Source organism: Chlorocebus sabaeus, chromosome 8 (assembly GCF_047675955.1).
Source record: "Chlorocebus sabaeus isolate Y175 chromosome 8, mChlSab1.0.hap1, whole genome shotgun sequence".
NCBI classification, from domain to species: domain Eukaryota; kingdom Metazoa; phylum Chordata; class Mammalia; order Primates; family Cercopithecidae; genus Chlorocebus; species Chlorocebus sabaeus.
The window spans coordinates 62180921-62469278 of NC_132911.1; the positions used below are offsets into that span (position 1 = coordinate 62180921).

The 288358-nt window shown below is 39.8% G+C and overlaps 1 protein-coding gene across 7 annotated transcripts; it reads left to right on the plus strand.

The window, feature by feature from the left end:
• Positions 1-29792: 29792 nt before the first annotated feature.
• On the plus strand, positions 29793-186418 carry FAM110B (family with sequence similarity 110 member B). Of its 7 annotated transcripts, XM_073018098.1 has the most exons (5): positions 29794-30124; positions 66514-66612; positions 110346-110475; positions 110763-110851; positions 181392-186418. In XM_073018098.1, the coding sequence occupies exon 5, from the start codon at positions 181715-181717 to the stop codon at positions 182825-182827; it is 1113 nt and encodes a 370-aa protein (XP_072874199.1). In that variant the 5' UTR covers positions 29794-30124; positions 66514-66612; positions 110346-110475; positions 110763-110851; positions 181392-181714; the 3' UTR covers positions 182828-186418. The 7 variants fall into 7 exon arrangements, with proteins under 7 accessions (XP_072874200.1, XP_007998891.2, XP_037856405.1 ...); XM_073018099.1 differs by lacking the exon at positions 66514-66612 and having other exon boundaries at positions 29793-30124; XM_038000474.2 differs by lacking the exon at positions 110346-110475.
• The last annotated feature ends 101940 nt before the right edge of the window (positions 186419-288358 follow it).

Sequence of the window (288358 nt, forward strand, 5' to 3'; positions counted from 1 at the left end):
TTTCCTTACTTTTTCTCCCTTTTTGTTTTGAAAACCCCCACTTCTTCTCTGTCGTTCCTTATTCTGTTTCCAACTTCAGGTTTCCTATTTTCTAATCCCTACCACGAAGGACCATAAACTCACTTTTATTGAAGCCCAAATTCTGATGACTGATTCAGTAGTAATGTCACATGTGCTAGAATGTCTCATAAAGACAACTTGTGACTAGAGATAAATTACAATTTTATTTCATTGAGCATATGCAGAATGTCACAAAAAATTTAATGCATGATACCAAACTGAAATGTTTTATTGGCTTAATTTTTTGAAAAGTGATTTTGAACAACCATATCAGGGAATCTCAAAAGCTGAACTTTTAATCTGACATTCCAGAACAATATATAAATACTAAAATATTCATTGAGAAAAAAATCTGTATATCAGATAAATTCATGATCTTGAATATTACTCCAGTGATAAAGTATTGATACTGCTACAGAGCAATCAATATACTCACTGCCTGATGTGCATGGAGGCCAGTACCATGTGACCAGCTTTTGAGAAAAGAAAAGCTTTATTGTGAATTGACTCACATGGAGAGAAGAGGCAATGGTCGAATCTGTCTCCCCAGGCTGGGCTTTGGGTAGGGTTTTATAAGCATAGTGTTATGAGAAATGATCTGATTGGCTCTTGCAACGAAGTGATGCTAGGAGGATCCTACCAGCATCCTTTAGATTCTGCCCAGGGGTGATGCCAAGGCTTGAACTGATTAGATCCTGGATCCTGCCATGTGCTGTTTACTTCTTAATTCAGTCTCTGCTCCTCAGCCTGAGCACTTAAGTTCCTGCTATGGTTGCACACTTGGTTCATCTGGGCATGCTCAGATTATATGACCTTCAACCCAGGAGTTTATGGCAACTGAAAAACAATTCACAACTTTATTACATAAAAGTTGAACAAACGCCAGTCATGGTGGCTCATGCCTGTAATCCCAGCACTTTGGGAGCATGAGGTGTGTGGATCACTTGAGGTCAGGAGACTGAGACAAGTCTGGGCAACATGGTGAAACCCTGTCTCTGCTAAAAATACAAAAATTAGCCAGGTGCAGTGGCACAGGCCTGCAATCTCAGCTACTCCGGAGGTTGAGGTATGAGAATTGCTTGAGCCTGGGAGGTGGAGGTTTCAGTGAGCCAAGATCACACCACTGCACTCCAGTCTGGCGGACGAAGTGAGACCCTATCTCCCACATACACAAAAAAAAATAACCAACCAGATGAGTCTGATGCAGTTACAATACACTCACTGATGTGTGAGGAACAGGAAAAGTTAAATCATTTAATGTGTTCATATGTGCTAGAAGGTGATAACAGTGTTTTCCATAAGAGGAATCAAATTATCAAAAGAATAACTTTGAAATAATAATATACTGTAATTTTAAAAGAGGGAATTATGAATTGAATATTTGTATTCCCCCAAATTTGCATGTTGATATTCTAACCCTCGATGGGATGGTAGAAGGATGTAGGGCATCTGGAAGGTGATTAGGTTTAGATGAGGTCACAAGGGTAGAGCCCCATAAGGAGGTCATTAATGTTTTTTTGGGTTTTTTTTGGGGGGGGGGAGACTGGGTCTCATTCTTGTTGCCCATCCTGGAGTACAGTGGCTCAATCACAGCTCATTGCAGCCTTGAACTCCTGGGCTTGAGCAATTCTCCCACCTCAGCCTCTCGACTAGCTAGGACTGCAGGTGTGCGCCACCACACCTGGCTAATTCTTTGTAGAGATGGAGACGTGCTATGTCGCCAGGCTGGTCTTGAACTCCTGGCCTGAAAGGATCCTCTCTCCTTGGCCTCCCCAAGTGCTAAGATTGCACATGTGAGCCACCACACCTGGCCATTAGTGTCCTTATAAGAGAATGATACTAGAGTTTTCTCTAGTATCAAAGTGTCTGACAATTCTGGCACTCTGATCTCAGACTTCCAGCCTCCAGATCTGTAAGAAATAAATTTTTTTTTTTTTTTTAAGCAACTCGGTCTATGATATTTTGTTACAGCAGCCCAAATTGACTAAGAGGAAGAATGGGGGGGACCCAATTCAGAGTGACTCTGTTAAAATGCAGATCAGGTCATGGTCAGGATAATGTTGCTCTTGTGCTTATAACCCTCTGATCTTTAAGGTTCTGCGTTTCCTCCTTACCTGCCTGACCTGGTTTTGCATTTTCTAGTACTTAAATGACATGCACCCTATGAAGGAAATGAGTATATACGAACGTATTTTTAGTCCAAGCTATGGTTCATTGTTGCAAGCATCTGCATATGCCTCAAATATCTACAAGAAGCTAGGGCCAACAATGAGTAATGCTGAAATTCTATGAATGTGTATTTCTATGTAAAATAATTTTAGGTAAAAATAGTCTTAGTAAATCCACTTGAATTCTTTTTCATGTGAATGTATGCTTTCTTTCAATATGCTGTTATGTTTTCCCCACAAAATGAACTTGTTAACTCTGAGGAGAGAGAGTATCCTTGCATCATGTTCACAAGTTTTGGCAAACAGATTCAAGAGAGTCTGTAATATATGTTGTTGAATGTTTGAAAGAATGTGAGGACAAGTCTGAGAGGAAATATCATATATATATAACCTTATTGGACTAGTCCCCAGACATAGTCAAATTTTCTCAGTCATTGTGTCCAGTACTCTCTCTTCAGCAAACTCTGTTGATTAAATGAATAAGTAAATAAATAATTGAAAGTCATTGGCATTTAAAATGTTTGAAAAAATAAATACCTCAAGATAAGAACACACACACACACAAGTACACACACATATACACACACATTTTAATGAGATTTTTCATTTCAGAGTCTGAACAACATCTGGTTCATTTAGGAACATATATCACAACCTTAAAGACATGTGGGGCTAAAGCCCAAGAGAATCCAATGCAATAGAAAATATATCAGCATTATTGGAAATGTGTTTTATTGCAAAATGGTAAAGATTTATGACTGGATCGTAAGGAGAAGCAGTATAGTTTTCTCACTTTCTTTTATAAATAAATCATATTAACAACAGCTTTGTAAAAACATCAGCAAGGTACAGCATAATTTTTAAATCACATAATAAATAGTGACTAGAAACATTACTAAACCAATTAAAATTTATATTCAAAATTCCCTAGTAAATGTACCTATAACTATTTTAGAGTCTGTGAAGAAGGTTTCCAGCATGCTGACCAGAATTTAATTGCTGCTTAATGTATTTTATGTACATCAGTTTAACATTTTAAAAAGTTACACATAGATTATTACTAAGTGTATGTCATATTCTCCCAGTCTATTTGAAAGCATATGAAAATAGGAGGATTAACATAGAAGAAAAGTTTGCTGTGTATTCTTTCATATCCTAAATTTAACAGGTAAAAATATTGTTCATTTAGAAATTCATTTTTCAAAGATAAGTTCTCTGAGCATAAATTTGCAAGAGATCTCTAATGCTATCAAGACAAAGCTAGCTAGCATCCAGCATCAGTGTAATTAACTAAGTGTCCGTTGTGAAAAACAGACTTCACGACAGATCATAATGAAAGAAGTATTTTAGTATTTGTAACAAATATTCTGATTACACACTATATATAATTTTCTTCTTCATGAGTTTTAAGAAGATGGGTGGAATTCAATGCAATTCTCGGAGCCCTGTGGGTGGCAGGGTCAGCAGGTAGGTTTTTTAGAGTCAGGTTGCCCTGTGTGTTGTGCCCACCTGAGTTCTGTAAGCACCATCTGTAGGGTTTTCTTGCCTCTCACTAAATCTATTTGCTCCTTTTGGGTAAGTATAATATTATTATAGAACTTAGTCAATGTTCTTTTAATAATTCTAAATTCAGATAAAAATTCTCTTGTAGCTAGGATCAAATTATAAAGCTGGGAACTCTTGGAAAAAAAAATATGCTAAGCCCCCAAAACAAATAATCCAGGTGCAAGTTACCTCTTGCATGACTTTTCTCAGACCCTCTTAGCCTTTCCGATTATCACTTGCCTCCCTAACTAACATCTGTCATGGGAGGGCACTAGCCAGCAAAGAGATTCTGCATGGAGGCACCCTCTGAGTTTAATTTGGGAGTGACTTCCATTGGCCTCTGTTTTCCAGAGACTCTTGAGATAGTCGTCCTTTCCGTACCCTCTGCCCTCACCTGTTGGAAGCAACTTTGTAATGATAATAGACCAAGTATATTCTACCTCGGGGGATATTGGGCTGACTATCTGTTCACACCTTTGGGTTTCCCTAACAGAGAAACACCAGCAGAAGTCTATAAATATGTCCAGACTTACAAGTCTGAAGGAAACAGGGAATAGCTCATATATTAAAAGACTAAGTTAAGCTTCCCACTTAATATGGAAGGGTCTGAGCACCACTTGGTTCACCTTTCCCCAGATTTCCATTAATATCCCTAGACAATACACAAAAAATACATAGAAGCACGTATCTACAATGTAAACTAAGGCTGGCACACAATACGCCAGGGTCTAGGGCAAAATTTTACTATTATTGCTGTAATAAGACTCAAAAAGCAGAATCATGGGTCATACCCCACACTACAGTATGGCTGGGAAGAAAAAATTAGGAAAACATTCTGATTTACTACCACCATCTCTCTCTAGCTAACAGTTAACTCATTCTTTTTTTTTTTTTTTTTTTTTTTTTTTTGGGAGACAGAGTCTCATTCTGTCGCCCAGGTTGGAGTGCAGTGGTGCGATCTCGGCTCACTGCAAGCTCAGCCTCCCGGGTTCACGCCATTCTTTTGGCTCAGCCTCCCCGGTAGCTGGGACTACAGGAGCCTGCCACCATGCCCGGCTGATTGTTTGCATTTTCAGTAGAGACGGGGTTTCACTGTGTTAGCCAGGATGGTCTCGATCTCCTGACCTCGTGATCTGCCCGCCTCAGCTTCCCAAAGTGCTGGGATTATAGGCATGAGCCACCGTGCCCGGCCGCTAACTCATTCATTTTAAACTTCCATCTCTATTACCCACCTGAGACTGAAACTGCCCATAGAAAATACAACCCACATCCAACAAGGCAAAGAAATTTTAAGAAAAAACTACTGTTGGTAAGAAAAGAGAGAAAAGTCCTCAAAGAAATGCATCCTAATGGATCTCATCTTTTATGTACCAAATCTAGACCACAAAGAACTGCTTTATAAGCTGTAAGAACACAGCAGGTAAAGAGAATAATACACATCTCTAGCCTCAGCTAAAACAGTGGCCCTAAATAGTATTGTGTGTTATAGATGAGACTTTTTCTGTTAGAAATGAGAGAGATGTGAATCATCTCAAGCCAGAGGGAAGTTTATCGGCTCAGATAATCTATACTGCAGAAAGGGCAGAGGTGACACTGGCCTCAAGGGCAACAACATCCAAGTATTGCTCCTCCTTCCTCCCTCTCTCTATTTTTCCTTCCTTCTTTCCTCTCTCCTTTCCTCCCTCCTTTCCTCCCTTCCTTCCTTTCTTCCTTCTTCAACCACCTTTCTTCCCCTCTCCTTTCCTCCCCACCTTCTTCCCTCTGTCCCGTCCTTCACTCCTTTTTACATACCAGTTCTACTCTAAGTGCTGACAGACATCCTCCACAGAGTAGGGAAACAAGGCTTCCAGTGGCCCTGTGCTTATATGCTGAGGGTACAAACAACAGAAACAGTCTTCTCCACCAGCTCTATTTTAACCTTGAGAAAGAACACAGAGCAGCTTGGCTTGGGTTACATGCCTACCTCCGTGGCAGGGAGAGTAACACGACCAGCATGGCCTGAGTCACACCTCTCTGCCTCCATAATTGGAATAGGAGGAAATGAATAACCAAAGGAAGTGGGAAATGCTGTCAGAAGAAAGAGTAAAAACTAATGGATATGTTTAATACAAATATAAACATTTCTGATACCTGTCAAGCATCAGAAATTATGCTAGGTCAGTGTTAACTTCTTCAGGTAAAGCTTTTGTTTTGTTTTATTTTGTTTTTACAGCTTTGTTGTGGTACATGAAGTGCAATACATTTCACATATTTAAAATGTACAATTTGGTGAGTTTTGACATATGTATACACCTTTGAAATCATCACTACAATCAACATAATGAACATTTTCATCACCTACAAAATTTCCTCAAGTCTCTTTGTAACTTATTCCTCTCTATACCACTTACCCAGGAACCAGTGACCTGTTTACTATTACTAAAGATTAGTTTGCATGTCCTAGAATTTTGTTTAAATAGAATAATTTTTGTACTGGCTTCCTTTGCTTAAGATAATGAGTTTGAAAATCCTTTAATCCCAGCATTTTGCAAGGCCAAGGCGGGAGGGTCACTTGAGGCCTGGAGTTTGAGACCAACCTAAACAACGTAACAAGACACTGTCTATACAAAAAACTTAAAAATTAGCTGGTATGGTGCCATGCATCTGTAGTCCTAGCTTCTCAGGAGGCTAGGTGGGAGGATCACGTGAGCCTAGTTCAAGGCTTCAGTGAGCTACAATCATGCCACTGCACTCCAGCCTGGGTGACAAAGTGGGACCCTGTCTCAAAAAACAAAAAAAAGAAAGAAAATCATCAATGTAGTTGTATATATCAGTAGTTTGTTCCTTTTCATTTCTGAGTTGTATTCCATTTGACAGTTATACCATAATTTGGCATCTATCCAACTGCTGATAGACATCTGGGTTATTTTCAGTCTGGCCTGTAACAAAGTTGCTACCTGCATTTATGCACAGGTTTTATGTGGACACATGCTTGCGTTTTTCTTGGGTGATTACCTAAAACTGGAATGGCTGAGTTGTTTGGTAACTTTTTAAGAGTCTTTCAAATTGTTTCCAAACATTTTTACATTCCTGACAAATTCATTTTATGTTCCCACCAGCGGTGCATGAGATTTCCAGTTGGTCCATATCTTTACCAGCACTTGATAGAGTTTTTAAGTTTTAGTCATTCAATTGGGTGTGTAGCAGTATTTCAATACTGTTTTAAATTACCTTTACCTCATGATTAATGATGGTAGGTATTTTTTAATGTGCATATCATCCATTTTTGAGTTGTACATGAAAGTCTTATTTAACTGGGCTTTTCTTTTATTCTTAATTATAATGATTCTTTGTATGTTTTGGGTATCAGTTATTTGTCTAATATATATGTTGTAAACATTTTCTCCTAGTCTGTCATTTACCTTTCCATTTTCTTTTTTTCCTTTTATTTTAAAAGAGATGGGATGATCTTGCTCCACCTCCCAGGCTGGAGTGCAGTGATATGATCATAGCTCACTGTAACCTTGAGTTCTTGTAGTCTCAGCTTCCTGAGTAGCTGGGAATACAGGCACTATGCCCAGCTAATTTTTATTTAATATTCTGTAGAGATGGGATCTTGCTATGTTGCCCAGGCTGGTCTCAAACTCTTGGTCTCAAGTGATCCTCTCACCTTGGCCACCCAAAGTGCTAGGATTACAGGTGTGAGCCACTACGCCTGGCCCTTTTTCATTTTCTTAATGGTGTATTTCAAAGAGCAAAGTTTTAACTTTTGATATAGCCTAAATTATCAATCTTTGTTTTGTCTTTCATGTTTTCAGTAATCTACCTAAGAAATTTTTGTTTCATCCAAGGTATCAAAGAGTTTTTTCCCTGTATTTTCTTCTAGAAATTTTATAGCTTTGGATTTTATATTTATTGCTATGACCCATTTTCAGTTAATTTTTGTTTATGATATGAAGAATTAAGATTCCCTTTCTTTTTTTAAGATAATGAGTTTGAAAATCCTTTAATCCCAGCATTTTGCAAGGCCAAGGTGGGAGGGTCACTTGAGTCCTGGAGTTTGAGACCAACCTAAACAGCGTAACAAGACACTGTCTATACAAAAAACTTAAAAATTAGCTGGTATGGTGTTCTGACACCATATGTTAAAAAGATTTACTTTCTTACCTTTAAACTTCCTTGACATATTTGCTTAAAATCGAATGATAACATACGTGTAGGTTTATTCACAGAACATGGAGGTAATAAGAAGCACCATAGGAAATCATCTACATTTCAGACATATTGTTTATTCTGTTCCATTGGTATGTGTGCTAATTTTTTCACTAATATCAAAATGTCTCAATTATTGTAACTTTAGAGAAAGCCTTAAAACCAAGTAAGGTAAGTCTCCAACTGTCATTCAACATTGGTCATCTTTTTCAAAACTGTTTTATCTATTTCAGCCCATTGCATGTTTATATATATATATAATATATTTTATAGAAATAAATATATGTTTATATATGTAGAAATAAATATCTTTATATTGTATATTATATATATTTATATATTTTTAAATATTTATGTATAAATATATACATTTTTAATCATCTTTTAAAATATCTACAAAGAAAGCACACTGGAGCTTTTATTGGAATTACACTGAAGAAACTTACGTCTTCAATTTGGAGAAACTTACATCTTCACTGTATTGGGTCTTCCAATCCATGAACATGGTATATATCTCTCCATTTATTTATTTAGGTCTTCTTTAATTCCTCTCTGCAATGTTTTGTAGCTTGCAGTGTGAAGGTCTTGAAACTTTTTTGTTCAGTGTATTCCTATGTGTCAGCCAGAGTTCAATGAGAAAGTCAGAACAACAGGAATTTTATCTAATGCAATTGTAGGAGTCTAAGACTATTGTCTTTGTGTTTAATGCTGCAGCCTAAACAGAACAGGGCAGGAAATCATGATGGGAAGATAATTATAAAGCGGGGAAGAATAAAGATAAGTTGGAATCCGTAAGGACATACAGTTCTCACTACCTTCACCTGAATGCAATGTGTGTCCTACAGAGGCTGACACCATGAATTGTGGATATCAACACACAACTGGCTCCGTAGTAGAAGCTGAAAGAGGTTTCAAGGGAAAAGGGAATAGTTGCAGGCCTAGGTGTTTCCCACATCAGTGAGGTTACTCAGCTGATGAGCAGCAATAATAGGAGTTAGCTACAAAAGGGGTCTACTCCAACCTCTCAAGCATATATAGAAATTAGCTACTGCTTCACTTCTACATTCCAAATCTTACATGAAAATGTTTCTTGTGGCTCACCCTAACTGGAAATATACAGGGAAGGGAATCCTGGGAAACAGTACATCCTTGAAAAGTTGACACATGATAAAACCACCCCAGTCCATTCCTTCTCAACTTGTTATTTATACATATCTCTTTAAAATATACTTAGCTTTCAAATATAAATAATCATAACATTACTTTCAACCAAATGCGAGCCACACAACAAAATCAAGGTAATTCTTTCCCCAAAAGTAGCCTTCTTTTTCTTAGATTGTTTGTCCTCCTTCCAGCTGATTAATACTCTTCATTTGATGTCTTACAAGTCAAAGACATAGATACTGAGATAAAGTTAACTATTATTAACATATGTTAGATGGGAGAAGACTGGGAAAGGGAAAGAAAATGAAAATATAAAAGTAAGGAATAGATGCTTGTAACTATTGCCGTACTCAGACTGGTTACATGGTCATAGCTTGGCATTTATAACTAAATTCTTCTACTACCCATTCTACATTTCCTTTGCCCTCAGGAAGCACCTCAGCTGGTGATGGTTCCTTACCTGATGAGTAACCAAACTTTCCAATTCTGAAGGTTCTGTTCATTAGCATTCCTGCTTGAATTAAGTTCTTGAATTTCTATTGACTTTAATCTCAGAATCTGCAATTACTAAGCAGTGCCCCAGGCGATCTCCTGCATTCCAGACATACTGCTCCCTACCTGCACTGTGAAGTAGCAACCAAATTGCCCCTTAATGGTTGTAATCAGTCATCACAGCTAGTATTGTAATAGCTTCTTTCCCTGGTGGAAAAGACTTGAGGATCCCATGGTAGCCAGCTGACAATCTCAACTTCCAGCTCGAGGCAATTGTAACCTCTGGTAGAAGCTTTCCGCATTTTGGAATTAAGTCCTCTGGATAAGCAGAGTCTAAAGTTGCAGAAATAGAAGGCATGAATTTTTCTCATGGATCGCTAGAAGTCAGAGTAAGACATTACCAATCTTTGATTTCTAGATTCTTGGGTTGGGAAGAAGCAACTGATTTAGAGCATATATTGCATCCTGGAGGAAATTTCTCCAGCCACCTAACTGACGCTGTAACTAAGTCTTTAAAAGGCCACTCCACCAGTTGCTTCAGAATGGTAGAAAACAGAGTAAGACCAGTGAATTCCATGAGCCTGGGCCTATTGCCACATTTCACTGGGGCAACATGAAGTAAGTTCCTTAATTGAAGCAATACTGTGTGGAATAAGGCATTCTGTAAGTCCATGGATGGTGACTTTGGCAGAAGCATTACAGGCAAGAAAGGCAAATCCATATCTTAAGTAGCTGTCTATTGAAGTGAGAACAAAGCATTGCCCCTTGCATAATGGAAGTGGTGCAATGTGATCAACCTGCCACCAGATAACTGGTTCATCACCCTGGGGAATGGTGCCATACTGGGTGACCAGTGTTAGTTTCTGAGATAGGGCACACGGCAGTGGCAGTAGCCAGGTAAGACCTGGTGAGTGGAAGTTTGTGTTGCTGATCCTATGCATAATCTCCATCCTTGCCACTGTGGTCATTTTTTTCATGAGCCCAAGGGGCAATGACAGGGATGGCTGAGGAATGAAGCTGACTGGTATCCATAGAAAGGATTATCCTCTTCACCTGATTATTCATTCCTCCTCTGCTGAGATTGCTCTTTAGTAAGCATTCACAGGGAACACAAAATAGTTTCACATTCTTTACCTTTTCTGTCAGGTCCATTTGCTTGCCTCTTCCCTTGAGGGTTGGCATTTGCACCACCCTGAGAGTGAGAGCCTCCTTAAATGTTGTGCCCTGGGCACCTCACTTGTTTCACACTAGTCCTGGCTGAGTTTCGTGTCTCCCAGTCCAAGTTATTAAAAACCCAAGCAAATTCTATTTTAGAACTACTAGTGGTGACCTTTTTTTTTTTTTTTTAATAAAGAAATCGAGGACAAAGGGAAAGATGCCAGAACACTAAAGAGAAATACTATGGATCAATCCTGTCTAGAAATTTCAGGTACCATGCATTCACTCTTCTCTTTACTTAACATCTACTGCATTGCAACCTGGGCAGTTTGGGTTTTATGCTGAAGATAGTAGGAAGCCATCGAAGAAATTTAAGCTATTTTAAATGGGGCTATAGTGCATGATTTTTCCCCTGCCAGGAATGTTCCACGCACTTGGCTGGCATCATTGTGTCATTCAGATCTCAACTCAAAGATCACCTATTGACGTGGCTTCCATGAGTTCCCCATTTTAAATAGCAACATTCTCCCCCATAGAGAAGTTGTCATATCAATTTACATTGTTGCCTTCATTGTATTTATCAAAGTCTAGCAGGTTTTCATTTCATGAAGTTCAACTGGAATATGATGGGGGTTTCTTTTCGCCTAACGCCTATTTTTCTGAGAAGATTATTTCATGCCATTCACAAAGACAAGGCTGTTCACTAGACTCTGCCTAGACTTAGAGTGGGCACTGCTGGTCCCATATTCAACTTCCTTCCTTCTTCTTTTCAGGGGGTTGCAGTCTCCAAGCTAGAAAGAGAGCTATTGGTGAAAGTGAAGAGATCAAATAGGGAGGCCATTGTTTGTTCTCTGAATGGTACAGACTCGTTTTCTGTTGCGGTTGGCAGGAAGTGAGAGAGAAAATGCTGAATTTATTCTTGTTGCAAGAATGCAACATTTATTCTTGCCAATAGCTTTGCTCCATTTCTTCTGACCAAATAGCTTCAGGCTAGCAATTGCAATTCTAATTCAACGCCACTGATTTTTTAATACTTTATGGAAAATTATCTCAGAGAATTGTCTCACTTTTGAAATAGATTGACTGGCAGTTTTGGTCTTTTTATTTTATTCTTAGCATTATGATAGATTTTTTAGAAAGAGGTTAATGGGAATCACTTAGGAGCCACTACCTAGACAACATTTAAACCACTTCAACCTCCCTACTCATAAACCTTGGTTTTCTTTTACATGTGCTATTGGCTACTTAAGGGTATGTTATTTGTAGCTCCTATAAACACATGAAGATGACTTTATACTTATACCAATTAAACTTCACTCTGTAGATAGGGCTTATTGTTCCAATCTGTTGAGATCTCTTTAGAATCTGTTTCTGTCAGGGTTTTTTGTTTGTTTGTTTGTTTGTTTGTTTTGTTCAATTATATGCAACTTTATATTTTCTGAGATATAATAGGCTATATTTATGATTAAAAATTTTAAAGCATTATTTAACTCATTTCTTTGTATATCTTTAAGAAAATTTTAACTGAAAGATAACTTTTGTGCATACATATACTTAGATATATTTAATTAAAATGCTATTTACATACACATTTACATATTTAATTAAAGTATAACTTAATATACAAATCTTAAATGTAGGCTTGCTGAATTGGCATAAAGTGAACTGTCATGTAATCACCACTTATTGAAGAAACATCAAATTGCTAGAACCTCTTAAGCTCCCCCTTGGCTGTCTCCCAATTACAAATGCTAATTTGTTCCCCAAAAGTAACTATTATCCTGACTCTAAAACCATAGATGAGTTTTGTCTGTTATTAAACATTACATAAGTGAAATTATAGGGTACATATTATTTTGTATTTGACTTCTTTTAGTTAATGATGTGTTTGTGAGTTTCACCTTTGTGGTTGCACATATCGGTAGCTAATTTATACTCATGCTCTTTACTATTACATTGTATGAATACACCACAACTGACTTATCCATTCTACTGTTGAGGACATTCGTTTGTCCTCGATATTTAGCTCTTATAAATACTATTGCTATGAACATTCTTATGCACTCAGTTTTTTGACATATACCTAGAAGCAGAATTGCTGGGTCTTAGAGTATGAGTCTGCTAAATTTGTGTAGACATTGACAAAGTACATGTAAAAATTAATACTCCTACCTACCGTGTATCTAAATTCCAGTCATCTCACAACCTGTTTGCTTTTTTTGTTTTTTAATTTCAGCCATTCTGATGATTGTGTAGTGGTAACTTAATGTAGTTTTAATTTACAGTTTTCTGATCTGTTTATACTTACTGATTGATATGTTTTGGCTGTGTCCCCACCCAAACCTCAACTTGAATTGTATCTCCCAGAATTCCCACGTGTTGTGGGAGGGACCCAGTGGGAGGTAATAGAATCATGGAGGCAGGTCTTTCCTGTGCTATTCTCATGACAGCGAATAAGTCTCATGAGATCTGATTGGTTTATCAGGAGTTTCTGCTTTTGCTTCTTCCTCATTTTCTCTTGCTGCTGCCATGTTAAGGAAGTACCTTTCTCCTCCTGCCATGATTCTGAGGCCTCTCCAGCCACGTGGAACTGTAAGTCCAATTAAACTTTTTTTTCTTCCCAATCTCAGGTATGTCTTTATCAGCAGTGTGAAAATGGACTAACATGCTGATTATTTGGATATCCTCTTTTGTGAATGTCTGTTGAAGTATTTGTCCAGTTTTTTTGTTGTCTGTTAAGTCTGTTGAGTTCTTTTCATACTTGGTATATGAATCTTTTGTCAGTTGTATGTATTGTAAATGTCTTCCCCTACTCTGTGGTTTACCTTTTGATGAACAGAACTTCCTAACTTTAATGTAATATATTTTATTTTATTATTTTATTTATGCTGGCTCAATTGCCAAATCCCCAGTTGTTTTCTTTGTGCATTTTTTATCCAATAAGGTTACATTACTTTTAGTAGCTTATAGCTTTTATCATCGTTTTTACTAGAAAAATTATCTATAAATTGTGAAATTCGCATGTTTATGATAAATCATCTCTCTCTCTGTTTTCTTCTGCTAACTATAAAATCCCTCCTGGTCCTAAAATGAATTAACAGCATTTCTGGTACATTTTGGCCCATGCACAATCACATCAGGCAATTGGGAGAGTTTTAATTCTCTCATTAGACAAATAACCCTGTTTGAACATTAGAGAATCATAAGGACTTCTGCTTTTAATAGATGGTCATCATTATCCAGAATTAATTATTTTATAACTTAATAAGGCTACAGCACTAAAAAGAATACTAAAGCATTTTGCTTTTTAAATCCGCAAAGTTCTTGATAGTAAAATAGAATATTTTGTATTTCTAATTGATGTCACCCCTTCATACCTAGTCCTTTACAGAAATGCAGAACACTGATCAGTCTGTTCTCCATCATACCACCCAGGAGCTCACAAAAACTTTAAGAGTTTGTCTCTTCTCAGTCCTCCTGTAACCTATTTCCAATTACCTTTGCTACCTTTAAAATGTGATAGTAAAAACTAGACTGTTTTGTCTACTTTTTCAAAACTTCTTGTTTTGAAAGTAAGAGAAGGGCTATTTCTCAGACTTTGAAATTGACTTTTTTTTTTTTTTTTTTTTTTACCAAATATGCCTTTCCAGTTTCATATTGACTTTTTTAAAACAATAGGTCTCAAAACTGTTTCATATTTAGCTATGATCAAGTGAATGAGGTTGGCCCTCATTAATCAAATAGCACTTTCCAAAGGTGTTTTCCTCAGTGGAGTGTCTAACCAGAAGTTATATGGCCATCAGCCCACAGTGGTGCGTAGGCATTTTAATATGAGGGTGTAGAAGATATCTTCTAAGATCTCAACTGGGATCATTTGATACCCAACACATTTCCTGCCAGCATTTCTTTAGCTTCCATTTATATTGTATTTTCTATTGTCAGTATTTATCGTTTTTCCCTATTCGTATCATCTCACCTCTACAATACAATCAATTTTCAAGTTCTCTTGGCTTTACTCCAAAATTACAACCTAAATGTATTAAATGTTTCTTCATATTCATTACTGCCAACTTGGTGCAAGCGACTGACCTCTGCTTCCTTGGACTATTGTGGAGTTTCCAGTCTCCCAGCTTTACTTCTTATGCACCTCATCACTTCACCACTCCCTGTTGTGATGTCTAAGCTGGAGTGACCTTACAGGAACATAAAGAGGATTGTACAACTTCCATCATTTTTCACTCTGGAATAAAATAAAACATCAAATAAAATGTAAATATCCTACCATGGGCTTTTCTCTTCTCCAGCATCATCTGCCACTAATCCCTGTTCACTAAATTCGTATCCGACTTCTTTTTTTCTCAGACACACCTAACTCATTCCTGCTTGAGAGCCTTTGCAATGGCTATTCCCTCTGCCTGAATTCACTTTCCTCTCATCTTTATGTGACTAGTTCCTTCTGCTTCTTGAGATCCTAGCTCAAATGCCAACTCCCCACTGAGCCCTTCCTGACCACCTGATCCAAGTAAACTCCACACCTCCACTGTCATTTGAAACTTTGCAATATATGTTGGCTGAATGAATGAGTGAATTAATGAACAAGTCAATGAGTCAGTGAGTTCTCTTTACAATATGCCTATTCTTTTTGCATTTGCCTCTAGTCTTCTTCCTAATTCCAACTTTTTTTGGTAATACAACATTACATATAACTTACACTTATAGTCTGTTGAGTACATAACTGTTAAGGCGTCATCCTGCTTTGTGAATTCCAAATCTATTTCTATATGATCACACAAACATTATCTTCAGCATATAAATGTTTTAGATTCCTTAATCTTTGATTAGCTGCATTGCTGTGAATGATTGAGTGGCTTTGCCTGTCATTTGTTGAAATACCAAAGATACTTCCTACTTTTTCTGCTATCAAAGTAGCTTTACAAATACCTGAAATTTCTCTTTTAAAAAAGGGTATTCTTAGATCCTCTTTTAAGAGTTTTGAAATTTTTCTTATCACTACAGAGGAAAGAAATCCAAGTAAATCAAAAGGAACAGAAACTAGAAATACATAGGCATACTTGTGGCTGGAGTTATTCCACTACTCGTACATTATGTGGTTTACCTCAACATGTGGAAAAATACAGTAAGTCCTTCATTGTGCAGGGTGTAGTTACAGTATCACGTAACTTAGGCAGCTTATTCTTTCCTGTTATTTTATGATAAACACAAACTATGCTGTAATCTTTTCTGAATAATTAATATCTATTTGCTTAAAAGAATATTTTTTAACCCACTAAAGCTCTTTTTTTAAAAAAAAATTATTTTTCCGCCTTCTCCTTACCTCAACCAAAAAACGCTCCAACCCCACATACATGAAAAAATGCCTTTAGGTTTATTGAAGTCATTTATTTATGGGAGTATACAGAGTAAGTAGACCTGTCCATCAGGAAAGACAAAAAGAAACAAATCTGAGATATTACTATACCAGATTTGCTTACAAGAGAAAATGTTCAACTTTTCTACTCTAGATAACTCACTGTCTGTACTATTATTGAGGAGGAGAAATTAATGTGTATAGTGTATCCAGAGTTTACACCCTACATATTATGTTCCTCAGTATAAAATATTTTTTTAAAATGGTTCCCAGAAATCAAAACTAAATAATTTTGATTTAATTTCTGACATTTTCAATGGTCCCTTGTCAATTTTACTAATAAGCAAAAGAAACATTTCGTTTTGTATTCAGTCTTGAGAACATAGAAGGTCTTAAACATCTACTTGCTTATTTTTTCTTTGGGAATCTTAATATTTCATAGGGGCTTAATATTTGTAATACTCTTGGTTTAGATATGCTAATCTAAATGTTAAATTAAGATGATTTCAAAAATACAGGCTGAAATATTTTCTTCAACATTTCACAGTTCTTTTTATGTAACATTTCTAAACAATTGTTTTATATAAAAATGTGTTGGATGTTAAATCATATTAATATGATTCATGTTATGGTATACTTTAATTTTGTTTTTATTTGTAAATTTAATCCTGCAAGTCAACAAAAATCAAAAATACTCAACAATACCATTCTATTTTAAAGTTAAAGATAAATAGCTATTGACTCTTATGACCATCTATAATCTCTTGAAATGTTTTTAGAAATGAACATCCAGTTGGTTGGTGTGCTATTGGCCATCACCAGTGATTTTTATTCTCATTATTTATGCACTTGCTTTTCTTTTTATAACCTTTGTCTATCACAGACTCTTTAGAGAAGTTACCAATTTTTTTCTTATTTCCAACTTCTTTAATTCACAATGTAATTTTTCTACCAGAGGAAACTTATTTTCCTTTTTTTTTTTAACCTTTTCATTATATAAAGTCCTGTTAAAACTTTGTTTCCTGGCCAAGTACAATGGCTCATGCCTGTAATCCCAACACTTTGGGAGGCCAAGGCAGGGAGGATAGCTTGAGCCCAGGGTTTGAGATCAACATAGCAAAACCCCATTTCTACAAAAAAAAAAAAAAAAAAAAAAAAAAAAAAAAAGCTGCATGTGGTGGTAGACATCTGTGTTCCCAACCACTCAGGAGGCTGAGATGGAAGGATCACTTGAGCCTAGGAGGCAGAGGCTGCAGTGAGCTGAGATTTAGCCACTGCACTCCAGTCTGGGTGACAGATTGAGACCCTGTCTCAAAACAAACAACAAACAAAACTTTGTTTCCTGTAGGCAACTATCATAATCCTGACTGCAGAGCACCTATTTGAACTTATTTGAATTAGATCTTACATTATATATATTTGACCTTGTTCATCTGTCCAGTTTTCTTCTTGAGTTTATTCAGTTACCTAAATAAATTGAAAATTACTTGTAGATAGAAATCACATTTCATAATTTGCTTATAATTCCCCTCAGGCCTTCTGCATTTTTTGGATATTGAACATTACATAATTTAATGAATGGATCATTGGAAAATCTCTCATTATGTACACAATTATAGATGCAATACATTTTCATAAGTTATATAATTGTTTTATTTAGTGTTACAGTTAAAGCTAAAGATTGAGGCCTATGCGCGCTAATCTATTCTTGATGCAATGGTTTATTAAAATGCCCTTTTAAATTATTGTAGGTTTTTGCATTGAAATTGGTTTGTCCTTGCTTAACAGATTCAATCATTAAGAACAGTGAAGAGTTTCTCTCACTGAAATCATTAATACATTTACTTATACAGAGATAGATGGATAGCTGCTGGCACATAGTACAAGCTTATGAATAACACAGTTAGTTACGTCACATTGACTCATTTCAGAAATGTCGCTGTAAGTCACAAAATATTTTGTGAAATGATTATAGTATACTTTCGGCTACAACATTGAGTCTATTATACCTGAGAGGAAATTAGACTCTGTGGGGGGAAATGGATGGAAAAATTTCCAAAATCAAATATTTAACACGAGGGTTGCTGTGAGCACTACCCCAGGGGGTGCTGTTTGTGACATGGTCTGTGGAGTTAAACAGTGTAGGCTATGTGGTTTTATATGGCAGCCCTGCAGAAACCAGAGTATACAAAAGGTATCGTAAAATTTTGAACTATAGTGCCACTCCTCAGGTAAGTCGTCTTCAAACTCTTATGGATGTTTAGTCAATCTATTGTAATCCATGATGTTAGAATGTACAACGGTTCTTACCAATCATGTTATTTGATAGAAAAGAAAAAGAAAATATATCAATGAGAAGTAAATTATATATTTAAAATACATATACATAAAATAGAATTAAGAAATAAAGCACAAAATATATGACAAGCATCTAAATATTAAGTACTTTTCATAGTCTAAATTTTCTACTACTATACTGTAACTAATAGAGGAGACCACCCCTCATATTGTCTTATGCCCAATTTCTGCCTCTAAAGAAAAAAAGAAGTAAAAACTAAAAGGCAGAAATGAAACCCACAGGCAGACAGCCCAGTGCTACACTCTGGGCCTAGTAGTTAAAGATCGACCCCTGAACTAATGGGTTATGTTATCTATAGATTACAAACATTGTGTGGAAAAGCATTGTGAAAATCCTTGTCCTTTTCTGTTCCGTTCTAATTACCAGTGCAGATGCATGCAGCCCCCAGTCACATACCGTCTGCTTGCTCAATTGATCACAACCCTCTCACACGGACTCCCTTAGAGTTGTAAGCCCTTAAAAGGGACAGGAATTGCTTACTGGGGAGCTCATTTTTTGGAGACCTGAGTCTGCCGATGCTCCCAGCTGAATAAAGCACTTTCCTTCTACAATTCAGTGTCTCAGGGGTTCTTGTCTGTGGCTTGTCCTGCTACATAACCATTAAAATTGTGTCTTGCTTATATGAGGATTGCATGTCAAAATAAGAAAACATTTTGTAGTGATATTTCAGTCTCCAAATAAGACCATCATTTATGGAAGTTAAAATTAATTACTTCTGCTAAATTAATACAGGTTTGAGCTTTTATATTAAGTATATGTTCCAGGTTTTTTTATGTAATGGTATCTTTTAGACATCATTCAACCACATAAAACATTGAAAATCAAGATTTATAACCTAACATTATTTTTTAAAATCTTTTCTAACATAAATTCTTTTTGTAATTTATGTATGTAATTAGAGGCACAGGGAAATAAACATAATATCTACTTCATCAACATCTTACTTGGTTAAATGCAAATGAAGGAGTAGATTGTATATGTTTCTATAATATAACCTCTCTGTATTTATTTATTTATTTCCTTTTTTTTTTTTTTTTTTTGAGACAGAGTCTAGCTCTGTCACCCAGGCTGGACTGCAGTGGCATGATCTCAGCTCACTGCAAGCTCCACCTCCCGAGTTCATGCCATTCCCCTGCCTCAGCCTCCCAAGTAGCTGGGACTACAGGAACCCGCCTCCACGCCTGGCTAGTTTTTTGTATTTTTAGTAGAGATGGGTTTTCACTGTGTTAGCCAGGGTGGTCTCGATCTCCTGACTGTGATTCAGCTGCCTTGGCCTCCCAAAGTGCTGGGATGACAGGCATGAGCCACCGTGCCTGGCCCCTCTATGTATTTAAAAAGCTACATGGAAAATGCAACTACTGATGCTATAGTCTGAATGTTTGTGTCCCCCTGAAAATTCACATGTTAATACCTAATCTGCAATGCAATGGTATTAAGAGCTGAGGTTTTTAAGAGGCGATTTGGTCATGAGAACAGAATCCATATGAATGGAATTAGTGCCTTTATGAAAGAGCTCTGAGGAAATTTGTTTGCCCTTTCAACATGTGAGTACTTAGAAGGTGTCATCTATGAACCACATAGTGAGGGCTCACCAACTGCCAAATCTGCTGATGCCTTGATCTTAGACCTCCCAGACTCCAGAACTGTTAAGCAATACATTTTTGTCATTTATAAGCCACCCAGTTTAAGGTATTCGGTTATAGCAGCCCAAACAGACTGAGACACGTGGGAAAAGAGGGTGCATAGGTATACACACTCACTGTGATAGTTAATTTTATATGTCAGTTTAATTGGGCTAAGAGATGCCCAGATAGTTGGTAAAACATTATTTCTGGGTGTGTCTCTGAGGGTGTGTCTGGAGGAGATTAGCATTTTAATGGGTGAACCAAGTAATGCAGATGGCCCTCCCTAATGTGGATGGGCATCACTCAAGCCACTAGGGCTTGCAAAAAACAAAAAGGCAGAGAAAGGGCAAATTTTCTCTCTTTTCAAGCTGGAAATATCCATCTTCTCCTGCCCTCAGACATTGACACTGCTGGTTCTCACGCCTTCAGACTCAGATGGAATTACTCCAACTTTCTTGGTTCTCCAGCTTGCAGATAGCAGAACATGGAACTTCTTGGTCTCTATAATAATGTAAGCTAATTTCCATACTTAATATACATTAATTTATATGGGACATACTGTCCTTTTTATAACAGTATTATAAATAATAATAGATCTTATTTATTAGTAAGAGGTACAATTATATCTCTACTGGTTCAGTTCTGTTTCTCTGAAGAATCCTAACTAATCTACCCACTTTAGACCAGTTTAATGGGCCAATTTAATTAGTCAAGAATAGAAGACATATACTGTCTGTATAATTGATCAGATGCAGCTATAGGTTAACTTAAGCCATCTAGGAAAACATCTCTCAGGATCTGACAAGCTCAATAGTTCTTCTGCCTTTGCTCTTTTATACTTGGAGCTTACATTTCCATTCTGGAAGATCTAAAGTTACAATTTAAGAAAATATTACCTAGGCCACAGTCTCCTAGTGGGAGAAATGACAGTTATCTGTGAGGCATACCCAAATAACATCTCCGCCTCCAGGTTTCTAGCATTCCGAAAAGCTCGCTTTCCTGCGTTCCCCCACCATCCCCACACTTGTGCATGGGTGATTCACACATTGTTTAGTTCAAGGACCATCATCACAACTCTACTTACTGAAATACAAGATTTGATACAGAGAAAAATGACACTTTTTTTATTAGAAATTAACAAGACTATTTTACCATTCATATTCTTAAATATGTGGCTTTGAGAATCTTTCCAAATCCACAAGAGAGTCAGATGTTGCTGTAATCCCTCATTCTCATTCTCTCCTGGTTTCTGATGTGTGTCCTCAGTTGGGAAAGATGCCGTCACGGCCTTTGGTAGCTGCACTCAGATTAGGGATTTCTCCATGATAACAGCGTGTTCTGTGCTCAGGATTCAGTTGTGTAGGAAATGTTGCAATGCAGAGATTCCGTAGCAGTTCCTAGAGATGAGAATTTTCTGCATGTAAAGTGACACAGTAATTATGACACTATCAGAATGTGTATTTGTCTCAAAGAGTATCAGATGAAGCTTTGTGAGCTGCTCTGATTTTGCTAAGTAATGAGGGAAATTTCAAAAGGAGTTAGCTACATTCCCATCCTCATGCAGTTTATAGTCTAGTGAGGTTAATAAGGAGCCACCTGAGACCCTATTTGTTCCTCAGGTACTTAATTGCATTGGACAATTTATTAGTGCATAATGCAATTTGAGTTCTGAGAAATAAACCATCATCAAATCCAAAATAACACAGAAAGACCTTCTAAGAATAGCACAGCTATGACATTTACTAAGAGTTTGGGAATTCAGCCAATCCAAAATTCCTAAGAGATTGTTATGCTTTGTGATTATGAGAAAATTGTGCTAATATTTAAAATTTCTGCTTACTAGTGAGCATAAAACTCCTAACAACTAAATAGGAAGTAGAGGCTGTCAGAGAGAGATGTGCATATGGATAAATGTCACAGTTATACATTGATATTTTTGCAGCCTATGTTGATGTGTGTGTGTATCCATACTTCCATCAAAAAAAAAAAAAAAAAAAAAAAAAAAAAAAACGAAAAGGGCAACATATGGTTACTTTTTTTTCCCCGGAAAAAATTCAACATACTCTGATTTAGCCTTCCTGTATTGTCACCAGAGAGTTCAGAAGAAATTTTTGGATTGGGTGGAATGATGAGGTTGGTAGTAGAATTGCTCTTTCCCCTACCCCATTCTGTCTTTTCCTGACCTCTCTCCCTCTATTAATTCCTCCACCCCATTCCTCTTGCATGACAAACTAACTGGGAATTTGCAAAAGTAGATTTTCTAAAAGGATATCTACTTAAAAGTCTTGGCTGCTGGTGGTCAAACTAGCAGAAAATTCAGGAAATGTGTAATTTGTAAATATGTAAAAATGATTTGGAGTCATTAAAGTACTGCAGAGAAGATTGATTTTTACTTCTTTGGGGAATGGAAGAATAGCCATAGAAGTGGTACTAAATAATAGACTTGACTGGTTGTTTGATGACCTGTTTAACTGGAAAAGCTATTGGACTATATGCAGGTAAGATGTGAATAACGAGATGGGTGAGGGAAACACTGAAAATGAGAGATTTGGTGACAGAATGAATGAGAGAGGATGAGTGGGTGAATAAACTAAAATTCACATCTACACCAAAAGCACTCTGATATTTTGTGAAAATGTTCCTATAATTTTCAGGTGATTTCTACAAATGTCAGAAATACCATTGCTCATCCATTAGACTGATACAGACAACTGAAAAATAGAATGCCTACATGAAATTCTGACTATGTTTTTACTAAACATTTAGAAATCATAACATACATGTTGAAAAAAAGTTCAGGAAAAAATACACGTTGAATTCTTAGACTTACAAGTCTGTGTACCTACTTTAAAATCATTTTAAAAGAGGAAAATAGTTATGATGTGGCTACCATCAGTAAACCAGAAACCTAAGATTTCCTACTTGTCTTTCTCTTGTTTTCTCTTGCTTGCTATCTGTTTTGTTCACTAGCATCTCTGCCATATAATAGTAGAAAGGAGAAAAAAGTCATTTTTTGGCTATTAATGAACAGGCTTAATATTTGATTAGGAAGAGGTTTGAATGAAATTAGGGATTTCAGTAATTCATGCCACCCTTGATTTTTGATTCCAGGGAAAATGAGAATTGGTGAGCTCTATACCAAATAGATGGATTATATTTTTATTAAGTAAGCACTCTAATGTTCTAAATTTATCTTACCACAAATAGTTTAAAAAGAATCCACATATTTAGTGCCTTATTTCATACTGTAAAAATATGAAAAGTGCATAGATTAACCTATTATTCCACATACAACACAAGCATAATTCTGACATCATAATCCTTTTAGAATATTTATAAATCTGCAAGTAGGTGAAGGTATCACGTCAACAACAAAAAAAAGAGCTCATGTATTTATTTCATACAAGTGGACACAGCATCTCAGTTCTCAAGCATGAATCAGTTTTATAGCTGGAAAGAACCTAAACAGTTTCAACCCCTCCTCTGCATAATTATTTGGTTATTCATAATATTTGGCAATCCAGAGTTCTTCAGGCAATTTTTCATTCTGTTCAATGTCAGTAACACAGACAAAAATTAACTCAGTCCAGTCTAATTAAATAGACAACATCTGTGTGTCCTCCATGGTCTCAGTTTCTGGGGAGCAGTCGGTATTTTTTCTTGTTATTGATCAGGTGCCTTCACTGGGTCCAACAACTGGGTGCCAGGGACATCACCTCCTTTATCTGTGCTCTTGTGGTAGCAGCTTCCTGCTCCTGCCAAAATCTAAGTCAACTCACTTTCTGCTGTTTGTCTTTTCAGCTTCTCTAGGACCTTTGTAAGTAGTTCCCTGTATTAAATTCTCTGTTTCCAACTGAACCCTGACTGACGCATTTGGGGATAATAATAAGTTTGGTTATTGACAGGTGATAGCAATGAACACTGGGATCCTAGGAAATACCCAGGTGGAGCTGGGTATAGTATTTCTTGTGTGTTTATTTGTTTTTAATTTTCAATCCAGTTTAGACATACAATGCAATACAATACAATACAATACAATACAATACAATACAATACAATACAATACAATACAACACAACACAATACAATAATGTACCAGCAATGTCAAATTGCTCTAAAAGCTTACAAACTCAGGCTTGGTGCCCTTTCTCCTCCCTCCCTCCCTCCCTCCCTCCCTTCCTCCCTCCCTTCCTCCCTCCCTTCCTTCCTTCCTTGAGTCTCTCTCTGTCACTCAGGCTGGAGTGCACTGGTGCAATCTCAGCTCACTACAGCCTCTGCCTCCCTTGACTTCAAACAATTTTTCTGCCTCAACCTCCCAAGTAACTGAGATCACAGGTGCACACCACCATGCCTGGTTAAGTTTTGCATTTTGAGTAGATGCGGTGTTTCATCATATTAGCCAGGCTGCTCTCAAACTCCTGACCTCAGGTGATCCACCCACCTTGGCCTCCCAAAGTGCTGGGATTATAGACGTGAGTCACCATGCCCAGTATTGGCTTTCACTTTCTAAATTCATCTTGTACTAGAGTAGCCACACACAATTCACGGACCACTGCTGCTGGTGCACACATAGCTCTTTGAGTAGCGCTAGCCTAGTAGAGAGCTAGAAAAGAAAACTGCTCTGCTGATTAGAAAAAGATGTGGAAGTTACACATAAGATTCTGGAGTCACTGGCAAGTCAGTAGTAGCTGAAAACATGGAATTGGAAAACCAAAAAACCAATAAGGAGAGGAAATGGACAGACAGAAGCAGGCTAAGGGCAGAGGGTCAGCAAACACCACACTTTGGCCAATGGCAAGTAGGTACTCTGCAGAAGCAAGGACTATAGGTGAGAACTGAGATGACATAGGGAGAAGAGAAGCACAGCTGCCCAGCATGGCATTGCAGTGCCTTGCAGGTGGTCTGCTGGCCTTGCATGCCTCAGAGAGGCACTCAGTTCAGTATGCCCTGGTGATTAAGGCCGGCACAGAAGCGTATTACCTGTTTTAGAAAGAATTTCATCAAAACAGTTAACTTAAAAGCATTGCAGTAATTTACTTGGAAAATTCACTTATGAAGAACACTGCCTTAATTGATGATGATACTGATAAATCTGAGCAGCATCCGAGTCATCGGATAGAACTTTCTATGGTGATGGAAGCACTTATCTGCATAGCCCAACAGGGCAGCCATCAGCTGCCTGTGGCTACAGAGCACTTGAAAAGTAGCCAGTGTAGCTGAGAAACTTGTTCGCATTTACAATACAAAGTTTTTAATTCAATGAATTTAATTTAAATGTAATGAGGCCGGATGTGGTTGCTCACTCCTGTAATCCCAGCAGTTTGGGAGGCCAAGGCAGGTGGATCGTCTAGTTTGAAACCAGCCTGGACAACATGGTGAAACCTCGTCTCTACTAAAAGTAAAAAACAAACTTTGCTGGGTGTGGTGACACATGCCTGTAATCCCAGCTACTTGGGAGACTGAGGCAGGAGAATCTCTTGAACCCGGAAGGTGGAGGTTGCAGTGAGGTGAGATCGTGCCATTGCACTCCAGCCTGGGCGACAAGAGCGAAACTCCATCTTAAATATATATATATATATAATTAATTAATTGATTTAATTTAATGAATGTAAATTCCACAAAATTTTAATTCATTTAAATTTCAATAGTCTCATGTGACTGCTGACTCTCTTACTGCATAGGTAATATGTGAGATTCATTGGCAAGTTTGGCTTATAGTAAAGATATATAGGTTTTGGGGTCCCATGGACCAGTCTTTAAGTCCTCTAATCACTAACTCTGTGATCTTGGATTTGTCTCTTTCCCGGGCATGAACTTCTTCGTTCATAAAATGAGAATCAATAATACTTATGTTTAGGGCCGTTGTGACCACTGAAAATGAAACATGTAAACTGCTAGAACAGAGTTTCAATAAATGGTAGTTATTAGTATTAAATGATGGAGGTCAGTATTCAAGAACATACTTTGATTGTTTTGATCTTCTGGTCGCCAGCCTGAACATGCACTATGCTGAGAAACAAGCAGCATGAGGGAACCTCCGGGGGCTGTTGCCCAGGATGGAGTGAAGTGGTCTCTTAGTCCAGCAACTGACAATGCTTTTCTATTTAGTGGCTCTCTTATCTCAGCTTTGCTGTGAGCTGTCTTTTTTCAGTGTGATTTCTTCTAGCAAATCCTCCAGCTCCTCATAAGGTGCATTCCTCGCTGCTTTTTTCTATTTCCTCAGAAGAACTATGGTTGTTAAGGGGAAAAGACAAATTGAGCTTGTTCAATCAATAACTTTAATTTTACATACAATTCTAAGTCAATGGAGTCTGATCTGAGGGCTGAGGGTTTCTCAAGTCTTTTTCTGTGGAATTAAGAGCACAGATTCACCTTTACCTTAGACTTTATTTACCTTAGCCCTGCCAGATCGCTACAATCTCTTGGGCAGATCTTTAAAAAAAACCAAAAAACAAAACACAGGCCTATCCCTAAATCACTACAATCTCTTGGGCAGATCTTTTGAAAAAACAACACAGGCCTATCCGTTCTCCCTCAACCTAGAGACCCGGCATTAGCTGGCAGTACTGCAGGTGATTCTGTTTCGTGGTCTAAAAACCGCCGATGTATGCCAGGATTTCAGGGGGAGCTCTGGACAGACAGGGTGGTCTGACTGAGCCTGGGTTAATTGAGAGACTGCTGTACCACTCTTAGGCAAGAAAATGGGTACAGACATCCCACTGATCCAATACAGGCATGCTGGATATTTGATTGAAATTTTCCCTGGCATAGCCAATCATTGGAACAATGACTGGATTCCAGAACTCTTATTTTATTTTATTTTTTTTACTTTTCCTCCGAAGCTGCTTTGGTCGTCTTGTTTTCAGAGATGGTTTACTTCCTTGTGCTCTCCTTTTGTGAGGCTTGCATCTGTTTATAATATATTATTATTCAGCTTACGGGCTTTTATATATTTAAAGTTTCACTAGTTGTTGACACAACTTAGGTACGTACCCTTCGGGAAAAAGACTAGTGAAAACTCTGAGCTCATGTCTTTTCAAGCTCTCATTTTCCCGTAAGAAACCATTTTGGCAGTCAGAGGATTATGGCTAATAACTGCATGTCTCTAGGCTCCCTGCCTTGCTAGGAATAGTTCCACTGTCCAGAGTCACCTGTGAGTAATGGTTAAATTGCATACTGATTCGTGTATGGATGCTTGTTTGGGTACTAGTCAAATATTGTTACATACTTTTGGAGACAGAAATCTCTATGAAACAAAAGAATTCCAAGCCTAGGATAATGGCCCACTTCTGAAGAATAAACAACACAATAAAATTCCAGTACAAACAACTAATTGCAACATTCTCTGAAAATCTGTAGCAGTCCTTAACATTTTCAGTCCCCAAAACAAGAAAACTATGTCCTAAATCAGCAAACATTAGGGTTTATGAGAGCAGTTTTATTGGCATAATTGATAAGACAATATTTACTGAAATATTCCAGCATAGATGTTTTATTGTGTTCTCTCTGGCTCTTTGACCACATCTTTTATTGGTTTTTGGTTTTGGTGAGGACACTTTGGGGCTATTAAATCTACACTGGGTGATAGTAAAACCCTAAATGAGAACCTTAATAATAAGAGTTAGGGCTTCCTACTAAGTGAACTCCTTGTCATATACTTTATTATCAAGAAGTAGTTTAGGCAATAGAAAAGCTAAAACTTGGCTGGCTTACGTCTATAATCCCAGCACTTTGGGCTGCTGAGGCCTGTGGATCACCTGAGGTCAGGAGTTCCAGGCTAGCCTGGCCAACATGGCGAAAACCCGTCTCTATTAAAAATACAAAAATTAGTCGGGCGTGGTGACCCGTGCCTGTAATCTCAGCTACTTGGGAAGCTGAGGCAGGAGAACTGCTGAACCCAGGAGGTGGAGGTTGCAGTGAGTAGAGATCGTGCCACTGCACTCCAGCCTGGGCGACAGAGTGAGACTCTGTCATCAGAAAAAAAAAAAAAAAGAAGCTAAAACTCATTGGTTACATTTCTGATTTTCAAAGCATGGATCATAGTGGCATCTTTTATGACTTTAAAAGTGAGACTTCTGGAAAGAAACTTAACTCAAAATGGCATAAGCAAGAAAGACAATTTATTGGTGCATTACTTCAGAAGTTCAGGATTTGACTGGTTTTAGAGGTGGCTGTCTTCAGATCATCATTGGTGTCATCAGGGCTCTTTTCTGTCTCCATTGCTCAGTTTGGCTTTTTTCTGGTTTTGTTTTGTTCTCTAGTAAGTTGACTCCAGCTGCCACACGCATATATGATATGGTCTCAGGAGCTGCCCTGTCAGTCAGGGAAAGGACCCTCCTCCTGTCTTCCCAGAGGATACTCTAATTGGCTGTCCTGGGTCATATCCCTCACAATGTCAGGAAGGTCTGTGGGCTAGTCACACCCAGTGGGAGGGGGAAATTCCTAAAAGGAAGGGATTGGGGCAAAGAAGTGGGGGGAAAAAAAAACTATACCTGAGAGGGAGAGAAGTTGGTTCCAATTTGCTATGGGAATGATGAAAAATAATTTCTTTCTACTGTTATGTGACTTTTGGAGTTAATGGAGACCACAGCGTAATCTGTGATCATAAGGAATATATTAGTATGCCAAAGGAAAGTTCCATTTAAATCCCAGTATCATGTCACTTTCTTAAAATGGTATTCTTTTAATTCGCAAAAAAAAAAAAAAAAAATTACTATAAAGTCTGACTTTTATTTAGTTGGCAACTTCTTAACTATTATGAAACAACAGATTCATTGAATTGAAGCACAATTCAAATATAAAACGATCTTTCTGAGAAAATGCGATGAGTGAAATTGTATTTTCAATGTACTAGAGATTAAAAAGAAATCGTTGAATCCTTGCTAAATATTTTCTAGAAGAAACAATTATTTTGTGAGTCTGTATTCCATTCAAATTCATTTTGATAAAGATAGATTTTATCTTTTAGACTTCCCAATAGCAAAATTAAATTATAATGTGTTTAGTTTTCCTAAAACAACCCCTCTCATGAAACAACCAAGTTATTAAGCAAATCTAAGCAGAAAGCATTCTTAAATAATATATTAGACGATTTATAATGATGCACCCCAAAACATTTCATTTTAAAACATCAGCTGGCCCACATTTCAGAGGTAAGTACATCATGCATGATATTTTTCGTTATTTTTTACTATTTTCTCCAAACTTATTTTGGTCTTAAAAATGCCTTCAGAAATTAAGCTAGACCGCTCCATCTGAGTATATGAAAGTTAGTAAAGAGAAAATGTCAAGCACCAAGACCTTTGGGTGGCTTGACTACTAGGTGGGGTTATCTTATTCAGGACACAGGCTCTAAGTCTACAGAGCTGAGCTATCTGCACTGGGGTGGCAGTCCGAGATCCAGCGGCATCACCGGGTGGGAGCAGGGAGGGGGTGCTTGTGTGCGGATATAGGTGGGCGTGGGGGAGGGGGAGGAAATGGGGGCTCCGACCGAGTGCAGTGGGGGTGGGTCAGGGGTGGGGTGGACATCAGTAGCGGGGTGGAGATGTTGGGAGAGAGGCAGAGCTTGGAGCTGAGGTGCGAGAGGGGTGGGAACCCGGAAGGTGGGGTGGGGGCGGGATGGAGGAGGGGCGGGGCGCACGAGGGGCGTGTACACTGGCTCAGGGACACGCGCTCTCGGCCACAGCAACTGGCTCCAAGTTCCCTCCCTCGCTCTCCGGCGAAGCCTGCCTGAGCCCTCCCACTCGGTGCAGACCAAACCATCGCGGCCGCCGCCAGCCGGGCCCTCCGCGGCCGCGCGTCCTGGGCCCGTTCCGCCAGCCCCGTCTGCTCTCTACCAGCGGCCCCGCGACGGTGACCGTGAGGACTCGGCAACCCCTACAGCCCGCTCTCGGCCCTCCGTCCCTCGCGGGCCCCGACTCTCCCTCCTCGCAGTCTCCGGGAGCCTGGCGCCCGGCTCGGGCCGCACCGCCAGGGACTGGGGTGCGCGGCCCAGGTAAGACTGGGCCGTGGGGGCCGGGAGAGAGACTGCTGGGTTGGGGTTGAGATTCGGGTTCAGTGGTCGCGCCGCGCCCCGACTGCGGACAATGCGAGAGCTGCGCGCGGCTGGGCGGCGCGGAGCTAAGCCGGCTTTGCGCCTGCAGCTTCCCCACCCGGCCCGGGTCTCCATTCAGCCCGGCCTCACTGGCCCAGGCGGACCCCGGCCGGCTTTCTGGGCCGCCGGGGGAGGCGCAGCGCCGCTGCCTACCCCGTGCCCCCTCTGCGCTCGACTTGGCTGCAAGTCCCGGGCTCGGCTAGGAGGCCGGGCGCGGGGCCGGGGCTGGAGCCGGGGTTGGAGCCAAGGCTGGGGGAAGCTGGCGGTGCTGCGGAGCGGAGGTGGGCTCCGAAAGCGCGTCTGCCGGTTGCTGCTGGAGGAGTGAGACTACGAGTTATGAGAACTCCTCTCGGCCACCGCTCCTTGAATGGTCTCTAATCTCAGTGTTAAATAATTTGAGAATATCAATACCACTAAATCCTTGTCTGCTACAAATGTAGATTCTGAGGTTCCGAAAGTTTGCTTTTGGTTACCTCCTCCAGCTCGTCCCGTGGCCTCAATTGTCTCTATTTTCTTTGAAAGCATACAGATTTGAAATAGAATTAAATTCTCCTTGGCTCACTCGTGCCTCCATCACCCAGCGAAGCTCATAACTTGGCAACAAAGCCCATGCAGGCTGTGGGAAGCCGCGATGCCTGCTGCCCAGCTTGGTGCCCTCCTATTGTTTAGAGCTGGAGCTGTACGTTGTACATGGCAGTGACAGGTCTCCCCTAAGCTGGCTCGTGGGGAAGGGGGAGATAACTTTGCAATGTGCTTAAATTACTCTGGAAAGTGGAAAGAAAACACCTGGTGCCCGGCTTTTTAACCCTTTCAAGTTGTTATTTAGATTTATTCACACACACACACACACACACACACACAACGCGCGCGCGCAGGCTTTCTTTCATGCCTAAAAAATAGGCAAACTTTGAGTTCTTCCTCACAGCCAACTTATCTCTTCTGCAAAATCTGGCACACATCTGTGACAATACTGCACTTCTGGCGTAACTGGTCTATTTCTCGAAAGGGAATATGATAGTAGAATAAGCATTTTTGCAGTGTGAATAGTAGGACTTCCATTTTCTTCGTTTCCTTTGTTAGTGAAGAAAGTATTTATTTAGTATTTTCCCCCCAACTTACACGTAGTCATTTGTGAGAAGATACTTGTATTAATTTCTTGTGCTCCTTTTTGTGACGTCACAACCCCTGGTCATTCAGGTAAGCTATTTATTAAGCATAGTTATTCTAGAATAAGGGTGAGTTAATGGTAAACTAGAATCCTTCACTGATAACATCCCACTGGTTTACCTACGTATTTAATCTGTAGTATTACTAAAGATTGTACACTGTAAAGTCACTAATTGAACAGAGAGGTGATTGGTGCCTTGTCAGCCTGACATAAAGTGCTTAGAACAGTGCCTTGCATATAGTTCTAGGTGTCAGCTAATATTACTTTTATTTTTTCTTATCAAGCTATGTGTTTTTTTTCTGTTTGGAAAATGGCTGTTTTGATTTTTAAAATTCTGATCTGTTAAATCGTGATCTATTTTAAGTCTGTGGTTTTAATTTTAGATCCGGGCTGAGGTTGGGTTGTTATTTTGCTTATGACTGACAGGCTCCTCTGTGTATCCTTATGCATGGTAAGGGTTGATTTAATTCATCTTACATAGTGGATCTCTAAGGGTAAGACCACAGTCCTGAACCCAGTCATGCCCTGGTGCCTTTTATAAGGAGACCTGGTTGTCCTTAAGAGCCTAATTGTTTAAAGAGAGGCTTCGACATTAGGGAAGACCTAGGTGCTGAACTCCATCCCTTACCTCCCCTGCATTCCCTTGTTCTCTAGGTTTAGAATCCTACTTCCAATTCCCAGTGGAAAGAACCATTGGTACAGCAGAGTTAAGTAACTCTCACAGTGTTAAAAGATGATAAAAGATAAATATGTCTACTGTATATACGTCAAGCAGAGCATTTAATTCTTATTCATGCTTTAATCTTTAGAGCAGGATTCATAGCCTAACAAGCTAAGAAAACTCACTTATTTAAAACTACTTATTTGCCATATGTTAGTAACCAAAGATTGTGTTTGCTGTTTAGATATTTTAAATGATTGTCAGGAGTTTACTCTCATTTCATGTTCTCCTTTCCCCTTTAACTTTGAAGTGACTTTTTTAAAATTATTATTCCTAAATAACTTACTTAGCTAAGCGAAGGAATGGTATTAACTCTTAGGGCACTGCAGAAGCAAAACTGTTGTAGGCACAGTGGCTTGGCAGTAGATGGTGCTGTAGACAAGGCTGGTGGAGGAGGCACGTGTATGGTCTAGTAGAATCCCAGGGATTAATTTAGCAATCCCATTGTTGGCTCCCCCCAAAACATACTCTTACCAACCAGACACTATCCAACAATCTTTTTGGGAATACAGTTTGTTTTTAAATTTGTACTTTATATGTTCAACATTTGTAGACTGTTGACCATTTTTCTCTCTGAAAGCGATCGCATTTTAGGTGCTAGACAAACATTGCTTGTAAAAATATTATTAGGCAACTGTTCACTTTATTTTCCCATAGTAGAGTCATATTGATCAGCTGAGCCTAGAGTATCTCCAACTAATCTGAACTTTTTTCATACTTAACTTTTTAGGAGAGAGAAACAAATGATCAGAAACCTACTTGCATCTTGAATTTATTTAAGAAAACAATTTCTTAGGGCCAATTCTCATTTACTTTGATTTGCATCATTCTTCTGCCTCCTGGTGTGATGCAGTGAGAATTGATATTCAGGATGAAGACTGAAGTGTTGCAAAGTCATGACTCATCCAAGAAAAATACATCCATTTTATTCAGTACAGACACCAAGCCTAGAAATCTAGTACACTCAGAAAAAGGATTTTCTGGTTCATAATAACAGTTATCTCTAAGGGCTGGCTCTGGGACCAGCAAAGTCCTCGATGGTTGATGTTGGGTGCGTTCTCTCCTCTAAGAGAGAGTAGGTGCTGTTATCCCTTTTCTATCATACAGGTGAAGGGAAGTGACTTGTCTGAGTCACATAGCTAATATGTGGCAAGGTATGTGTGTCTCCAGACCCCATGAATCTTTCTGTCATACCAGGAGGAGTAACTTCTGCCTTGTACATTCAGTTGCTGGAGGTGTTTGTGTTCCATACTTACTTTTCAGGTTTGATGTCAACAAATCTCTTCTCTAGAACTCATTGACATACTTTGAATTTTGTGGTTAGCATTTGATTATCAAAGAGTCTAAAATGAGAAAAGGTACACCACTTTTAGTTTTCAAGGGAAACCTTTTAAGATTTCACAATACCTTGTTAAAGATCGCTTGTTTTAGGAAGGTTGAAGAGAGAGATGGCACATTTAACTTCTTTGAACTATGTAGACTCTGATAAAAATGTCTTAGATTTAGAAGTAATAAATAATGTTGGGTTTGTTTTTGACTTTGTTGCTCAGGTGATCTGGGAGAACCACAGCTCCCCATATGCCCAGTGACTTTCTTTCCCTTGGGTTAAAGAAAGTTTATTCATTTCGATCACTTAAGTACATCAGAGGGGATTATGATGATTTTGGAAACCTTGAATCAAATCCTCTTTCTGTATATTCATTTATTTTATTTTAGACTTTAGGCAGAGCCTAATCTGATTTTTTTAATGGTGATTTTTTTTATACTGAAAACATTATAGAAATATAAAAATGTAGTATTTGGGAATTGTTCAGAAGAAAACACATATTATAGCCAAAGTGTTTATCAAGGAAGCTAAATGTAGCATTAACTCTAGACTTTGAAAGGATAAGTTATGGGATGATTTGTATGAAAAATTTTGGGGAATAATTGTAGGAAACTTAGTTTTTCATTTTTTGTGAATGTTAACATCCAAACGATTACAGATAATAAAGATATAAGACTTCTCCACTGTTCCAGAATTTCTTTTTCATCCTGTTTTAAAAAAACCTTAGTTTGTTTCTGAATGATCCTTTTGTAATATAAAAGTAATTTATTTAAATCATGCCTATGTCATTTTGACATCTGAAATTTCCTTACACTTATGGGAAGAACGGATTGAGTGAGATTTTTACGTTTTTCACATTTTACAGTTTGTCTCATGAGGAAACTCCCATAAGAAACTGGCATTCAAAGAAATAAGCCTTGTTTTTTGTTGTTGTTGTTGTTTTAAAGGAAACTTTAGTAGGTGAAGCAAGTTACTTTCTTTGCTCAGTATGTTTGGTGACAAAAGTAGTGAACATGTGGATGATTAAACAGTTTTAAACCGGCATTAAATCTGTGACTTTAAAATTGTAAACACTTTAGAGAGAAGTTCAAAAATGAATACCTAAGCAAAAGGAAACAGTATGTCATTTGGTAGACAGGTTTCTGGAAGAATTAGAAGAATTCTGTGGTATGTTTTATACATCAGGGCAAGATCAATGGGTTTTGAAATTGTCCAGTTCCAGATAAGGCTTTTAAAAATACAATTCACAGGCATATGGGAAATTTTTGAGTGGTTGTGTTGTAATGCAAAACATTTTTTTTTCCTCACAGCCCCATTAGAAGTTTATTTCATCTTTTTAATTTTATTTTTTGGGAGGAATCACATATAGGCTTCAAAACGATGATTCTCACCAGTGATTTTTTTTTGTCCCGTTAACTGGAACTTAATATAAATAAAAAATAAGTAATTATGCAAAAGAACATAGTTTACTAAGTTCCTCTACTATGATGATTATATTAAACAGATATTGATAGAGGACTTATTGTGTGCCAGGTACTTTGAATAAACACCAGTCAGGAAAGACAAGGTTCCTTCCTCTTTGAGGCTTTATTGTGTAAAGTGGGAAAATAGATAATAAATTAAGTGAATAAGTGAAAAGTGAATTTAAGGCAGTAATAAGTGCAGTCAAGAATGGGGGCCACTTTTCCATCTGGGCTTGGTGGTCTGGGAGGGCTTCACTGAGGACTTTGGGGCTGACTTCAGTGAAAAGAAGGCAACCTCTGCAAGGTCTCTGGGCATTGAGGATGACCCATGCAAAGGCCCTGAGACAGGCAGATCCTGCCCTTGTGAGGAACAAGAGATAGCAGCAAAGGAACCAGGTCAGCAGGGCCTTATGGACCACAGGGGAGTTGGGGTTGGGTTGTAGCGTTTCCATTTAGTTTGAGTATAGTGGGAGCTGCCAGATGGATGATGGATAGTGGATGATTCTCTCAGTTTCTGCTAAGTTCTTTTATGTTACTTGTGATATCACATCTCATTGTAAGGGCTTTTGTTAGTACACTGATTTTGGTGCTGTTTGTATTTTTCAATAGGAAATCATACTCATTTTATAAATAAGAATATTTGTGTATTCTTCTTCAGGCTTTTAATCTTGCACAGTTTTTGCTTGTTGACTACAGTCCTTGGGTGAAGTTTAATGAATAAAATGCAAAGACTTATCTTCAAACACTTTTGTAGACACTCCACATTTATGGATGTGTATATATATTTAGTCACACACATGCCCAAACACGTTAGTCAATTTACTTTCTCTGGCTGCCATGGGGGCTACCGTTTCTACTCTTGGCCAAAAAGAGACAGTTGGAAATTGGGCATTCAGCAATTTTGGAAAATACCAATGAATCCTGATTACCCTCGTGTGTTTTTACCACATAGTTAAAACAAGGTGAATTGGGAGGTTCATTGTACGGTTGACTGTGAGTTGGGGATTTGAAAAAAAATTCCTTTAATCTATCCCTAGTCAGTGTCCTTTCAAATGATCATTAATTGGAATGTTGTGATTTTAAAATCAGATTTTTTTTCCCCAATAAATTTTGTTCTTGTTTAGTGACCATGACAGGAGAAGAGAAATCATTGTGTGGGTTGTTAATATGACTAGTCATGGGTGCTCTTCACAGCTTCTGTTGGCTTTGTTCCAACCTGCAACATGCACCGGCTGTGTAACCATAAACCGTTTTATAACGTTTTGGTAAAGTGGCCACAGTTTTTGCGAGGATAGACTGCCTGCCTAGTAACTTAGTTCTTTAATTTAATGAAGACTTTTTTTTCTAGTTCTTCTTAGTGAATCTGTATGTACCTGTCTTGGTGGTGGAGAGTAGTACAGTCATATAAATATATATTTTGTGGGTAGTTGAAATGTTCTTTTAGGTAGTGCCAGAGATTGTCTATGGTGTGCCTGTATTATTTGGAAATTGACTTCAAATGAATTTTCCATGGAAGCAGTGAAAGTGCCACACTTGTCATGGAGCTAGTATGTGCAGGTGTGTGTGGTGTGTGTGTGTGTGTGTGTGTGTGTGTGAAGGGCCTAGTGTTCAGTATGTACATAGCATTTCCTGTTTTTCCTGTTAGAAGTGGCTCTGCCCTTGCCTCAATGTGACATGTGCTTTAACTCATGTGGCCTGATTTGCTTATTTGATTTTTCTTACAGGTATTTTTCCTTTCAGGATTCACTGGCGTCACAAGATTGAACTGTTTTGATTGTTCATCCCTGGTTGCTATCTCCACAAGCCTTTTTCAGAGTAATTTCAGTGTGAAACATGCTGCTGTTTAGGTACTGTGAGTTATCCATAAAGGGACCAAATCACAGGGCCCTTTAATGAAGCATACCAGCATATTAGCAAATACCTTTATGCATTTTGTGCCAGAGATGCTTAAGTATCTTCATTTTACTTTGGACTTTTAATTTTACCAGATGGTATTAATTATTCACATATACCTTGTATAAGTCAGAGAATCAGAACCAATAGAATATACATAGAAAAAGAGATTTATTACAAGGAATTGGCTTACATGATTATGGAGGCTGAGAAGTCCCATGGTCTGCTGTCTCCAGGATGGAGACCCAGGAGAACCAATGGTATAAGTTCCAGTGTAAGGTCAGGAAAATATAGATATATTAGCTAAGCAACGAGAGAGAGAGAGAGAGAGAGAGAGAGAAATCAATCTTTCTCCACCTTTTTGTTCCATTTGGGCCTTCTACTGGTTGGATAATGCTCACCCACATTGGGAAGGGCCATTTCCTTTACTCAGTTCATCAATTCAATGCTGATTTCATCCAGAAACACCCACAGGTACAGCCAGAAATAATGTTTAACAAGATACCTGGGCACCCCAATAGCCCAATCAAGTAGACACATAAAATTAACAATCACATATATGTAATACAATCAGAGTAAGGTTTTGTTAAAACACTTTTGTAAAAGTATATTTCCCAAGTTGGTTTAAATGAGCTGACTCCAAGAGTGTTAACACCAGGTACCCCTCCTCTAAGTCCTGCTCCTCTACAAAGTCTTTCTCAATAGTGCTAGCAACATCATACTTTTTCCTTCCTGACCAGCACTTCCTTTATTGACCCAATTGATTGCTGCATTTTTGGTGTATTCTTGGTTTTGTGAGTGTATCTTCTGTAAGACAGTAAGTTCATCCACTATGAAGACAGTATCTACTGGCATACCTTGGAGACAAATCGTAGGTTTGATTCCAGACCACCACCATAAAATGAATATTACAATAAAGTGAGTCACAAGAATTTTTTGGTTTCTGGGTGCATATAAAAATTATGCTTTAACTGTATTGTAATCTATTAAGTGTGCAAGAGCATTGTCTAAGAAAACAATGTACATACCTTAATTAAAATACTTATTGCTAAACAATGCTGATGATCATTTGAGCCTTCAGCAAGTCATACTCTTTCTGCTGCTAAAGGTTCTTGCCTTAGTGTTGGTGGCTGCTGACTGATCAGGGTGGCAGTTACTGCATGTTGAAGTAGCTGTGGCAATTTCTTAAAACAAGACAATAATGAAGTTTGCTGCATGAACTGAGTCTTCCTTTCACCAAAGATTTCTCTAGAGCATGTGTTGCTGTTTGATAGCACTTTCCCCATAGTAGAACTTTCAGAACTGTAGTCAGTCTTCTCAAACCCTGCCACTGTTTTATGAACTAAGTTATGTAATATTCTAAATTCTTTGTTGTCCTTTCAACAGTAGAGCATCTTCGGCAGGAGTAGATTCCATCTCAAGAAATGAGTTTTTATTTTTTCATCCATAATAAGCAACTCGTCATCATTGGTTTTATTATGAGATTGCAGCAATTCAGTCACATCTTCAGGCTCCACTTGTAACTCTAGTTCTCTTGTGCTTTCCACCAGATCTGAAGTTGCTTCCTTCATGGAAGTCTTGAACCTCTCAAAGTCATCTATGAGAGTTGGGATCAACTTCTTCCAAACTCCTGTTAATGTTAATGTTTTGATATCCTCCCATGAATCATGACTGTTCTTAATGGTATTTAGAATGCTGAATCCTTTCCAGGCTTTCAATTTACTTTTCCCGGATACATCAGAGCAATCAGTGTCTATGGCAGCTATAGCCTTACAAAGTGTATTACTTAAATAATGAGACTTGAAAGTTGAAATTACTCAATGATCTATGTGCTGCAGAATGAATGTTGTGTTAGCAGGCATGAAAACAACATTTTTGTCCTTGTACATCTCTATCAGAGCTTTTGGGTGACCAGGGGCATTGTAATTGAGCAGTAATATTTTGAAAGGAATCTTTTTCCTGAGCAGTGGGTCTCAACAGTGATCTTAAAATATTCAGTAGCTCATACTGTAAACAGATGTGCTGTCATCCAGGCTTTGTTGTATAGAGCACAGGGATAGTAGACTTAGTATCATTCTTAAGGGCCCTGGGACGTTCAGAGTGGTAAATCAGCGTTAGTTTCAACTTCAGGTTACCAACTGCATTAGCTTCTAATGAGAGAGTCAAACTGTCTTTTGAAGCTTTGAAGCCAGACATTGACTTCTCCCTATAGCTGTGAAAGTTCTAGATCAGCGGTCCCCAACATTTTTGGCACCAGGGACCAGTTTTGTGGAAGACAATTTTTCCATAGACTGGGGGATGGGGTGGGGGAGGGGGGTAGTTTCATGATGATTCAAGCTCATTACATTTTTCATTAGATTCTCCTAAGGAGCATGCAACCCAGATTCCTTGCATGCACAATTCACAATAGGGTTTGTGTTCCTTTGAAAATCTAATGTCTCCACTGATCTGACAGAAGATGGACTGCTTGCCTACCACTCACCTCTTGCTGTGCACCCTAGTTCCTAACCCCAGGGATTGGGATCCCCTGTCCTAGATGACATCTTCTTCCAATATAAGGCCATTTCGTCTACACTGAAAATCTGTTGTCTAGTTGTAGCCATCTTCATCAATGATCTTAAGTCAATATTCTGGATAACTTGTGCAACTTCTGCGTTAGCACTTGCTGCTTCACCTTGCATTTCTATGTTATGGAGATGGCTTCTTTCCTTAAATCTCACGAAGCGCCGGGCACACTAGCTCATACCTGTAATCCCAGCAGTTTGGGAGGCTGAGGTGAGTGGATCACTTGAGGTCAGGCCAACTGACCTTGAACTGACCTGTTCAAGACCAGCCTGGCCAACATGGCGAAATCTTGTCTCCACTAAAGATACAAAAATTAGCCAGGCCTGGTTGTGCATGCCTGTAGTCCCAGCTACTTGGGAGGCTGAGGCAGGAGAATTGCTTGAGACTGAGAAGCGGAGGTTGCAGTGAGCTGAGATCGCACCACTGCACTCCAGCCTGGGTGACAGAGCAAAACTCCATCTCAAACAAACAAACCTCATGAACCAACCTCTTCTAACTTTCAGTTATTCCTTTGCAGCTCTTTCGTCTCTCTCAGCCTTCGTTGAATTGAAGAGAGTTAAGGCCTTGCTCTGGATTGGGCTTTGACTTAAGGGAATATTGTGGCTGGTTTAATTTTTTAGCCAGACCACTAAAACTGTCTCCCGAGAAGCAATAAGGCTGTTTTGCTTTCTCATCCTTCTTTGTGAGTTTGCTGGAGTAGCAGTTTAAGTTTCCTTCAAGAACTTTCCTTTGCATGCCCAACTTGGTTCACCGTTTGGTTGAAGAGGCCTAGTTTTGACCTGTCGTGGCTTTTGACATGCCTTTCTCGTTAAGCATAATCATTTATAGCAGTTGATTTAAAGTGAGAGATGTGTGACTCTTCCCTTCACTTTAACACTTAGAGGCCGTTGTAGGGTTGTTAATTGGCCTCATATCAGTATTGTTGTGTCTGAGAGGATAGGGAGGCCTGAGCAGAGGAAGGATGGGTTGGAGAGTGGTGCAGCAGTCAGTGGAGCAGTCAGAACACATACACTTATTGGTTGTTTGCTATCTTATGTGGTTACACTTCATAGTGCCCCCAAACAATTACAACGGTAACATTGAAGATCCCTGATCACAGATCACCTTAACAGGTAAAACAATGAAAAAGTTTAAAATATTATGCGAATTACCAAAATGTGATACACAGACCAGAAGTGAGCACGTGCTCATGGCACTGACAGACTTGTTTGATGCTGAATTGCCACAGACCTTCTATTTGTAAAAAAAACCTTATCTTTGGAGCATGTTAAAGTGAAGTGCAGTAAAACAAGGTATGCCTGTGTATTTTTCCATGGTGAACATTGTCTATGAAACAAAAACAGTGGTGTTGTTGATACCCGTTTCCTCCCTAATCCGTATGGTCTTTGTAAGGTGCACGTGGAGATGACTGTTAGAGCCATTAGCACCTCTTACACTTCTACCAAGTCTAAGTCTCCATTTTATGAATTATCCCCAACAAAACTTATATTCAGGTGTAAAGTGATGGCAGTTACTTCGTACAATTACATCTTATTTAGAGGTTTCATTCCTCTTTACTCTTCAGATTTTGACCAGGTAAAGAAGTGTTTTGAAACTTAAAAATAACATTTTCTGGTATTAACAGAAGATAGTTATTTAATTTGATGGTAACTACCATTTATTGCCTAACGTGGTGATATCAGGAAGGAACTGGGCTCTCTATCATTTTTTTTCAGAAACCATCATTCACAACTGGCTTTTCCTCCATTAGCACGTGAAATCAATCACAGTAATAATAATGACAATAATATTATTATTCAGGCAGATCCTTATATTTTACATACTTTTTCCTGGCACTACTTTGTGTGATGGCTCTGTCAGTTTATGGTTGAAATAGTTGATGCGTTCCTGCTTATGTGCAATTTTAGCTTTGCTTTCTGAGAGTTTAGGCTTCAAGTAGTAAAGAACTGAGCAGTTGCATATAACTAAAACTTAATAATTTCTCTGAGTTCACTTTTAGACTCACTTGTTTAGAATGCTCTAGACTTTCCAACGGCTCTTCATCTGTCCCTCTTTGGGCCAGGAGTTGGTTTGAGACTAGAATCAACTACAGACACTGGCTTGGGATAAGGCCTAAGGGACCGTGCAATAGTGGGTGGCCATGGAACCCTAGTGCTATGGCCATGGCAGGGTTCAGTAGGCTGACTGTGGGTCTTTAAACCCCAAGGAAGAGTTTTATCTAGACCTTCTAGGGTAAAACTGGCTGGGTCCGAGTGTAATAAAGCTAAAACTTTTCACTAAGGACATTTCACTGTTAGCACATGAAGTCCACCCTTAATTGAATTTTTTTTTTTTTTTCTTTCTGATACAGAGTCTCACTCTGTCCCCCAGGCTGGAGTGCAGTGGTATGATCTTGGCTCACTGCAACCTCCACCTCCCGGGTTCAAGCAATTCTCCTGCCTCAGCCTCCCGAGTAGCTGGGACTACAGGCATGTGCCACCACACCTGGCTAATTTTTGTGTTTTTAGTAGTGACAGGGTTTCACCATGTCGGCCAGGCTGGTCTCTGCCTTTTGAACTCAGGTAATCCACCCACCTCAGCCTTCCAAAGTGCTGGGATTACAGGCATGAGCCACCGGGCCTGGCTGAATTGATTTTTTTTTTTTTTTTCCCCAAAACCAGAGTTTGGATTTTGGTCAGCTGATATGGTGATTATTGGTGTCCCTAGTTGCTGACACCACTGCCATTTCCTAGCCAACCAGTATTTCAGTTCCTACAATGTGCCAGGTGCCATGCTGCTACCTAGGTGGGTGGAAGTTGAATCTTCCCTCGCCCTGAAGCACTGGGTAACTGTAAGCCCCATGGGCCTCTTCTCTTAGCTGGAATGTCATCTTTGCCTTCAGCCGTCTCTTAGAACGTCACTTCTCTAGTCTGAACCCCAAGTCAGTGCCTGGTATAAGAGAAACGAACTGCCCTCACAGGTGCTCTGTCCTCATGAGCCCTCTGAAATGTCCTGTTGCCTCTTTTAAGAAATGACTTTAGAGTCCAGTTGCTATTGTTGAAATTGTCCATATACCTTGTGTATGGGATCACGTGGGTCCCACTGTTTCCTACCAGACATGAGTGATGCAGCATCAGTGGAACAAAGATACATCTTTTTAGTTTGGAAGAAAAATGAGGTTTCATCCCATTTTCTTTTCCATCCCTCTGCTATAGTCTGCATTTTTATGAGTCCCCAAAATTCATGTATTCAAATCTTATCCCCAAGGGGATGGTATTCAGAGGTAGGGCCTTGGCAAGTGGTTAGATGATGAGGGTGGAGCCCTCATGAATGGGATTAGTGCCCTTGTAAAAGAAATCCCAGAGAACTCCCCTGCTCCTTCAGCTGTGTGAGAACACAGTGAGAAGGTGCCACCTGAGAACCAGGATGGGGACCCTCATTAGACTGGATCTAGCCTTGATCTTGGGCTTCCAACCTCCAGGACTGTGAGAAATTTTTGTGGTTTATAAGCTGTCCAGTTTACAGAATTTTATTATAGGAGCCACAATGGACTAAGTAAGGCACCTAGGCATTATGCTAGGTGCTGGAAATACTTGTAGCAAAGAGTAATGCAAATGGAATGCTATGTCAGAAGGTTTTATTTTCTTCTTTACATATTTATATGTAACGTAACAAAATTCCTGTAAGATTTATTTTTTTTTCTATCAACAAGAAGGTAAATTTCTCATGCCTAAAATAGCAATTATAGCTGTAAGCAATGCAGTTTTTGTCTGTGCTCATAGATGTTTAATAGATTCGTTGAAGCTCTGTGGTCTAATGAAATGACAGTGTAGGAGTCATGAAAAGCTTGCATTTTCTTTTCTTTTTCTTTTTTTTTTTTTTTTGAGATGAAGTCTCACTCTTGTCGCCCAGGCTGGAATGCAATGGCATGATCTTGGCTCACTGCAACCTCCGCTTCCCGGGTTCAAGCAATTCTCTTGCCTCAGCTTCCCAAGTAGCTGGGATTACAGGCACCTCCCACCACGCCCAACTAATTTTTGTATTTTTAGTAGAGACGGGGTTTCACCATTTTGGCCAGGCTGGTCTCGAACTCATGACCTCCGGTGATCCACCCGCCTTGGCCTGTCAAAGTGCTGGGATTATAGGCATGAGCCACCACGCCCGGCTGCATTTTTTTCAATTATTATTTTTAATTAACATCTAATAGTTGTATATATTCATGGAATAGAGCTTGGTATTTGGATACACGTATCTAATGTGTTATGAGTAAATCTGGGTAATTAGCATATCCAGCACATCAAACATTTTTTTGTGTGTGTATTAGGAACATTCAGAATCCTCTCTTCTAGCTATTTGAAAGTGTATAATAAATTATTGTTAACTATAGTCACCCTGCAATGCTGTGGAACACTAGAACTGATTCCTCCTCTGGAGCTATAATTTTGGAGGGGACTCAATGAATTCTTCCCCCTGCATCTGAACTAAGGCCGACACCAGGTGTGAGCCCTGTGAGTAGGAGAGGCCTCCACACTGCAGGTGGAAGACAGGCCAGTATCTGCAGACTGTGTTCTTGCAGCTGATGCTCAGCAGCTCACCAGAGCCCGAGTCCCCATTGACATCCCTCATCCTAGTTTTTCCTCTTTATCTGACCCTGAAATACCTCCCCTGTCTGGCTCCTCTCTATTTCTGGATACCCCTCCACCTGAGTTCAGGCCTTGGTCATCTTTTCCTTCCTCTCTACTCTCTCTGCCTCTGAATAAAGAGAAGAGAAGAAACAACCTCGTCTTTATGATGCTCAAGTAACTTCAATGCACAGACATAAGGTATATCTCTGCCTGACCTCTAGACAGTGGGACTTGATAGAGGGGCGTAAGTCACATTCCAGCCAGCGGAGTCCTGTGAGTATCTGCTTCGGTCTTCAACCTCTCTGCTGCTTTGAGAGTAGTCTGTATCTGGAGATTTAGGTGGATTATATCTCGGGTGTTGAAGGAGTTTGCAGATGGGAACAAAGTACCACTGTTGATAATAACCTGAGAGTTTGTGGAGAACACAAAAGGTGCTGGGATCGAGGTAAATGCCTGGATTTTGCAGAAGGCACCAAGAGATCCTAGACCTTCACTGTACAGTGTGGTAGCCACAGGACACATGTGGCTGCCCAGCACTGGAAATGTGGCTGGCCTGAATTGTGCCTGAAAGTGTAAGAACATGCCAGATTTTGAAGATTCAGTTTGAGAAAAGAATGCAAAATAGCTCAATAATTTTTATATTAATTACATGTTGATATGGTAATATTTTGGATTGGGTTAAATATATTATCGAAATTAACTTCACCTCTTCTTTTATTTAAAAATATGTTTACATGAAAACATAAGATAACATATATGGTTCACATTTGTGGCTTACATTATATTATCATGAGATGGTGCCATTCTAGACTCTGTCATTCATTGATTTTGCTCCATTTCCTTGGCAGCATTCTAAAACATAGTGCGAAGCAGATGGTTGTATACTTGTAGGAGAGAAAGTAGTAATAACTAAAAGCAAGAATAATTCCACTAAGAACAAATCATGCCAAACTGACCTCATTTTTTTTTCTTTTTATAGGGTTACTTGGCTAGAAAATCAGAACACTTCTGTAGGTTTATATTTGGATTTCCGTAACTCATTTGAAATGTGTCCTCTGATCAGGTCGAAGGCATTTTAGAGAGCATTGAGTTGTGGTTGATGGCACGGCTCTGTCTATAGCTGGTGAAACTCGGTTTGGGACAGTGTCTCACTCTGTCATCTAGGCTGGAGTGCAGTGTCGTGATCTCAGCTCACTGCAACCTCTGCCTCCCAGGTTCAAGTAATTCTCGTGCCTCAGCCTCCCGAGTAGCTGGGATTACAGATGTGCGACACGATGCCCTGTTAGTTTTTTGTATTTTTTTTTTTTTTTTTTAGTGGAGACAGGGTTTCGCTATGTTGGCCATGCTGGTCTCGAACTCCTGACCTGAAGTGATCTACCCACCTTGGCCTCCCAAAGTGCTGGGATTACAGGCGTGAGCCACCATGCCCGGTCTCAGTTCTCAGTTCTTGGTTGTGTCAGGAACAGCCTGAGCTGTCCTCCAGCTTCCTACAGAGTTTGCTTCATTTCAGGAATGTGAGGAAACATACACTAGCCTCATTTGAGAAGAGATCAGGTTTGGTCAGGTTTTTTGTGCTCTAGAAGGTTCTGCCCCATAAGCCATATTCTGTTAATGATCTGTGGTTCATTTATTGAACACATTTCTGGAGTACTTCCGTGCCCTAGCACTATGCTAGGTTCTGGGAGTAAAGATTAATAAGATGTCATCCCTAACCTTAAATTTGCATCTAGGAGGAAGGAAAACAGCTTAAATGAAGCCACAGTCCCTGTGGTAGCACACCATTAGAGGCATATGTGTGTGGGGTGCTGGGCCGGGCCAGGGATATCACCTCCAGCTCTGATGGTTTGACAAGATTCCACTTGATCCTGATTTCTAACTCCTGCCATAAAGAATGGCTTAATTGTTATAAAACTAGAATCATTATCTTTAATTGTTCATATCTCACAGCTTAGCAAATTCATTTATGTGAGATTTTTCTACAGCTATGGTAGAAAGCTTGGCAATGTCTGCTTTGAAAAATTTCCAGGAAAAAATTGTCTTGACGCTGCTCTTTGGGAGGTGTACTGGGGCCAAGTACTAGAGTGACCTTCAAACATTTCTCAAAGGACATTTAGCTTTGCCTACACGGTATCTGTTTGGCTGCATCCCTGCAGAAGTGAAGAAGCATACATTTTGGTCAGGCATTTTGAACTCTAGTTGAGAGTCAGGAATCTACTGAGCTCTTTACAATCAAGGAGGTTTGTTTTCTGATTTGAAAGGTTTGCCCCTTTCTCAACTAAGAAAGACCCTAAGGTTAAAGAAACAAAGTTGCCTATGGATTGAGGGTTCAGAGCCCTGGCTGGCATGGCAAATTTCTAAATTCCTATGGCTCTAAGCTCTCTGGCAGTAGAAATTATCAAACCCTTCCTAACAGATTTGCCACCCAGACCACTGCAACTCCGACTGGATAGAGCGCTGGGCTTTTGAGCATCCTTTTCTAATAAGCAACTGCAGACCTTAAATGGTTTCAGCATGCTTTTAGAGACTGTGCAGGAACTCTGTTTCCTGTGGTTCACCTTTTGACATAAAGAGCCACATTCTACCTCATTTTAATGCTTAAACCCTGCCCCAAAGTGAACATGAGATGTATGTTACTTATATGTTTACCCACTGTGCACGCGCTCAGCTCCCTCCAAACCTGTGGCATGTGTAGGACTCTCGTGTGATACGGTCCCTGTGAGGCATAAAACCCAACCTGTCCTCCCGTCTTTGAAGAAAGAAAGAAGACCTTTGACACACGCCCAAGATCGTCTCTTCCACGCCAGCAAACCAATGTTGCCAGGAGAACTCTCCTTTCTACTCTTTAGCCATCCTGGTCTTTTGGATGACATTTAGTTCTGGAAGATTGTTTCAGGGATTTAGGTGGCCCATCCATAGCTTTGCTTCCATCAGCTTGTGTCTTCCAAGTATGTGGTAAGTGGCTCTAGGCAGCATCCAGGTGGCAAGGAGTTATGTTAGACCCCTTCAGAATCACCTTCATGACTGAGTAGGCCTCACGTCTGTCACAGGCTCTGCTTCGGCTGAAGGATATTCCAGAGATGGCCACACGACATCTCACTGTATTTTGGTAGAGATTTTGTGAGGACCTCGTGCATTACTGCCTAGTGTGCTCTGCACTTTACACACCTTTAGCAATATGTAAAAAATCTGCAAGGCAAGTAATTTGATTAGAAAGATGAACAGTCAGCTTAGGCAAAATTGAGGTGAAATCATAGCAGCTTGGTAGGAAATTCTGACTAGTTTCTTCTCTTGCTTGACCTCTGTATTACATGCTTAACTTTTCTCTAGGTACTATAATTTTAATTTTCTGTTTTCCTCTGACTTTTTGTTGTTGAAATATCTCACATATTTTTGGGAAAGAAGGCAGGGTTTAAGGTAAAACTAAAGGCTTTCTTAATGTCATTTTTGGTTGGTTGTGTTTAAACTCTACACCTAGAAGATGGAAGTTATTTTTGACCTTGTTCAAACTTTTATATTAAATATCTAAATCAGGAGTGGGCAATGTTTTTGTTTTTATTTATTTATTTTGGTAGGTGAGAAAAAATATTTGTGCACTTTTTTCACATTTCAAAATAAAAGGTTTTATTGAGTCCTAGGGGAAAAATATTAAGAATAATTTCTTTGAGTAGAAAACCTCCAAGGGGATTTGGTGCTGGTTCTGGGCCATGAACATGGTTTGCCCCGGGCACGTTGGGTGGTCACAAATGTGGTGGCAGACAGCCCTTTCAGTCCCTGGGCCCCTGGAGGACTGCTGGAGGACATTTGGGGTTATCCCATTTCTTCCTCAGAGGAGTGCTGCAGAGTCTGTGTTACTGTGGTCGCACTTCAGTAACAGGGACATTGGTACAAAGATGTACTCTTTAGGTTGTTTGGGGAGTGGAGGAGTGGATGAGGGACAGGCACTGAATGACTCCATAGCTTGGGGTCCCAGTGTTCTCCCCAGTCTGTTCTTCCCTTTCCTGGAGTCTGAGGTCTTATCCCACCTGAGCTTGGCAAGGTGAAGTGAACGTTCCCATGACATTTGCCATCCCAGGAGACATTTGTCTCCCTGCTGGGATGGCTCCCAATGGCCCCAGCTTCTCCTTCCCCCTGGAGCTGTCACTTCTGTCAAGTTCACCTTCCCCCCAGACCTGGGAGGGGCTGTGGAAGGCCCCTGATGGGTTTTCTCTAGGACCTCCTTCTCCTGAAAGACTGAGTGATGTCTCTGGAACTGAGGCTGGCTGAGCTTTACTTATCAACAAAGATTTCTGTCATTACTGGACTAGATGGCAAATGCCTGCTGTTACAGAATCTTTCCCCAAAGTGTATCAAAGATGGAGTATCATCAGTATCATCGCAAGAAATGTCAAGTCTGGCAGAAGAGTATGAAAGGGGCAGCTTTGGGCTGTCCCCATGGCGGTCTTTGGGTACACATCAGGGGCTTATGGTGGGGAGTGGGTGCTGTTCTGTCTCTGGCAGCAGTGTCAGCCTGGCACACTTTTTGGGGCTCAGTAAATAGTTGTGTATATATTGGAAAGGCCCTGGTGGGGTGGGGGGATTTGTGAATGACATGCATTCACCACCACATTGCTGAACCCACGAGGGAAAGTGGTGGGGAAGCAGGCTTCAGCTTAATGTGCAGTCCCGGATGACCCAGACCAGGATGGGCTGCCATATAAAGTGGACCCTGTATTCAGGGACACAGAGGGGCAGTGGGGCTGGACAGTTATCTTTTGGTCCTGCATGCTGAAGCCAAGATATTTTTTATCTTGAGACGTCGTCCTCACCCATAAACTACAGTTGCTGTTGCTATTTCTGGCACCACCTTTTTTACTTCTCATTCTGGGTTTATTTTATCCTGGAGCTCTGAGCCTGCTCTATGGTAGACTCAACCAGAGTCTATTCAGGGTACTCTCAGGGACACAGTGTTGGAAAATACGGTCACTTCTCTCTTTAACACCAAAATAAACTGATAAATGCTTGTACACAGAGTAAAGAAGGAGTGAGGTAGCTGGCCTTTTGTGCTGGCATGCCTGTCGCTGTGCTGTGAAAGTGACTGGGACATGGGCCTCTTGTGAACGAGGATTGACTGTGCACTAAGACATGGCATCTGCTTGTGATGATCATGCTTTTGTCATCCATTCTCTCTGGCTTGGAAAAGGCCCGAGCCAGACTAGAACTGTCAGAGCTAAATTGGCATCACGCATGTCAGTTCTTCCTGGAAGGGCCCTTCTGGATTACCTGCTTCAGTGATCCAGACTGTCCATCTAGTAAGAACACTTGGGATCACAAAGCTTCCTGGGCCTCCCTCTGCCTAGTGGGAATCAGTGGGACTGTGCAGGGTACTCCCTGGGGGACGCTGATGCACAGGTAGCTTTAGAAACCCTGGATCTGGGTCATTGCTCTGTAAACTGTAGCACACAGTCACCAGGAGAGCTATTCAAGCAAATTTACAGTTGCTCCAGAGTTTCTTATTCACACGGTCTGGGGAGGGCCTCGAAATTTGCGTTTTCCCCAAGTTCCCTGGTGATCTTGAGCCTGTCTGGACGAAGTCCTCATCTGCAAACTGTGTAGTGCTAGGTCTGTGTCCCCGCACGTAAGGTTATAAAGGTGGATGTCTTGCAGGGAAAATGCTGCAAAGGGCAAAAAGGGTTGTAAAAGTTCTCCCAAAGAAGATGACCTTTGATGCAACAGGCTTTAACTTTCTCATTGAGAATCTTCAGTGCAGTTCCTAATTTTTAAAATAACACTTCTGCTTAATAAGCCATGTATATGTATGTTTTCCCCAACCATTCTGCGTTTTTCTTTAATCGGTGTAGATTTTCATATTTAAAATGCCAGTTCAATTATAATTTGGTTTTGGGGTTATCATTTTTACAAAGTAGTTTTCTTGGGAATTGTAATTGTTTTAGTTGATGAGTCGATGTTCTTCTTTATGTTCAGACAACTTGGGCAGTTTTTAGTTAAGATAACGTTAAAGACGGGTATGATGACTCAAGCTTGTGATCCCAGCACTTTGGGAGGCCGAGGCGGGTGGATCACTTGAGGTCAGAAGTTCAAGACCAGCCTGACCAACATGGTGAAACCCTATCTCTACTAAAAATACAAAAAATTAGCCGGGCATGCTGGCATATGCCTGCGATCGCAGCTACTTGGGAGGCTGAAGCAGGACAATCGAGATTGAACCCCCGGAGATGAAGGTTGCAGTGAGCCAAGATTGTGCCACTGCACTCCAGCCTGGACGACAGAGTAAAACTCTGTCTCAAAAAAAAAAAAAAAAAAAATTGATACAGATCCTATTGATTAATTTTGGAGGAATACAGTGAAGAAAATTTCTAAATTTAGTCTTAGGTCCTTAAGTAAAAGTGCCTTTAGTTAACTAAAACACGTGTTTGAAAAGGCATGAGGGGCCAGGCATGGTGGCTCATGCCTGTAATCCCAGCACTGGAGAGGCCTAGGCAGGTGGATCACTTGAGGTCAGGATTTCAAGACCAGCCTGGACAACAAGGTGCAACCCCGTCTCTACTAAAAATACAAAAATTAGCCAGGTGTGGTGGTGTGCACCTGTAACCCCAGCTACTCAGGAGGCTGAGGCAGGACAATTGCTTGAATCCAGGAGGTGGAGGCTGCAGTGAGCTGAGATTGCGCCACTGTACTCCAGCCTGGGTGACAGAGCAAGACTGTCTCAAAAAAAAAAAAAGAAAGAAAGAAAAAGAAAAAAGGCATGAGGATTTCAAGTGAAATCTAATTAAAATAGGTCCTATTTGGAAACAAATTGAACTCTTGAAATATTTAACTATTCCTAACTATATCATTCAACTCATTTTATTTATATGGTTTAATTATATATTTGACCCATTTAATCTTAATACCTCATGAAAACAAAACTATGTAGGGTATCTTTTAATCATTTTTAGCATCTGAGAAATCTGATGTCTCTTTAGTGGATTTGGCCAGAGAAAACTGGAACACGTGCTCTCATTGCCACTTTGATGATATTTTTTAAATCTATGAAATAAATGCTTTTAGAAAAGGACTTAACTGGGCAAAGAGAACCAGGAGTGGAAGTAAAATTTGAATTATCTATTGTTGCATAACAAATGACGCCAAAACTTAGTGGCTCAAATAATACAGATTTTTGTCTTCACATTCTGTGGGCATTTGGAGTGTCTTAACAGGGAGTTTCTGGCTTGGGCCTCCTGGGAGCTTGTCCTCAGATGTGGCTGGGGTTGCAGTCGTATGGAGGCTGCACAGAGCCTGGAGGCTCCAACGCCCAATGTGGCTAAGTTCTGGCTCAGCTCCTTGACTGGAGAGTTGATGCTGCCTGCTGGTGGGGGCGGGGAGTTCAGTTCCTCCCCAGCTTAAGCCTATCCTGGTGCTGCTTCGTTGCAGGTCAAATTTTTGGCCAGCCAAGAACCTGAAGGAAGATCTTTCGTAATGTCTCAGTCTGACTAGCTACCCAACTCCAAGTATTCATCCTGTTTGCCTTGGGGTGCTGCCTCATGCCAGGAAGTGCTCCAGTCTGTGTTTGTCGTGTTCTGTGCCCTCCAGGAGCTCATGATGCACCAGAGAAAAGGCTAAGCCAGGGCCCATGAGAAGCTGGTGCAGTGAGCAGCATGGGCACAACCTGAATGAGGGAGGGAGTGTGTCCAGGAAAAGCTTCCCTGAAGAAGGTCAGATTTGAGCTGAATCAGATGTGCCTGCCTTTTAAGAGAAGGTAGATGTTAGCTAGGTGAAGGGGTGGGCTGGAAGCAGGGAGTTGGGGGAGAAATTTAGGAAGGAAATGCTAGGCAGATAGAACAGACTTAGTGAAGGGACTGAGACTCGAAACAGCACAGCAAGTCTGGAGAACTTTAGCAGTTTACGTTTGCAGTGCCTAGGGAAATGTTTGAGTTAGGGAAAGATGCCAGGACTGGAGACGCTAGTGTGGTAGGTAAGGGAGTCAGTGCTTCTCAAGCACACAGCTTGGATGCTTGTGTTTCTTGCCCATCATGCACGTTTTCTTATTCATTCCTCAACAAAGATTTGAGCATACAAGGCTTAAAGCATTATGGTACTTCATTGAACCCTGCAAGGTAGATATGTCTGCGTTTTATAGATAAGAGACTGGCTGAGGGATATTAATTCACTTGCCCAAGATGATGTGGCCAGTGAGTAGCAGGGCTGCATCTGTGTGAAAACCCCAAAGTCGAGTTGAGAAGCAAGCCAGTTCTTTATAAGAATCACTGGAGGCACATATTTTATATTAAGATTTCAGGGCTCCACCCTAGACTTACTTATGTCTAGGGGAAGGGCCTCAGGTACGCTTTACTGTTGGTGAAGTGGAGAGTTTAGCTTTGCTTCCAACTTGATCTTGACATCAGTGAGAGTGGAGAAATTGTGGAAGAGGGGTGTGCAGGTTATTTTCTGTATGTGTTGAGAGACATGAAGTCCAAAAGATGTTTTTATTTGGAAAATTCTGAGTGACATTACTGCTTCATTCTCTTTGAAGATATTTTCAAAGTCTCTAAAAAATAAATTGTGAAGAAAGATATCCATAAGCTTCACTATCTTGGAATCAACACACAATTGGATTTTTGATATTTGATTTGATTTGATATTTCATGTGAATGAGTAGCTGAAAGGTGCTAATGAGGTATTTAATACTGGTACTAGAATCAAAAACTGAGAAATACCTGAACACAAAGGCCAGACTAGTAATAATGTCATAGGTTCCTCAGGACTAGAGAAAGAAAAACATGAAGAATAAAATTACTAAGAATGATTCAAAAGAGTGCTTTGTTGTTGAGGATTGCTCTGTATGTCATAATGTACTGTTTAAAGTCTTCACATGTATTGGATCATTTTATCCCCAAAACCAAAAATGTTACTGTTTTTATATTTCACAGGGCTATAGAATGTGAAAAAATGTGAAATTTAGTTAATTATTGTTTTTAAATGCTCAAATGTATTTAATTTTTTAATATCCTTATAATTTTTTCTGCTTATTCTACCAATTATTGAGGGCGGAGTGCTAAAAATCTTCACCTGTGATTGTAGATTTGTCTGTTTCTGTCTTTAGTTCTGTAAACTTTTATTTAGTTGAAGTTCTATGATTAGGTACATGTACGTACATTTAGAATTCTCAGGTCTTTGTAATAATTGACTCTGATCGTTATGTAATGCCTGCTCCTTATCTTTGGAAATACTTCTTGTCTTAAAGTTTACTTTGTCTGATGTTGAAATAGCCACACCAGCTTTCTCATGATTAGTGTTTGCATGGTATATCATATGTATATATTTTTCCCATTCCTTTATTTTTAACATACCTGATCTTTATCCTTAAAATGTGTCTCTTATAGTGTACAGTTAGATAGTGCTTTTTTTATCCAGTCTTGACAGCCTTTCCCTTTTAACTGAGGGGTTTAGTCTATTTACATTGACTGTAATTTACAATGATATTATACATTGATACGGCTGATTTTTAAGTCTATTGCCTTATTCTTTGTATTCTATTTGTTTGATCTGTTTGTTCCTCCTTGTTACCTCACTTTGGCTTAATCAAGTAATTTTTAGCATTTTATTTTGTCTCCTTTGCATTTTAGCCAAGGTTTGGTTTTACTTTTTACTGGTTGCTCTAGGGATTACAATAGATAGATAGATAGATAGATAGATAGATAGATAGATAGATAGATAGATAGATATAGAATCACCATCTACATTGAATGAATATTTTACCTCTTCACATTAAATGTAAGAATCTTACAACTGTATATTTTCCTTTACCCTCCTTTACTTTTACTGTCCTTCGTGCTGTTCTCTATTTTACTTGTACGTTTGTTGTAAACCTCACAATACATTATTTTTTACTTTTCAGACAAATATCTTTTTGTAAATATAAAAAAGAAAAGGCCAGGTGCGGTGGCTCACACCTGTAATCCCAGCACTTTGGGAGGCCAAGGCAGGCGGATCACAAGGTCAATAGATCGAGACCATCCTGGCCAGCATGGTGAAACCCCATCTCTACGGAAAAAATATGAACATTAGCTGGACATGGTGGCACACGCCTGTAGTCCCAGCTACTCAGGAGGCTGAGGCAGGACAATCTCTTGAACCCGGGAGGCGGAGGTTGCAGTGAGCCAAGATCGCGCCACTGCCCTCCAGCCTGGTGACAGAGTGAGACTGTCTCAAAAAAAAAAAAAAAAAATCCACACATTTGCCATTTCTTGTGCTCTTCATTTCTTCCTGAGATCTAATTTTTTTTCATTTGGTATTATTTCCCTTCAGCCTGAAGAACATTCTCTATTGTTTATTATAGGGTAGGTCTGCTGGTGATTTACTTTCTTAGCTTTCATTTAGCTGAAGATTTCTGTAATTTGCCTTCATTTTGTTGCCAAGTATGTAGTATTCTAGGTTGTCAGCTTCCTTTTCTTTCAGCATTGTAACTATGTTGTTCTATTATGGCCTCCCTTGGTTCTAAAAAGAAGTTGGCTATCGTTAGTATCTTTGTTCCCTTGTATGTAGTGTCTTTCTTGTCTTACTGCTTTTTAAAATTTTTTTCATTTATGTTTTTTTTTTCAGCAATTAGACTCTGTTATGCTTAGGTGGGTTTTTCTTTGTATTTGTCTGCTTTGAGTTCATTGAGCTTCTTGGTTGATTTTTTCCCAAATTTGGTACATTCAATCTATGTTCGTTCAAATATTTTTAATCCTATCATTCTCTCTTTTCTCCTCTCCTCTAATTGCCCATATATTTTATTGTTTGGTATTATCTTACAAGCCACTTGTACTTAATTTTTTTCCAGTTGCTTTTCTCTCTTTGATTTAGTAAATTTGTTTTTTTTTTTCCTTCTACAAAGTCTAATTAGCAAGCCATTCAATAAATTTTTAATTTGAATTATATTTTAGTCTTGTATTTTATTTAGTGCCATTTTACAGTTTTTATTTCTGTCTGAAAATGTTCCATCTCTTCTCCTATTAGATTTTTTTATTTGCGGTAAACGCCTTAATATATTTGATGTAGTTGTTCTACAGTCCTTCACTAGTGAGCTCACTGAATCTCTCAGTGACAGAGCTCTCAGAATCTGAGATTCTGTTCTTACTGACGGTGTTTATTTTTACTTATGGATCATATTTTCCCATTTTTAAATATATTTTATAATTTTTAAAGTTTTCAGTGTTAAATTTTTAAATTGTATTCAGGTGTACACAAAATAGTGACATTTGTTTGTTTCATTTCTCAAGAGTGCTAGCTCTCTTCTTAATAGAGATAAGGCTAAGGAGCTGTATATTTAGATCCCTGAACGTTCAGTTAAGGTTGGAGTTACACTTTTAATTAGATAGAGTTCACCTGATTAGCCTTTTAAAAAAAAAGTTCATGTCAATATTTCAGCTGGGAGAAAGTTGGTCTACAATTTTAGATCTTTGATTTCCTGTTGGATTAAAAGATTGAATGAAGCATCATGAGAGTATATGGGCTACATGATTTCTCTCAGCCTTCTACCCTGTTGCTTTTTTGTCTAATTTGGGAGGCTGGGGGAAGGTAGTGGTAGATCAGAAGGCTTATTAGGAAAGTAACTTGCTTTTGCATTTGTTCTTCTAGCTTCCAGTCTGTCCCACCAGTGCATGCCACTGTCTGAGGCTTGTGTTTCTCTCCTTATTACTGCGAGTCTCTCTCCGATGGCTCGTTCCTCCTGATCTAGACGAGGCAGTCCTCAGATAGGGAAGCTGCTGTGGCTTTCAGCTCACCCAGGAAAGGCTGCTTTCTTCCTGGACTTAGGCTTCTTTGCATTTATTATTTTTTGCTAGGCCCATAGAAAAGTGACTTTTTATTTTGTCGGGGTAAAATTTTTTGTTGCCATAGGGTGGAAGGCTTTTTTGTGCTTCTCATTAGACATAGAAGTCTCACCTGCATTTTTAAAGCAAGTGCCCCAAAGTATAAAGTGTCAGTGAGTTTTTTTTCTCCCTGGATGCTGATTGGGTTTCACCGGTTGGAAGCACTGGATGACCATCAGTGCCCAGTTGAATGTGTTAAGTGACATTCTTCTTATTTTTCTTTTATCCAAGTCTAAAATCTGCGGTATCTGTGCTATTCTATTGGGTCACCACTGGTTACTGATACCTGCCAACCAAATAGGATATCTGAAAGGCAGTAAAATAAATAAATAAATAAATAAATAAATAAATAAATAAATAAAACCAAGCATTGCTCTGTAGGACTTGCCCTGAGACACTCTTTTTTAGTTATGGAACTGCCCAATCACATGTAAGCCAGAAAACATGAAAAGTTAAAGACACATACACAGAAGGGAATCCTAGCATTACTACTACTTATGGTTTAAATGTAATTATTTACCATTTCAGGTACTGTATCAATGTTGTTAAATGTATTGTCATTTAGTAGTCAGAACAACCCAGATGCTACCGTGTTCAACCTAGTTGATCAACCAGTATTATTTTATCCAATACCAACTTGGTTGAATAAGGTATCATTTATAGCACAGTGGTTAAAGGCGTATATTTTGCAGTCAACCCCAACTTGGAATCTCAGTTTTACTCTGGGTTGTTCTGACTACTAAATGACAATACATTTAACACCATTGACATTAATTTCCTTGAAGTTCTAAAGAGAACATATAGCAGACATTAAATATGGAAAGTTCAATCTACAGTGAAACCTTACCCTAATTGTTTTACACACATACTCTATGGCCTGGCTCTAGCATTCCACTTGCTGGGGAGCCAGTGTCGAGAGTTTCTGGGGTGCACAAGTGAGAAGGGAGTTGAGCTGTGAGCAGCATTCTGGAGTGCTGTTGGTGCTAGTCTCTCCTGCGAGTGTGGTCAGGCTCTCACTTTCATAAACACAATGATTAGTATTTAGCCTGTTCATGTACAAGAGCTTGACTGGTGAGAAAGACCTAACACTGTGCTTCTATTCTGAAAGCTAAATGTCCCTTGACATGAGAAGTTAAGAAGTACCCAGTAGACATGCCCTACACCATGGGCAAACCATGCAGGCATTATGCTAAGTGAAATAACCCAGTCAAAGAAGGACAAATGCTGCGTAATTCCACTTACGCAAAGTACCTAGAGTAGACAATGGTGACAAAGTACAATAGTGGTTTCCAGGGGCTGTAGGTGGGAAGAAGTAGGGGTGAATGGGGGTATAGAGTTTGAGTTTTGCAAGATGAAAGGAATTCTGGAGATGGGTGGTGGTGATGGTTGTACAACAGTGTGATAGTACTTACTCCACTGAACTGTATACTTAAAAAGGTTAAGTTGGTCAGTTTTACATCATATACATTTTTACCTCAATTTAAAAAATTTAATAATATACAACATGATGTCTCAATAAAATTTGTATTTCAGCCTTTAAAAAAAGCATCCAGTGGATTCTGTTATGTTTTACTAACATTACGCTTAATTTTTGTAGAACAGCAGAAAACATCAGTATTGATATTGGCATTGTTCTACACTTGCTTATTAAGGAGATGAATAGCTTTTCTTAAGGAAAGCCAAAAGTAGAAATTCTTTGGCCTGAAATCATTGCCACCTGCTCTGGAAAGCACTTGAAGAAGGCTCCAATTATACTTCTAGACAAGAAAGCCCAAACCCAGGGGGTTGTTAGACAGTGATTAGTCTCTCCAGGGGCAGAAAAACAGTGTGGGAAAGCCCTGCCCTCGCAGGTGATGAGCCCCAGGAGCCTGTGTGTCTTTCAGACAGATTACGTGAGACTTAGAGTCCCTGCATCCGATGTTGAATATATGGTGGAGACTAATTTTTTTAAGGAAAAAAAATTAAAAGAGAGATGAATTTCATCAGAACTCTCTAATACATGGAAGGGTGGAAAACTGCCAGTTTATAATCTTAGTGGAAAACAAATTTGTTGACTTAATTTCTTGGCATGGTATTCTAGGGTTACTTCAGTACTATTACATAATTTTTATTTTTATTTTTCAAGCAACACAGCGAGTGATTTAATAGATAGTCATTGAAAAATAATAATTTAAAAGATCAGCCTCCAGATAAGAGAAACCCTTTCTGCTTTACCCCTATGTTTTTTCTTTAAATAAGTATTTTTTTATTATGTCGGCTAATAAAGGATTTTGCATGTAAAACTTAGCAGCTACAAAATACATGTTTTTTTGCAACAGTTTTTGCCGGACAAAGAGGTACAGTGATTTTGGAAGAACTGGGCTGATGAAAAAGTAATTATTTCCCAATATATTTTGGACTCATGAATCTCAGGTCCTGCACAAGTTCAAACGTTTTTAAGGAAGGTAGCCCTACTATTCTCTCCTGCCTAGAATAGCATGGTAGTCCCACAAAATATATCAGAGTTACCTTTGTTTACATTCATATATGGGGATCTAAATAGTAGTTCCATCTAGCTGCTGCTCACATGTTGGCTGGGAACTTTACTATAAACTCTGTGTTTGCTTTGTCATTGTATTCGTCTTTTCTAGATGAGTTAGGATTTCCAGCTGTTGATTCAAAATCATTGAAGTTGTGGAAAATGACAGCATTATTAATTAGATCATATCCAGTCAGTAATGTGCTAGCTTTGAAAACATGTATTTGTATAATAAGCTGTGTCTGAGTACCATTTTTAGGAGTGTTAAAAATGAAAATGTGAGCTGTGTAGCACTCTTTTTAAAAAACTGTATTCTTTGCCACCAGGTATATTTATCTTTAATTTGCAACCAAGTATATTTATCCTTAAAAAGATTTTGTGACCCTACGTTGTACTAAGCGCTTATAGGTTTTTCCATCATGGCATTTTCCAGAAATTTCTATCTTGGCGTAACATTTCTTTGACCATATATGGATTTGCTAAATGTTATTGTTTATAGAGAATCAATGAACAAAAGTGATGGGCTACATTTGAGTAAATTTAATGAAACTTTCAATGTGCTTTTCTTTTTTTTTTTTTTTTTGTTTTGTTTTGTTTTGTAAAACTCAGAGAAATATACAGATCTGTTTCAACTTGGTCCAAATAAAAATAAATAATTAGAATACATAAAAAGGCTTCTCTTTAAGTTGTCTTTTTCCATAGCATGTGAGGAGCATTGCAGAGAGGTGATTTGAGTCTTATTAGTTTGAACCTCAGAAAGATGTCTGTAATTGTATAAGCCTGCCTTTTTTGGAAAGAAAAGGAAAATTTTCAGATTGTTGGGAAATCAATGATCCATAACCAAAAAGGGGATAGAAGGAACTTTATTAAGTGACTCCTCTGTGCCTGGCATTTTTACATATATTATTTTGTTGACATACATTCCTCCAAAGTAGGCATTATTTCTATTTATTAATGAAAAAACGAATTGCCCAACTTGATTTGTCCAAGGTACATTATGAATAATAGTGGCAAGGACTTAACCCAACTCTGCCTTACTCAGTGCTGCTGCTGAACAGCCAGCCAGCATTGAGTGAGTGTGTGCCCTGTGCCTGTTCCTTTGCCCACTTTTTTATAATAAATTGTTATTTGATCCTCACAGTGACCCTTGCAGGAAGGGGCTATAATTACCTTTTTACAGACTGGGAGGTTAAGTTAGTTACTCAAGGTCACATAGTGCCATGGAGGCAGGCTTTGAACTCAGTTGACTTCAGAATTCCAAAGAGAATACATTATCTAATCATTTTTGTTCTTATACTATATCCCAACTTAAGGCAGCCTGGATCCTTTAGAGAGTTGCTCACCTTCTATCTTCTGTAGACTTATAATAATGGTATTTGCCTGGGCTTACACTGTATCTGCTGCATGACCCACATTGATACACTGCAGACAGGACATAAACAACATGGCTAATTTACTATCTTGGAATCCCACTCATTCAAAAATATCTATGAAGTGTCACATCCTGGGCCACATCCCAGTGAATAAGATAACCGGGCAGGGGTTTGTGGTTTAGTGGGGAGATACAGCTATAACTAACCTTTATATCTGGGGCAAATGTTTTCGTGGAGATGAGCAAGGCACCATGGGCATGAAGGGGAGAAGTGGTCAAAGGTCAGAGAGGTCAAGGGAATGTTTCTCAAAGGCAGCACTGTCTGAACTAGGGAGGCATGGGCTGAAAGTCTCCAGACTCACAGCAGGAGACAGGGGTGTTTCAGACAGTGGGTATTTCCAACAGTGGGTAGCATGTGCACAGTGGGAAGGCAAGAAGAAGCATGGCCTGATGAGAGGGTGCTGCAGTGCTTCTGAATAGCTGGAACACAGCAAATGGGGACGTTGGTAGATGAGACTCCATCCATAGCGACCTTGTCTGCCATCCTGAGAAATGTTTGGCCTTGATCTTATAGGTGATGAGGAACAGTGAAAGTGTAAAAAGTATAGGCGTGAGGGCAGGAGGGCATGGACGCAACTGGATATGAGAAAGATTAATTTTACTGAAAGGCTGGTGTTGGGAGACAGGTTGTGAGGTGATGGTAATGACCTGAGTGTCACACTGAGATTAATTTAGGATGAGAGTATTACTAAATTTGTAGCTGCTGCCAGGCATCCCTACCTTAGCAGGTAGTCCATTCAGATTTGAGATTGTTCAATTGCCAGGGTGTTCTTATCATGAGCTGTATAACCTCTCTATAACTTCTGCTGCTCAGAATGATGTCTCTTCCTCCACATGACAAGCACTTCCCTAGTTGATGTAAATATGTTTAGGTCCACGTCCTGTCCACCCATGCCTCAGTTTCTGCTAGATCTTATCAACTTGGATTGGACAGGAGGTCCATGGTCTTTCCAGACTCATGCATCATCTTAGGGACTTAGTAGTGGGGTTTGCAACACTATACAAGATTCTGGCACCTTCAGCTGGACTTCAGAAGGGGGCTTGCAATGAGTACATTCACAGCATAATAGAACATCCCCTTTATGCCTGCTACATGGGTTGACCCACTGAGTACAGGGTAGTGCTTATATATATTTGTACTGAACGCAATGCTTCTGATAGTGCGGCCTATCAGAAATCACTAGTATTTATGTCATAGCTAACACTTGAGTGATAAACTTGCAGGCTTTATTCACATAACATAGTTTGAGCTTCTACTGTGGATTGCATTACTTACTTTTTTTGGATGATGAACTTTGTAAGAGCAAGGGCTCTTTTTTACTTAATCTTGGTGTCCTTTTTCATCTAGTGTAGTGACTAAAACATGCCAGCCCATCAGGAAATATGTGTTGAATAAATGTAGTTTGATTATTATTTTGACCTGCACTTGATATTAGTACTATAACATTGTTCTAGCTTAGCACATTTGGAATCATGATTCTCTTGTATATCATTTTAGTCATTGTCAACCTTGAATCATCTGTAATCACTTTGATAAGCCTGTCTTATATCTTGTTTACATATTATAGATAAGAGTTTCTAGTAGACTCAGAGACAAAGCCTTGTGGATGCTTAAGAGGTTTTTCTCATTTAGCATATCCAAGTGTTTTTAAGAATAGTTTTGGAGTTGATTTACAATCTGGTCTATAATTCTTCAAGTTTCCACATTGACTGTTTTTTTCTACACATTTCTTGGTACGTCTTTGTTACCCACACAATGGGTGGGTTCAGTTTCTTGGCGGTTGACAGTCCAGTGACCACGATTGGATTTAACAAGGGGATTGTATTACTTGCAAGAAGTAAGGACACCAGGATAGTTCCCAGAGCAGTGCCTTCCCTAACTGTGGTGAAAACAGGGCTTTCATTAGGCTGGTTAGCTGTCATTGTATGAAGAGTAAAGGCAGTGCAGGTGCAGCTGCTGGTCATGTTTCTGCGTATTATCAATCTTCTACATACAATCAAGCTTCTACATGTGGTCATGCTTCTACATACATCACTTGTATAGAAAATTGCAAATAAACTCCTCCCCAGGCAGGGTTTTTAGTGTGATGATGAGGAGAGTTGGTCAAAGTTTGTCTCCAACTCTGGCATCCCTGGACCCAACTGTTTTTTTGTTTTTCTGGGGTTGAGTTTCTTCTTGGAACTTTTTAAAAGAACATGAACTGAAGGTGCAACAAGGACAAGTGGGTGTAGTCTCTCACAGTGTTTACTCAAAAACCCAGGGACCTTGGGCTATATCTTACCTCTCCTGTATGTCACTCTCCATGGATTATCAAGAGTTTTAGAAGGCTTATCTTTTTACATTGAAGAAATTTATTGTAGACCAAATAGGATTAGAATATATTTTGGAAATCTATTGTAAGGTCACAACTTACTAGAAGTTGTAGAACAAGGGAATGATTTAGTGTCCTTGTAAGCAGTATTATTGATTATTGGTTTTTCTTTTTTGTGGTCTCCAGATACTTAGCCATCATTGATTGCTATAATCCTTATTAATTATTTGAAAATGTTGAGTACCATCCACTGAAAGAGTCCCAGGGCTTATTGAGGAAGTTTGTGAATATTAAAAGATGGGAACACTGAGTTTTTTTTAAAAGTACTTTTGTGAGTTACAATATATATAAAACTAAATTTACTGATTTTAAGTGTATGGTTTAATGTATTTTCACAGATATGGGCAGTTATGCACCCACTACCGCAATCCTGAAATAGAACATCTCCATCACCCAGCATGTTCTCTGGGGTGTCTTTGCAGTCAGTCCCTTCCCCCACACTCTGACCGTGCCAATCATTGATCTGCTTTCTATTGCTCTAGTTTGCCTTTCTCTAAAATTTCATATAAATGCGATCATATGTGTAGTCTTTTGTGTTTGGCTTCTTTTCCATAGTATAATGCTCTTTAAATTGATTTACGTTGTTGTATACATCAGTAATTATTTCTTTTTCATTACTGAGTAGTATTCCCTTGTGTGATGTACCGCAAATTGTTTATCCATTCACCAGTTGATGGACGTTTGGATTCTTTCAAGTTTGGGGATATTATGAATAAGGCTTCTGTGAACATTCTTATGCAAATCTTTGTGTGGAATCTCTGTGTTTCAATTTTGTCTTGGGTATATACTTGGTAGTAGCATTGCTGGGTCATACGGTATATGCTTAACTTTATAAGCAACAGCCAAATTAGTTTTCAAAGTGCTTGTAACATTTTGAATTTCCAACAATCATTGTATGAGAATCCAAGTTGTTTCATATCCTTACAAACACTTGATATTTTCTTTTTGAGACAGAGTTTCGCTCTTGTTGCCCAGGCTGGACTGCAATGCCACGGTCTCGGCTCACTGCAACCTCCACCTCACGGGTTCAAGTGATTCTGCTGCCTCGCCCTCCCAGTAGCTGGGATTACAGGCGCCTGCCACCACGCCTGGCTGATTTTAGTAGAGATAGGGTTTCACCATGTTGGCCAGGCTGGTCTTGAACTGCTGACTTCAGGTGATCCGCCCGCCTTGGCCTCCCAAAGTGCTGGGATTATAGGCGTGAGCCACCGCGCCTGGTAACACTTGATATTCTCAAACCTTTTAAAATTAGCCATCTTATTTGGTATGTAGTGGTATCTCATTACAGTTTTATTTTGCATTTCCCTGATACGTTGAAGATCTCTTCCTGTGTTTACTTGGCATTTCTTTATTTTCTTTTTGAAATATGTTGGAAAGGACATCTTGTCCTTTTTTCTCCCTTAATATGGTTGTTTGGCACTTAGTTTTAATATCATTAGTGAGTTTATAAAAAGAAATATAAGGAAAATATTTTGTTGCGTTCACAGTTTCTAGAAAAGAGTTCTTCTTAATGGACATTTTGTTTCCTGACTGTGTGTGTGTGTGCATGTGTGCTTTTTTGGGCATGCGTAGAAGAGTTTTTCTGTCATCTGTTGGCTGGATTTCATTTATCTTACCTTGCTTGCTTGCATATACTCTTTATTTCCACGGAATCTGTCAGTTCACATTCCCCGGGAAAACTCCATGTGGATTTACTAACTACCCATCTAAAGACACACTCACAGTTACACTCTCATCCTGTACAAACCTTAACTCCAGTGCTGCTCTGAAGGACTTCTTTGGTGACGTTCATCATCAGCCCACAGTGGGCAGGACACCATCTGTTGCTTTTCGGTTCTCATGCACCTAGCACTGTGCAGCAATCAATAATGGGAGAGTCAACACATGACTATTGTTAATAAGCTGCTGACCTGGGTGACCCAAGTGCTTTGCAGTGATTCTAGGGTTTCAGTGAATACGAATTCAGTCTGAACTGATAGATCTAATACCAAATCGTTTTGAAATTCTACTTTCAAAACTGGTTATGTAAGCTTTGAGTAGAATACCTATGTTTTTCTTGAGAGACTATAAATCTACTTGAAAATGTGTTGCAGCAAACCTATGATTATGATATGACTATGAATAAGACAGGGAAACTGTATAATATTTTAGTATTAGATTTATCTAGGTTAGACAACCTAAGAATATCCCAAATTTCATTTTGGATTTCTCATGGGCATTTATATTTTAATCTAGCTTTATCGCTGGGACAAAAGGCAGAGTATGCCCTTGATAACTTAAACAGTAGGTTATATTGACAGAAAGTTGAGTTGACTTGTGATGTTGTAATCATGCAGAGTAGAAATGATTTTTTTGTTTGTTTGTTTTACGCTAAAATAGATGAAATTGTAATCTCTTAAGAGGTTATTTAGGAAATTAAAGATCCGCCATGATCTAATAGAGCACTGGATTTACACCTAGAAAATCTGGGAATCTGGAGCTGGCTTAGCTGTGTGACTTTGAAGTGGTCACTTAACCACTCTGGGCTTTCTTTTTCTCATCTGTGAAATGAGACAACTGGAGCAGATGACCGTATGATCCCTAAGTTTCAAGCATCTGTGCTATGAGTTATTTCTATTAGGATCGTTTTGATTTCACATGGCAGCTCTGAAGATAAATCCAGTCTTGAAGTTCTCCATATGTGGTATTACTCCCTGTCTCAATCACAACTGAGTGACTTTTCTGTCTGTGAATTCATTCTAGTAAGTGTTCAGCTCTTTGCTATTTTCTTCCTTCAAAAGTGTGAGAAGGATAAGGCAAAAATCATGAGAAAAAATGAACAGGGATCTTAGATATAATTTTTGGCCAACACAAAAAATATTGGTTGCAAAATATTAAAATACAGAACCCTTTGCTTTGTTATTCTGGGCCACAGTCAAATTCGTATGGGCCCAGATATATTTTGAATCAATATTTCTCTAACATAATAACAGCACATGATTTCATTAATTTGAGTTTCTGGAAATTCCATATACCTCAGCAGTCTAATAAAATACTATCTTAAATTTCAGGTATTAAAGCAATAAAAAGAACTATGGAACTTGGAGTTTATCTTTCTATTTTAATCTAATACTAGTCTACTTTATCTTCTTGTTGAACCTTGTTAGGTAATGGGACAGGAAAAAGTAGGCTGTTTTGAAAGTTTTAAGAGTGGAGACTATCAATCTTAGTTGTTATTTGGGCGTTTTCAGGCTTTCTTTGTATTTTTTTGAAGCGATACAAAATCTAGGTCAGGATTTGCAGCCTTTGTAATAAATGTTTAGTGTATCATTCATTACACATTGCTCCAGAAAGGAGATGATAGTGCTGAGGATGCTGGCATAGATCTTAATGAAGTAGTTTTTAGCCATTATCTGGAGTCCCAAATGCCTCCTTAAAATATTTTTCCCTTGGTTACTCCTATAAACCTGCAAAATATACAGTAAATCTCAATAAAGAAGATATCTATCGCAGACAGGACACTTCCTTCCCTGTCGGTTGGCTCCCACTCTCGAGTAAACAAAGATGCAGTCATTTGGACTAATGGTATCTGACAAAAGCAGATGCTGGAGGAGGAGACAGTTAAGATTTTCAGCACAGTATTTTCTTTAGCATTGCGGGCCGTCCTGATAACCACCACTTTCACGACTCGTCCTAGTATCTCCAAGTGCAGGAAAAGCAGAACATGTCCAGCAGAAGCGGCTTTCCTCCAGGAGCCTCCGTTTCTTTCCCCGTTTCCTCCAGGAGCCTCCGTTTCTTTCCCTGTTTGTAAGAAGGAGTCATGTTGTTTCTGGGTCCAGTCAATGTTAATTTTCCCTGATAATGAAATAGTTTGTACTTGAAATTTGGGACTGTGAGGCCATCAAGATCTGTCCTCGATCCAGGAAAAAGAAGTCCAAGACCAGCGGAAATGTGTGCTTGTTCATGACCTTGGGTCTGAACTGCATTTGGAGGACAGAACAAGCTACTGGACCTGTCCTGTGATATCTTCTCCCTTTGCAAACATTAACAGTGTTTCTGGAGGACAGCGTACTGGTTCTGCAGTTGTTTGTGAGGAGGCTTCATCATTTCCTGCATGATTCTGGGAGTTAGAAGGAGTGACATGTCCTTTCTGGGAAGCTGAGTATGAAACAGTGCAAAGCCGGGGTTCCCCAGGCTCATAGCCATACACAGGCTCTTGATTAGTTTATTTTCCATTGAATACATGAAGTTGGCCCTATACCTTGATTTTTGTTTCCTTTTGGAATCAGTTTTACAGTTTCTTAGAGCAGCTGAATTAGAAATGGGCTTTGAGGAAAAGCAATTTAATTTTGAATGATACCTTTTAATCACTTTTATTCACCAGCGTGATTTTTAATCTGTATCTTTTTCCTTTTAGAAATCTCCAAATTAGACATCCAGAGCAGCATTCTTGTTCTTTCTATGTCTTGAATTAGAAACTACCAAGGCTCTTTAAGTCCTGAAAAGGAAATAAAAGGTAATTATGTTAAAAAGTTATTATTAAAATCATGTATAAACCTGGTTATAAAGTAAATATTATCCTTTGTATGTTGAGCAGAATTTAAGTATTCTCCAATTTTTCCCACCTTTTTCATTCTTACTTTCCCTTCCACCTTTTTCATTCTTACTTTCCCTTCCCTCCTTCCTTCTTTCTTCCTTCCCTTCCTCCCCCTTCCTTTACATATATTAATTCTGTATTCCAACTTCCCATGCCCTGGCAGGAATGGGGAGATTGGCAAAAACCATCCTTGGAGAACTGGCTCCCCAGCCTCTGTGCCGGCTGGTGGGGGGCAGATGCTTTGCCATTGGTTTGGCTGAGAGGCTGATCCCAGCACCTGCCCCACCTTCGCTGGTTCACTGGCCCTGAAATGCATGCGCTTCTCCCAGCCCTCTTTGAACTTGCCTGGGTGTTTACTTGCAGTGGCTTTTTTTTTTCTGAGAATTCTGAGCACTCAGTGGATATTTAACTTCCCCAATTGGCACTGTTAGAATTATAATCTCTCATGGGGTAAGTAAAACGAAAACAGTGTACTGTTCCCCAGCTACTGAATATGTGAATATTCTCACTGGACATGGGACCTAGTATATATATTTTTAATTACTAACATAATGTAAATATTGCAAACAAATAAATGTTACAGATAAGTAGCATAGAATGCAACTGTCTACTCAAAAGCTACTCTCCAGATAAAATACTGGTTAGATTTAGGTGCACATTCTTTAATTATTTTTTTCTCCATGCACATACTAATGTTCAAGTATTCAGTCTGTATTAAATCCCTTAACCCTATGAGTGAAAGTATTGGGGTAAAGATGACATCATAATTTCTGGTAAATACTGTGACTTATTTTTGTTCTTGGCCTTTGTTAATCTAAATAATGATGTCTATGAGTTGGGGGCCACTGGCACACCTATTATGCACTTGGTTTATTTGATGGCGTTTTGTAGTTACTTTCTAATCCAGAGCACTTACCTCCCATTGTGTTAGGAATGCATTAGTTGTTCCAGTGTTCCATAGAGAACCTGGACTCATGTGGCAAGGTGAACACCCTTATCTTGGGTGGAGGGCAGGAGTGGTAAACTTCTCCCTAAGCTGAGAACTGTGGTAAATCCACTCCAGTGTGGCTCTTGAGACATCGATTTCATTAAAAAAAAAAAAAAATTTCTACTGTTATTTTAAATTCAGGAGGTGCACATACAGGTTTGTTACATGAGTATATTGTGTGATGCTGAGGTTTGGGATATAAATGATCCCATCAACCAGGTAGCAGACATAGTACCCCATCAATAGGTTTTTCAGCCTTTTCCCACTGTTACCCCCCAACCCAGTAGTCTCCAGTGCCTTTTGCTCCCATTTTTATGTCCATGTGTACTCAGTGTTTAGCTCCTACTTATATGTGAGAACATGCTGTATTTGGTTTTCTGTTCCTGCATTAATTCGCTTAGGATAATGGACTCCAGCTGTGTCCATGGTGCTGCAAAGTTCGTGCTTTCATTTTTCTAATGGCTCTGTAGTATTCCATGCTGTGTTATGTACCACATTTTTTAAATCCAGTCCACCATTGATGTACACCTAGGTTGAGTGTATGTCTTTGCTATTGTGAATAGTGCTGCAGTGAACATATGAATGCATGTGTCTTTTTGGTAGAACGATTTATTTTCCTTCAGTTATATACCCAATAATGGGATTGCTGGGTCAAATGGTAGTTCTAGTTCTTTGAGAAGTCTCCAAACTGCTTTCCACAGTGTCTAAACGAATTTACATTCCCACCAATAGTATATAATCCTTCCCTTTCCTCTGCAGAAGGAGTGTAAATGATTTCAACAACCAAAACCAAATAGTACCGTTAAAAATTAGGCAAAAGACATGCAGACACACTTCTCAAAAGGAGACATACAAGCAGTCAACAAACATGAAAAAATACTCGATGTCACTAATCATCAGAGAAATACAAATTAAAACCACAACAAGGTACCATCTCGCAGCAGTCAGAATGGCTATTATTAAAAAGTAAAAAAAATTAGTTTTATTTTTCACAGTGTCTCTATCCATTCTTAAGCTGTCAGCTGCAAGTCAGTTGATTGTCACACGTCTTCTTCCTGCTGACTGCCTCTTACTCTGGCTTCCTGCCTCTCGCCTGAGATGCCAGAGCATTGCCTCTGGTGCCTGACTCGGCCCTCCTACCACCTTTCCCTGGTAGCCTTTGTTAACCTCCCCCTGCACCCTTGGAATTGAGCCCTCCCATCACTGGATGCCCACCACTATATCCCAAAACAATTTTGCCATAAATTCCAGCAGTCCCTCCTGAAACAGACCTGGGTAACCAAGAGTCCGAGTAGCAAAATCCATAGTCTAGATCCTACTATGGCCGAGGGACACAGTGGGCTGTGGTAACTAAGGGACAGATGACCACTGAATGGACATGGAGCATCCGTCTAGACCAAGGCTTGTTATCCTGGAATGCCTAGTGCCCTGGACACTCAGAAACCCTGTCATTTGGGTCTTGTGCACTGGGTATCATTGAGCTGCCAGCTTTGAAGCAAGGCTTCTGTTTTCTTATGGTGAGTTCCTTCAGGAAAACTTGGGCAGGGGGAGCGTCCCAGCTGGATTTATCAGCTGACTTAAGGTTTGGAAGGTCTGGCTCTGCCCAAACCAGTCCTGGCCCCCTTCCTGTCCATTGTTTCAGTTCTTCTCATGTCTAGTGACAGAGTGCAGTTCTGGAAAGCCACACTCCTCAGTGCTGAGGGTAAGAGTGTGGGCTTTAGTGTTAGAACGACCTGGGTCAGGACCTGGACTCTGCCATGTGCAATATGTACAGCCCTGGAAAAGCTGTTTACTCGATGTGCCAGCCTCTTCATCCATCAAAGCAGAATAACAGTAGTGCCCAGATCATAGGAATGTGAGGTTAGGAATGTGAGTTGCAACATGAGCTGGCACATGAGAAGTGTTTGAGATATGTTAGTAGCTTATGTACTGTGATCTTCTGCAGAATGGAGATACTACCTACTTCTGAGGGTTGCTGTAAGCATTAAATGAGGTGATGTATATAAATACATTGTGCTGGGCGGATAGTGCATACTCTGTAACTGAGAGCCCTCCATGATCATGATGAAGTAAAAATAGCACTATCAGCAAATGTGTTCAGAATGGGACAGACATTGTGACCCAGAGTGTAGGGGAATATCTAACAGTAGTAGGGAAGAATGGCCGCAAGTTCAGTCGTCTCATCGTTAGTATAAGTCACCGTCTAAACTTTGGTCACAAAGGTTCATTCATAAAGGCTCTGGTTATGATTGACTACTAGAGTGAATAGTCAAGAGTTATGTGTCCAAAGATCCTTTTATTCTTATTAGGGACTACTTTTGGATTTTTATGAAATTTAAAAATCAACTTAAGAATAGAGATAGTAGTAATTATTTTGTTCTCTCATTACACAATATTTTTTATCATCCTTAAATGGGAAGTATACTGGAGAATGCTCACTTATGTTATATGGTTGTTATGAAATGATTAAAGCAAGAAAATTGAAATCTAATAACGTTTGACCCTATCATATCATACCTAAATTAAATGAGATGTATTTAAACTTTGGCATTCATTTTCCTCTACTTTAAACCAAAGACACATTTGAATTCTTGGTGTGTTAGAGAATTTTCTTACCATTTGTTTCACACATTTGCTTTTTGTACACTTGAAACTAATGACATTACTTGGCTGAAAAATGTCTTTTAAAGAAAAGAGTATATAATTACATAATTCACTGCAAGTCACCTTAGAAAGTGAATGTATCTGAGCCCTCCTGTCCATAGAAACCTGTCCTGTTATCTTAGCACCCAGACCTGGCATTGAGCATGCTCAGTATAGATGGGAACTGAATTGAAAAAGCAGCAAAGGAATTGAAGGTGTGAAAACCCATTTGTTAGAATGCTGAGAACATGGTGACATTTCTAATTTACCTTTAGCAGTACAGTTTAAACTATAATGAAAGACACTGTAGTGGGAGTAACATGTGCATTTGAATGCAGTGATAGTGATACTAGTTCTTTGCTCTATGCTAAGTTTAGGATGCCGATGGGCTGGAGTCATCTGTCTCTTCTTTCCTTCTCCCCTCCTTCCCTGCTTGCCCCTTCCTCCTCTTTTTCTTACTACCCCCAACTCCTCCTCCTTATGAGACTGACCTTGTGCAAGGCCCCATGCGTTCTTGTTCTTCCAGCATTCCCTATGCAGTAGCCTGCGCCTCTGTGGAGGAGGTCCTGATGCAAAGCAATAATGCCACTCCACTTGCTGTTTCTGCAGTTGTGACTTGTATTCCTGTAGACCCTTACATCGGTCACACACCAAGGGAAGGAGTAGGCAGTCCCTTTTTCAGAATCATGGTGGCACGTCTCTCATGCTGACTTAAGTCAACCTCTTAGAGTGGTTTTATCAGTGTCCTTTGCTACATCTTTTCTCAGCTAATTTGGGATGAAAACATTCTGCCTGTATTAACATCACTATATTCTGTCAGAGAACAGTATTACGCCTGAATTTCAACAAGTCTGTTTGCATTTCACAGGAGAGAGCCAGGCTTAGCCAGAAGTTTTATATTCTGTATGAAATCAAGACTTATTATCTTACTTGATAATATTCATTCCTCATGGTAGAAATCTAAAACTGAACTTGCTAAGTGTTCTTCTCTCCAACAGTAGACATCAGCAGTAGTCTTAAAAATCACTGACTTTTGGCCGGGCGCGGTGGCTCAAGCCTGTAATCCCAGCACTTTGGGAGGCCGAGACGGGTGGATCACAAGGTCAGGAGATCGAGACCATCCTGGCTAACATGGTGAAACCCCGTCTCTACTAAAAAAATACAAAAAACTAGCTGGGTGCCGTGGCGGGCACCTGTAGTCCCAGCTACTCGGGAGGCTGAGGCAGGAGAATGGCGTAAACCTGGGAGGCGGAGCTTGCAGTGAGCTGAGATCCGGCCACTGCACTCCAGCCTGGGCGACAGAGCGAGACTCCGTCTCAAAAAAAAAAAAAAAAATCACTGACTTTTTAAAGGAAATCTGCCTTATTTCATGGCTGCCCACAGGTTAGGATTGGTCATGAGATTAAGCTAGTAGGAATAATACAGCCACCTCTCAAAATTTGTAATCATGCCAACTGACAGTTTCCAAAAGCCAAGGAGTAGTTAAGGTGCTGATCTGAATGGGATAGATTAGTGAGAACCCCCCCCTTCTTGCACATATGTGCACATGCAAACGTGTGCATACATATACACCTCCCAGAGGTGTGATTTGATTTTGGACTTCAGCTGTTATTGAGTTTGCTTCCTTACTTGCTTTAGGTATTGATCTGACTTGAGTACCATTGAAGAGCAACCGCCTTAAGCATGAGTGTATTTTAATATGTAGTAGTACACAGTTCTTCAGTCTCTTCAAACCCTAAGAATTTGAGTTTTTCTTTTCCAAGTACAAGAGTATACTAGTTCTCTGAAATTTGGTAATACAAACTTAGATTTTCCTGGAATGAGTTTCCCTTATTGTTATCCAATCATAGTTATTATTTTTTTAGCTTCTTTCACTGTTTGAGTAAAGGGAAAAAACATCGGATGGTGTGTTCTAGTTTTTCAGATTGTTTGAAAACAGCAAAGTATTGATAGACCTTTCATGTGTTAATGCCGTTAAGGTACAAGTATGTTAATTTTTTTTTTTTTACATAGTCTATAAGCTGATCAACCTGCAACCTACTATCTATAGTAAATGCATTCTTATTGTTACATAGGATTATCTTTTTAAAAACAGTACTTTTAGTGACTTGAGGTTTTTGCATATTAATATATAATTTTTACTTGTCTTCTCTCTAAAAGGAAGGTTTTTTTGTTTGTTTTTTATTTTTTTTAGTTAAAATGTTCTCCAATTTGGAGCTTAGAATGGTGACTCATACCTATAATCCCAACACTTTAGGAGGCCAAACTGGGAGGATTGCTTGAGCCCAGGAGTTGGAGGCTGCAGTGAACTGATAGCGCCACTGCCCTCTAGCCTGAGCGACAAAGTAAGACTCTGTCTCTTTAAAAAAAAAAAAAAAAAAGTTTTCTAATTTAGGTTGCATACATCAGTCATGATGATGAAATTCTTTTTTCACAAAAAGTATTGTTCACAATCTGTTTAGTTTTCTTAGTGGCATCTCTTTCCAGTGAGTACTGTCTTTGGCAATGTTTTCTGACTTGTTTCCTAACTTAATTAGAATTGGAAAACAGCCGTTACTTTTCTCTCTTTCTCTTTGTTGTCTGGGGCCCTCATACCTGACTATCTTGCTTTTCGCTTTCTCCTTCCCCCACTGCAGTTAACGCTTCATCTCTGAGGCTACTTTTCTTTGTTTGGAGTCTGTCAGCTGAACAGATAGGCATCACCAATGTGTGACACAAGCAGGGACTGTCTGGGTTTGAAATGCAAGATGTATTGTACTAAATGAATTCCAGATTGTTCTGCTTTAGTAGCTCACCCAATTTTTGTTTCTTTAATCTTCAAAAGGTACGACTGGGATACTTGTATTCCTGTAGACCCTCACATCAGTTACACACCAAGGGAAGGAGTAGGCAGTCTCTTTTTAGGATACTTGCACCTATTGAGAAAGCTTGTGGTCCTCTCCCTGAGTGATTGCTGATAACATAGAAATGCATGGTAGCCTCTTTTCACTTAAAAATTAAGTATCAGGTACTGCTTACTCTAGATTAGGTTACAGAGCTGCCATCATTCCTCATCATCAGCCCTGGGACCATTAATGGTGACTGTTCTCTCGGCTCAGAGCTGTGTTGTATTTTGCATATGGAATCCTGGAGTGTTGAAGACAGAGATGTCGCATATTTAATTTTAACTCCTTGATTTTCAGAGGAGAAAACAGAGATCATTTCACAATTGTCTTCATATAAATAGTTGTAAGAATGCAACAAAGATATTCTTAGTATATCTATTCTTCATGTAATTAAAATATCTGTGAAAATTACCTTTAATCCCAGCACGTTGGGAGGCCAAGGCAAGTGGATCACTTGAGGTCAGGAACTCGAGACCAGCCTGGGCAACATGGTGAAACCCCATCTCTACTAAAAATGTAAAAGTTAGCCGGGTGTAGGGGCATAGGCCTGTAATCCCAGCTGCTTTGGAGGCTGACGCAGGAGAATCATTTGAACCTGGGAGGCAGAGGTTGCTGTGAGCCAAAATCGTGTCACTGCACTCCAGCCTGGGTGACAGAGTGAGCGAGACTTTGTCTCATTAAAAAAAAAAAAAAAAAAAAAAAACCACTCTGAAAAGTAACAAGTACCTCAAATTATGTTAACATTGATCAGCTCTCTCTACCCACCCTTCAGATCCACTTTATCCGGGACCCAGAGAAGAGCTTGGCATTCAGGAATTTCCTAAACCCCTGTGTGTTTGTGTTTGCTCATTCATTGGTTCCCTTAAGAAATGTATTCTGGGCACTCGCTGTGCGGTACCGGAAAGACGTGGCTCTTGATTAAGAAGCACGTAGTTAACCCACCAGAGTTGTTATCTGATCCCATATTTCTTTAAATTTAGCATTTGACGTAGCCAGCAAGATTTGTGTTTTTGACAGAATTCCCTGAAGGAGCTGAGGAGAGCATATCAGCCTGAGGTAGAGGCTATGAGAGCATTTCCCTGGGGCCAGGTTGCCGGGGGCCCAGCCTGGGCTGGCACTCACAGGGCCCCTCCTTGCTGGCCCTACTGAGCCCAGAGTCATTGTCATTCTCAGAACCTCCTATGTTTGGGTTATGCTAAAAATGTAGGGAACTCTGTTACATCAGCCTTAATTTGACTGGAAGAGGTCAAATTAAAGTCCTTGTTTGGTTTCCTGCAAAGTCCCTGTTTCCTGCAAAGTCCCTGTTTGGCTCCTTGCTGGTTGGCCGAGGCAGGCGAGTCCACCCTGGAGTACCACAGGCCTGTTCCAGGGGCCAAGAAGGCCTTTGTCTCCAGCTCCATTTTCTTACTCTTTGCTTTTGAACTTCTCACCATCCATGTAGAAAAAGTCTTATACATGTGGGATCCCACTGAGTTTATATGGTGTTGAAATTTCACTCACTAGTACTCTTCTCACAATTTAAAAAATAGTCATTTAAGAAGTTATATTTGTTGAGTAGGCTGTGTTAGGAGCCGCTCCTGTCTATGGGACAGTAGGAAGTACAGCAGGAATTTCAGAACCAAATTTCAGATCTGCCCCCTGATAGTGGTGGTTTGAGTCACATAAAGTGAGGTTAGCCTCCCCGTCTGAAGGTCAGTTCTTTTTTATATATATATATATATATATATTTTTTTTTTTTTGAGGCGGAGTCTTGCTCTGTTGCCCAGGCTGGAGTGCAGTGGCCAGATCTCGGCTCACTGCAAGCTCTGCCTCCCGGATTTACGCCATTCTCCTGCCTCAGCCTCCCGAGTAGCTGGGACTACAGGCGCCCGCCACCTCGCCCGGCTAGTTTTTAGTATTTTTTAGTAGAGACGGGGTTTCACTGTGTTAGCCAGGATGGTCTCGGCGGATCACGAGGTCAGGAGATCGAGACCATCCTGGCTTATATATGTTTAAACATGCACACAGACACACATATACACACATATTAGAGACAGGGTCTCAGTCTCTTGCTCAGGCTGGAGTGCAGTGATGTGATCAGAGCTCACAGAAGTAACCTTGAACTCCTGGTTGCAAACAATCCCACCTCAGCTTCCCAAGTAGCTGGGACTACAGGCATATGCCACCATGCCTGTGGAGACGGTGTGGTCTCTAATTTTTAAATTTTGAATATTTAAATTTTTTTAAATTAAATGTTTGCATCTTTTATATTTTTAAATTTTTTTTAAAAAATTAAATTTTTTGTTTGTAGAGGCAGCCTCTCACTGTGTTGCCCAGGCTGGCCTCGAACTCCTGACCTCAAGCGATCCTCCCATCTCTGCCTCCTGAAGCACTGGAATTGGTCAGTGCTCCTTCGACATGCTGTACCCACCTCAGCTCTTTTTGAGTGAACCCTTTTTTTTCCCCCTGCAAAATATTTAACTTTCCCTACTTGTTATTTGGGCACAAATAATTCTGTCCCCAAAGTGGATTCATTGGCATTCTGTGATAGTTTATTTATTGAACGCAGAAGCAGTTTGCTTTCCTCTAACATTACCAATACCTGAAATATGCTCACGAAGAGAAACTGGTGTCTGTAGCCCAGTGAGCACGTGCCATATGCGCACGGCGGCTGCTCTCCCAGCCGTTGACTTGTGGCTCCTACGCAGTCATCTTGTCAGCATCACAGACCCACATAGAGACCAGGCACTCCAGGGCCACTCTGCCTAGATTAGAGCTGGAGGAAGAGAAAACACTAACCCAGGCAGCAGTGGCCATTAGCCCCCCCAGAACAGAATGCTTACACCCAGAACGGATGCATTCACATCTTAGGAAATAGTGCCTGTTTCCATATAATTTTAAAAACACTGCCTCACCTTTTTTGCTGATAATTATATTAGGAACCTTAAAATTGTGTTTTGATTTGAAATCTGGAGACTTACATTAAGGTAAGTGGAAAGTGAATTACAGCAATGCAGGATCAGCTTTTAAAAAAAATTTCAGTTTTTATTGAGACTGAAAATGTCCACTTAGGATATTTCTTCCTTCTCTACTATCCTTAAGTTGGTATATCATAGTTTATAGCTAAAATAAATGGTAGTGACAAATGTGACAAATGTACACTTTTTTAAAAGCAGAGGTTTAGAAATGGGAAAACCTTTTTTTTTTTTTGAGACAGAGTTTCATTCTTGTTGCCCAGACTGGAGTGCAGTGGCACGATCTTGGCTCACTGCAACCTCTGCCTCCAGGTTCAAGCAATTCTCCTGCCTCAGCCTCCCGAGTAGCTGGGATTGCAGGCACACGCCAGCATACTTGGCTAATTTGTGTATTTTCAGTAGAGATGGGGTTTCACCATGTTGGCCAGGCTGGTCTCGAACTCCTGACCTCAGATGATCCCCCAACCTCAGCCTCCCAAAATGCTGGGATTACAGGCGTGAGCCACCATGCTTAGCCGAAAATGGGAAAATCTTAATTGCCCATGCACACCTCACTAACATAGCCAGGTGAAGGGAGTGAACATTCATCGGAGTGTTCATTCCAGCAAGAAATAGGACAGCTGTTTCAATCTAAAATGTGATGATAGTTCCCACTCTTCTCCTATGTTACCTTTCTGTCCACATCTGAAACATCCAATCATGACTATGTACCATCAGTGGTCCTCATTAATTAATTGATGGTGATATTCTAGCCAATATGTCAGCAAATGTTCTTTGCTGATTCTGTCTCCCCCATCCCCAACAATTTGATTTGTGGTTGTTCTGTATCTACTGCCTGTGTGGAGTGAGCCACAGTAAATGGAAATCATAACACATGGGGGCTCTTGTTGCCAGGTAGGGAAGGTAAGTGCACTACCCTGCATGGTAAAATTCACTCACTACAGTGGTAATCAGCTGTCACCAACTTGTGACATTGATGCCTTGCGTTGCACTGATTGGTGGAGGAAGAATGGGGGTCATCAACACTTACTGGTGTTAACCATCTGCTAAATAAGGACTTACTTAAGACTAGTGCATGTATTTCTGTTCTCTGAATTTCAGCTGTAGGACTCAATAATCACTTAACTACCAGATGGTTGACAGACAGCTGACTTCTGCTGTCAGTCAGGAAGCAGTGCTAGGAATTGAAATTATTTCCTTGCACCCTGATTTTTCTCAGATAAAATAAGCAGGGGTCTAGCCTCAGTTCTTAGTGGGATATAGCCTTGGGTAAAGTGCGTAAACTCTCCAAACCTGTTTCCTCCTGTTTACCATGTAAAGGCTAAATAAAATAGATTTTGATTTCTCTGTTTTCATAAGGTATAGAATTTTTAATGTGACTATTATAATCAGGCAAAAATTTAGAACAAGTACTGTTATTGGACCAAAATCTCCTATTTCATCTTTTTAGATTCCACACATGTGATCCAGTGTATGGTACTAATTGCATTTGTGATGAAGAAATTCTAAAATCATAGATGTTGATTAATTTAAAAATGGAACATATGCATTTTTATTAAGCTGTTGAGTTACAGGGTTTGGGCTCCTCTTCCTGATTTTCTGCCGCAGCCCAGCAGTGATGAGAATTGTAAGTACAATGTCAGCATCATGCAGAGATGAAATTAGGGAACCCATTTATCTTTTGGCTGCTTTTGCAGAGATTCTTTTATACAATGTATCTATTCCTAGTTTAGTCAGACCTCTAATTTACCTGGATTTTTTTGTGATACAAACTTCAGTTTTTCCCAGTGGGGTCTCCCCATCTTATTTCTTCCAAGAGAACTAGTTAAGTGATTGGTTGCGGGAGGTATTGTGGGACATTTTGGTATAGTTAGATAATGTGTGCACCATCGTGTGCCAGCATTTTATGAGTAGGACTGCGCTTTTCTAGAATTGCTAGATGTAGGTGTGAGTGAAGCTTGAATGTTGCATATATTTAATTCTCTTCGAAAATATGTTTCTTGTGTATGTTGTGTTTTCTACTATCTAAAACTGTAATCCACATCAGAACTGGTTATCAAATCTCCTGGGATGCTTGCATAAGAATTGAAATAGATAAAAAGCATCTGCAAGTTAACATGCCAGGCATTTTTCTGGTTTCTAGCTGTCCCACTTCACACTATGGGAATAGTCCTGGCTGCCTCTAGCCTGGGAAACTTTGCATGGTGCTTTCATCTTTGTAACACTTCCTTCTCTCTCTAACAGCACCAGGAACAGGGCCTGTTTGCACTGCAGTGAATGAGATAATTTTCCAAGGTGGGAGTGCAATGCACCAGGGATTAGCTGATATTTAAAGAACATGAATGAAAGCAGCAAATACCTCACAGGGCGGGCCGCACAAGCCTTTGGGCAGTTATTCCCTTGTAGGATTTGAAGTTTTATTGGCAGCTGATTAGGTAAACTGGAGTCATTTATCCCCTAGGTGTGTCCCTACCTGTGAGGAGAGGTGGCCAGTAAATGTCAGCTGAGGCACCGAAGGCTGCGACGCACCAGCCCGGTGCCCTGTGAGGACAGCCTAGTGGAAACACTCAGTGCATGCGAGTTTGCTTTTCAGACCTAATGATTACTTCAAGTCAGGGATTTTAACTTGGTTAGAAACTTGAGTTGTAAAACGGATTGGTCTCCTGAAAACTTCCCTGTCAATCAAGAGCCTTCATTTTCAATCTGGAGTATATCACTAATTCTTAAACCCCTGACCTCTTTCGGCTTTGATCTTTTTACAAAATCTAAGGCAATATATAACCAAAACGAAATCTAAACACTTACAGAGTTTGCTATTGCCAGGCACTGTTTTAGCTATTTTACATGTATTACCTCATTTAATCCTCATAACAGCTCTGAGGTAGATTATATTATGCCATTTTATAGATGAGGAGACTGAGGCATAGAGAGATGAAATAATTTGGTCAGGGTCATACAAGCTAATAAGTAGTGAAGCAGGTACTTGCATCCAATCAGACTGATTCTAGAATTCCCTTCTCTTGACTGCTATACTATACTGTCTTCAAAAAATGTAATGCAAATCTCCCTTATTTCTTTACATTTGGCTTGACTGTGTGAATACACTTTTCCTCTTTTATGGGAGTTATTTGAACCAATGAATATGAATACTATTTTTCTGGGCTTAGATATGTTTTGGGGGGCTTGAATAAAGCACCTCATCTGTGCTACTTGTGAATTACTTTCTAGAGCAGCATGAGTTCATACCTAGATACATGTGTTCTCAGAGGCACTGCATATACTCATACAAGTGAATAATGTGCAATCATAGAGGTGCCACTTACATTGACTACCATGGTCATGATGACCCTGACATTGTGCAGTGTGCAGCCTATGCAACTGTCTGTGCAGCCCTTTAAAAGCTGCCTGCCAGTCTTATTTAGATAACTTTCAGGAACATAACAGAAAACGAATATACCTCTGGTCATAGTTCATACTTTATAGGCTTACCTCAGTGCATCAAAGCTACCTTTCAGTTAAAAATGTATGAATGAAAAAATAAAAAATATTATATAGAACATGTCTGTATATTAAAATATCCATGTAAAAGCAGCCTACCAGATAAGTAAAGAAGCTGTTAGAGTGGCAGCTGAACAATCAAAGTAAGTACCTGTACTCATTTCTAATTTGGATGGACCTTAGTAGCCAGACTGTGGATGTTACACTTAACAAAATCATCAGCTTTGTAACTTTGCAAATTAGACACTGACACAATAGAATCAGAAAATAAAAACCAAATGGAAATATTTCAGCTGTCATTTAGCTTGAAACAACAAAACTCGCTCACACATCAGACTTCAGGGATTCATGGATGCTCTTTAATGAAGTACCGGTTGTGGTTAAAAATCAGGCAACACTTGGAAATTTTTATGAGACGGGCAGAATACTTTATGGATGAAGTGAAACAGAGCCCTCAAACTGTTTTATCAATTAAAGATATTCAATAGTACATGGGTTATGTAGCATTTATACTACTTAGTTTTAGGAAATAATGAGTTAACTGGCTAAAATAAAAAGCTCTCTTTCTAAGCAGCTTTAATTAGGTAAAAGTCAATGCTTAATAGTCTGTTAAAGCATTATTTTAAAAATTAGTGAAGTGGAATTAATTGTAAGCTAACAGTCTTAAGTTGGTGTGGTGTAGGTCTCTGCAATTACGATGGTTATTGCCACCTTTATTAAGGGAAGAGGGCTAGCACAGGGCATGATGTGGAGTTCAGAGCACACTTGAATTCTATTCCCTTAACTGCTCACAGCAGTGCTGCATGCATCAGCAGTCATCAGGGCTGTAGCAGGGTGTCAGCAAAGTGACACATAACCACACTCTCTCTTGCTACTGTGTCACTCTTCAGTTAGAAAGTTGAGTATTGATAGTAGGATGAGGATTTAAGCATCTTGAGGGTGGGAAGATCCGTCTGTTTCTTGACTGCTCTATCCCCAGGGCCTGGCACCCAGTGAAATGAATGAACTGTTTTCTGATCTGACTGCATGCACACTCTGTGTACTCACGAGGCATAGGTCTGTTTCTGTGAACAGCTTTACCATATGTGATGTCTTTTAATGACTTGGACTTCTTTTATATTGTATTTATTTTTATTTTATATTGTGACCTTGAGGCCAGTTAGCCACCCAAGTGTCATCTGACAGACATGTTTGGTAGTTGATTATAGCAATTAAAGTTATATCTATTGGCTAAAATTCAGAAGTTATCAGCCATCTGTGAAAACCACTGCACTATCGACCACAGACCAAGGAGGATTTTCATCTAATGAAAAACAAAGAAATTATATTAAGATCCTAATATCAGAAGGCGGGCATTTGGAGAATGTCTTAGTTTGCTCAGGTTGCTATAACACAATACCTTAGGCTAAGTAATATATAAACAACAGAAATTGATTGCTTATGGTTTTGGAGTCTAAGATCAAGGCCTCAGCAGAGTTGGTGTTCAGTGAAGGCTCCTTCCCCATAGATGGTGCCTTCTGTGGAGGTTCACAGGCGGAAGGGACAAGGCAGCTCTCCGGGGCTCTTTTCTAAGATCCTGATCAAAAGCACTGATCCCATTCATGAGGGCGCAGCCTTTGTGACCTAATAATCTCCCAAAGGCCCCACGTTCTAATACCATCACCTTGCTGATGAGGTGAATTTTTTTTCTGCTGTGATCTTTTTGTTAGCATAAGAATCATTTCTGTAACATAAAATATGATAGTCATTAAGCATGGTGGCCAAGTTAGCATTATCATATTAGCTCTAATTAGCTGTAATTGAATTTTTATATTTTATGCAATTGTCAAAACCAACCTTTACTATATATTTTAATACACAACTGTGGACTTTAAAAGTGTTAGTAATTCAGTCTTCTAGGACTTCTGGATTCTCAGAAATCCTTTGCACATAGTTTTTGTCATTCTGAAGAGTACCCATTTCACAGATGAAAAAACTAAGGCACAGAGCGGTTGTGGGGGGCCCAGGAGTTAGCTATCAAATGTAACTGGAGACTCATGATTCCATGTATTGTGTTCTTTCTAGTCTACAGTACTATGTATACCAAGAATCCTCATTAAGTACAACATAGCCACCCATTAGCAAACCAGAGATAACCAGAAAGCCTTAGTTATATGTACATAGGTATATACTTTCTTCCTTGCTGGGGCAACCTTTGGAACTCCCTTAGGGCAGGAATCTAAGAAGAAAATCAATGTATCCCTCTTATCATAGGCAAAGCAGCGTTTGTTAATTTTCAACTTGTATCATCTGCCCCTGCTCTCACTTATTTTGTAAGAAGAGTCATTGATGCCAAAGTCAGGCCACCATAATGGCCACTTTTAATTACTGCATCTCCAGTCTTACACTAGACCTTGCCATTCTATGTGATGGCAGAGGGGTCACACCTTACTGTAGTGACTATAGTGCAGTTGTATGTGCAATGTTTGGTTGTTTTATGAATGTTGGAGATAATTTGTACTGTAGGACACAGGGTCTTAAGGTTTTATGTGTTGGGCTGAGGATCCTATTTTATATATATGGCAGATTTCTAGAGCTGATGTTGACAGCCGTAATGTTAACACATTTTCAAAGCAAAGAAAGTTGGATGGAAGAGTTATGAAGAGAAAATATTGGTGATGATAGGGGGCACTTCCAAACGATATTGAAAATAATATTCCAGGAGAGAATTTGATTGGGTAGAAAATGCAAACTGAGTACACTGCTTTCCTATGAAAACAGTGAAGACTCTTTACTAAGAATGAGATATTCTGCTTTTTTGGAAGCAGTGGCATGAACATTCTGCAGGATTTCAAATAGTTAAATAATTATTATGCCTTGGCCCGGGAGTCTCAGCTTGTCTGCAGAGAAGAAGCGAATGTTAAGTACCTGAAGCCTTTGCTCTGAGGTCTGTGTTGGGGGAGGATGTTTGTAGTAAGGCTTGGGTCTAGGGGATGCATTCATAAACTATAGAGATATGTGAACTATGCCTGGAAGCTACCATTTTTGTTTCCTCTGGAAGTTCCAGAGTAGAAGGAACCATCACAGTCTCCACCCATTACCTCAATGGCATCCCTGAACTACATCTGGGCTGTAGTTCCAGCAACTGACCAGAGGCACTCTGTACCTCATCAAATTGTAGTTAATCTTCCTTTTTCCTTTCTCTCTCTCTGACTTACATAAATCAAGTATGGTCCTTAGTAAATATCTGAAGAGGTAATTTCCTATTAAATAGGAATAGTAATAGAGGAATTCTATCTGTACAGTTTATACTTGTTTTGGTAAATGACTGATCTCTTGTAAAACTTGAGAGCTTTTCCTGGGCTATTCAGTGTGCATAATGAATATTGATATCTTAGGGCTTTAAAAAATAGCTTCCTTATGTAGGCGTTAGTGTGCTTGGAGACCAGTTTGAGAATTTTGAAAAAAAAAATTTAATGTCAAAGGAGGATTTAATTTAAACTTTAGCGTCTTCATCTTAACCCTCTTTCAACTTCTCCAGAACAGTTATTAGCATAAAAGCTTAATGATTTACATCTGAAGGTTATGTATATACTGAGGAAATTCAGTGTTGATTCTAAATACTTCTTAGTCATCCTTAAACCCAGCTTGAAGCTCTAGGGTGCTTAAGCGTAGCTCGTTATTACAGAAGTAAGTCATCAGTGAATTGTTTGGCAAACAGCAGTTTGTAGTGGTTTTTCTCTAACTTAGCCTCTTTCAGGAGTGTCTGCATTTTTCAGGAAAATTATCTGTTCATATTTGGAGGATAAAAAATAGCATTGAAGGTACTTTTAGTGCAGATTTGCTGGGGCTATTTTGGTGGTCCTGAATTTTTTTTATTTTAAAAAGGAATATTAATATTGGTCTACCCATTATACTTCTTGGAATTCCTTACCTGCTGATACCTGACACCCTTGCCTCTGTGGGGGAGTTTCCCATTATTGGGGTTTCCTCAGGCCCCAACCCTCCTGTCTCTTCTGCTTCCCCTCCTCCAAGGCATTGGTGTCTTCCTAGCTTGATCATCTGCCCCTTCCTTCCCCCTGCCCTCCTTTCCTTTTTAGTTGGGGTGAAAAACATGATACAAAATTTACCATCTTAATCATTTCTAAGTAGATAGTTCTTGGGGGTGTTTTGTTATTGTTTTATATTATGAATTTTTAATTTTAAAATGTTCACGTGTTTATTAGCTGCATCTCTACAGCCAAGATCTAACCTACTTCAGGGCTTGGGCCACATGTTGTCCTTCTCACTACATTCAGTCAATGCATCCATTATGTGCCTGTTATTTCCAAGCACTCTGTTTTGCATTCCTGACTTTCTTGAGCACACAGCAGATGTTAAACATCTGATTACTGAGTTTCAGAAATTTTTTTTTAGAAATGATTTTCAGTGGTAGAATTTGAAAACAGCTTGTGTGAGTAGTCATAGCTCACTCTTTTAAAAATAAATGCCAAATAAGAATTGGATTATCGTGGGGAAGTCTCTCACTTGAGAAAAATCATTGTAGAGTAATACCAATTGAGATTTTCATTTCCTTTCAGCAGGACTGGTAGGATAGATACTGTGTGTGTGTGTTTTCTTATAGTGTTGATTACTTTCTTCTTTAATTACTCTGCCATCTCAAGAATACATTTATTGTCATTTTAGATTGCTGAGTCAGGAATGAAAGTTTGAGTGTGTTTGATTTCAGTCCTGAACTCTCATATATTATGTTTCTGGGGAGTGAGCTTGGTTTTAATATAACTTTCTATTTGGGGGATTTTAGAAGTTAAGGCATAAAATAGTGTTCCCTTTGCATGGATGGATGAAATTTTGTGGTGTTCAAACTGTTGTATTAGAGATGTGAATGCCTAATCATAACAGATTAAATTCTGTCAACTATCTTTCATATTTAAGCAGGTTACAATGGATAGAAATATTTCTTGAAAAGCTAGTCTTTTTTTTTTTTTTAAATGTAGTTGCTCACAGTCCTTAGGCACACAGCAAATGCCAGAACTGCCCTAATTAGGTCAGATGTTTCTCATTAGCTTGTAACAGTCTTGGATGGATGGATGGATGGATGGATGGATGCACAGCAGATGGATTGACCCAGGATAGACACTTTAATCGACCCCTCGCCACTGTCACACTACACATATATAACTCCCTGGCTACACTGAATCTTAAAGACTACACATACTACTAATATTGTACTGATTGAAATTGCTCGTTTCAATTCCTAACACACTGTCTCTGTCTTTCTTAATAGCCTGTGAATATCTGCAGAACAAGGGCTGACTTACCTGTTTTGTTAGTGCCTAGCATGGAGTAGACACAGAACAAGTGTCTATAAATTGAAGTAACAGTGTGATGGCTTATGAAAGCAAAATCAGATGCAGAATATTTATATATTTTATTTCAGAATATTTATCTTTTAGTAAGTTAATGCTCACTCTTAAGTAAAGCAATGGGAAAAACATCCTCTAATATGTACTTTTTCTTGTAATAATCTACTGATGGTACTGATGGCATATTTTTATTAGCATTCCTTGGAATTATTCAGTAAGCATTTACAAAGGATCCTGTATACAGTAGATAATTAGTATTTTGATGAATAAAAGATGAACACTTTTCCTAATATACCTCATAGAAATGTAAATAAATTATATTGTTGATATTCCTGTCATTGATGTTAACATTAATAAAATATCATGGAAGGGCTGGTTTCAATTTACCATTTTTGAGAAAAATGGCATATGCATGGTGGTCTTTAAAATAGTCATTGTCATTAAGGATTTATATATTCTGTTTGTTCCCAGATGTCATGGTCTTGTGGGGAGGATAGAATATTCCTCAGCAACCTCTTACACTTTTTTTAACACGTTGGTTCCGTGATCACACCTGTGAGTTTAGGTGATAGTGCTGTGAGATACTTTTAGGATGTTATTTTTTGCATGAACAAACAGAGGCTAGGCTTAGAGGAAAGCATACCAGTTTTTTCTTGCTGCATAACAAATTTCCACAGACAGCACCCATTTCTTAGCTCGGTGGCTCCAAGTCTGCCGTGGCTCAGCAGGGTTCTCTGTCAGGGTCTCCGATGCAAGGAGTTGGCTACACGGCCCTCTCGAGTAAGGCCATGGGGAAGAATCTGCTCCCGAGCGCTCATTCACGTTGTCAGCAGAGCTGAGGTCTCTGTTTCCTGGCTGCAGGCCGAGGACTGAAGTTTCTAGAAGCTCCTAGAAGCCACTTGCATTTGTTTGCTGTGGACCTTCTCAGGAACATTGCAGCCAACAGCAAGATCCCTCATCAGATTCCCGTCAGACTTCAAATCTCTTTGGATTATTTTCTGTGACCAGCCAAAGGAAGCTCTTTTAAAGGGCTCATGAAATTAGGCTACGCCCATCCAGATAATCTCTCTATCTTGAGGTCACTGTGGCACACACCTGCCAATCATGGGAGTCAAATCCATGGTATTTACTAGCCAAGGGATTACACACAGGACATACACCAGGGGGTGGGAAGCCCTAGCCCCTCTTTGAATTCTGCCTCCATGGAAAGGTCAGTTAAGATGCTTGGGAAATGCTGCCAAATTTACCCCAGCAAAAATTATACGGCTTCTACTTTGAGATGCTGAAGACCGTGCTCTAAGAACTCTCTTCTTGTTTACCTTACTGTGTTTCTATGGGAAAGGAAAGCAGTGCTCTGTCCTTGGCGTACAGAGATGTTCTTAATTTACAGTCAGTAGGGCTGAGGGTTTGATGCTTATGATTTCCATTCATTGAACTGTATTATTTCAGCCAATCACTCCTGGGCCAGTGGTACCCAGATGAGGACTGTAGTCAGGTGTGCAGGTTTGCAATGAACGTAGAAACCAAACTGACCCTTGTTAAGGGCTTAACCTAGGTTAAGAATTTGACAAGCTAGGCCACAGGGAGCTGCCCTGAGTTCAAGACTAGAGGAGTGACTTGTCAAAATCACTGTTTTTGGCAGATTAACCTTGAAGCTGTGTGAATGGTAAGAGGGGAGAAGCCAGAAGCAAAAGCCAGCCAGGAATTCAGAAATGAATGCTCATTTATCAGTGGTAAGGGAGATTTAGAAGTGTATTGTGTTCCTTGAATTGCTACTATCAATGGTGGTAGTGCTGGGAAAATTAAAAAGACTGAGGAAGTGTAAGCAAGCTATAAGACAAAATCAGGCTGCTTGTTAGGACTTGTGAGCACCTGGGTAGCCTATGTTTACTTTCCGGAGAGACCATATGCTCGTGACTTTCAGGGTGCATTGTTCAGGTAAATCATCACTTAGTGTATGGGACTGGCAAATATATAACATTTGGCATTTCAAATGGTAAAAAGTACTATGGAAGAAGATAAAGCAGGAATGGGAATAGATGCATATTAGTATTAAGTGTATATCAATTTGTGGCTTTTAAAAATCACCTAACATAAGTTGTTAACCAGAGGCACATGGGTTAGAATGGATATAAATGTGTATTTTACATGGAGTTGTATTTTCACATTTATGGCGTTTGACCATGTGCTCTCCCCTACCTCTTTCAAAAAGCAACATTCGTTTAAATGAGGTGGATAATGGATCTATAACATTTATTATTCTGATGATAGGATGTTCATTGCTTCTGAATACCTTACTTCTCTCTGTTTGATCATTAACCTAATCACATGCTCTAATTTTCCTAGAGTCAGTATTCAAAGGGAGTTTGGCTTTTACTTCCTTTTCCTTCCACTGTTTGACTGAAGAATTTTTGAAATAAAAAAACAAAACATAGGAATCATCTGTGAGGCTGGGCACTGGATAGGGAACACATCTGTTTCATGTAAGTATAAAATGCTGGCTTTACAAATATTCAATGTGGAGTTCTCACCACATAGTCGACTGAAATTTTCCATGTTTGCAGTGGAACTTGAAATGAAAATAGAACTATATAGCTTTGTTGCCATGGGAAGGGATAACATTTAATTCTATCCTTTGTAACTCAACAAAGTTCTGATGCAATGCAATGACAGTAGAAACAGATCATAGAACGCAGTGTAGAGATGTTGAGATCCTGATGTTTTAAAAGTAAACCTACGTAGTAAATAGTAGACTAATTCAATAATTATTTATTGATAACTTATTTATCAATAAATATTCAATACATATTTATTGAATAGGGCACTGTTCTGCAGACTGGGAATATAGCGGGAAACAAAAAATGTTCTATCCTTGTGAGGCTTATATTTGAGTGAAAGGAAGCAGAGAATAAATAAATATATAACGTATTTGTCATTCAAATGGTAAAAAGTACTACAGAGGAACACAAAGCAGGGATGGAGATAGATGTATATTGTATATTGCAGGGGTGGGATACGGTAGCGATTTTCGAAAGCGTGGTAGGCAGAGTTCTAAGATGGCCCTTGCAATGGTTGGTTATAAGCCTGATAGAGTGTGGTGAGGGTGATGGACTCTTACTGCTGTGATTAGGTTGCAGTATATAAAACTCTTATCAGCTGACTGCAGTAGAGAGTCTTGCTGGCCTTGCAGAAGTGAGATGCCGTGTTTGAGAGAGTCTACAAGAGACCAGTAAGACAGCTACAGACATAGATTGCAAGGGATGGTGGCTTGGGCCAGGGGTTGACTGTCAGGTGGTGAGGAATGGTCAGGTTCTGGAAAGACTGATAACAGAAAGTATAAGATTTAATGACAACTTGACTGTGTGGTGTGATAGAAAGAGGAACAGAAATGCTGACTCCTGAGTTTCTGGCCAACACAGCAGGAAGAAAGATGCTGCCATTAACTGACAGAGAAGAGTGTGGTGGGGACACGTTTAGGAGAGATCAGGAACTCAGTTTTGAGATGCTGATGACATGCTATGGAGACGTGGAGTTGGCCATTGGATACACCAATCTGGTGTTTTGGAAAGATGGCCTAGAGATGTGAATGAGGAAGTCATTAGCATATTTATGGTATCTAAAGCCATGAGGTCCCTAAGGCAGTCAATATAGATAGGCAAGAAAGATATTTTAGACCAGAGTTTTGGTGCTCCAGTAAAATATTTTCAATTATTTTATCTCCATGATTTTAATGTTTCATTATTAACTTTTGTTCAATATTTGGTTCAACTTAAAATGTTTTTCTATTCCCTTCTAGAACTTCAGCTCACTTAAAAAATTTTTCTGTTTGTTTGGTATACTGTATTACGTATTTAATGGAGAAGAAAAATCTTAGACAAACTAAATTGAACGTAGGTTACTTGAGAAATGAATGATTCTGAAATTGGGAAGCCCCTGAACCAGCACAGGTTCAGAACTCCAGTGCTACCACGTGGTGGAAGATTTATGGACAGAAAAAAGAAAGTGGTGTACAGAAAACTGAAGTAAGGTGCAGAAACAACCAGATTAGTTACAGCTCAGTGTTTGCCTTATTTGAACTTGGTTTGTACAGGTGGCTGCCTTTGATTGGCCAAAACTCAGTGATTGACACAAGAGTAGATGACAGTCTATTTACACATCCAATTAGGTTACAGTTTACTATGAACTGAAAAACCTTTAGGCCAAACTTAAAATGCATAAGGAGGCAGCTATAGGCTAAATTTAATTTAATAATTAGATCTAAGGGGAGTGGAGGTGGAAAGATGGGTATGAAACCACAAGATACGACATCTCCTGATGGGAAGATTCTAGCACCAGCTAGAAACAGTCTACACCCATGGTAGCCTCCTTCCAGGGGGCAAATAGATATATACATCGAACATCTCCTTCCAATCCCAGATGAACAAAATCAAGCAGAATGTTTCTATACTTCTCCCTAGTCCTCAACTTCATTAGCAAAGAATCAGTGTGGTTTTTCAAAATGGAATTTATGGAAGACCCATGGCTAGCTGGGTGTAATTTGCTATATCTCTTCAGCTATAACTGTCCAAACAAATAGATACACAGAATTAGGAAGATAGACTGTCAATGAGGATAGACAGAAGATTGAGACTGCAAGAACAGAGCCTTTGAGAGTAGATGAGAGCACAGTCTCGGGAGCCCTTGGGAATCTCCCTTTGCTGAGTGCACTGGGACCAGTATGTTTGCAGCTAGAGGCTTGTAAGAGTTGATGGCAGGAATGGGGAGAACTATGTCACTCTAAAGCAAAAGACCTCTACCGGTAGATCTACTTTTTTTATTTTTATTTTTTTCTCCAAGACAGAGTCTTGCTCTGTTGCCCCGGCTGGAGTGCAGTGGTGCAATCTTGGCTCACTGCAAGCTCTGCCTCCCGGGTTCATGCCATTCTCCTGCCTCACCCTTCCGAGTAGCTGGGACTACAGGTGCCCGCCACCATGCCCAGCTAATTTTTTGTATTTTTAGGAGAGATGGGGTTTCACTGTGTTAGCCAGGATGCTGTCCATCTCCTGACCTTGTCGTCCACCTGCCTCGGCCTCCCTGTAGATCTGTTTTTTATGTAAGTAATCCCTGTAATTAATAAATTTCTTTTTTAGGCTAGTTACATCTTTACTCATATATCTTAAAAATTAACAATTATTTCATAGCACTTTCTCAAGTCCTGTTTTCCTGCTTTTTTTTTTTTTTTTTTTTTCACCTGATATTAGAGAAAGCTGTTTAGTTACTGAATTGCTTCAAATGATAAGTAATTCTCCACAGTGGTACCATTTTTTAAAGATCCATACAGATCATGATATAACATCTTTGGGAACTGAAATAATTATTCTTACCCTTGCTTGTTCCAAAAAGGACTGCAGCAGCAACCTTTGAGAGTTTGGGTTTTCAGTAGTTTATCTACTGTAATGAGGACATTAGCCCAGGGCAGCCAGCAGAGCTGACCTTGTCACCATGGCAAGTTAGCAGCGGGGTCAGAGAGCAGCGTGGTTTCACTGTGTACACTCTGAGTTTCAGTGCTAAAAATCCAGAATAGCTCTCTACTTGACCTGCCGTGGGCATTTGCTCAGATCTGACCAGCAGATGTTCAGTGTTGAGGATCTGGTTTTAGCAGACTGCGTTGGAATAGGTTTGAAAAGGTCTACTCTTCTTATACCTTGATACATCTTTTTCTGTCTTTTCTATTTATACCTTTTTGGTATTTAAGTAGATACCATTCCTGATCTACAGATTATATTTTAATTGATTTTCCTTAAACCTGTGGAAACAAAGTATTTTGAGTCATTTGAGAAAAATACAGCAAGCTTTTCTCTGCTCCTCTTACTGTTTTGTATGTTTTTCAAAGCATGGCATTTTCAGTGCTCTTTTGAAGTTCAGTGAATCAATTGAGCTCTTACGTGACAGAAGTGACTTTTTTCTTCTAAGCGACACTGGCCTTGTTGAGAGCCAATCCTGGTCAAATGAAGCATCCTTTTATAAGTAGAACACTTTCTTTAGCCATCTGGAGTCACACATGGGACCCACTCTACTTCTAGCTGTGATCCGCATTGACACCTGTTAATATGCTCTGTGCAAGAAAGGATAGACACCCTCAAATCTCATGTTTCGTGATAAAAATTAACAATATGCAGAAACTGGAAAGAAATATTGACTGCATCAGAAGTTGTACAGTTGGAGACAAAGGGTTTCATATTTATGCCCTGAAGTTTCAGCTTCCATTATTTCTTAGAGACGGGATTCCACAGGATCTTTTAGTCTAGCCTAGATCAGGGGTTGGCAAACTATTGCCTGTGTGCCAGATCCAACCCTCTGTCTGTTGTGTAAATAAAGTTTTATTGGCAGACAGCCATGATCATTTGTTTATGTGTTGACTATGGCTGGTTTCACTATAGTGGTGGAGTTGAGAGGTCATGAGAGACTGTCCTGCAAGGCATAAAGTATTTACTATTGGGTTCTTTATGAAAAAGTTCACTAATCCCTAGTTTAGTATATATAACTTGTTTAAAAACTAAAAATTTTCAGTCACTAAATAATTTTGGAATAATTGATATTTTTAGCTTTGTCAGCATGAGTCCATCTAGAAGATGGTTTAAAATAAGTATAATTTAAATATTTGGCTTTCTAATGCCATTTCAATTTCTGCAGGTTGTTAAAATCTAACTTAAGAAGCATAATGTAATTATATAATAAAGTCAGACTACGAGAGAGCACTGACATTTTATATAAAACTATTAGGTTGCATTTTCATATAGCCTGATAACATTTAAAACTAAAATCTTCATGAAGGCATAATTCATGTATCTGCTAAGTGCTCCCTTATAAATTACCCAAGATGACATGTTTATGGCCAAACATGAAGGTTGGAGTTGCTTTGACTGAAATCGCATGAAAACTTAGTTTGTTCAGGTTCATGTGCGTGCATTTCTGTGACAATTTCAGCGTTTCTTTCTGGTAGGTTAAATTGTCATACAATGCATAGTTTATTTGAACTGACACTCAGTTTTTTGTAGGCTGTTGGTGGTTGATGTGTGTTCCAGTGTGGTAACAGTGGGTCTCCTTTCCCAGCGTTTTCCATCCCACCCCCGCTGTAACAGGGGTCTGGAACCCTGCATGCATGTTCTCTCCGTCACTTCTTGCACTTTGGTGACTCAGGTGGGATGCAAGGCCGAAAATGAGGAGGCCCTGTGTTTTTAGTGGAAATGATCTGCCTTTCTTTCTGTCTAGAGCTGGTAAATGAGGGCAACACAGGAATGGCATTAAGTGCTGCAGAGTGTAATTACCACTTGATTTATTTACACCATGGCCGAGGGGTGAGTCCACTGCCACGACAGGACACTCAGCTGGGCTCCCTGGTCATGGGCTGTCTGGAGGGCTCTGCTTCCCTTTGCTGATCCTGCACTTGGTCACTGCCCTCCTTGGTGAGAGCACTGGACAGACGAGCTCTTCAGGGTGACCTGGCTGGGTCCCCTCGAGCACGCACTGTGGGCACAGATACAAAAGTGCTGGGCTTGTTGATGGAGTGCCTGAGAATTGTCAGACATGGACCTGCTCACGCATGTGTGCACAAACACAGGACACATTTAGGCAGCTGAGTACAATGTTTTTGGTAAGGCTGCCCTTCTGTATTTCCTAGCCATTGGGAAATTTGGCTATAGTTCATTTTCCTAAAGAATATGACTTTCAGTTTTTCTTGTTTTTTATACTGCCATGAACCAACCTTAAGGATCCAAATTCTCTCAAACAGACTTTTTAAAATCAAGAATTCCCCTTTTCTCAGCCTCCACCCTTTTCTCTGTCACCATCTTAAGCCCCTAGGAAGGCCATGCAGTTCAGAAATAGTGATTTGGCATCGTGGTTCAAAGGTACCTCTTGGGGTCCACTGCCAGCATGCTCCAGTTCCACCTCTTACCAGTTGGTAGTCCTGAGGAGGTTAGTTATCTCTCCATCAATTTGCTTAACTGTAAAATGGTGACAGTAGTATCTGCTTCATGGAATGTTGCAAGGATTAAATGATTAATGGCCCTTTTGGCATGGGGCCAGGCACATGGAAGGTGCTCAGTAAAGGTTAGCTGTTCCTGGGCTGTGGCTAAATGACTCACCTGGTGCTTGTGTTACTTTGCTTCCTCCTGCACTCCACAGGGGTGGCCTCCAACCTGCATTGCTTTGACTTGTCCTATTAGTGTCACTGAGACCATTTTGCCCTGTGGGGCCATGGGGAGGGGATATTTTGTCATTGACATGTTTTAGAATTGTCTGCATATGGCTTTATTACTGTGTTTTACATTCTCTACAGACAGTACACATCCTTATTAGTTGCAGGGTGATTGCTTTCACCTTCTCTCCTTCTGAAGCTATGAAATTGCTATAGTGACAGCTGTTATTATTTAAGAAGTAGCTGGATCTTAATGAAATTATTTAACTTAAAGTCATATAGTGAGGAAGGAACAGAACAGATAGTCAAACCCAAGACTGTTTTTAAAGACTTCTTTGACCTCAAAATGCTTAGCTGTGAGTTTAAGAATGAGAATGATATCGGAGATGAAAAGGAAAAAAAAAAAAAGACAATTGTGAATACTACAGTCATATAAAATATATATTAATTTCCTCCTGAAAATGGCATTATTACAAATGTGGGACAAATAAAAGAAAAATTGGTAAGATAAAAGCTGAAGAGGCAAAAATATTAGTTGAAAACATAAAGAAAGATGTCAAGTCAATGTTAACAGGGATTAACTTTAAAATAAGGCCTATGTATGAATAAGAAGAATTATTCTCATGTCCTTTTAAAATAATCTCAATATCAAGGCACAATATGACATTGGAATACATAAACTATAACCATCATAAATGCATGAGAGCTTGAGTCATTTTTTTCTTTAGATATACATGATATGCTACATATAAATAAGAGGTTGAAAGTTTCAGTGGAATTTAAAATAAAAATAATTTTATTAGGATGATCAAATCAGTAATAAAACCTTTTTTAAAACTTTATAGTAATACTGTATTTGTAATGTTTTGTACAATAGGGTTTTTTGAGGTAAAATTTACTGATCTTAAGTGTACAGTTTGATAAATTCTGACAACTATATATACTCAGGTAATCACCCTAATAAACATATAGAATATTTTCATCATCCCAGCAAATGCTCTCTTGCCACTTATCAGTTTTCCCTTTCCACCTCCAGAAGAAATCATTGTTCTGATTCTATAATCGTGAGTTAGTTGTATTAAAGTAAATGGAATCCTACAGTAAGTGCTCTTTGCACTGGTTCCTTTCATTTAGTAGGATGTCTTTGAGATTCATCTCCAGTAGGAGTGCTGCCTTTTATTGATGAATAATATCCATTTTCTGGCTATACCAGTATTTGTTTATCTGTTCTTCTGTGAATGGATATTTGAATTGTTTCCAATTGTGCACTTTGAATGAAGTTGCTGTAAATATTGCTGAATAAGTCTTTTTGTGGACAGGTGTTTTTATAGACCTTGGGTCATGCCCATGATTGGAACTGCTGGGTCATAGCATAAGGGTTTGGGTAACTTTATAAGAAACTGTCAAAGAAGCTTTCCCATTAGCAGTGTGTGGGAGTTCCAGTTGTTTCACCTCATTGCCAACATTTAGTATTGTCTTTTTCTTTTTAGTTATTCGGGTGGCTACGGAATTGTATCTCATTATGTTTTTAATTTGCATTTCCCTGATAGCTACTGATACTGAGTACTTTTTCATATGCTTACAGATCATTTGTGTTTGTGAAATGTCTGTTCAAGTCTTTTGCCCCCTTTTTAAGTTTGATTGCTGTTCTTTTGTTACTGATTTGTAGGAGTTATTTTTTTTTCTGGCTAAGTCATTTTTCAAGTTTATGTATTGGATATATTTTCTTTCATCTAGTTTTTTCCTTTTCATTTTCTTCAGTGTTATTTGATGAACAGACATTTTCATTTTTGTTAAAGAGCAATTTATAAAATCTTTCAAAAGAGTTGATGTTTTTGCAGCTCTACCAAATTTGTACCTACTTTAAGTTTGCAAAAATAGTCTCCTGTTCGTTCTAGAGGCTCTATAGTTTTAATTTTTAACTTTTAGATCTGTGATCTACCTCAGATTGATATTTTTGGTGTGAGGTAAGGGTCAGCATTTACTAATTTTTAAAATGTATATCCAATTCCTTCATGATCATTTTTTGAAAATGCTTTAAATTTTTCATTGTATTATCTGAGTGCCTTTGTTAAAAATTGATGGTGTAATATATATGTGAATGTATTTATAGTCTGTTTCTTATCTTTTATTGATATGTTTGTTCTTATTAACACTGAAGTGTTGGGATTACAGTGTCTTTATGGAACAATTGAGCTGTCTTTCTGGGGGAGGAGGATACTTTCTTATCAGTAGGAACACAGACAACCTGCCCATCTAGATTCCTCACCATGGCTCACATTTCCACAAAATGTGAAGCGTCACTAATGCATGATTCTGACATTGAATTTTGTAGGTGGAATGTGTTATGCAGTTGGATGACTTCAGTTTGTTCAGATATGAAAAATTTGGTGCAGTACATTTCATTTCACTGCAATTTAGGTCAGGGAATAATGCTGAAAGGAAATATGTGTGAAGGCATGAGTGAGCACAGACGACAGAGTAGCCCAAAACTAATAAATCAGAAAGGAAGATAGATTAACTGAAATTCCGATTAATCTCACACAACCGAGACCAATTAGACCAACCAATACTTTAAGTAATAGTGCTTTCGTACTGCTTTTTCTTGGTTGCCAATGGAGTATTTTTTTTCCTCCCTAACGTCTTCCCCAGCAGCACATAGCATACAGTATATTTTGGGAAAAGGGAAATTATTTTGCAAAAGGTAAAATGACAGGGAAGAAATTCTCTATAAATTTCATTTCTGAAAATGAGGAAATTTTAAGGAAAGAGACAGTTACAAAATCAAAAAAGATCTTTCTTCTCTGTCCCGCTCTCTCAACCTATCCCAAGCTGGGATTTGAGAAAGGAAACCCTTGCCCACCAGTGCAGGGCCCTGGCTCTGTCACGTAGGGCCTCTCAAGGATGAGAGCTCAAGTGTTAGTCCTCATCAGTGAGACCACCCACGACTGATGGAAGAGCAAGGCCTGTGTGATTTTCTGCTTTCTTTACCTGGAGAAGCCAGGATCCCCTCTGTTCTGTGTGGATGAGCTGTACCCATTGAGGGCAAATAAAATTATTTATTTGAGGGCAAATAAAATTAACTGAGAGCACCCCTTCCCCCAACACACAGCATAATGTTCTCAGTATAACAGAACACCAGCTACCATCTTTCTAAAGCTTGGCATTGATTTATATCACATGTTCAAATTGTTTTTATTCAATGACTGTAGAAATAAATGTGAAGATCATGCTTACCCTTTGGGAGAAGATGGTTAAAATTATAAAAGCTTCTTTAGTCTGTAAAGCATTGAAAATACCGTCAAGCTATCAGGTGGACAGTTCCTGTTGCTGCTCTCTAGAGCCCTGGAAGGGTTTTCTGCTCATCTGTCAAATACTTTGTGCCATTTATTCCTATTACAGAATATTTCTGTGGCATTACTTTAAAAGCCTTCTATATAATTGACTATGCAAACCAGTTGTGTAGGCTTGACTCAGGCTTTGTGATAAAAAACATTCATTATATGCTATCCCCTGTAAGAGGAATTTAAACTCTCCTCTTCATTAGAAGGCCTGCCTGCAGTGGAAGTAAAATAGCTTCTCCTGAATGGGAACACAGACTTGGTACAGATCATGAGCAGTCATTCAAGAGGAATGTAATCAAATACTTGAAATTTAAATTAGCTTGTAATCTGACTTTGAAAATAAAGTACAAGAGAAACCCAAGAAAGTTTCCTGAAGGTGAATTAATGTCCTTCACACCACTTCCTGTTTCAGAGCTAATAGCATACACATGATAAAAGTATTACTGCAGTGAAACTTAACTTTCCCATGTGCTCCTTCTCCCAGGTCACTGATACTGTGCTTAGAAAAGGTGGCCTACATAGACAGAACCCACATCTGCAAAAGCAGCTTTCAGACATCACCAGGGATTTACAAACTCTTTCAGCAATGTTTGGAGGAATAACTTCTTTTTATTGGGTCCATAAAGCATAAATTGTTAACCCAAGAAAGAGAAAGAACCTTAAATAAGTGACACAGATTTTCTTCTTTATTTAGAAACTATTCTGATGTTCATATTTTTAAAGGATTCTTTCTCTTCAAATATCTTTTCCTCATTCTTGAAGGACACGATACTTTTTTTTCTGTTAAAATCACCCAGTGGTAAATGCTGCAGCAGACTGACACTTCTGAAATGAAAAAGGTCCCATCATTATTGCGGCTGCCTTTAGCAAAATTATATAATGAAAAATCATTTCTTTGCTATAAAAGAAGACCATGGAAAAGCATCTCTGCATATATTATTGTATGTAAATTAGGAACAGGGGAGATATAGGGAATCTAGATACAGAGAAATCATCGCTGTTTATGAACAGCATAACATTTCTAAAAAGAGATTGGGGTGATTATTTTCAATAGAAGAAAGGTCTTAGCTTTACAGATAATTACACTCTTAATAGTATAGATGGAATAGAGCTCAGTTTGCTTCAAGGCAGATTTCTGTTAAACAGACTCCATTTGCACATTAATTTCTATTGTGGAAGTTAAAAAATTGGTCCCTAGATATAATAAAACTACCTTTAAAATACACACATATAAATGGAAATATCTTTCTGACAAACCCATTGAACCATTATCTGTTAATGATACTGAGCTATGATTCACAGATATTTTGAACTGTGGAAGTAAGAATATAGCCAGGAGAGGCAGACACACTGAAATATGATTGCTTTGCTTTACCTCATTTTAAACTCAATTCCCACTGTAGTGGTAACAATCCATAAAATTTCAGAAACTTGCCAAGGTTCATGTCAATCTTGAATCATGCTAATGTTTCTAACTTTGTATCCAAAGAAATTATTTTCCATTTTCCCCATCACTTAAACTTACTGGCTGCTTTCCAGACATTTGAATCTGGCCATATCTCCCAAGTATATAAGAATATCCTTACATAAAATGAGAGAATTGTCCAAATAACTAAGGAATGAAATATCTAGGCCTTCCTTAGCAATGAGGACTTGTACCAGCGCCAACAGAGGCTTTCCCTAATGTCTAATAATAATCAGCAAATTGGCTGACAATTCTGAGCTGAACTTTTGGGGCCCAGCCTAATGGTTTGACTGATGGTTAGGAATGGTTAGCACATCAAAATCCTGTTTGCTGAGACTGCTACTTACTAGCTGGTTAAGAAAGCTGAGCTGCACCATGTAGATGGGCAGTAGGCCAGATCCGATGACCAGAGCACGGGGCACAAGAATCTCTTAAGACCGAGACTTTAGAGGGGCCACTTATGAAAAATTTCCCCCCTCCAGTTTTTACCTTTTCCTTGGGCGGAAGTGGGAAAAAAATACCAAGTTTTTATTAACAATTTATATTCAGTGTTAGTAATGACATGGTAGAAAAATTAAACAATTCAGACAGGTTGACTATCTCTGCCATGCAGAGATAAAAACTATTGATGCTGTAGCATTTGCCTCAGACCTTTCCTATGTATATACTCAAAGAGATACTATAGCATATGTTTATACATACAGAGACTAACAAAACTGGAGTCCTCGTACATCCATTATTTGAAATGCTTGAAACAAGAAGTGTTTTGAATTTCAGATTTTTTCAGATTTTGTAATATTTTCTGAGAACATACTGCTTGAGCATCCCTAATCTAAAAACCCGAAATCTGAAATGTTTCAGTAAGTATATCAATTGAGCATCATGTTGGTGCTCAAAGAGTTTTTGATTTGGGACCATTTTGGTACCTTCATGCTCTACTTGTACACATTGATTTATAACTTACCTAATATTCAGCTATATTTTTATTTGGTAAATATTTTCTTATAACAGGACTTTTTAATAACTTCACAGTGTTCTATTAATTTTATTTATATGCTATCATTTATTTAACTAATTTGCTATTGTCAAATGGTAAGATTGTTAATTTGTTTTTGCCCTATAAAGGTATATTAGTCTGTGCTTGCATTGCTATAAAGAAATGTCTGAGATTGGGTAGTTTATAAAGAAAAGAGGTTTAATTGGCTCATGGTTCTGCAGACTGTACAGGAAGGATGGTTGGGGAAACCTCAGGAAACTTTCAATCATGGCAGAAGGCAAAGGGAAGCAGGCACATCTTATATGGCTGGTGCAGGAGGAAGAGAGATGGGGAAGGGACCACACATTTTTAAACAACCAGATCTTGTGAGAACTCACTCACTATACAGTATCAAGGGAGATGGTACTGAACCATTCATGCAAATTGCACCCCCATGATCAAATCACCTCCCATCAGGCCTCACCTCCAACACTGGGGATTACAGTTTGACATGAGATATGGGTGGAGACACAGACCTAAACCATATCAAAAGGATACCATGGTAAATGCCTTTCTCTAATATTTTTGTACATATCGTCAATTATTTCGTTTTTGGGGCATGTGATCCCAACTATTTCCTTAGAATTATATTTCCAAAATGAAATGGCCAGGGGTAAAGGTATACACATTTTTTTAGATTTCAAAAGTTGTTCCAAGTTGCCTCATGAAAAAAGTTGTGCTTAGTTAAGTTCCAGAATTTCTAGATATTATTAACACAAATTCTTAACAGTATATCAGTTTTCATCTGGGTTGTGCTCAGGGCATAAGGGTTATGTATTTATACTATATACATCTTTTTCGGGGAGGGTGTCAGTTTTTCTAGTATTATCTACCATTTGGCCTGGATGTTTTAGTTTTGCCATCATCCAAGTGGGGAGAATTTAGATGATGTTTACTAAGTGTTAGGCACTCCCTAAATGCTTTATGTATGCATTAACTCATTTAGTTAATCCACACAACGTCCTCCTCCAAATGTTCCAGATCAGAAAATTGAAGCATAGAAAAGTTAAATAGTTTACAAAAGGTTACCAGCTAGAAAGTAGCTGGATTGTGATAAAACGTAATAAATGGCATAGGAGAGACATATATGGTGGTATTTTTCTAGGAAGATAATTTCTCCCTAGGAATGTCATTGAAGATATAACCCCCAAAGTTTTTATATGACTCTTATCAAGACTGCTATGTTTTAGCCTCCACTAATTTTAAAAGTTTCAGAAAGACCCTAGATGAGTTTCATAGCAAATGATGTTCTTTACTTACATATTTGTTTGGATAAAAGTCTAATCTTTCAAAGTGACTAGTGTTGAAACATAATTGTGAACATTCATGGCATACATACTTGAAATTCTTTCATGAATCTTTTTTTAAAAACAGCAGCATGCTTTACCCGTGCAAGATTATATGCCTTGATTTTGGACAGTAAGTGCAGAGATGCATTAAAGAGCTGGCGATGGGGCTGAATGGGACTACTTCAAATTATCAGAACCTGCACATCACTGAAATGGTGGACATTTCGCTTTAGAAGACAAAACTGAAATTTAGGATATTTGCCCATGTATTGTAATTTAAAATTTTATAGGAATTATTCCATGGTCCATATAGAAGGAATTCCAGGTCCTTTAGGTGGTACAGAGATGAATAATGAGGTAAACACTTTTATAACCTAGAGGATGCCTGTTAATATCCAAAACCATGGTATGATCTGAGAACAGAAGAGAAGCTAAAGTCTTAGGATGACTTCTGCAACAGAATTCGTAGCTCTCATTAAACAATAATATCTATTTATGATTTTAATACCTAATTATTATTAGGTTGTAATATGTCATTATTATGGCTTTATTATATATTAGATTAATCCTATCGTTACTATGCCCATGGGATAATTATAAATAATTTTTGTGTGTAGGAATGAATTGAGTGTTAGGAATGAATTGAGTCTGGAGTCGCTGAGCAAGTCCTGTAGCCCCCCTGGCATTTCCATATCTCTAAGTGAGAAGATAAGAATACCTACCCAACAGCATTTTGGGGATTCTCAAAGCAGATACTATATGTGACGTTTCCTTTGCAATTTTAAAGCCCTGTTCAGGTTTAGTCATTGGCATTGTTGAATCTGTCTCCTTCACTGGTTTGGAAGGTCCTTGTCCTCTTCATCCTAACACAGTATTTGGCAAATGATAGGAGTAAATAAATATGAGTTAAACATCATTATGAGGACAGGGAGGAGGAGCCCTGATGACAAGAAACTGTACGAGAACCAAGTTCCTGCTCCAGTGTGAGAGTCCTAGTAACCTCTTTAATTCATACCCCTTCCGGAGCCTCGTAGTACCCTGCTGCCTTCACCAGTACTATAAAAAGCCGATCATTTGAGGAAGAAGAAAAACTAGGCTTTGAGAAGACACTTCAGGATACACAATTGGCTTCTAAACCGAGCCCTGCAGAGAAGACTCAAGCGGTCTGCTCAGAGCTTTTGTACCCGGCAAGGTCATTGTCCAACATCATTGTCCCTCTCAGCGGGCAGCCTCTCTGAGAACTCACACTTGGTGTTCGGGGCTGATGCACAGGTACTGGGGAGCCACTGAGGACCTCTTCAGACAGTGAAGCTGCCTCATGGCACAGGGATGCCAAGTGTCTGTGGGGGAGCTGGGGCCAGGGCTGCTGCCCATGGCCTTTGGAGCAGCAGGAGTGACTTCTAGCAGCCAGTTTCAGTCTGCCCCAGGCCAACCAGGCCACAGCTGAATAAGTGCCTGGTATGCCACACTCTTCACGAAAAAAGAAAGATTGCTGTTTGAGTGTCAGAAACAGAGAAGGAAGGGGCACCAGCTGCCTGGACTCTTGCCCACCAGTTGTCTTGCCCCTGGTAGCCAGAAGGAGACTTCCACAGCCTGGGTATTCTTTTCTTTTCCTCAATGTGGGGTGATCCTGGTGGCTCCCGGGCAGGACCCGGGACCCGGCTCGCATTGACTGGGGAGTGGATTGCTGGTTTCTGTGCCCAGCTCTGCCTGCAGTGACTTCATGTTGTGGCTTGAGGTCCCCTGATAGAAACGCTGCTCAGCACTCAACCCTCCAAGCTGCCCTCCACTCCTTATGTGGGCTGGGGCCCAAGGCTTCTGCTGGACCACGGCTCAAACGCCTTTAACATCAGACGCAATAGCCCCACGTGCAGCCAGGCCTCCTTCTCCGGCCCTGGTGCAGTTCATCTGAGCAGAAGCAGCCCTCCAGGACCCCTCGCATTAAGATAGTGTTTGACCAGCAGCTGAAACCGAGATACTTCCTGCCGGAATATTATGATCTCTCTAAAGTTATCCCGGCGCCCTGGCTTTCAACAGAATCATTTTTTATACAGGAACCCTAACTTTTTTCCAAGGCGAAAAAACTGTAACAGTTGTAACAATTCTATATGAAAATTCTGGAAACACAGCCTCATTTTCAGTCTCCAGGGTTAGAGAATAAGAACAGAACTTGAGGAAATCCATGCAGTGAGGCAGAAGGTTTCTGTAGTGCCTGCTCCTCCTCGTCAGTACAGCAAATGTAAAATGTACACGTCCGCATTCTCTGAGCCAGGAAGAGTAGATGAGGGTTTCGACTTGGAAGATTATGGGAATCTACAAAGATCCAGAAGGAGAGAAGCGGTGGTCAGACCCTCAGGGAGCTTGAGCCAAACAAACCCTTTCCTCCTCTAGTGTGTGTGGTTGTGTCTCCTCCTTCCTCCTCCGTCCACTGCCCCCGGCCAGCTTCTCCATGACCTTCACAGCTCTTGAAGGTCTTTCCCCATGCTCCTGCTGAGGAAGCCGGCAAACCTGCTTCATCCTTAGCCAGATCCTCCACCCCTGTCATGTGAGCATCCTGTGCTGAGCGGCAGTTTACCTGATCTTTATTGCTTGTTTGTTAATCACTTAATGAGCACTCCCACATTACAACAGAAGCTCCTTTAGGAATCAGAATGCTCTGTTATTCCCTACAGTATTTCCAGGGTCCAGCACAAGTCCTTACACATAGTAAGGGCCTAACATGATTCACTGAGCAAACAAATGATTTTTCAGAATCAAAAGTGTGTTGACTGAAGTTCAAAGACAAGAGGGCTCATTTCAGAGGCTGTATACATAGGCCCCCCCTTAGCCAAGTGGCAATAAGAAAGATTTCCAATGAACTGTTACTCAGCTCCAAAACAAATACTGGGTCTGAACATGTTGAAAGATAAGACCCAAGAAAGGACAGTAGCTTTCTTCTTTTAGAAAGTGTCTGTTTAATGTCTTCTACTAAACAGGCATGAAACAAATTAATTAAACAGCTTTTTCAGTGCCTATTTTGAGCTAGCAGTCTGTTAAATGAAGAGGAAGGCAGAAGCTGTTAGATGTTTCCTAGAGAAATGCCTAGAAGTGTTACTAGCCTGTATCCTGGCAGCCTGCAGGGAGCTGTGCCTTAGGCCAAATCTCTGAAGCCAATTCCTCTTGGAGTTTTTACCTCCTGATGATGGTGATTGCACTCTGATAATTCACGAGGAAGATGCTTCAAGGTAGCACACACAGCTCTCACTTTCTTTAGCCAGTTATCTCCATCACATTTTTCCAGGGTTTGTGTATGTGTTTGCATTCCAGCACAGGTTTTCACTCTTGAATTTATGGACCATGAGTTTCTGTGCTTTCCCTTGAGGTTTATGGTCCATGTCATTCCTTTCACTGGTTTATTTCCCAACAGTTTGTGGTACACAGAGATTGGAGGATGAAGTGCCCCTTCGCCAGTAGTCCTGTTTCTTGGCTACTAATTAATCCCTGGGAAGATTTGGTTCCTCAGAGCAAATCATAATGCCTCTTCAGCGTGTCAGCTTTTCGGTTTTTAGCTAAAAAAAAAAAAAAACAAAAAAAAAAACTACAGAAATGGGAAGTTTGCATTTTATCTTTGGATTGGAATTTGACTGGTAGAATATACCCACTTGTAGGAAATATAAAAAAAAATGTTGAACATTTACAAATTTGATTAGATCAGCTCAGGACTGCTAATTCTGTAGAACATATTGACAAAAAAGAAATTAAGGGAAAAGAAGTAGATAAACAACTCTCAGAACTGAGAGTTGCATTTGACTGGCTGACTTCTCTCCCTTTTCAACATAAATTTGTCATTTTAAATTTAATCCAACTCCTTCTAATTAAAACTTTTCCCAATTTATATTCCATAGAAAACATTTTTGAAATTTATATCATTAAAAAAAATAATTAGAAGCCCTTAATTTCCTGAAAAATTATTTTTAAGATAGGTTTGTATAGAATCAAGTGAAAGTAGTGACTATTATATATCTAAAAAGAAGTAGGTGAAATAATTTGCCTTATAACAGTGATTACCAATAATGGTTCTGTGTGATTAATCAACCCTACCATTAGCTTCTTGGCCTTCATGACTTCTGAGTGGTATTTCTGACAGAACTGTACGATGGAGGCGTGTTGAGGTACTCTTTTGAGTGCTGTGATGCTGGAAAGAAAGGGAGACAATATGGAGTGGTTGAGATCACTACTGCTCAGAAGAGCTTAACATAGAACCCAGAATCCACCCTGTGCCAGGCCCTGTGCTAAGCACTTACAGCTCATTGACAGTAACTCTTCAAGGTGGCTCCTATCATTGTCTTAGACAAAAAAATGCAGTTATTTGCCCAGGGTCATAGAGCTAGGTAGTGGCAGATCCAGAACTTTAACTGAGGCAGTCTGACTGTGAGAACGCGTCACAGGATTTGGCGTCTAGAAGTAGTTTGGCCGTTCAGTTGTGTAGTGGCCAAATGTGTTTAATTTTTCCTTTTACGATAACTTCTGAGATCCCTTTTCTGTCCCTTGTAACTGCGAATTAATCACTGTAGTCAAGATTATGATTTTTTACACCTTGATTAGCACTTTTCTGCTATAGATAGAAATTTGCATGGTATTTCCAACTATATTGAAGAGAGATTAATTAGCACTTTATGACAAATATGTGGCAAATTGTTAATTAGGGTAAATAAAGTAAGACTCAGATTTTATAGCACCACTATTATTTTCACAATATCAATTTTATTATTTATTCTTAGTGCTGGAATCTGATAAGCTTAACTAAGCCGATAGTGCTGTGCATTGATTTAACCACTCTTTGTTTCTGTAGATTTCAGGAAAATAAGAATACACTTTAAAAATCACTTATAGTTTATAAGGTGACACATTAATCCTCAAAGTGACAGGAAGTCGAGATGATTTTGTCTATGAGGTTTAATTTATTAAAATTTAGTTTTCTCCTGTGCTTTGCTCCAATGGCTCTGTGCTAGCAAACCAGCTATAATTAGATTAGCAGCCTGCTAAACGCCGGTGACAGCCTGCGTCTCAGAGAGCATGTGCTGGATTCCGCATGTGCCTTTTCCTTATTGGTTGGTGGCGTTGCTGCTCGCCCGTGTGATAGGTTTCCACAGTAATCTTTATGCTGCATTAGAGACATAGATACAGAGGTGCTGTACTGTGTTCTTGCAACGGTGGAGGTGCTTGGCTGGTAACGTTAAAGAAGGAATAAGGCGCCCGAGAGAAGGCGTTCGTCTTTGTTGTGGAGCATCAGCCGTTAAGGACAGCCAGCAGCGGTGGGAGGTCAGTGAAGGAGACTCAGTTCATGGTAATTACTTTAAGTCTATCTCTCACGAAAAACACGGCCATGCGTGAAATGAAGTATGTTCATCGTGTCATCTGTTTAATCTGATTTTGCTTTGTTAATACCATGGGTACTCCAGCATTCCATATGAAAATACATTCTCCCGCAGGCTTGCCTGGTAAACAGCTACTCTGTTTACAGTATTCACCAAGGTATCATGTTTTTACCTGGATTCAAGAGTGCATGTGTGTGCTTGGGAGTGATGCTTACCGGCTCGCTTCTGTTTTGGAAAGCCCGATGTTGCATCAGTTTGGGTGTCTTTGTAGGTGCGTTTCAGTACTCAGTGGACTTTGTTTGCATTGAGTCCACACTGTGCTGAATAGTGAATAATCAGGAAGAATTTAGTGAAACACACTCTAATTAGGACAGGGCAGTGACTCTCCTGATGTTGAAGCTGTGCCTTAGCAGAAGTAATGTGCTATTGTTTCTTCAAAGATGTGTGCAGCCTTCATTTTGGATGGTTTTCTTTGTCTCACCTTTTGTAGTTTTTATTAAGCCTTTTAAATACAGAGAGGGTTAACATATCCCATTCTGCCAGAGATATTTAAAGTGTATATTTAGCTGTACTTGAAAGAGAAATTTTCGTCTCATGGCTTTGTTTAGCAGGGACATTGCGTTAGGAGTTGAAATGAAGTCTCAGGAAGGTGGGGTTCTTACCACTTACTTTGTCTACTGTTTGACAACATTTTTATTTCTATTACTTTTTGCCTGAAAATTGATAATCTTAAATAATCTGAGATAAAAAAATGGCCCATTCTAAAAGAAAAATATTTAAATGGGCAAGACTGAGGTTCAAATATCCCAAATAAATGCAGCATGAGTTTTTCGTTCCCAGTGTCCCTTCTCCATAGTGTCCTGTTTTATACCAAAACTTCTTTTGTTTTTACTTATTCATCAAACTTAAAAATTGATGTCCTTCCCATATCAGGCTGTAGAGTCCACAGAAACTTGTGTATTGAATCACCAGTCACACGGCTGGCTGCCAGCCACCATGCGTCTGCTATCACCAGAGCCTTGCGATCTCTGAAAACCATCAGGAATTATTTCTCTGCTCCTGAAAAACCAAATGATGCAATTTTAATGATTTGTTCAAATACCTGCTCTGATCTAGAACTATATTCTGGTTAAAGGGATTCAGTATATTCTTTGACAGAGTAAACTTCAGAGTACTTACCAACCATGCCTCCTTCCCCACTCCACATTCCCTTCCAGGTCCATCCTGGTAGATAGTAAATCATCCAGTGCAAATTGCATCCAAATAACATTTTTAAGGGAAAAAATGAATATTATGAAAGCTTGCCTTGAATTGTAATAGAGTATCATCTATAGTAAGAAAGTTTGGTAGTTGTTGCTTGTAATACAGTGTCTTTGTGACTTGAACCCGCTGGCGACATTCTCAGGTTTTAGACACCTTGTGTGGTGAAATGAACCTGGGAACAGTCGTTCTACTTCACATTCCACTTCCTTGATACAAACCACGCCTGTTCCCATTGCAGAAGATATGCACCAGTGGCGGAGAGTGCAGTTTCAGTGAGAGTGCTTTTGCTCTTTCCAGAAGTCCAGGCTCCTCTCTCATTTCCCTCCCTCCCTCTGCCTGCTGTGCTCTTCTATGTGGATGTGCAGAAAAACCTTTCTGGGAATCAACAGTTAGGCTTGGACACTCATTTTGGGAAGGATAAATTGGTGTGGATCGGTCTCTCTCTCTCTGTGTCTATCTCCTGAAATGCTCCCTAAATTGCCTTAGTCTTAAATAATTTCCAAGAAGGTTTTCTCCGCTTTGAAAGCCTTGGGCACACATAAACATTGTCTAGAGTTCCTTTTGGGGGAGCCCCTTTGAGGTGTGTGTCATGGAAAGATGTAGAAAGTCACTCTAAGTGATGTCAGATCCCTAGGGCTGGGTCTTAAAGACTTTCTGTGTGGAGGAGGAACTTTTTTAAAAATTTAAATATGAATGTATCTGTGTACTGTGTAATGCACCGGCATTATGATATCCCAAAGGGACTTTTAATATACACCGAAGGGGCTTTTTATAACATAATTAAACAAGTGTTATTTATGTTTTTGTAAAGTAACCAAAATATGTGCTTTTATCTTCTGATGTATCACATCTTAACGTTTTAAAAACTAGATTAAGAAGACTCTTTACATGTTTCTGTGACAAGAAAATAAAAAGAAATTTTTTGGACACTTTAAAATGTTGTTCTTTTTCCTCCTTAAAATTCTATAACTCTTTACTGATGACGTTTCTGACCAAACAACAATAGGTCTATCAGCATAAGCATAAATATTATATTTTAAAATTAAAACATTTTCTGTTATAAGGGATACTTTCTAACATTTTCTCCTGAGGTCTAAATAGGAAAAGTGGTCACTAGTTTCAAAATGAAGTCATTCCATGAAAAATACGATGTGCTGCAAAGTAACTGGGCTGAACAAGGTGTGGAAAATATTTGTGAAGAGGAAAGAGAAATGGGTAGTGCATGCTATTGCATGTAAGAGTTTCCATGGTAATATCTATAGGTGGATTTGTGGCTGGTCCCTTGGCATCTGTGATAATCCAAAAACCTGATAGATATTTGTCATTAGCAATTGATAAATATTTCAGGGTTGACCTGTTAAAGTTGCCTGGATTGGAAAAATATGTGAAAAGGTATTAGGCCTCTCATCTAAGTGTAGTTATTTTTCACTGTAGTATTCTATGGTCATGGACACTCACCATGTGCTAAGCTGTATGCTAAGCTTTATCAAGAAAAAGAAGGCACAGTCCCTTCCTGTAAGAAGTGACTACTGAGGAAGAGAAGCAACTAAATTAATAATAATAGGGGTGCATGAGGCAGATAGAGATACATAGTTTGGTGATACCAAGGAGGGGCAACCAGTTTTTTAGAAAGGGGGTGAGGAGTGCCACGGAGGGCTTCAGGAGAGGAGAGATGGTACCCAACCCATAACTTACTATTTCCTGCCCATCTTGACATCACATTCACAATTCAGCATTAAGTTGAAGCTGGCATAGCTTCATATTCTGTTTTTGTGTTTTTATTGATTTCAATACATGTAAAGTATCATTTCTCTTCTACCTGCTAACTCTTCTCAGAATACACACTAGGTTGTTACATGGAAATATGTTCATAGATTTACATCCTGTGGGAATTGAAGTTTTCTTTAACGTATCCAGAATTTAGAAATGCATCTTAGATGAATCACCAAACACTTTGATTGCTATTATATTCTTAAGTAATTTAGTGATTACTTTTGGAACTGTTTGCATTGGCAGGAATTGTCATTTACTCTTGGCTGCATGTAGACTCCTGAAAGTCATTTATCTTGTATGTGCTCATTAAAGACAAGCTTGTAAAATTTGAGACTGGATTATAACACTTGGATTTCACCTTGAAGGTGTTTGCTTTTCTTATACATTTAATTGGATTTAAATTTTAAATCTTGTCAAATTTGGAGGAGAAGTCCACTTAAGGGGTCACCTATTTGCAGAAGACCTTGCCATCAGTAAAATCTCTACATGGAAACAGATTTTGCATTTCTACTTCTATAGATCCTGCAGTCAGGAAATCCTCCTAATTCTGTCATGTGTTACCCTAGTCAGGCTTCCACACTTACTTTTTCAAACGCTGTAAAATGTGCAGGCTTTACTTTTCCCGCCCTCCAGACCCCACCCCACTGCCTGAGTTGGATGGTAGCCCCTTAGAGCAGCTCTCTAACCCAGCGGACCTCCAGGACAGGAAACAATTATCCTCTGTTGCTCTTTTGTCTGTGGTTTGTTTTTTCCCTGTCTCCTTTGCTACCCCTCTTTAAGTAGCTATTCTCCAACACTCTGTCCTTCATCAGCTTGCCTGTCCATGACACCGACTTTCCATTGGTGGGCCCATCCATTGCCACACAGTGTCCACCAATCCCCCACCCTCACAGCCACACCGACCTCCGGTGCCTTTGCACAGCGTGGAGAGTGGTGCTGCTGCTCCCCCTGCTGCCTGGAATGTGCTTCCCCAGAGAGCCCTGAAGGATTTCGCTCTGATGGAGCCACCTCAGTGGGACATTCTGAGATAATATTTACTGTATTTGTTTATTTCTTTAGTTTCCCCTTTCTGGAATGTAAACTCCATGAGGTCAGAGGTTTTTCGTCTTAACCCCCAGAGCCTTGAACAGTACTTGGTCCATAGAAAGTGTTCAGTCAGTACCTGTTGAATGAATGAGAGAATTAATGATTCCTGGCATGGGGGTGCTACAGTGCAGATGAAGGATGCTCCTGAGGCAATCAAGAGCTCTGCCCCGGCCATCTGAGTGGTGCTGTGGAGCCCCTCACTTTGAATGGGCCTCAGTTTCCAGTTCTGTAGATGGGGCTACAGAACCAGAGGCTCTGAGGCCCCTTAAAACTCTTAACACTTTTTCATAGCCCTGGAAATAAGATATGATGTCACATAAAACGTTATTTATGCGACTCATCACAACTTGATGTTATATTCTTCTTTCTGCATAATTGCTATCCATGGTTAAATGTCTCTTTTAAAAAAGAAACAATAGTTGAAGTGAACAAAACACTTAGTTTCCAAATGAAGTAGTAAAAACTAATGCATTTTGGTGTACTGACATGTGTGCTATCTTTTTTTAAATATATTGATCAGTTCCTATTTTTATTATTTTTGAGACAGAGTCTCGCTCTGTCATCCAGGCTGTAGTGCAGTGACACGATCTCAGCTCACGGAAACCCGCACCTCCCAGGTTCAAGCGATTCTTGTGCCTCAGCCTCCCGAGTAGCACCACCACACCAAACTAATTTTTGTGAGTTTTTTTGTTTGTTTGTTTGTTTTGTTTTTTTGTGGTTTGATTGTAGAGATAGGTTTTCACCATGTTGGGCAGGCTGGTCTCCAACTGCTGGCTTCAAGTGATCTGCCCCCCTCGGCCTCCCAAAGTGCTGGGATTATAGGTGTGAGCCATTGCACCCAGCCTGTATTGACTAATTTTTAAAAGAATTACCATTCTCTGTTGCTAAATGTATTTAATAGCCTGCCTATTTTTATCAAATAAAAAGGCAAAAGCAATCTTTTCTTCCTTTGATTTTTTTTTAGCAATTTCCTGCTGCAGAGAGCATTTTAAGAAAGGACAGCATTCCTGTGACCTCTGCCTACCATCCATAAAATACTCATTCCCCTCTCAGGTAAGCATATTGCTTTGCTTTGATCCATTCTGAGAAGGAGGTATTGATTCTCTATGAAAACCTGTGTCATTATTGCACTAAGACAAAGAAACTGAGGTTTCAGATATTTTGCTGTCTGGCAAAAATAAATAAATGAAATGAAATAAAATAAAATAATAAAATAAAATACCCACCTTTTGAGGTCTTCTCCAGGACCAAAGTATCAGTGATGGTCATTTGCCGTTCCAAGTGGTTTCATGATACACCTTCTGCATATCTGCTAGTTGTTAGTTTGTTAAATTCTGTGTGCTGTTTATCAGGTAATCTCCCAAGAATTTAGAAGTCCTCTGTGTTTTAAAAAAAAAAATTATTTTTTTTCAGAGATGGGTTTTTGCCCTGTTGCCCAGACTGGAGGGCAATGGTGTGTTGCTCATTGCAGCCTTGAACTCCTGGGGTCAAGTGATCCTGCTGCCTCCGCCTCCTGAGTAATTAAGCCTATGAATGTGCACCACCATGCCTGGCTAATTTAAAAAAAAAAAATTTTCATAGAGATGGGGTCTCACTATGTTGCCCAGGCTGATATTAACTCCTGGCTTCAAGCAGTCCTTCTGCCTCGCCCTTGCAAAGTGTTGGGTTTACAGGCATGAGCCACCTGGCCTGGCCAGAAGTTTCCTCTTTGTGCTTGGGGAATGAGATGGTGGTGCAGGGTCAGCAGCAGGGGCACTGGGAGTGGGTGACCAGGAGAGAGCTTTGCAGGCTGGCTCCTTAAGGGAGGCAGGGTCGAGAGAGCAGAACTTAAATTCCAGTCCAGGAACTGAGACTGAGGGGGTAGAGTATCTTTGAAGGATGGCCGGCCAGCAGGCCTGGGAATGGCAGGGTGCTTTTCCCCACATCCCCACTGCTCCCGGGACTCCTTTCTGGTCCCCACAGCTGATGGAGAGCCTGGGAACATTTTTTCCAGGTCTCTTCCTACAGTCAGACGATCTTTCAGGAAGGAGCTAAGGAAGTGGAAGAATGGTGGTCAAAGTACAGATGGTTCCCTCTTTTATGGAGGGACTAAGAGCTCAATAACACCAAATGAGGAGGTTAGAAATGTTTAGGAAAATGAAGACAGCTCTCCAGTTACCTCATTTCCACCACAAGTTGAAAAGTATAAAGAGCAACCCTCAGGAGAACAGAGCCTCAGCCTCAGTGCCCACATTCTGAGTGGCCCCATGCTTGGATTTGATTGACAGCCTTCCTCCAGCTTCCTGTCCAGCATCCATTTGTAATGTACTCTTGCTTAAATAGTAAGCCATGTATTTTGTAATTTATTATTATTGCATTATGCAGGATGTTGTCAGGTGATGCGATCGCTTTTCTAGAACCTAAGAATCTAACTTGGGCTGACAGATAAGAGTCAGCCTGTGCCGGGCAGAATTGTGCAATCTGTAGAAACAGGAATTAAAGAGAAAGCCAACAGCACCCCTCAGTGCTCTACTCGGAAGTCTCTCACTCTTATCGCCATCTTACTTATCTTCTTATCTCAGATATAAGAAGCTCTGATACGAAAGCCTGGGGCTCCTGTTGACTGGAAGGAGCTTTGCATCTGCCATCACCAGCACTTGTGGAGCTGAGGTTGTAAAACTGCACCCGAGTGCCAGTGTACTTAGTGGGGAATGCCTTACAACAGTCCCATGTTTTTCATTCTGCACCATTCTAGGGAGCTCATCCATCCTGATTTGCCCATGACTGAGGGATTTCCTGGGACATGGGACTTGGCAGTGCTAGAACTGGGAAGTCAGAGCAAGCCAGGACATGTTGTTCCCTCTTGTGATCCCACCACCCCTCCTGTCTCTCGTACATGGCTGCGTGATGTTCTGCTCACCAGGATGGTTGCCGACAGCAGTTGTTCGCAGCCCTGGTGGCCAGGGAAGAACTACAGAGTTTAGTAGGCCTGGCCATTACCTCAGCTTGTCTGCTTAGTAACCAGCTGGGTGGACTGGGATGGTTTTCTTTATTTCTGTGAGCCTCAGTTTCTCATATGCCAAGTAAGAAGAACAGCAAGGCAGTGGGAGTGTAGGGAAAGTAACAAGACAGAGCAATGGAGATGCCTGATATAGCCTAGGTACACAAGAAGGGGCGGGTCCCTCCGGGCATCAAGGCAAACCATCCAAAGCAGTCAGTCAGTTTCCTTCACAGGTATAAGTAACTGGCTTGAGCTTTGTCAATACTATTATTTACCTAGATCAGGAAGGTTAGAAAGAGCTTAGCCATGTGACTCACCAACACAGTGTCAGCTGGGTTGCAGGCATAAATCCTAGCCCTGATACCGAAGATACCTAATTCTTATATAACCTTAAGTCCATGTGTGCAAGTTACTTCGAGTTGTTTTTATACTAGTTTTCTGATGTAGATTGAAACATTTTTTAAAGTGCTGTAAAGAATGCTGTGAAAAGCATACTTTGTTTCTTATTTGTATCCAAATGTTTTTAACTTTCAGGTTATTATTGCATTTAAAGTTTATTAAAACATTTTTCTTTCCTAGATTTTTAAATTACAGATAAGCAGCCTTATGAATTCATATGCATTATTATCGCCATTAAATGTTCACTGCTCTCAATATATGAGTTTAAGATTACTTTGTTTTTAGAGAACACACTGGGACTTTTTAAAAGTGGCTCCTTGTTTAAGGAAACTAAAAGGCAAATGAAGTCATGAAATAAAATGATATTGTAATGTTCTTTTGGTCAAACCTTTTCGAGTTTTTTCATCCTAGAACATGAAGTGTCCTGAGTAGTGTATATATGTAAGTCATTTTTAAAGGAATACACAAACACCCGTATCTGTGCATTATGCATGTAATTACAATTTCAGGAAATAAGCTTGAAGGCTTCCTTTGTTTTTTGTTTCTTGTTATCTTGTTCAAACTTAAGTAATTGATAAAATCCATTTCTCCTTGAAGGTTTCCTTTTTCAAAGCTTCTCTTCAGATTTTCGCCTTTTTAATATGGTGCATGCTAGATATTTGAGAAATTGCTCGGAACAACAGCCCTCGCACATTTATTTTGTATGTTAAATGGGCCTGACCAAAAATGCTTGCTGGTTTTCCCCAGACACCTTTTTTTCCAACTCGGTGTTTCCTAAAGCTGGTCCTCCAGAATGAGAGGTTTGTACCTCGTCAATGACTTATCATCCTCTCATGCCAGCACCCCTGACTTTTGCCTCTCCCCAGATCAGCTGTTTTCCAAGAGAATGACTCAGAGATCAGATTCCAGCAGTACAGTCAGGTGTGGCTCCTCTGAGGCCATCTCAGCTGACCTTGAGCAAGGTCTCCTGAGGAATCAGGAGAGTTGGCACGACAGTGAGACCCACTGTGCCGGGAGCCAGGCCTGCGTGCTGCTTTTTTAAAAAGAGGAAGAGGAAAGGGCATTCTCTGGGGGAAAAAAGCAGGGATTTTCCATGTTTTCTTTTACTTAGTCATAAAAATTGTATACGCTTCTCTAAGGATAGATATAGGGATAGTCCCCCTCATACTCAGAAGTAGAATTCTATATTTAAGGATTTAACACACATTTATTGTGAACTTCAAAAAATTATTGATTGGAATTTAAATTGTCAAATTACAGTAGGGTGTTGGTCGCTTACGCTTGTAATCCCAACACTTTAGAAGGCTGAGTTGGGAAGATGGCTTCAGACCAGGAGGTCAAGACCAACCTGAGCAACATAGTGAGACCTTGTCTCTAAAAAAAAAAATTTTTTTTTAATTAGCCAGGTATTGTGGCATGTGCCTGTAGTTCCAGCTGTACAGGAGGCTGAGGTGGGAGGGTTGCTTGATCCCAGGAGTTTGAGGCTGCCGTGAGCTGTGATCATGCCACTGCACTCCAGCCTAAGTAACAGAGCCAAGACCCTATTTAAAAAAAAAAAAAAAAATTGAGTAATTTTGACATATTTAAATTTTTTTAATCAAATGAAAGACAAATTCTGTATTACTACCTGCATAGTTGTTTATTAATGGCTGTTATAATAGAAATTGTGTCATTGTAAATGTAGTCACTGGTTTTCTTACAAAGATCAGCAGAGAGGAAGGATGGGCTGCAGTTGTGCCCGTGGACTATAGAAGGACTGCCCTGTGGCCCTGTGCCGGAGACATTTTGTGCAGTCTTTACTTGCCCTTCAGAGAGGCATTAGAATCTTCAATATGTAGATATGGGACATGTGTAATATGCGAATCAGAGGCTAAACTTCACACCAAAGGGCAACCATGTGGTTAGACATACACTGAGTATAAAGCCCAAGTCTACCCAAGGCTCTTCTGTCAAACCCCTATCCAGACCTTGCACACCAGTTAATTTCTTTACAATATCAGGGTCATACATGCAACAGGAAAGCCAGTTGAGGGAAGTCGGACAATGGGGAAGGTAGAGTGGAAAGGTTACAAGGAAACATCAATGTCTAGTGGAATATTAGAATGATCTGTAGAAACCATGAAAATCTTCAATCAATTAGAGTAGGCAAGAGACCAAAAAGGTCGTACGAAGAGGGAAAGAGACTGTTAGGAGGACACAGGTGAAAGAGAGGAGATTTAAACAGTAATTGCAGTTGTGCCAGGAGAAAACCTAGACTTTCCAGACCTTCTCACTTTCTTTTCAACCAGTAAATCATGTGCTACCATCTCTAGGTGTGAATAGAGAACGCAGTCATGCATTCTGAGTACTCAGAGAAGTTCAGAGACATGTGATGCTTGCCAGGACCCGGTGTTTAGTGAGCACTGGAGTAGCTTCTCCACACGGGTCTCCCTCTTCCATAGCATAGGATAAAAGAATGCTAAATATTCAATTCTGGTATCATGTCTGTGTATCTGTGTTCAGAGATGCAACCGAAAACCTAAATATATTCCTAATCTGCATTTCTTCTGGAAATTCCTTCTATTCACCAGGGGAGCAATGCTGCCCTCTCCTTGCATGGTCTTTAGGCAGAGCTTCACAGAGCTCTGGCCCTTCATGCTCCTGAAATACTTATGTTTTGCCTTTACTTGAGTCCTACAGGTCCAGTTCTCTATGATACATTTAAAACCAAGCTCCACATTACCCTTGGTCAAAAAGAGACAGCTTTCACTCACCATGACAGTCAGCGGAGACCCTTCCTCTGGAAAGAAGGCTCCCAAGTGACTGTCCGTTACTATGCCTGCCTGTTCAGGTGTTGAGCCCTGCTGACTCCTCCCCAAGGACTCATGCCCCAGCACAGCCCTCTTCATCACCAGACAGTCCCATTACTGACTTAGCCATATACTGGTCACCTGCCTCTAGTTTCTGCTCCCACACCAGTCCATGTAGGAGGCAGAAAATTTTTTTTCTTATTTTTATTTTTTGAGACACAGTCTGGCTCTGTTGCCCAGGCTGAAGTGCAGTGGCGCAGTCTCAGCTTACTCCAACCTGTGCCTCCCAGTTTCAAGCAATTCTTCTGCCTCAGCCTCCCAAGCAGCTAGGATTGCAGGCGTGTGCTACCTACCACATGCGCTAATTTTTATATTTTTGGTAAAGATGGGGCTTCTCCATATTGGATAGACTGGTCTCAAACTCCTGACCTCAAGTGATCTGCCTGGCTCAGCCTCCCGAATGGCTGGGATTATGGGCGTGAGCCACCACACCTGGCCAGAAAATTCTTTTGCAAACAGTTTTCATCCTGTTACTTCCCTGCTCTGAAACCTACTTTCTCCCAGTTACCTGTCTACCAAATTTAAATTCCAAAGCCACCTCTCATCTGGGCTCTTCTGCTTACTCAAAGTCAGTGTCTGTTATTCTACTCATATTGCTACACACCTGGCTCCTCAGAGCTTATGGGCTGCTGCTTGCCTGAAATCCCTTATCAATTCCACTCTCTTAAAGCCCAAGAGTTCCTTTAATGCCCATTTCAAAAGTTACTTTTTCCTTTAAAAGCAATGGGTTTTTGGGTGTAGGGGGGAATCTAAGAATTTTTGAAATTTATTCTTTCAACAAATTCATAATCCATGCAACAAATTTCTTCACAATTTAATGTATACCATGTACATATATTTTTAAGTAGTCTTGGAATTATTCTTTGCTGTCTCTGAGGGTTTATGTGTTATCTCTTAATTTGTATGATCAATTTATTTAAAAATTTTGCCTTCATCAAAGAACCTAGACTCTTAGATGCTCGAGGGGATGAATAAATAAGCCTTGCCCTCCCAACTCTTCTCTGCAGGGAGCTGCGAGCACATGGGCTAGGGTTGAAATCCTAGAGGAGATCGTAGATGGCTGTGCAGCGTCAGTGCTATTCTATGGACTGATTCACTTCCTGAAGAGGAATGAAGCGATTTACCCACCTGGGAAGCCTTTGTGAAAATTAAAATTTTCATCAACAACACAGAATGGAAAGCTATTGTCAGTTCTTAACTGCCCATAGTAGAGTGACGTCTTAATGGGCATGTAGAGACAAACCATCTAGGGAAAAATAACCGCATCAGCAGGAAGAAAGAGGAACTTGGTCTAAACTGTGAAGAACCAGTTCAGATTCTCCCTCCCGTGTGGGCTTCTTATCCTTAAATCACCATTTATTCATCATTTACATTCTGTGTCCTCAGAGTTCCTTATGACTGTGAACACCTAGTCATGTACATTCTTTAGTCTGTGAGTACATTAAAGGCACTTGTGAAATTCTGATTTAAGTTATAGTAAAATTTTTCTACCTCACTCTAGTAGACTATAAGCAAGTTGGGGGTAAGAATTATGTTTTAACTCTGAATCTGTAGAATCGAGCACAGAATCTAGCAAACTGCAGAGGATAAAGAAATGTTTGTGGGGCTGGGCACAGTGGCTCATACCTGTAATCCCAGTGCTGTGGGAGGCTGAGGTGGGAGGATCATTTGAGCCCAGGAGGGCAAGATTAGCATGGGCAACACATCTCCTCACTGGTAGATGTGAGACCCCCATCTCCATTTTGTTTTTGTTTATTTTTTGTTTTTTTTTGTTTTTTTGTTTTTATCATGGTGGCACACACCTGTGGTCCCAGCTACTTGGGAGGCTGAGGCAAGAGGACCACTTGAGCCTAGGAGTTTGTGGCTTTGTTGAGCTGTGATCGTGCCACTGTGCTCCAGCCTGAGTGACACAGAACAAGATCCTGTCTCTTAAAAAAAAAATTAAAGGAAATGTTTATGGAATTTAATAGACTGAAGTTTTTTGTGCATATGAAGGGAAGTCACTGTACATTGCTCATCTGTCTTTTTGGTCACTGCCTCTCACAAGCTCCATCTTCAGATATAAGACACAGCAGCACAAGGCTTAGCAGGGCCGGAAGCATTATTTCACTGAAAGAGGGGGAGACACAGTCTATTGCTGGAGAAAGAAAGGCAAAAATGAAGTCAGAAACAAAAGAGGGGAGAAGAAACAGAAGAAATTGGGTTATTTATGGTTAGATGTAGTTGAACATTATGGTGCAGAATTATAAGAACTTGGGTGAAACTTTAAACTAGTCAAAGTAAGGAATAATCAAGGCATAATTAGCTTTGTTCAAAGGCTGCTTGAATTTGGTCTCCTCAACTGCGTTTAAAATAGGGTTTTGTTTCCAGAATTCAGATTACATAGTTTATTCATTTTTTAAATTTTACTCAAATCGATTGTTCCCTATGGACTCACAGATTCAATATTCAGAGATTCAGTTATTTGGGATTGTCTCCACATTCACTAATTGTGTTAATTCCGCTATTTCGGGGAAGTGGCACCTTAAAAGCCCACACTCCAGGGCCCATGAAGAATACAGAGTGCAGGCCACTCCTGCCATCCACGCCTCCCCCGACTTCATGTTCCCTATGTGAATTTTCTTGTCATTTGCTGTTCCATTAAAAATTACGGATCCAGTGTCTAGTTTGCCCGGGGGTGAAATGGGGATGAAGAACCTTTCCCACCTTGAGACTCTGACATTCTTGTAAAGGGTTAAAAACTATATCTGAAAATTCATCCTAAGAAGAACGGTATCTAGTAGTGCTCGAGTTGGAAGTAAAGAAAATGTGAGGAGATCCAAGAAAATGATGAATTTTAAGCAGAGCCGAAGCTCTGGGTACATAGAAGAGTATGGCTAACTCCTAGGTGGTCCGGATCAATGGCATATGAGAGAATCCACCACGTAACTGTTTGTATTTGAATCTTTTGTTCAAACTAGTTCGCCATATTAGTGGTCTGTTCTGTGTATCCTGAGAAGTTACAAGGCTGTCTTTCCTGAGGTCAATGGGCTCCTGAAGTGTGCTCGTGACCAAGACCTTGCTGGCTGCCATCTGAATCATATAGAGTGGATGAAAAAAAGGAGTCAGCAGAAGGCGTGGATGGTGTGCACCTCGCTAAAGAGAAGATGAACTATAATATTTTCAAGCATCATTCTAGTGACAGTTGGCCTATAAGTAGTGTTTCTGATTTTAATTTCATTTCTAATTTATGTGGTTCTATAAGATTCTCTGTGTTTTCCATCCTTCCAGCAATAGACCTGAATCTCCATTTTCCCTTTTTTTTTTTTTTTTTTTTTTTTGAGATGGAGTCTTGCTCTGTCTCCATGCTGGAGTGCAGTAGTGCAATCTCCGCTCACTGCCACCTCCGCCTCCCCGGTTCAAGCGATTCTCCTGCCTCAGCCTGCCAAGTAGCTGGGACTACAGGCACTCGCCACCATGCCCAGCTAATTTTTGTATTTTTAGTAGAGACAAGGTTTCACCATGTTGGCCAGAATGGTCTCGATCTGTTGACCTTGTGATTCTCCAGCCTCAGTCTCCCAAAGTGCTGGGATTATAGGCATGAGCCACCATGCCTGGCAAAATCTCCATTTTTTAAACATGATTTTTCACTGGAAAACTTACCACCATGTATACCTTAAACTCTTCATCCCCAGAGAGAATGGATTGTGAAGCTTCACTCTTTACCTATTCGTGAGGATTATATCCCTAGAGGCTGCTGTCAGGTGCCAGCAGGGATTTTATGGATCACTACCAAGAAAATGATGGTAAATGTCCCCACCGAGTGGCACTGGATTCTAAGCATAGTATAAGGAGTAGATTGCACCCTGCACCTGCCAGGACTTTCCCTCTGGACACTGTTTTACAGGGGGTGTTAGAGTGGCTACCCCGCAGGATGCTAGGGCAGTCAGAAAGGGATTGACGCATCACACTCTGAACCTGGCAGTTGGCATCAAAAACAGGAGAAAAAGCAGCCTTCATTTTCATTTACTCTCCTAGTTGTATTTGTAGTTCAACATTTCATGCTGTATTGGTAAAGGGAAAAAATTACTTTTTGTGGGGGTCATGCCCCCTTCCTTTAATCAACTGAAAAGTCTTGTAAAGCTGATACACTTTTAGCCAGGCATGGTGACTCACACCTATAATCCCAGCCCTTCGGGAGTCCGGGACAGGCAGATTACTTGAGGTCAGGAGTTCAAGACTAGCCTGACCAGTATGGTGAAACCCCATCTCTACTAAAAATACAAAAATTAGCCAGATGTGGTGGCGGGTGCCTGTAATCCCAGCCACTCAGGAGGCTGAGGCAGGAGAATCACTTGAACCCAGATGATGGAAGTTACAGTGAGCCGAGATCACACCACTGCGCTCCAGCCTGGGTGACAGAACGAGACTCTGTCTCAAGAAAACAAACAAAGTTGATACACTTACAGATTTAAGATTTTGACCATTGGCCTATGAACCAGAGAGATGTTTGTGTTGAACTTGGGCCTGAAAAAGTTTCACATTCGTTTTTAGAGTATAAGGAACTCTCGAATACTTCTGGCACACTGATTTATGAAGCACTTTAAGATCGTGTTCACTTTCTTCTCCACCAGATATCTGTTTTCTCTACTTTGAACCCTCCACAGATGTCCCTGTTATGAAGTGTGCTGCATTCTGCTTATTCCCCACTGCAGTTCTTGGGCACTGGCCATTTGCACACGGAGCTCTAGCCTTTAGGGGCCAGTGCCCAATTAAAAAATCAGTGGAATTAATACAAACCTGAGTAAATTATCAATGGGAAAGTATGATTTAGCTTACAAAATTAATTTGTAACTTTCCAAAATGTTTTCAGTTTGGTGAAGCCAACTTCCCCAGAAGTAAAACTCCTTAAGACCTCAACTCAATACCTGATACCTGGTTCTCGCTTTACTGGCTTATAGGAGGGGCCCAGTCAATGTTGCTAAAATGAAATTAATGCTGTGTTCATCACCTGTGTACAGTGGTCATATTCATAACCGAATCTGCAGCTCTTCTAAGGTAGTCTCCAAGAGTGTTAAGCCAAAGTAAATTGCCTCATTCGGAGCCTTTGAGAGCACCTCTCTCTTATTTTTAGCAGTCTTTGGTTGCTAAGCATTAGATTAATATGCTAAGTATAATAAGGAAAAATTATATGAATATATGACTTTAAATCTACTATTAAGAAACAGGAAATTAAGAGATCACTTGAAGACATTTTATGTCAAATCTGCAACATTTTTAAATTTCTTATTATATTTTAGTAATAAAACTTCATGTTATACATGTTTACAGTATCCTATTAATTTTAAATTCCACTATGTTTAAAACCATTTTATGATTATTAGATCTTTTCATCCAGTCAGTATCTTATTTTTCACACGATTGAAACCTAGCTTTGAAGTGCTATCTGAAGTGTTCTTATGTCTCATACTGAGAATTCACCTCTTTATTGGCACTTAGCTTTACCCATAAGTAGGACCACTGTGCACTTCTTAGGACATTCCACAGAGAGTGCTACTTCTGTTGTAAATTTGTGCAATATTGCTCTGATATGTAAAATACTTTACAAACTGCCACCTTGCAAAGTTCCCAGTCCCCACTTGTCAGTGATGGATGGTGATGCTTTAAGGGTTCGTTTCAATAGAGGTATATTTTCCAGTAAAGATAAAGGAATGTTAATGGACTAATAGCTCCGTACTGTCATGACTGACTGACATGATATTGCATAAGTTGAAGACAGTGGAGCTGGCATTTTGCTTGGCATTCACTGGGCACTTCAGCCCTTTAGTGCATCGTCTCCCTTCATTCTCACAGCAGGTAGTTAATGGAACACATAGCATTGTGATCATGGGGCTAGATTTGAGCTCACACCATACACCGTCTGGTTGCAGATCTGTCCCTCTAAACTATCTTGCCAAGTGTCCGGTGTGCTTTAGGTGTCAGGTGCTTCACAGACTATGGAGGTAAATATTTTCCTACTATTTAGAAGCCATGTTTTTTCAGCACATAAGATTTTCTGAAAGTTTCGCTGAGCAAAAGAACTTGCTGCAGATGCCAACCAAGAATTCCTCCTCAGGGGTGCTTATCATATAGTAGTGCCAAAGAAACCAGCGCTGTGCATTACCTTCTGCCTTATCTAGAACCCTAGAGAGGTCACCTGTCTGTGACTTAGATCTCTGGGCTTCACTTCCAGTTCTCTGATTTAAGGCTTCTGTTAGAGCAGCAGCTGTAGCAATTTGCTTTTTGAATAGGCTTATACATTTTACAAGCACTTTCACTTCAGCGGCCTTGAGGGCTGGAGTAAACTGTTATATCAGCTTCATAGATGAGGCAACAGAAACATCAGAGAAAAGCGACCTCTCAAAGCTACATGGGTCATAACTGGAAAAGCCAGGATACAAGCTCCTCTGCCTCTTTCGCCATCACAACTCCAAAACTTGACCTCTCTCTGGGGCCATCTCCTCATTGGCTCATTGGCAGAGTGAATGAATTGAACTCCGGCAGTGATTTTTCAAACCTTGTTCCCTGGAGTATTAGGGGTTTCAAGACTGATGGGGATTGAGATTTGGGGCTCTCCTTTAGCCAAAACCACTCTGCATTCATCTACCTTGCATACCAGTGTTCCACATTGTCTTTAAAGAGAGCTTCTGTGGTAAGAAAATACTTTGAAGATTACTGATCCTCAAAGGTTTTATTATATTTTAAATTTTAACCTTTAGGGGCCAGTGCCCCGTTTAAAAATCAATGGAATTAATATAAACATGAGTAAATTGTCAATGGGAAAGTAGACTGGACTTACAAAATTAATTTGTATCTTTCAAAAATGTTATCTGTTGGGTGAATCCAAGAGGCTTCCCCAGAAGTAAAACTCCCTAGGACCTCAACTCAATACCGGATACCTGGTTCCCACTTGACTGGCTTATAAGAGGGGCCAAATAAATGTTGCTAAAATGAAATTAAAAGAAAAAAATGTATTTTGATACTTGTTTTAAGTAATGCACAGACTATCAAAATGTATGTATTTTACACCTGTTGTAGTATGCTAGGATTATAAATATTCTACAATTAATTTTAAAGGACAATCACAATTTTAGTTTCTCCATTGAATCTTATTTTGCTTCATTCATACATATATTCAGTGAGTCTTCCCTCTTACCCGAGTCTCTCGATAAATGTCTTCATTATTTTACTGACTTGATGAATTCCCAGTTCCAAATGACGTTTCAAGTCATATATCTAGTTTAGAACTCATGCAGTAAAATAACATTTCTAGACAGAATTCTGAATTCAACGAAATGTGTCTCTTTCTCTCTATAATACATTGTGTTATCTTCATTCTTGGAAGAGATTTGAGTACAGGGATTGTGTATGCTTCCTTTTATGGGATGCTATGAATATGAAAACTTATTTAACAAACCAAACTATATTTCTCTCATTCCCCAAACTTTAGAAAGGTTTATGATTTCAATTGATGACACACACTAGAATTTGTGTAGAAGTTACAAGGAAACGGAGCTGCCCTTGAGAGTTGCACCTTCATCCTGGGTTCAGCAGCATCCTTAGAGTGAAAAGAGGGTGGAGGAGTTCTAACTGCTTTCCAAGACCAAGTGATATTTTGTCCAAAAACTATCAAGGACAGACTTCTTTGCTTTTAATACTAGCTTTTTGATCAGAGGGCTCATGGGGTGCAACATGCACACCAAGTTGCTGCCTTGTAAACTTGAGCCCTTGTAAATCCGTGACATTTTTCCTTGTTACAACAGTTTTATATTCTCATGTATATAAATACTGCCTTTGACAGGATAAGGGACTAGTGCCATGAATATTCCTTTAGCTGTGGTAAAAACTCTGTAATAAAGCTTTGACGTTTTAAAATGACAATCAAATGGTCCAACAAAGGGCAGAAGAAGCTAAAGTAAAAACCTTCACAGATGAGTGGTTTTATTTCACATCAACTCTGTGCTCTTACTGCTGCCTATTGGAGGCATGTTTTTGCATCAGCCACATGAATTGGTGAACTTTAGTGTATATGGATCATAAAGTATTTCTTCACTTGAAGGTCATCTGTGGCTAAGCTGTAATTTCTGCAGTTCTGTGAAAATTAGCACTCTATCAACCTTGTCATTTGAATTGGGGATCTTTCTGTAGATGTTTGATGCTTCTATTTCACTGCTGCTTTCCCTCTGCTGGAGTGCTTAAAACATGGTGTCTGAGATCCACTCTAATCTAGTTTCGTGGTTTAATTTACTTGTGGGTGCCTTAAGTTTTGTGGGTTTTGCTTTCCACAAAAAGATGTGATAGAATCTGACCTCACAGGCATTACCTTCTACACCCAAGGACTTTTTCCCTCTCTTGTCACCTTTTCCCTGTTAGCAGACGTCGTTTTACTTCGGCATTATTTGATTTGGTGTGATAAATGGATTAAGATCAAAATTAGCATCAAAATAATTATGGCAATTTGAAAAGACATTCATTGGGGGAACACTGTAAACACTCCAACTTTGTAATGATAGGATACAGAGATTTTGAGAAAAAGCTGTTGTACAGAGGCACTGATGATAGGTTTTACTTCTGAGTTAGTTATTGTAAAAGCTCACATAGCTCTTATTTATTTTTGATCAGGAGATCATGTTTTAGAAGAAAGCACTACATGGAAGTAAAATGGCATCAAAACTATTGCTTACTTTGAAAACATTTTTGCCATTTGGCATTTTCTAGAAAATTGTATCCTTTATACATATGTAGTATGATTTCTGTCCTCCTCATACATTAGCAGACTTTCTATTAACTACAATTGGCCTTTGACTAACACAGGTTTGAACTGCTCAGGTCCACTCATATTTTCTTCTGCCTCTAACACCCCTGAGACAACAAGACCAACCTCTCTTCCTCTTCCTTCTCCCCCTCTTCCTCAGCCTACTCAGAGTAAGACAATGAGAATGAAGACCTTTATGATAATCCACTTCCACTTAATGAATAGTAAATATATTTTCTCTTTTTTGTGGGGGTGAGCAGAGCAAAGTCTCTCTCTGTTGCCCAGGCTGGAGTGTGGTGGCGTGATCTCAGCTCACTGCAACCTCCACCTCCCAGGTTCAAGCAGTTCTCCTGCTGGAGCCTCCCAAGTAGCTGAGACTACAAGTGTTCGCCGCCACGCCTGGCTAATTTTTCTGTATTTCTAGTAGTGACAGGGTTTCACCGTGTTGCCCAGGCTGGTCTCAAACTCCTAAGCTCAGGCAATTTGCCTGCCTCGGCCTCCCAAAGTGCTGGCATTCCAGGCTCAATGAGCCACTGCGCCCAGCCTGGGATTTTCTTAATAACATTTTCTTGTCTCTAGCTTACTTTATGGTAAGACTAGAGTGTATCATACATCTAACATACAGAATTTGTGTTAATTGACTGTTTATGTTATCAGCAAGGCTTCCAGGCAATAGGAGGCTATTTGTAGTTAAAGTTTTAGGCAGTCAAAAGTTATACTCAGATTTTCAACTGCATGGGGTAGAGGGTCAGGGTCTTTCACCCCTGGCATTATTCAAGCGTCCATTGTAGTTTACTCAAAATAGAGGCTAAGGTATCTGTACACCCTTCAGATAATTCCTTTGAGCATCTCAGTGGTTTCATCTCATTATTTATAAAGATTGACTTGAGATTTTCCCCAAAAGGCCTTTGAGCTCAGATGATATTGTGTTTTTTGTGGAAAACGAAAACCATAAACTTAAGGCACCCACAAGTAAATTACATTTTTTTTTTTTTTTTTTTTTTTTTTTGAGACGGAGTCTCGCTCTGTCGCCCAGGCTGGAGTGCAGTGGCGCAATCTCGGCTCACTGCAAGCTCCGCCTCCCGGGTTCACGCCATTCTCCTACCTCAGCCTCCCGAGTAGCTGGGACTACAGGCGCCCGCCACTGCGCCCGGCTAATTTTTTTCTATTTTTTAATAGAGACGGGGTTTCACCATGGTCTCGATCTCCTGACCTTGTGATCCGCCCGCCTCGGCCTCCCAAAGTGCTGGGATTACAGGCGTGAGCCACCGCGCCCGGCCTAAATTACATTTTTTAATATGAGCAATACTAGTAACATTAATAGTAATAAATATAGCAGTTAACAGATATGAGTTGCTTGCTGTGCCCTTCACCCCCTTTTAAGCATTTACTTGGATTTCTCACTGAATTCCTACAACCCCTTGGTCCAGATGAGGCAGTGCATGGCAGGTGTAGCCATGCCTTTGCTCTCCTAAGCAAGGGCCCTTCTACTAAAGCATTCTCTTTAGTTAACCAAACAGTCTCTGTAGTGGGCCAAATGTTAATGCCTCTCCAAAAGTTGAACACTGTAAGACAAGATGAGGGCATTTTCATGCTCCTCTCTTCAGCTGGGATTGTTTGAAGCAAAGCAGAATGAAAACATGTCCCTTAAAGAAATAGGCTCAGTGAAGACTCCCTCATTCCAGGATGTGAGAGTGCCCGGTGTCAGGTTACCTAGTTTCCCTGTCTTTGTTTCCAGCTCCTCGGGGTAGCCTCTCCCTTACCCAAGCACAGGCAGATTCTGGTCATCACCAGAACATTTATCACAGCTCAGGTGTCCTGCTCGTGCTCATCAAGGCCCTGCTGGAGGGCAGACGCTGCTTGCAGCACAGCCCCATGAAGGGTTTTAGCTCAGCCCTCCTCTCTCTCAGGATTCCACGTCAGAATTTTATAATCACGTCGGCTGTAGCTCACAGCATAATGAGATCTGTGGATGACCTTATCACCACCAGGCTTCCATCAGAGCCCATGCCTGATGGTCACTGGCAGACTAAAGAAGAGAAAAAAATAAGCATAGGTAATTTTTACATATTCATGACAGATGCCCCCCATTCAGCATTCTCATAAAAATATAATCCTGCTGAAACTCATTTTTAATGGTGACCCTGAAAATCCAAAATGGGGATCTTGCTTCTCCCCTCCATGTGGTCGCTGGGTTACAAGGAACATGTGAAATGATCCCTGCATGGCAGAGCAGCCTGTTACCATGGAGACAGCTTACTACTTTCCCAGCCCTCTGGCTAGTTCCAGGAACCTTAACTCCATACCAGTTTTAAAGAAATGAAAGGAAGTCTAAGGTTAATATCTAGCTTTTTAAAGGTTATAATTATTTTTTTAAAAAAAGCACTCATATTAAGTTACAGACTCTTCTCATCTGGAAAGGATTACATTTAATATTATTAATAACAATACTTCATGTAAGCAGAGTAACCACTGCTAAAAGACTCACATTCTGTTGCTGTTAATTGAGCTTTTCTTTTTCATATTTTACTTTCAGGCTTGGTGTTACACTCATCTGGAGGAAATAATTTTATTTGTTCATAATTTGTTGTTTATATATTATTTGTGTCTTTTAAATCTCAATATCCTCATGGAGATAAGCTATATTTTTCTTCTTTTTTTTTTAAATTATACTCTCAGTTCTGGGATACATGTGCAAAATGTACAGGTTTTTTACATAAGTATACATGTGCCATGGTGGTTTGCTGCACCCATCAACCCGTCATCTACATTAGGTATTTCTCCTAATGCTACCCCTCTCCTAACCCCCCAACCCCCGACAGGCCCCAGTGTGTGATGTTCCACCCACTGTGTCCATGTGTTCTCATTGTTCAGCTCCCACTTATAAGTGAGAACATGCGGTGTTTGGTTTTCTGTTTTTGTGTTAGTTTGCTGAGATTGATGGTTTCTAGCTTCATTTATGTCCTTGCAAAGGACATGAACTCATCCTTTTTTATGGCTACATGGTATTCCATAGTGTATATATGCCACATTTTCTTTATCCAGTCTATCATTGATGGGCATTTGGGTTGGTTCAAGTCTTTGCTATTGTAAACAGTGTTGCAATACACATAACATGTACATATGTCTTTATAGTAGAATGATTTATGATCTTTTGGGTATATACCCAGTAGTGGGATTGCTGGGTCAAATGGTATTTCTGTTTCTAGATTCTTGAGGAATCACTACACTGTCTTCCACAGTGATTGAACTAATTTACACTCCCACCAACAGTGTAGAAGTGTTCCTATTTCTCCACATCCTCTCCAGCATTTGTTGTTTCCTGACTTTTAAATGATCGCCATTCTAACTGGCAAGGCATGGTATCTCATTATGGTTTTGATTTGCATTTCTCTAATGATGAGTGATGATGAGCTTTCCTTCATATGTTTTTTGGCTGCATAAATGTCTTCTTTTGAGAATTGTCTGTTCATATCCTTTGCCCACTTTTTGATGGGGTTGTTTGTGGGGTTTTTTGTGTGAAATTGTTTAAATTCTTTGTAGATTCTGGATATTAACCCTTTGTCAGATGGATAAATTGCAAAAATTTTCTCCCATTCTGTAGGTTGCCTGTTTAATATGATGATAGTTTCTTTTGCTATGCAGAAGCTCTTTAGTTTAATTAGATCCCATTTGTCAATTTTGGTTTTTGTTACTGTTGCTTTTGGTGTTTTAATTGTGAAGTCTTTGCCCATGCCTATGTCCTGAATGGTATTGCCTAGGTTTTCTTCTAGAGTTTTTATGGTTTTAGGTCTTACATTTAAGTCTTTAATCCATCTCGAGTTAATTTTTTATAAGGTGTAAAGAAGGGGTCGAGTTTCAGTTTTCCGCATATGGCTAGCCAGTTTTCCCAACACCATTTATTAAATAGGGAATCCTTTCCCCATTGCTTATTTTTGTCAGGTTTGTCAAAAATCAGATGGTTGTAGATGTGTGGTATTATTTCTGAGGCCTGTGTTCTGTTCCATTGGTCTGTGTATCTGTTTTGGTACCAGTATCATGCTGTTTTGGTTACTATAACCTTGTAGTATAGTTTGAAGTCAGGTAGCATGATGCCTCCAGCTTTGTTCTTTTTGTTTAGAATTGTCTTGGCTCTGTGGGCTCTTTTTTGGTTCCATATGAAATTTGCAGTAGTTTTTTCTAATTCTGTGAAGAATGTCAGTGGTAGATTGATGGGGATAGCATTGAATCTATAAGTTACTTTGAGCTGTATGACCATTTTCACAATATTGATTCGTCCTCTCCATGAGCATGGAATGTTTTTCCATTTGTGTCCTCTCTTATTTCCTTGAGCAATGGTTTGTAGTTCTCGTTGACAGCCCCTGTAAGTTGTATTCCTAGGTATTTTATTCTCTTTATAGCGATTGTGAATAGGAGTTCAGTCATGATTTGGCTCTCTGTTTGTCTATTATTGGTATATAGGAATGCTTATGATTTTTACACATTGATTTTGTATTCTGAGACTTTGCTGAAGTGGCTTATCAGCTCAAGGTGATTTTGGGCTGAGACGATGGGATATTCTAAATATACAATCATGTCATCTGCAAACAGAGACAATTTGACTTCCTCTCTTTGTATTTGAATACGCTTTATTTCTTTCTCCTGCTTGATTGTCCTGGCCAGAACTTCCAATACTGTGTTGAATAGGAGTGGTGAGAGAGGGCATCCTTGTCTTGTGCCAGTTTTCAAAGGGAATGCTTCTAGTTTTTGCCCGTTCAGTATGATATTGACTGTGGGTTTGTCACGAATAGCTCTTACTATTTTGAGATACGTTCCACCAATACCTAGTTTATTGAGAGTTTTTAGCATGAAGGGCTGTTGAATTTTGTCAAAGGCCTTTTCTGCATCTATTGAGATAATCATATGGTTTTTGTCATTGGTTCTGTTTAGGTGATGGATTACATTTGTTGATTTGCCTATGTGGAACCAGCCTTGCATCCCATGGATGAAGCCTACCTGATCATGATGGATAAGCTTTTTGATGTACTGCTAGATTCAGTTTGCCAGTATTCTGTTGAGGCTTTTCACATCGATGTTCTTCAGGGATATTGGCCTGAAATTTTCTTTTTTGGTTGTGTGTCTCCCAGGTTTTGGTATGAGGATGATGCTGTCCTCATAAAATGAGTTAAGGAGGATTCCCTCTTTTTCTATTGTTTGGAATAGTTTCAGAAGGAATGGTACCAGCTCCTCTTTGTAGCTCTGGTAGAATTCAGCTGTGAATCCATCTGGTCCTGGACTTTTTTTGGTTGGTAGATTATTAATTAGTGCCTCAGTTTCAGAACTTGTTAATGTTCTATTCAGGGATTCGACTTCTTCATGGTTTAGACTTGGGAGGGTGTATGTGTCCAGGAATTTATCCATTTCTTCTAGATTTTCTTGTTTATTTGCATATTTCTTGTTTATAGTAATCTCTGATGGTAGTTTGTATATTTGTGGGATTGGTGGTGATATCCCTGTTATCATTTTTTACTGCTTCTATTTGATTCTTCTCTCCTTTATTAGTCTGGCTAGTGGTCTACCTATTTTGTTAATCTTTTCAAAAAACCAACCCCTGGATTCACTGATTTTTTGGAAGGGTTTTTCTTGCCTCTATGTCCTTCAGTTTGTCTGATCTTAGTTATTTTTTGTCTTATGCTAGCTTTTGAATTTGTTTGCTCTTGCTTCTCTAGTTCTTTTAATTGTGATGTTAGGGTGTCGATTTTGGATCTTTCCTGCTTTCTCTTATGGGCATTTATTGCTATAAATTTCCCTCTAAACACTGCTTTAGCTGTGTCCCAGAGATTCTGGTACGTTGTGTCTTTGTTCTTATTGGTTTCAAAGAACATCTTTATTTCTGCCTTGACTTTGTTATTTATCCAGTAGTCATTCAGGAGCAGGTTGTTCAGTTTCCATGTAGTTGTGTAGTTTTGAGTGAGTTTCTTAATCCTAAGTCCTAATTTGATTGCACTGTGGTCTGAGAGACTGTTTGATATGATTTCCATTATTTTGCATTTGCTGAGAAGTGTTTTACTTCCAATTATGTGGTCAATTTTCGAATAAGTGTGATGTGATGCTGAGAAGGATGTATATTCTGTTGATTTGGGGTGGAGAGTTCTGCAGCTGTCTATTAGGTCTGCTTGGTCCAGAGCTGAGTTCAAGTCCTGAATATCCTTGTTAATTTTCTGTCTTGTTGATCTGTTTCATATTGACAGTGGGGTATTAAAGTCTCCCACTATTATTGTGTGGGAGTCTAAGCCTCTTTGTAGGTCTCTAAGAACTTGCTTTATGAATCTGGGTGTTCCTGTATTGGGTGCATATATATTTAGGATAGTTAGCTCTTCTTGTTGCATTGATCCCTTTACCTTTATGTAATGGCCTTCTTTGTCTCTTTTGATCTTTGTTGGTTTAAAGTCTGTTTTATCAGAGACTAGGATTGCAACCCCTGCTTTTATTTGCTTTCCATTTGCTTGGTAAATATTTCTCTTATCTCTTTATTTTGAGCCTATGTGTGCCTTTGAACATGACATGGGTCTCCTGAGTATAGCAGTCTTGACTTTTTTTTTTTTTTTTTTTTTTTTTTTAAACGGAGTTTTGCTCTTTCACCCAAGCTGAAGTGCAGTGGTGCAATATCTGCTCGCTGCAACCTCCACTTCTGGTTTCAAGCAATTCTCCTGCCTCAGTCTCCCGAGTAGCTGGGATTACAGGCACCCACCACCATGCCCGGCTAATTTTTGTATTTTTAGTAAAGACAGCATTTCACCATATGTTGGCCAGGCTGGTCTCGAACTCCTGACCTCGTGATCCACCTGCGTCTACCTCCCAAAGTGTTGGGATTATAGGCGTAAGCCACTGTGCCTGGCCAGGTCTTGGCTCTTTATCCAATTTGCCAGTCTGTGTCTTTTAATTGGGGCATTTAGCCCGTTTACATTTAAGGTTAATATTGTTATGTGTGAATTTGATCCTGTCATTATGATACTAGCTGGTTATTTTGCCTGTTAGTTGATGCAGTTTCTTCATAGTGTTGATGGTCTTTACAACGCGGTATGTTTTTGCATTTGCTGGTACTGGTTGTTCCTTTCCATGTTTAGTGCTTCCTTCAGGAGCTCTTGTAAGGCAAGCCTGCTGGTGACAGAATCTCTCAGCATTTCCTTGTCTGTAAAGGATTTTATTTCTCCTTCACTTATGAAACTTAGTTTGGCTAGATATGAAATTCTGGGTTGAAAATTCTTTTCTCTCAGGATGTTTCTCTAAGCCACTCTCTTCTGGCTTATAGGTTTTCTGCAGAGAGATCTGCTGTTAGTCTGATGGGCTTCCCTTTGTAGGTAACCCGACCTTTCTCTCTGGCTGCCCTTAACATTTTTTCCTTCATTTCAACCTTGGTGAACCTGATGATTATGTGTCTTGGGGTTGCTCTTCTTGAGGAGTATCTTTGTGGTGTTCTCTGTATTTCCTGAATTTGAATGTTGGCCCATCCTGCTGAGTTGGGGAAGTTCTTCTGCGTAATATCCCTAAGAGTGTTTTCCAGCTTGGTTCCATTTTCCCTGTCCCTTTCAGGTACACCAAACATAGGTTTCGTCTTTTCACATAGTCCCATGTTTCTTGGAGGCTTTGTTCATTGCTTTTCATTCTTTTTCCTCTAATCTTGTCTTCACACTTTATTTCATTAAGTTAAATATCAGTATCTGATAACCTTTCTTCTGTTTGATTGATTTGGCTATTGATACTTGTGTATGCTTCACGAAGTTGTCATACTGTGTTTTTCAGCTCTATTGGGTCATTTATATTCTTCTCTAAGCTGTTTATTCTAGGTAGCAATTCATCTAACCTTTTTTCAAGGTTCTTAGCTTCCTTGCATTGGGTTAGAACGTGCTCCTTTATCTTGGAGGAGTTTGTTATTACCCACCTTCTGAAGACAACTTCTGTCAGTTCATCAAACTCATTCTCTGTCCAGTTTTTGTTTCCTTGGTGGCAAGGAGTTGTGATCCTTTGGAGAAGAAGAGGTGTTCTGGTTTTTTGAATTTTCAGTCTTTTTCTGCTGGATTCTCCCCATCTTCATGGATTCATCTACCTTTGGTCTTTGATGTTGGTGACCTTTGGATGGGGTTTTGGTATGGACGTCCTTTCTGTTGATGTTGATACTGTTCTTTTCTGTTTGTTAGTTTTCCTTCTAACAGTCAGGCCCCTCTGCTACAGGTCTGCTGGAGGACCACTCCAGACCCTGTTTGCCTGGGTATCAGCAGCAGAGGCTACAGAACAGCAAAGATTGCACCTGTTCCTTCCTCTGGAAGCTTGGTCCCAGAGGGGCACTCGCCAGATGCCAGCTGGAGCTCTTCTGTATGAGGTGTCTGTCTCCCAGTCAGGAGGCACGACCAACTTGATGGGGCAGTCTGTCCCTTAGCAGAGCTCGAACTCTGTGCGGGGAGATCCCCTGCTCTCTTCAGAGCTGGCAGGCAGGAACGTTTAAGTCTGCTGAAGCTGCGCCCACAGCCACTCCTTCCCCCAGGTGTTCTGTCCCAGGGAGATGGGAGTTTTATCTGTAAGCCCCTGACTGGAGCCGCTGCCTTTCTTTCAGAGATGTCCTGCCCAGAGAGGAGGAATCTAGAGATGCAGTATGGCTACAGCAGCTTTCCCTAACTGTGGTGGGTTCCGCCCAGTTGGAACTTCCTGGCAGCTTTGTTTATGCTGTGAGGGGAAACTGCCTACTCAAGCCTCAGTAATGGCAGATGCCCCTCCCCCAACCAAGCTTGAGTGTCCCAGGTGGACTTCAGACTGCTGTGCTGGCAGCAAGAATTTCAAGCCAGTGGATTTTAACTTGCTGGGTTCCTTGGGGGTGGGACCCATTGAGGTAGACCACTTGGCTCCCTGGCTTCAGCCCATTTCCAGGGGAGTGAATGGTTCTGTCTTGCTGGCATTCCAGGGGCCACTGGAGTATGAAAAGAAACCCCTGCAGCTAGCTCGATATCTGCCCAAAAGGCTGCCCAGTTTTGTGCATGAAACCAGGGTCCTGGTGGCGTAGGCACCAGAAGGAATCTCCTGTTCTGCGGTTTGTGAAGACCATGGGAAAAGTGTGGTATCTGGACCTGAATGCACAGCCCTTCACAGCTTCCCTTGGCTAGGGGAGGGAGTTCCCTGGCCCCTTGCACTTCCCAGATGAGGTGATGCCCCACCCTGCTTCTGCTCGCCCTCCATGGTCTGCACCCACTGTCTAAACAGTCCCAGTGAGATGAGCTGGGTACCTCAATTGGAAATGCAGAAATCACCCACCTTCTGCATTGATCTTGCTAGGAGCTGCAGACCAGAGCTGTTCCTATTCAGCCGTCTTGCCAGCCCTCTGACTTGCTATATATTTCATGCCAACTGTCCCTGTGCAGACAGGATACATTCCTGTTCACTATTCCCTGTCGACAGTAGGTTTTGTAGGTTTTGTGTGCAGTATTTCTATTCCTGCTGATTTCTTAGTTGAAAACTGGTGTAATACCTCAGGGGATGTACAGAAATACTCAATGTTATTTTGTAATAAACTGTGATGTACTTAAATATTTAAATGTAGTTTTAAGAAAAATGAATGCAGGTTGAGCATCCCTAATCTGAAAATCTAAAATCTGATATGCTTCAAAGTCTGAAACTTGTTGAGCACCCAAATGCCGCTCATTATAAGTATAATGAAACTATTCCAAAATTTTAAAAACAGAAATAAAATCCAAAACACTTCTAGTCCCACGCATTTCAGATAAGTGATATTCAACCTGCATTTAATTATTTAAACTGTATTAAGCTGTATTTATTATAGTTTAAAAATTAAACATGTTTAATTTCAGCATATAAGTAATTTCAGTATATAAATAAATTTTCGAAACTGAGAAAAGTAAGCTTATCTATTCAGTCTGTTGAGGTCTTGCTTAATACGTACCTCAGTTTTGATCTCTCCTATCCCATCTGGGCAGATTTAGTACTCTGGTGTAGCACATTAATTTGCAGATATTTATTGTTATTTCATATAAGTGTTAAGATTTTTAAATAGATATACAGATATGAATACTGTATATATATCGAACTGTGTTGTCATTCCTTTTAGAGGAGATCTTACCTATTTCTTTTTTAGTATTTTATTACAGTGTTTCTTAATGTGCATTTTCTACTATGTAGCCTATTGTATCTAAAGGGCTTTATGAAGGCTTGGTGTTTTATGTGCTTGATTTCATTTTAAAGATTTTCATTGATTTCTGTCACTCTCTTCAGTCTGTCCTTACCAACTTCTAGCTCAGCATCCAGAAACACCTTGCGTTTGTTCTAGGGTTCCCATATATTCTGTGAATTTGCCTACTCTTTCTGCCTCCTCCTAAGCCATTTCTCAGTACTGTCTAGCCAAACCTCTCCCTGTCTAATTCCTCTCCCTGTCCCTTTCTTTTCTCTTGTAACTTAGATTCTAGGGAAATCTTTTGGAAATCAGAGACCGTAAACTCTGGTCTCCTGGTTCTGTGTAATACACAGTGTAAATATTAATACATTTCACCAACTATTAACACTGAAATGGCACTTCCCTAGAGTTAATCTGGTGCTTCCTCTAGATTTTGAAAAAAAAAAAAAAAAAAATCATGGACTGTTTAGGGTACTGGAGTTGTTCTTGTCAGATACATTCTGAAGCTGGGTGAGCTCCTTCAAAAAGCAAGGGTGGTGTGTTTTGGCTTTTTCTCAATTGACTGTTTCCTATTGTATAAGTTTTCTAGGCTGCTCTAGCAAAATGTCACAGACTGGGTGGTTGAAACAACAGAAATATATCATCTCACAGTGCTGGAGACTGGAAATGTGAGATAAAGGTGTCAGTAGGGCTGGTTCCTTCTGGGGGCTCTGAGGGAGAATCTGTTCCACGCCTCTCCCGGCTTCTGGTGGTTTCCTGGCCATCTTCCGTGTTCCTTGGCTTATAAGAGCGTCATCTCCATCTCTGCCTTCATCTTCACATAGCATTATCCCTGTGTCTGGCCAAATTGCCCCTTTTTATAAGGACACCAGTCCTGTTGGATAAGGGGCCCAGCCTACTTCAGAATGACCTCCTGTTAACTCATTAAATCTGTAAAGACCCTATTTCCAAATGAAGAATGTTATAGTACAATGCATTCTGAGGTGTTGGGGGTTAGTACTTACATGAATGAATTTTGGAAGACCCAATTAAACTCGTAACACATACCATTGCAATAAAACTGGTTTTCTGGCCGGGCATGGTGGCTCATGCCTGTAATCCCAGCACTTTGGGAGGCCGAGGCGAGCTGATCACGAGGTCAGGAGATCGAGACCATCCTGGCTAACACAGTGAAACCCTGTCTCTACTGAAAATGCAAAAACAATAAAAAAAATTAGCCGGGCGTGGTGGCAGGTGCCTGTAATCCCAGCTACTAGGGAGGCTGAGGCAGGAGAATGGTGTGAACCTGGGAGGCGGAGCTTGCAGTGAGCCGAGATCGTGCCACTGCACTCCAGCCTGGGTGACAGAGCGATACTCCATCTCCAAAAAAAAAAAAAAAAAACCTGTTTTATATTCCAAGTCTGTTCACTCATTTTACAATAAGCAGTGATTTTGTAAGTCTGTGATTTTGATCTTGTGTTTGGATCAAAATAAAATACAAATCAAACACAATTGGTGTGAGTGCATTTAATAAATGAATTGTTGACCATTTGTATGTTGCCAAGCTCCAAAAAGCAGTCTGATCATTCATGTACTTGCAGGGTCCATTTATTTCTAATCATGCTAGCTTAACTTCATTTAAAGAATAAATTAATTGTTTTTAAACTTATGCCAGCAGTTGTTATTCCCAGAGGCCAGGTGAAATCTCTGAACACTTTTTAAACCTTTTCATCAAATAGTAATTTCATTTTAACCCAAAATTTCCTTTTTGTTTTCTTTCTTAAAACATGACCATGATGCATAGTCAATCAAAATAAATCAAAGTATTTATTAATTAGAGCTGTATTGATTTCTACTCTAAACTGACTTCCTCCAAAATCTAATATGTTTCATGTTTCAAGAATTAATTTCTTGATGGTACTCTGCTGCACTGTAATTTAGTCGTGGTGGATTGAGTCACCAGCTATTAAGACAGTCGTGATAGTAAATGGCAGATGGCATCTAGTGGCTCACCTTTGTTTGTACCTCTTGGTACCCATTTCTCTGAAGCTACAAGTATAGCCATGAGGCAGTGATAACTGTCTTAGCTGGAGTCTCAGAGCTCGTGCTTCATTTATTCCCGAGGCAAGGCACTGAAAAGCCATAGCTGGAGCTGGAGCATTTGCCAACTTGTATTTCTGCCATTTACAAGATGCTCAGTCCCTACGTCTAAAATGTGAAAGGAAAGGAAATCTTCCATATGAATGCCACTTTTCGTTATTTTCCAGACCATCATGTCTTACTTTTCCTTTCATTCAACAATGATAACTTATTCGCCAACACTTTTCAAGAATGTGTTTACATGAAAGCAGAGTGAGCATGTAAAGAGACCCAGACTGCAAATAACTTTGGAACAGCTTCAGAGTAATTCAGAGTGAGTCATCCTGCCTCAGTTACAGAATGAGCAGCTCTGATTGACAGAACTTGGAAAAGCTAACACAGAGCAGGAAAGGGTATTCCCCAAACCTTAATTTATTTCTGTTTGAGAGCAAAAATATTGCGAAATTATCCATCTACAACTTACCATTTTCTTATTGTGTAATTTGATTTTAATGCTAGAGGATTTACCATTGTTTACATAATTTGATCTTCAATGAAATTACTCCTTATGTCTGACTTTTGGTTCAAGTTATATCTAAATTAAGAGATTAATAATCATTTTTAGATGAAGTGAACTAGCATAGATCAGATGGTATGATTCCCGACTACCAAAAGGAATTTATTTGGGCAAGAATTACTAGTACGTCTATTGCTTTTGTTGCGTAAATGAATTGATTTCCACCTAGGCCTTAACAGTATATCTCACACGCAGCGTCTAAGCTGGAGTTGCAGGAGCTTTCTTGTCTGCCACTGCCCTCAGCCTCCATTCTCCCTTCCTGGTGCCCCGGTACAGTCTCTGTTCTCCTTTTTCATAGTTTCCAGTGGGAGCATCTCCACTTCCCGTCTTTTTAAGGGGCCTGGTCATCTTCACCTCCACAGAGCCCACAAACTTCTCATTTGTACTTCTCCTGGTACAGTAGCCATGCCATTAACCAAGATGGATACTGATCAGTTACTCAGGCTAGAAACTTCAAAACCACGAAAACAGGTTCAAGAAGAGAGTAGTACAGTTACACTACACTTTAGAAAAGTCAGTCTTTTACCTGAGCAGTATTATATAGTACAATGTTTGTTATTAAAAAAAAAAAAAAGGATTTCTTTTCCGTTGTTTTGGGGGGGGGGGGGTTGTTTTGTTTTGTTTTGTTTTAACAAAATGAGAGATTCCTTAAATGGGTAACCTTCAGCTTTGCAGCCTGAGGGCCATACCTAACAAGTGGAACTAGGTGCCTTAGGTCAGCATTGTCCTATGTTAGGGGGAGGTGGTAATTTCTAAGACTTTTGCCATTTTCCTAAAATTGCTTTGGGCTCCATGTTACCTAAGGTTGGAAAACAAGTTCTGAAGCTAGATACACACAGGTTTCATCACAGCTCTACCACTCAATATCAGGGTGAACTCGGCAAACAAGTTAATTAACTCCTGGAAACCTCAGTTTCCTCAGGATTGTGTGGATTAAATGAGAAGATAGATATAAAGCACTTAGCATATTCTGCTGTTCTATTGGCTCAATTTTTATTGCATTTAAAAGGATAGTTGATGTGGCACATATACACCATGGAATACTATGCAGCCATAAAAAAGGATGAGTTCGTGTCCTTTGTAGGGACATGGATGCAGCTGGAAACCATCATTCTCAGCAAACTATCCCAAGAACAGAAAACCAAACACCGTATGTTCTCACTCATAGGTGGGAATTGAGCAATGAGATCACTTGGACTCTGGAAGGGGAACATCACACACGGGGGCCTATTATGGGGAGGGGGGAAGGGGGAGGGATTGCATTGGGAGTTATACCTGATGTAAATGACGAGTTGATGGGTGCTGACGAGTTGATGGGTGCAGCACACCAACATGGCACAAGTATACATATGTAACAAGCCTGCACGTTGTGCACATGTACCCTAGAACTTAAAGTATAATAAAAATAAATAAATTAATTAAAGGATAGTTGAAGTCAGGCGCAGTGGCTCACATCTGTAATCCCAGGCGGGGAAGATTGCTTGAGCCCTGGAGGTCAAGTCTGCATTGAGCCATGATCACACCACTACACTCTAGCCTGGGCAACAGAGTGAAACCTTGTCTCAAAATGAATGAATGAATGAGTGGTTTTTTTTTTTTTTTTTTGAGATGAAGTCTCTCTCTGTCACCCAGGCTGGATTGCAATGGCGCAATCTTGGCTCACTGAAAGCTCCGCCTCCTGGATTCAAACCGTTCTCCTGCCTCAGCCTCCCAAATAGCTGGGACTACAGGCACCTGCAACCATGCCCAGCTAATTTTTTGTATTTTTTAATAGAGACGGGCTTTCACCATGTTAGCCAGGATGGTCTTGATCTCCTGACCTCATGATCCGCCCGCCTCAGCCTACCAGAGTGCTGGGATTACAGGCATGAGCCACCGCACACGGACTGAATGAATTTTTTAAAAAGTATAGGTGATTTATTTTTCAGAACTTTTTATTTTTCATATATTCACTTGCCTTTTTTAACTTTGAATGTTTATGCAAAGCTTGGGAATTTGATTGTTGCCCCAATATAAGTAAATACACTGTTGTAGTCCATTGAATTAGAGCAAAAGTGTCTAGTGAATTTGAATTCCATCCAATCACTACTTTTCACTTTGCATGGTTTCAATCTGCATTAATTTCAATTCCCGTATTTTAGTTAACTAAAACCAGTTCCCCAACATCACAGTTCAAATCTTAGTTACCATAGTATATTAACTGTAATTAAATAAAGTGCAAACCTCATAGTTACGTCTTCATTCCCCAAATCACTCTGTAAATAACAGGTGTTCATCACGATCAATGACCAATCATTCCCCTTCTTTCCATGTCTGCTGGTGATGGTTCTGTTCTCATTTATTATTCAGTTTTCACACAGACAGGAAAGGTTTTCCTTGTGTTGCCTCCCCACCGACAGTGATAACTCATGTGGAATTTTACAAAAATAGATTTAAAAGATGGAATTAGTCAACAAAGATGGAAACACAGCAGGGCAATGAAAAGTGGTAGTCAAATTAGAATCAAGCATGTGTAGAAGAAAAAGCTGATGGTGGGGATGTTGACACTGCTGGCGTTCTAGATCATGTATTGGGAGGAGACTCTAGATAGGCTCACAGGAACCGAGGGAAGGCAGACTTATCAGCATAAATGAGGAATGGGATTTTGACAGAAAAGACAAAGATATCCCAGAGGAAGTGGTGTCATCAGAAAGCTTTACCTTAAAGGAGTTCTCAGAAATCACAAAGGATAAAATGTTGGAAGCTGACCCAGACTCACAAAGGGCAGTTAGCCAAACCATAAAAAAGATGCTTATGCCATACTGACAACATAAACACACTAGGTTTTAGACTTTCAGTCTTTCAGAGTTTTAAAAACGTGTCAGGAGTAGTCTGAATGGCGCGTGACTCCATACCCATGGTTTTGGGTTATATGGTTATTTGTACAGTCGTAACCTCACAACGCAGGGACGACTAGCGGTAGTTGCAAAAAAAAAAAAAGTAATCAAACCACTACTGTTGCCATCTGGATTTTTATATTACTGAAAAATTAGTTAACACATTCTCCTTAATATTATCAATAGTTTCAAGTACCTTCCTAGCCTGTTAAAGGCAATTTATGTAGTAATAGATGACTTTCTAATAGTTACTACTTTTAATTTTCAAATAGTCCTGAAATTAAATATTCAGACTCATATTTCTGTGGTACTTTTAGTGAAATATTTTTGCAACATTAAAGTTTTTTTTGTCATCGTCGTTCTTTTCATTTTAAAAGAAGGCCCACTGGGATTCTCCATCAGCAAACAGCCAAGTCACTGCATTATACATAGCAAGTTTTAGTGACAGTTCTAGTCTCTTGGGGGTGAGAAATATAGTCTTGTTTGCTCATTTAAGTCAACAAGCTGTGGGATTTATTGTGTATTTTGTAGTATGCATACAGAATGTTTTGATTTTTAAAAGTCTAAAATAATTGAAACTGTCTTATGTCATTCAACCCTATAATAAATACCTATAATTTAAAACCTCAAAATTGGTTGGTTTTGAAAGATGTTAGTATAATGCATAGTAATAAGAGCCTCTGGATTATTTTTAATGCATCAGATCCTGTGCTATGGTCTGTGTAAGAGAAAGGAGCCCTGATTACAGTTTTGGAGAATGTTCCTGGTGCCCCCAGCATGCCCACGGTGGGTACCACATCATTATGCTGTGCTCTGAGGGGCCTCATTCTGACAACATGCTTGGTTACATACAGTAATGAAAAGCCTTGTTTGGGGAACATTTGTGCTTTTAAATACTGGTTTCAGCATGTCCAGGGAATGAAGCTGATTTAAACATAGCTCACAGTGAATCTGAGAGTGGAAAGTTTGATTTTACCCACTAGTCTTTCTAATTTTTTGCTAATATAACTTCCCAATCCATTGTGTAGCAGAGAAACTGGTTGAATTTGTTCTTCCAGGGAAAGAAGGCCCCTTTTTATACATGAATTTGTATGAAGTTTTTCATGTAATGTATTTTATCCTTCATGTTCATCAGCTTTACAAAGAAGAACTTAAGAGTTTTTACTCCAAAACATTTTGTCTGAGCCTGGAGTGAAGATTACTGTAAGGAATGATTGAGCAACAAGATGCCAGTGATGGTCAAGGAAAAAGTCAAAAATGTTGATTTTGAAGATCCTTTGCTAATTCTCAAATTCTGGTTGTTTTTATTTTCATCTATGAGCAAGGGCAATTTCAGGAATAGGAAGAAGGAGGAACATAGAGCCTTAGCCAGCATTGGCATAGGTGACACCTTCAGCATGGTTGTAGGAGCACAAAAAGTCAGCCTGGTGTCACTTGCTGGCAGGCCTTCACTTCAGATCTGACCTTAAACAACACACAGAACCTCTCCTTTGGCTCAGATCCCAAGTGAGTCTTCCTGGCATATTTGGGTAAATGGATGGTTTGGATCGAGGCTGCTCCTGACTTCAAGTTACAGACCAGCCCCCATGGGCTTCCTGGCCTGGTCTCCTCAGCTCTGAAGGCTGGCCCGGAAGCTCCAGATGATTCCAGGAGATAGCCTGCTCCGTGATGGTCCTCAGGCTTCAGCTCCTGTTCCTCCTGTCTCATTCGGGGCGGTGAATTCCCATGTTCATGGGTTATGACTGGGCTCAAATGTTCCTTCTGCCCAGAGGGCCTGTCCGGTCTCCCAGTTTTCCATTTTGTGAACCACGGTGAAAATGTTGAGAATTCTTTCCCATACTTCCCAGGAGCTTCATTCCTTCTTCATCTGGGTTCTGGAAGTAATTTATTCTCAACTGTGGTTCCTCCTGTTTGTTGGGTGCCCTTTACAAGCACAATCTCAACCCACCCAACAACCCTGTTCAACCCTATTTATTACAGACTCTAATCGGTGAAGAAACTCAACTACCTTGCTCTGGGCTTAGCTAGTAACTAGTGGAATTTGGATTGAAACACTTTTCCTCTTTTACCTCTTACAGCACATCACACATTGCGTCATTGTCTACCTGCTTCGTTTCTGTCTGCCACACTAGACTAGGAACTCTTATGTGTCTTATCTGTTGACGACTTCCACTCCCATCCCAAGCATCCCCATGCTTGGCCCACAGCCCTTGTTACATAAATGTTTATCTTGCAGGACCAATGAGTAAATGAATGGAAATTCGAATCAATTACCAACTAGCTGCCGAGTAAGAACAGAAGCCACAAGAAAGATGAAAATCCAATTTTACAAATTTAACATAATATCTGTAGGAATAGTTTTTTGCTATACAAATCTGGCCATCATGAGAACCTATGTAAATAGAACTCCTGAAGACCCCAGGGCTTATTTTTTGGTCTTCAATAAAAGTCACAGTAGCTGTTTTTATTAGTGGCACAGAAAAATGATTTTGTTTCCTATGATACTGATCCTGCACAAGTTTTTTTTTTCTTTTTTCTTTTGGTTACTGGCTAGGGGTATATGAGGGAAGTTTGGGGAGGAAGGCTTATTGGTGTTCCCATGGCTTATACTCCTCCCCAAAGCTGTGCTCCTCTGACACAACCAAAGAATGACAGACAGGAACACGAGGCCAGGAATCCTGGAAAGGCCAAGGTGCCTGGGATACCCATGGGGGATCCAAAGGGCCACCAGGCATCCCCAGCGACATCGGAAACATGAAAGGCTACATGTAGGGTGGCCAGAGCCATCAGTCTCCCGAAATTGTGGACCTTTAGACTAAACATCCTGCTGCCTTCTCATCATTAACCTGCCCTTTTATGCAACTGATTTATTATGGGAGAAAACAGTTTATTGTGAGTTACTCAGTTTATTTAGTCAGAAGCTGTAGAGTGGCTCAGCGACAGGGACAAATGAAAATTCAGAACACCATACTCTCCATGTTTATTATGATGATTCTTCTCTTCTCTCACTATCTATAAACAACACTGTGAGGACAGAATTCCCTGAAAAGCTGAGATATGGGACACCACAAAGACCTGAAGCTTCCATCCAAAAGATCTGGGTTGGAGCTAGTGGGGATTAAGCATGCTATTGGTTTAGTATTCATTTTTAATATTTGGACTGTTTAAAATTACTTATCCAAGAAATCCTCCAAGGCACATGATTGTATTATCATATTCATTTGTTGGGGAGAGTGGGGGGTTGTACTTATTAGTCTAATTTGCCCCAAACTAGAAAGTACTGCTAAATGCTATGATTAGAAAAAGGAGAAGGAAATCTGTGTTTATATGGAAAAGAATTTACTTATGATGTTATTCTGCATTTTAAGTTGTACAGAAGAAAAAGGAAAGAAACCAGTTAAGAGGCTTAAATTTTAAATTTCTTTGGAGAATCAGTGACTAAAATGTCTCAGAAGGTATGTGTTAGGATCATAGTTGAAAAAAATAAAAGATTACACTGATTTATGTATAGTGAAATCTAATTAAGTTGTAAGTAAAAGTAACAGTATTTCAAAGATACTTGACCTGCTAGCATTCTTTTTATCATCTTTATTGACCATAAATCAGAGCCCTTGGCTAAGGATACATTTCATTCCAGAAAAATTATTTCAGAACTTGATTTCAACTGTATTATTGGTCAACTATTTTATTTCCTTTTTTTATTTCAAATGTCAAACAACAGGGTATAGACATTTATCATATTTATAATTATTTGTATCTACAATTATAGGCACTTAATTTATCATTTGAACAATGATATGGCATTGTGCTAAACATTTCAAGGAGAGACACAGAAGGGGGAATATTATTGGTCATTACTTCTTAAATATAACAGTTTGTCTTTAAATAGCTGTGAAAGGTGTTATAGGAGTATAGATTCCAAATTACAAGCCAAACATAAAATCTTCTAAATGTTATTTTGGAACTGTACTTTCCTCAAGATAGCATTATTTTTATATCTGTGAAACTGACTTGATTGGATATTGTTTCTTCATTATAGTAATTCATAAATTTAATGTTAAGAAAAATATTGGACTTCAGAATAATATGAATGAATTAATCCTTATAAAAATAATTGTATGCTTTGTGTTTATGTACAAGCCTGTGTATCTCTTTTCCCAAACACAAAGCAAACTTCCAAATACACACATTTATTTCGTATTAGCCCCCACCCTCATCCACCTGTATGTTTGAAAAATAATTCTGAACTCAGGAAATGGCTCTCCATGTGATGGGTATGAAAGTGTGCACTTCATTCCTGAATTTTCACTCATACCTTATTTTTGGCTTATATTCATGTGAATTTTTACAATTTCATTTTCTATTTTTTGAGCTCAGTAGATTCAAAGCAGAAATTGTGAAGTAGATTAGAAATAGAAATAATTGTGAGAGGTTGGGGAACTTCTGGACATGTGAATAATGGCAAGACATTAATAGCTAGCAGCCTGGCTCCATGTGGAACACTGGAAATCTGAAACGTTAGACAGCTACAGAAAGTGTTTATGTGTATTATAGTAGTTAAGATAGCAGCCGTGAATCATCAATAAATGAAGTCATGTAAATATATAAACTACTTTTTAATTTAAGAAAAGAAAAAAACACTACTTTTAAAAGATTCCACCAGAAATGCTGATTTAAACAAACTATTTCCATCCTTACATAAACATGTGAGTGAGTGAAAAGACATAAGCTGCTATTTTCTAGGTCCCCCACGTGTGTGCAAACCCCTCCTTCTCTGACCATAGGAAATAATTGAAGAATTAATGCTGTATTCTCTCACCCACTCACTTCACACCTAGTTTGCGCCTGGCATTGGGCTAGGTGCTTTCCATACCTTTCTTAACTGATATAAGTGAAATAAATTCACCCAAATATATTCATAGTTTGGGTTAGTTACACTTCAAGCAAAAGGTCACTGGTAAAAAAAAAAAAAAAAAAAAAAAAAGCAAAAGTTTTCTGGGTTGTTTTTAGTACAGTTTACAATTATAACAATATTAAAGTTTAAAATTAGTGTTTTTGGCCGGGCACGGTGGGTCATGCCTGAAGTCCCAGTGCTTTGGGAGGCCAAGGTGGGCAGATCACCTGAGGTCGGGATTCGAGACAAGCCTGGCCAACATATAGTGAAACCCTATCTATACTACTTAAAAAATACTAAGATTAGCTGGGCGTGATGGTGCACACTTGTAGTCCCATCTGCTTGGGAAGCTGAGGCAGGAGAATCGCATGAACCCAGGAGGCGGAGGTTGCAGTGAGCCAAGATTGAGCCACCATACTCCAGCCCGGGTGACAGAGCAAGACTCTGTTTCTCAAAAAAAAAAATAAATAAATAAAAACAAATTAGTATCTTCACATCAACAGCTTACCTAATAATTTTTACAAATATGCTCCACCTCACATTTGTTTGAAAAATCATGAACAGCCCCTTGTATAAAGCGAGACTTCTGAAGTCATTGCAATCTTTACCTCAAGCATATGTTTGTAACATTAGTAACAACCCCCACTCATCCTGCAGCTGAACTTCACCTGGGTGATAATTTGACTTTTCCACAGTACAAGATGGTGCTCAGGGTCCACTGGGCCACACCTCTGGGCTCTCCTGGGGTTTGTCACCCCACTTTGTTGCAGTATAGCTTGGCCCCATCTGGTCCTGTTCCAGATGAGTGCTGGTTCTCATTAATAGCCTCTGGGAGTGATTTTTTTAAACAATATGTTCTTAAGATTCCCAAAGGAAATACATCTGGTTTTATGCTTTTAAGAGATCTTTTAAAGTTTTCTGCATAGTAAGTGTCTTAGTCCACTTAAGTACTAAAGGCTAAGGACTTAAGGACTTAAGGACTAAGGACTTAAGGGCTGCTGTAACAAAATAACATACCCTTGAGTAGCTTAAACTACAGACGTTTATTTCCCGCAGTTCTGGAAGACTGGGAAGTCCAAGACAAAGATGCCAACAGATTTGGTGTCTAGTGAAGCCCCACTTCTGGGCTCACAGATGGACATCTTTTCAGTGTGTCCTGAAGTGGTGGAAGGGAAGAACTCTTCAATCCCTTACAAGGACACCATTCCCATTCAAGGGGGGTGAAGTGGGGACGGGGGGGCTCCGCCCTCATGATTCAATCACATCCCAAAGATCTTGCCCTTTTTTTTTCATTTTACCAGTGTATAATGAAAATTCTACATATGATTACTTTATTTCTGGATCTTTTCCATTGTTTCTTCCTTGTGTTTGCCCTTTCTCTTGCCTGCTTGATGAGATTTGGCTTTCTGTCCAAGGATCTTTCTTTGGTCTCTGTTCACTTTTAGCCTAGAGGTAACAGCTTGCTGGAGTGAATGCCCATGTGGACAGTTGTGCCATTAGCCTTTTCCCACTGCACCTGCTCAGTGTAGATGACACATTTCTTCCTATAAACTTGGACTGCTTTGCCAGTTTGCTGACATTTATAATGTCCTCACACAGCCTGAACTTCATCATCCTTTCAGATGAGCATGGATCGAACATTGTACTTCTGTGTCAGCTCTTTTGAAACGGGAAGATGTAATCTTCCTGAGAATGTGGAAAGGTGCCTTGAAATGCCATTTTGTGGTTCTTACTTAAATCAAAAGTCACAAAGGGATTAAACTTCGTTTTGGCCACTACCACTTCAGCGATAGCCACAAAAGGGAAGACATTCTTCCTCTTAATACTATCACATTGAGGATTAGGTTTCAACATACGAATTTTGGGGGCACACATTCAGACCACAGCGATAAAGAAATCAATCTCTGGGAATGATTCATTAATAAAGAAGTGTCTGCTGGGCACAGATTTTTAATGGCACTTCATAGGTTTTCATTTCTGTAATTGCTTTAGATTCATGTCTCAGCTGAAACTTCATAAAGCAAGGAAAGAAGATAAATGGCAAAGGAGAGTATAAGTGACTTCTTTGTATTGCATCATGCCTTGAAAGTCTTGTGCTCACTTACAGTCCCTTGTCTCTTTATTTCGGTAATCTGTGTTTTAAAGTAACTCACTGCCCTGCCATTGCCATCTGCACATATGATAGGTTTGCTGTAGCTTAAACTCTGGGTCTTTAATGAGCATGCCCTCGCTCTTAAGAGAAAGAATAATCACTCAAGGGCTAATATTTGTGCAGGGAGATACTATTTTTTTTTTAAATTTATTTATTATTATTATACTTTAAGTTGTAGGGTACATGTGCACAACGTGCAGGTTTGTTACATATGTATACTTGTGCCATGTTGGTGTGCTGCACCCATCAACTCGTCATTTACATCAGGTATAACTCCCAATGCAATCCCTCCCCCCTCCCCCCTCCCCATGATAGGCCCCGGTGTGTGATGTTCCCCTTCCCGAGTCCAAGTGATCTCATTGTTCAGTTCCCACCTACGAGTGAGAACATGCAGTGTTTGGTTTTCTGTTCTTGTGATAGTTTGCTAAGAATGATGGTTTCCAGCTGCATCCATGTCCCTACAAAGGACACAAACTCATCCTTTTTTATGGCTGCATAGTATTCCATGGTGTATATGTGCCACATTTTCTTAATCCAATCTGTCACTGATGGACATTTGGGTTGATTCCAAGTCTTTGCTATTGTGAATAGTGCTGCAATAAACATACGTGTGCATGTGTCTTTATAGCAGCATAATTTATAATCCTTTGGGTATATACCCAGTAATGGGATGGCTGGGTCATATGGTACATCTAGTTCTAGATCCTTGAGGAATCGCCATAGTGTTTTCCATAATGGTTGAACTAGTTTACAATCCCACCAACAGTGTAAAAGTGTTCCTATTTCTCCACATCCTCTCCAGCACCTGTTGTTTCCTGACTTTTGAATGATCGCCATTCTAACTGGTGTGAGATGGTATCTCATTGTGGTTTTGATTTGCATTTCTCTGATGGCCAGTGATGATGAGCATTTTTTCATGTGTCTGTTGGCTGTATGAATGTCTTCTTTTGAGAAATGTCTGTTCATATCCTTTGCCCACTTTTGGATGGGGTTGTTTGTTTTTTTCTTGTAAATTTGTTTGAGTTCTTTATAGGTTCTGGATATTAGCCCTTTGTCAGATGAGTAGATTGCAAAAATTTTCTCCCATTCTGTAGGTTGCCTGTTCACTCTGATGGTAGTTTCTTTTGCTGTGCAGAAGCTCTTTAGTTTAATGAGATCCCATTTGTCAATTTTGGCTTTTGCTGCCGTTGCTTTTGGTGTTTTAGACATGAAGTCTTTGCCCATGCCTATGTCCTGAATGGTACTACCTAGGTTTTCCTCTAGGATTTTTATGGTATTAGGTCTAACATTTAAGTCTCTAATCCATCTTGAATTAATTTTCGTATAAGGAGTAAGGAAAGGATCCAGTTTCAGCTTTCTACTTATGGCTAGCCAATTTTCCCAGCACCATTTATTAAATAGGGAATCCTTTCCCCATTTCTTGTTTCTCTCAGGTTTGTCAAAGATCAGATGGCTGTAGATGTGTGGTATTATTTCTGAGGACTCTGTTCTGTTCCATTGGTCTATATCTCTGTTTTGGTACCAGTACCATGCTCTTTTGGTTACTGTAGCCTTGTAGTATAGTTTGAAGTCAGGTAGCGTGATGCCTCCAGCTTTGTTCTTTTGACTTAGGATTGTCTTGGAGATGCGGGCTCTTTTTTGGTTCCATATGAACTTTAAAGCAGTTTTTTCCAATTCTGTGAAGAAGCTCATTGGTAGCTTGATGGGGATGGCATTGAATCTATAAATTACCTTGGGCAGTATGGCCATTTTCACGATATTGATTCTTCCTATCCATGAACATGGTATGTTCTTCCATTTGTTTGTGTCCTCTTTGATTTCACTGAGCAGTGGTTTGTAGTTCTCCTTGAAGAGGTCCTTTACGTCCCTTGTAAGTTGGATTCCTAGGTATTTTATTCTCTTTGAAGCAATTGTGAATGGAAGTTCATTCCTGATTTGGCTCTCTGTTTGTCTGTTACTGGTGTATAAGAATGCTTGTGATTTTTACACATTAATTTTGTATCCTGAGACTTTGCTGAAGTTGCTTATCAGCTTAAGGAGATTTTGGGCTGAGACAATGGGGTTTTCTAAATATACAATCATGTCATCTGCAAACAGGGACAATTTGACTTCTTCTTTTCCTAACTGAATCCCCTTGATTTCTTTCTCTTGCCTGATTGCCCTAGCCAGAACTTCCAACACTATGTTGAATAGGAGTGGTGAGAGAGGGCATCCCTGTCTTGTACCAGAGATACTATTTTCCCAGCTATTGCTATGATGTGAAACAGAATCAGAAGTCTCGATAGATCTGTCCATGACTTGTCTCTTGTCCATGGGAAGAGCTTGTACTGGTCTGGTCTCAGAGGGTTACTACTAGAAGCCACAGTTGCTATTCCTCAATAGTCAAATAGATGTATATTAAATAATTATTTATTCTGGTAATGATATAAAAACAAATAATATATTTCCATGAATTCTCAGAATTTTCTTTAAAACCTGTAGTTATATAACACTCAGGAATCTATACTGGCTTTCCCAAGTGTATTCACCCTACCCAGGATGTCATCGTCTCAGCCAGCCTCATGCTGACCTCAGTAGCTTTGTGATCTTGAAATTGCTACTTCAAGTTCACCTCTCTTGAATCCCAGGCATTCTCTGCAAGGCTTCTTTTTCTGTACTCAAATACTGAAAGGAGAATTCCCTTCTTAATTACCTGAACAAGTTGTGGAGGATCTCCGCTGGCAACAAGGTGAGAGACCAAACCACGAGGTGAAAGTACAAGGGTTGAATAAGCGTCAACTATCAATGTGAGCACTAGGCCCTGTTCTAAATGGGTGCCATGCGGAGATTCATTTAATCCTGATTTAATAATCCTAGGAGATGAATAATATTTTATCTCTTTTTGCAGATGAGGAAACTGAGACCAAGAGAATTTGAGTAACTGCTGAAGGACTTTCAGCTAGTTCCATAGAGTATTTAAACCCAGCAAGTTATCTCAGCCCCGTGTTGTGTTGACCTCTGATGAAAGGCAGCAAGGGAGATGGTCTTCACTGGAATCAGACCGCTAGAATTCTCGAGTGCTTTGGGGTCACCAGTCCTCTCTATTGGAAAGTTTTTTTTTTTCTTAATTAGTAATTGAATCGCCATAAATTCTAGGCAAATCCACTTTCCTCAGAATGTGACTCGACTAACACTCTTTTCCAAAATATTTCATTGCTCATCGGCTCGTGCCCACCCCCATGCCCCACCCTGGCCAATTTCTTAAAGACTACTTTTCTGGCTCAATTTTCCTTTTCTTTAGAATGACAAAAAGTAATTCCTCTTCCATATACTTTGTCTAACTAAAGAATACTATTAATACACCATCTTCCCCAGATAACAAATTCTATACACAGCACAAGTGGACGTGAGCACACACATATGCAGAGCACACACACACACACACAGTCAGTCACACACACACGTACACACACACAGTAGTCAAAAGCAGAGCCTGAGTCATTTTTTTTATTTTTTATTTTTTAATTTTTTTGGAGATAGAATCTTGCTTTGTTATCCAGGCTGGAGTACAGTGACACGATCTCGGTTCACTGCAACCTCCACCTCCCGGGTTGAATCGATTCTCGTGCCTCGGCCTCCCAAGCCTCCTCCCAAGTAGCTGTGACTACCGGCATGTGCCACCACGCCTCCTAATTTTTGTATTTTTAGTAGAGATGGGTTTTCACCATGTTGGCCATGCTGGTCTCGAACTCATGACGTCAGATGATCTGCCCACCTTGGCCTCCCATAGTGCTGGGATTACAGCAGAGTCTTGACATATGTAAGAGCACCTTGGGACTTTTGCACATCCCTGGCCTTTGTCTTCCAGACATCAACACGGTACAGCAGATGGCTAATGATACAGTGTGCCTTATTCTGGTGTTGAGAAATGTATTATGCTGAGTAGAACTTAGGCTAGGAAAAAACTTTATTCCTGATAAAAAGTAGTGTTAGCAGAGGTAGAATAGCATAGTGATGATAGCCTGGGATTTGGAAGTCAGAGAAAGGCCCAGATTGGAATCCTAGCTCAACCACTTGGAAGCAGTTCAAACTCTGGCCAGTTCGTTCACTTATTTAACAGGATATTTGTAAACTGTGTACCAGGTCCTGTTCTAGGCCCTGGGAATGCAGAACACAAAACAAATCAAGACTGCTTAAATACTAGTATGGAAGACATACATACATACATACATACATACATACATACGTAAATGCCTGGTAACCAATTGGCTGCACTTTTAAAATATATTCAGAAAACAACCAGTTTTCACCACTGCCATCATGGTTCAAACCCCTCGGATCATTGCAGTAGCCTGTTAACTGGTTCCTGCTTCTGTTCTTCCCTCCTGCAGTCTTTTCCCAACAGAGCATTCAGAAAGCTCCCTCTAACCCATGAGTCTGAGCCCTCTCTCCCAGAGTCCCACTCTCCTTGAAGACAGCCATGGTCCTTGACAGGTTGTGTCCATTATCTCTCCACCTCCTTCCTCCCGTGCCAGCCACATCTGTCCTCCAGGCCTCTGCAGTTGTCTTTCCCCTCGCATCTCTGTGTTTACTCCTTTACCTCCTTCATAACTTTGTTCAGATATCCCCTTTTCAATGAGGCTTTTCTTATTTGGCAGATAGATCAATGCCTGAATAAAGAAGGAGCTAACCCACCTATTTCATATACAAATATGCCAACCCTCATATTCAGACCAGATATATTTATTAATACTTTTAAATATTCTGTAACGCATCTGTGGAATAAGCCTATTTTGAAGCTCTTGGGAGTCCTATTCCTCCCAGTCACTGAAACTTGAATGTGCCGTGATAGCAAACCAAGACATTGTAAATGAATGAACATTCAGTTTCCAGGAAGAGATTAAAAAAAAAAAAAAAAAAAAAAAGACAAGTAAATTACCTTATTTGTTTTGTCCAGAATGTATTCCATTTAAGGCTTATAATTCTGAATTCTTGAGGCTGGAAAACAGATTGTAGAGCATCAGGAATGGTTTGTTAACTCAAAACCATTTCAAGCTTCTTAATGCGATGCACACAGCATTTGGGGGCTGCCTCCAGGAGTGTAAGCCTAGCTGCTCCCTCAAGACCTAAAGAAAAGCAAGTGAGAAGGCGAGTGCATATCTCAGAATCTGACGGGACGGCTGAAAGCAAAGAGCCTCTATTGTGGCAGGTTTATTTTATAGCATTTTTATGCCACTCTGTCCAGAGTCCCTTAACCGGTGTGAGGGAAAAATCAGTATTAGGTAAACCAATTAGGGAATCTCAGTGAGGTATTTTTCTCTGAGTCTAATAAAGCAGAAGCTAGCTGAGCTCTACCTGAGAAGGGTTGATGGGATTCAACGTGGTGGTTTCTTGATGGCAGCTGGACACAGATACAAAAACAGAGTACTTTGTTCTAATTTACACCCCAGTGAGATGATCCATGAACCAGTATTCGAGAAAAGAGCCAGAAGAAAATTCTTCAGAAAAAGCTTCAGAAACCTCAGCTTTGATACACAAGCACAGAGTGACAGAACTACTGCCAAAAGTGGGAATGGCAAATTTGGGGGAGGCCTTAACCTCTCAGCACCTCAATTTCTTCCTTGGCCACATGGTAGTCATGAGAAGCATCGATAGTGGAGCCAGCCTGCCTTGTTCAAACTCCAACTCCATCTCTCTCTAGCTAAGGTAGAGCCAGGGTTTTCTTGGGTAAAGTATTGAACGCCTTAGCATCTTTAGACCTCATTTTCTTCATTTGTAGAATGAAGGGAAGTAATAGCCCCTGCTTCGTAGAGTCATTGTAAGAGTTAATATGTTCATGTTTGCAAAACGCCTTAGAGTAGTTCTGGCACATAGTAAGCACGGTCTGAGTGCTATTTTTATAATCATTATTATTATGTAGTATGTGTCTAATGAATATGTATATTAATAAACGTAGTCTATAACCAGAAGGCATTTTTGCAATTTCTTTATTTAATTTGCATTAAACTTAATAGAGTGGAGACTTGGTTCTGTGTTAAACTCTTTCAGAAAACTAACGGACTTTAAATACAGGATGGCATGTTTAAAACTTAAATTTAAAAGTATCTATCTTTGTAGATAATTATACAATACTGTCAAATCAGCTTCCAGAAAGTATCAAAAAGATTCTAGAGTTACATCTTGGGCTGTGAAAAAGATAAATCCTGTGTTCACAAATGTCATTAGCTTTAAGTTTAGCTTTAAGTTTTAAAAATGTTTACCCCGTTGTCATTAATCTATTCATTAATAATAATGCTATTTCCATAATCCCAAGGGACCTAATTCAATATATTTCTTCTCTCATTTCTCCTCTCTCCACTGACCTTGTTCTGTGGCATTGCTTTCCAGACATTTGATGAATGAGCATGGTCTGTCCTGGAAATGCCAATGCAGATTGATACAGCCAGGGATCAAGCCTCAGTCAGGTCTCAAGAACCAGAAAGCTTTGTAGATTTACTAACCATGAGAATAGCAACTATCCGCATTCCAGGACATTCAGATTTCACTCTTCCCATCCCAAAACAGGTTATCTTTTTTGAAGTGGGTAGGGGAGACCAAATTTCAGGTTGGGTCTGGGTGCTTACCAGAAGATTAGCAGTGGGAAGTTTCTTCAGATTAATTTAAGTAGAAAGCTTAATTGCAGATGCTTACTTCTGGGGTGTGGTGGGGCATGGTACCTGGGGCTGAGCTGCTGCTGCCTCGAAAGTGGCTGCACTAAGGAGACTGTTTACCCTCAGTGCATTCACACTTTTAGTTAGAAAGCAGCAGCACCTTGTAGCACCATCAGTTATGAGCATCTTCCAGGCCTCTTATGGGTTAAAAACTCTAAAAATCCCCTTTTGAAACCATAAAAGCACAGTTTGAAAAGTGCCTCATTCTTAGAGCTATAACTTCAGATGTTATTTTGGTGCAGCCTGGGGAACACTGTTTCCCTGAAACAGATAGCAGTCCTCATAATGATAAGTTTAAAAAACCACTCGACCATATTCGTGCTGCTGGCCTTACAGTCTCATTTTTAGATTCTTGTTTTAACATTGCCTAGAGACATTATTCTTACATATTACTTTAAACATTGAGAATTAAAATTATTCATGATTTTCTGAAGAAATGAGATAATGGCATCCTTTAGAAACCAAAAAACAAACACTCTGAAAAGTACCTGTTCGTTTGCCCCTTACTGGAGGTGGCTGGACTGACATCCAGAATGGAGCCAACCCAAAGCAGGCAGCATTCCTGAAGAAAGGTCATGTGCATGCCCTCTCTTTTCTCCCCTCATAACTTATTTTCTCTTAATTTGAGTTTAGAGGGTAACCTAGTCAGTTTGAGCCGCTGTAACAAAATACCCTGGATTGGGTAATTTGTAAACAACAGAAGTTTCTTTGCTCAGTTCTGAAGGCTGGAAAGTCCAAGTTCAAGGCACCAGCAGATTTGGTGTCTGGTGAGGGCTCCTTCCCCATAGATGGCAACTTCTTGCTGCATCCTTGCATGGTGGAAGGGCCAAGCACACCCCCTCAAGCCTCCTATAAAAGGGCACTAATCCCATTCATGAGACTGATGCCCTCCTGAGCTAATCACCACCTAAAGGCGACACTTTTTAATACTATTGCATTGGGGATTAGGTTTCAACATGTGAATTTTGTGGGGGACACAATCAGACTGTACTAGGGGGAAATAGTGGTGTGTAAATTTCTCATTGTTACTGAAGATCTAACTTTCTAAATAATTTGGTTGTAACTGGCAAGGGTATTTATAGTCTTGTTGCAATCACTGTAGGATATATCCAGACATCTCTGATAGCTTTAGGTCTTTCGACTGACCTGTCTGCAGAGATTTTCAGGGTTGTACTCCTTCCCAGGCTGATCTGTGGAAAGAGAGTAGGTGACCACGCTGCTTTTTGCAGTTCTTTGGTGCTTACTGCACCCAGCATCCCGCTAAGTGCTCTGTGCAGGTTATCACATTCTACATCCTCAACAGTCTGGTAAGGTTGGTTGTTATCATTGCTCCTTTACTATTGAAAAGACCAAGACTCGGGTTTGGGTAAATAACCTGCTTCTGGGAAATGTAGCCAGTAAGCCACAGAGCCCAGGGCCAAGCCAAGGTCGGTCCGACTTCCAAATTCATACTTTCAGTCGACATATGTACATCCCAGAATTGTGTCCTGGACTTGGTGACTCTGAGGACACCTTCCCCAAGGGCACATGGTTTCTGCCTAGAGTGAGGAAATATGAGCTACATGACTGGAGCATATTTTTAAAAGATAGGCAAACTATGTTTGCACATAAATATTTTATTATTATTTCAAATACCTGGTCTACAGCATACAGTTTTCTTAATGAGATTGCTTTAGGAAACCCTCTTTATGTGGAAAGAGGGTTTTTCATCTTCCTGATCTAGCCCCCCTCATGTGAATTACCCTGTAGATTGTGGCATACTGAGGAATAATGGAGAATGTAGGAATAAGAGAATAACTCCACTAACAGCCATTATCTACTGGGAAAATTCCAGGCAGGGCACTTCAGGAAGTACCTCTGGTATTTCAACAGGTGATTAACATCTTTCTGTGTAATTTATTTTTGTGTTGGAACACGAACTTATGGATTGCTGGATCCCATCCCAGAAGTGGCTACCCCTCCACTGCAGATAAGAATAAGAGCTCCGAGGATGGGACTGTCAGCCCATATTGTTGAGGTTTTGATTTATTACCCAAGAGTTGTGTTCTAAAGAATCCCTCATTTAAAGTACATGTCTCTGGGATCCATGAAATTCCCAAGGTGAAGAAACGAGAATGGATGTAACTAGGCTAGATCGAAGACTGGGAGAATAGATGATACTTATTGAAAAGCCTGGCGGGGTTGGGGCTGGCATCAGAATCCCCAGAGGCCCATTCCCTCCCACAGCCAACATCCAAGCAAGGTGGAGTATCCCCATAAGAAACGTGGGAGAAACTTGCCACTCCCCTTGAGTTACACCCTTTGTTCTTTCAGTCATTTGAATATTTGAATATAAAGGGATGCAAGGGTGAATAACAGATGCATTGATGTCCTCTGGAGCTTGCCTAGTTCCAGTGCAGGAGACAGAAAATAAATGTAGATTTTAGTCAGTGGCAAGTTCATGCAGAAAAATCAGCACTATAATAGGATGAGGATAAGCCTCCAGATGCTGTGTGGCTGCTAGGTCTGGGGAGGTGCCATGCAAATAGGGAAGCCAGAGGCCCATTGATCTCTGTTGTCCACACGCACCACTGTGGATGCAGCTTCAATGGTCTCACTAATAGAACAGCATAATAATGCTTTTGATGTATTCTCCTGTGGGTCTCTGAAGTCTAGTAGAGCTCATCAAAGTAAAGAAAAGTATTTGGGTTTCAGTCCATCTTAGTTTCCAAGATTCCAAGCATCCGTATGAGAATGCTTCATTTAGTAAGTTTTGAATCTGTGAAATGTACTCTGTATGGAAAACCTGCAGCAAATGTGTTAAAATCATTTTTCAATTTTCTTTCACCTTGAATTGCCCAAGGAATATGCCAGATGGCAGAAATTATATAAAGTTGAGAGTCTGCTTAATTAGTTTACTTTTTAAGTTAATTTTATTAAGACAATGTAATATAGCTACACATTCTGCATAGTGTCCTATAGCCATGCCTCTTTGCTTATAGACAGAGTCCTCTTTTTATAATGTTAATGACCTCCTTTTTGTATTTTGCCTTACTTTCTAATATACCTGGCGTCAGATTATTTTCCCAGATGTTCCAGCATTTCTGCCATATGCCTTTGAATAATATTTCACGTGTGCTCATGCAGACCTCTTTCCTAGATCTCTATTCCAGGGTCATTTGAGGTCCAGTTGCTCTCTAACCTGCTCCAACAGCTGCTGTGCTGACTTCTCATCAACAGAATGTGGGAATTGCCTTTGGCTGCCCTTCTGGATGGAATCCCCTCTTTTCTTGGATCTCATCTTTTTCTTTGTAGGTTTATTTTCTCACCTTACTGAAGCGCACCCTCTGTAAGCCTCCTAAGTAAAGGGGCCTAGAAGGTATATTTTTGAATCTCTGCATATCTACAAGTATCCTTATTCTATCCTTCTGCTTGAAGAAGGATTCTCTGAGCATAAAATGTAGATTAATAATTATTATCTCAAAAATAATTTCCCTCAATTTTGAAGATATTACATGCTGTTTTTAAGTACAGCACCATTTTGATTCCTGAATGTGCCCTGATTTTTCTCTAGAAGCTTTTTAAGGTCGTCTCTTTGTCCCTGGTGCTCTGGAATTTTACAGAAACTTTCCTTACTGTGGATTTTTTGTTTCTTTATTCTCCAGATATTCTGGCCTTGGAAGTACTTGTACCCCTTCATCTGACTAACTTTTAATATTATTTATTAAACAATTTATCCCCTTCAATATCTTCTATTCCCCTTGCTTATAATTGTTATTACTTGCTTACTGCATCTGCTGGGATGGATCTTCTAATTTTTATTATCTTTTCTTTCCTATTTCCTAACTTTTGTCATTCTACTTTCTAGGACACTTCCTTGATATTTCTTCAAGATCACCTATTGAATCTTTACATTTTAATTACATATTTAATTTCCAAAGCTTATTTTTGCCTTTTTCTGTTGTTGGGTTTTTTTTTAAGTGCATTTGCTTTTTATTTTAGGGCTGCACTAACTTCACTTTTTTCTGTATTTCATTTCCTAGGCCTTTTGAAGTTCTCTGCAAATGTCCTTTGCATATCTTGTTTTCCTTCAGGTCTCTTTTGTTCTGTTTGATTATTTGAATAGTCTCTTCCTTTCATGTTAGAGGTTTGCCTGCCCATTACCACTTAAAAGGGAGTGCCTAAAACTCGGAGCAGAATCTCAGTGTGGAGGTAGGAGTTGCTGATGATGGAGTGTGCTGTATGAAATCACATGCAGAGCTGACTTTCTCCAAATTAGAACCCCTAACTTCAGCAGGCGTCTCCCCCAGATCATACCTTCCTTGGGCTGATCAGTTTCTTCAGAGGGAAAAATAATTCCTTTCCAGAAAGTGTCCTGTGTCCTGCTCCTTGCCTTATAAGAGCTCAGCAGCGAGGGGAGCTAAAGGTCCCACCCTCTGAAGGCTCCCTTTACCCTAGTCCTCCTGCTGTCAAACTGCTCCCGCCCGCCAAGGACCCCCTGGGTGCTGGCAGAGGTGGCAGGTGGTGTGGGGGCTTGCCTCACTGCCATATTAGGGTGGGATTTCAGGAGCCCACTACTGCTCTATTTGGTGCTGCACAGGCTTGGTCTTTTCAACTTTGTTTCTGAGCCCACACTCTTGGCCTCACCTGCCCTCAGGTCCTGCTCTTTAGGGAGTCATGCCAGGCAAATGCACTCACTTCTCCTTGGGATCTTCCCCAGACACTTTGAATGATTGCCACTGTCCTGTGAGGTTAGTTCCAACTCATCTGTACGCTTTGTGTCTCTCTTGTCCTTTCTGCTCTGTTTATTATTTTCATTTTAACAGGGATTTGGGAATAAAAAGAGATAAACCAAATAAATCTTGCTACCATTTTGAACCAAAAGTAACATTAAGGCTACTTTTTAATCACTCATTTCATATAATTTCACATTATTTAAATGATAGCCGTCAGACTATCTAATATTCTGTGTATGATGCTATAATCTTTAGAACCCATTGTGCAGAAAATGCTAAATTCTGTAGACATGAACATGATATGGTAAAGATTTTATACAGATAGTAATTATAAATTATTTGATTAAGCATGACTTCTCCTTTATAAATACTCAACGAGAAAAAATCTGTCAGCTATGCCAGACTTGTTTTCGTAGCTGTCGTGATTTAGATTCTGAGGTACACTTTCCTGCTGCACACACTTCTTTGGAAGACAGAATAAAAGCAGATTTCTGAGTTAATTAAGAGTGTTTGTGACAGGGGTTTGATTTTGTTCTATTTATATAGAAAATGTGTTTTTCGGATTCTTTACAAATGCAGAGGATAAGATATCCATGTAGGACAAAGGTCTTCTTATATCTCTGCTAGCCCACTTTACCCTGTTTCTCTTTTACCTGTTTCTGTTTCAGATTATTTAATAAAAATGTCAACCTAGTGAAGGAGACAAAGTGGAAGGCCAGGTTCCCCATTAACATCTTACTGCTCAAAAGGGTGGATTAGGATTGGCCTCTATTTTACTGATTAGAGGCCACATATACTGGCAGAACATTCAGTACTGGATTCGTTGGGTTAGTCAGTCAGCCCACAGTAAAATGATTTGTACTAGAGGGAGCTCTTCATGTCCCTAATGACAATGAAATTGTGAAACCCTCAGCTTCTCTGATAACAAAGCACAGCAGAGCATTGCTAAGAGGAGTTCCAGTGGATCAATTCTTGGGTTGCTCTCTGTACGAGAAATGCTTCCATCTCAAAGCCAAACCGATGAAACAGCCTAGTTACAAATAGAGGTTGGGATTTCATATGACGCTGCACAGGCAACATTTTTCACTTGAACTTTTCTTCATCCTTGTTTATAGTCCTTAAATCTCAGAAATGCTGTCATAACCCATACTGTAGTGATGTATGTGAAGAGAGGTGGAAGGCAGGAAGGCGCATCCTAAATACGCCTGATGCATTCTGGGGAGATGCTATGGGATGAGAAAGCCACCCTGTTTGCATCACTGATACTAGAACTGACTTGCATGTTTAGGTGGAACTTAAACTTGGAAGCATAGGTTGTTTTCATAACTTTTCCCATCACTCTACACATCTCTATTAAAATGGTCACTTAAAATGTAGAATTCATGAAGGAGACTTAGGAAATGTCAAATATGGTATCTCTGACTCTAGTTCTTCTAAATAGATTAGATGATAATGAGGAATTTTTAAAGAAAAATGATTCTTTTTATGTTTGGTAGACCAAAACATCAACTCTGCCCCAAGTCCTTGTTCTTCGGTGCTGATTTTTTTAAAATCTCTTATCAAAATATAACTTTTAAAGCACTTCAGTTTATAGTAAGAAATCACTGAAATCTAGAATTGTTCTGCTTAGATTATTATAATTTGTACATGAAAATATTATTGAGGCCAGGTGCAGTGGCTTATGCCTGTAATCCCAGCACTTTGGGAAGCCAGAGCAGGTGGATCAGCTTGAGCCCAGGAGTTCGAGACCAGCCTGGGCAACGTGGCAAGACCCTTCTCCTCAAAAGATATAAAAATGCTGGGCGTGGTGGCACATACCTGTAGCCCCAGCTACTCAAGGGACTAAGGTGGATGGATCACTTGATCCTGGGAAGTTGAGACTGCAGTGAGCTCTGGTCTCGCCACTGCACTCCAGCCTGGGTGACAGAGAAAGAAAAAATATATGTATTATTGAGAAACTCTTTCAAAGAACACTAGTAATGTGTTAAATTTATTTTATTTCTTATCTCATCTTCTCAATGTAGTATCCTCATAGACATGAATCACTTCATATGATTGTGCTTTATTGCCTTTGGTACTATTTAAAAAATTTTTAATCCATGGCATATTCTGAACCATAATAATGGAAAAAGACTTTTTGTTCAAAAAGAGACTTAATTTTAAAATTTTGGAACAATTTAGGAGACAGTCTCATTTTTCTGATTTTTAGGCCAAAGTTTGACCCTAGGTTATTTTCTCAATATTAAAATATGAGAAATGTGAGAGCCTGTTTCTCCATATAAAATGTCTCAGGACCTAAGAAACATGTCAACTTATATTATCATTTTAACCTCTTGTTATTTTTAAAAATCATAATTGTTCCTTTATTTGGGAAGCAGATTATGGATCTCTCTCTCTTCCCCCGGTTGTTTTCTTTAAACTTTTATCCTTTGAAATTATAGATTCACAGGAAGTTGCAAAGATGGTAGAAGTTCCGGGTGTCACCCAGTACCCTCCCATGGCTATGTCTTATATAATTATAGTACAGTATGAAACCAGGAAGTTGAGCTTGTGTGTATAGTTCATTTTATCACTTGCATAGATTTATGTAACCACCACCACAATCAAGATCCTATTCTGTATCACAGAGATCTTGTGCTTTACAAGCACCCTCATGACTCCTCATCCTTATCTCCTGAAAACCACTAAATCTGTTCTCCATCTCTCTAATTTTGAGAATGTTATATACATGCAATATGTGACTGTATGACATTGGCTTTTTTTCATGTGGCTGTTCTTCAGACACATCCCCGTCATTGCATGCCTCAATAGTTCGTTCCTTTTCATTGCTGAGTACCAGCCATTGTATGGATATACCATAGTTTAGTTAACCATTTGCCCATTAAGAGACATTTTGGTTGCCTCTAGTTTGGAGCCATTACAAGTAAAGCTGTTCCGAACAACTGTATATAGTTTTTATGTGGATATAATAGTATATACTCTGGAGTAAATGCCCAGGGGTGCACTGGCTGGGTTCTATGGTAAGTGTATGTTTAGTTTTTTAAGAAACTGCCCAGCTATTTACCAGGGTGTCTCTACACTCTTACATTCCCACTATCAAGGCATAAAAAGATAGAATTTCTCTGTAGTCTTGCCAGCATTTATTGGGTGGTGTCTCTCTCTCGCTCTCTTTTTTTTATCTTACTTGTTCTAACAAGTGTGTAGTGATAGCTCATTCATGGCTAGTGATAGATTTTAATGTCTTATAATATTGATATCTTTTCATATGTTTATTTGCCCTTTATATGCCCTCTTTGTTAAAATGTCTTTTGCCCATTTTCCAGTTGGATTGTTTGGTTTTTTTAAAGTTGAGTTCTGAGAACTCTTTATATGTTCTAGATATCGGTCCTTTGTCAGATGTATATCATGCAAATATTTTCCCCAGTCTGTTGCCTATCTTTTCATCCTTTTAACAGAGCCTTTCACAGATAAAAGGTTTTGTAATTCTGATCAGTCAAATTTATCAGTTTTCTTTCATGGATCACTCTTTTGATGTCATATCAAAGAACCCTTCATCAAGCCACAAGTCCTAAAGAGTTTCTTCTTTGTTGTTTCCTAACAACATTTTTTATTTTACAGTTGACTCTATGATTTTGAGTTAATTTTTGTATAAGGTATGAGGTAAAAGGTATGAGGTCGACGTTTATATTTTTGCCAGTTGCTCCAGCACCATTTGTTGAAAAGTCTAGTCCTTTTTCTTTGAATTGCTTTTGCACCTTTGTCAAAAATCACTTGGCTTGACTTGTGTGGGGCTCTTTCTGGGTTATCTGTTGTGCTCCATTGATCTGTGTGTCTGTCCCTCCGTCATACCACTGTCTTGATTACTGCAACTAGATAATGTCTTGAAATTGAGTACACTGATTCCTCATTCTTTATTCTTTTATCTCAGAACTGTTTTAGCTATTATAGTTCTTTGCCTTTCCATATAAATTTTAGAATAATCTTGTGTAAGCTTGCAAATAACTGGTGAGAGGTTTTGCTTGATATTTACTCTTCCTTCTCCCTCATTTTCATCTAGCCAACTTTTCTTACACCTGCTTCTTCTTTGTTGTCTATCTTGTCTTATATGATTGTCTACATAGAAAATCTCAAATAATCTACCCAAAAATGTAAATAAAAAGCTCTAGAACCAAAAGGTGAGTTCAGCAAGGTCTCAGAATGTAAGATCAACAGACAAAAGTCAATTGTATTTCTCACTAGTGATGAGTATGTGGAAACTCTTGTTAAAAATACTATACCATTTACGTTGGCTCAAAAAATGTAATACTTAAAAATCTAATAAAACACATATAGAACGTATATGCTGAAACCTACAAAATACTGATGAAAAAAATCAAAAGTCTAATTAAATGGAGAGGTGGATCCTTTTAAGGACAGGAAGGCTCAACCTAGTGAAGATGTCAGATTTCCTCAAAGTAAACAGGTTTAACGCAGTGCTTCTCAAAATTCCATAAAGGATTTTTGAGATTCTCTTTTAATGCATTTCATTTTTACAAGAACATCTAGAATTTGCATGTGTTTGGATGGATTGACCAGGGAAGTGATTTTGTCACAATACACAAGTACTGTCAGTATGTCCAATTAAAAATAACCCTTTTACTGTAAAAATATAGTTCACACCTTCTGTATGACAGGCCCTGTGCTCAGTGCCTTCCAGCCTTTGTGTCATATCACCTTCACCAGCACCCTATGAGGAAGGTGCTGTTATTATCCCATTTAACACATGAGAAAAGGGAAGCACACAGATGGAATTCTCTTGTCCAGAGTCACAGAGCTAGAAGACGGGGAAGCAGGATTCAGACTAGACCAACATGAGTCCTGCGTCTGCTCTGCATGCAGTGTTCCGTGGCCTCCCTGAGGCCCATTAGGGGTCTTGGGGCCTTCTTTGGTTTCATCAGTGTACTCACGTCAAGTCCAAAGAATCCTACTTTTTGAAAAATCACTGTAATCCTTACATCATTTCCCTCACTAGCACCCTGTGAGCCCCTGTTTTTATTTTCCCCACTCTACTATAGGATTTCAGTTTCAGTTAGACAGCTGAACCCAAGGATTATTTAAATTGTCCAGCCATAAGGAAACATTTGATAGATACTTTTCAGGAAAAAAAATTAGAACTGTGTTTTGAGAGTGTTGATTAAAAGAGCCCTTCTCATCTGTCAGAGAAGAATGGCTGTATAAGTATTTGTCTTTTGCCCTGCAAGTGGGGGAAATGGATTTGGGGATGACACATCACTTTTCTGAGGTGTCAGAAGAAGTAGGTCACATTATGCTATTGATCATAATGTTTGAAAAAGCTGGCATTGAAAAATGAGAAATTGCATTTTGAATAGTTCTTTGTCCAAAGACTAGAAATATTTCTGAGACAAACAATAAGTTTTATAAATTTTTTCTTTTTTTCCATCATCTCCCTAGGATAACTTTTTCTTTTGTGGTCAGTTTTAGCCTGCTAAAAGGAGTCATTGGCTCTCCATAGATGTATTGGCTGCATTTATTGAAGTGTCTTTCAGGAAAGCTTTACCTCCTGAGTTCTAGAAACAACATTGGGAGTGATCCAGAATGCCTTACTAAGTAAAATAGATGAACGTTTAAAAGCCTCTGTCTATCTTTAGAGCTATCAAACAATAGAGAAACATTCAATATCTTCCCTTTAGTAGTCAATAAGAAAGAAGAATGTCACAAAAGAGTTTGATCCCCTCTAGGCTAATGGAAGGGAAACCACCTGAGTCAGAGAACTGGTCTGGAGAGACAGGCATTACACCCAGTGGTCTCTGATAGCATCTCAGCTCTGAGCCTGTGGCCTCAGGGGTACTGTGTCCCAACTGGAGGATTAACGAAGTGATTACTTAACTGTAATTGCTGGCTAAATGTCTTCCAAAGAATATCATAATCTCAGAAATAAGCTGACACATTACATGCAAATATAACACGATCTTTTAGCACAGTTTATTGCAGAACCATCCAGCTCTTGATAACATTAGAAGCTGCCTCTGTTCTTCAGTCAGCCCACTTCGGGGCCCCTGTTGGTAATATTTTAGCCCAATGAATGGCTCCTGTCAGTGGTTCCCTTGGCCTGGAGGAAGGGAAGGCGCTGCTGGAGGCACTGTACACGTTCTGTACCCTCTCATACATGCTGTATGAGAAGTATGTGAGGCTTGAGGCTCAGGGCCATAAAGGATGGGAGGGATCAACCCTGGCACAGATCGCAGCCACTAGAACAGGGAGGCACAAAAGGCTGACAGCTTACCAAGGCAGAACCATGCCCATGCAGGGTCTCCAGTGCCCATGACTGAAGGGATGCCCTGCATCCTGCTCCTTCTTTCTTCCTCTCTTACTTTTTTCATCCAGTCTCCTTAAACCTCCCTCTTCTTTACTGTCTTTTTTTTCTTAGATTTAATCTACTTATCAAAAACATTCTTGTCACTTTCTTAATATATTGCAATGATTTTTTGATGCTTAAATTCTCATTACAGTTTATCTTTAAAATTCTACCTTCATGTTCTGTCTTCATGTTCCTTTCTTCTTGCTTTGAAAATAGAAGTTTCAAAGAAACGTAGAACCTGTTAGAAAGGAACTTGACATTCACCTGCCACCTCCTTCCACCCATTATAGGAATTCCCTCTAAAAGTTCTTGGGCAGATGGTAAGTCTACCTCTGCATGAAGCATTCCTGGGACAAAAAGCTAGCACTTCTTTAAAAAGCAATGAATTCTAGTTTTGGGCATTTGAATTGTTCAAAAATTCTTCCTTCTATTAACCTGCGAATTGCCTTTATAGTCTATGATGTTCATCTGATGTTTTCTCCAGTTCACTGAAAAAAACAGTAGCTAACATATATTGCCCCCTCTACTATCATGAACCCTGGTATTAGCCACATGGCACAGCTAAGGAACCTAAAGTTAGAGAGACAATTCTTCAAGGTCATGCGGTGGTAAATCGGGGAGGGGACTCACATGTTCTGACCCTAGAACCTAGAACCTATGGCTACACCAGCCTCTCCTCCTTATAGGCACAGTTTACATTTTCCCTTAGAATCCAACCATAAAATCTCCCCCATCTCTACTCTAAATCGTGTAATCTGTTCTGTGGAATGTATGTGAATGCCTAAGCATGCCACAAAAACAGGGAATTGTGTCTCTTCCATTCATGTCAATACCTCCAGCGCTAGTAACAATGCCCGGCATGAGTATAAATTGAATGATTGAGTCCCATCCTTAGCTATTATATTGCTCTATGAATTCTTAGCTGTTTTCTCCTAGGATCTCTGATTCCCTGTTGATAAACTTTAAATTCACAGAAGCAGTACTTTCTTCCTGTGTTTTACAGATGATGAAATTATCACTCATCAGATGATTTGCTTTTGGCAGATGTCTAGAAAATGGAGAGTTTCAGAGACCTGTCCCTATTAGGTTTTGCCTCCGTGAACACGAGGCCGTTGTTTACACACCAGTGTCTAAGAACATTCCCACAACAGTATCACTGTCTTCCTTTTCGTGCTCTCTACCCTGTGCCTATCCTCAGCCTCCGACAGCAATCCATATAGGCACAGGCCCCAACCCACAGAAGCTCTCTTCTACTGCCACTCCTTTAGAGACCTTATTATTTAAAAAGGCCTTCTCCTCCGATGCCACTGACCAGTTAAGAAAAATCCTATACAACCTGCTGACACCTATACGTCATTATTCTCTGGATTAAAGTTTTTGGTCACATTTTTATCCCCCTGTTCTCAGTGCATTAGTGTAAAGTCTTTCCTGTATAACATGCATTTTTCTTTCTGTTGTGTCATTCCCAACATGCTGCCTTTTTTTTTTCTCTCTCTCTCTCTGTTGCCCAGGTGGAGTGCAGTGGCATAATCATAGCTTACTGCAGCCTCGAACCCCTGGCCTCAAGCATTCCTCCTGCCTCACCCTCCCCATTCACTGGGATTCCAGGCGTGAGCCACTGCTCCCAGCCCATGCTATTGTTTTTAACCATTGGAAAATAAATATCCTCTCTTGATTCTGCTTACCAACCTCTAGCTATTACCTCCTCTCCAAACTCCTGAAACAAGCCACCCATATCACCGTCTCCTGTTTTATTTTTCCCATATCTCCTGAAAGCCTGCCAATCACTTTACCAGAACCTTTCTTATCTAAGTCAACAGTAATTTCCACCTTAGTAAATCCTTGCTCTGCTTTTCATTTCAGCACCTATGCTTGTCATACTACATACTATATTGATCGATCGATTGATTGATTGATTGCCATATATGTGAGCTCCACATAGTGTTTGTTTTGTTCACTGCCTGGCACATTTGTAGATGCTCAGTAAACACTTGCTGAGTGAACAAATACTCTAGTCGGGGTGTCCTGCCTTCTGGCTCTTCTGCCTATATAAAGTTGATTAAGCAGGTCCCCTTTGAATTGGTTCCCTTGAGGGCAGAGCTTGGGGGAAGTTGCATTGCGTTGGTCTGCATGGTTGAAGGATCCGTCCCCAGAGATGGGCTCAGGCTTCACCAGGATAGGCTGATTTTTATCTAATCAGGTCATGACTAGACTGTTAGTTTTCTATTGTGCAGAATATATTCTAATTTCCTTAGAAAGATATTAGAATACTTATTTGCCACGAAGGAGGGTGTCACCACATTTTGAGAGCCCCCTTGGAGAATCTCACCAAACAAAGAGCTTTTATTGTCACTGCCTCATATTGGATTCATTGGGCCTATTTTTTATATTTTATGAATGCCTCTCCTCACAAAGTTTTCACATCATCTTCCTGCCTCTCAGTCCCCCTCACTGATGTATCCTCCAGCACAGCAAGTACTCCTAACCGCGGCTTCTGCCTGTAGTAAGTACACACTCTCCCACCGTAGCAGGAAGGAGTTTTGCTGTGAAAGCAGCCTGGGGCTTGGCATGGTACAAGCTGGGGTTGGTGATGGGGGCACTGGCCAGTATTTTTTCCTTTTTTCCTTCCTGGCTGATGTTCAGGTCTGCCCCTCTTCAGTCTTTGTGGCCACAGCTGTTTCCATGACCGTCCAGAGCAGTCTTAGGTTACAGGCTTAGAATACAGATGGCCCTGAGGTGGGCCCTGAGGTGGACAGCAGCTCCTTCAGCTCACTGACTGCAGGCAAATCACTGAAACCCTCCGTGTCTCCACTTCCCCATCTGTCAAGTGGGAGAATGACAGGTGCTGGGCAGGGCAGGTAAATAGAAGACGTCCACCCTGCCTGGCATGAGGTCCGGCGGGTGGCAGGCAGCCAACAAATGGTTGCTGCTGTGTTCCTCTTCTTACATTGAAGATGCCTGTGCCCAGAATCAAAAGCTTAAGAGATCATGAGGCACCAGACATCAGCAACTACCTTTTACTGCAGCAAAATTATGCTCGCTCTTGTGAAAACACAGGAGAAAACTTCCTTTCCCGGTCAACAACAACAAAGCTAGAGACTGAGAATAAAAGAACTGTTTCTAAAAGCCAACTCCCTTTTTCACTTTGGGGAGTTATTTTTCTGTAGTAAACAGGAATGAGAAGCTTAAATGTTAATCAAGATAGAAGCAGGTGGTATCATTTTAACATGAAAGCATGATGGAATCGTGTAAAAAAAAGTACATTTTATTTTAATGTATATTGAAGGCAGAGTTTTCATATCTAATGAAAGATGTATTTTGCCCACTGAACAATGTCTGTAATTTTTTAGCGTATTGATCAGATTACTTTTAGTGACGGTTTTAGATTATTATAATTCTTAGAGAGCCCCTTAAGTGAGCTCGATTTTGTTTTTTTTTCTTTTTGATAGCAGGCGCGAGTCGGGAGACCGGTAAGTGAACAAAGCCATTTTCATAACACATTAGGTGAGGTTTTTAGATTTGTATTCTTTTATCTTGGGGCAAAGGCACATCCTGAACTAAGCACATGTCACACGAGAATCTCTACAAGAGATTCCAAACTCTGCTGTCCTCTAGTACCTGCTGTGCTGGGCAGGCAGGAGCCAGACAGCTGCCGTCAGGTGTCCCATCCTTCGGGGAGGAGGGTCATTACCACCACTCACCATTCGGGAATGAGGACTGTAAGGCAAGAGCCCAGGAGGAAGGATGGGACTCAGAATGAGAGGTCAGAACAGGCCTCCCTGTAGTTTTGTTGACTTTTTTCAGCTTAGAAGACTCAAGGAGGGCAGTGGATTCCAGGAGAGAGCGCAGAATGTGGAGGCAGGTATCAGAGAGCCTGGGAAGGAGGAGGGCGTCTTGGTCGAAGGAAGCTGGATAGAGGGGACAGAGCCTGTGGTCGCAGACCCACATCCCCCTGATACCAGTCTCTCCTCTCCCTCCCAAGGCAGTGCTTACCTTCAGGCACAGCTGGACCCAACCTAGCTCTGCCCAGTGGAGCCCAAGCCTGCTGCTTTCCTTTGAAGGAGCTTCACGGCAGAGCTGAACTGGGCCTGGGCAAGGTGGATGAACTTATTAGTCATTGCTGAGCTTCCTGTCACTTGAACCCAAAAATAATACTTCAAGTGCAAATTGTGATGAAGCCTTACCTTTAGCATTCTAGGCTTGAAAATATAATTTTATGTAAGACGTGTTAAGTGCTGGAAAGATGAAAATATGTGCTGCAAGAAATAAGTGTCTATAGTCTTACATGTCTTATTTTGAAGATTATTTATCCCACAGTTCAGTCTGCATCCATAGAAGTGAAAAATAAAACTGTTCTTTTCAGAATATGCTTAAGGCAAAGAACTAGTTGTTCTAACAACTGCTATACAAAGAACTCTTCAAGAGATGGAAAATAATTCTAGGTGTTTCTTGACAAATGAGATCAACAATATTCACTATTTTTTTAAGTGAACTTACTGGTTCTGCTGTAAAATTCTACCTTGTGTTCATTTCCTTTTGCCCCTTATTTGTGCTCTAAGCACAATTCAGTGCTAAAGTGTTTCTTCGGTTGTGAATAAACAGTCTCCGTGTATTTACTTTCTATTGCACCATAATCTCCAATCAAAAGGAGGTACTTGGAGTATCATTTCAAATATATACACATTTCCAACTTCACTTCTCAAGATTTTATCTGACATTTTCATTGGGCCTTTACAATATGAGAGGGTGTGCTGGATATTCTACTGAATGCTTAACATTTTAGTTCAGCTCCGTGAACATTTGAATTAATGCCTACTATGTGCATAGCTGAGGGCTTTAGTAAAAATAGCAGTAAAATTAGGTGATCTCTGCTCTTCCTATGTTCTGTGCAGTAAGATAGAATGAAACCAGTCTTACATTACTGTTCTTTTTCAAATCTTTCATTAGTTTCATCAAAGTTCAGCCAACTTTGATGGATCCACAGTCAGTAGCATAAAGAAGGAAAATTTAAAATGAACAGAACTCAATTTATAAATGTTTTATCTTCTCTTTTGTGCATTTAAGCTGTTAACAAGTAGCATGGTTATTTGATTTAACAAAAAAAATCAAGGTTTTTTTTTCCTCCTTCACCCTCTGGAGGAAGCTGGTATTAATACTAAACAGTGAATGGCCAAAAGAGTAGATTTTCAGAAGTAAAATATAATTAATGTGGGTGCCTGAGCCATATTACTTTGATATAAAGCATTTAAAAATACATTTGATGCTTCATACGTATCTCTTTTAACAGCTGAAACTACAATGTGACAAGGTGGTGTAAGCCAGACCATCCTTGTATACTTTGGTATGAAGCCCTCGCCCCTCCATAGCTGAACATCTTAGACAACCTCTTTAATGTCTCTGGACATCAGTTTCCTCATCTGTAAAATGGGGATAACAACACTTGGTTTAGAGATATTTGCAGGATGGAACTTAAAAATGTGTGAAAGGCATTATTACAGCACAACATATGTGCCTGATAAGAAATGGTCATTACTAACGGGGCATTATTTCAGTTCTGGGGACATCGTATGTGCTTAATAAGAAGTGGTCATTACTAACAGGTAATTTTTTAACATAATTTATGTAGCAATTTATCTAATACACTCACAGAGGAATTCCCCCAAAATACTACTTTTTCTCCCTTCAAATTTAAATGTTTCATAATTTTATTATAACACATTTTATTTCAGAGTAAATATCATCTTCTGCCCTAAGGCTGTTTACTAGAAATTACAATTTTTTTCAAAAATAAATATTCTACGTATATTGGCACAGTAAACTTTCTTATCATTTGCGCTAGATTTGCCCTAGAGTACAAGTTTACACAGCTAAAGGAGAAAGCAGTAACATGCAAAGTGCAGACTCTTAAAATTGACCTTGGTAGAAGCACTGGACATGGCTCCCCAGATCCACACCGCCCTGGGTTCTGGTCTGGGGTCTCTCTGCCGTTCACAAGTACTCACCCTCTCCTCTATGCAAGGGGATCAGACCACCTCTTAAGGAGGCTCGCTGAGATGAGGTGTGGGAACTCACAGCACAAAGCCTTATGAACTGCAGGAGTTACTACCAGACTTTATAATCACCAAGTTAGTTGAGTTGTTATTACTGCTGCTGGAAGTTGTGCCTGGTTTACCCAAAATGGGGAACCCACTAACTCTCAAACTCACAGTAGCCAGCGAGTCTTTTTTTTTATATTTTTTTATTTTTTTGAGACGGAGTTTAGCTCTGTCTCCAGGCTGGAGTTCAGTAGCGTGATCTCGGCTTACTGCAACCTCTGTCTCGGAGGCTCAAACAATTTTCCTGCCTCAGCCTCCCGAGTAGCTGGGATTACAGGCATGTGCTGCCACACCCAGCTGATTTTTGTGTTTTTAGGGAGTTTCACCGTGTTGGCCAGGATGGTCTTGATCTCCTGACCTCGTGATCCACCCACCTCGGCCTCCCAAAGTGCTGGGATTACAGGCATGAGCCACCTTGCCCGGCCCACCAAGTCTTATAAACTCTGTGACTCGAGTAGACTAGTCTGTAAAAAAATGACAGTGATCCCTTGAACTCCACATTCATTTAATATTTGGTCATGGCCTCATAAATCGTCACAACTGAATATGAAGCCGCATAAAGCTCTCCACAAGAGAGGAAACACTGGCAGAAAGGGGATCATTTTATGTTTGTTTGGGTAGGGCAGGCATTCTTATTATATTTGCATAAAGGAATTCTAGTAGCCCTGCTTTTTAATTACTTATAGTAATTTTCATCAAGCAAGTCATTATATTTCCAAGTGATTCTTGGCACTGGTTATGCACAGCATTGGTTTCTGTAATCCCAGGTAAAAGACAAGGCTCCCCATCACTGATGCAAATTGAGGGCCCTCTTACAATAACACATTCCTTACCTTAGGCCAAGGAAGAATGTTGAGCTAGAAATGTGAAATTTTTTTCTGACTCTCTGTTTCATTATAGTTGTCTTAAATAGGAGGAAAACATTTTAAAAGAAACTTCTAACATTTTTGTTAATCGCTTTACTTACAAATGAAAATGAAGCATGTGGATGACTTCTCTAAATGACCTTGGAGAATGACATTAAAGAATCCATCATGGATTGACATTTGACCTGCTATTTTTCTCCTACTACCAGATTTCATTTGTAATAATGGCTTTATTGTTTACTCTAGCCTGTTTCACTCATGTAACTGTTTGCTTTGAAATTTGAAACCACATATTTTCTCTGTAACTCAAATAAAAATGGGGTCATACAAGTGACCTTTTAGCCAGAAACTGCACGGTCAATCCTCTTTGACAGAAATAGCACAGGCTCTATCACTTGAGAGTAATGGAATCATTTTAAGACAAAAGATCATTCACTTACCATAAAGCTTGAAATCTAATGATGGTGATTATCAGTGCCAAGCTGCAGACACTGGGGACAGCATTTAATAATAGCTTACATTGGCCAGGCACGGTGGCTTATGCCTGTAATCCCAGCACTTTGGGAGGCCGAGGCGGGTGGATCACCTTAGGTCAAGAGTTTGAGACCAGCCTGGCCAACACGGTAAAACCCCGTCTCTACTAAAAATACCAAAAATTAGCCAGGCATAGTGGCAGGCGCCTGTAATTGCAGCTACTCAGGAGGCTGAGACAGGAGAATCTCTTGAACCCAGGAGACAGAGGTTGCAGTAAGCCGAGATTGAGCCATTGCACTCCAGCCTGGGAAATACAGTGAGACTCCGTCTTTAAAAAAAAAAAAAAAAAAAATTGCTTACATTTACCGAACAATTTCTGGGCTGAGCTCCTCACTGAGCACTTTCATGTGTCACCTCAAGGAATTCTCACCCCAGCCAATGAAGTGTAGGAATCATGGTTATCAGTGTTCCATAAATGAGGAAACTCAGGTACACCAGCTGGAGAAACTTGCTCAGGGTCAAGTGTCCTGTGTTCTTTTTCCATGCCCTAAGCATTTACCCCACTGAATTTTCATTTCTATGCCTGGATGAAATCTCAGACAGGACCTGTAGCCTTTTCTGTTCATCTTCAATAATTTAGAGTCCCCGGATCAGTTTCAGGCATGGAAGAGTGCTGCCTCACATCAAGATCAAAACTCCACCTCTGGTCCAGTTAAATTGGTTTCTCTTCTCCCAGCTCAGGCCTGCATTGGCTTGGAGACCCTGTGAAGAAGGTAGTTAACAAACATCATTTTCCCCTTTTCTTGCTCCACCTCCTCCCCTGCTCCTTATCAGACGGCTCTACCAGCCTCTACTGGGCAGGCCCCAAATTGCATAATGAGCAAGGGACGGACAGAGCGTTCAGCAGAGGTGACAATGTTTCTCTCCCTGGCTCTTGCAGCAGGAATCGATGTCCCCTGGGCATGGCGCATTTCAGAGCTGGTTCTCTCTGGGAGCTTTTGGGTTCTGTGGAGGCAGCCACGCTTCTCCTTAGCTAGTGGATGCCCCCAGCCTTCTCAGAGGAGGGCTTTGGGCGGACATTTTTTCTATTGGCCTCCTTTGAAGGGACTTCTGTGAGAATACTCCCAGACCACCTTTCCCCAGCACATATGTGGGCCAAGCAAACCCTCATTTTTGTGCCTGTGGAAAGGAAGCTTCATCCTGCCTGTGCGGTCTGGTTAGAGAGTCCATTACAGACTCTGCCCTTAGACTTCTCAGACTGGAGGTATAAGCCAGTTCCCAGGCTCCTCAGCCCCAAGGGGCCTGTGTTGGGCTTTTTTGGGTGCCCTTGAATTCAGCCCCAGCCAGTGTGAGATGAGAGGAGACTGTGGCCCCCATTGTGTACCTGAGCACCGAGTGAAGGGCTTCAAGCAAAGCTATTCCTATTCCAGTAGACTCGGTAGCTTGCTTTTGCCCACCTGACACCATGTGAAACCTTTGTGGGTAACAAATTGTACACAGTCCACTCCCTCCTGACTTGCCACTTGGAGGATCCTGCCACAACGTAGTGCATATTCACTTATGTCAAAATAACTTTTCCATATGATCAACATGCCTGTGCAAGTTTTGTTCTGTTGCACTAGTATGCCTCAGCACACATCAGGAGCACCACTGGGGTGGACTTTCCTTGAACTGTATCTGTAAAAACGTTAGAAGGTAAAAGTTGGCCTTCCCTGCATCTCTACACCTGGTTCCACATTTACTTCCCATCCTCCGGTCATATAGAGTAGATGTGTCAAAAGAAACCAGACTTCAAAAAGTTGCTGAAAAAGTGGAGAAATGATTTACTCATCTTGTCGAAAAAATTAAAGTGCCTAATTAAAACAAAATAATGGAAACCTAGAGCGAGAGCATACTTTATTAAACAACATTGGAAAACCTACTGTAGTCAGCTGAAAGAATACGCTAAAATATGACTAGAATACTGGAATCAGACGTTTAAATATTATTAGGAAAAGTCTGTGGTTTTAAAAAATTTATAACATGATAGTGTTGTTGTCAAGAAGATTATTTTGCTTGCAATCTGGAGCTGATTGCTAATGGCAATACTAAGGTCAGAAAGAGAAGATTCAGCCATCAGAATTATAGATGGTGAAGGATTTCACCATGGAGATAAGAAGGAAAAAGACACAGCATTCAGTAATTGGAAAAGTGCAAGTCCTGAAAGGGTGGTGGTTTTGACTTAATGTTTCCAGATGGTTGACACTCTGATTTCATACTTTCTGTCCAATTTATAGTGTGCAAAGTCAGTCTCTTTTGGTGCGTGCCTTTTACTCCTCCATTTGCTCTTTCATTTTCTCCTTTACTTTGCATTCTTTACAAGTTATGCTCACAGTATAAAAGAGGTTAATGAAAGTGGTGATGTGCTTGGAAGAGAAGGAAAAGGGAAGATGTTGAAAATGATAGCATATCTTATTAATTAAAATGAATAAATACTTTGGGAGACCAAGGCGGGTGGATCACAAGGTCAGGAAATCGAGCCCATCCTGGCTACATGGTGAAACCCTGTCTCTACTAAAAATACAAAAACAATTAGCCGAGCGTGGTGGCGGGCGCCTGTACTCCCAGCTACTGGGAAGGCTGAGGCAGGAGAATGGCATGAACCCAGGAGGCAGAGCTTGCAGTGAGCCAGGATTGCGCCACTGCACTCCAGCCTGGGCAACAGCGAGACTCCGTCTCAAAATAATAATAATAATAATAATTAATGTCTAAATAAAATGGATAAATAAAGGAAGCAATGGAATGGCATTGCTGTTGGTTAAAAATGGCTCAGGCAGAGGGAGCAGCAGGAGTGGACACAGTGGGTGAGAGACCACTGTAGTTGTAGTTCTGTTTGGCTTAAGCCCAGGGTGCAGAGGAGGAAGGGAGCAAGGATTGGAGAGGAGAGTGTATACTTCCTGCCAGCCACTTCTCTGTAGTCAAGTGGGAAGCTGGGAATGACTCATCCTCAACTTGTACCTCCTCACCCTTCGCATCCTGCCTGTCTCCCAGTTCAGCCCAGTGCGCCTCTTAAACATCCCTTGAAACTGTCTACTCTTTTATCCATCCTAAAGCCACCGTCTTGGTAAGAGTGAAGTAATCTTCACTGGAAAATGCCTGTGTGCTCTTCTTTAACCCACTCAAAAAACCCTAAAGAGGTAGGTACTATTGCTATCCCCATTTTCCAGATGGGAAATCTGAGGCACGAGAAGATAAAGCGACCTGCCCAAGGGTACTAAACCATTACGGGTCAGAACCATAGGCGGTGCCATATTGGGCGGTGCTCAGAGCCCAGCTGCCATGTCCCCTCCCCTGGGAAGCTCTGACCCACCTCTCTGCAGCCACACTTAATCCCCACTCATCCTGTCCCCATACTGCAGCCAGGGGAGTTTTAAAAAATACACGTATGACCATGTCACTAATGCTCAATTACCTCATAAAATCCAAAGTCATCTGCCTTTCCCCTATACCTAGTTGGCCTCTTACCGCTGTCCCCTAGCACTCCAGACCAGCCATCAGAGTGTCTTGAATGTACCATGAACTCAAAAGCTGCCCTGATGAGGGATGCCCTCGCCTCCTGGGTCTTTACTGGAGTTCGTCTCCTCCTTACCCTTCTTTTGCCTTCAAGTCCTTTGCCACAGTGCTGCTGAATTTATTTTCTACATCATTCATTCAATTCACATTTATCAAACGCATTTTGAATCTTTAAGTTCAGGATTTTTCTACGTCTTACACATAATTGCTCCACCAATAGGTACTAATTGATTGAACACAGCCATAATTCAGTGAGTACTCTTGTATTGTAAGTGCATCTGTCTTCCATTTGTAAAGAATCCAAAAGTCAACATTGCCGTGGGAAACTGCATTTTTAGTTCAAAGACAAGGATGTGACTGTTCTTAAAAGGGAAGCCAAGAGTATAGATATGAGAGTGATCGGAGTCAAGTTGGAACCTGATGCTTCAAGTCAGTATGCACAAATACTGTTACCAGAAAAATCAAAAAGCAGTGTTCCAGAGAACAGCTTTACACATATTGTAAACGTTTTGTTATCTGGCATGTTAGGAAACTAGAAGAATCAGTTCTAGAATTCTTAATAACTTCAAAGGTAAATTGCTTCTTTTATTTGCTCCCAAGAATGTTTGAGCTGAAGACATTTTTCAGCTCACCAGATTCAACACATTTGTTTTTATAGATAAGAAAATCAAGACACTTAGATGTCAGGTGACTTAGAGCTCAATTACTCAGGCTTGCTCTTTCCGTAACCCCCTTTTCCTGCTGTGAGACGCAGGGGAATTACTCATTCTCACATAGAAACTTCTGTGGGTGAATCCAGGTTGTGTTCAGTTCCCAGGGCCCTTGCTCTAACTCCAGTGCTTTCTTTCCTACTTAAAATTTAAAAACTAATTAGGCATTTAACTATCCTTTTCTTTTTCGTTACGAGAAGCACTCTTTAAAGAGGAAGTAACAAAACAGCAGCCCGAATTTGGCCAACAGTGTTTTTAATATTGAATTTTTAAATCGGGAGAGTTTGTGCAGAGCTCTGGATTTGCTGCTGTGTCAACAATGAGCCACATTCCCTATGGCAGCCCGTAGCTGGGAGCTCCTTTCCCCAGGCCACACACTCTCCCATTATCTGCCTGGCCTCAGAGGCTTGGAGGCACAAATTGCCCGGATTACAGGAACTTTGGCTTTAGCATTTTTTTGCCAAATAAACTGTGTATGAGGTTCTTTCTCTATATCTAACCACCTCCAGGATTGCGAATGTTCTTGAGTCTCCCCAAGGTTATGGTTAAGCTGAGGGTCCTGTTCACCTGACTGCACCTGTAAGGAGCTGGCAGATTGAAAGTTAGAAAGGTTCAGGCCACTTTGGTTTTAAAAACTTGGAATTCTCTGAGATTGCTATTTCTGTGCCTAAAAAGCTCAGACTTTTGCTCATTCAGAGACAAGAAACTTTGGCCTGTTTCTTCTGTGCTGGAGGCATTTGGGTTCTAATGGGATGCTGGCTAGCACAGAAATGGGCTTCCCCCCTTTCCTGTTGCTACTCAAAGGCAACAAACAGCATTACCTGGGATCTGGGGAGAAATGCATAATCTGGGCCTCGCTCGAAATCTACCAAATCCGACTGTGCTTTAAGGAGATCCTCGAGGGGTTTGCAAGCCCATTAAAGCTTGAGAAGCACCACTAGAGTGGGTAGTGGGAGATAACATTGCTCTTCTTCCTTGTCCTTGGGTCCTTTGCCCCCCAGCTGGCTCTGTGTGCCACATGTTCTCCCTGCACAGACCAAGACTCCCCCACAGATGATGTGCTCCCCCACCACCCGCCGCCACCATCACCCCTAGGCCAGATTGCATTTGAGTTCATATCTGCTCTGATTTGCAAACCATTTAGCACTTTGGCTTTGCCAAGTTTACTTTCCCCAGTCCTTTTTATCCCTTCATGAAATTTTCAAATGGATGTTAAACAGGGTAGAATATAGCCAAGATGGTTTGTGAATGGAAGTTTCTCCCACCCACAGGCTGTGTTCTCCGTCCTGAGTCATAAGTCAAGGATCAGGCAAGGCTACATAATTATTTTTGTTGATGAAACCCTACGGGGCCAAGATCTAATTTTCCTTCCTCAAAACAACACGAAGCCCCTCCCAGCCTGGCGGTTTGCCTGACCATCCCATCAGCGCCTGACTGCACCTCAGGGGGCCTGTTCAGGACATCAGAGGGCTGACTGCAAGGCCACAGCCAGTAGAGTGTCATGTGCCACAGTGCTCTCTGAACAGACCTCATGGTTATCTCGTAGAAAGTCTGCACTACAAAACTCAGAGTATTTCTCCAGCACCATATAGCTCTGTCCCAGCCAACACTGTTTCACACTAAAAAATAAAAGAACCAGAGTTAAGGATTATGTAAATATTACAAGAGACAGCAACCTAGGTCACCTGCTTATTTTTGAAGTAGGTTTACTTTGTTAGCTAAACCAGGTAGAAAACTTGGAGTATGCCTTAGTATCCCACAACACCCCAAACAGTATATTTAGTTTGTTCTGTTGCTTTTGGGTCTTCCAATAAGATGATGATGTTTTTTTTTCCTTCCCAGAGTTCACATCAAAACTATAAACTCTAACCATGGTCATGTCAAAACATCATCACTGTTGAAAATTATTAGGGAAATTGGGAATAGCAGAGGAGGAGTGGGAAGGGGTAGAAGCCAAAAGGAAATGAAGTATGAAGTACTTGCAGATAATTGCTATTTCTGACATAATTCTTTCACACAGGTTTTAAGATAAGTAATTGTTGAGGGGTGTGGAACAATTGCGAGTGCTAGAGGAGCCGTCCTGAGGGTGTCTGCCACATGAATATAGAAAGCAGTGTGCAAGGAAGACAAGCAGCTTTCTGGAAAATGCTTCCTAGAATATAGACTGGTGTTCCTCACTCTTGTGAATTGACAGTCAGGCTTTTTATTCAGTGTTGCCAACAGTACCAAAGCCTACCTCAACAGACATGCAGGTATGCATGGAAGGCCACGCCAGTGGTGTAGGTGTTTTAGGCTTCTGGTCCGAATATGATAGAACTAGAAGAGAAGATGGTTAGAAGAGAAGCACAGGCCTGTATGAGGAGGAATGTTACATGAGAACTACAACTCATCTTCAGAGAGCATTGGCCTAAGAACAGTCAGTGCAGGACCATAGAAAAGTTCAGTCATTCACCAATATTCCAACACGCCATTTTGAAACTGGAAGTAACTCCTTCATTCTTAGATCCTCAGAACCTCATGATTTTAAAGGAAGAAGGGATTGAAGGAATCTCGTCCAATTAACTCATGCCCCAGGAGAAGGGAGGTGAACTTTGTCTCCCACTGCCCACTGGGTGGTATTCCCTACTCTAATCCTCAGGCACAAAGCTGAAGGGTACAGATCTTGGTCCTGCCCCTCACTGTGCCGCCAGACCTTCTGGTATTGTCCTGGGGTCAGCCCTCTCCTAAGAGTCCCGGGTATGATGCCCTTGGAGTTGCACCCTGGCCCAAGCTCTGCTGCCTGCTCTGGCTCTGAGTCTTCTCTGTAAAGAGGATGAGATTGTGCCTCCAGAGGAATCAGGGCTCCCTTCTGTCATTTCATTCAAAATGTGTTCAAAGAAACAATCTCATTTCAATTTAATGGGAGGAGGTGTTTTTTTAAAAAACTGAATTAAGGTATCAAAATAGAACCACACAATTAAAGGAAATTGTTAACGTAGGTATTGCCTTGGGGTTTCTCAAATCTTGCATAGGAAAATATTTTTATTAGAACAAACCCCTTCGCAGATTACTAAAATTATCTCTAACAAAACCTGGTGATGGGATGCATTTAGAGATTTAAGAATTTCAGAAAATTATAAAGAGAAATATCAGCATATTTGGTTGTAATATGACTTTATTTATTTTGTCAATTAGTTGTTTGGCATGTTAGTTGAATACCTTACTCTCTTAACATTCCTAATGATAACCAAAGATGCTGTTAAGGTCATTAGCCCGCTGCTTTGGAGTGCTGATGCATTTGTGAATGTTCTCGGCCTGCAGTAACAGGTTATGGGAGGAATTGTTCCAGGGGCTGCGGGGGTAAGTGTCATATTATATGGCATATGAAATAAAAAGACTCCTTACAGAATTACAGTAGGAATATTGATAAACATTCAACTATTGACAGGTGGGTTTCATTGTTGTTGTTGACTTGGTAGTCAAGTTTTCCCATGAAAGCTTACCTATTACCCAAGTTTTCTATAGTATTAACATATTGTTAGGTATGATTGACACTTTTAAGACTTTGTTCCTAGTACTGTTAGGGGATTTGGAAATATACATACCATAAAGAAACTTTTGATTTCTGCTCATTAAGTATGAAAAATTATGGATAACTTAGGGACAATCAAATTATCTACTCATATGGTAAATCTGGAAGTATTTCTAGGTTTCTTCTAATGTTAAAAAAAAAAAAAAAGTAAGCTTGTGTTTAATGGGAGCAACTCCATGCACATTTGTGGTTTTGAGGAGAAAGTGTTTTTAAATATATTGGTTGGCCAAAGTAAGATAACTGAAACATGTTGAGTTTTTTTGTGTTTTTTTTTTAAACTTTGTAGCTTTGCTGCCAATCCCATTTCTTGCCCTTTTCAGTTTATGAAGTTATAAAAGGAATTGTTGTAAGTGTTCCTGAGAGATTGGGAGTACGGAGGGAGAAGTTTTGCTTCATTCCAAAAGAGATAATTCACGACGTTGCAACCGGGGGCACGGAAGGGATTCGTAGGAACTCAGTAGCATGTAATGAGCTGGAGAACCAGACTTGGCTAAGCCCTCATTCCTACGTTCATCTAGTATTTGCTGGGTTTTGAGCTAAGAAATGCCAACCGGGCGTGTTCAGAAGGCGGATCTCACCAATCCGGAGGCAGCTGGAAGAGTTCGCGCGTGGGAAACCTTAGCCCTTTCTTTCTTCCCAGCACAGCGTTGTGCTGCCGCGCGTCTGCACAGGCGGGGGTGCAAGGCCCGGGTTGTCCCCCTCGCGCAGTTGGGGAAACAGCTGCTGAGCTGCGGCCCGCGACCCTCGGCCGCGTAGGGGCGGGGCGGGGGCGCTGCGGGGTTTCTCTGTTGCTAGAGCCGTGATGTCACCCGCCCCTCCTAACCCGCGGTTGGTTGTTTTGTGTTTCAGCTCTGCCTGCAGTTGAACACAAAGACCTGGAGGAGACTCCCACCTCTTCAGGGAGAAGAAAGGAGGCAGCGAAGCAGATTAAAGGAACTTGTGGCTTGTGGCCTTTTTGTGCAAGGGCTGCCTGAAAGGGGAGAAAAGTGTATGAAAGCCACCGTGGCGGTTAATGAGCTGTGAGATGAGGCGCTGCTGCGGCCACTGCTGCTGACACTCGCTCCCAGGCTGCACCCGCTGCCCTTGGCGCTTCATGTACATGTGTCTATTCAGGCCGTGCGGAGGCGTCCAGAAGAGCATCCAACACGGCTGCCGGGGAAAGACCGCCCACCATGCCCACGGAGACCCTACAGACAGGTAGCATGGTGAAGCCGGTCAGCCCCGCGGGCACCTTCACCTCTGCCGTGCCCCTGCGTATCCTGAACAAGGGGCCAGACTACTTCCGCAGGCAGGCCGAGCCCAACCCCAAGAGGCTCAGCGCCGTGGAGAGGCTGGAGGCCGACAAGGCCAAGTACGTCAAGAGCCAGGAGGTGATCAACGCCAAGCAGGAGCCCGTAAAGCCCGCCGTGCTGGCCAAGCCCCCGGTGTGCCCGGCTGCCAAGCGCGCGCTGGGCAGCCCCACGCTCAAAGTATTTGGCAACCACGCCAAGACCGAGAGCGGCGTGCAGAGGGAGAACCTCAAGCTGGAGATCCTGAAGAATATCATCAATAGCTCCGAGGGCTCCAGCTCGGGCTCGGGGCACAAGCACAGCTCCCGCAACTGGCCGCCCCACCGGTCGGAAACCACCGACCTGCACCGTCACTCCTTCGCGGAGTCCCTGAAAGTCTACCCCACGCAGGGCCGCGGCAGCCCGCAGGAGGGCGGCTCCCACGTGAGCAGGAGACTGCTGGAGCAGTCAGCCGAGTCCTTCCTCCACGTGTCCCACAGCTCTTCCGACATCCGCAAGGTGACCAGCGTGAAGCCCCTCAAGGCCATCCCCTGCAGTAGCTCTGCCCCTCCCCTGCCTCCCAAGCCCAAAATCGCAGCCATCGCCACCATGAAGTCCCCCGAGGCCGACCCTGTGGAACCAGCTTGTGGAGTCAGCCGAAGACCCTCCCTCCAGCGGTCTAAGTCAGACTTGAGTGACAGATATTTCCGAGTGGACGCGGACGTGGAGAGGTTCTTCAACTACTGTGGACTGGACCCGGAAGAGCTGGAAAACCTGGGAATGGAAAACTTTGCAAGGGCTAATTCTGACATAATATCCCTCAACTTCCGCAGCGCAAGCATGATCAGCTCAGACTGTGAACAGTCTCAGGACAGTAACAGTGACCTTAGAAATGATGACAGTGCCAATGACCGTGTGCCGTATGGCATTTCTGCCATCGAAAGAAATGCCAGAATCATCAAGTGGTTATATAGCATCAAACAAGCTAGAGAGTCACAGAAGGTCTCCCACGTGTAAGACAGTGCGTGGAAAGGAGGGAGGGTGGGTCTCTGTGCTTACGCAGTTGTAAAGGTTGTGAGGTCTCCTTGAAGTGTTGTGAGCTTCTCCACTCTTTGTGTTGCTTGTTGTGCAATGTTTTCAAGTTGCATGCCTGTCAACATGGGGACTGACCTGGCTTCCACGTCACCATCGCTGCAGAGCCTGGCCTAACACGCGTCATCTGCCAAAAGTTTCAGGCCAGAATCTAATTAGGGCTTTGCTCTTAAGCAAAACTGTTTACAAGAAAATGGTATACGACTTCTTCAATATTTATGTGGTTCTTGTGTTTTTATATCCCGCGCTATTATGTCTTAATTAAAAGTTTTATCAACTGGCTTTTAAGTTGAGAGCAGAATCTTTTTGAAATAAAAAGCCACTTTGCCTACATGTGAGACTATTCCAATGGGACAGTAAATGGGATCTGCTACCAAACAGATAGTGACTGACCGCACATAGAACCAGGCTGGGTTTTCTGTGGAATAAAGTGGTGACCCTGACATTAATCGTTTACATGTTGAAATTCTCTTGCCACTTAGTGAAGTGTCGCTGGGGTAACAATGCTAAGTTTTGTGTCCGATTCAGTGTGTAAATGTTGGTGGTTCTGTGTAATGCTGACCCCAAGGAAAGACAATCAGATGAAATGAAGGATGGTTAAATCTAGGAAGTTGGGTGTTTAGGGGTTTTGTTGATGTTGTTCTGATTCGGGATATTTCAGAAATTTTTAATACTATCTTTTGACAGAATGGCCACCCTAAAACAAATACTGAATGCCTTTAAAAAAAAAAAAAAAAAAAAAAGTTGTGTTCTTTTTGTTTGTTTTTGTCGAGAACTACTAATTTCATGTTGTTTCTTTCTCTCTCCCTTTGTTGTTATTTGATTTGGGGGAAGGGAGTGAGGCTTGTGCAGGTTTGAGCTATCGGAAGACATGAACAGAAGTGAAAATACCAGCCATATCAGTAGAGCCTCCCATTCAAAAGTGAACACACTTGGTAGCTGAACCATATCTGAGCAGCGTGATTCTGTTGTCTTGCATATGTTACTCTCTCAGGCTGTGGGTCTTTGTTACAGCTCTAGGAAACTGTAGAAATTCAATGCTATGTAGCTTTTCCACCCCATGGTCTCTAGTGCTGCCTATCAACTTGTCCCCTTTTTTTCCCAATAACCTGTCTTTCAGGTGGTACAGTTAGCTGTCACTCAGCTGACTCTATGATGTGGCAGCAGACAGGGAAACCTACAAGTGGTTTGCCTCATTGCCTTTGCCACATCTGAAGTTCTCAGCAGCGCTACCTTAGTCTTCATCAGCTAATAGGAAACTTTTTATGGTGTAAATGCTGTAAGACTTTGTACATACTTCAGTTGTTATGAAATCTTTAAAGAAAAAAAAGAAAAAGTTACACTAATAAATTGCTCTGGTGCAGGCACTAATGGTGGTGGTTTCTCTTTGTCCTTCTGTATTCTCCTTCCACAAAAGTTTACCTTTGGACTATGAATCAGAAGCAGATTTTTGATAGTCTTGAAGAAACATTATTTCATTAAGTTATTTTCACCACATTCCAATTACTCCAAACACCAGTGTTCTTAATTGTGGCTCTAGCAATGTGCTTTTGCCAAAATGGTTACATCAGGGTTCCTAAAATGTGCTACAGCATCTCAATTCACACTTGTGTTATTTTTGTCTTTTCTTAAACATCAGGATTTTTTTACATCTTCCACATGACTCTCCAGTTGTAAATATTTATGAGTTCTCACCTTGGAGGCATACCTTTGAAATGTATGGCTTTGTTTTTATTTGTACCAGCCCAACATCCGTACCTTGGCATGTTTTCACACACTGGCTCCTCCACTCCTTCCTTCAGTTCTCTTGAAAATGTCACTTGTTGAGTGAGTGACTCCTTCCAGGTATCATGGTAGGCACAGGACTTTCATAGTCAACAACACAGTCTCTGCCTCAAGGAACTTAGATTTTCCCCTTTATTTTAAGAGAAATAACATTCCTCTTAGTGGACATGTCCTATCTGCTATATTTGGACAATGAGTATTCCATGATTATTTATTACATCAAGTTATTTGAAAATTAATGTTTCTTGCAAAATTCCATATACTATGCAAATGTAAAATAAAGCCCTCTTTAAAAGGTAATTTTCAGAAACAAATTATATGATTCTCAACTATTACTGTTTATAAATATTTTCCTTCTCAAAAGCAAATAGGCTTCCTTGACTCTTTCTCCTGGTTTTGAATTCTGCCTGGTTTTTTAATTCATGTTCAGTAAAACTAAAACCCTGCTTCCCAGAAGAACTATTTTGGAATGCAGCTATGAGTGGGGATGATACAATGTGTTCAATATAATAGAATAAAAATAAGTTTTCTAAAAAAAAAAAAAGCAAAATTTTCTTTCCTACCATTTGTGTAGAAATGTGGCCTTTTAAAACATACATGACTTAGCATTGACATATTCATCTCTTTCAGTAGTATTCATCTCTTTCTAGAGCTACTGAAATACCAAAAATAGATATTATTTTCCTAAGGAAACCCTTGTCTGGGGAGATGAGCACTTAGCTAATTTACTATCACTGCTTGTGCTATTTGAGTCATAGACAGTTTTTGAATCTTCCAGTATTTCGCTACTGTGTGCAATCTGTATTCAGACAGGCCTATAAATCACCCCACTGTAATTCAGTCTAATCCTCTGTGGCCTTACTTGTACAACAGACAAATGTGAGGCTTTTGGTTCCAATGGAAGATGGGCGCTCTTTATTTTCTTTTTGTTCTTGAACTAGCATTTCTATAAAGAACTATTTTTTCAAATGCTTAATATTAAATCCTAAGAGTGTGGCATTTCTTTTGAAGTACTCTTTGTGACGGGCTCATTCCTCTAAGCTCATGGAAGAGTGTGTGTGTGTGTGTGTGTGTGTGTGTGTGTGTGAATACTGGTATAAATATGGTGTCACATAGTTCACATTTTTTTTTCCTACACGATGCAGAATGAAACATGATTGCACTAGATGGCCTTGGAAACTACCTGTTTCTTTCTGAAAACCACCAAATCTTAAGACAGTCCTCCCATATGCAACCCCTCTGCCATTGCCTTAGTTCATGTTCTCATCATCTCTTACCTGAACTGTTGATTCTAGAAGTTCCTAACTGGAAGTCTCCCTCACTCCCCAACTGGCCTCTTCCCCATTCCATTTCATGCCAGAAATATCATCATCAACTCTGATCATATCACTCCCCTGTGTAAAGACTTCCTCTGGCTTCAATAGGTTGCTGACAGGCTAAATCCTAACTTCCTATAACAGAGGGGCATATGACTCTCAGATCTTGGTCACCAAGCCCAGGCCCCCAGACTCCAACCAAAGGGAAGTTTCCTTTGGAAAATTTTCACCACTGCATTTCTCATCTATTATGTAACAAATTGTCCCAAAACTCAACAACTTAAATAAACAATTATTTTTGTAGTTCCTGTGGATCAGGAATGCTAGAGTGGCTTAACCAAGTGGTGTTGGCTCAGGGTATTTCACGAGGCTGCAGACAAGATGGCAGCTGGGGCTTGACTACTTCCAAGATAGCTCACAAGGTATTAGCAAGAGGCCTCAATTCTCTACAGCATGGGCCTCTCCCAGGGGCCGCCTGAGAGTCCTTATAACATCTGGTTCCCCCTAGAGGGAGTGACCAAGGAGAGGGAGCAAGGAGGATGCCACAATGCCTCATACAGTTCAGTGTCCTGGATCACACACATTCAATATGTGTGATGGCTGTCCATCACAATCAGTTCACTCGAACTGGATTACTAAAGATAGCCCACTCTCCCAAGGAGAGGAGTGAGGCACATATTTTAAAGGGAGGAATATCAAGGTAACTTGTGGACATATCTTAAAACTGCCATTGCTGCTGAGTTTCAGTAGCTCTTCACTCTGGAAGGAATGTTTTCTCCTCCCTCCCTGACCACACAGACACTTGCTCTTCCACAGTGCAATTTTTTTTTTTGAGTTTCCATGTTGCCTTTCCCCACTAGATTATATTTTTTGTCATGGCCATGACCCAGCCTTTTCTAGCCTAGATAGTGCTTTGTGTGAATTTTAAAAAGGTGTGCCTTCCTCAAAACATTATATTCCCTGCCAAAAAAAAAAAAAAGAAATGAAAACATCCTAATAAACATGCAAATCTCTAATAACTGTAATGCAAACTGTGGTCCCAGAGTTGGGCAGCAAGCAGCAAACACAGAAGCCCAGGGTATATAATAGGTGCTTAATCAGTACGTACTGACTTTTTTTTTTCACGTTCACGTCCTATGCTAAACTATAAATGTCACCACAATAAACCCAAAGTGATAGTTATTGTCCCCATTTTGGAGGTGAAGAAACTTAGTTCCATGGAGATTATGCACCTTAACCAAGATCCCAGAGAAAGAAATTTGCGGAGTGGAACTTGAAACTCAACTCTGATTCGAAATGTTTTGAGGAAGGCATGCCCTCCCTACAGTCCAGTTGAAGATAAGAAGAGGCAAACTGAGTGTGTTATGCTTACACACAGAAGGGCCCTTACATTCATTTTGGTATTTTTAACTGATGCCTGTGTGAAAAAACAGTCCTCAAGCAGTCAAAATTTCAGCGATTTCATTCGTACCTAAATGGGAGCCCATAAAGTTAGAAAAAAGACTTCAGCTCTTCCATTGTGGGTGACACACAGCCCACTGAGTTCAAAGAGACAAGGACATTCGAATTGTGTGCTTTCAGTTTTGTGTGTGCCATATTTTAAAATCGCATCCTGTCTGTTTTGATCAAGGACTTTTAGAAGGGTAGAGAAAAATGGCCACAATTCAATTCATCAGGAAACACATTTTGACTATTTGGTGAGTCAGCATCACTGTGTTCTCCCATCCTTGCAGGTGTAGCTGGCATGTTCTGACCAGAAGGAGTAAAGAGGGTAAGGATGCTCCAGATAAACCGAGTAGATTTCTAACTCGGTAGTCAGAAGAGATGGCTAATCTCATCAGCATTTTGAACATGCCAAACCTGACTTGTCCACTTAGCCCTGTAAAATAACTCAGGTTCTGTCACTTTCTACAGTGCTGAACAAGAGCTGAGCTGGAAGGACCCCAAGCTGGGTGGCTGCATGTGTGGCTCTGCACAGGTCACCTTCGTGAGGGTTTCTCCTGTGTGTTCAGGTCCTGTCCCCTTGCTTTGGCAGAAACTCTGGAGAAGGAAAAGCCAGAAGGAGATGGGTCTCGGCTGCCTTTTAGAACCCCTTCCTCCAATACCTGGGACTCACCTGCCTCAAAGTGTGCCGTCATTCCCTCACCTGGAAAACGGTGGGAGGCCATCAAATAGATGTGAACCCTTGGCCTCACATCCTATGCTAAACTATAAACAACATTCGTAGTTTGTTTATAGTTTAGCATAGGATGTTTATTGCATGGATAACTGTTTTTGAAGCATTAGGATGATGTGTGAAGAATATGAGAATTCAGAGAAGACAGGGTTCATGGGCAAGTAGGACAGCAAGTGAGGTCCAATGGGGGCCAAACACTTAATGGAACAGCATTTTAGGCTCTATCTACCTGAGAGAGTGTTCATTGGGGAAGGAAATGAAGGGTTCTTTTCTAAATGGAAGGAATCTCCAGAAAAAGCCTCATTAAACTTTCAGATTGACCGAGGCTGACAGAATTGAATGTGGCCAAGTTCACACCAAGATACCATCCAAAGTTGTGAGGATAAAGATTATGATAGTCTTTTACTAGTTGAACATTCTTTTCATGTGACATTCATGAAACAACTATCAGCATGTCTTATATGGACACTATGCTAAGCACTTTGTCACATTATCTCACTTTATTCTCACATGAACTTTAGAAGTAAATTAGAATCCATCTTACTGATGAGGAAGCTGAGGATTAAGTTTCTTCTCCAAGGCACACATCCAGTAAATGGAAAAAGGGAAACACAAACCCAGGTTCATAAAACATTAAGACTCATTCTATCATACGAAAATGAATTTTTAATATCTAGGATGGCGGGAGCCACTTTTGCTTCTTTGCAGTAAGTTGCATCTCATAACATTTCTCAGAACTTAAAACACTGTTGAACATACTGGTTTGTGATTGTTTCATAGAGTGAGTGACTCAAAACTGTTGAGCATATGGGATCACATCAGGACCCATGTTTTTGGGTTCTTCTGAGAGGGACATTAGTAATAAACTGTCCCTCTCCATGTTACTGTACAAAAGAGAAAACAGAGATCCAGGTGAATAAGGTGGTGGACACAGCCGGGGCTGTAGGGCAAGGGAACTGGCAGAGGGGCTGGAACAGGGAGACAGATGCTCAGACCCCGTGAAGGAGCCTGGATCAAAGAACAGTGGAGCCTCGCAAGGCTAACAATTCCATCGTGCCAAATAGGAGCAACCTGAATAACATAAACGTTTTGTTTTGTTTTGTTTTGTTTTGTTTTGTTTTGTTTTGTTTTGTTTTGAGATAGAGTCTCACTGTGTCACCCAGGCTGGAGTGCCGTGGCACAATCTCGACTCACTGAAAGCTCCGCCTCCCGGGTTCACGCCATTCTCTTGCCTCAGCCTCCCAAGTAGCTGGGACTACAGGCACCCGCCACCACACCCAGCTAATTTTTTTGTATTTTTAGTAGAGACGGGATTTCATTGTATTAGCCAGGATGGTCTCGATCTCCTGACCTTGTGATCTACCCACCTCGGCCTCCCAAAGTGCTGGGATTACAGGCGTGAGCCGCTGCGCCCAGCCAACTCTGTTATTTTTAAGCAGTTTCCCTTGACTCAAAAACTATGTATCAGATATTTAAAGAAACTTTGATTTAGAGCTTTTCTGTTAATATACATTAACTTTTTATATTAATCCTAGCAAACATAAAATACTTAATAAAGATGAAGAAATTTCTCTAAGGAAGTTTTTGTCAATTTTGGAAATGAGTACCACTATCTTATTATTTTATTAACTTCACCATCCATAGATGCCCAGTGATCCTCAAGATCTCAAGAACCATCTTTCCAGGTCTGGTTCCTCCACCTCCTTGTCTGCTGAGGTGGACATTGCCACTGGTTCTGATATCCCCTTCTCTCTCCTTCCAGGATCATAGGAGGATGGCATTTCTACACCCCGTAGCATTAGGTGTGGCCAGTGAGCCACCAACAGAAGCGACATGCTACAGATGGGAGGCAGCATAAAGAGCCAGCCCACGATTGTCTATCTTCTCTTCCTCCTGACCTGGCAACCAGCAGAGTCCCAGAGGGCAGAGCTTCCATTAGGATCCTGAATGAGGACAGTGTGGAACAAAGGCCTCCATCCTAACCCAGAAGGACTGTGTCAATCCAGGGTTATCCTTCTAAGCCACTGAGAGTGTGGGGTTCTTTTTTTACTGCGGTACAGCCTATCCTGTTCTGGTTACAGCCTCTGTCGAAGTGCATCCAATCTGTCACACAGGAGAGACCTCCATGCTGTCCCATCAGGAGGGGGTAGTAGGAAACAGAAACCGACCAGGAATCCACCTTTTAAAGAGTGTCCCCCAGATGATTCATGTGCACTTCAAAATTACAGTCTTTACTTTCACAGATGATTTTCCATGTTGCTAACTGGAAATCAGGTGAGAATACTATAGTTGCCAGATACTTAAAAACACTTTGATACATTTTAGAACCACAATTATAAGCTCTAGCTTTTCGGAGGCTTATTTTCAGAAATTTAAAACACACAATCAGTTGTACCTGCCCACTGTGACAAACGCGGCAGATTGGAATGAGATTGCAACCTCTGTCCACTTCCCATGTCCCAATGCATTCTGACCACTGTGATCTGTCATGAGGACCACCACCATAGCCTCTGAGTGGGTGTCCACCCTGCTCTTGCTTCCCTCGGTGTATTCCCAGAAAGCAACCAAAAGCGATCTTTAAAAAGCGGAAATCACATGGTGTCATTCTGTGGTTTCCATTGCAGTTATGACACAATTCTTTAAAAATGCCAAACCTCAGCCTGTAAGGCCCTTCAGGAGTCCCTCACGACCAGGCCCCTTGCCCTCAGCCCCCATTCTCTCCACTCTCACCCTGCTCTGGGCTCCTTCTCTCTCTATGCTTGTGGAACTTTTCAGCACTTCTCACCCCAGTCTCCAGGGGCCAAGATCTTGCCATTTGGCCTTAGTAGACTATTTTTCTCTTGATATTTGATCTTCCTGTTCCTGATTTGTCATCTTAAATTTTGCTTCAGCTGACACCTCTGAAGGCCCTTCCTGCCACCCTATGTAAAGTAGATGCTGTGTTAATCTCCATCCATTTGTATTTTCTTCCTGGTTCTTTGTCATCTGAAGTTACCATATTCATTAAGTGACTGTCTTAGTCACCTTTTACCTCCTTTACCCAGTTCACTGCCTGGCACAGGGTTGTGAAGAGTAGGTACCTTTGGAATGAATGGAAGAATCCAAACGTGACTCCACAACTAAATCCCACCTGGTGGCTGTGGAGACCCCGCCAGCTCTTGCGCTTTTGCCTCCCCTGTCTCTGTTGCTGACACCATTGTTCTACAAGAGGCAACTGGGCTTGGCATTGAAGAGTTTTCTTCCTATTTGTTCTTGGAAAATAAACTAGACAGCATGTTTGAGGTACTGGGGGTCCAGAATATGAAATTCTTTGTACAAAGAGATTTTACAAGCAAGTATTTTTCACTCCTTGTGCAATTGCCTTCAAAGGAAGGGGAAGTCCTGCTCACTTTGCACCATAGCCCAGAGCCAGGGAAGCTCTGCTGGGGGGGGTGGGGCATGGGAAATAATAATCTAAGACTGTTGACATGAGCTGGATCTTGACACCCTCGTATTTGTCCCAAAGGACAATGAGTAGCATACTCCTTTTCTCTGCCAAAATACAAAAACTTACCCTTTATGCAAAAATATATCCTCGGGGTAGGGCTACTGGGTATTAACCATTGAAGCCCTCCCGGCAGACTGTTTTCCAGGAAAATTGGCCTCAGAAACACTTCCCATTTTAGCCTTTCAATGTGTGCACACTGACCTCTTCACCACGGGTTCACCATCCCGTTCTCTGGAAATTCTGCTCACTGGGGCAGAGGGAAATAAGCCATGCGTGAATGCAATTGCTCCCTCAACTGAATAAAACTGTGGTGGCTCGTAATTGATAACATATGGAAGTTCAACTGGGAAAAAGGGAAAATGGGAGGGAGAATTCTCATTACACCACCTCCTAGAATGCTTGGCTTAGCATGTTTTGCCTTCTTCAGTGTAAATAAATTTGAAGCTTTCAAGGATTTCTAGGCATACATAATCTTTTCCGGTCCTTTCCTCCTTTTTGTACTAGATGGAGAACAGCAGCCAGGTGAGGTATTTATGTGCCTCGCAAACCCAGCTCCCAGACAGGTCCTCTGAATGAGTCACGTCACTTTCCTCTATTGAGTTCTAGGCCATTTGAAGGACTTGAGCTACTGAGCATTTTATTTCGGTGGAAAACGTTGAGACATTCATTTATTAACTTCATGGGCATGTGGTTTTTCACTAACGGCTTTCCCTGTTTCCCCTCAGTGAGCTGACAGCTGCACATGGTTTAGGAATGTGTGGCTAAGGCCTGTGGCTGCAGGAAAATCGCTCCACTTGATTTGGACAAAGGCTTGGTGTGTTTTATCCATGTTTCAGATTTCTCAGAGCATCTCGGTGTTCAAGCATCTGATCTAAAACAAACTCACTTTCCTGAAGACCCCTTGCTCTAAGTTTATGGACTTACTACCATCTGCTGAGAATTCTTTTGATTAAAAAAAAAAAAAAAAAATCTATGAATGGAGATCTGGATAGCGTTTTGGGTTCCCAAATGTTTTCAGGTTTAATTCCCCACCTGATACCTTTTAAAAGCGGTTTAATGGTTGAGATGGAGTTTTGAGCGTTCTGCCATGTATATATGCACATGTTGGATTTCTTAAGGAATTTATTCCAGACAAATGTGCTGAGGGTCAAATTACACTACAGTTATTTCCAAAACTTAAATCCTGGTGATTTTTTGGGTCTGTTCAGGGAGATATGAAATGCTATGCAGACAAGCAGATTGTAAGGCTGATTTCCAGCTCAAAGGGAACTGGAAAGGATCTTCTTTCCTTGCTCTTAACACTATTTTCCTTTTGATTGGATTGCTTTTTCACAGGTTCAGGTTTGGAGGGAAAGAGAGAAGGAAAGGAAAGGAGAGGAGAGGAGAAGAGAGGAGGGGAGGGGAGGGGAGGGGAGGGGACGAAAGGAAGTGTCTTGCAGGTGAGAAGGTGACACAATTGCTGTTGAGGCTGGTTCTGCTCAATGTCCCTCTTTCTGCCCACGTGCAGGTGCCCACTAGAAATCACTTCCCTGAAGATGGGCACTCTTCCTCACCTCTGTATCCTAGTTAACTGTGTGGCAAGTACGGGGTATAGGTGCTTAATGTTTGCTGAATGGATGTGGAGTAGAGAGAACTAGGAGGACTTCAGGGTTCTTAATCTGTGGGGAGAGACCAGAAAGGCTTAGTGGAGTGGCTTCCCATCAGTTATGTCCTGTCCCTTCATAGGCTCCCCACACACGTGTGCTGTGGGTCTCCCTCTTTACCTTCTCCATCTCACCTCTCTTCCCTGAGTTGCTATGATGACCCAAGCATCTCTAGGCCCAAGGGATACAGCAGTGAGCCCCCAGACAGAATAGATGTTCACAGCCATAGGAGCTTGGCTCCTTGACAGAGAGTAGATCCAATAGGCTAAATAGGTCAGATGTATAAAATGTTAGATGATGCACGCACTTAGGGAAAGAAAAATAAAACAGGGAGGAGAGAGAGGGAGCGGCCTGCTCAGGGAATCATTTGAGAAAGACTAAAGGAAGCGAGGGAGGTGCCCTGCAGATACCTTGGAGAAGCAATCTGGGCTAGAGACAGATCAAATAAACTGCAGGGAGGCCAGCAGGACTGGTAAGGGATGGGCTGGTCAGGTAGGACCTGTTGGCTATTTACCAATAAGTGTCAATGGGGAAAAAAAAAAAAAAAGAACGTACTATAATCAAATTTAGAGGAAACTTCAGGTTAAATGGACGTAAGCATGTTCTGTGCGATTTTCATCGGAGCCTTTAATCTCCGAGAGACAATTTTAGTGAAAAATGTTTCCTAGGTATTTAAGTCAGGAGGCACTTTTGCAGGGAACTCAAGAACTCGGTTCTCTGAAGATCCCATAAGTACGCTGAGGGGCTGGGGAGGAGATGTCTGCGGAGGCCGACTCTGTGGCCCATCCTCTTCACTGACTGTGTCCCAAATACATCCTACCTGAGCTTACAACACAAAAATATCCAGGAAAGAGAAAAGTCAAATAAGCTGCTGTGTCAGATGACAGAAACATTATACACATATTATGCTTTCCTGAGATACATTATTTGTTTAGCTAATCCAACTATTAATTACTACCAATTGCTACCATTCAATAGTCTTATTTTTGTTTAATTAGCAACATTTTTGTAACAGAAAAGTAAATAATAAGCATATAGTTTTCATTTCTTAAGGTAATAACACATGTCTATCATATAAACAAATATATACATATGCGGCATGGACATACTATCTATATATATGTATATGACATGCATGTGTACACTATATGTATAAAGTTGTCCTGCTGCCGCGGCTGTGTCCTGGGTGGTCTCTCTGAAGAGCTGGTCCCCCTACCCAAGTTCAGAGTTCATTTTTCATGGGGACTTAGAGAACGCATCAGCCACCAACCCTACCTGGAGAACAAAGACAACAGAACCAAATAAAACAGTGGAGACCAGCAAACACTCCCCGGGTGGAGTCTCCCAGAGCCAAACAAATCAGGAACTTAGACTGGAGTCAACCGCAGAGGCTGAGGAATGTCTGAGAACGTAAAACTCTAGTCTCTGCAGCCCAGTCACAAGAATTCACATCTGCTGTCTGCTCCCGGGGAGCACCGGGGACCCCTTCCCCACCACTCCCTGCCCTCCACCCCCAAGAAGGCAGCCAGCAAGAGGGTGAGAACTGGCTTGGGGATTTGACAATTTGACTCCCATTTCCTATTCCTGTGATGAATCTTCAGCAACTCACTGCAATTCCCTGAGCCTCGGTTTTGTCAACTGTGAAATGGAGATGCTGTTGGCTCCTACTGAGTGGTGTGGAACAATTATTTTGGAGGATTTCATATGCATATACAGTGGAACTCTGTGAGGCCTTATATATCCCCTCCTCCTCACTATACCCTTTGCTTTCAATAAGGGTCATTTCGGATGCTCAGCAGAATGAACAGTCACCATAAAGGAGGCCTGAGTTAGAAAATTATTTGCCAGCTGGGCACAGTGGCTCACACCTGTAATCCCAGCACTTTGGGAGGCCGAGGCAGGCAGATCACTTGAGGTCAGGAGTTTAAGACCAGCCTGGCCAATAGGATGAAACCCCATCTCTACTAAAAAATACAAAAAATTAGCTGGGCATGGTGGCACACACCTGTGATCCCAGCTACTCGGGAGGTTGTGGGAGGAGAATCACTGGAACCTGGGAGGCAGAGGTTACCGTGAGCTGAGATTATGCCGTTGCACTCCAGCCTGGGCAACAGAATGAGATTCTGTCTCAAAAAAAAAAAAAAAAAGAAAGAAAGAAAAAGAAAATTATTTACCACAGGAAAACTTCTTTTATTTATTTTTGTAAATAATAATTTTTATTTTTATAAATAAAAATTCATACTTTTATTTAAATAAGAATTACTGCAGGCCTGGCGTGTCCTTGTGGAGCACAAACAGAAGTCAAACAAGTGAGTAGAGGGGAGAGGACTCAACTCCCACCTCCTCGAGGTCCTTGCCCCTTCCTCTCCCCTAGTTTCAGTTCAGATCCTAGGAAAACCAAATCAAACTACCTCCTCTCCAAGCCTTCCTGTTCCTGCCATACCTCACATGAAACAACCTCCTTCCTACAGATGCTTATGATAATGATTCATAATAGAGAACACTTGGTAATAAATCATGTACAGCATAGTGGCATGTCCTCCACATTAAAAAAATTGTTTTTTAATTGTTGTCAAAAATTGTTTGCATTTTCCATTATTCTATTTAACTTTCCCACTGAGAAAGCAGTGAGAAAACCCACCCATCTAAATATTCACACTGTGACTTCATCTGGGAAAACCCATTTTGCATACATACTGCCCAGCATTCACTTAACATGAATTTACTTTAAGACTTTCTATTTTTTAATTTACAAACATTAACTATAGTTGTAAAAATCACTATGTTTCAAATGGGGCGTAGAGATGTATAGACATGTGCAGTTAATTAAAGACCTAGGTAGACCATCCGTGCTCTGCACTGTACATTCCTATCCCTTTCACTATGGAAGTCTGCAGTCCAACACCCTTTAAAGCAACTACAGTTTTCATTGTGCAACATGCTTACAGGAATGGGAACACTACGGAGCTTAATGAAGGGAGGGGGTGAGAGGGACAGGGAATCCAGGAGAAGAGAAGTTTCCCTAAATGGTTGTACACTGTGTTGAGCTTGACTTGCTGAAATAAAGCTTTTTGCAAAACTCATTATAACTTTCCATGGGCTAGAAACTATCTACACACTGTACCCACTAGATAAGTATATCTATTCACAGTAATTCAGGACACAATTTTGTCTTACCTTGGGCTGCCATAACAGAATATCACAGGCTGGTGGCTTACACAACAGACACCTTTTTCACAGCTCTGGGGGCTGGAAGTCCAAGATCAAGGTGCTGGCATGGTTGAGTCCAGGTAAGGGCCTTCTTCCTAGCTTGCAGATGGCCAACCTTCTTGCTGTGCTCTCACGTGTTCTCTTGTATCTTTTCCTCCTCTTTTTTTTTTGGTTTTTGTTTTCTCTTTTGGGATGGAGTCTTGCTCTATTGCCTAGGCTGCAGTGCAATGGCGCGGTCTCGGCCCACTGCAACTTCCGCCTCCTGGGTTCAAGCAATTCTCCTGCCTCAGCCTCCCAAGTATCTGGGACTACAGGTATGCACCATCACGTCCTGGCTAATTTTTGTATTTTTAGTAGAGATGGGGTTTTGCTATATTGGCCAGGCTGGTCTCAAACTCCTGACCTCATGATCCGCCTGCCTTGGACTCCCAAAGTGCTGGGATTACAGGCATGAGCCACTGCACACAGCCTCTTTTCTTCTTCTTATAAGGACACTAATCTCATCATTAGTGACTTGCCTCATGACATCATCTAACCCTAATTACCTCCCCAGGCTCCATCTTCAAATATCATCATATTGTGGGTATTCAACACATGAACTTTGGGAGGATGCAAATGTTCAGTTGATAGCAGTAAGTTTGCTGGAAAACACGCCCAGAGTGGAGACTAAGTGAAAACAATCCTATTTGCAGGGCATGTCTGAAGTCATTTACATGTACATCTCCCACCTCAGGCCCAGAAAGGCGGAGGAGCTGCGAGATCATTCTGTGTCAAACAGGATTAAATGATGCTCTAGATGCTATCGGAAAGTGAACACTTTAGAAGATTTTAAATGTTAAAACCAAAAGAGTTTGAGAGTTTTCTGTGTAAATGTTCCTAACCAGATGTGCATATGTGTGTGCCTGTGTGTGCATATGCGTGCGTGTTTTCATACTTCTATAAGAGAAATTTTACTCTAGTGTTTAGGGATTTGAAAATGTGGATACAGCGGACATGAACTTGCCGTGCAGGTCTTGTTTGTTGCTTCTTACTTCACCAAAGCTAGTATTTTAAGCACCCTGATTTCATTTCCATCCTGAGACCTTGCAGATAAAATAGATATCCCTATAGATAAAACACAAGGTTGGATGCAAACCACACAGAAGCCTATGGCAGCTGCAAACACCCTCACTGGAGTGCTCCCTGCATACCAGGCAGTCACAGGTCAGCAGAAACAATGGGCCTGTCTCTCCAAAAGCACACCATGTACAGCACAGCTTGTTAAAACTTACCGACAGTGACCTCTGCATGAGGTGGCATTCCTTGTAAATGATAACAGTTTTTCAGTTTGGTAGAGGAGAGTATATTCCCTAAGATGCACAGCTAACAAGGTGGCAATCCCGGTGCTTTTCACAGGCCAAAGTTTGTGTTCTCAGGATAAGATGGCTAAAGGAGTGAGCAGGGACGTCTGCCCAGGAAATTTACAGGCAGAAATAGGGGGAAGGGGCAAACTAAGGACAATTCCAGAACTTAAAAAAAAAGTCTAACGAGTTCAAGTAACTAATGATCATAGGCTAGATTTTGTTTTTGGTTTTGCATTTTGATTCACAAGTACTCAGAAGTATGTTAACCTCTAACAAAATGAATACCTAAATATTTTATCAAGCAGAGTCGCTGGTTAGGCCTGATTGCTCTGAGTATGACCACGCTGAGTGGAGACTCCACAGAAGGGAAGCGTCCGCCTGCAGAGAACACCAGGCTTCCCACCACAGCTCTGCCCAGAAAGCCCGTAAAAGGGAGGCACAGACAGGAGGCCTGCATGCTAATGTCCTCTTCTCATGAACTGTTTTTGTTCCACTTCCTATGAGGAAACTATACACTACCTATTGTCAACTGCACTAATTTCACATATTCATCTGTGTCCCCAGAACTGAGGCATGTTGGTTTCACCTGTGCAGGACCCACCACCCTCTTCTGTATATAACACCCCGAATTTCCTTGAGGTGCTGAGGCATCCTGTTACCAGTTCCCCTCGCCACTGGCTGAGGGTGTGACAGGGACTCAGAGAGGGCCAATTGTAGAGTGTGCCATCTCCCAGGCCACCCACCCCATCTGAGACGTCCCCTGAGGAGAAGTAGGGGAGAGGCTCTGGGCTGAACAAGCCAGGGGAGATAGTTCTGGAGCTACTGGGGCCACCATGTGCAGTGAGGCCGAGCTGGGACTGTTCAGTCATTCCATTTGGCTTGCAGTTCTGAAACAAAGAAAAAGAAAGAAAAAAGAAAGAAAAGAAGGAAGAAAGGAAGGAAGGAAGGAACGAAGGAACGAAGGAAGGAAGGAACAAAGGAAGGAAGGAAAGAAAAGAGAAAGAGAGAGAGAAAGAGAGAAAGAGGAAGGAAGGAAGGAGAAGAAGAAAGGAAGGAGAAGAAGAAAGGAAGGGAGGAAAGAAGGAAGGAAGGAGAAGAAGGAAGGAAGGGAGGAAGGAAGGAAGGAAAGAAAGAAAGAAAGGAAAGAAAGAGAGAAAGAGAAAGAAAGAGTAAGGAAGGAAGGAAGAAGAAGAAGAAAGGAAGGAGAAGAAGAAAGGAAGGGAGGAAAGAAGGAAGGAAGGAGAAGAGGGAAGGAAAGAAGGAAGGAAGGAAGGAAGGAGAAGGGAAGGAAGGAAGGAGAAAGGAAGGAAGGAGAGGGGAAGGAAGGAAGGAGAAGGGAAGGGAAGAGAAGGATCCTCCTCTTTAATTAGTCAGTTTGAATTTGAATTGGGTTTTCTATTGTTTCCAACAAAAAGTGTTTGAACTAAAGCACTATGTATGATGTCTTTTCGAGGATTTGCTGGTTTAAAGACAGTGAATCATTTATGTAGGACGTGAGCCAGTTTCTTAGATTGATGTGCTCCTTCGAAACTTTGTTCAAACGAAGACTTCCGAAGAGCACCACAGCAGGGCCGGGGAAAGGGATCAGCAGAACTGGTGGGGAAGATCTGGACTAATGGTCCTGGCCTCAGGCCAAAGAGACACTCCAAGTCAGGGGACTACATCAGCCAGTGAGGAACTGCCCTCTATAAACTATGGACACTTTAAAATGGAAATGTATTTATAATACTTTTATAATACAAGTAATCCATAGTAGCATAAAAAACTGGTAAAAGAAAATATATAATTTCTCTATAATTCTCACTATACATGTAGGTAAAGATGTTGCTAATTCTTGTCTATCCTCTCATTGCACTATAAAATCACAGGCAGGGTTATGTCTTCATCACTATGCTAATTTCAGGACCCACCACTCTCCCTGCCTCATTACAAGCATAATAATAAACACAAATAGTGAGTGAATAAATGAATGAATTTGAACATAAGGCATCAAAGCTCATCTGCACAGTGACTTTCCCTAACCCTTGTCCTGGGACCACGGAGTGTCCTTGGTTTGTGAACTTGAGCCTGGTAAGCCCACAGACCTGAAGTGGGATACATATCCTTCTGAATGGAGCATCCTCATATTTAGAAATTGGATCCATTTTTGAAGCCTGGTTTAGAAATTGGATGCAAAACAAGATGAGTGATCAAATTTTATTTTTATTTTAGAATAAGATATAATTATAGAATAAATGATACATTGATCATTCTCAAGCAGTTTTTTCAAAAATGTATCTTGGGAACCATTCTGAAAACAGAACCAGAATATTTTAAGAAATAACACCTCTGTGAGAATGAGTATATCATCTCCCATAGTAACCACTCTGAGGGAAGCCTCATTTGGATATATGAGTTTCAGCAAGTTTATTGAAAAGCATATGTCTTTATAGTAATGCTGTAGAGCTCCAATCACTTTAGAAATCCCGGTCATCTTAGTGTGGGAATATATAAAGTATTATTTGTATTTGGGTGTGCCCCTTGGACTGCCACATTGATTTATTGTCTAAAAGAACATCGGTAGTACATATTTAAGCAATTTGTGGTTTACCTTGCCCCTGACCTACACAGTCTCAAGTGTTGATGGGACTATGAGGAATGATTTTCAGGTATCTACTTTTATGAAAAGCCAACCATAATTAGCAGCAATTAGAAATAAGTTTGTTCTTTAATTTTTGTATTTGCTGGCCTTTAAAAATCATGATCTGAGCCTAAGTTTGAGCTGTGGCTCTTAAAATTCTTTTTTTTTTTTTTTTTTTTTTAATTTGAGACAGAGTCTCACTTCATCACCGAGGCTGGAGTGCAGAGGTGCGATGTCGGCTCACTGCAACCTCCGCCTCCTAGGTTCAAGCAATTCTCCTGCCTCAGCCTCCGAAGTAGCTGGGATTACAGGCACTCGCCACCATGCCAGATTAATTTTTTGTATTTTTAGTAGAGATGGGGTTTTATCAGGTTGGTCAGGCTGGTCTTCAACTCCTGAGCTCAGGTGATCCACCTGCCTTGGCCTCCCAAATTTCTGGGATTACAGGCACTATGCTTGCCTTAAAATTCTTTTTTGAAAGAAAAGCAGTGTTCAAAACATATTCCTTTTCTTCCTGTGTGATGTAAAACTACATCAAAAAGCCATTTTAAGGAACACTACATTAAAATAAAGTATATTATGTGATTCTGTGTTATGTATACTAGTAACATTCTATATTAGGCCATACTATATTATCTCAATAGCTGGTATGTTGCTAGACTAACAACAATCACAGAAATATGCCCTGTCTCTAACTGAAAACAAATAAAATAAAATAATAATGGGAACCCACCTTTAGTGCCCAGATCTTACAAGTTAGGCAAAGGTACACACTTAACCCTCGCAGCAACCTTGAGAGAGAAATAGTGGGAGAAACTGACCCTTCTGTGCAGCAAGGAAACCCAGGAAGGACTTGCCTGTGCATCCTCAATCTAGTGTGTTACCTCAGAGCCTGAGTTCCCAGAGTAAAATCCATGAGGTACTGAGGTTAAAGAAAGATGTCTCTAGGGAGATTTTTCTTTTTTTTCCCTCCAAGACACAAGCACATCTCTCTGATGGGGCCTATCTGGGATGAGAGGCCGAGAATCAAGCAGTCTTTCCCCTCAGAAGGGCCAAGCTAACCAACAGTGTTTTCTTCCCAGTGAGAGAAATTCTGCCATTGTGGCATGAAAGAGGTGGAGGTGGGTGGCAGTAGGAGTGCTACAGGGAAGCACTCGGTGACCAGGCACACTGAGTAAGAAAAGGGCCACCCGCTGTCCCCCTTCAAAGCCTCCACTCCCAGCTTCTGCCTGTGCCAGTCCCTTTGCCTGGAATGTGCTTTCCATTCCCAGCCCCCTCGCAGTCAAATGCCTGTTCCTTCTCCGAATCTCAGATTAAACACACTTTATGATGATTAAACAGGCTTCCCAGACATCCCAGTCACATGATCCCATCGCACTTTGGGCAGATATGGCACACTCTTAATGATTTGCTTGTGTGTTGATTGTCTTGTTTTTAGCATTAGACAGTAAGTTCCATGGAGAGACGGACTGTGAGGTCTTGCTGTCCATTGCACCTTCAGTGCTTCAGCACAGTTCCTGAGACATAGCTGAGAGTTCATCATAAATATTTGTTGAAGGAGTAAATGAACCATATGAATTCCTTGAGGCAAAGTATTTGTCTTACTCCTTCATATCATCAGAGTTTGATTTAGGGAACTAATGAATGTGCAAGAAATGATGAGGTTTAGAATTTCGCCATTTTGCCACTACACAGCAATAATTGATTTGGGATGCTATAACTTATGGATGCATGTTTGATGAGATACAAGGATATTCACACGGCCTCAAAGAATCCCCTCACAAAATACTTGTTCTTTAGAAAGGGACAAATAGTAACCTTATGGCTACTATATGAGAAAAAAAAAAAAACATAAAATAATAATGGGAACCCACCTTTAGTGCCCAGATCTTACGAGTTAGGCAAAGGTACACACTTAACCCTCGCAGCAACCTTGAGAGAGAAATAGTGGGAGAAACTGACCCTTCTGTGCAGCAAGGAAACCCAGGAAGGATTTGGCTGTGCAAGATGGCGGAGAAACCAGGTGGGTACCACAATAACCAATGGACCAAAGTTAACATCACCAGTGTTAGTACAAATCAGCATTATGTGACTCCTGGAGTGAGGCATGAAAAAGAAGAGAGCATCACCCATGTAGAGTCTATGTGGAATGGGAATTGCGATGCTGAAAGAGCAGAGAGACTTTCACTTGGTTCTCATGGTAACTCCAGTGACATAGAAACCCTGAGATATAGGAAGGGCTCATTTCCATATTATAAATGAGGAAGCAGATTTAGTGAAATCAGGTGACTGAGCCAACAATCAATGAGCATGTCAGAAATGGACAAGGACCTCCAGCTCCAGCCTAAGTGTACCCTCCACTTCCTGCTGCCTCTCCCAAGGCCTCAAACATACAAGAAATGTGAGTGGAATAACTCCACCAATGAGAGGTGGGCCCAGTGGTGAGCACAGGGAGAGAGTCTGCAGACTCAAGTTCCGGGTCTGCCTCCACTATCAACCAGCCAGCCATGGAACAGTGAGGAGGGATCCTCTGCACCCCGGCTCTCTATCTGTAAATGATGAAAGTTGGAATATACCTCTCTAAGCTTCCCACTGCTTCTGATTCTAGAAAGGAAATCTTTCTGTCTAGACTTTTATCACAGAGTTGGCAACCATTCAGTCTCAGTATGATCTGGAAACTTGCTATGAATGTTTTCAGAATCGGATGCTTTGTGAAATGACTACATTATCTTCGATTTGAGACAGGTAGAAAGAAAGGAGAAATCGTATCTCATTAGGAAAACACCTTTCTAGTGTAATAGCAAGTGAAGGAAAACTCCCAGCTCCCCAACCCCCACCCAGTCACATACACAACAGGCCAAAAGCTATCATTTATTCATTCTTGTATTTAATCATTTCTTTGAACTATAATTTCCAAAGCCATCTCTCAATCCCCCCAAAAACCCTCATTATATAAAAATTGTTTAGGAGTTAGAAACCTAAGTCTTAATTGGCTGAACTAAACAACAAAATGACACTGCAGTGAACCTGAAGAGAAAAGAGAGTTATTGCTTAATTATCTTCATTCTATAATCATTTAATGAAGACCCACTACGTGCAACGTATTATCATAAGGTTTTATGTAGGACATGAACCAGGGAGGATAAAGCAATGGTAGAAGGTAGGATAGAAGGTAGAGGGCCCCACAAGCAAACACAAGGGGTGTGACATATGCAGATTATACAAAGAACCTCTAGTCATTCAGTCTCATTGCCTGTCAGGGAGGGTGGATCCTAGTGGAAAATATGAGGAGAGTAGCCTAAGCTTAGAAATCCTTGTTTTCCTTGTTCAAGCTCCTGTCTTAATGATGATGAAGCTTCATGCTTTAAGGGTTGTTTTTGTTGTTTATTTGTTTGTTTGTTTAAAGGATACTGGTTGGAGAAGATTTGGGATATTTGGGATGTTTCCTATCAAGAGTAATACAGGCATCTAGGAGAGCACTAGAGCCCTGGCCATGGCACCAGAACTGTAAACCTCTCATTGACATGGATACTTGAAGCACAGTGAGCTTGAAGAACCTCAGCACATTATCCTTCTGCTGGGCCTTGGACACCCTGTTTCAGACCTGAACCTCCTGTTCCTTTAAGGCCTTTGGATCACACTCCGATATGGTTTGGATGTTTGTTCCCTTCAAATCTCATGTCAGAGTTTGATCCTCAGTGTTGAAGATAGGACCTAGTGGAAGGTGTTTAGGCCATGGGGTTGGATTCCTCATGAATAGATTAGTGCCCTCCCTCAAGGGTGAGTGAGTTCTTACTCTGTCAGTTCCCATTAGATCTGATTGTTAAAGAGAGCCTGGTGCCTTCTCCCTCTCTCTTGCTCCCTCTCTTGCCATGTGATGCTGGCTCCCCTTTGCCTTCTGCCATGAGTAGAAGCTTCCTGAAGCCCTCACTAGAAGCAGATGCTGGCCCCATGCTTCTTGTACAGCCTGAAGAACCGTGAGCCAAGTAAACTTTTTCTTCACACAATTCTCAACCTCAGGTATTTCTTTATAGCAACACAAAATGGACTAAGACACACCCCTTGCCCATGTTAATTAAGAAGCGCTGATGCTAACATCACTGCTAGGAAGATGCACTTAGGTCATGCAGTGACCTACTTTAGACCCATAAATACTTGGCACCTGAGCAGTAGCTTTTGTCTGGGTTATCAAGAAATTTATGGAGAGTCCTTGAAGCCTCTAAGAAGGTACCTGCCTCATAAAATATCTGGTGAAGACTAAGTTCCTTCCTTGGTGGTTCATGGTGCTGTGTTGGAAAGATGCCAAGGTTTGATGCATTCTCAGAAGTCCCCTGAACCACAGGCCAGAGACTTTCTTGGACTTGGTGCAACCCAAGACTCCCACACACTTTCATCCACAGCAGCTTCTGTTGTGCTCCTACTGGAAGCACAGACTGTGGAAAAAGAGCAAGAGACAAATGGTCTGAGAGAAAACCACCAACAAAATAAACGATGGCTCCCCCTGGGCTGTGGGTATCTGGGAGGCTCTCAGAAGGTCATGCCTGTTTATCAGCATGCTTCCCTTGGCAAGAGTTTTTACGCAGACTCTATGATGAGGTTAAATCCACAAAATCTACAGCAGAGCTCTTCAAAGGGAGGACTGTGAACAGGTGCTGGTCTACAAATTGACTGTTACCAGTTCACAAAGAGATAAGTATGGAAATAACGAGCAAACATTTAGAAACTTTTATGGCTATTTTATATGACTACAATATTCAAGCATAGGATTAGTGGATTTGTCTTGCTGAACATGGTAGAGATGAAAAATACTGGTCTGCAACAGCTTGGAAATGAAAACGACGACAAACAAAACTGCAAACTGAGCCTTCAACCACAGCTAGTTGCAACAGCAGTACTGTAGAAAGCATGAGGTAGAACTGGATTTTGATGGTTTATTCTTAGCACGCTTTGAGTGCCAGCCATTTTCCTGCAGCTGGGGAAGAGGGCTGAGGATCATTCTTAAGGAGCTCACAGTTCACCTGGGAAGACAGATAGGCCCACCAATTCATGTAACCCAATCGGATAGAGGCTAGGATAGAGCTTACTCTAGGTGCTCCCCACAACATCCAAAGCAAGGCTGCTCTTCCTCGGCCATTTGGGTTGCCTGGTGATAATGATGATAGCATCCATTTACCAAGCATTTACATCATATCAGACTCTGAATTAACCAATTTACATGCACTATCTGTTTAATCCCTCATAACATCTCTCTGGCTAAATACCTTATTGTCACTTTCAATTTATACTTGCATAAATTAGGGCTCAGAGAGGATAAAAGAACTTGTCCAAGATCATAGGTTTAATTCATGGAAAAGCCAGAATTCACAGATCACCTGACTTCATAGTCTAAATTCTTAACCCCTACCTATGTAGCCTTTAATCTGGCTTGTTGTACTTGCTAGTTCAGTAGGGGGAGAAAGACTGAATTCATTGCCTTTTTAGCGGCTTACAAATGGTTGGCACGCAGTAGGTGCTTGTGATGAAGCAGGTGATAGTGCAGCTGATATTTACTCCCTCCACCTCATCCAGACTCCAAGGGAAGAGACTGTGTGCCCACAATATTGATGGTGAATTTGGCTATGTGGCTTGTTGGATTAATGTGACTTGTTGGAATGAAGGCAGCAGAGCTGATTCACTGACTCTGACACTAAGAGCATCATATGTTTCTGCTTGTAATTGGGTTGTTTTGAAGCAATACCTAGTAGCAAAATGTTCAATAAATATTTTTTGAATAATGAATCTGGTGCCAGGGAACATATAAAAAGGTACCTGACTCAGTGCAAGGGTAAAGAAAGGAGTCTTTGTAGAGGAACTCCTTGAGTAAGAGAGTCATCCAAATTTCTCATAAATCAATTCCTGGTGGTCATCCCAGTGCCTAATACCTATTAGTGGACTAATATCAACTGCATGATTGAGTACCAAAAATATTAGATTAATGTAAAGTTATATATATGAGCTAGATAATACTTTTTAATCTAAAGGGTTAAAGCTTTACTACTGAAATTAACAACTTAAATGCATTAGTATCCCTCATACTTTGTAATTAATCTGTGTCTTGATCTGAAATGCATATAGCCATTCTTTCATCCCTGGACACCCACTGATCTCCCATAAAACTGATGCTTAAAATGCAATTCTTCTTTTCTCTGTTAAAATATGAATGTTTGCCCAGTACCTACATTTCTCCTTTGCTGCCAGGGCTCAAAGCAGAGGTGACAAAATGCCTGAGAAAGACAATTTGCCTGAACTGCCAATATGAAAGAAAGCCAGAGGTACCAGCATACTTCCAAGAAAGGCTGCTTTCAAAAAATTCTAGCTGGATTTTTGCAGATACAAGGGGTTTAAATAAACATCTAAACTTCTGCATGCTTATCAAGCCTGAACCTCTGAACCAGTCACAGACAAAAAGATCTAAAGCAAGAGAACGAGAAATCTCATGAATAAAGATTATATTTAACTGTAAATGCCTCCCCACCTTGTCCTAGTGGCTTCCCACAGAAGGAGAATAGACAGTATTTTGCACAGATTAGTGAAAACCATCAGCATACGTAGGTTATGCCTAAAAGTAAATAGCATTCACGTTCCCTTAACTGACCCAAATCTAACACCAAAATGCAATAGATTTGTGTATTGTAGCATATCTAGAGGTCTAAATGTTTTTCTTCTTTTCTAAGGAATATATTTCTATTAAATTTCCACGAATATTTGATAGACACATACTCATGAATTTTCCATTCGTCTGCTGCATAAGCAGATGGCTAATAGTATAAAAACATGGAATTTATTAGAACATCTGAATCCCAGGCCATTTGGTTTACCTTGAATACCAAATTGAGTATTGGAATGTTTTAAATTAAAGTGCGTAATTCTTACCACCTTGATGAGAGTCTTAGGCTGTACACAGATTAACTGATGAAATCACAAGTCATGGAAGAGTTGACAAATAAGGTGTGATATGGCCTTTTAAAAACATAATTTACTTCTCAAGATGGAAGTAAAGAAATGTTATGCCACCCCTCCACCATGATTGTTTTTATAACACACATTACAAAGGAATCTTGTTTTCTTCTATGACACTACAAATGTTCTTACTTTATTTTATATTAAAACACGTTTACCTACTGGTTCCAAAAATCGATGAATGTGTACAAGGTTAATTGGCTTTATCTCCCCTTCTCAGTAATAGTCTCTTCTCTCTTTTCTTCTACCTCCTGACCAATCCACTTTTTCCTTTGACTTTGCAGTTTGACAGTGGCAATGACAATTAGCTAATATCCTATTATATTCAGTGACTTCATGATAGGGCAGGAGGAGCAAGCCTTTATCCCTGAGGGAAGCAGGAAAGGCTGTGCTGCCACACTTGGCTGGCTCCTGCTCCTGCTGCCGCTGCTGCTCCTGCTCCTCCCCCGGGTAACTTCTCCCACTGCCTGAGGACTTGGTGGTTTCCACCACCCCTAGCGTCCCATGCATCAGAGACACAGTCATGCCTATCACTGTGATCCACATATGGATTCCCTGAAGTTCAAAGCACCACCAAACAAGCCCCTCCCCTAGAAGGGCCCATATCTCCTCCAGCTACGCAGCTTTGGTTTTCTGTTTGTCCAAAGCCACACTTTTCTGACAATGGCCTACATTCCCTGTGGCTGCTTTCTCCTGTTCCTTTCACTTCTCAATTTGCTACAGTCAAGCTTCTGACACTTCCGGTCATGCTTCTGACACTTCTGGTCATTGAAACTACCCTTGTTAGGGTGACCAATGCCCCTCATATTGCCATATACCATGGGCATTTCTCAGCTCTCGGCTTCCTTGATTTGCAGCAACATCTGGCATCACGCACTTCCTCCTTGGGCTCACTTTCCTCCCTGCTTGCATTGTCTGCCACAATCTTGCGTCCCTCCTGCTCTGCTGGCTGCTCTTTCTCAGCTTCCTTTGCACTCTTTTGTCAAACTCTAAAAACAGTGGACAGCCAGAGAGCTTGCAATGGAGTGCATTTTTCTCTTCTGCTTTATTTTTCCTATGTTCTCATTCAGTCTCATCTGTGTGCTTATGACTTACACATTTGGATCTTTGGCTCCAGCGTCTCACCTGAGTTGCAGACATACAAAACCCACCCTCTGCTTGTTATATCTACTCATCTAACTTAAAACCAAAATTAAAGAAACAAGCAACAACAACAAACACCAAATTCTTGATTTAATTTCCCAACGTATACCATCCCCCTGCCATCTTCCCTATATCAGTGATTGGCACTGCCAGGCTCCTTTCAGTCAAGTCTAATTTAGGGAACTATCCATTTCTTTTCTTTTCTTTTCTTTTTCCACTATTCTCACATCAAATTGCTAAGTAAGTTCTATTAGCTTTACCCTCAAAATGTATAACAAATCTGTTTACTTCCCTTCACCTGCACAGCTTACCACTCTTGTATAAGATATTGTCTGTCGCCAAGAATCTTGCACTAGACTAGTGGTTCTCAAAGTGTGGTCCCTGGACCCACAGCATCAGCAGCACCTGGGAAATAATAAGAAATAAAAATTCTGAAATACTGAATCAGAAACTCTGAAGGTAGAGGCCAGCAATTTGTGTTTTAACAAGCCCTCCTGTAATTCTGATGCATTCCCGAACACTAACGTGTCTTCTGCTTCATTTTTGTCTCAGATCACACTATCTTACGAATGACAACTTTCCAATGGGCTGGGAGTGGTGACTCATGCCTGTAATTCCAGCAATTCGGGAGGCTGAGGCAGGTGGATCACTTGAAGCCAAGAGTTTGAGAACAATCTGGACAGCATGGCAAAACCTCGTGTCTACTAAAAACAAAAAACAAAAACTAGCCGGGTGTGATGACACACACGTGTAGTCCCAGCTATTTGGGGGGCTGAGGCAGGAGAATCACTTGAGCCTAGGAGGCGGAGGTTGCAGTGAACCGAGATCGCGCCACTGCACTCCATCCTGGGCAACAGAGTGAGACCCTGTCTCAAAAAAAGAAAAAAAAGAAAACTTTACAATGACTTACAATTTATCCTTTCTAATTTCTTTTTTACATTATATTGTAGGTGTTCTGCCCCATTTCTACATCTTTGATCTCATAGCATATCATCCATCCTTCCCACACTCCTTCTCATGGACATCTTCGTTCTTTGACTATACCAAACTCACGCCTACTTCTGTGCTCACATTGACTGTTCATTATTTCTGAAATCCTCTTTGCCAGATTCTCCTATATCTGACACTTTCTTATCGTTTAGCTTTCAGCTGAAATGTTAACTCCAGTAGGAATCTTCCCTAACCTTCATATAGGCACATCATTTTGTATTGCATTGTTCATAGCATTTATCACTGCAAAGATTGTGTTACTCATTGATTCACTCAATTATTGTTTCTCTCTCCCAACAGAATTTAAGCTTCCGTGGAGCAGCGATCTTATCCACCTCATCCATTACTCTATTGCCAATGCCCGGAACAGTGCCTGACACATACCATGAATCAGGGCATGAAAAGCTGCGTTAAATACAGAATAACTGTGTATACTCCACAGGGCTCAAATTGCTGCTCCTCCATGAGAGACACACCAGCCTGTGACTGGCTGTCGACCCAAAATGTGATACTTAATTGGGACTCACAGTGGCCACTGCTGCTGACAGTTCAGCAGCCAGTTGACCATAGTAAGTCCTCAATTAATGGTGGCTGGTAATTGCAACTTCATAGGGCAAACTTCTACCTTACGCTTCTTTTATCCAAAAGTTCTTCACTTCTTGAGCATGTATTATTTTAGGTGAACTTTAGAATTCTTTTCCACTTTCCAAAAATCTCTGAAAAGATTATCCAGAATTCCTTTACATTTATAAATCAGTTTGGAATTTAATGAGGGCAGTGAAGGGAAAGATCTGTATTTGGACATGCAAAAGGGATAAAGGTAATCTTGGAACAATTTCCCACTGGCTTACTTAATACTCGATATACTTAAATGCCTCCTAACAGGTCCCCTTGCAAGCATTTAAAAATTCACAATTTTCAAATATTTAGTGGGAAAAAAACAAGTCTTCTCAAATGGCTTGTGAGATTTTCTCATAGGAAGAATTCCAAGAAGAACATGTAATAATAGTCTACATTTCCATAAAAAGTATGAGATATTTTGATGTGTTGGTTACATCTAAGCCTGGAAACTATAATCAGAAATATGGTCTTTGGAGCTTTGTGTGAAAAACAAATCAGTTTCAAAATGATTCCTTTAAAATATTTCTTGTATTTTAAGTGAGTTGCTTTTCTGGTGTGGCAGCTGTATGAACATTGGCCGGAATTCCTTTTCTAACAAAAGAATTAATTCACAACCTTTTCTTGTCTGGCAAAATAAATAAGATGTAAACAAAATACTTTCATTATTTTTTTGAAAGGTAGGAGGAAACTACATATGTGGTAGATGAGAAAGTTTTAAAAATACGGAGTTCTTAAAAAACATAAATTAGGTAGTTATAATTACAGAGATATGAAGATTCTCAGTTTTGCTTACTCTCTTGAGGCAGCTTACTTAACAAATTATTTAGTGAACTTATAGATGTTGTTAATTATATTAGCATCTAGAATAATTCATATTAAATTGCATTTCTCTGGCATGTCCACATTAAGAACTACTGGTGTTAATCTAAGAAATAGACATATATATATAAAATGAATATATATTTGATTTAATATATATTTGATCTAATATATATATTAGATTTACTGTAATATATTTGGTTTTATTCAAAAGAATTTACAAAATATTTTACTATGTAGGCCTTTATCCCTGTGACTCCTAAAGACTCTAGTAAAAAAATAAAAACATAAAATTATTTGATATCCACTAAACAGAAGACTCATATTAGAGCACGGCTTTTCTTTTTAATTAAGTTTCTATTGAAGCATATCATATATACAGTAAAGTGAACCAATCTTACTTGATGAGCCTTAATATATGTGTACAGCATGAATGAACGCTCCCCTCTGCCAGCTCAAATGACAAGATATTTCCAGTATTCCAGAAGGCTTCCTCATACTCCTTCTAGCCAATATTCCCCCAGTCAGATAGCCACTATTTTTATTTCCATTACTGGAGATTAGTTTTGCCTGCTCTTGAACCACATGTCAATGGAACATCATGTACTGTCATGCACTGCATAACAACATTTTGGTCAACGAGGGACCAAAACACTTGATGTGGTCTTATAAGAAAATGATATGATTTGTTTACTGTTCTTTCTCTATGTTTAGATATATTTAGAAACACAAATACTTACTACTGTGTTACAATTGCCTACAGTATTCAGTATAGTAGCAGGCTATACAGAAGTGTAGCTGAGGAATAGTAGGCTGTCCCATAGAGCCTAGGTGTGTAGTAGGCTACACCATCTAGATTTGTGAAAAGACACATTCTGATATTCACATAATGATGAAATCACCTCATGTCACATTTCTCAGAACTTACCCCATAGCCAAGCAATGCATTACTACAAATATAGTATGTACTACATTTTGACTAGCATCTTTCATTCAACACTATGTGAGATTCATCCATGTTTTTGCATGTAGCACCATTCCATTTTCGTTTTTGTAATTGAAAAGAAACAGTAAAAACTTGGAGACAGTTTAGAGAAGAATAAGGATATAGTTAAGGCTGGGCATGGTGGCTCACACCTGTAATCCTAGCACTTTGGGAGGCCAAGGAGGGTGGATCACAAGGTCAAGAGATCGAGACCATCCCGGCCAAAGTGGTGAAACCCTGTCTCTACTAAAAATACAAAATTAGCTGGGCATGGTAGCACGTGCCTGTAGTCCCAATTACTCGGGAGGCTGAGGCAGGAGGATCGCTTGAACCCAGGAGGCGGAGGTTGCCATGAGCCGAGATCGCGCCATTGCATTCCAGCCTGGCAACCAAGCGAGACACCATCTCAAAAAAGAAAAAAAAAAAAAAAAGTTAAAATTTTGTTCGTTGAGCATTAAGTCTGCATGTACATTCAAGTTCTGTATCCCCATATAAAAACCATTGGTGTTATCTCCTTTCTATTCCCAAATTTCACATCTCCAGAATGCTCATGCCATGACCTTCCTAGAGACCTCAAGTCAGACAAGACCTGTCAAACTGGACATATAGCAATGAGTAAAAAACTCTAATGGTTCAGGGACTCATCTTACAGGGTAAGCACAATGGAAGATTTTTCAGACTAGTTATTGAATGAGTATCTTGACTTTTGTCAAGGGAGCAATTCTCATTTCCACTGAAAATATGGTAACAAGTTAGAGTCTTAAATTGTATATGGGATGCTGCCAAGATAAGGATGAGAAGGATTTAATACCTGTGAAATCATATAAAAAGGGATTATGCTAGCTACTTCTCTGCGGACTTTGGAAAAAATAGGAAATAGGTATATCTTAAAAGCACATGAAAATGTTCAACTTTACATAACAATAAACAGAGGCTGGGTGCGGTGGCTCATGCCTGTAAACCCAGCACTTTGGGAAGCCAAATCAGGCAGATCTCTTGAGGTCAGGAGTTCAAGGTCAGCCTGGCCAACTTGGTGAAACCCTGCCTCTATTAAAAATACAAAAAATTAACAGGGCGTGGTGGCATGTGCCTATAATCCCAGCTACTCAGGAGGCTGAGGCAGGAGAATTGCTTGAACCCGGGAGGCGGAGGTTGCAGTGAGCTGAGATCGTGGCTCTGCACTGCAGCCTGGCTGACAGAGTGAGACTCCATTTAAAAAAAAAAAAAGAGAGAGAGAGAAAGAGAGAGAGAGAATAAACAGATATTAAAATAATAATAAAGAGAAATTTTAACATTAAAATTTGCAAAGTTAAAAATATACCAATATCAGTGCTGGCCAGAGTGTGGGGAATGAGCCCTCTAAAACACGGTTGGTTGGATATTAATCAGTAATCCAATTCTTAAGGACAATTTGTCAGTATGAATCCAAAACTTTAAACATCTTTATACTCTAGTTAAGTAATTTCATGTCTAGGAATGTATTTTAGGGAGACAAAGATGAAAACAGTTGTATGCACACTTATCCCAAAATTATAATAGCAAACATTTAAAAATCCAAATATCCAAATAAGCAGAGAATAATTTAGTAAATATCATAATAATATGATGCAATACTATAGAACCATTTAAAAATATTTTTAAAGGATTGTTTAATGACAGGAGAAAATACTTATGAAATAATGCCAGGTGAAAAAGACATATAATTATAAAAAGCAAATGTCAAAAGTTGTTTTTTGTTTGACCCATGTAATGCTTTTAAAATGAAGCTTCCAGGGACCTTGATGCTCAGACTTGCTTCAGTGCATCATTTTGGTCCCTATATTGATTGAACCTGGTAAACAAGAAGTGGCAAGTAATCTGGGTGCCCTAGTGACACACAGGGAGTCAGTAGCAGATAAACCTTGCAAAGCAGGAGCGGTCTGCTGCATTGTAGTTTTAAGGGGTGAAATGGTCTGGACAAGCCAGTTTATCCCTCCTATGATAAAGGTCAAGATATCGCATCTTGTACCCCTGTGTTAACAAAAGACTGACATCCACAGAGGAAGGAAAGGAGACGCCTATTTTCAGAAGAAGCAGCAACCTATAGATCAGAGAACATAGCTTCTGGAGAAAATCAAAAGTGCATGTTCCACAGAAGAGAGTGAGGAGCTGGTATATGTGTTTCACAGAGTCAGCCTTACATACATGTGGAACAGGATGGGGGAAAATCTATGAATATTCATGAGGGAAATCAGTCATGGGCACAGTGGGTAATCACATATGTAACATATTGTATGTTCACTTTGGGAGTTTTCTCATTAAAATTAGGTGGAATTCGACTCTTTACAACAAAAGGTGAACTGTAGAACACAAAGACAGTTTGTGTGCAGCCTCCATAAGGTGGCTGAAACTGGCTTGAAATCTGCAGCTTTTCATTAATAAAGAATGTCTGTAAGACCAGCCCTTTGTCCAGTCCGCGATGTGGCAGGAATGGCAAGGTGGGGAAAGGGGGTTTTGTCGGCTTGCTGGCATCTGGTAGTTTATCAGGGTCAGGTGGGAAATTTTCCAGCTGTAGTTGTTTTGGCAATGCTTTTTAGGACCTGATTTCTGCTTAATTACAGGAAAGAAAACTTACAGCAATGAATGAAGGATACATGACTAATGCTTCATCCTGCTAGCCATGAGATTCAGGTTTATTTTTGGTGTGTATCATTTTGAGTACGGGGAGTTCATTTTGTCTGTCTGTTGGGTTATATCTTAATACCTGCCGTGTGAATGTGGAGGCAAAGTGCACCACACTTGGGACTACTGCTCCAACCCATTCTGCAAATGACTTAGAAATCTGCCTGTTTTGAGTGGGAGACCTCTGCTGTGGTCTATGTCCTGCCACTCAGAATGAATGGCCCAGGCCACCCAATAGTGCTAGAGGATGCATTGTGTGGCAGGTCCCTGTTCAAGAGTTCAGCCCAGAGCCTCGAGGCCCTGCCTCCTACAGCAGAGCATGGTTTGAAGAGAAGCTTTCGTGTGCTCCTGGGCCCTAGGAGAGATTAAGCATTTGGCAATGGGACATCAAGTGACAGTGGCCCAGTCTGCCCAGCATGGGCTGAGACTTGTCACAAGCCAGAGCTGGCCAAGAGCAATTCCTTCTGCTGTGGAAATGGTGCCGGAGGATCTTGCCAGAGTGGGGCCAGAGAACACAAGGAAGTCAGATAAGTGGGTTCCTTTCCCTAGCTCTATCCATGGCCTCAGGGATGTGGGGGAGGGGAGGAGAAACCTGGGGTTCCTCCTGGATAGCTCAACGGATTTGTGTGAGCTGAAAGTGGACTGCAGCCACACTTGAGCCAATTTTGACAAATGGCACCTTGCATGTAACCACCTCTATCAAGACAGGCCATCCACTTACAGTGAGTGAGTTTGTATATAAACTTACTCAATGACAGGTATACAGACTAATCTCTCAAAAATTGTATGCTTCATAGGAAAATAGCATTCTATAATGCAGTACTAATTATAAATTACTGTGTCTTTGTTAGAGCGAGATTATTTAGCTTGAATTAATGAAAAAAACTTGTACCTTAGCTAGTAAACAATCACTAGAATTCTCAGGCCAATTTTTAATGAACTGTTAATATACTATGCATACACATATTGGTATACATGGAGTGTGTGTGTGTGTGTGTGTGTGTGTGTTTATTCTTGGTAGTTTACTATATTTCTCAGGTTAAAAATTCATATGCCTGTTATTAGATGCATAACCCACTATTCATATGCCCACTATTCATATGCATCTATCATCTATCTATCTATCTATCTATCTATCTACCTACCTACCTACCTACCTACCTACCTATCTATCTATGTATTAAATATCAATCATCTTATTTGTTTTCTGGTATATTTTGTCCTCTTTTAGGGAATAACTAACTTGTGGGTCATACAAGTTTTTGTCCTTTAGGTACTGACTTTAGGTACTCATGAAGTTTTAGTGACTGTTTGTTTGTGTTCAGTAACAGAAGGAATATAATGGATTTGTGACTGGATTCCTTGGTATCTAATTTGAATTTTTCATTTACACAGCTGGTTTTATTTGCTCTGAGGTATTATTGCAAAGAAGGCTAGAAGAAGCACATGTGTTACACTAAGCTCCAAGCTCATTTAAACATTTTATCTTCCAAACCCTGAACTACAATTGACCCCTTCAAAGTTCAGGTTTATATTTACTCTTGGAATTATTAGAATTCCTGTTTTTATAAAGGAAGTTGTAGAAAAAAATCATTGGGAATAAAATCTGTCTCCCAAAGCCTACTAAATAATTATAAGTGGAACTAAAATAATTGATTTAATTTTTCTTAAATAACTGTAAAAAGATATAAGTTAAATATAGAAGTAAAGCAATTCCATATTTGCTAGTAATTCATTTGTTTAAAAAATAATTCATGTTTGGTGCCATTTCTTTATTATCCAGGTGTTTGGTGTCATTTCTTTATTATCCAGGCTCCTGATTCAACAGAAGTCAGGCAGAAAGGGTTTCTTGAATTTTGTTTTATCTTCTAATATTATGAGGCTTATCTTTGAATATTTAACTTTATGTTTTGATGATGACTTTTTCTTTTATAATGTCTATTATAAATCTGCTAGAGAAGAAAATATAGTGATGGAACCATATAAAGATACATAAAATGCATCATGTGGAGTAGTTTATATTAATCTTAAGACTAAAAGTTACTCCCAAGTGTGATATTCGGAAGCAACAAATCATCTCTTTGGTATCATTTTTTGTCTTATTGTTTGTTTTAGTTTTTGTTTTGTTTTTTTGAGACAGAGTCTTGCTCTGTCATCCAGGCTGTAGTGCAATGGTGCGAACACAGCTCATTGCAGCCCTGACTTCCTGCGGTAAAGTGATCCTCTTGCCTCAGCCTCCCAAGTTGCTGGGACTACAGGCGTGTGCCACCATGCCCGGCTAGTTTTTTATTTTTTTGTAGATATTTGCTCTTGCTATGGTTATCAAATTTTTAATCTCGTTTTATTTTAGAAAGATGAAGTTTATTATTTGTAAAACTACTGTTTTCCCCCCAGAGGCATAGTTGATCGATCACCTATGGAAACAACAGAAAACATGCTTTCAGCGAACCTCAGGAGTGAACACTGTGATTTGCATCAGCATTACATGCTATAAAGGATTTTTTCCTTGCTGCAGTGGTCACTCCCTTTATTTGTTTATCACACCCTTGAACATTGGGTGGAAAAAACTAAGGAGGAAAAAGATGGTTTGTGTCAAGATAATGGCAGGACCAAGAGCATGAAGACAAGAAACACTGGACGTACATCAGGAAGGATCTGCATTTTGGCATGGCAGGACCTGGTGGCACAGGCACCCAGGTGGGCAGATGTGATATGATGGATGGAGGAGGGTGCCAGAGCACAGAGGTTCTTGGACGCAGAGTAAGAGGGACTTTGCTTTGGGGGTCTATTGAAAGAACATATTTTTAAATAGGTCTTTAGCATAAAGAGTGACTGCTCTAGGAAGATTACTCTAATACGTGTTTATTCTGTTACTCAACAAATATTTGCTGAGCTTGTACAATGTACCATATGCAACCTAAATGCTGGTCACACAATGAGGCCTTTGTATGGTTCTTTCTCTAAGTCTAATGAGACCATATAGAATGAATTGGAAAAGCAAGATAACCAAGGTAGTTAAGAGATATTTTCTGCATTACAGAAGAGAAATTCTATGCTGAGTTAGTGGCAGTGGGAATGGGAACAGGAATAGAGCAGCTGGGCCTGGCTTGAGATAAAAACCCACAGAAAATGGACAGAAATTGACAAATCATTGTACGTGAAAGAGTAAGGGAAGTTTAAAAAGAAAGACATCAATAATTTGGCAAATTGGACATACCATAACCCACACAGCTATCCAGCAAGTAGAGGCTTTTGAGGAACAATGTGGATTAAGATTGGGAATAACTGAGTTCGGAGGTCTTATGAGATATCTAAGACAGTCTGGAGTTGGAGTAAGAAGTGCCGGAGAAAGACCATATAATTCATCATCCAAACTAGGACTCCTTGGAGATGAAACAGGGCACTATTAATAACTACACCAGGACGACAACATAAATGGGAGCACTCTCAGGAAACCCAGTATGGATGGTGGAAGGAAGGAAGTTATAATCACTCACATCATATGGTAACTGACTTTGTTGCAATAATATAACATGGTTAAGGGAGGATGTGGAAGGAGAGGAACAGAGGATGAATGGCCACAGCCACCCTATGAAATAATTCATTAAATTGTGGCTTGGGACACACTGCATTGGGCTGTATTCTACGAAGCTTTCCACAGATGGATAAGAGGCTTTGAGAAATCTAGGGTTAAATGCCCCATTTATTCTTTAGCAGTCTATTTTGTGGTTATCATTTTGCCACCCAAAAAAAAAAAAAAAAAAAAAAAAATTGGAGGAGAGGAAGAGATATATCTGTAAGTATAGTGACTCTTTAAATTTTAACATTTTCCTTTTTTGTATCAAGTACTAGGCTGGAGGTGGGTGCAGCCGTGACCTAGGCCCTTGAAGCAACATTGTGGGTGTGGGATGGACGTGACAGGCCAGATGGAAAGGCACAGTGACTAGATATGCTTTTCACACAAAGATAAGGCCTGCAGAGGAGGGGCTGTAATAATGAACTATTAAGGGTCAACAATGATGTGCTTGTTCACAGGAGCCATTCATTTCCTCATAGTGCTCTGTTTGTCAAAGGTATGTGTTAGAAAGTATGTTAATAACTGTGAAGGAGGTGCCGAATGAATATATTTCTAGAAAGCCTAATTTAGATCCAACCGTGGACACTAACTGAAGGCCCTTTACATTTTCATCCATTAAGAACAATTTTTTTTTTCCCCTCAGGAATCATGCTAATTAGTCATAAAGTGTTACCATAATATGCTTGAGCTGGGTCTTAACAGTTTGCAAGAATCGATTGTTGAATTTTCAGAATTTTCAAGCTTGTTGCTAAACATAGCCATTTTAAAAAATTACATATTATGGTCAAGCATAGTGGCCCATGCCTGTAATCCCAGCACTTTGGGAGGCCAAGCCAGGTGGATCACCTGAGGTCAGGAGTTTGAGACCAGTATGGCCAACATGGTGAAAACCTGTCTCTACTAAAAATACAAAAAGATGAGCTGGGTGTGGTGGCAGGCGCCTGTAATCCCAGATACTCCTGAGGCAGGAGAATCACTTGAACCTGGGAGGTGGAGGTTGCAGTGCGACAAGATTGCGCCATTTCACTCCAGCCTGGATGAAAAGAGTGAAATTCTGTCTCAAAAAAAAATTGCATAATATATTATTATACAATGTTACATTATATTATTATATTATGTAAAAAGGTATAAACATTTAGAACTCAACATTTTCTAATAGCTTTATTACATTTTATTGTACTCTCTGCTATAGTGGTATTCATATGGTAGAATTATTATAAAATTATGGTTACTTGCATTCTTTCCACTTCTACACTCTGATGCTGGGTTGGTAGTTTGACATCAGCCATGGTGGGTATATTTATACCAAAGATATAGGCAAACACCACAAATCAGGACAGCCCTTCCCCAAACCGCAAATCTGGCTGTTAAACATTAATTAGGTAGATAGGATCTATCATTTCATCTGTATATTTTATAATAATATAATAATATTATAACAGACAGATTGTTAAATGCTTCTATAGGACTTCCTTTTAAAAATAAACTCTGAAGAGTGAAAGCACCACATTAGTATTCAGTCCAATAAACAACTGTTGAGGAATTGCCTGATCATTTCCTTAAATAAAAGCATTTTTTAAAACCAGTATTTCTCTGGGAAAGTTTCAACTTTAGTGATTATACATTCAGACAACAAAACCCAGAATGGATGCTGTTTCGGATTAGAAAATGTATTTTATTCTATCTTCCTGGATCACGGGCAGTGAAATTTCAATTTTCTGAGAACTGGCTTTTCCTAAATTCATTGTCTGCTCAGCAGACTTACTTGGCTTTTTTAACATTCTGAGTATTATTTTTGCACTTGTGTTTACCATCTTATCACTTTGGTGATTCTTTTTCCTGATAAAAACATACTAAAAGAGAAAACTAACTTAGGAAATCCAAATCAATTTGTTTCAAACCACAGTCGTTTAGCCTGGCTATAGTAATGTGTCAGAGATAAATGACCTTGTTATTTAATTTTTTTAACCAATGAATGTGTACCAGATTTGAATAGCAGAAGCCTCAATATGATTGCCCCAGGAGAGCAAAGCCGTGATCTTCTGCATTCCTTCACGAGGAATCTCAAAGAAATGCTAATTAACTAATTTAGGTTGTAAGTTTACAGTAGCTCTTTATATCTGTCAATTTTGTGTGTTAGTATAGATTTCATTTAGACCCTTTATCAGACTGGAAAACCTAGCAACACTTGAAAACAACTGATTTAATTTTCTCTTCTTTCCACCTGTATTAAGAGGCATATAGGAGACTTGAATGCATAGCAAATGCATTTTAATCAATAAGCCCTGAAATTGGTTTCAATATATTCAGAATATCAAGAGGAAAATGATTTATAGGTGATGACTCATCTCTGATCTAGGATAATTTAAGAAAAAGATACAATTTTATATAAGACATTAAATATAGCCATTACTGGAGTTGGCAGACTCCATACCTACCCTAGATTAATGGAATCTAATAGGAAGATGTAACTCTAATGGCTCTTCCAAACCATCTTATTATTACATGGGCACTTTCAAGAAGCTATCCATGTGAAGAGATCCACATATAAGATTCTAGATCTTACTGTGCCATTTAACTGAAGCTCTTGCTATGGCTCCTGGCTGTGGCAGTCACAGCAGACAGGGCAAACTTTGAAGCTCTTCCTATCCCTCCACAGATTTTTTGACAGGGTTTTGAGTCAGAGGATATAGCAAAGGTATACAAGAGCACAGGGAAAATAAAAGAACAATTTAGACATGGAGAACAATTGAATCTTTACCTGCTCTTCCAAAAAATATTTTCATTATTTAACCTAAAAAGTGTTATACTTTAAGCAACAAAACCATTATCTAACTAATTGCATAGTTATGCATTTAAGAAGTGCAAGCCTTGAGTGGAAATTTTTTTTCTAGATAGTGCATTCTCCAAACTCATTTCACTAATACATGAATCCTGTGAGTTTATAATCACTTTCATAGATAACTAGAAAGATAGATAGATGATAGATAGATAGATAGATAGATAGATAGATAGATAGATAGATAGATAGGAGAGAGAGAGAGATACCACAGATATGGTTTGGCTCTGTGTCCCCACCCAAATCTCATGTTGAATTCTAATCCTGAATGTTGGGGGAGGAACCTGGTGGGAGATGATTGGATCATGGCAGCGGATTTCCCCATTGTTGTTCTCATGATAGTGAGTGAGTTCTCAAGAGATCTGGTTGTTTGAAAATGTGTAGCACTTCCCCCTTTGCTCTCTTCTTCCTCCTGCTCCCTCCAGGTAAGACATGTTTGCTTCTCCTTCGCCTTCCACCATGACTGTAAGTTTCCTGACCTCCCAGTCATGCTGCCTGTACACCCTGTTGAACCGTCAGTCAATTAAACTTTTTTCTTTATAAATTACCCAGTCTCAGATAGTTCTTTACAGCAGTGGGAGAATGGACTAATACTGACACATTTCTTTAAAGATTTATAACTAACACCATTTCTCTTCCTTTACTCTTTGCCCATTCCCTATGGGATCTAGGAAGACAGTGTTTGTCAACCTCTTCTTTCTATGTCCACTGAATGAATGTTCAATGTACAATGTAAGTATCTAAGCAAAGCCCCCTCCCCACCATTTTAAAATTTTGGTTCCATGCCCCAAACTTTATGGCCACCTACCCAGGATGAAGACAGTTTTCTGCTGAATATTCCATGGATGTCTTAATAGGAGTCCAGGCTAGCCTTGGGCACCAAGTCAGTTTCTCCCTTTATCCTGGAACTCTCCCAGGAAGAGTCACTGCATTACACAGTGTTGTGATAAAAGCCTCCTAGGAGGAGCATCTTAAACACAGTACATATGGAGGCACTTGGCAATACCCCTCACTAAGAGAGAGTTCTTGTCAGTAAATCAGGCTCTTTCTATTATGAAGTTCGTTTTATGTTGCTAAGGGAAAAATAGCACTGAATCATTAGTCATCTAGAACATTTTTTTTTCCAACATAGAGAGCAACAAAATGTATCTCTGAGGAAAATTAATCTGAGGCTGCGTCTGTGGACTAAACCGAATGTTTCTGAGTATGGAAATTTGATTTAAGAAATTGTTTTTGCATAAATAGATTTGTGCTCACATTGTCAGTTAAATAGAAGCAATACATCACTTTCCAGCTAAAAATGGGAGGAAGGTCAGTTGGATGAGGATGAATGGGGAGAAGTTATAATTCTTCAAATTAAATGATAGGATAAAACTTGCAGCCTGGCTTTTTTTTTCTTTTTGATTTCAACAGCGAAGAAAGAAAATTATAAATACTTTCAATAATGAGTTTGAGCTCCTTGCAACTGACAGAAGTGAGATTAGCATATATTTTGATTGACATTAGAAGTCTATTTCTGTTTATTTAACTCTGAGTTACCATTATTTTGATATTAAGTTAATGGAGAAGGAAAAGACACACCATCATCTTGTCAAGCTAAGCAGAGAAATAGATCTGGTTTCCTACTGGGAATTATAAACATATCTTCTTTCCTGTTGGGATAAAATCAGAGCTGGAGTTCATTTCCCATTGGGGTTATGCTGGCTGTCTCTGACACCATAAGTCTAGAAGTAGTGAAATTGTTTGTATATCAAAACTGTGATCGTGAAAAATATACATGTAGGAAAAAATGCAAAGGACAACCTAGAGTATAGGAACATGAGATAGTCAAATGCATATGTGGGAACTTACCTGTATTTTGAGAGTAAATACTAAAATGTGCGTAAGTAGCATGCGTTTTTCTTCAGATGGTTAGTTTTTTCCTGTCTGTGTCATTTTTCTTTATTATAGCTAAATGAGTATTTATCAAAGGCTCATTTTATTGTATGAATACTGAAAGTATGGGTTTGCCTTTTTTGGTTAAATGTACTCACATGTCTATCATAAGAGAAGAGTATTTGAAGTTTCTGAGCTTTATAGCACAAGGCATGGAATTATTTCTGCTTTTTAAGAGTGGGATCATTTCTTCACTTATTGATGTTTAAGTTTGAACAATTTTATTCTGCTTATAAGGACATATAAACACTTTTGTTTATTCATTAAAAAGTAGTTACTATTGTGAATGGGAGTTCATTCATGATTTGGCTCTCTGTTACTGGCGTATAAGAATGCTTGTGATTTTTGCACATTGATTTTGTATCCTGAGACTTTGCTGAAGTTGCTTATCAGCTTAAGGAGATTTTAGGATGAGACAATGTTTTAGGAATCCAGCTTACAAGGGACGTAAAGGACCTCTTCAAGGAGAACTACAAACCACTGTTCAGTGAAATAAAAGAGGACACAAACAAATGGAAGAACATACCATGCTCATGGATAGGAAGAATCAATATTGTGAAAATGGCCATAGTGCCCAAGGTAATTTATAGATTCAATGCCATCCCCATTAAGCTACCAATGACTTTCTTCACAGAATGGGAAAAAACTGCTTTAAAGTTCATATGGAACCAAAAAAGACCCCACATTGCCAAGACAATCCTAAGCCAAAAGAACAAAGTTGGAGGCATCACACTACCTGACTTCAAACTATACTGCAAGGCTACAGTAACCAAAACAGCATGGTACTGGTACCAAAACAGAGATATAGACCAATGGAACAGAACAGAGCCCTCAGAAATAACACCACACATCTACAGCCATCTGATCTTTGACAAACCTGAGAAAAACAAGAAATGGGGAAAGGATTCCCTGTTTAATAAATGGTGCTGGGAAAATTGGCTAACCATAAGTAGAAAGCTGAAACTGGACCCTTTCCTTACTCCTTATATGAAAATTAATTCAAGATGGATTAGAGACTTAAATGTTAGACCTAAAACCTAAAAACCCTAGAAGAAAACCTAGGTAATACCATTCAGGACATAGGCATGGGCAAGGACTTCATGTCTAAAACACTAAAAGCAATGGCAACAAAAACCAAAATTGACAAACGGGATCTAATTAAACTAAAGAGCTTCTGCACAGCAAAAGAAACTACCATCAGAGTGAACAAGCAACCTAAAAAATGGGAGAAAATTTTTGCAATCTACTCATCTGACAAAGGGCTGATATCCAGAACCTATAAAGGACTCAATCAAATTTACAAGAAAAAAACAAACAACCGCATCAAAAAGTGGGCAAAGGATATGAACAGACATTTCTCAAAAGAAGACATTCATACAGCCAACAGACACATGAAAAAATGCTCATCATCACTAGCCATCAGAGAAATGCAAATCAAAACCACAATGAGATACCATCTCACAACAATTAGAATGGCAATCATTAAAAAGTCAGGAAACAACAGGTGCTGGAGAGGATGTGGAGAAATAGGAACACTTTTACACTGTTGGTGGGACTGCAAACTAGTTCAACCATTGTGGAAAACAGTGTGGCGATTCCTCAAGGATCTAGAACTAGAAATACCATTTGACCCCGCCATCCCATTACTGGGGATATACCCAAAGGATTATAAGTCATGCTGCTATAAAGATGCATGCACATGTATGTTTATTGTGGCACTATTCACAATAGTAAAGACTTGGAATCAACCCAAATGTCCATCGGTGACAGACTGGATGAAGAAAATGTGGCACATATACACCATGGAATACTATGCAGCCATAAAAAAGGATGAGTTTGTGTCCTTTGTAGGGACATGGATGCAGCTAGAAACCATTCTGAGCAAACTATCGCAAGAACAGAAAACCAAATACTACATGTTCTCACTCATAGGTGGGAACTGAACAATGAGATCACTTGGACACAGGAAGGGGAACATCACACACCAGGTCCTATTGTGGGGGCAGGTGGGGGATAGCATTAGGAGATATACCTAATGTAAATGATGAGTTAATGGGTGCAGCACACCAACATGGCACACGTATACATATGTAACAAACCTGCACGTTGTGCACATGTACCCTAGAACTTAAAGTATAATTTTTAAAAAAAGGAGTTACTATAAGCCTGCTATGTGTTACGTGCTATTCTAGGTTCCAGGATACAGGGATGAATTAGACAGTTATTAATCTCATAGAGTTTACATTCTAGGGGAGACTTCAGATAATTAAAAACAAATGTGTAATGCTATGGCCACTGCGATACATGCTGCAAAGAAAAAATAAAACAGAGTAGTAAGATAAAGAATGTCTTGGGAGGAGAAAAAAGTGGTCAGGAGAAATTTCTTTGAAGGGATGACATTTGATCATAGGATATTTGCTGACGACAACAAAGTAATAACCACAGGTCTCTGAGGGGGCATCTCAAGCTAAGAAAACAGTGAGTGTAAAAGGCCTGAGATGGGGAAGAAGCTTAATATCAAAGGAACAGGAAAAATGCTGATGGGGCTAAGATGTAGCAAAAGAGTCTGACTTTAAGACGGAGTCAGAAAGACCAAAGCCAGATTATGAAGGGCATTTTTGTCTGGTTTCGTTTGGTTTTGTTTGATTTGGTTTGGTTGTTTTGTTTTGTTTTGAGATAGAGTCTTGTTCTGTCACCCAGGCTGGAGTGCAGTGGCCTCAAACTCCTTGCTTAAGTGGTCCTTTGCCTCTGCCTCCTAAGTAGCTGGGACTATAGATATGCACCACCATTTTGCAGTGATGAGGACTCACTATTCTGTCCAGACTGGTCTCAAACTCCTGGCCTCAAACCATCCTCCCTACTCAGTCTCCCAAAGTGCAGGCCTGAGCCACCATGATGAAGGGTGTTCTTGATCATGTAAAGGACCTTGGATTCTCTTCTCAGTATGATGGAAAGCCGCTAGAAAACATACCACATAGAAATGACATAGCTGATTTATATTTAAAATAAAATCCTTATGATTGCCATGAGAAGGGTTGAATGTGAGTTGGGGAAGAGAGGGACAGGGGGCAAGAGTACAAGCTAAGACAACCTGGCGAAAGATAATGATGGAGACTTAGGCCAGAGGTGGCAAGATGTCACCCTTGGCCATATTTCAAAGTAAGATTTGCTCATGGACTAGTTGTGAGTAATGGGGACAAGGCTATTTGTAGAATTATAAGTGAAAGAATAGTTACTATTTACGGAAACAGGAAAGATTGGGCCTTGTTAGGTTTCAGATGCCTTAGAAAATGAGCCTTAGAATTCTGGGAATTGGCTTGGGCTGGAAATATAAACTTAGTCAACATCAGAAAAGAGAAGATAATTCAATCCAGGGGACTGGGCAAGTCCCTCGAGGAGTGAGCATATATAAATAAAAGGTCTGAGGACTAAGCACTGAGCTCTGAGACCTACAATTGCATGATTGAGGAGAGGAGGAGCCAGCAATGAAGACTGCAGTGCCCAGGGAGGTAGAAAGAACAACTGGAGGTTACAGAGTTCTGAAAACCAAAAGGCAAATGTGTTTCAAGAGAAAAAGAGTGATTCCTATGTTGTACACTCCCGAGAGGCTGATGACAATGACTTTGTGACCTTGCCAGTTATATTTTCAGTCTGGAGGCATGGATAAAGCCGGAGTGATGAAGGTTGAGGAGAGAACTCAAGATGAGAACATGTAAAGAATCTGTAGAGACAACTCTTTCTAAATGGATGGCTACAAGACCACAGAGAACTGGGTTGTGGCTGAGGGGAATGGCGATTCTTGGAAGAGCATTTTAATTTTTATGGAAATTATTATAGCACATTCATTGATGGTCGTGATCTAGGAGAGAAGGATAAAGTAATGAAACAGAAAAGAGAGGGAATAATTACAAGATCAAAATCCTTGAGGAGGTGAAAGTGGACAAGGTCCATGATGGTTAATTTTAGCTGCCAACTTGACTGGATTAAGGGATACCCAGAAAGGTGGTAAAGCATTATCTTTGTGTTCTTCGGTGAGGATATTTACAGAGAAGACTGGCATTTGAATCAGTGGACTGAGTAAGGAAAATTCACCCATACCCAACGTGAGGGCCTAGATAGCAGAGGAAAAAATTTTCTTTTTTTCTGTTGGAGCTGGGGCACCCTTCTTCTTCTCCCCTTCAACATCAGAACTCCAGGTTCTCTGGCCTTGGGACTCCAGGACTTGCACAGGCAGCACCCCAAGTTCTCAGGCCTGTGACTTTAGACTGAAATTTACACCACTGACTTTCGTGGTTCTGAGGCCTTCAGACATGGACTGAGCCCCGCTATCGGCTTTCCGTAGCTCTCCAGTGCACAGGTCACCTATGGTGGGACATTTCAGCTTCAGTAACCACATGAGCCAATTTCCCTGAGACATCTATTGCCCTCAGATACATCTACATCTGTGAATATATCCTATTGTTTCTCTTTCTTTGGAGATCCTGTCAACTAACACAAAATTCAACCCACATATCAAGTGGTTGGCCTCAGCTAGGAGTAGACATAAAAGGGGTGGGCAGATCACAAGGTAAGGAGATCAAGACCTTCCTGGCTAACACAATGAAACCCCATCTCTACTAAAAACACAAAAAAATTAGCCGGGTGTAGTGGCAGGTGCCTATAGTCCCTGCTACTCAGGAGGCTGAGGCAGGAGAATGGCATGAACCCGCGAGGCAGAGGTTGCAGTGAGCTGAGATCACACCACTGAACTCCAGCCTGGGCGACAGAGCAAGACTCCATTCTCCCCCACCCAAAAACATTACTTATAAAAACAGGCAGTGAACTGACTTGTCCTGAGAGCCTTAGTTTGCTGGCCTATGGTCTAGGGAATTGAGGGTGCAGCAAGGAACTATTGTACTAATGGCCCATGGACGCAAAGCTGGATAACATCAGAAGTGGACACAAGATAATGTGATGGGTTGTGAATGGCTTAGAGGTCTAGATGAGGGCAGTAAATTATTGCAATAGGGGTACTAATTAAAAATAACTGGAAAGAAATAAGTTGGTGCTTAGAGCATTTGCAGCTTGACATCCTAGTTGTTAGAGGTGAAATTTTCATTGGATAGGAACCAAATGAGGACATGAATCTGGGAGCCTTGGAGCTGGAAAAGCAACTTTGAAATGTTTTGGTGCTAAGTCTTGATGAGGGAATGGGAGGTCCTACCAGGAGCAAGTGCTGCTCTGGAGACCTGTCTCAAATCAGGGGCAACTGGAGCTTTGTACACCTCCTTTATAGATTCCCATGAACAGCAGGATAGGCTGACTTCTCCCAAGTTCAGATCTCTGGGGTTCTCCTCAACACCATGCTGAAAATGAAGGCATTGTCAAACAGACGTCATTTTGCAACAGTCTGTGTACCCTAAAGTCTCACTTCAAATCATTTGTTAGTTACTTCCAGTGTATCTGGTACCATATCTCTTTCTGATTTTGCTAATATTCTGTGAGGGGAGGAAAAAAAAAGACAGGATGATTATTATTCTTGAAAAATCACCTCAGTTGATAATGTCTACCAAGAGACATTCTTGTCATCCCTTTCTCAAGTAATGCAGTATTTACCCAGAAAGTAGGTAGTTGTAGAAAGAGTCTTCTTGTTAGGAAATTTGATGATCATTTCTGACATAAAATATATTTGAAAGTTACCTTCTCGGATTAACTCATCTCTTTGCTTATTCTTTCATTTTATGTGCTAGGCAGATAAAAATATTTAAGGTAAAGTCTCTTCCCTCATGATACTCAGGCTAGAAGTGGCGTTGAGATAGGAACAACACAGGGTGGTTGCAGGAGAACAGAAAATTCCAGGCAGCAGTTCCAAGTGACTCGCAAAAGGAAACTGTTGAAATAGCTATAGAAGCTAGGGGCTGATAAGATCCTGAAAAACAGGGTATAGACTAAGCTGGCTAAGACCAACATGGCACTGAATTTTACCTAGGTTTCACCTAGGACCTCATTATATGCTAATTAACATACTAAATCACACACCAAGCAATACCATGACAGTTCTGGGGAAACCCATATTTAGTATAAAAATGGGTGACACCACAGTTCTGAGAAATCTCCACCTTTTCCCAGGAATCTTCATGACTATTCCACCCTTGGTTAAAGAAACCCATGAAGATAGAAACCCCAGTCCCCACTGCATGGCTCTTTCGAGTATACCCGCACTCCCTCTTCTTGAGTGTACTTTTCCCTTTGCAGTAAGTCTCCATATTTTCACTCTTTTCTGACCTTGAATTCATTCTCATGATGGTGTCAAGAGCCTGGACACCAGCTGGAGTTGAGGTCCCACCGGTGTCTCAGGACCTCCCCCAGCCCACTGGTATCAAAGTGGATTGTGTAAATAATTGCAAGACACCCAATTAATTACTATAACAAGGCAAAGAAGAGTAATTTATTTGCTTATTAATCATAAGTTTTATTTTGACTCTTTTATATATGCCAGGCAGACAAAAATAAATAAGATATTTTCTTTGCTGTCAAGGGGTTCAGAATTTAGATATGGAGATGGATAGATAAACAAATGACTGCAAGCTACTGCACGCATTGCTACCATAAGGAGGTACAAATAAATGACAGTGACAGCACAAAGAAGGTTGGAATTGACTCCGCGTGAGAGGTAAAGAAAGGCTTCACCAAGGGGAAAATCCTCAACTGGGTCTTGAAAGATGGTTAGGATAGCACCAAGAGTGGAGGAACATACTAAGAGGAGGGGATTAGCAAACATATAGAGTCTGATGATAGCTGGAGAATTGGGACAATAGAGGAGAGAAACAGGACATGAGGCTGGAAAGCTGGTGGGACCAGGGAATGGGAGGATGGCAGTAGGGGGAAGTTAGACCTTCTCAGCGAGGCTCTGGGAGACCTGGAAGGGCTTAAATCAGGGAAATAAATGTCAGATTTACATCTCAGAGAGATAATGGAGAAAGGATTAGAGGAAGGTGAGTCTGGAGGCAAAAGTGTTCCAGTTTTAAAATTTTTTAAACTTTTTTTCCTCTCCTCAACCCCGTTTTTAAAAAAATTTGGTTGTGATGTATTCAATTGATATGTAAAACACAAAATCTCAGAATCAAACGGTTGTTTAGGTTCTTTATAATTTTAACCTATGCTGGTTTAGGCCACTCCTCTGCCCTCAGGTGCCAGTGCTTATATCTATCACTACCAGTTCATGTGCTGAATATTAATAATGGATCTTTCTCTGACATCAGCCTGGAAATTCCCTGAAGATGAGGGCCAACCTTAATTTACCTTAGTGAACATCTCGCCTAAGTTCCCATTGTTTAAATTCAACTACTCTTGCTGAACCAAACCAAATGTCAATTCCTTTATATGATATAACTATAGAACAGTTGGAATAGAATAATTGGAAATTGGGGGGAAAGAATGACTATTAGCAGTATACCTGGTAACCTGTCATTGGAGATAAGACAACATGTCCAAACTTCCAAAACACAGCTCAGCTAATATTGCAGAATGGAATAACCTAAAAGAATAAAGAATGAGAGATCCACTAGACTCAATGTGATTCTAACTTCTTCAAAGTAGGTTTTTTTCCACCTGCATGCAATTTATTTCTTAAGATACTTTCTCATCAGGCATTATATGAACATGATATAAAAACAATTTTTGAGGCAATACTAGGAAACACTAAAGTTAGGGTCTAACTTAAAAGGACTGTCAAAAGCAAAGGTAGAAAATGATGGTGTCCACAGATAACCCACTTTTACGTCCCTCTTACTGTACCGTGCTTCCGACATTGTGAACTCTGGACTTTCATCACGTGCTCCCACTTAAATGGAAGCCGCGTTGCTGCCCTGTACGAATGGAATAACTGTTTTAGCACATTTTATTTGTAAAAAAAAAAAAAAATTCCCCTTTAAACTTCTTAACACAATGTGATAGTAGTGGCACTATGCCAGTAGTGTATTAACCATTGGATAAGACATAGGATCAAAAATGAATTCCACATTGTATTCTCCTTGGTATAATTTAAAATATACTGATGTCCTCCAGCATTATGGGACAGATAAAACACAGCTCTGTCTAGAAGTCCTGAATTGTAGGTGTTATCTTGAAAACTGTGTTCTTTTAAAGAACAGGGACAAATAGATAATTTACATGTAAAAAAAGAAAATAATCCTCAGGCTACCTGCAGGGATGGAAGGGGCAATGTGATCAAATATCACTAAAAAAAGTATATATGGTAAATACTTTTCTGTGCTTATGATATTAAGAATGGGTACATTCTCTCCAGGCTTACAGTACCTGGCATTTACCTCCTAATGGCAGTAGAACTCTTGCCTTTCTGGCTGGTGTATATACAAAGTTGCATTCTCAGTGACAATTTGTTTTTCTTCCCCTAGGCAATGAAGCCCCCAACTATGTAGCCCATAAAAGCTTCACAGGGATCATAGTAACACTTAGACTTGTATAATAGAACCAAATACTTTAAGAGATGTATTGATCAGGAATCAGTTTGTTTCTACCACATTTCTATGGATTAGGTCTTGTGGCATTATTTCATTTTTATAGCTGATATGTCACTGATGATGAACAGGTCGTTCTCGTTCTCCAAGGGGAAGAAGAGAGAGAGCAGGATGAGGCATTTCTCAGTGAGGAATCTTACCATGAGGTCAGATTTGTTGGAAGTCTGTTTATTATTGAACTTCTTTATGTCAAAGTTAGTGAGTAATCAAGGAATTTCCAACCCTGCACAATGTACTGAATCATTCTGAAGCAATCACTTATCCACAGGGCAATTTGTGACACTCATTATTTAATTGGCAGAAACCCTAGAGAGTTTTTCATCAAGGAGATTCTATAAAGATTTTTTTCTGAGTTAAGGCAGTACCTTAAATTTCATTTTTGTTTTTAATGTCAGTCGGTGGCTTTTTTCTCCATGACAGTACTATAAATGTGACAGTTCATAACATTTAGGTAAGGAAAAGCAAGCATGCTTTGGGCTGAATAAGAAGTGGGTTAAAATGAGTCACTGCGGAAGACTGTAGAATCCTTTTCACTCTGCGGTACCTGAGCTGCTGTGGATGTGATCCCAGAAAGTAGGTGTGATGCTTAATTTGATGCATCAACCTGGAGGGTGTTTTGGATGACATTAACCTTTAAATTGGTGAGCTCTGAGTAAGCAGATCACCCTCCATGATGTTGGTGGTCCTCATCCAATCAGTAGAAAGCCTGAACAGAACAAAAAGACTAGCTTCCCTGAGTAAGAGGGAACCTTCCAGCAGACTGCCTTTGGATTTGTTGGTCTCTGTAACTGCATAAGGTAACACCTTATAATTATTCATTAATTTACATCCTATTGTAAGGAGAAGAGTTCTACTGATTCTGTTTCTTCTGAGAACCCTGCTAATGCAGTAGGATCAACAGGGAGTCCAACTGTACCAGTTGTTCCTCAATAGATTTATGTAACCCTGGACCTTACATTTATTGGTCTCTAAGACCACGCCAAAGAATGACTTCTCTGATAGATGTGCTTTGGCATCTCCATTTTGGCTTACTTGCCATGCTTTAAATATCTTTCACCACCCAGTGAAGGGGCAGGCCTGGGTGGCCATGATTGTACTAGGTAACCCAACCCCCATGGCTACAGTTTACTGAACCTGAGATTAATAATTGACTAGGAGAGTTGCAGAGTGGCTGATCTGTAGGTGAAGTTGAGCCAAAGAAACACTTGATCGTCAAGATTTAAACTAAGATACTCTGAAATAGGGAGAGTAGGTAGGCATTGCTGACTAAATCAAGTACTTGCAAGAGGATTTGCTGCCATCTTCTAAACCCACAGGAGGCCAAACACAGAACACCTGGGAAGCGGGCAGTAAGAGAGAGTAGAGCATGCTCGTGGTGAGCTAAGGCAGAAGGGCTTCAGGCTGGAAGGAGGGAGGATCATGCATTCCTGCGCCAAGGACCACCATGGCTGAAAAGGTGCCATGTGTGCCCAAGACACTGGCAAAGATCCACCCCTGCCAACGCATGGTTGATTTATCTCCTAACTCCAGCTACTCCCTTAGTTTACCTTGGATACCTTCTTTCCTAGGCTTTAGTTTCCTCCTCTGAAAAATAAACAACTTAACTTTTATGTGTAAAGTTCTAGAAAGCCCCACAAATTTTTTAAATTTACTTTAATTTTTTATAAAGACAGGGCCTTGCGATATTGCCCAGGCTGTTCTTGAACACCTTGCCTCAAGTAATCCCTTGCCCCCACCTCAGCCTCCCACAGTGCTCAGATTACAGGCATGAGCTACCACAGGCAATCCCAACAGTTTTTAAATTGGTCATATGAAATAGGGATTGTTTAAGGGTTGATTCGGTGCTTATTTTATCGGGCTCTGTATTCTATTATTCTTATCTGTGGCAACAGTTGAGTTTTTCTTGAGGGAAGTAATTTTCAAACTTTTGTTTTGTTTTGTTTTTTATCAGGACAAACTTTGTTAAAAGGAAGTCTTACATGGAGGATTTAAACAAAACAGATAAAAGCTGAGTGGATCTGATCAGAGTGGCTGGGGCTTGGAGCTTCGCCCTGTGGCCTTTCCCAGCACCCTCCATCCCCACATGTTCCACATCCTCATCTCTGCAGACACCAGCATGAAAGCCTTCACCCTTGAAAAACAACCAAGATGAATAAGGAAGAGACAGTCAAATAAAGTTAAAAACTACATAAGCAGCTGAAGACCAGCAGGATTTCAGAGATCCACTGTCTGGAAGCACTTCCTGCCATGGCTTGCTGAATTCTAGCAAAGAGCACAGGCAAGAACCTGGAGGTGCAGAGGCTGAGGAGTGGCAACTGCAAAACTGGGACCAAAGGAAAATGGTCATTGTGGAGAAAATAGAAGAAGGGAGCAGTTGCATAATGTGGTGTTCCTGTGTCCCTGGCTTCAAATGACATAAGAGAAAATAAAAGAAAGAGTTAGGGCCTAGCAAGGCAGGCCAACATTCAAATCAGGAAATACAGAGAACACCACAAACTTACTCCTCAAGAGGAGCAACCCCAAGACACATAAATGTCAGGTTCACCAAGGCTGAAATGAAGGAAAAAATTTTAAAGGCATCCAGAGAGAAAGGTCGGGTTACCCACAAAGGGAAGCCCATCTGACTAACAGCAGATGTCTTGGCAGAAACCCTACAAGCCAGAATAGAGTGGGGGCCAATATTCAACATTCTTAAAGGGAAGAATTTCCAACCTTAAAAAAAAAAATTTCCAATTCTTAAAGAAAAGAATCTCATATTCAGTCAAACTAAGCTTCATAAGTGAAGGAGAAATAAAATCCTTTACAGATAAGCAAAATGCTAAGAGATTTTGTCACCACCTAAGCAAAATGCTAAGAGATTTTGTCACCACCAAGGCTGCCTTACAAGAGGTCCTGAAGGAAGCACTAAACATGGAAAGGAACAACTGGTACCAGTCACTGCAAAAGCATGCTAAATTGTAAAGACCATCGACACTATGAAGAAATTGCATCAATTAATGGGCAAAATAACCAACTAACATCATAATGAAAGGATCAAACTCAAACATAACAATATTAACCTTAAATGTAAATGGGCTAAATGCCCCAATCAAAAGACAAAGACTGGCAAATTAGATAAAGAGTGAAGACCAATTGGTGTGCTGTATTCAGGAAATCCATTTCATGTGCAAAGACACACATACGCTCAAAATAAAGGGATGGAAGAAGTTCTACCAAGCAAATTGAAAGCACAAAGAAGCAGGGGTTGCAATCCTAGTCTCTGATAAAACAGACTTTAAACCAACAAAGATCAAAAGAGACAAAGAAGGCCACTACATAATGGTAAAGGGATCAATTCAACAAGAAGAGCTAACTATCCTAAATATATATGTACCCAATACAGAAGCACCCAGATTCATAAAGCAAATCCTTAGAGACCTAAAAAGAGAGTTAGACTCCCACACAATAATAATGGGAGACTTTAAAACCCCACTGTCAATATTAGACAGATCAAGGAGATAGAAAGTTAACAAGGATATCCAGGACTAGAGCTCAGCTCTGGACCAAGCAGACCTAACAGACACCTACAGAACTTGTATATTTAGAATACCCCATTGTCTCAGCCCAAAATCTCCTTAAGCTGATAAGCAACTTCAGCAAAGTCTCAGGATACAATATCAATGTGCAAAAATCACAAGCATTCCTATACACCAATAACAGACAAACAGAGAGCCAAATCATGAATGAACTCCCATTCACAATTGCTTCAAAAAGAACAAAATACCTAGGAATCCAACTTACAAGGGATGTGAAGGACCTCTTCAAGGAGAACTACAAACCACTGCTCAATGAAATAAAAGAGGACACAAACAAATGGAAGAACATACCATGCTCATGGATAGGAAGAATCAATATTGTGAAAATGGCCATAGTGCCCAAGGTAATTTATAGATTCAATGCCATCCCCATTAAGCTACCAATGACTTTCTTCACAGAATTGGAACAAATTACTTTAAAGTTCATATGGAGCCAAAAAAGAGCCTGTGTAGCCAATACAATCCTAAGCAAAAAGAATAAAGCTGGAGACATCACGCTACCTGACTTCAAACTATACTACAAGGCTACAGCAACCAAAACAGCAAGGTACTGGTACCAAAGCAGAGATATAGACCAATGGAACAGAACACAGGCCTCAGAAATAACACCACACATCTACAACCATCTGATCTTTGACAAACCTGACAAAAACAAGAAATAGGGAAAGGTTTTCCTATTTAATAAATGGTGCTGGGAAAACTGGCTAGCCATAAGTAGAAAGCTGAAACTGGATCCCTTCCTTACACCTTATACAAAAATTAATTCAAGATGGATTAAAGACTTAAATGTTAGACCTAAAAACCATAAAAACCCTAGAAGAAAACCTAGGCAATATCATTCAGGACGTAGGCATGGGCAAGCCTTCATGGCTAAAACACCAAAAGCAATGGCAACAAAAGCTAAAATTGACAAATGGGTTCTACTTAAACTAAAGAGCTTCTGCAAAGCAAAAGAAACTACCATCAGAGTGAACAGGAAACCTATAGAAAGGGAGAAAATTTTTACAATCTACCCATCTGTCAAAGAGCTAATATCCAGAATCTACAAAGAACTTAAACAAATTTACAAGAAAAAAATCAAACAACCCCATCAAAAAGTGGGTGAAGGATATGAACAGATACTTCTCAAAAGAAGACATTTATGCAGTCAACAGACACATGAAAAAATAATCATCATCACTGGCCATCAGAGAAATGCAAATCAAAACCACAATGAGATACCATCTCACACCAGTTACAATGGCAATCATTAAAAAGTCAGGAAACAACAGATGCTGGAGAGGATGTGGAGAAATAGGAACACTTTTACACTGTTGGTGGGACTGTAAACTAGTTCAGCCATTGTGGAAGACAGTGTGGCAATTCCTCAAGGATCTAGAACTAGAAATACCATTTGACCCAGCCATCCCATTAATGGGTATGTACCCAAAGGATTATAAATCACACTGCTATAAAGACACATGCACACGTATGTTTATTGTGGCATTATTCACAATAGCAAAGACTTGGAACCAACCCAAATGTCCATCAATGATAGACTGGATTAAGAAAATGTGACACATATACACTATGGAATACTATGCAGACATAAAAAAGGATGAGTTCATGTCCTTTATAGGGACATGGATGCAGCTGAAAACCATCATTCTGAGCAAACTATCACAAGGACACAAAACGAAACACCGCATGTTCTCACTCGTAGGTGGGAATTGAACAATGAGAACATATGCACACAGGGTGGGGAACATCACACACCGAGGCCTGTTTTGGGGTGGAGTGATTGGGGAGGGGTAGCATTAGGAGATATATCTAATGTAAATGACGAGTTAATGGGTACAGCACACCAACACGGCACATGTATACTTATGTAACAAACCTGCACGTTGTGCACATGTACCCTAGAACTTAAAGTATAAAAAAAAGGTGTTAAAAACAATCAAAGGCAATTGAATATTGCAGCTGCCTGAAGCAGAAGATAATAGTTGGAACAAATGCAAAGTCCGACCAAGATGATAAATATGAAAAACTGGACAGAAGAAAGGGGACTTTGAAATTCTGCAACATGTTCCTGGGAATCTAGGAGGGCATACACACGTATGGGTCTATGCGCACATCCCGTAAAGACCAGAAACAGTTCTATGCTCTCAAGCCAAGACACAGTTGCAAACTGCCTGCCTGAGTGTTGAGGGCATGTCCCAACACACACACAGAGTCCTTCAGCAAAGATTGGGAGAGTTATTAGTTTCAGGCAGTAAAGAACATCTCTGTTTACTCATTAGCTGACAAATAAGCAAACCAAGCAGAGACTTCAGTGGCCACCGCACACTACAAAGACAATAGACTTTACAGAACTCATTCACTAGACAAATAACAACAATAAAAATTACAACAAACCACCAAAATCCTGAGAACTGGAGAGAATCTAATTCTACAGTTGTAACGTTATATTATTTAAGATAATACATTCTATAAAAAATTATTACACATATATTGTATATAAACATTACATTATTAAGATAATTCATTACATATAAAAATTATTCAACAAAAGATTATAAAATTGGCAAAGAAATAGGAAATTATGGCCCATACACAAGAGAAAATAAAAGTCAATAGAAGCTATCCATGAGAAAGCACAGAGATAGTGTAGAGACAAAGTCTTTCAATCAGCTATTTAAACATACATTCAAAGAACTACAGCAAATAATGCCTGGAGAAATAAGGGGAAGTATGAGACCAAAGTCTTACCACATAGAGAATATCAGCAAAGAGAGAAATCATAAAAAAAAGAATCAAATAGAAAATCTGTAGTTGAAAAGTGCAAAAACTGAAATAAAAAATTCACTAGAGCATTTTAATAGAAGATTTCACTGCCAGAAGAAAGAATCAATAAATTTCAAGATAGTTCCATTGAGATCATTCATCCCAAGGAACAGAAAGGAAAAAGACTGATGAAAAAGAAACAGAGCCACAGAGAACTGCAAAGCACCTTCTAGCATCCCAGCATATGCATAATGCGAGTCTCAGAAGTATAGAGGATAGAGAATGTGGTAGAAATAATGTTTTAAGATATAATGACAAAGACTTTTTCAAATTTGATGAAAAACAGCAATCTATACATCTAGAAACTCAATAACCCCCAATAATAAGAACAAAAAGATCCACATGAAGACATGTAAATCAAATGTTGACTTCAATACCCTACATTCAATAACGAACAGAATAACCATACAGATGATCAATGAGGAAACAGGGAACTTGAACAACACTATAAACCAACAAAATATAGAAGCTCTCCACCCACCACAGAAGAATGCACGTTTCTCAAGTGCACACAAAACATTCTTCAGGATAGACTATCTTAGGGTATGAAGCAATTTTCAGTAAATTTAAGAAGATTGAAATCATCAAAAATATCTTCTCTGACTACAACGGAATGAAGCTAGAAATCAATAACATAATGAAAACTGAAAAATGCACAAATATATGAATATTAAACAAATCACTCTTGACCAAAGGATCAAAAAGAAATCATACAGAAAATCAGAAAATACTTAGAGACAAATAAAAATAAAAATACATGATACCAAAATGTATATGAAGCAATGAAAGTAGTGCTCAGAGAAAAATGTATGTTTAAATATATACATTAATGAAAAATAAAAATCTCAAATCAATAGTCTAACTTTACACCATAAAGAAATGGTAAATGAAGAGCATTTGGTAAATGAATACCAAAGCTAGCAGAAAGAAGTGAATATTAAAGACTAGGTGGAGATAAACAGAACAGAGAGTAGAAGAAAATAGAATCCACAAAACAGAAAGTTAGTTTTCTGAAAAGATCAACAAAATTGTCCACCTGTAGCTAACCTGACCAAGCAAAAAAAGAGAGAAGACTCAAACTATAAAAATCCTAAATGAAAGAGGGAATATCACTACTGACCTTACAGAAACAAAAAGGATAGCCTAAGGGAATACTATAAACAATTGTGTATCAATGAATTAGACACCCTACATTAAAACGGACAAATACCTAGAAAGATAAAAACTAAATATTTGGTAGAGTTCACCAGTGAAGCTCTCTAGTCTTTAGCTTTTTTTGTAGGAAGTTTTAAATGATCAATTCAATCTCTACTTGTTATAAGTCTATTTATATTTTTTATGATTTAAGTAAACTTCTGTAAAGAGGAATTAACATCAATTATTCACAAAATCTTTCCAAAAATAGAAAAGGAAGAAACATTTTCCATCTTATTTATCTTGATAGCAAAGGGAGACAAATACAGCACCAGAAAAGAAAACTGCAGGCCAATATCCCTAATGAACATAAACACAAAAATCCTCAAAAAATAGCAAACAAAACAAAACAAAAACCCCTAACAACAGTATATAAAAATAATAATACAACATGACCAATTGAGATTTACCTCAGGAAGGTAAGTAAAGTTGAGTCACTTAATCAGTATAATACATCATATTAGCAGAATAAAGAATGATATCCACACAATCAACTCAATAGATAAGAAAAACACATTTTAAAAAATCCACATCCTTCATGAGAAAACTATTCAACTAGAATTGCAGGGAACTTCTTCGACTTGATAAGGGGCATAGTGAAAAACACACAGCTAACATAATGCTTGTTAGTGAAAAGACTGAAAGTGTTGCCCTAAGATCAGGACAACCAAGAGTGTCTACTTGTACTAATTCTTTTCAGCATTACTGGAAGTTCTAGCCAGGGTAATTAGGCAGGAAAAAGAAAAATAATGCATCCAGGTTGTTAAAGAAGTAAAACTACCTCTATTTTTAGATGACTTGATTTTGCATTTAGAAAATCCCATGAATCCACACAAAAAAAATTAGAGCTATGAAACAAATTTAGCAAGATTGCAGCATACAAGGTAAGTATATAAAATTAATTATATTTCTATATACTAATGATGCCAATCTGAAAATGACATTAAAACAATTACATTTATACTGGCATTGAAAATAATGAAATATTTAGGGATTAATTTAACAAAAGAAGTCCAATTTTTATATTGAAAACCTTTAGACAACATTAAAATATATTAAGAAATATCTTAATAAGTGAAAATGCATCTGCATACATGTGTTGGGAGAGTTAATATTGTTAAAATGCAATACTCCCCAAATTTATTTACAGATTCAACTCAATCTGTATCAAAATTTCAGCTGGACTTTTTTTTTTTTTTTTTTTGGCAGAAATTGACGAGCTGCTCCTAGAATTCTCATGGAAATGTGAAGAACCATGAATCGCCAAAATAACCTTGAAAAAGAAGAACAAAATTGGAGGACTCACATTTCCCATTTTCAAAACTAACTACAAAGTCATAGTAGTCAAGACACTGTGGAACTGGCACAGGATAGATGTATAAATCAATAGAATAAAAATGTAAATCAAAACAGTGATGAAATACTACCTCACGCCCACTGCGATGGCTATAATAAAAAAGACAGGCAATAAAAATGTTGGTGAAGATGTGGCAATGTAAATAGTGCACCACTTTGGAAAACAGTCTGGCAGTTGCTCATATGGTTAAATATAGAGTTATCATATTGTCTAACAACTTCTTTCCTAGGTATATACCCAAGAGAATTGAAAATATATGTCCATACAAACACTTGTACATGAGTCTTCAAGCAGCAGAATTTTTTAATAATCCAAAAACTGGAAATAACCAAGCAAGGTGAAATGTTTATCAACTGATGAATGGAAAAACAAAAATGTGGCTTATCCACATAATGTAATATAAAATGTAGCACATCCATATGATGTAAAATAAATATAGTTCAGCCATAAAAAAGGAATGAGGTACTGATTCATGCTATAATACAAATGAACTTGGAAAACATTATGCTAAGTGAATGAAACCAGAAACAGGAGACCACATACTGTATGATTATATTTATAGGAATGTCCAGAAAAGGCAAATCCATAGAAGCAGAAAGAAGACCCCCTAGTTGCCAGCGGCTGAGGGAAAAAGGGAATATGCAGTGATTACTAGTGGGTGTGTTTATTTTGAGAAAAATGAAAATGTTCTGGAATTAGTGGTAATTATTGCACAACTTTATGAATACACTAAAAATCACAAAAGTATACATAGTGAAGAGATGAGTTTTATGGTAAGAGTAATTTTTAAAAGAAAAGTCAAAGAAACTATCTTGGGCTCTTCACTTAAATGACCTGAGGCGAAAAAGTTTTTTTTTTTTTTTTGAGACAGAGTTTCTCTTGCTGCCCAGGCTGGAGTGCAATGGCATGATCTCGGCTCACTGCAACCTCCACCTCCCAGGTTTAAGAGATTCTCCTGCCTCAGTCTCCCTAGTAGCTGGGATTACAGGCATGTGCCACCACGCCCAGCTAATTTTGTATTTTTAGTAGAGACAGGGTTTCTCCATATTGGTCAGGCTGGTCTCGAACTCCCGACCTCAGGTAATCCGTCTGCCTCGGCCTCCCAAAGTGCTAGGATTATAGGCATGAGCCACTGCGCCCAGCCACAAAAATTTTTTTTAAATGTATTTCTTTTTAGTGAGTGTGACGGTTAGTTTTATGTGTCATCTTGGCTGGGTCAAGGGATACACAGATAGCTGGTAAAACACCATTTCTGAGTGTGTCTGTGAGGAAGTTTCTGGAAGAGATTAGCATCTGAATCAGTGGACTTAGTAAAAACCCACCCTCAGCCATGTGGGTGGGCACCACCTAATGGGCTGAGACCCTGGATAGAACAAAGAGGCAGATTAACTTTCGCTTCTGCAGCAGAGACACCCATCTTCTCCTTCCCTCGCACATGAGAGCTCCAGGTTTGAAGGCCTTCAGGCTCTGGGACTTATGCCCAATGACCCCCCATTTCCTCAGGCCTTTGGCCTCAGACCGAGAGTGACACCATTGACTCTCCCGCTTCTCAGGTCTTCAGACTTGGACTGAATCACACCACCAGCTCTCCTGGTTCCCCAGATCACAGAAGGTATACTGTGGGAACTGGCCTCCATAACCACATAAGAAAATTCCCATCCTAAATCCCCTCTGATATGTTTAGGAGTCCTATTGGTTCTGTTTCTCTGGAGAGCCCTGAGTAATACGGTTACTATTTCTTGTTACTGTTGTCCAGAATGTTTAGAGTCCTCTTTCCTTCTTACCTAGCTTGCCTAATGACAGCCTGTATCCTTTCTGTTCTGGAATGATTGATCCTGCTCCTTGAGGCTATGGAGGATTCTCAGTGATTCTACTGGTCAAATGATGTGAGACACGGGGGAGGACCCATGAAAGCCTTCTGGTGCTAAGACATTGAGCTAAATGTCTTAAGTGGTGAGTAGTCTGAACAGAGAAGACAGGAACAGACTGCACAGGACAAGCTCATCCAAATTAGAGGTGATGTAGAAGTGGTGACGGTTCCTCTCCTAGCCATGAAGGCTCTCACCCTAGAAGTGGACTGTGAAGTGCTCAATGAGGAGAAGGAGTTTCACATACTCACCTAGCTCTCCATCTCCCCATGTTCATAAGCAATTGCCATCACCTAATTGTTGTAGTGCTGGGGATGCCATAACATAGATAAAACCTGCTAAGATTCTGTGAGTCAGTCCTAGGTTATCCCAGTACCCTGGAACCACAGCTGCTGGAGATGTGACCCTAGCATTACAGATAAACAAACAACAAAAAATAACCTTATAGAGATTTAAGTTCCTATTACCAACTAATTACATTTCAGATTTTTATACATGGATATCTGTAACATTCTGGGGAAGAAATATAAAGACAAAATTGGCCATGTCTCCCTAGGACTCTGTGATGATCTCTGCAAGAAACAGTGCAAAGACAATTTTCATTTGCTTTAAAAATTAAATGCCTCTTTTATGAAGTATAGTTTTAAAATACTACCTATTTTGTACTAATAGTACCAAAACTCATGGCAAATTTTTTTCTCTGTTTTTAAAAAATGTTTTTTGTGTATATATTTATTTGTTTTAACTTTTATTTTAGGTTCGGGAGTACATGTGAAGGTTTATTACGTAGCTAAACTCATGTCACATGGAGTCTGTTGTACAAATTATTTTCATAATCCAGGTATTAAGGCAAGAACCCAATAGATATCTTTTCTGCTTCTCTCTCTCCTCCCACCATCCACCCTCTACCCTCAAGTAGACACTAGTGTATGTTGTTTCTTTCTTTGTGTTCATAAGTTCTTATTATTTAGTTCTCACTTGTAAGTGAGAACACGTGGTATTTGACTTTCTAGTCCTGTGTTAGTTTCCTAAGAATAATAGCCTCCAATTTCATCTACATTTCTATAAGACATGATCTTATTGTTTTTTATGGCTGCATAGTATTCCATGGTGTATATATACCACCTTTTGTATTTCTAATGGAGACAGGGTTTCACCATGTTGGTCAGGCTGGTCTCAAACTCCTGACCTCAGGTTATCCACCCACTTCAGCCTCCCAAAATGCTGGGATTATAGGTGTGAGCCACCGCCCCCAGCCGTGTCTTCTTTTGAGAAGTGTCTTTTTATGTCCTTTGCCCACTTTTTAATGGGGTTGATTGGTTTTTTCTTCTTGTAGATTTGTTTAAGTTCCTTATAGATGCTGAATATTAGACCTTTGTCAGATGCATTGCTTGTAAATATTTTCTCCCATTCTGTAGGTTGTTTACTCTGTTGATAGTTTCTTTTGCTGTGCAGAAGCTCTTCAGGTTAATTAGATCCTACTTGTCAATGTTTGCTTTTGTTGCGATTGCTTTTGGTGTCTTTGTCATGAAATCTTTGCCTGTTCCTACATCCAGGATGGCATTGCTTAGGTTGTTGTCCAGGGTTTTTATAGTTTTGGGTTTTAACACTTAGGTTTTTAATCCATCTTGAGTTGATTGTTGTATATGGTGTAAAGAAAGGGTCCAGCTTCAATCTTCTCCATATTGCTAGCCAGTTATCTGAGCACTGGTTATTGAATAGTGAGTCTTTTCCTTATCACTTGTTTTGTCAGGTTTGTCAAAGATCAGACGTGTGTGGCCTCTCTACTCTGTTCCATTGGTCTATGTGCCTGTTTTTGTACCAGTACCATGCTGTTTTGTTTACTGTAGCCCTGTAGTATAGTTTGAGGTTGGGCAATGTGATGCCTCCAGCTTTTGTCTTTTTGCCCAGGATTGCTTTGGCTATTCAGTCTATTTTTGGGTTCCATATGAATTTTAAATAGATTTTTCTAGTTCTGTGAAGAATGCCATTGGTAGTTTGACAGGAATCTGTAAATTGCTTTGGGCAGTGTGGCCATTTTAATCATATTGATTTTTTTTTCTATCCATGAGCATGGGATGTTTTTTCATTTGTTTGTGTCTTCTCTGATTTCTTTGAGCAGTGTTTTGTAATTCTCACTGTAGAGATCTTTCACCTCCCTGGTTAGCTGTATTTCTAGGTATTTTATTCTTTTCTTTTAGCAATTGTGAATGAGATTGCCTTTTTTATTTGGCTCTTGGCTTGGCTGTTGTTAGTGTACAGGAATGTTAGTGATGTTTGCACATTGATTTTGTAACCCAAAGCTTTGCTGAAGTTGTTTATCAACGAAGGAGATTTTGGGCTGAGATTATGGGACGTTCTAGATATAGAACCATGTTATTTGCAGAGATAGTTTGATTTCCTGTCTTCCTATTTGAATGCCCTTTATTTCATTCTCTTGCCTGATTGTTCTGACTAGGTCTTCTATTACTATGTTGAATAGGAGTGCTGAGAAACGGTATCCTTGTCTTTTGCTGGTTTTCAAGAGGAATTCTTCTAGCTTTTGCCAATTCAGTATAATGTTGCCTGTGAGTTTGTCACAGATGGCTCTTATTATTTTGAGGTATGTTTCTTCAATACTTAGTTTATTGAGAGTTTTTAGCATAAAATAGTGTTGAATTTTATTGAAAGCCCATTTCTGTGTCTATTGAGATAATCATGTGGTTTTTGTCTTTAGTTCTGTTTAGGTGATGAATCACATTTGTTGATTTGTGTGTGTTGAACCAACCTTGCATACCAGGGATGAAGCCTACTTGAACATAGTGAATTAATTTTTTAATGTGCTACTTGATTTGGTTTGCAAGTATTTTGTTGAAGATTTTTGCATTGATGTTCATCAAGGATATTGGCCTGAAGTTTTCTTTTTTTGTTGTGTCTCTGCCGGGTTTTGGTATCAGGATGAGGCTGGCCTTGGAAAGTAGTCCCTCCTCCTCAATTTTTTGGAATGGTTTCAGTAGGAATGGCACCAGGTCTTCTTTGTGCATCTGGTAGGATTCAGGTGCAAATCCATCAGATCCTGGGGTTTTCTTGGTTGGTAGGCTATTTATTTTATTTTTATTTTTTTTGGTTTGGAGGGGTAGGCTATTTAGTACTGATTCAATTTCAGAGCTCATTGTTGGTCTGTTCAGGGAATCAATTTCTTTCTGGTTCAGTCTTGGGAAGCTGTATATTTCCAGGAATTTATTCACCTCTTCTAGGTTTTCTAGTTTGTGTGCATAGATGTGTTCCTAGCAGTTTCTGATAGTTATTTTTATTTCTGTGGGATCAGTGTTAACATTCCTTTTGTCATTTCTAATTGTGTTTATTTGGATCTTTTCTCTTTTCTTTCATATTAGTCTAGCCAGTGGCCTCTCTTAATTTTTTCAAAAAACCAATTCCAGGATTTGTTGGTCTCTTAAATGGCTTTTTGTGTCTTGGTTTCCTTCAATTCAGCTCAGATTTTGGTTACTTTTTATCTTCTGCTAGCATTGGGGTTGATTTGTTCTTGCTTCTCTAATTCTTTCCGTTGTGATGTTAGGTTGTTAATTTGAGATCTTTCTAAATTTTTGATGTGGGCATTTAGTGCTATGAATTTCCTTTTTAACACTGTGTTAGCTGTGTCCCAGAGATTCTGGTATGTTGTGTCTTTGTTCTCATTCATTGCAAGAAACGTTTTGATCGCTGCCTTAATTTCATTATTTATCCAAAAGTCATTTAGGAGCATGTTTTTAAATTTCCATGCAGTTGCATAGTTTTGAGCAATTTTCTTAGTCTCGACTTCTATTTTTTTATCTCAGACCACTCTCACTGTGGTCTGAGAGTGTGTTTGGTATGATGTCAGTTATTTTGCATTTGCTGAGGATTGTTTTATGTTCAATTATGTAGTTGATTTTAGAATATGTTCCCAACTTTTTAAAATACGAATTGAGAAATTAAACTGTGAAAGGGTGAAGAGAGGGACAAACTTTTTTAAAACAAAATAAAATTATTTGTGCAGCCCATGCATTATTTAACATTGCTATGTCTTTTCTTATATTAGAATAGTTGTTACCCACATCAGGAGTGTTGGAATTTCCTAGGTCAGAAAATATAGTAGTACTGCTATTTAACTTCACATTCTAACTATCAACAATTTTACATAATTTGTACAAGGAACAAAGAGAGGAGGTACAAATGGGGTTTTATCAGGTCAGAAGCCTGGAAGGAACTGATAGAAAGGGTGTTTTTGCCTAAACCTGAGGTTTACATATTGTATGAAATAGCTGACTTGGTGTTGCAGGCCTGGCCAGGTAAGATGCAAATCTATCACAAACTGTTTCCAGGACGAAGAAGATGAAATTAGTGTATTACAACAAGAGAGAAGGGATAGAAAAGTAATGGCCTTGGGGGTTATTGCTGTAGAGCACAGAGCAAAGAAAGGAAAAAAAATTATGAAAAGAGGAGAATCTATAAATAAGAAAGAAAATAGGAACATGAGACAGACTGCAGGATCCGGGAGGACCAGGTGGCATATGTTAAAATATTTAAAAGATTTAAATCAAAATAATAAATTGTTAAATAAAATTTGTTCTAGCCTCCTGTTTTGACAAGTATTCCTTCATAACAACCTGGAAGGCCAGACCAAATTAGAAGTTTTGTGCCTATTGGAGTCCACAATGAGATTTGCTCTGCGGGAGAGCCTGGGAGCCTGCATCCCTCCACCTCTCTCTTCTCAGTCTGTCTTCATCCCAAGTGCAAGGGGCCTCCTGCAGGTGCCTGTGGATATCTCAGACCAAATAGTCCATATCCCTGCAAACAGTCACCACTCAGCCATCCTGAGGGTATAGGTTACATTTACCATTGGGAGCATGGTTTCAGTGAAGAGACCTGTGCAGGCCCTGGAACTTGGGTTGAGCAGAGAAGGCCAGGGTCCCAGGTACCTGAATGTTGTCTAGAAAGTTCTAGAAGGGTGCACAGGATCTGAGTTGACATGTCTATTCTCCCCATGAATTCTTTCCCCCAAAAGAAGGCCAAAGCAAGACTCTCTAAAGCACAAAGCCCAGGGCAGGGAATGCAGTCGTCTGGATCAAAGGATAATGCTGACAAGAGAGTTCTGTCAGAGACAAAAGTCTTTTACTGATGGTTGATGGAGCAGACAAGGAAGCAATCCATTGCAACCATTGCCAAAATATATGTTTGCTTTGAGGATAGAGATTTAATTGGCTAGTGATTTAATTGATGACATTTAAAGTACAGGAAAGAGAGTATAACATTTATATGCAAAAACAGACTAGAAAATTTCCTCTTTTTATTGCAACTGGATATTCTACATGAGAAAAAGAATTAAACTGGGATTTAGAGACTCTTATATTGTAGAAGAGAGAGCATTCACAATTTTACTTTAATTACCTTCAAATTTTTATTTGTTGTCTAAATTAATCAGTAAGTCTTTTTGTTTTTCACTTATTGTTGTCATATCTTTTGAACAAAATTGCTTCCTTCATGTCAGATCAAAAATAAACCAAGAAATGAGTTTCCATAAAAAATTAAAATTATATTTCCTAAATTTTCTAGAACACTAATATTCATAAGGTACTCAATTCAACAACCTATGTGGGTTCATGTTTAAATGATAGAAGTACTATATCACCCAGTACTCAGGTCTCTGATTTTTTCAGACTTCCCCAAATATTGAATCCATCCTCTACTTTGTGTGTCTATGAATACTAACAATGTACTGTGGTGCTGCATTTTGTTAGTACCTTTCAGTAGAAACAAGCCTGTGAAACTACAGATGTTTTAATATCCAATTTTAACAGATAGTTTGCCATTAAGTTTTAGGAAGTTTTCAACTCTTTTCAGTTCACCACCAATTTCCAAATTACCATAGTTAATACTTTCTGATCACTCATCCATCTACTGCATACTATTCTCAGTTCATTACATGTATTAACACATGTAATCTTCACAAGAACCATATGAGGTAGGCATTATTATGATCCCTACTTAACAAATGAGAGCGGTTTCAAAATGGCAGGTTAGATGCATCTCTTATTCACCTCCTCCAATAAGAAGAACCAAAATAGTGAGTATATAGTTGTACTTTGAATAAATCATCCAAGACAGAACACTGAAATTTAATAGAAAAGTGAGAGTAAACACCTAGAGCAAGAAAAGGGAAGGAAGTGAGGCAGCCTGGTAGGCTGGTATCAGCTCCAAATCCTAATACAGAAAAAGGGTGTGTGAGAGATACCCAGTGGTCCACATTCCCACCACACACCGAATTTTGCATACAATTCTAACCATGGGAAAGCCCCTCCACAAGACTAACGTAGGGAGCTCTCTGAAAATTATGAAAGCATTGCTCCAAAGAAAGAGTTCATGCTGGGTCCCACAAGCCCCTGAGTCCTGGGCAGCAATAGCATATAGCAGACTGCATCCTGCCCTGCAATCAGGCAGAGGCAGCAGACATGAACAGCAATCCCACCCCACCGCCCCCTGCAGAGAGGCAGCTATACATTCTCATGTGCTCTGAGGACAAATTCCACTGCCCATAACCACTGCCGCTGGGAACTGCTTTGGGACAAAGTATAAGCAAAGATACACACCTCAGTTGGCTATAGCTGCTTCTAGGGAAAGTAATGTTGCCTTCTCCAGTAGAAGGGCTGCAATGCAGTTGCTGCCACCTTTACCTGAGCATTTCACTGGCAACAAGAGGCTCACTCTACACCTGCACACCAAAGCCAGCATTTTTATGCACCACCAGGGAGTTTGAGGTCACAGCCCGAACTGGCTACATGTCCCCGGTTCCTGAGCACACTGTCCAGGTGCCTGGGGATGGCCCAGCCCAGTTCCCTTCTGGTGGTACCTGAACACTCCTCCTGGAGTTGGGGGTTGGGCCCACTCAATTTACTGCTAGCAACATAGATGACACCCACGCCCCTCCACCGCCCCACACAACCTGTGGGTCTGGGGACTGGCACACCCAACCCATTGCAACCATTGCCAACACCAGTACAAACCACTTGGGTCCCAAATAAATGGCTCCTCCACTGCTATTGTCATTTCCCACACCAAACCCACTGCCCAGGAGCCCGAGAACATGCCTGTCCACCTGCCCCACGACTGCCATTTCTGGCACCCAAGGAAGCCATCTGGAGGCCCAAAAATCAGTCTGCCTGGGCCTGCTAACATCTGCACTAATGTATGTCACCCTAAGGGCCCAATGACAGGCGTACTCTGCCTAATACTGCTACGCCTGGGGCTCAAAAATTGACCTAATTGGTATCCCAGGCCCCAGCAAACTTCACCACAGCCTGAACTAACATCTGCAACCCAAGCCACACAGGAAATCATGGATACCACTGGTGGTGTTTATAGCCAAAAAAAATCCTATAAAGACTACACTGCGGTACATACTCAGAATCAAAGCCGAAATACCCTATCCAACCAACATCATAGATACATCTTCAGGAAAAAGGCCCTCCCCTTCAAAAGCAAATTCAAAAAGTTGATAAAAGCAATTATTATACCAGATAATAGATATCAATGTAAAGACACAGGAAACATGAAAAAGCAAGGAAATATGACACCTTCAAAGGAACACAATAATTTTCTAGCAATAGAATCCAATCAAAAAGAATTCATAAAATCACAGAAAAAAAATTCAATATTTTGATACCATAGAAACTCAGTGATATACAAGAGAATACCAAAAAATATAAATACAGAGAATTAAGAAAAGCAATTCAGGGTATGAATAAGAAATAATTTTTCAATGACATACCATAATAAAACACCAAATGGAAATTCTGAAACTGAAAAATGTATTAAGTGAAATATAGAACACAAAAAACTGGCTCAAGCAGAAGAAGTAATCTTAGAACTTGAAGATAGGTCTTTTGAAATTACCTAGTCAGACAAACATAAAGAAGAAATTTAAAAGAATGAGTAAAGCCTACTTGATATATTGATATCATAAAGCAACCAAATATTCAAACTGTCAGTATCCCTAAAAGTGGAGAGAAAACAAAAATGTTTGAAAACCTATTTAATGAAATCATAGATGAAAACCTTCCAAGTCTAACAAGAGACTTAGACATCTAGATACAGGATGCTTAGCAATCCCCAAATAGATATAATTCAAAAAGCATTCTCCACGGTATACTATAATCAATCTGGCTGAAGTCAAAGACAGAGAGAGAATTCTAAAAACAGCAAAAGTGTCTAGTCACCTGTAAGGGGACCCCTTCATCAGAATAAAAAGAGCAGACTTCTCAGCAGAAACCTTACTGGCTAGGAGAGAATGAGATAATAGATGTAAAGTTCTGAAAGAAAAAAAAAATACTGCTAGTCAAGGATGCTATATCCAGCAAAATTATTCTTTGAAAATGAAGGGGAAAAAATGTCTTACCCAGACAATCAAATGTTGAAGGAATTCATTACCACTAGACCAGCCCTATAAAACATGCCCAAGAAAGTCTTACACCTGGAAGCAAAAAGACAACAATTCCTAACCTGAAAACACACAATAGTATAAAACTCACTGGTAAAGCAAGCACACAAATAAGAGAAAGGACCTAAATGATACCAATACAGAAAACCACCAAACACCAATGGTAAACAGTAAGAGTAAAAGGAACAAAGAACATACAGAAAAAAAAAATTAACAGTATGATAGGGGAAAAAAACCTCACATATCAGTAATAACCTTGAATGTAAGCAGATTAGATTCTTCACTTCTAAGATAACAGACCAGCTGAATGGATTAAAAGACATGATCCAACTATATGCCACCCACAAGAAATGCTCTTTATCTGTACAGATACATATAGACTTGAAGTAAAAAGATGAAAAAAGATATTCCATGCAAATGGACACCAAAAGCAAGCAGGAATTGCTATACTTATATCAGATAAAACAAACTTTAAGTCAAAAATAGTAGAAAAAAATAAAGATTATTATATAATGAAAAAGGGACTGATCCAGCAAAATGACATAAAAATTCTAAATATACATGCACCCAACACTGAACACACAGTTTCATAAAGCAAATATTACTAGCTGTAAAGAGAGGTATGTACTCCAATACAATAATAGTGGAGGACTTTGGGTAGAAATGTACAAATCATTTTACCCAGTAATTGTAGAATACATATTCTTCTCATCAGCACGTGGAGCATTCTGCAAGATAGATCATTTGTTAGGCCACAAAACAAGTCCCAACAAATTTTGAAAACTCAAAATCATATTGATTATCTTCTCAGTCCACAATAGAATAAAACTAGAAATCCATACCAAGAGGAACTTTGGAAACCATACAAAAACGGGGAAATTAAATATGCTCTTGAATAACCATTGGGTCAATGAAGAAATTAAGATGGAAATTTAAAAATTTCTTAAAACAATAGAAATGGAAACACGACATGCCAAAACATGTAGGATACAGCAAGAGCTGTGGTAAGAGGGAGTTTTACAGCAATAAATGTCTACATCAAAAAAGTGGTGGAAATATTTTAAATAAAAAATTTAGCAATGCACCTCAAGGAACTAGAAAAGCAAAAACAAACCAATCCCCAAAGTAGCAGATGGAAAGAAATAATGAAGAGCAGAACAGACCTAAATGAAACAGACAAAAAACAATACAAAGGGTCAATGAAATAAAAAGTTGTTTCTCCAAAAAGATAAACAAAACTGATAATCCACTAGCATAATTAACCAAGAAAATAAGAAAGAAAATCCAAATAAATACAATCAGAAATGAAAATAGAGACATCACAACTGATACCACAGAAATACAAACAATATTTGAAACTTTTATAACAACTAATAAACTGGTAAACATAGAAGAAATGGATAAAATCTTGGAAACATACAACCCACCAAGACTAAATCAAGAAGAAATAGGAAACCCAAACATACCAATAACAAGTAGCAAGATTAAATCAGTAATAAAACATCTCCTAAAAAAGAAAAACTTCAGAATCTTATGGATTCACTGTCAAGTTCTACCAAACAAATAAAGAAGAACTAACATGAAGCCTCCTCAAACTCCCCAAAAATTAAAAAGAATGGAATTCTCCCTAACACATTCTATAAGACCAGCATTAGCCTGATACCAAAACCAGACAAGGAGGCAATAACAATGTAAAAAACTACAAGCCAATATATCTGATGAACACAGATGCAAACATTCTCAACAAAATACTAGCAAATGGAATCCAACAGCACATCAGTAAGACTGATTAATCATAATTAAGTAGAATTTATACCAGGGATGCAAGGAGGGTTCTACATACACAAATAAATGTGGTGCTGATATGGTTTGGCTGTGTCCCCACCCAAATCTCATCTTCCATTGTTGTTCCCATAATTCCCATCTGCCATGGGAGAGACCTGGTGGGAGGCAATTGAATCATGGGGGTGGTTACCACCATGCTATTCTCATGATAGTGAGTTTTCATGAGGTCTTATGGTTTCATAAGAGCCTTTTTCCCCTTTGCTTAGCACTTTTCCTTCCTGCTGCCATGTGAAGAAGGATGTGTTTTCTTCCCCTTCCACCCTGATTATAAGTTTCCTGAGGCCTCCCCAGCCATGCAGAACTGTGAGTCAATTAAAACTCTTTTCTGTACAAATTGCTCAGTCTCAGGCTGTTCTTTTTTTTACATATATACTTTAAGCTCTAGGGTACATGTGCACAACTTGCAGATTTGTTATATATGTATACACTTGCCATGTTAGTGTGCTGTACCCATTAACTCGTCATTTACATTAGGTATATCTCCTAATGCTATCCCTTCCCCCTTCCCCCTCCCCACAATAGGACCCAGTGTGTGATGATCCCCTTTCTGTGTCCAAGTGATCTCATTGTTCAATTCCCACCTATGAGTGAGAGCATGCGATATTTGGTTTTCTATTCTTGCGATAGTTTGCTGAGAATGATGGTTTCCAGCTGCATCCATGTCCCTACAAAGGACATGAACTCATCCTTTTTTATCGCTGCATAGTATTCCATGGTGTATATGTGCCACATTTTCTTCATCCAGTCTGTCACCAATGGACATTTGGGTTGATTCTAAGTCTTTGCTATTGTGAATAGTGCTGCAATAAACATACGTGTGCATGTGTCTTTATAGCAGCATGACTTATAATCCTTTGGGTATATCTCCAGTAATGGGATGGCTGGGTCAAATGGTATCTCTAGTTCTAGATCCTTGGGGAATCGCCACACTGTTTTCCACAATGGTTGAACTAGTTTACTGTCCCACCAACAGTGTAAAAGTGTTCCTATTTCTCCACATCCTCTCCAGCACCTGTTGTTTCCTGATTTTTTAATGATTGCCTTTGTAACTGGTGTGAGATGGTATCTCATTGTGGTTTTGATTTGCATTTCTCTGATGGCTAGTGATGATGAGCATTTTTTCATGTGTCTGTTGGCTGTATGAATGTCTTCTTTTGAGAAGTGCCTGTTCATATCCTTTGCCCACTTTTTGATGGAGTTTTTTTTTTTTTCCTTGTAAATTTGATTGAGTTCTTTATAAGTTCTGGATATTAGCCCTTTGTCAGATGAGTAGATTGCAAAAATTTTCTCCCATTCTGTAGGTTGTCGGGCTGTTCTTTATAGCAGTGTGAGAACGGACTAATACAGTCAATCTAGGTGCCTATCAATGGTGAATTGGATAAAGAAAATGTGGTGCATATACACTATGGAATACTATGCAGCCATAAGAAAGAATGAAATCATGTCCTTTGCAGCAACATGGATGCAGCTGAAGGCCATTATCCTAAGCAAATTAACACAGGAGCAGAAAACTAAATACCTCATGCTCTCATTTACAAGTGGGAGCTAAATATTGGGTAGTCATAGACATAACGATTTCAACAATAGACACTGGGGAGTTCTAGAAGGGGAAGAGAAGGAGGGGAGCAAGGGTTGAAAAATTAACCATTAGGTACTACGCTGAGTACCTGGATGATAGGATCATTTGTACTCCAAACCTTAGCATCATGAAATACACCCAGTAACAAATCCCCTGAATCTTAAGTAAAAGTTGAAAAAGAAAGAAAGAAATCTACCTTTTCGACAACCTGACAGTGATTACCTCTATAGGGAGAGATAATCCAGAATTTAAATACAGTTAGTAAGATGTATAACTATGAACTGATAGTTCTAATAGTCTCAAAAATAATTTTATTTTGCTTTCAAATTAAAAACATACATTTATTAACTTTAATATTTGGGAAATAATTAAGCAAGTGTTGTAACTAGTACACTTGCATGGAATTACTTTAGCATGTAGCTACTTTGAAGTAAGGGCATGTAAGTTAATTGTTCTAATTTATTTACTATAGTCTGTTGTATTTCTGCAAAAAGTATAAAAAAGGTTTTCTATCATAAAGCTAAGAGCATAGATCTGGAAAAACTCACTTTCTCTAACTCCCTCAGCACAAATTGTTTAAGTACCAGATGAAGGGAGAAGATAAAGAAACAAACAGAAGGAGAAGTGTCTACCACCTTGTTTCCAAGAGGGCTTTCTGATCCCTAGGTTGAGTGTATAGTTAAAGCCTTTCTGGTTAATATTTAAAATGGTATTTTCTAGTGAGTTTTCATAGAGTGGGATGATCAAAGACAGCTGATCTACACTAGTCTCAACATCTTGGAGCTTACATCTACAAGGTGAGGCATTCAAACTTCATGCTTACCTGCTGTCTCTGGGTCACATAAATGATATAAGCTTAAGGTTGCTCCTGATCTTCACAGATCATAGTGTCTTAAACTCTATGTCTCTCTAGATGGGTGCTTCATCACACTTATACTGTAAATACTATTCATTTTGACACCATATTTCTTGGATGACAGTATTCTCCTTATGAAAGTGTTGTAAATTCTTCCATGGGATGTGTGCCTTAGTAGATTGCATTTTGCTTCACTGCTTGACTAAATAACCATACACACTCAAATACACACACACACACACACACACACACACACACACACGATCAGCTAAAAAGAAAAATGCCACTTTAAAGGATCCAGATATTTGGAAATAGCTGTTTGTGAGAGGCACTTTTTCTTAGGTGGGACTAAGAGGCATCCTGCCAGATTCAGACAAGAAACCTACTCTAATGGTATATTGTCTCCTCCCGAGTATTTGAGAAGGAAAACCAATAGCGGTGCTCCTTGGATACAAATGGATAGCCAAGTGCAATTACAGTGTGTTGTATATATAATAGACAAATAGAATGCCCTATCTTTTCCTTGGAAAATAATTAAAGAAAGAACCAAATGGTCAATGCAAATGTCAAGTTGTTTATAAACATCTTTTCTGCACCAGTGGAACCATTATTTCAACCTTCCCTGTGATAAAAAGGTTATATAGGAGAGTGAAATTATAACCAGTATAATATCTTAAATAAAGAGATTTAATTGAATGACTCTTATATATGTCTTTTTCTATTTAGCAGTTAAAAAATTATTAGGAATAGACTTAGAAAGCCACCTAGCACTTTAGTCCTTTGTCGCCACCTTTAGTAGTGAGTCAGTGTTTTGATTTGGTTTGTACTGGAGCCTCATCCACATGTCTTGTTGTTAAAGAGCAAGTCATACATTGTGGAACTTTGGAAATCCATTGTCATAGAGGTCTTAGGCTTGGATTCTGTAGCTGAATTTGGAATGAGATTAAATCATCTGATCTACAATAGTAAACAACATGTTATACAAAAAAATGCATCATAAAAATAAGGAAACTAAAACTTCCTTCACTTTAAAACCAATGAAGGAAGAGAGGTCCATGACTGACCTGACATGGGGGAGCAATGCTCTATTGGTGTGCCTCATCCTGGACATGTCTTCTCCAAGAATCAGGTTAAAACTATTTCTGAAGACAAAATGTCCAACTTAGAAACAAGTGGAATGCGTTCATTGATCTTTATTGCCTGTCTTCCCAGTGGCATCAACAAGGGTTTAAGATGATGTTTCTTTGAACTGAATGGGAGGTCTGATCTGAAAAATCTGCCATGGTTTTTGACTATGCTAATATCTGATGCTTTGAGATGGTAGTTGGGATTCAGTCTTGAGGTGCTGTGCTTCCACTGACTGCAATGAAAGGCCAACAGGGATAGGACCTAAAAATGTGAACCTCCTGGGATTATCATGCAATCTAATATCAGAACTCCATTTCAACTATCACACATACATACAACAGTATTTAATGCTATTGTGAGATGTGTAAAGAAAAGTGCAATATACTAATTTTATACTCCTAAACGTTGAGAAATGCAGATTTAAGTAATTCATGCCGTGCCATAGCTACCTGCTATATTTTTCTGTCTTTTTTTTGGTACAGATTTCAGAGAGGCTCCATCTGATTGTGCATATTTTGCAAACAAATGGATTACAAAAAATACGTTTAAAGAGGAAATCATTGTACTAGAAGACCTCTCCCCTGCTCTCCTGTGGGTCAATTACCAAAACAAACAAGCAGACAAACTGTGGACTCTTGAAGAAAATGGAGAAAACAAAAAATAATCACATTACAGTCTTAAAAGAGAGAAGTTAAAAGGCAGAACTATACGTCATCCTTGTCTTATAAACAGTGAATTGTAAATCTTGTCTATCACTTTTTTTAAATTTTCAACCACTGGCTTTTTGTTAAGAAAAGGAAAAGAAATTTCTGTGGCCCAAAATAATGTTTACTTGTAAAAACTGAAGATATCTTAAAATGGGATAGAGATTAGCACAACTCTGTCTATTGGAAATGTAATATAAGCCACATAGGTACTTTTTAATTTTCTAATAACTGAGTTTTAAAAAGAAAAAAGTGGAAATAGTTTTAATAATATATTTTATTTAACCCAATATGTACAAATGGTTATTTCAACATCCAACCAAAATATAATTATTGAGATACTATATATTATTTCTTTTGCACACTGTCTTTGAAACTTGGTGTGTATTTTACATTCACTATATATTTCAACTTGAGCTAGCTATGTTTCTCATTCTAAGTACTCAGAAGCCACATGTGGTTATTGCTTATTGGCTCTCACATCAGTAAGCACAGGTTTAGCATAGAGTCCTGTCTTTGTAATCAGACCAATACTTGTTCAAAACATGACTGTATGGCCTTAGCTATGTGGCCTTAGACAAGTGGCTTAATTTCTATCCTTTTAAAAAAACAAAATGGAGATGATTATATCTAACTTCTAGAATTTTGTGAGAATTAACTACTTCATGTCAATCTTTCTTCATGTAGTCAATCCCAATAAATGGCTGTTAGTATTGGAAGTACAGTAGAGTGGATTATGATAGTGCAGCTATTATTTTTAAGCAAGTTTAAAATTACCCTAATTTTGGAGCATCTGCTATATTTCCAATAAAGTGAAGGCATGCACAATACGTCAGCCAGCCTGTGCTGTCTGGCCCTATGGCAAAGTTTGAATACTGAAGCCAATCACTTCTTTTTTTATGTTTTGAAATGCATATATATATATACACACCCATACAAATATGTATAATTGAGATTGGATTTTGGACTTTTCTGAACCTTGTGTTGAGAACTATGAGTGGGAAACCTTTGGGCATTTAAGCATGCCACTGCCATAATAAACATCAAATGAGGTTGGGTGCAGTGGTTCACATCTGTAGTCCCAGTGCTTTGGGAGGCTGAGGTGGAAACATAGCTTGAGCCCAGGAGTTCGAGGCTGCAGTGAGCTGTGATCGTGCCGCTGCACCTCCAGCCAGGGCAACAGAGTGAGACCCTGTCTCTAAAAAAAAAAAAAAAAAAAAAAAAAAAATTGTAATGAAAGAAATAGCAAATAAGCCTCTCCAACATTCTAAAGGGACTATTCACATTGTTGGTAAGTCATTGAAGATCTAAGGCCAGTCAAGTGTTCAGCCAAGCAGAGTGAATGTTCTCCTGGAGCCCCAGGATATCATCTAGTCATCGACGCTGTCCAGGGCTGCAATACTCCCACTTAACGTTCGGTAAAATGTATTGCCCTGGTTTTCTTCTCCAAGAATGTTAATGGTTACAGGCTCCTCAGAGGAGACCATCCGTCTCAGGACTAGGACTTAACAGCTTGATCACGATGTCAGTGATAAAGATGTTTACTGAGCCCACTGGTACACACCGTGCTATTACTGAATCTCTTTAACTATAACCGACTCTGACAGGGAATTTACAATCTGCCTTCTCAAAGTGGATAGTTTGGGTTTGTTCGTGTGTTTACATTGTGAAATTATGTTTATCGAGATCTCTGCACCCTGACTAATCACGAATTTTTTGAGTGATCAAAAAGACACAGCCAGAACAAGTCACAGCAGTTTCTCTTCCCGGCTGAGCTGTCTACCTACAAGAGAGAGTTGTGGTAAATTCTGTGGTCAGTGACTCAGAGAAAGGTTTGTAGACACTACTCGTGAAAGCTTGCATTAAAATAATACATGCAAGAGTCTGTTCTTATGTTTTTGTATGGGAGGAGCATGAAGCACAGGTCCCCTGTGATGATGAAAGCCATCATTTTTCTTTTTCTTCTCCCAGCTCTGCAACATGGAACTAAAACCCCAACAGTAATCTGAACAGACTTGCAGTGACTAAAGGATCCTCTTTGATTTTCACTACTCAGCAGCAAAAGCAACACATTCTGAGCATGTAAAGTAGTTCAGCTGAGTTGAACAGCTGAGTCGATGCTTTTCATGAAAAGCCACTCACAGCCAAGCTAGGGGAATCAATATCTTGACCCATATTAGCAACACAGCTGAGGATTTTAAGGCTCATTTAAATAACACTGGACACCAAAGTGTAATGCCTCACTTGATGGTGAGGAGAGGAGATTGACATTTATTTGGGACTTGGAATGAATGCTGTTCATCATCTCTGTACTAAGAGAACATTGGCTGGGAAACATCCAAGCCTGAAGTCTGATCTGACATAAAGTAGTTAAACTGCAAACCAGAAAGCAGAAAGAAATCATTTGTCTGTCTGGAATGGATAGAAGAATTCTATTTCACTGCTTTGCACATTCTTTGGTGATATGCTGAGCACAGACAGCATATTTCATAAATCCACAACCTTGTCTAGAGTAAGAGCATTTCATCACCTTTCAAACTGCAGGGCTAGGTGTTTTCCGGTCCTAAAAGACACTGCCTCCTTATAAATCAGTATGGCAAGGCTGCCCCACATGTCGGGGTCTTGTTTATCAAGAGACTGCAGCAAAGCATTGGGCAACTTCATGACTGCTTACAATACACTCAAAACAGCCAGATACCCTGTGGAGATCTGTGTGGATGTTTAGTTTACAGACTCTTGTGAAGATAATATTTAACATAAATGTGGGATATTGAAATTTTCTCTCATGACTGCCCTCCTGATGGCTCTGTAGGGGAATTCAGTTTGAGACATGAAGAAATACTGCTGAAGGAACTTTCTGATGAGCTGTAGGAAAATGTGATGTGCTGGGAATTCACTGCATAGTGGAATAAACCTCAAGGAAAAAAGCTCAAAGGCACAACTTTTATTCTGGTTCTACATGTAGTTTACTTAGTTCAAAAAAAACTTGACAAATTACTTAGAGAAATTACTGAGATGATTGTAAGATATTTTGTGATTATGCAATTAGCTATAGAAAGTTCTAGAAGTTGGATAATAAAGCCATGCTCCTACTATAAAATAGAATAGATCTCTCTAAAATATGCACTTTAATATTCCATGTAATTTGTTTTGTATTCATTCTGAAGACTGTAGCCATCGTCTAGAACTAAAATTTGGGAGTGAGCTCAAAGTATGTGGCTTAAAAAATACACAAAATGTGAATCGAATAGGCTGCTGCCTACAGGATACACCACAGGCTTTAATGGAAGGTGAAAACATCTCGGTCTCTATTCAGTGCCACTCACTTGTAAGGGGTATGAAATACAGGGTAGCAGCCAAATTCCCTGTGGCTAGCAGATGTCTCGGTCTTGTATGGGATTAAATAAGCATCCCATAATGAAAAGGTCCTCAGAGAACCTGACAAGCAGTCACATCTCTTCAGAACACATCTGGGCTGCGTTTGGGGCCTTGGAATCTAGGGATGTGCTATCTTCCAGCTGTAATACTACACTGGCTCTTGGTACTCAAGCTCTTGGTACTGAAACATTTTCAAAGGACCTCCATGGCCTCTGATGTTTCATGTCCCAGGGTATCCATTGGGATACGTGAGCAGAGTGGTTGTACTATTGATGCCAAGAGAAAAAAATGTTTTAGGGTAAAATAATGCTCACTATTTGAATAAGTGGAATTTATTTTTGGGTATGTTCAGAGATGAGTCAATAACAAGCACGTAGGGAATTTAAAACCAAATATTCTATGCCATTTGCAATTCATCTGGTGTATGGCCAAAGGAAGATCGTTAGGTTTTCAGGTGAGATGCAGTTTCTGAGTTATGATTAATGACCCATGCACATTTATGCAAAAACAAGGGATATTCTTGGTGTGTCTGGAGAAAATCCAGTTATAGCAATTTTTCTTTTACATTTACCTCAAGATGTAAAAGAAGGTATGGTATTCTTTGCCACACTTTTTTCCCGTGTTTCTGGATAACCTTAAAGCCCTTCGAACCCCTAGTTTTATTTCCACATTTTCCATTATAGATCATATGTAGTAAACCTTTATTTTCGGAACAAAATAAAATATTTAAAATCAAAGGATATATTATTAATAATATAACTAATTTTCACTTATTGGTCCTGATTTTCTTCAATTAAAAGATCATCTGTATCTTAATGGTGTTGTTTCACATTATCCCAAGGATAAATTTAAGGTTTCTTAGGGATTGTATTAAGTAGAGAACCCACCCCCTAAATCCCATCTTATAAAGCTTCATGTAACCTTTCAGGGCTCAGTAAATGGCTCACTCCTACTGTCAATTTGATTTCAGAACCCTTGCAATTTCCCTCTGCAAAATTATTTAACTTGAATTATGGAAAGTGAAGTCCAATCAATCCGGACTCTCTGGTCTTGTGTCAAGGAAGTTTACAGCCTTGCAGGAGCACACTCACAGAACCTGCCTCCACAGTTTGCCGTGGCATAACTAAGTCCTATTTACTACGTCATCTCAGCAGTGTGTATTATCTCATATCTGTACACTGTCCCAAATAATGGAACATTCTAGTGAGGTATGGAATTTCAAATGGCCTTTTCTCTACAAATTATCCTGCAAGAAATTAAAAAGTACATTTTAATCTTCATTGCGACAAAACAGGAGTATCAGACAGTTACCCAACCACACCATAAACCACAACAATAGCTAACATCCAATTAACCCATATTGTTTTAAGCTCTGTGAAATGCTTATTTATTCTTCTGTTATCCCCCCTACTGCATAGCTGAGGAAAACGAAGCGTTGAGAAGTTAAATGACTTGCCTAAGGTCATGGTATAAACTAACGGCAGAACCAGGATTTGAACCCAGGAAAAATAGCTGGAAAATACCAAATAGAAAATAGCATCTAATAGACAATTGGTTAATTCAGTATTCATTTTTAAAAAATATCTGTTATTGGGAAATTACACTAAAAATGATTGAATTCCTATTGCAACCATTCTTTAAGCAAGAATTCATGGATCCCTACTAGGGACAGAGGCGAACTACATAATTTTATGTAAAATAGGTGAAAGTGTTCATTTGTCTGTTGATGAGTTCAACAGCATTTACTAAACCTCCAAAGGGATCCGAGACAGCCCCCTGCCCCCAGTCCCCCAAAATAAATTTCTACTAGCACCAAGTGACTCACTGTGTACCTTTCTCTAAATCCAGAAGCAGGACTAGCAATTGGTGCTTAGCAAGGTAAGGTTTAGTAATGTACCTATTTTAGAAATTTAGTAATTTCACTCATCTAGTAAACATGAAATATTAGCTGAGACATCAGCGAGCAAGCAATTTCGCTATGACTACACTAGCTCTATCAGCTGAATCAGCATTTTGCTATGATTATATTAAGGAAACCGTGCTAGGTTTTCTATTGTACTGCTCCAATATTTTAATCTATTTGCAGTGGCCTTGCAGTTAGCAAAACTTCCTAACACAGCAAGAGTTTGATCAGCAATATTATGCATTCTTTCTTTTCTACATCTACATGGTTATATTAAGGGAAGTCCAAAGAGTCTATATTAAGGGCATGACAATCAGGTGCCATTTGAAGTCAATATTTTCACTAGGGATTAAAAAAACCCACATTTTTGAGACGCTAAATGCCACTGGTGAAGGCGGTTATACTTGTTGCAGATTATCCTGCAGTAGACATAACCTAGGTTATCCAGAAGTAGACATTGAAAGGGAGTTTGGCATTTGAATATTTCCTGGGGATCAACATCTATGAACAAGAAAGAGGGAAAGGAAGCAGAATTGAGCAGGAGGAGAGGCCAAATCGCCAAGCAGGCACAGCACAGCCACCGCTCAGTCAATAAGAAGCTCTGCAGCATACATGGCCCAGCAGAGTCAACTGGCTTCTGGCTTCAGGATGAAATGGCTGGAATTTATACTCTTGCCTCAATCAGTTCTAAGATGGGCCTTTGAAAGAAGCAACCCGACAGGTGAGGCAAACACTTTAGTAGCTGACAGTTGGAGGCTGTGCTGACAACTGGGACACAAATCGTTCTTTCAACAGTAATCTGGGCAGTGCCTTTCCATGTCCACCACAATCCATGCTTTGCACCACAGGAATCCATTGCTTTAGAGCAGCCTGGGAAGCGGGTTTCAGAGGGCCTCTCTTCTTTGGGTGTGCTTAGAAGAGGAAAGTCAGCGGCGTAAACTCCAGCCTTGCCACTGCCACAGGTCTCAGGGCTGCGGCTGATACTGTCACTCTTCCCTCTGCATTCTAGACTTCTCTCAACTTTGGACAGCAGTGTTGCAGCTCCTGGTGGCTTACCTGGTGGCATGATGAAGTCTCATCCCTGAGAAGCCTCAGACCTGGTGCCCCATGCACTTCTCAGGCCATGCCTGCTGCACTGTCTATTCGCCTCAAAGCTGAGCAAGGCCGTACAAAAGAGCACCCAACTGGGTCACCTGAATGCCAAATGTCTTCCTCTCTTCCTGTGACAGCAGTCCTCCCTCCTCCTAATGATAAGGATCAATGTCCCTTCTTGCCTGGAATTCCTTGGCACAAAGTGTCTGAAATGTCCAGGAGGCTGTAGCAGCGCCTCATTCATTAGAACACTTGCTACGTCCTTGAGTAGAAATAATCCATCTTTAAGAACCAGGACCTCTAAACTTCCATGACCTAGAGTTGTGGGAATGGGAAACACAAGCTCCCTAACTGGCCACTGCAAGTGATGGTAAGCAGAGCCACATCTACTCCCGCCCACTGTGTTCTTCCTATGCTGGACACAGAACCATATTCAGGGCTTTGATGCAATTGTATCCTGTGCCCCAAGCTGGCCCAGCACCCTCAGCGGACAGGCACTGTCAGGCGGCTGCTTTTGGTGTCAGCACATGAGAGAACCAGTGATTCCTGTGGGCCTGCTCCCACATGCCTTTGGTTCCTTTGTTATAATGGATCTTTCTGTGGAAACCTGTGCGGATGGACAGACACTCGGGAACCATTGTCCTAATGATTCCCACTTCTTCCTACTTTTCAAATGGCTGAAAACTGTACCACACAGTACATCTAGTATACTCCAGTATACTATCCCAATTCACCTAAAAATGTCTAATCTCAAAAGACTTAATTCTTCCGAAACCAAAAACGGGGAGCTACCTTCCCAGTCTAATTTAATGAGCCAATGAGAGGGGCAAGAAACAACAAAAAGCCCAATCCCCTGTTCCTTCTGCCTTTTCTGTTAGATGTTGCTTTAAAAATACGTGTGTGTGTGTGTGTGTGTGTGTGTGTGTGTGTATGTCAATACTTTGAACTGCTCTGTGGAAAAATGCTGAATTTAGGAAAGCACTCTTGCCAAGAAATATTATTGAAGAAGGTTGTTTGTTTTTTAATAAGAAATGCAGGCTTCCCCTCCAGAATGATTTGGAAAAAGACAGTTTTACTATCCCCTAAATTCTTCAGATTTCTTCTGAAACATAGTCTTAGGTTTTCTAGTTCCTTGTTTGGACCTAGAGCTTCTTGTTTTTAAATGTTTATTTGCAAATACCTATCAGACCATCACTGGAAGCCAAGTAGACATCAGAGAGCTGTGAAGTGATGGCAATGGAAGGCCTGTGTGTGACACCTTCACACACAAATGTGAGGACACAGCCATTAATATTAATTTGAGTTTTCAATTGTAAGCGTATTTTGTTTCTCCCATGACACTCATAAGTTTAATCATCTCTTTCCCAAAGATAAAAATTGCTGATATTTATGCTTTTCTACCAAAAGCATAAACATAATGTAGAGTACCACTCTTTTCCTTCAACAACACAATTCTTACTGATTTTAAAGTATAGGAAAGTAATTTGAATCTCTCATGCCAGGTAGTGAACAAACACAGCAATTTAGTAGCTCATTTTTGAGACATTATTATAGTCAAAATGTTTTTTATCTGAATTTTTTATGGTAGTGTGATTGTGATCATTGAAAATAGTAGAAACAGCTCTTCGGCTGGCTCCCTTTCCAGGTAGGAAGTGATTGAATCAAAGGAGTATATTACCTGGAAAAAAAATCTGGATGAGAACAATAGATGGTAGTTGTATCACTTGTCTGAACTCTACATTCTAATGATACTAATTAGACTCTGAAAATTATATTTTCACTGAAGACATGACAATTTCAACTTAAACTTTTTCTACTTGGCCCAGTTTCAAGAACTATATATCCTATGGTGCTGCTGATTATAAAGCTCCATAGACAATGTTACATAAGAATGCTGATTAAATCTGCAAACTTTGAAAGTTTCAGCAAATGAGCTTCACATGCAATGTGCAGGTCAACTATGCATCTTCTTATAAGTAATATTTATGCTTCAAGTAAAGTCACAGAAAAGTATCATAAAAAATGGGCAATTCATTATTTATAGAGTCATTTACTTGGAATGTTTCTAAAGGAAAGAAAATGAACATTTCTTCTGCATATCAATAAATAAATAAGCCAAAGCAATTCTTCACACAGAAAATTAACTATAAATCTACCTCTTAAATGTGTTAAAGTATGAGCAAGTATCTTTTTTAGACAGAATTAATATACTGGCTATTGTTTCTCAATCAGTATTCAAAATACCAATATATTAATATCTAAGCATGCAAATAAAAGCTATTTTGTTGATTATGCAAACTCCACCAGACTTCTCAAAAAAGCATCTAACATTTCCACACTGATTGAAAATATTCAACTACTCTTTCAGTTTTCTTACAGAACAATTTTAACAACTATGGGGAATATCCCTAAGGAATCGTAAATATAAAGACCAAAGCTTCAGTTTTCTTTAGGATCATTATTCATCTGGAAATTGTTTTGGAGTTCAAATTAAATAAATTAGTACTAAAAAGAATAGTTTTCTTAGGAAAAGCAAGGCAATGACATCTACATTCTCATTTCAGGAATGTTTGTCTCCTAAAGTTTTAAGATAATCAGTTTCAATTTCAATTACATTATCAATTCTATTTTATTAAAGGTAAAGGTTCTTATATTTAGACTTAGAGTAATGATTTAACTAAGATTATTACTTACCTCCCTAAAATTTATTGAATATTATATGAACAAGGGTGAGAAAGTTGGGTAAATAACTATAAACAATAGCATTGATGATAGCAAGAGTTGTAGATTTTTTAAATACTAATGAGAAATACAAATAATAGATACATACATAAGAAAACACAAGACCCAGAAATATAGAGGCTCATGTGAACTTTTAATAACTGTGCTCATTTTTAAAACTATTCCCAGGTCAAAGAAAATGTTTCCTAAACCCAGCCCTGTGGCATGCTAAGTCAGGCCGCCCAATCTCCTCACCTCAATTCCCCCATCTTGAGGATGGGAGTAACAGCACTTCCCTCCAATGGTTATTGTGAGGATACATTAAGTAAAGAACTTGGTCCAGAGTTAGGACTCCATAAAATGTAGGTATTATTGTCAGAGACTAATGCGAATAATATACACAGAAAAGGCAATGTCATTTTAAGCCTTGAATGGATTTTAAATGTACTAATGACAGGAAGTAAGCATAGGGAACTGGACTGGTCACTGTCATTTGTAACTGTGGAATGTATGTCTGAAAATTTCTCCAAAAAGGCAAAAATATCACAACCTAAAAGCATGACAAGGATGCTTTTAGCAGACAACCAGTCAAGAGTTGTGATCTTGGAGTACATACGTCTATTTCTGTTTCAAGTAAAGACACAGTTAAAGACATGGAACTTGTGTTTATGGAAATGAAATTATTTCCTCAGAGTACATCATGGTGCGGTCAAGATGAAAAGCTTATATAGAGAGCTCAACACTAAGGTCATCTATTCTTCCTTTGCTTTAATATCCACCAATCCAGCTGACCAACACAAAACTCTCCTTTGTCTTCAACCACAAGTAATTTACATTCCATATCAGGGTTTCATCAACAATTACCTCAATAACTTTACATACTTTTCTCACGACTCTACTCTCATCATGGTTGAAAATGCTAGTGTTACTCAATATCCATGTTGTACTCTTTTGCTTTCTCCTGGGCACCCAGCTAGATCACATTTCTAGCTATTGCAGTTAGGTAAGCCATGAGACAATGGATTCTTTTCAATGGGATGTGATGTTCCAGCTTCCAGGTTTGGGTCATAAGGTTCTCCCACTCCCAATCTTTCTTTGGATATGGCATAATTAAAAAATAAAATTTATTTGTTTAGACTTTCTCCAAGACCAACATGACATAGTCTTCTAAAATAAGAACTTCTTTTATCTACTATCTAAAATAGACAAAAGTGTTGCTCAAAGGCTAAAATAAACACTATTTCAAGCAAACCATCAGGGTATGAGGAGCAGTTACAGAATTTCCACTTAGACGGCCTAGAGAAGGGGCAATCCCATTGAAGCAAGGCTGGTGGACTTGACCACAAGTGTGGACACACCTTTCCTTTTTTAAGATTGTTTATTTGGGGTGGCTGGGTTGGAAATGTCTTCGCTATCAACTATGAGATGCACCTGGGGAGTAAGACTTTTGGTTAACTCAAAAAAGAAGAAGAAATGGCACCAGTTGCAATTAAAATATTCTGGCAAGAGAAATTCATCTGCTAACAGAAAATATTGGTTGTCTTGAAAATGTAGAGAAAGAGACATTTTTGTGTATTGCTGATAGAGACCAAGTGACCACAAATATGTCAATATCCATTAACATTTTACCATAATAATTTCGTACCATTTGGCCTAACAATTCCAATTTGTGGGCTCTACATATAGAAATAAATATCCTAGTTCTCATGAATGGATGGGCAAAGAATTTGTCTTTCAGTATTGTTTCCAGTGACAAAAAAGAAACTTAAAAAAACACAACCTAGGCTGGGCATGGTGGCTCACGCCTGTAATCCCAGCACTTTGGTAGGCTGAGGCAGGTGGATCACCTGAGGTCAGGAGTTCGAGGCCCAGCCTAGACAACATGGTGAAACCCCATCTTTACTAAAAATACAAAAAATTAGCCGGGCATTGTGGCAGGCAACTGTAATCCCAGCTACTCGGGGGGCTGGAGCAGGAGCATCATTTGAACCCAGGAGTCAGAGGTTGTAGTGAGCTGAGATCTCACCATTGCACTCCAGCCTGGGCAACAAGAGTGAAACTCCATCTGAAAAAAAAAAAAAAAAAAAACACCTAAATTTATATCTCTAGGAGAATGATTGAATGTATTTCTCTACGTAAGAAATGTTACTCAGCTATTAAAAAGAATGACTCAGATTTATGAATATTGACTTAAAGCAATGTCTGTGACATTTACTAATTAAAAAAGAAAGCAGCAATATCATGTGTATTGTATTATCCTATTCTATGAAACCAAAACAGAAACGAAATTCCTGCAATTGTTCATCTTCATAGAAAATGGAGTAAAAATGATATGGAAAGAGACTGACCTACCTATTGTCATAGCCTGACTTAGAATAGTGGATGGTTAAGGGAATGGAGGATAATGTTGGCATTTTCTTTACATATTCCAATGCTGTTTTACTTTCTAAAAAATTCATGCTTGCTAATTTTTTTAAAAGCTGCTAGATGGAGAAGCCCTTGAACAGGGTGGCTAAGGGCATGACTTTTGTCCCCAGGTCCTGTGGCTCAGTCCTGCTCTTCCAGGTACCTGTTCTAGAGCCATGGGCAAGACAGTTACTTCAATTGTGAAACGGAGGTAATAAAATAGGGTTGTTGTGAGCTCTACATCATTTAACGCAGGCCCAATGCTTGGCACATGGTAAAAGCTCTGCGAGTAGTCACTGAGAAGGTGGGAAACTGTTTAGGGCCCATGTATATTTTCACCCTAAAGCACCATGATAATCAGAAAACTTTAGCTTTTTGCCCAAACCGGACAGTTGGCCTGCTCTTTTCTGCCAAGTGTTGAAGGAAAAATGGATATGTGAAGGGGAGAAGAAATCAGCTCACTAGCTAATGGCGGGACCAGCAGGGTTAGTAGCTAGTGTCATCATTTCCCTGTCTTCCCTCCTTAGAAACATACCGTGGCCATGACGGTTGGTACAGCACTGAGCTGAGAAATTGAACACATCAGGTCTGTGTGGATGGAAGCCAGAGGGCTATGAGGACAGCTGTACTTTGGAGTCTTGCTTTTAGTCTCAGTACTGAATTGCAGGACTCTGAAACACTTGAGTTTATCAAACGATAAATCTTAGCACTGCAAGTCTCTCTGCTTTATCTCTGCCTATCTGTCCCTGACTCTCACTCAAACACGCACGCATTCATTCCTGCTTGTTAGGTATCTGCCTTGTTCGTATTCTGCAGCTTTCTTTCCTCTCACCTAATTGTCCACAGAGGAAGCTGGAAGTGTGGATGCCATTACCTCACACTTCAGATCCCTCTGAGCTGGCAGAGAACCACTTCTACCTCATGTGGACAAGAGATGCCGTTGATAACCTTGACAATACAAAGTCACTGTTCCTGGAACAAAACTTATCCTGGAGCTCAGAGAAGGCCATGGTTCAGTTCCCTGCAATGCTGAAAATAACACTGATAATGAATGAAACTGATCCGAGTGCCCGGCTTCCTCCACTGTCTGCATAGAAACACAGATAGGCACTGGATGGTACCTGCCTCATGGTAAGTGGAACAGTCAGTTCCTCAGGTGTCCTCTTCACTCAGAAATGGCAATGAAATTTCATCAGATTGAAACTTTTGAGTGCCTATTTGGCTTTTTTTTTTTGAAAGAGAGAGAGATGATTTCACATTGTCACCCAGCCTGGAGTGCAGTGGCGCGAATTCGGCTCACTGCAGCCTTGACCTCCTGGACTCAAGCGATCCTCCCACCACACCTGGTTAATTTTTGTACTTTGTGTAGAGAGGAGGTTTTGCCATGTTGCCCAGGCTGGTCTCAAACTCCTGAGATCAAGCAATCCACCCACCTTGGCCTCCCAAAGGGCTAGAATTACAGGCGTGAGCCATCACACCTGGCCATGTGTGGGTTTTCATAATTCAGACCAGCTGGTGTGCCTGCACAGGAGCATCTCTTCTCAATGTGCTTCCTCCACACTCTTCTTCCTTCCAAATCTTCATCTTCAGTCCTACTGTTCTCCTCAGGAGGCCACAACTCACTCTTTACTGAAATTCCAACATTCATGTTTGCTGTTTGCTCACAGGTTGGTGAGGGAGACAAACAGGATTTAGACACATTTCTTGGCCTTAAGAGCTTAAAATCTACCTCTTACTAACCTCTTCCTTTATATCATGCCATAATTGTCCCAGAATATTAAATCATTAACATTCAATCCAGGCATATTTATTCTAACATATAGTAACTAAAGGTGCATCAAAAAACAAAAGAATTGCTTGGAAGCCCTCAGAATGTGAGCAACCGTGTCCAAATATTCATGGGTGGCTCAGTCTACATTTCTTTTGGACTCTTAGTGTGGCATAAACCCATTAGCCCCCAAGACACAGACGTAAAAAAACAACAAACACAAAAGAAAATGTGTGCCCAACTGACTCATAGCTTGCATCATAAAATGTAACTCCTGAAAATTACATCTTCTGCTGAGACATAGTGATATAGAATGATTTATATTTTACTTTAGTCTCTATGTGCTCATTTAGATGTTTTAGAATGTAGCATAGAGAAAAGATGCTCAGAAAAGCAAAGCTGTTTAACAGTACTAAACCTGAACTGGTTTTCTCTCGGCTGGACTTCGATGTCTTGTCATGGGTCCAGTGTTCTCCCACCCTGTCAGTCTGTCTGACTACAGGCACTTAGCACAAGGAACAAATGGAAGTACCCTTAATGGCTTCAACTATGCTTTGTTTTCTGTTTCTTTTTAATTTTTCTATATTCATAAGATTTGGGCAATATTGTATTTCTCCAATATTTGTTCAGATCCTATTGATTTTTACTGTTTCATTCTTATTTGACCTTTATTTATTGGAAACTGCAGTTAGTTTCTGTTGACTAAACATCTACTAATGCTATGCCTGGTGCAGAGCAGCGGCCTGATTTTGGCAGCATGCCGTGTTGTGTGACTGAATCTCTCAGCTGTGGAAAACCATTTTGAACTCTGAGACAGGAATTGGCGTTTCTGCTCAAAAGATTATAAGGGTCACCTGGATTCCTGATGAGGGTAGTTTTTAGTTTACTAAGAACCAAGTGACCTTGACTCTACAATAAAAACCGAGGAAGAATCAAAGCCACAATCTGAATGATTCAAATAGCACTTTAAGGAGTTCCAAGAATTAAATAAAGGAAATAAAAATAAAGCCCCTGGCCCACCTCCCAGAGACACCCTGAAGACACATTAAACAATAACTGTGAATGCTTTACATCACATAGGAGGCAAAAACTTTTTTATCTAAAGTGTGAGTCCAATTTCTCTTATTTGTAATCATCATGCTGATTACATGATAATTATACTTTAGCTCTGTTGGACTTTATGATGATTGTTCTTAATTTTATCTATTACAATGCATTTAATTTGCCCACACTTTCATACTATTTAAAATACTCAATGCAATGTGTTCATATACTTACTTATTTAACAGATGTTCAATGAGTGCTAATATGTGCCAGTCACTGCTGCAATGAAACCCAATTCCTTACCCTCAAGAAGCCTCCATTCTAGTGGGAATGTGAGACAATAAATCAGTAAAATAAAAGCATATCAGACAGTGGTAAGTGCCAAGGAGAACAAAAGAGAGGGGAGCAATGTTAGACCAAGTAGCCAGGAAAGGACTCATCAGGAATGTGACTTTTGAGGTGACATCTGAAGGAATGAGAGAGCAAGCATGAAGTTACAGAGTGGGGGGCTTCCAGGAAGATGGAACAGCAAGTGAAGGAGGAGTTTGTGTGGAAAGGCAGGGAGGGACTGTGAAGAGGCCATGGTAGGGGTAGAGGAAGCAGAGCAGAGGAACAGGAGTAAAGTCAAAGAGGTCACCCAGGTCGTAGAACACTGATGCATGGTGGGAAGCCATCGAGTGCTCTGAGCAGCACCATAATATGACCTGACTCTGAGTATCATGGAGTTACTGTGGCTGTCATGTTGTAGATGGTGTAGAAAGGGCTGTGTTGGCAGCAAAGAAACCTTGAAGAAGTGACCACAGTGATCCAGGTAAAAAATGAAGATGGTACTTGGCCCACAGTGTGAGCAACAAAGTTGATGGGAAATTACTAGATTCCAAGTGTATTTTGCAGGGAAAAACCGACAAGATGGGCTGATGGATTGGATGTGAGATATAAGAGAAGGGGATGAGGCAAAGCAGACCCCAGAGATTTTTACAGGAGCAATTGCAAGGCTGATAACGGAGTTAAAGAAGAAGTAGGCTTGGTGAAATTCAAGAGTTCAGTTCTGGACATGATATATTTGAGATGCTGAACAGCTGTCTGAGTAGACAGGTTGCGTAAGCAATTGAATATAGAAGTTTGGAAAGCAAGGAAAAGATCTGGGCCATAGATATGGACTTAGGAGTCATTAGAAACAGGTGTTATTTAGAGTCATGAGACTAGGTGAGATCTCAAAGGAAGAAGTGGGAATAGGGGGAAGCCCTGGAGCGCCCTGTCCTGAAGGGAGGAAGTGGAACCAGAACAGAAGACTAAGAAAGAGAGACTAGGAAAACCAGGCCTGTGTCCCCTCCTGGAAGCTGAATGAACAGCAAATTTCAAAAGAGAGCGATCCACTGTGTCAACTCGCCAAGATGCCCGGACGCCTACATTTGGTAGCTCAGAAATCATGATGATATTGAAGAGCAATTTCAGTAGCAACATAGAGGAAAAATAGGTTCAAGAGAGAGTGACAGGGGGCAAATTGGAGTCTTTAGGTGGAGACAATTGTGTTAAGGAATTTTTCAATAAATAAGAGGGTGGCTGCTAGAGGAGGAGGTAGAGATAAGATAATTTATTTTTCTTATGAGATGAGACGTAACAACAAGTTTGTCAACTGCATTAGTGTCCTGTGACTTCCGTAGCAAATTACCACAAACTGGGTGGCTTACAAGAGAAATTTATTCTCTCACTGTGAAGAAGGAATTAATGAAATCAACTATAACCTAATAATAGTAGTAATAGAAATTTTTAAATCCTCTTAAAGTTGCTGCAAAATGTGACCCCCCCTTACACTCAAGTTAAAAGGGAATATTAACAGCTTGTCTTCTCTCTGCAGACAGCGGACTTTATCTATACTCCCCAACTCCAGATTTGTCAAAGTTTATTACAGACCTAGCGAGTTCCTACACGGCTGCAGGGTCACAAGACCGATAAGTTTAGTTTGCAAGACATGTTTCTCTCAAGATGTAAGGAATGTTGTAATGCTGCCTTTGTTTCTTGCTTCTGCAACTCGCTTCCCGCTTCACATAATTCCTGCCTTAAGATGTTTAAAAGTAGGAAAAGCCCTTTGTTCGGGGCTCGGACTTTCTGGATGTATGTCCAGCTGAGCTGGTGATCTCCTTAATTTAACAAACTCTCCTGAAACTTTTTCGGTCTCTGCAGTCTTTGATTGTCCCACAGCATTTTGTCTGGAGGCTGAAAGTCCAAAATCAGTTTCAGCAGGGCTCTGTTCCCCCAGAAGGAATAGGTGAAAATCTCTTCCTTGCCTCTTTCAACTTCTGGTGGTTGCCAATATTTATTGGCTTGTGGCCACACCACTCCAATCTCTGCCTCCATGGTTATATTTCCTCCTTCCCTTTTGTGTATCTCAAATATACTTTTGTCTCTCTCTTATAAAGATGCGTGTGATTACATTTAGGGCACATCTGGATAATCCAGGATTATCTCCATGTCTCAAGAAAGTTAACTTAATAATATCTGCAGAAACTCTTTTTCCAAAGAAGGTAACACTCACAGGTCCAGGGGATTAGGGCGTGGACATATCTTTGGGATATCAGTCCACCACATTAGCAGATGACAACGATCCAATAGAGAGAATAAAATGATAATGCAGGAGGGGGGAGAATTACTGAAGCAATGCCCTTGACAAGGGCAGAAGGGATTGGATCCAGTCAACAAAGTAGAGAGGTGAGCCATATCTTGGAGCATGGACAATTCATTGATAGTATTAGTGGTAACATAATTTTATTCTGTAGTTTCAGAAGAATTTATCTAAAGTAAGGGTACACTCAGATCTTTATTTGTATTAGTTCGCTACAGCTACTTAACAAGCTATTACAAATTTGGCAGTTTAAGGTCACAGAAAGAAATAAATTAAATATAAATAAATAAATACAAGAGGTATATATATGTTGTAACTCCCTTTACTGTTGCCATAAAGTGTAATCTAATCACAGGGGAACATCCATAACTTTTGCCATATTCTGTTGCTCAGGAGCAAATCACAGGCCTGTCCATGTTCACGAGAGGAATTCCACAAGGTGTGAGCACCGGGAGGTGGAGTTCACTGGGGTTCTGTCCGCCAGATTAATGATAAAGGTCAAAATTGGGTAAAATATACCAGATTCATAGATTTAGTTAATTCTTGCATTTTTTATCATTAAAAAAGAAAACAGACAAGGATACTTGTGTACGGCACTTGGGGGTAAAGTAGGACTCTGCTTTTACACAATTTGAGTGTAACCTTAGAACAAAAAATGAATGAAGCAAGAAATCAGGAAGAAGTAGTTTAGAATATCCAGGTAATAATTTTTAAAAATCAATAAACTTCTCCCTCAAAAAGATATATTTGGTTCACTTTTCTTATTCTAATTACACGCACAAAGATTGGTGTGCTCTAAATATTCTAATTGCATTGACATGAGAAAATAGCACTGGATTTTGTTGACAGGGTGTTACGCACTTATTTTATTCTCTGGCATCATGGTCAAATTACTCTCTCAAAGTCTCAATTTCTTTATCTGTAAATAGAGACAATAAAGTTTTCTATTCCAAGGCATTGTTGTGTGAAAGAAATCAGACAACCCATTCGCAATGATCATCACAGCACCTGACAGGTAGCAAGAGCTCCATAAACATTATTACACTTATTATTATTATCCTAACTCAGTCTTGGCCAGGATGTGACAGATCCATAAAAATAAGAAAACATATGCAATAGGTTATACTCCCAATTGATTGTTTTAACTGAACAGGTTGTTTGTTTATATTGTCTTCCAAATAGCTCCCACATAAAAAGATCAAAGAGCACAACCACATGGTGGTTATCATGGAAAGTTCTGAATTTTGCTTCCTTTTGAATTCTGTTTTCTCCACTTCAAATTGTGCAGCCTTGGAAAGGTTAACCTCCATGTGGCTCAGTTAACTTCCATGTAGCTCTCTTGACTATAAATTGAGGATAATTGTGGTATTCCACTCGGGTGTGGTTTAGGTTAGATGGGATAACTCACATCAAGCAATTAACCCAGTGCCTGGCAGAGGGTAAGTAAGTATTCAGTACACAGCAGCCAGAGCAAGAAAATAGTCCAACAAATAATAACCAAGCCCTTGGAAACATCAATAAGACAAGTATTACCTATTTAACATATGTGGGTATTTTTCTATGTGTTTCATTACTTGCTTCTGATTGTGAGGCAAGTCGTATTGATATTCCAATTTGGAGATTAAGGACCAGTAATATAGTTTTGGGGATTTCAAGATCCATGAACTAAAAAAAAAAAAAAAAAGTTTAGAGCCAGAAAAAAAAAGTGTTTTATTTTGTTAAGCAAGAAAAAAGCAATCAGTTTTCTAGAATCAAAAAAGCAGAAAGAACATAGTCATAATGTAGAGGTCAGTGTTTCAAACTCAATGAATTTGACTTTATAAAAACTCATTTTTTTAAGGATGGATTTTTGAAAACTGTATCTTGGACCAGTGCTGCCTGCAAACCAGTGATTAGGAAATATGGGGCTATGATAAATGTAATTGTGAGAGCCAAAATATGGATTGATAAGCCAACCTGTAGGGAGAATTTCACTTCTGCAGCTGCAAGCAGGAGAGAGAACCTGCCCCAGCTTCGCTCATGGAAACACTGGGAAGATGCCTGTGGTTGTGATTGGAGCCTAAGTTACCAGAAGAAAGGTCCTGTGTGAATTGTGAGCCCAGTTACTCATAATTACCATCACCATATTCATCTGTTATATTCTTTTGTCATAGAGAGACATTGTCATCTTTGAAATTTTCTGGATGAATAATCCCCACATATTGTTACTCATTTTTTCCTCTCTCTCTCCTTTTTCATCACCTTTTTAACGTACTCAACCTTTTCATAACAAATTCCTCAGGCCTGACTATACTCTAAAGTCTCCAAGACATGGATTAGCATTTGAATATCTGAAGTTGACGTGCACTCCAGGAACTTCCATACTTTAATGTGCTTTTGGCAGCTTTGAAAAGTTAATGGGAACTGAATTATATTTAATGCTATTTAAAAGGAAAGTCCCTTTACTCACAGATATGTGCTTTATAATGAATTTCTAATCCTAAGCACTTCAGCATCAAGTTTCTTCATAATATGTATATAAGATTAATTTTTTGACAGTCCTTTGTAATTCACACTTTTACCAGAAAGCAAAGGAGGCTCTGCCATAAGTCGTTTTCTTTCACCTCATTTTGTGCATAACGAGCCAGATTCTCTAACACGATATCAGAGAGCCAGTCCAGGCTGAACAAAGAGAAAGAAAATGGAAAGACTGGATATCGTTTGTATGAGAGGTGAAACGGGGGGAAGCGTTAAGTGATGCTCTATCACTCTATCACATGAGGGGGAATCATGGCACATTTAGGCTTTCTCCTGAGCTAAGGCATTTCTTTGGACTCTTATTTCTTCATGGAAAATTTGAACTTTTGTGAAAAGGTGGAAACTTCATCTCACAAAGAAAATCTCATTATGAGAGTGAAGATTAAAGGGGCCTTTGCTCTCAAGGAGGAACACACCATCTTTAACCAGTTCACTGTTCAAAAATGTCCATCCAAATTTAAGGTAAAAATGTACATCAGCAACACAAAGGTAAAGCTGCTGTGAAGGGGAAGTAACAGAGGACCATTTAGAATTGCATTATCTGGCCAGGAGCAGTGGCTCACACCTGTAATCCCAACACTTTGGGAGGCCAAGGTGGGCAGATCACCTGAGGTCAGGAGTTCGAGACTAGCCTGGCCAACATGGGGAAACCCTGTCTCTACTAAAAATACAAAACTTAACCTGGTGTGCTAGTGGGTGCTTGTAATCCTAGCTACTCAGGAGTCTGAGGCAGGAGAATCGTTTGTACCCAGGAGGCGGAGGTGACAGTGAGCTGAGATCGTGCCATTGCTTTTCAGCCTGGGTGACAGAGTGAGACTCCGTCCCCCACTCCACCTCCAGAAAAAAAAAAAGAATTGCATTATCTGAACTCAGGCACATCTACAGCAACAAATGGCAGTTCTTGAGAGACAATCATGGACCCTGAAGGAATCAATGGTGATAAGAAAAGGGCTTTTTTCTCTCCTCGGTCTCCTGCAGCAATCTATGAATACCAAAAAAAAATCTAGTAAGTGTCAATTTTCTGAATTCAAACCCCAGTGAACCAGAGACCAAAGACACAAATTGTAGTGGAAATGAGGGAAAGAAAAAAAGGGACATGTTCAAGAGCACTTTAAACTTCACCTTGTAGGTTGTTTCTGTAAAGAAGATAAGAAAATATGACTGTGACTTAGTCATATTTCAGTGACTCAAAATGTCACTGAAAATAGTTGCTTATAATTACTTAGTAGCATTTTCTTTTCTTTTTAGCTTCAATTCCATAGGTACAGGCTTCAACCAAGGATTCGGTTTAATAAAAGAGATAGAAAAACCACTTCCAGTTTTAGTCTGACATGAAATGAGGTGAGAAGTCGTCACTCTCATCCTTAACATAAGCGAAAATGGAACAAATGGAAAAGGAATGACCTTTCTTGGGCTCATTAGAGAACTGAGGTTGCAAAGCAAACCAGTACTCTGAAATCTGAAAAGACAGCAGAATCCAGAGAGTCACACCTGAGATCTGCTTACCTACAGGAGAAGCCACAAGAGCCAGAAACTAGAAAAGAACGTTTAAATGAAAACTTTGACAAATTGCTGGAGGCTGGTTGAGTATAGACTAGTGTGAGAGTGAAAAATTCCTGGGGGCAGCAGTCTTGGGCGGGGTTGGGCTGGGGAGGACTACATTTTGATTCTTTAACTCCAGGAACCTCACCAAGTTTTCATGGTAAAGACCCAAGAAAGTCCTTTGATGTCTCTAGCAGGTTGAAGGAAAGAGTAACCACGATGAAATAAGAGGCTTCTCTCTAACAAAGTCTACTCTCTAACAAAAAAAGACTTTCCCAGAGCTGAATACTTAACAAACATGAGAAAAGTTATTAGATGTCATTAATAATCAAGAAATATAATGTAAAAAGACCCTATTTTTATCAAAATACATTGACAAAAATTTTACAGCCTAATGAAATCAAGTGTTTATTGGGATGTTTGGTGAAGTTGGAACTCTCACCCTCTGAACAAAGTTGTTAGTATTAAACTACATAAGTTCATGCCCTATAATTTTTCTTCTGGGTATAAACTCTAGAGAAAAGTCTTACACATGTATATAGGAAGACATATACAAGGATGTTGTGACTTTATTATTATTATTATTTTATTTAGTTATTTTTGAGACAGAGCCTCACCCAGGCTGGAGTGCAGTGGCTCCATCTCGGCTCACTGCAACCTCCGCCTCTGGTGTTCAAGTGATTCTGGTGCCTCAGCCTCCCAAGTAGCTGGGATTACAGGCACGTGCTACCATGCCCAGCTAATTTTTGTATTTTTAGTAGAGACAGGGTTTCACCATGTTGGCCTGGCTGATCTCAAACACCTGACCTCAAAAGATCCACCTGCCTCGGCCTCCCAAAGTGCTGGGATTACAGGCAGGAGCCACTGTGCCCAGCCAAAATCATTTTTAATAATAAAAACTCAGAAATAAATGAAGCTGAAGCTGTTTAAAATGAAAAATGTATATATAAAGATTCCAATAGGTTGAAAGTAAAGGGATAGAAATAGATATGACACTCTAATACTAATTTTTAAAGACAAAACTGGAGTAGCTATATTAATTTCAGATAAAGCAGACTTCAGAACACCAAAAATTATCACAAATAAAGATAAGCATTATGTAATTATAAAGAGCTTATTTAATTCTGTAAGGAGACTTAAGGATCCTAAACATGTGTGTACCTGTGTTAGGGTTCTCTAGAGAAACAGAATCAATAGGAGATAATAAATCTCAACAGAGATTTATTGGTATTGGTATATGGTATTGGCTTACACTGTTCTGAAGGCTAAGAAGTCTCACTGTCTGCCATCTACAAGCTGGATATCCCGGAAAGTCAGTGGTGAAATTCAAAGGTCTGGGAACCTGAGAGCCAATGGTGTAGATTCTAGTTCAGGTCTGAAGGCCTGGGAACCAGGAGCACCAAGGGCAGGAATAGATAGATGTCTCAGTTCAATCAGTCAGGCAGAGAGCAAATTAAACTTTCCTCTGTTGTTTTGTTCAATGCATGCCCTTTAACAGATTGAACGGTGGTCACCCACACTGGGGAGTACAATTGCTTTACTCAGTCCATCAACTCAAATGCTAATGTCTTCTGGAAGTACCCTCACAGGATAACTTCATAGTGGAGAACACTGAAAAACACTGCTTGAACCAGGTGATCAAGGTAAAAACCAGCAGTGATCAGTCATCTTGATACTATGTATCTGTGGTATGATGTGAAGAAAATGGTATTTCAACGCTGTGGTCTTCCTCTCCAAAACATATAACCCCAGTTTGATAATAATAAAAATATCAGAAATACCCTAATTGAAGGACATTCTACAAAAATACCTGATTGGGACTCCTCAAAGCTGTCAAGGTCATCAAAAGCAAGGGAAGTCTGAGAAACTGTCACAGCCAAGAAAAAACTAAGGGGACATGACCCCTAAGTGTAACGTATGTCTTGGATGGAATCTGGGGATATAAAAGAGACGTTAGGTAAAAACTGAGGAAATCCAAATGAAGTATGGGCTTTAGTTAATAACATGTCCATACTGGCTATTTCACTGTGACAAATGTACCATACTAAAATAGGATGTGAATAATAAGGTAAACTGAACACTATATACAGAGGAGCTCTCTGTACTATCTCCACAATTTTTTGTAATCTAAAACTGTTCTAAAAATAAGTTTTATTTAAAAATAATAAGATAAAATAATTTCATTTTCCTTTCCTCTTACAAGCTTTGGAAGCAGTCTCAAAGGAGATACTAAGACTCACTGGACAGCTAAGTTTGAGAGGTAAGTTTGTGGGCTTTTTATGTAAGAACAGAGCCCCAGAGAAGCTACTCTCCAACCAACAAATCCTTCTCTTGAGGAGTTCATCAATGAATACTACTCATAAGAACTTACTGTCCCTGAAGACAGGTAAGGAAATATCCACTGCAGCAAATGAATATTTGAGTAAAGATAAATGTTTGAGTAAAGATAAAAAGGATGGAATTTAGGATTACGTAGTCAAAGGGAATTGAAGTTAAAACCACTTCCCAACTGTGGATTTATATAGCTCTTACAGAAGCAGCAACATGCCTAAAGTGATAGACACATGTTAATATTCAAAGAATGCAATCACTAGAGCCATATCTTCAAGTCATTATGGGCCCAAACAACAGCGTTTGTCTTCTGTGAGAGCCAGAAATATTATCTGGAAACATCTGATTTTTAATTCAGAAGCTGTAGCTGCTGGGAAAAACTAGGGGACACCCATGTGGGAGCTATGTAACTGTGTATCTTTTAAGTAGTATCTTTTAAGCAATTTTTATTCTCTTTAAACAGTCTTGAAATCTTATTGCTAGTGTTTCTCCACTTAAATATTTTGACATTATTTTTTCATCGTTTACATTTATGTACATTTATGTACAAATCGAAATTTAGTCTTTTACATTTATTAGCTGTGGTCTTTTGAAAGATAAATTAGATCAACATATTCTTCCCTGCGCTTAATATTTCATAACACAGTTCAAGAATTTCATTGAGCTAAAAAAACCTAACGCAAAAGTAAAATTATTATTGAATTGAACAAACATAGATAATATGACATGTGTTTATCTACTTGTAATTCTCCACTTAGAGGGATTTTCACATTTTTTTTTTATGTTTGCTCTTTATTATTTCATCACTTGTGTCATTTTGTTGCCTGCCTACCTCCCTTACCAAGATAATTTCAAATTTAATCATTCTCACGGTAATGTATCTCAAATTAAATGCAAAAAGTAAAAGCAGCTGCACTGATGTGCAAGTGTTAAATCCCTCAGGTTCTGAGACTTGAAATGAGCATATGTGATCTTAAAACAAAAACGTGCCTCAAGAACCAGCCCTTGATAAGTTGGGAAGTCTTAGCACAGTGAGCGTCATCATGTCACTCTGTCCCACTTCTGCTCTTTTCATATTGCCATCTGCTAACCTGAGATAGGTAAGCTACAGCTGAGAAGTCAAGAGTCAACTTCATCTTCTTTAAGAAAAAGTCCTCTAACGGTCTCAAAACATGATATCAAACCAGCCCTCTGGTGCTCCAAGTCCCTCCCTCAGCACTTCTTCCATTTCCCGGAGTTCCAAGCAGTAGTAAGTTATTTGCTCCCTGTAGGGCTTCATTTCCTCAGTTGTGTAAAGAAATCTGTGATTCTATGTGACAGTGAATAGAATTTAACCCTCTGTATTGAGCTGGATCCTTAAAAACTACAAGACTGTTTCATTTTTTCATTGATTATAATTGAAAGACAATTCTGAGGAAAAACATTCTGGATAAAGAGAGAGAAATTTTTAAAAGAATACCTTGTCTTCTTGTTAGGAGAGCTGTCCTTTTGCTTTCAGGGCATTGCAAGAGAATCCCAGGGATCTTACTTAGCCATGCCAACTTGCTATTAAAAATTGAATCCCATTCTATTCAATTGGCACAAAAATCAAGCAGTCATTTGTTTTCTTAAATTGTTTCAGATTCATAAGAATAAGTTATCCAGGTTTTCCTTCATTGAAGCTAATATTTCAAGGTTTTCTTTTTTTCTAACCAGTGCTTTCCATGGATCCACTCTGCAATGGTATCGTTAGGAGTTAAGTACACAGCAAGAGAGACGTACTGAACATATTGATTACCAAGTAAAATGGTTTCCCTGACAACCATAACCCAATGAAAGCCCTCAGAGCTTCCTTCCTTCTACACATGATTTTTTTTTCTAATGATTTCAGGCATCACAGATGGCAGAAACAGATACAAAAGTACCTGTTCCAAATATGTTGCTACAAAAACAAAGCTGATTCAGCAAGAGATATTCTGCTCTGTTCTGTGGCTAGCTAACTTGTGTATTTTTTTGAATAATTTTGAAATGAGTCCATTCCCATGTGCATTGTAGTATGTGAATGTATTAGTTTTCTATTGCTGCTATAATAAATCACTACAAACTTCACAGCTTAAAATAACATAAATGTATTAACTCACAGTTCTGCAGATCATAAGTCTGGCACAGGTCTCACTGGAATAAAATCAAGGTGTCAATAGAGCTATGTTCCACTGTAGAGGCTTTAAGGGAGAATCCTTTGCCTTTTTCAGCTTCTAGGAGCTATTGGCAATCCTTGGCTCAGAGCCCCTTCTATTTTTAAGTTAGAAACATCACATCTCTCTCACCCTTCTTCTGTTGTCACATGCCAGCTGGGAAAGGTTCTTAAAAACTTGATCCTTCTGATTACATTGAACCCATCTGAATAATCCAGAATAATCTCTACATCTCAAGGTCTGTACCATTAATCACAGCTGTAAAGTACGTTTGGCATGTAAGGTAACATATCCACATGTTCCAGGGATTAAGCCATGGATGTCTTTGTGAGACCATTATTCTGCATACCACAATGAATGCATTGTCTAACATATTTCCAAGAAAAGAAGACGTCTTTCAAAGTATTCATATGCAATAGAGCATGCACTTTGAACTGATTCTTTTAACTATTGGTGATTGTTTCACACTCATCTAAAGCAGAGATTGGTAAACCTTATTTGTAGAGGGCTAGACCCTATATATATTTGGCATTGCTAACCATACAGTCTCTGTTACAAATACTCAACTCTGCCACTGTAGTATAAAAGCAGCCATTGACAGTACATAAATGAATGAGCTTGGCTGTGTTCCATAAAAATTTCTACAGAGAATCAGGCAGTGGGTCAGAGTCAGCCCGTTAGCTATAATTTGCCAATTTGTAAACTAGAGCTATGAAAGTGGGTTTCTTATAAACTATAAGCTTTCTTCAATATTATGAAGTCTGTCTTGAGTACCAGTGATAGGGCAAAAGACCACAAAGAGCTAGAGGACAGAGGATCTACCCTCAAGGGGCTAAATGTAATTGGAGAGGTGAAACATTTTTATTAAAACATAATAGTATAATGTTTGATTTGTATGTTTAGTTGAATACATTATTTAACTCTCAAACGTATCATCTTTAAAAATTATTTTATGAGAGTTCCATTCTCTTAATGAAAGACTATTTGGTATTGAACTACTTCCTGCAGATAACAAATATACACTAAAAATAAAAATATTTATTTTTAAAATAAACAGCTATATGTAGGTAGTGTAGAATGATCAACAGCACACAGAAAGTAGAGAGGAGTCCAGCTTTGAAAGAAGTGAACTATTCTGATAGAAATTAGTGCTTATATGACTTTTTGCCTAAGGGCACGTCCCCATCTGTGTGGCATAAAGCCGAAGAACTAAAGAACACATCTGGTCTTACTGACTTAAATAGTCAGAGTATGGAGTTGGGAGATGCTACCGAGCATAGGGAATAAATGAGAAATCCCAGAAATTAGTGATTCACAGGAGGAAAACTCTCAAAACTGCATATAACCTCTGTCCCCTCTTGGTTGAAGCCTGATTTTTGCATGCACGGAAGATGTACCCAGTTTCCCAGTGAAAAACAACAGCTGGAAGATTTTAAAAACTGAGTATTTTCAGCTGCTGTTTATTCCAGGGAGGAGAGAAATTGAAGTTGATTTTTCTTTTTTTTTTTTAATTATACTTTAAGTTCTAGGGTACATGTGCACAATGTGCAGGTTTGTTACATATGTATACTTGTGCAATGTTGGTGTGCTGCACCCATCAACTCATCAGCACCCATCAACTCATCATTTACATCAGGTATAACTCCCAGTGAAATCCCTCCCCCCTCACCCCTCCCCATAATAGGCCCCGGAGTGTGATGTTCCCCTTCCCAAGTCCAAGTAATCTCATTGTTCAGTTCCCACCTATGAGTGAGAACATAGGGTGTTTGGTTTTCTGTTCTTGCGATAGTTTGCTGAGAATGATGGTTTCCAGCTGCATCCATGTCCCTACAAAGGACACGAACTCATCCTTTTTTATGGCTGCATAGTATTCCATGGTGTATATGTGCCACATTTTCTTCATCCAGTCTGTCACCGATGGACATTTGGGTTGATTCCAAGTCTTTGCTATTGTGAATAGTGCCGCAATGAACATACGTGTGCATGTGTCTTTATAGCAGCATGATTTATAATCCTTAGGGTATATACCCAGTAATGGGATGTCTGGGTCATATGATATTTCTAGTTCTAGATCCTTGAGGAATCGTCATACTGTTTTCCACAATGGTTGAACCAGTTTACAATCCCACCAACAGTGTAAAAGTGTTCCTATTTCTCCACATCCTCTCCAGCACCTGTTTTTTCCTGACTTTTTAATCATTGCCATTCTAACTGGTGTGAGATGGCATTTCATTGTGGTTTTGATTTGCATTTCTCTGATGGCCAGTGATGATGAGCATTTTTTCATGTATCTGTTGGTTGTATGCATGTCTTCTTTTGAGAACTGTCTGTTCATATCCTTTGCCCACTTTTTGATGGGGTTGTTTGTTTTTTTCTCGTAAATATGTTTGAGTTCTCTGTAGGTTCTGGATATTAGCCCTTTGTCAGATGAGTAGATGGCAAAAATTTTCTCCCATTCTGTAGGTTGCCTGTTCACTCTGGTGGTAGCTTCTTTTGCTATGCAGAAGCTCTTTAGTTTAATTACATCCCATTTGTCAATTTTGGCCTTTGTTGCCATTGCTTTTGGTGTTTTAGACATGAAGTCCTTGCCCATGCCTCTGTCCTGAATGGTATTACCTAGGTTTTCCTCTAGGGTTTCTATGGTATTAGGTCTAACATTGAAGTCTCTAATCCATCTTGAATTAATTTTTGTATAAGGAGTAAGGAAAGGATACAGTTTCAGCTTTCTACTTATGACTAGCCAATTTTCCCAGCACCATTTATTAAATAGGGAATCCTTTCCCCATTTCTTGATTTTCTGAGGTTTGTCAAAGATCAGATGGCTGTAGATGTGTGGTATTATTTCTGAGGGCTCTGTTCTGTTCCATTGGTCTATATCTCTGTTTTGGTACCAGTACCATGCTGTTTCGGTTACTGTAGCCTTGTAGTATAGTTTGAAGTCAGGTAGCATGATGCCTCCAGCTTTGTTCTTTTGACTTAGGATTGTCTTGGCAATGCGGGCTCTTTTTTGGTTCCATATGAACTTTAAAGCAGTTTTTTCCAATTCTGTGAAGAAAGTCATTGGTAGCTTGATGGGGTTGGCATTGAATCTATAAATTACCTTGGGCAGTATGGCCATTTTCACGATATTGATTCTTCCTATCCATGAGCATGGTATGTTCTTCCATTTGTTTGTGTCCTCTTTTATTTCACTGAGCAGTGGTTTGTAGTTCTCCTTGAAGAGGTCCTGCGCATCCCTTGTAAGTTGTATTCCTAGGTATTTTATTCTCTTTGAAGCAATCCTGAATGGAAGTTCATTCATGATTTGGCTCTGTTTGTCTGTTACTGGTGTATAAGAATGTTTGTGATTTTTGCACATTAATTTTGTATCCTGAGACTTTACTGAAGTTGCTTATCAGCTTAAGGAGATTTTGGGCTGAGATGATAGGGTTTTCTAAATATACAATCATGTCATCTGCAAACGGGGATAATTTGACTTCTTCTTTTCCTAACTGAATACCTTGATTTCTTTCTCTTTCCTGATTGCCCTAGCAAGAACTTCCAACACTATGTTGAATAGGAGTGTTTAGAGAGGGCATCCCTGTCTTGTGCCAGTTTTCAAAGGGAATGCTTCCAGTTTTTGCCCATTCAGTAAGATATTGGCTGTGGGTTTGTCATAAATTGCTTTCATTATTTTGAGATACGTTCCATTGATACCGAATATATTGAGAGTTTTTAGCATGAAGGGCTGTTGAATTTTGTCAAAGGCCTTTTCTACATCTGTTGAGATAATCATGTGGTTTTTGTCTTTGGTTCTGTTTATATGCTGGATTACATTTATTGATTTCTGTATGTTGAACCAGCCTTTCATCCCAGGGATGAAGCTGACTTGATCATGGTGGATAAGCTTTTTGATGTGCTGCTGGATTTGGTTTGCCAGTATTTTATTGAGGATTTTTGCATCAATGTTCATCAGGGATATTGGTCTAAAATTCTCTTTTTTGTGTGTGTCTCTGCCAGTCTTTGGTATCAGGATGATGTTGGCCTCATAAAATGAGTTAGGGAGGATTCCCTCTTTTTCTATTGATTGGAATAGTTTCAGAAGGAATGGTACCAGCTCCTCCTTGTACCTCTGGTAGAATTCTGCTCTGAATCCATCTAGTCCTAGAATTTTTTTGATTGGTAGGCTATTAATTATTGCCTCAATTTCAGAGCCTACTATTGGTCTATTCAGGGATTCAACTTCTTCCTGGTTTAGTCTGGGAGATTGTAAGTGTCCAGGAAATTATCCATTTCTTCTAGGTTTACTAGTTTATTTGCATAGATGTGTATAGTATTCTCTGATGGTAGTTTGTATTTCTGTGGGGTCGGTGGTGATATCCCCTTTATCATTTTTTATTGTGTCTATTTGATTCTTCTCTCTTCTTCTTTATTAGTCTTGCTAATAGTCTAGCTCTGACCAGCCAGAGCTGAAGCAGGGCAAGGCATCGCCTCACCTGGGAAGCACAAGGGGGAAGGGAATCCCTTTTCCTAGCCAGGGGAACTGAGACACACAGCACCTGGAAAATCGCATAACTCCCACCCCAATACTGCGCTCTACAAAGGATCTTAGCAAACAGGCACACCAGGAGACTATATCCCACACCTGGCCGGGAGGGTCCCATGCCCACGGAGCCTCCCTCATTGCTAGCACAGCAATCTGTGATCTGGGGGCAAGGCAGCAGCGAGGCTGGGGGAAGGGCGCCTGCCATTGCTGAGGCTTAAGTAGATAAACAAAGCGGCTGGAAAGCTCGAACAGGGTGGAGCTCATAGCAGCTCAAGGAGTCCGCCCTGTCTCTGTAGACTCCACCTCTGGGGACAGGGCACAGCTAAACAACCCCAACAACAACAACAAAAAGCAGCTGAAACTTCTGCAGATGCAAACGACTCTGTCTGACAGCTTCGAAGAGAGCAGTGGATCTCCCAACACGGAGGTTGAGATCTGAGAATGGACAGACTGCCTGCTCAAGTGGGTCCCTGACCCCTGAGTAGCCTAACTGGGAGACATTCCCCACTAGGGGCAGACCGACACCCCATATCTCACATGGTGGAGTACACCCCTGAGAGGAAGCTTCCAAAGCAAGAATCAGACACTCGCTGTTCAGCAATATTCTATCTTCTGCAGCCTCTGCTGCTGATACCTAGGCAAACAGGGTCTGGAGTAGACCGCAAACAATCTCCAACAGACCTACAGCTGAGGGTCCTGACTGTTAGAAGGAAAACTAACAAACAGGAAGGACACCCACACCAAAACCCCATCAGTACGTCACCATGATCAAAGACCAGAGGCAGATAAAACCACAAAGATGGGGAAAAAGCAGGGCAGAAAAGCTGGAAATTCAAAAAATAAAGGCACATCGCCCCTTGCAAAGGAACGCAGCTCATCGCCAGCAACGGATCAAAGCTGGAAAGAGAATGACTTTGATGAGATGAGAGAAGAAGTCTCCAGTCCATCAAACTTCTCAGAGCTAAAGGAGGAATAACGTACCCAGTGCAAAGAAACTAAAAATCTTGAGAAAAGAGTGGAAGAATTGATAACTAGAAAAATTAATGCAGAGAAGGTCATAAACAAATGGACAGAGATGAAAACCATGACATGAGAAATACGTGACAAATGCACAAGCTTCAGTAACCGACTTAATCAAATGGAAGAAAGAGTATTAGCAATTGAGGATCAAATGAATGAAATGAAGTGAGAAGAGAAACCTAAAGAAAAAAGAAGAAAAAGAAATGAACAAAACCTGCAAGAAGTATGGGATTATGTAAAAAGATCAAATCTACATCTGATTGGGGTGCCTGAAAGTGAGGGCGAAAATGGAACCAAGTTGGAAAACGCTGTTCAGGATATCATCCAGGAGAACTTCCCCAACGTAGTAGGGCAGGCCAACAT

What these genes read in the sequence shown, in the direction of transcription:
- FAM110B (XM_073018099.1), top strand. Translation starts at nt 181,715, where the DNA reads ATGCCCACGGAGACCCTACAGACAGGTAGCATGGTGAAGCCGGTCAGC.